The sequence below is a fragment of the Parasteatoda tepidariorum genome, chromosome 1 (assembly GCF_982258835.1).
Source record: "Parasteatoda tepidariorum strain Cologne lab strain chromosome 1, Ptep-v5.0, whole genome shotgun sequence".
Lineage (NCBI taxonomy): Eukaryota > Metazoa > Arthropoda > Arachnida > Araneae > Theridiidae > Parasteatoda > Parasteatoda tepidariorum.
The window spans coordinates 49,761,236-50,005,028 of record NC_141755.1 but is presented as its reverse complement, the minus strand read 5'-3'; the positions used below and the strand labels follow the sequence as shown (position 1 = coordinate 50,005,028).

General features: G+C 28.7%; 1 protein-coding gene and 2 long non-coding RNA genes across 3 annotated transcripts in view; 2 read left to right on the top strand and 1 right to left on the bottom strand.

Annotated features, from left to right (window-relative positions):
• Nucleotides 1-469: 469 nt before the first annotated feature.
• Nucleotides 470-116,587, top strand: LOC107449023 (uncharacterized). The gene is made up of 14 exons (XM_016064418.4): nt 470-653; nt 44,669-44,754; nt 62,258-62,448; nt 64,095-64,245; nt 86,227-86,277; nt 86,366-86,464; nt 88,703-88,855; nt 90,641-90,757; nt 95,515-95,643; nt 105,828-105,854; nt 106,869-106,913; nt 107,888-107,941; nt 110,099-110,510; nt 113,564-116,587. Exons 2-14 carry the CDS (start codon nt 44,680-44,682, stop codon nt 114,004-114,006), a joined length of 1,947 nt encoding a protein of 648 aa, XP_015919904.1. The 5' UTR covers nt 470-653; nt 44,669-44,679; the 3' UTR covers nt 114,007-116,587.
• A 58,045-nt stretch (nt 116,588-174,632) lies between these two features.
• Nucleotides 174,633-243,793, bottom strand: part of LOC147816442 (uncharacterized) — a 419,310-nt gene continuing 350,149 nt past the window's right edge. Inside the window, exons 6-7 of the long non-coding RNA XR_015433603.1 lie at nt 233,302-233,384; nt 174,633-176,530 (exon numbers count right to left, since the gene is read on the bottom strand). This is a non-coding gene — a long non-coding RNA (uncharacterized LOC147816442). The remainder of the gene's footprint in view (nt 176,531-233,301; nt 233,385-243,793) is intronic.
• Nucleotides 207,615-214,957, top strand: LOC147816444 (uncharacterized). The gene is made up of 2 exons (XR_015433602.1): nt 207,615-210,987; nt 214,823-214,957. It is a non-coding gene; the product is annotated as an uncharacterized LOC147816444 (long non-coding RNA).

Sequence of the window (243,793 nt, the reverse complement as noted above, 5' to 3'; positions counted from 1 at the left end):
TAATTATAATATTACAAGCCATTACATTTTATGATGAGTTCATTAAATATTTGATAATTATCTTAAAGTTTCAAAGTATTTGAAAGGTTAAACCATGATAATTACTCTATAATGGATTAAGCAACCCATCACTTGTATTTTTAAACTTTGATCCAATCCATTGAAGGGAAATAAAATCTCTAAATTTATCGCTCAAGTTTTAAAATCGTTTGCAAGAGTAACCTAATTTTTAACTGCAGCAAATGTAGCCTTAATGCTTGAAAAATTATAATTCATAAGACAAACTTCCCTTATATCATTAAAATTCAAAAATCCAATGTTAAGGTTGAACGGTAAGTGATAAATTTTAAATTATCCGAAAGCAAACAATGTCTGAAGTTTTAATGTTTTTGAATTCGGAAATCTAATGCAAACGATGTCAAGTTCCTCAGTTTCATCTGATAAAAGCGCCACCTATCGCCGACCGAGAGCGGCTTGCTTGAATGGTGGAAAGGTAACAACAGATGATGTCCAGCAAAGAGAAAAAACGGTCAGTTTCTAGAGCAATTCTTCTGCCCGCCACATTCTAATGTGATTAGAACAATCGGATTACTTCTCTTCTCCATGAGGTGCATTTCGTGAAGCCATTGGATATTCTATCCTCTAAATAAAAGGTAAAATTTATTATTTTTTTTCATTATCACATGAAGTAAACTTTTTACAAATATTTTTAAAGAATAAAAATGTGTCAATATTAAATTTAAAAAAATATAATAAATTTTTCAAATGAGGAGATGATGGATTTGAAACAAACGCATCGAAGATGCACTCCTTTGTTTTGTTTTTTTCCTCATTAGTATTTTCCAATGAAAAAAAGAACCACTTGTGATTTGTAAATAAATTCTTTTTTTTTTTTTTTAAATATATTTTCGGGGATCTAAAACTGACGATAATTCAGCAACTTAGATTGAATTTACTGTAAAATTTTTGTTATGAGTATGATAATTCTGTATTGAATCAAATTAAATATCAAAAATAGCAGCCAAGAAAATAGTCCAAACAAAAAATCAGTTACATTAATATAACTAATTCTATAATGATCTTTTTATTGATATGAAAATTTTTAAAAATAGCAAAAAGGAGTTAAAGGATTAAAATTCTTCAATTGGAAGAAACCTTCTCACATAAATATGAAAGAAATTACAATATTAGGAAACTAAATGTGAACTATAATGTAATAAAAAAATAAAGTAATGTGTAAAAAATGTATTAAAAAATTAAGCAAAATAAGTTATAAAAATGAATATGTTCTATTCTGTAATAATCATGGGATTTTAGGCTTAAATGCAATGTAAGCCGTCAGTTGTTCATCGCTTAGTTTTCAAAACAACTTAGATGATCCGGGACTTTTCTTTAAATTAATTTATTCTTTTTTTGTAAAATTACTTTAAAATGAAAAATTTTATATTTTAATTTAGTATATCAAACATAGGGGAGTACTGATTGGGTTCTTTAAAAAGGAAAATTGCATCACAAGACACATTTTATACGTAAACGACTATATAACACTGTCATAATTGGCCCGATGTGCATACGAGAAACATTCATTTTACTACTTATATTAAGAATTAACCTTACAAACATGCATAATTTTTTTTTGTTGAAAAATTGATAATTTTATGACTTTAATGAGCCTTGATGGCTCAGTGATTAAGATTACTGAGTTATCGTAGTAAAGAACTGGGGTTCGATTTCCGGTGGCGGCTTAAAGCTCTCCCATCTTCAAATAAATGGATATCAACATGCAAGGTGAAGCAAAGTGGTTGGTGCGCAATACTGGTCACTGATCATATTGTTACCATCGTGTTGTGTATCACGAAATTTCGAAGTCCAAACTTTCATGATCCCCCAAATCCATGATGGGATGCCGAGGAGAAGTTTTACTTTTTATGGCCTCTAAATATATGGTTGAAATTTTGACATAGTTGTAAAATTGGTGGCTAACATATTGTTTTTTTTTATCAGTTAACTTGTTTCATATTATTTGATAGTTTTATTTGTGTATGTAGGTATGTATATACTTTATTTAAGTCGCACTAGATCTAGGCAATGTGTTATTGGCGACGGTCTGGGAAACATCCGTGAGGATGATCCGAAAACATGCCATCGCAATTTTGATCCTCTGCAGAGGGGATGGCACCCCTGCTTTGGTAGCCCAATGACCTGCGCGTGAAGTCGAGCACTTTACGGTGGAACAGTTTAACGAGGACCGATACCGCGAACCCTCGGTCCCTACGCAGGCTGATCAAAGTGGTCACCCACCCACTTACGGATCGCAGCTAGTGATGCTTGAGTTCGGTGTTCAACTGGGAACCGTGTCTTTTCGATTAATCCACTGCGGGACTTATGCATTCAGCATGTAGATAAAATGGTTAAAATGTAAACACGTATGTAGTATAACGTAGTTAAAGCGTTAAATCGATTATATATATTTTTTACCTAACTTGCTGCTAACTTTATATTCGCAAAATGTGTTGTTCAAATTTAATTGAACAGGTAATTTAATTAAACATATTCAAAACAGTTTGTTAGTTTTATAATTGCAGAATATTTTATCAATAAAAATAATTTTAAAACAATCTGATAGTTTTACGCCTATAAAACATATTAAAATATTAGCATATCAGTAGAATATGTGGAATATAAAGTTAATTTATCGATTATATTTTTGCGACATTTGTAAGTGCAATAAATGATAAGTGTTAAATTAGTTTTTCTCGAAACGAAATTTTTGGAACTATTGGAAATTTCAGTAAGCGCAACTTCATCGAATGGATTAGTTACTATTTTAATTATTATTATAGTATAAAATAATATTTGCTCGAGAAATCAGCTAGGATATATTTTTCACTGAACCGTCACAGTTTTATCTTTTTCAATGCAAATATTTTTTTCTTCAAATTTTTTAGTTCGCACAATAACTACAACCGAGTGGGAAAAGGTTTCTATAAGTTAAATATTTCATATACTTTAAACAGAAATTTTTATGTTAGCTAAGTGGTTATGTTTTTTGGAAACATAGGTAGTATGCGTTTGCTTCTTTTGCAATATAGGTTCCCAACCTCTTTTGCTAGTCAAATAATTTTCTACTCTTCCTTACGAAAAAAAACCCCTTTAATAATAATAATAAAAAATAAATAATAAAATTCTTAATATTAAAATTCTTAATTGAAACTTATTAATCTCAAATGATGATACCTATAATGCATTTTTAGTAATCTCCATTTTTATTTATAAAAATGTCGACACTTAAAAAAGTAATATTTTTCAAAACATTAATTGCTTAAGTTTTAGCATCACTTAAATTTTTTTTTTATTCATTCAAGCATTTTTTTCTTAAAAATCATTAAGATAAAAGAATAATAAGGGTGAAAAAGAAATGCCAGGAATAAACAGTGTTTTCAAGTTATAAACTTTTTAAGTTCCAATTTCAATTTGAAGAAATAAATAATTAAAAACAATAACAATTATACGCGGATAAATTTTCTAATTATATTTCTAAAAGTAAAAAGGCAGTGTTTGATATCTATTCTTTTTTGATAATCGTTTTAATAAAATTAGCCTGTTAATCAGAGTTAAAATCCAGTGTTATTATTCATATTTTCACTCATAAGCAGCAATATAAATAATAAATTTCTGAATTTTGTTTTGGAAAAAAAAATGCAGGTTTAATTAAGATAAAAAAAGCATTTATTTAGGGAAAATTTAAAGATGCCGGAGGGACACAAAAGCTTCAAATTACACAAAAATATTACACAAAAAATTACACAATTAAATTAAATTAGTTTAATTAACGCAATTAAAACTAAATTACAAATAGGTCACGATGTCGTTAAACATTAAAATCGTAAAGCGGGTATTAAACTTGTTTTTTCTTGCTATCATCAAAATGCGCTTTATTATTTTTAAACTCTTTAAGTGTGTATTCAATACTAATTTTCTCTATTGTTTTCTTGCGATCCTCAAGAAGTCCCAAACACTCCTCAAATACTCTTAAACGGTTAGTGATCCCCTGAATTTCAGATTCCCCCACTGAAGGTGATAACGGCCATGTTGTAAACCTGTAATTCGCAACATTCACATAATTAGGTTAACAAAGTGGTTAGTTGTTCAATAAATAAAAAAAGAAAGGTTCCGTGTTACTATTATATGCACAGTTTTAAAAAATATTAAAAAAAAAAAAAAACAATTTGTTTTCTCTCAGTCTTCCTTAGAGATTCTTTAAGGAAGAACATAGTTAAATTATGCTTTTTTGTTAAAGAGTAAGAAATAAGCTTCTTTGTATCAAAAAATATATTGATATAAAAAAAATATATTGTAAGAGTTCAGTTTAAATTTATTTTAATATAATTTATGAATGTTGATTTATTCAAAATGTGGGTTCTGCCCTTTAATATAATCTTTTTAAAATTAGTGCTAAAACTAATGTAATTTGTATTGCAAATTAGTGTCAGAAAAAAATAGGCACCCATTCCTAAGACTCTCGAGAAATGAAATTTTTACGTCAGGTGAATCTTGAGAATGGGTGCCAATTTTTGAGCACTCGAAACATGTCGACTTTTATCATCTTCATATTTTTTTGAAGCAAGTTAAGTTTTTATTTTATCAAGTATATGGTTTTGATATTTTCCACCCCATGTTTCGCCCTAGAATTAAATAGAGCTTTTATTTATCACTTCCTTAAATGTTAATTTTTGCGACTTTTAACTGGCATGCTTTGTTATTTCATTTTTGATAAGGATGTTGAAAATATATATTAAGGTCATTACGAGACGATCATTGCTGTCAATACAGGCAGGATTATGTTATTGTTGAAGAATAACGTGGAGTAGTATAAAGAGTATCGCTAGGAAATATAAAATTTTATATTCAATTTATTTAGTTAAAATGGAATTTTAGAAAAAACGAGGTACATTTCTGAATTTTTTAAAAAAATGAGATTTAATTGTATAAGAGATTAGTAACACTCTTCTAAAAATTTAGGATGTTCCTTAGAGAATGTTTTTTATATTGAAATGAAATGTTTTTAGGACTGTTAGCTTCTTTTTTTAAACAATAGTAAGAACATTATCAGAAATATTCCAAAAATATAACGAATAAACTGGAAAAAGAATTCAAAAACATTTCATGCCATTAAAATATACAATTTAAAACTCTTGCATTTCTAAATAAATATCTGTGAAAAATTTCAAAATAATTGGCTGAATTCCAACTCATACTTAGAAAATTTTCTTTTATCATAAAATAATATGTATAACAAATTTCTTAAGCATAATAGTGAATTTAATACGTTTTCATTGCAAATTGAGGTTCTATTAAAGTTTGCTTTAAACATTAGGAACACATTATTTTCTTTCCTTATTAAATTTTCGATTTTATTATATATATTTATGATCATTCTCCAAAACCGAAATAGGAAATTAATTACACTTTAGAAGTCTGTAGATAATGTTAATAATGCTGTTAAAAATGTTTATTTATTCTGTGGTAAAAGAGTAAAACAAGTAAGAAAAAAGAAAGTAGGAAAAAAGTGATAACTTTTAAATTGTAACTGATACTTGTCGATGCCTAACTGATACTTAAAAAAGTTTTAAAACACTTTGATAAGTAAGAAATAAATGCACTTAAAAAGTAAAATAAAAAATGTCGATGATATAATGAAATTAAAATTTAAATTGAAAATAGCATCAATAAATCAGATTCAATAAACTTGGAGTATACTACAAAGGAAGCTATGTTAATTATTTGTTATGTATTTGTATATTATATATTATTTGCTATGCATATTGTAACATATCAATGCACTATTGTAATCCCTTTTGCAAGAATATGTTCGTGAAATGACATTACAAATTAGCCAAAAAATATTTATTTACACATTTTAGACATTTAAAAAAATTCAATTTGCAAAACACGGGAAAATTTTTATTTTTGTTCTGGTTACAAGAATATCTTTCTTATCGGTCTTGACCTTGTAGTTTTTGTTTATGAAAACTTTAAAATATACCACTAAACAAAGAAGTAATAATAAAAAAATAACAATAAAAATAAAATAATAACAAAAAAATGATAAAGAAAGACAAACAGTAACACGAATTTGTAACAGGCTACTAACGGTGACACTTGTATTTTGGCACGTATTTTTGTCACGTTACAGGATTGGTCTACATTGCAAAGTTTAGAGGTAAACAATTTACTCACCAAAATAAAGCTTCGCCAAAATTTCAGCGTTACCAATGACAAAATTTTTAAATTACTTCAAACTATTAAAATAGACGCAAATAAGGCAAAACCAACTTTTCAAACCTGAAAATACCCATATGTCTTGTTTTGTTTGTTCAGTATAAAAATTGAAATGTTTTTTTGTGTCGGACAAAAGTAACTCACATGTACCAAAGTAGCCTTTTATTACTGAAAATTTACGATTGAAAATTTGAAAAACGTGGTCCCATTATCTTCCTTTATGAAGCGTGTTTATGAATTTTTAATTTTTTATAATATTGCCGAACTTGCAGATCAATAAAATAGTAATTTTATGGCAAATTTATTTCGTTTTAAATATTTTGGTTACATAAAATTCAGTTTTACAGAATTTATTGTTATTTTTAAATTAATGTGTATTTTTGTTAATTCGAGTTTTTTTACCAACCCTTTTAAGTTAAAATTAAGAGTTTAGTTGAAATTGTAGAAATTGCGTTAAAATTACTACAATTTGGGATTATTGTAGATACTTCTAATTGCTGTTTAATACCTAATAACCTACGATTGAGTAGCGCAGACATTATCTATTTAATAATAATCAGGGTTAATAAGTTTTGTATTTTATATATACACATAATTTTTGTATTTTATTTATATAAGGGTCTGTTGACCTTTTAAATGATCCATTGTATTTGGCGTATGGGCCTATCGGCCTAGGCCGCTGTATATATAATAAGTAAATTATCTATTTAATAATGAAATTGCCCAAACATTTGGCCAAAGAAGGAATAAGAAGAAAATGAAAATTTTTCTGTTTTGTAATTTGCATAAAAGAAAAAATCGAAATTAATGCTAATCCCTTTCGACCTAGGCCCTAGGGTTAAACGAAATGCTTCGTAATTATTTTTTGCTTCATAAAATTAAAATGTGAAGTTCAATTTAAATGATCATATATTTCTATTGTAATTGTGACGTAATATTTGTTTCAATTCTTACTAGCTGAATACGCGTTCTTTGTACGGGATGTAAAAAAAAAAAGAAAATAATCAATAAATCAGTATTGAACGAATTCATGTACAAAATTTAAAGGTATATACGAACACAATTTATAAAACTGGAATAATTTACTTTTTCAATTTATTATTATTCCTTGCAGCCCTTCTTGTGATTTCACCTTATTAGAATAAACAAAACACGTTTTTAATAGTTCTAGTTCATCCCATCATTATAAAAATTTACTGTATTTAGTATCATTTGGCATAATGCCGTTTCTCGAGGGCAATTCATGATATTCAAAATTTACCACAATCAAGCAATTTTCTCCAACATTTATACTTTTAGAGTTACCATAAAAACCTATTTCACCAGTATCTATATTAAAACGAATCTATCTATATCTATATTAACTGTTTTAAAAGGTACCAAATGTATTCATTGAATACTTTGTACATGTATTAGTGTATTTGGTAAATATTAAAATTGCAACAATAACCGTAATACCTGTAGTGCCTATTGCATAAAATTAATTAAGCATAATGATGCTTAATTAATTTTATGCAATAGGCACTACATAGTAGGTAATGGGCATGAATAATAATATGGCAATTTTTACATTTCTCCTAAGTCTATTAGTTCCATTTCACAATAATTTTGCTTTATACTAATAGTACATAGCGTTTTCTATTTCAGTTATTACTTATTACCAAAATTAATTAAGCATTATTGTCATCAATAGTGTTTTGGTGATTTTTTATGCTTCTCTTTAAATGGATTATAACCATTTCCCCCTCTAGATTGCTTTTAACATCGCTTATTTTTAATTTCTATTAGTAATTACTACCAAAATTAACTAAACATCAACAGCGTCGATAATAATATGACAATTTCTTACGCTTTTCCTAAACGATTTAGTACCATTTCCTTCCTTTTAGTACACAGCTTATTTTTATTTCAATTTATGCATATTACCAAAATTAATTAGGCCTCATTGTATTGTATTGTATTGGATCAATAATTGTATAGCGATTTTGCATGGCTACCCTAAAAGAATAAGTACCTTTTCTCCATTAATTTTGTTTTCTAGATTATAACTATTTTAATAGCTATTTTATAGCTCTATTATATAGCTATTTATAGCTGTTTTAATTTTGAATTCATGCACATAAACTTATTATTATTTTTATTTCAATTACTGTTGATTTTAAATTATGTAGTTTTTTAGATTCATGTTTTGAAGGCACATATCTGAACAAAATAAATACATAGTTTTAAATAACTTTAGGAATACTTATTTGGTGACGTAATAAGCCAATGCTATCATTTTCAATGCTAATCATTGAGTTATCTGACGTAACGAATAAAAAATAATTAAATACTAAAGAACATGCAAAAACTCCCTTTTTTACTGAGCAATAACCTAGCAAATATTACTGACATTCGAAAGAAAGAAAGAAAATCGTTTGCCCTTTCATTTTCATCAATGGTGAGTTCCAAGCAAATGAAAAAATTCCATTTTTCGTGCGTCTCTTCCGAACGAACTTATTAAAAATTTCGAATGAATTTTAGGATCCATGGCTAAAATTGTTCCTTGCAACCGCTGTACAAATTTCATTATGATAGATTAATCAGTTCTGGAATTACAAAAGAGACACACAGACAGACAGACAAACTCTTCATTTTATTATTATAGATAATACTTATCATCAGTTTTTAGCAAAATTGCCCTATTTTTCCACAAATTCATATAATATTATTTTCATTTGGTAAATGGAGCATAATATTATAGTTTTTAATAATATGTTCCTTTCATCCTTTATCTACCGAGGAAAAACATCTTCCCAGAATGCCCTACCATTTTATTTAAACCTTAATGGCGACATAAGCAAGAAAATAACAGTGTAACAGTTTCTGTTTCCTGCAAAAGCTAGAATTGTAATATTTATGTCACAACAATACAGAAATGAAATAATTTTTTCGACCTTTCCAATTAATTACGGACACAGTTAGGAAATATCGCATTCCTTCCAAGATGAACTGGACTACATTCAATAAAAGTGCGAACTCATTAGTAAACATTTAACACCTAATTAGGTATGATAATTAATATTAATAAAGAAGGGAATTTATATGATCATGTACTTTTTTATTTCGAGATGTTATCTAGGTTCATAATAAGGAAAATGTTTTATAGGTCATAGCAAAAACTGTTATATTTTTTAACTTTTTTCATTTATTCTGTATTCTTATTTTTGAAATAGTAAATGTTTAAATTAATGATTTTCATGAATAATTTTGAAATAAGTATTGATGATGTTTCCATAGCGTGAACTGCAAAAATTGTTACGCATTAAGATTGTGTGTAAGATATTATAAAAGCTTGGTATTGACGAGGAATCTCTATTTAACACTAGAAAGACTGAAACTAAGTATATATACCTACATTGCCTAAAAGCAGTCAAAATGACTGGATTGTGAAAAAATAACTAATGTGTAAAGAAATTTGTTTAAAATTAACTTTTAATATTTTTTATATTACTTACAGTTATATAACAAGTTATTAGTAAATATTAACAATAAAAAAATTACAGGTTGCACTAATAGTCACAAAATTCTAAGAAATTGTGTCATTATATACATCATTGTTCTTCTAAATGAAGTTAAAAAGCAGTCAAAAGGACTTCCTAGGGCAATCTAGTGCTCACGATATTGTCACTCTCTATAACATGACTACTGAATATGCATATAGATTACTATTATTATTATTTTTAATGATTATGAAATAATTAAATTGTTCTTCCCAGCGAGTTTTTTCTCCGGGAGCTTATGTGTCTTGCGATTCTGAGTTACGCTAGTGATTTTTTTGTCCCCTCTTCCTTCATTTTTTAAATTTTTCTTTGAGTAAGATTCAGTTTATAGCATTGCTTGATTATGTTGCAATAAATACGTATTGGCGTTTGACTTTGGAACTCTACAGCCACACTTCGCTTTTAAGTGTTACATTCAATCTAATAAAATCATTTATTTTTTAAAATGGCTGGGAGATTCGTATCCCATGTTCGCCCCGTTCCTCATGACTTCTTCGCATTTATCACTTTTCATTTTTTTTAAAGTCGATATTTTCTCTCAAAGCAAAGAAGCATTTTCTCAATAAAATATATAATTCACATAGGCTTTTGAAACGAAACTTGGGTTAAGAAAGTAACGAAATAAAAGATTACTTAGGTTTGAAAAGATTAATTTTTACTAGAAAAAAAAAGTTAAACTTAAGAACACGGGATGTGTGAAATAATAATAAGGTATTATTATGAAGTAATTTTACTCGTTAACGAGACTTATATACTTATAACAGTTCAAAAAAATGGTATTTATCTCTCTTTAATTAAGTTTTTTTTTCAAAAAATATTTTTAAAGCTTTCAACATACTACAGAGCTCTTCCCCTGCTTGTGACGCTCTTCAACGCTCCTGATTGTTCCTCATTCATTGCTGTTTCTTTCTTAAAAGTCGATGTTTTTTTCGAAAGCAAATATCACTTTGTTAATAAAATACGTAATTATTATAATTTATTAAGTATATTTAAGTACATTTAATATGTTAATCGTAATGAAATTAATGATTACCTGGTTTTGAAAAATAATCAACTGCACTTAAAAAAAAAAAAAAAAACTTAAGAAACATAGGGAAAAAAAAACTAAGAAAACATAATGTGCGGCAAAATAGGAAGAAATAAAAATGAAGCAATTTTATTTGTTTACGATACATAAGGCCCCCATGGCAGAATTCGTTTAGACTTTCTGCGACAAAACTTTATAGCACTGTAATATTTTTTTGAATATTTCGGGCGATATTCTCGTATTTTGTTGGGGGGGGGGGAGATATTCCACTAATTATTTCCTTTGTTGCATTTTGTAAACCATCATCACAATAAAAAATAATCAAATATCATGAAATCTGTGAGGCAGTAACTATCGAAAAACAGATCGACGGCGAAATCATGCGAATAGGATCCCCCAAAAAGGGGTTACAAGATTTGATTGTTGTAATAAATAATATCGTATAAAACATATCGTGTTTTAAACACTATGTGAAAATCAAAAGCTGCCAATACAAATATAACTGCCGAAAAAGTCGATGGAATCATTGACTTAAAAAGTAAATGATCAAATGCGCGATTCGAATTTTCCATATCGCCTGAAATATATCAGGATATCTAAAATCCACGTGAAAATAAATGTCAATAAATGACGAAAATACAGTCAAAATGGATTTACGATATCGGCATAAATTGAGAGCTTCAAAGAGTGATTATTTAAATGCGTAATTAAAATTTTACGTGTAAATTTCTGCAAAAAAGCAAACTAAAGTTTTTTACGTTCCAAACGAAAAATCTTTCTGCAAGAACTCTGCGAAGTTCTGCGACAATGTCGCCATGTCGCTGCAATTATGCCATGGGGGAATAAGGCAAACCAAATGACATAATCTACATTCAAATAGGAGACGGTTTTTATCATTCTTGAACTTTTCATTAATTTTTTTATATTTAAAAAAATTTCGAAATAAATTTTAAGATGGTATAGATGGCAAAATATTATCTCTCATTACTATTATTTTTGGCCTATTTCTTTTGTTTCTTTCTGCAATAACTCAAGCGCGACCATATAAAATGTAGATCTCGAAAATAAATAAAATTGTCTACAATAATAGGCAAGGAGTTTTTCGATTAATGAGAAATCAAATTGCTGAAATGTTCTTAAAAGAACAGTTAAAGTGTTAAAAGAACAGTGTAACAATAACAAAATAGTTTCAATTTCGGTTATAAGGTGATAATGTGCAATTGTGTGTGTAAACACATTTTAATTTCTTAACACCAGAAATTTTTACTCATATAATTTTAAAAATTTTAAAAGATTTATTACTATTTTTCAAAAATCAAAAAGCACTTTAAGCAAGTAATATGATATAAAACTACATTAATATAACAAATGCTTAATTTAGTAACGTTTAAAATACCCTTGGAAAACTAAATGAAATTTTAACTAAAAATAATATAAATGGAGCTAAAATATTCACTGATCTTTCCTCAAGGAATTTAACTTTTTGCCAAGAGTTCAAGGTTCATTAATTTATCATTCAATTTTGCCGGAGCGGTATTTAGAGCTTCACGGCTCTGTTAATTTATAGATTGAAAGTAATGAATCCTAGTTTGATAAAGGGGTGCCTCAAATTGATCGTCTCTTAAATAGAGCACGGAATACATGATAGGACTTTACGAACCGCAACTGGTGAAGAAAGTGGTGGATCCTCAATAGTTGTACGATGATGCAACTTGCTGCTAATTACATTTAGTGAATGGAATTTATTTTAACAATAGATAGATTTATGCTTCACGGTTTGGTGCTCCTAAACATTTGATGAAAATTCTAATTCTGTTTTTATTTGCAATTAGTGGCGATTCGGACTCTTAATCAGAGTTGGACTGGAATGCATTATTTGTAAGTTAATTTTTTAAAATGTAGTGACACAAATGCGTTTAACTTTACTGTATTGGCCTGAAAAGCTAGAGTTAGAAAAGTCATTATTTCTAAAAATAATTCAAAGTAATGAGCTAAAATGTCAGTATTTAAAATCCATTGATGTTTCTAGAATCGAAAACTTTCCATTGTATTTGTATGGTTGTTCGGACTGGAGTCAGTGTAATTCAGGGAACATCTTCCGATTTTGATACAAGTGATCTATGTTGGTTTGAATCCGGGTGACGACAGTTATGGTTGAATTCTGATATGGTTGAATTCTGCATGGAGCATGAAACTGATATAGTATGATGAGTATGATCAGTAGAGAATGAAATTCTCTCATACAGGTGGGTAAATTTTATTTTGTATTATAACCGTCGTTGAACAGCAGACCCAATGTTTTGGGTTTACGACTACTAATGTTCAACTCCATAGCCTTGTAATTTTGAACCTAATACAGAAGACAAGGGAACTTCTGGATCAAGTATTGAGAGAAATTTGCTTTCGTGGAGGATTTTTTGATGGAACTAATCCGCATTTGCGTTACATGGAAAAGAAGACCAAGAGAACCTTCCAGGATTAGCCTGACGGCAAAGGGACTCTAACCCATGATCCGTCTGCCACTGAGGATATTTTATGTCAGCACTGTGGTAGGTGCAAACCAGAAACGGATTCGCACAGACCAGCTATCGCTTTGATTCGAACCCGGTGCACGTCATTGGAAGGTGAACACCCTATCCAATGAGCCATCGTGACTTAGTTGGGTTAATTGTAAGATGTTTTCGTGGTTTTCTTCTGTTACGAGAATGAATGTTTGTTACTCTCAAAAAGTCAGATTTTGCTGCTGTTATTTTCCACTTCTTCTGAGTCGGTTTAAAAGTTACAAACTTTCAGAACTATAAGCTAGGACACATACACTGTGTAAATGAGAATGTTCATGGCCTGTGATTAAATAAAGTAATTCACAATAAGGTATAGATTGCGCCGATATTTTATTTTATCCGATGTATTTAAGAAGTTTTTTAAAATATTCTGAACAATTATTCAAAAGTCTTGAAAAATTTGTATTTTAATAATCCTTTTAAACATCATTACATTCAAATGAAGATTGTTGTCAAGGACTGTAACAGCTTCCAGATACTTCAGTTATTTAAAATCAACCGAATAAAATTGGCAAAAAAGCTATTAATGTATTTTATACGCCAAAAGGTATAACTTTTCATAAGCAGAACTGATAGTTTATTTGTTATTTATTTTTAATGATTCTAATTAGATTTTCCATCAGCTCTGACCATTTCCACTAAAAGTTATACTATGAGATAATTACTTATAACAGTATATTTTTTTAAAATTACTATTTGTATTAAAATTATTATAATCACTTATAATATAGTTATTATTATAATTGTTACAATTACAATACTATAATTATTATTGCTTAAAATGATATAATTATTATTAATCATAATGTTTTAATGGTAATTAATTATAATGCAGTTATTTATAATATAAATAGTTTATTAATAAAATAAACTATTCACTTTTAGTTTTTAATTAACTTATCTTTTCTCTTCATTATAATTCATTTGTCTAGTTTATTACATTATATCTTCAATATATTCTAAGATATTATTTATTTTGGGGTTCATAATCTTATGACTAAATTTGAACAGATAAAAGCTTTACCTGTTGATAATACTTGTTTATAGCAACTATCATTTGTATGTTCGTAATTATATTTATTTGTGTTTCTTATATTTTTTCTTTTTGTACGTTTTATGAAAGAGATTAAATTGCAATATTGAAGAAAACAGAAACAGTTTGTAAACAGAAATAACTTGTGAATAGAAACAGTAAATATCTCAAATTGTAACTAATTTTTCGAAACAAATGTGTATATGATTTAAAAACTTTTTACAAGTAGAAAAAGTTGAAATTCTCCTGGCTTCGGAAATGGAAAAGTTAAATAATATTGAAATCTCAGAGTTTTTTTAATTTTTTTCTTTGTGTTTTTGGGGTAAGCTCTGTTTCAATTTGCTTGTTTTAATTTTATGAGAACTCATTACACCAGTTTCAAAATTGTTTTTTTTTCTCCAATTATGTTCCTATCATTTAAAAAATATTTAAGAAATATTATATATTATAAAACTACAATTTAGCAATAAAGCAATATCAGACAGCTAATATCATATTTAAGCAAGCTGGATTTTATTTCAAAATATGTTTCAGTAATAAATACGGTTTATTGAATGTTTTGCAGTCAATTTCATGTGCTTTTACGAAGCATGAAGCCGAACTCTCAGGAAAATATTAACTTTAAATGAAGTTAAAGTTAAATTATACATTAAATACTCCCTCATACATTAAATACTTTCGTAGTAGGGATCCGACAGACTATGGTAAAGTTTTTATCTTATAGTAAATTTGATAAAAATTGCAAAAAAAAGGAAAGAAAAGAATCAATAGATATTAAAAAAGAAATGAAATAAAAAAGAAAATATATAAAATAAAGTGTGAGCTATATAAATATTTTATGATTAATAAATATTTCGTCACATCAAACTTGATACTTTAAATCGAACTTGATTTTAATGCAAATAAAGCGAAAAAAGAATGATTTTCCTTCAAAAAGAAAGAGTTTTGTTACTGGAAATATTTTGACGTCTTTTTACTTTATATTAATCTATTTTCATCCTAAATTATCATTAAAATGAATAAAAACCTAGAATAATCCAATTTTTTTTTTACAATAATATCAATAAATTACATATTTGTAAATATTATCTTATCGGTTTGAAGCGCAAAATTATGTAAAACATTTTCTATAAGTTAAAAATCCTCTCCAACTAATAAAAACATAGAAAAAAATTAATTTATCGTATTTCGTTCTCATTGTTTCAAATATACAGTCAAAACGTAATATTTGAGACTTATTGCTTTTTGGATAAAATTGTACTTTCTGCTAACACAGTGGTCAACGCTCAAAAGTTGATAGTAATATATTATTACAAGAATTGCAAGATTATAAAGAAAGAGTGCTGGATTTACGACTCATTCATTGATTTAATTTAGAGTTCATGCACGAATTTTTGTCTTTGTATTTAAAAGTGATCCTTTATAGATCAAAATAACTTTTTTTTTTGTTGACAAAAATTCAATTTCGTTCGTAGAAATTTGAAGGTTGTCTCATATTATGCTAATTATGCTCTATAAGAAGGTTTGACATTGATTTAATGTACGAAATGCTGATTTTTATGTTATGTAATAATTTTCAAGAAATGACAAGCATAAATCTCACTTGTCACTTCTAAGTAATTTTGAAAAAATAAAAATAGAAAATATATTTAGCCACAATCTTGTGCATGCATGCCTTTTTTTCAAGTATAACTATTTTCATTTGACCTAAAAGTTTTTATTTTTTTTTGCCGAGAACTTACGATATATATATTTTTAGCGGTATAGATATTTTTTACGCACATTTTTGGTGATCAGCGGATTTTTTTTTGATAGTTATAAGAAAAAATTACAGTAAAATTTCTGTAATACTTCAAGTAACTTTTTCAGTAGTAATTGTAGTAATTAGAATCGTTCTTAGAAACATATTAAAGGTAATTGCATTTTTAAAGCAATTATGCATTTTTTATTTCAGTAATAAATACGATGTGACAATAATTCAACTATACAAACTCAAAAATGTGTGTAAGTTATAATGAACTTAGTAAAGAGTAGAAATGACTTAATAAAAAAAGACATTAAAATAAATGACTGACTAAATAAATAACTGTTTTATAAAAATATTTTTCATACTTGAATTAAACCATGAATAATGTTCTATTTTTAAAAAATGTAACAAAAAAAATTGAAACGGAACAAAAATTTTCCTTCAAATATCAAAAACAAACGTATGCAAAATTTTTTAAATTCCGAATTATTAACTTAAAAAAAAACTTAATCTGGTCAGCTCAAAATAAATTCAATTATATTTAAAAATAGAAATGAAGAAAACATTTCGAAGGGAAAAAAAAACAATTTCTTTTTATGAAATCTGTCACAAAAGTATTTTTTGAAAACTAACAGAAAATATGATGCTCTGAGAAGCGAATTTATCAACTCGTAGAAATCAAAAATAACGTAAATTTAAGCTCTGTGCACATCAAGATCGTTTATCTTTTTATCCTGACGGAAAACTCTTTTCGGGATGTGATAGGCGTTTATAAACTTTCCATTATCTTTCAGAAAAAGGAGATAAGAAAGTTTTCTTTATGTGCGTAGAGTTTAAGAAGGATTTATGCAAGAATTATTTTCATTTGGATTTGGACAATATGGTCGACTAAGCATAAACATTTGCTAAAAGTTATATTCAAATAACGGCTGAAGCAGGTTCAACTAATTTTTAGTTAAATAAGATTTTTTAAAGTTTTTCTGGGATAAATACGTAGACCAGATAGCTTTATAATCAATAAAGTTTATGAACAGGGTGTTTGGTAATAACCTCCCTTATATTTTTAAAATTTCTGGAAAAAAGGAAATAAAAATCTCTTACTAGTTAACGATTAACGTTTAACTTAATATACCAGAATTTGCCTAAAATAAAAATAATTATGATTTGTTAAGATATGTGCAAAGAAACGTTAAAAAATGTCAGAAATTCTACCAAAATTTTTCTAATTTTTATTCTAATTTTTTTATTCTAATTTCTAATTTTTCAAAATTTTTATTTAAGTTACAGTAAAAGTACTTTTTTGAGAAATTTTGAGAAGTTGTGTGAAAAAAACCGAGATTTTTATATTTTAACTGATTAAACATTTAAACCATATTACTTTTATTTCAAAACTTGCATTGATGCAAAGTAAGTTGACTGAATAACGTTGAAAATATTTTTCTCGTTCTTTTTTATTTTTCTCATATTTTTCTCATTAATACATTGAAAATATTTTTCTCATTAACATTGGTTATTAAAATTTCTCTCATTAAAACTAATTTCTAAAAAAAAAAACTTTCATGATAAAAACTTTTATTTCGAAACATCTGAGGACGATTTTTAATATTACTGCAAATCTAAATATTGGGTTGAGTAAAAAGTCTTGGCGTTTCTTTTCTAAATTTTTCATAGTCATATATTTCCATAACGGTTAAAGGTTATATCAATGATATCAATATATCAATATCAATAATATCAATGATATATGTTCCATTTTATTCGATGATCTTTTACCATCATTTGGTGATCTTCATAATCTTCGTTCGCAAAGGGACCTGGCTTTATTTGCGAAAAACTGAACAATGTGTTGATTTACAGCCTCTTCTGACTGTAACGTTATTCCACACAATGAGTTTTGAAGACAGCGGAACAAGTGAAAGTCTTACGGGAGGCGAGCCATCCAAGCTACAAAAACTTTTGACGGAACACCAAAGATTGTCGTAATGGAACACTACTCCTTTACGATTGACTAGCTTAGAACGTTTCTGAATGACAGATTCGTTCAAACTGTCCAATTGTTTACAGTATGCGAATTGATTGTTCCGTTCCTTGGTTAGGGCTCGAAAAACACCACATCCTTCCAGTCTCACCACACTGAAAGCATAGCCATTCACTAATGAAATTCTGGTTTTGAAGTCGTTGATGGCGAGTCTTCACCGTGGGAAAAATGCAGCTAGTTATTTTTACTTGTAAAAACAAAACCATCATTTATACTGAATATTCATCAAATAATTTTCCCAATTAAAATATCGGTTTCTTCACAATGTCTGCAATCAAAAATGAAGTTAAGCGACAATGATAATAAAATCGGACACCACTTGTTTCAAATCACGAACAAAGTTCTTCTACCCAAACAAAGAGCTCAAAGCAAAGGAACATGTCCATGGATAAAGGTGAGAAATGTATGCTAAGCCTCCTTTGAAAGCAGAAAATAAATTCTGAAAGTAAAACAAGTTAATTTTTTGTTTTCGTTTATGTTTTCTGTTGCAATATATTCAACCCTTTAGAAGAACAAGATGTTGTAACTTGTTACGATATTACACGAAAAGAAAAATAGACGTGGAAAAAGCCCTTTTGTTTACTTCCGGCTGGCAGCATTCGCAACTTCTGATTCTTTTATTTTCCGCATCAATGTTTTCTTTTGTGGACTGTGGTCTTTCTCACAATAATTAACCGTTTGAATTCTCGAGTAGGAAAAGGGTAGCGACTACTTAAGATACTTCTTGACCAGTAGGGCGAGGTGATATTCAAAAGTAACTGTTTCGTTTTCAAGAACGTTAATTAGAAGAAGCCGTCAACTACTTTTCAATTTCACTCTACAGATACCGATTTTTTCAGGAAACCTTTCAAAACGATTCTTTAAGTTCAACAATCGGCACAATTCCATACAATATATATGTAGTACAGAAATAAAAATTAAAAAAGAAATTGAAAAAATAAATGTTAATGAATGGTAATTCAAAGCGAGTTGCCTTCGAAATGCAAAAGTATTAGGTTTTAATTTCATCCTAATCGACAGAAATATTAAATATTTGGGTAAATCTAACCAAATCTGTGTTAATACGATAAAAAATTTAGGATCTTTTATTTGAATAATATTGAGTTTCGATGCTTAAAAATCAAAGCTTTATTAATAAGTTTGACTTTATTTTTTAAGGGTAAACACGCCAAGAGTTTTTAGTAATTGCAAAACAATCGCAGGGGTTGGAGGGCAAAGCAAGCAAGAGAGGAGTTCAATATTGACATATATTGTTAAAACTGAATGCACAAAGGATCAAATTATTGTCATCGTTTAAATAGATGGCCTAGTCGAAAAGCGTTATTAAAAGGACATGAAAAATATTCAGAGGCCGAAAAAAATAAAGATAAAAAAAGCTGGAAAAGCCACAAAAGAAAAATTTCTCGCCTTTATCTTTCAATTTTTCGTCGGCAACTTCACGTTTTATAGTTAAAAAAACTTTTGTTTCGTGTCATTCACACTTGGAAAGTCTGGGAAATGGGCACCCGTTTTTAAGAGCTTGTCAACTGTTATTTTCAATTCGTATAGTTTTGAAGTGAATGAAGTTATATCCTCTTCCGTTTTGGTCTTAAAGTAATAGGCCTGTTAACAAAATTAAATTTAAGTCTTAAAAATTCTATTCGCTTTGATAATCTTTTGGGCATTTACCATATTCAGTTATACATAAGATTAATAAGAAGTCTCTTTACTTTTATAAAAAATTAGTAATTCTGAATTAAAAAGGAAAGATTTCTGAATTTAGTCAACTTGTTTTTATTAGTTTTCTAAAATATTTTATTCTTATTATAATTGTATTCTTATTTGCAACATGCATGTAATTACACAATGATTTTGAGTTATATTTGTTAAAATTGCATATAATTTATATAGCAACCTTAAAAGCAATAAATTTCATGTGACTGTTAAGAATATATAGGTCAAAATTTATTATAAAATTTCTATAATTATCTTGCATACAATAAATTATACACGACTGCTAGAAATATGTATAAAACTATACATTTTTAACAGAAAAGGATAAATATATAAAATTATAAATTTAATGTAAAAACTTGTTTAAATAACCTCAAAATAGCAAGCATATTTTATTTTTATTACAAGCAAATATTTCATAAGATACTGAAATAAAGTTTATATGATTAAATATTATCTAATTTTACGTTGAAAGTTTATGAATTTTTTTTCCTGTGCACGTTATTATAAATTGTTTTTGTCTAATTACTCAGTGTATTATCAAGTAAATCGGCAGCCGTTGAAATTTTATCAGCAACGCAAAAGTTCAATGACCAAACAAGATATTCATAGAATAAAATTACAAGAGCAAATTGAAACAACGTTTCAGCTTCCACGAATAGCAGAGAATTACTTAAATATATATTCAAAGGGGGAAAAAAACTTTGTCCAAATGAAGATCATGAATTTTAAAGACATCAAAGCAAAAAATGATGTTGAAAGAAAGCGAAAGTAATTTTTCTCTCTCCAACAACCGAAGGAAAAAAAAAAAGAGTGATAAAGGATGTGTGGAAAAAAAAAAGAACATTTAACAAAATGACACAAGCAGATCCGCCTGAAAGGTATATTCCACTTTTGAGAATCGGGAATACAAAAGCACACCTTGTCCGATCTCGCTCACGTCCTAAGCTTCGTGACATGACAAACTTCTGCACTTTAATAAAATGAAGAACAAGCATTAGTCGAGTTACTTTCTCTCATTCCACATTTTCGTGTCTTAAATTATAGAGTTCATGAAAGAGCTTCTGTAGCACTTGGTGAAAGGTTGTTTTAAAGCGGTATTTAGTAGCAATATCTTGGATGAATCAGCTAATACCATTCGCACGTGAGTATGAAGGTATATAAAGAAATTCAGGGAACAGTTCTATGAGGGTAGAATCTGTGTAAGTACTTCTGGCGGGTGAGATAAGAAAAAGAAGACATTCGTACGTGGGTAAACATGAGCATTAGTTTTGGGAAGGGCTACGATAATCTTAACCAAATGAAAAATAAAAGAATAAATTTATTTATACTGCGTATTAATCTGTTGTACTTGGTAAAAGGTGGTTTTAAAGTAGTTATGAGAAGTAATATCAGTACAACTCTCGCCATTTTAACATTTCCCTTTAAAAATTTGATTTATATTCGCTGTTATTTCTGGTGGTTAAGACGAGATAAAGGAAGAAAATAATATATTCGAACATAAGTTAACATCAATGTTAGTTAAAGGTTTTGGAATTTGGTTACTGCTACGGTAATCATTACCAAATGAAAAATAGGGAATAAATTTATTTATACTGCGTATTAATCTGTTGCACTTCGTAAAAGTTGGTTTTAAAGCGGTATTTAGTAGCAATTTTTTGAATGAATCAACTAATATCATTCGCACGTGAGTATGAAGGCATAAAAGAACTTAGCGAACAGTTCTTAGAGTGAAGAAATGATTGGTTACGAGCCATTTTAACGTTTACCTTTTATGAACTTGTATTAAGGGTATTTGAGGTGAATCCTGGACCTGATGGTTTAGACCAGTGTTCCCCAACCTTTTTATCGCCGTGGACCTGTCAACGTTTGATAATTTTACCGCGGACCGCTGGGGGGGGTGACGTTGATTGTTTATATTTTAGATTATTTTGATTTATAAATTTTAATTTAATTGTATTTAAATATGCCTCCAAAATAAAATACAGTTACACCAAAAAATAAATATAAAGTGATTTAATATTTTAACTTACTAGAACGTTAAATCAATGAGAACCCTGAACTTGTTTCTTTGCAATGAGATGGTTCCATCTGGAGTAAATCGGAGACAATGATACATTACAAACATTAAAAAATTTATGTCACTACCTTCGGGGACCCCTTTTTTTAAATAAATAAAATTTTAATGGAACACAGATATTTTTAATTTGGGGTATAAACCTAGGAATTCAAATTCAGTTTCAATGAAATGCCCGGCCCGGTACCATTTGATCCATGGACCGGTACCGGTCCGCGGACCGGGGGTTGGGGAACACTGGTTTAGACGATATAAAGAAAGAAAAGGAGATATTTGCACATAAGTTGACATAAGCGTTAGTTAATTTTACGAAAGAGTTACGATAATCATTACCAAATGGAAAATAAGGAATAAATTTATTTATACTGCGTATCTGTTGCACTTCGTAAAGTTGTTTTTAAAGTGGTATTTAGTGGCAATATCTTGAATGAATCAACTAATATCATTCGCACCTGAATATGAAGGCATGGAAAAACTTAGGAAACAGTTCTTAGAGAGTAGAAATGATTGGCTAAGAGCAATTTTAACGTTTGCCCTTTAAGAATTTGGATAGGAGGTATTTGAGTTTATTTCTGGTTGTCTTTTTGAAACATATGAAAGAAGAAAAGCAGATATTAGTACATGAGTTAATGACATAACATATTCGTACATGAGATAACATATACCGTGTTAGTTAAAATTTTTGAAACGAACCACAACAATCACAAAAGAATAAAAAACTTATTTATATTGCATACTAATCTGTTTCACTTTGTAAAAGGAGGGCTATAAAGTGGTATTTCGTAGTAATTAATATCTTGAATGAAACAGCTAATATCACTCGTCATTTTATGATTTATCCTTCAATAATTTGGATTAGGGGAATATGAGATTACTTTTAGTGATCTAGATGAGATAAAGAAAGAAAATGAGTCAGCATAAGTGATAATTTAAGATATGAAAAGGATTTCGATGATCATTACCAAATGAAAAATAAAGAATAAATTTATTTCTTATGCCTATTAATCTGTTGTATTTTGTAAAAGGTGGCTTTAAAACGATATTTGGCAGCAACATTTTTAATTAATTTCGCACTTGAGTACACTACCAGAATATTGTAAAATTTACTATGTTTCTGGCTTTATGGGATGACCAAAAAGCCCGGTAACTTTTATCGAAGCGTTTCGGTAAAGATTTTGGTAATATTAATAATAATAATATGGTTTTATAATAAGAGATGAAATTCGATAAACGTAGTAAAATTTGTTTATTTTATCATGATACCTTAGACAGGGCATAAAAACCAGTCATCCAGTTAAATTTACTTTTCAGTTTTCTATTTTTTACTAAAAGTGTGGTAATAAGAAGAATAATTTTGAAAACCAGAGTTTTCGGTAAACCGTTACCATATGAAAAGAAAAATTACAAAATGAATGGTTTCGTATATTAACCGGACTTATGATCTTTTTTTTAAATCATAAATGTCATTACCATACAGTAAGGTAATTTTACCTGAATTTTTTTCTCCGCGTAAGAAGATTCTTAGTAATTAGCATACTTTCTGAGACACAGCAATGAAATTTAAATACTTATTATAAAGATTTCTTTTTCATTTATTTTATTATAAATATTGTAAACAAAATCTGATATTATTACACTTGTAAGACCAAAGCGAAGTATTAAAAAAAAAATAGCAAAATTGCTATTACAAAAATGCACTATCAAAATACTAGTTAAATTAGAGGTTAACTCTTTAGCGTAGAATTTTTATTAAACAAATTTTTCACTATTTTGTGCTAATTTAGATCAGAATAAGTGAAAAATATTATATTTAGTGCTTTAATAATTTATGGTTATGAAATACAGCTTGAAATACCAATAACTTTTTCTGGGTTAAAGGTTAAATCTTCCAAATACGGCTCACTTACAAACGATAATTTTTCAAATTTGCATTTATTCTAACAGAAACGATTTGGAATTTCTTTAATTTACAAAATTAATTATAAATAAATTTTTCAATGTTAATTAAACAAAAAAAAAATTTAAAACAGCTTTTTTTTTAGGATTTTATATTTTCGTACAAAATAATTCCGATAATCTAACATCTTCTTTTAGTAACCATTGGACTGGTTTTTTATAATTAAAAAAATACCAAAATGTAGTTTTGCTTGTAATTAGAGAGTTAGAAAAAATATATATGCATAAATGAGACACCGGTGTTCCATCTGCGTCAAAGGTTTAAGTAAATTTTTTCTTTTCAACTGAGAAAATTTATCACTTAGTCCATAAAATATTTTCGCTCTATCTAACAAAAGCAAGACCATTTGATATTGATCAATCTAACACTGAAACAGTTAAAATTTTAAGTGGCAGTCTCATTACAGTTTAATAATCGCATCAACCCTTAAGGGACAAATTTTTTCAGGTGTGGTTACAGTGAAAGTGGGTTCATTGGGTCAATAACGCTGGGAAAGTGAACATCGTTTATGATTTACGCAGTGGGATCGCCATGGACGAAACGATAATCCATGGCAGCATTTAAATTTTAATTGGGCGCTTGTAAAACCTCATTTTTGCCCCGTGACCTTGGTGATACTTGTGTTAGGGTACAAACATTCTTTTGGCGAGTGGTACCTTTCATAAAGATAAATTCGAAATTAGAACGCCGCTTATTGTTGTAACTGGAGCTTGTTAAAGCTTTAGAATACTCAGTAACCTTTATGTAAATTTAATTAATGAATGGTTTTTGAAAGCGCCGGGGAAGTTTGTATGTTTGTACACTAGCAAGATTCAATGAGAATTTGAATTGAATGAAGCTGGTTCTTAATTTGTATCTTGAAGGCCTTTGAGCCATTGAAAGAAAATTAATGTTCGGCCTTCTGGAGTTGGACATTAATGAACAATTAAAATAGTTATTCTTGAAAGAGTATCTATTTAAATCTATGTTTATTCTGAAATGAAATTAATTACTGTTGTCTATCATGAATTTAGGGTGCCCTTGCCGGAATTTACCTCATAGATCAACGAAAGAAATGCAATAACACTATAGAGAAATTTAAGCTGTTTTAAATTTTTGTTCAACAGTATAAAATAGTTTGATTATAAGTTTCGAAACTAATGCTATGGTATTAAATAAAAACTACAATTTCAAAAATAATTTTTTAAAAAAAATATTGTATAAGTTAATAGGAAATAATAAGTTAATAGGAAATAATAAGTTAATAAATTAGGAGCCTTTTTTTATCAGAAAAATAATAATTAAGTTTATATATTTTTTTATCGTAAAAAGCTTTGTTATTTTATTATAAGTTATGTCTGAACGCTCCTCTAACATCCAGTGTATGCGTTCTTTTTCTTAGGCAGTGGGAGATAATAATTTAGGAGGAACGAGGAGAATTGAAGTAATAAAAAAAAGGCTTTGTTTCCAATAGTTTTTTTTTTTTGCACTGAATTGAATAAAATGAAAAACAAATTGCTATGCTCACTAATTTTTAATTTATTTGAATGTTATGGATATGTAATCCTAGAATGTTTTAAATTGACGCAATAAATGTTGCTTAAATTTTTTTAAATTACATTAAATACGTATGAATATTTTATCATTTTGCAAGTAACATCCCCAAATTGAACTATTTATCGAAAAAACTTCCCAATAAAAGATAAGGACACATACTATCTTTCTGAGGAAACTCTCTTCCATTCGGGATATTTTTAATCAAATTTATTTTATGTCTAAAAAGTGCTACCAATTGGTTTTTCTCCATGTAAAATTACATTTTCTGCCTTCGATGTTGCTTAAATATTATCGCAATACACTTAAGTGCAATAAATACACTGTATAAAATTCTGAATATAATCACAATTAAGAACTCTGATATATTGTAATTTTTTCAGTAATATTTACTGAATTACTATAATTATATAAATATAAAAATGAATTTTACGGGTGCTGCACTTAGGGTGTTGTGAGTACTTTTTGCCTCAATTTTATTCTAAAACTCGCAGCTGGACTTCAAAATGTTTGCCGCTAATGATCAATTTAAAATAATAAAACAATTAATATTAGTAATTTAATGATTTACTAGTCCTCACCATCTACTTGATTGCCTGGGTTTCATCATGGAAGAGGTTCTTGAAAGGCCTCTCCTTTTCCTCGATTTTTTGAAGACTCACGGCCTCATGGAGCTGGTATAGCTCCGCTATCCCAGCTGGGATTGGAAACAACAACAACGTGCTCTTGCGCGCCGAAGCCTATCAATTGGGTATACTATAGCCTACGTCACAGATCGTGTTATTCCTACTAAATTTAACTAGTAAACAGCATTTTCTGCGAACCTGATTTCTAGCAACAAGTAAAAGCATCAAACGAAGTGTCTTGTTATAAGTCGCTACTCGCCAGGTTGGAATTGTATTAGTCTAGTTCCTTTGGAAATAATTTATATTGTTGTTTTACCGAAGTTTATGAATTTAGTAAGCATATTTAAAACTCAGTTTAATAATTAAACTAAAAGGTAAATGTTATTCCTAGTAAGTGGAAGTAGTTGTGCTTTTTTCATATTATACCCAATTAAAACGTATTAGCGTTTTATATAACGTAGATTAGCCATATGATGCTCACTACGTGCTCTTGCGTGCCGAAGACTATCAATTAAAAATAAAAACAGTAGCCAACGCGAGAAAAGAAATATCATCGGTTTTATTGTTACATACATTGTTACATTGTATTAGCGTTTTATATAATACTAGGAGGCTTCGCCCCCTGCTCGCTGGCGCTCGCCAACCCCCGAAACTGCTTTCGCAGTTCATTTCGTTGCTCGCTCATTGGATACGTTTTTAACGTCTAGCTTCTGTATACTTTTTTGAACACTGAAGTTCCGAAAACTTTTCACTGTATAAAATTCTAAACCTGTGCATTTCAATATTAATTTGAAATTGCAAACAGTTCGCATATTTTTCTTAATCACACTATTCTAAATTTCAGTTGTTGAGAAAAGTAACTGTTGTAAGTTTTGTTTTAAAGTCTTTCCCACCAGAGGGCTAAAACCATGTGTTGTAAAACAATATGAAATAGTACTGAACGCCGGATGTAAAGCATCGGCTTCAATGAAGATAATTTTGTGAGAAATGTTTTGATAATTCGATGAGAATTCACCCGATTAGACATATAATGCTCACTACGTGCTCTTACGCGCCGGAGACTATCGATTAAAACATATTAGCGTTTTATATAATGTTGATTTGCCATATAATGCTCACTGCGTGCTCTTGCGCGCCGAAGCCTATCAACTAAAAATGAAAACTGTTGCCAACGCGAGAAAAGAAATATCATCGGTTTTATTGATACATACGTATTAGCGTTTTATATAATACTAGTGGGCTGTGCCCCCTGCTCGCTAACGCTCGCCAACCCCCGAAAATTGCTACGCAATCTTATATGGTTTGCTTTGCAAACGAAGCTCGCTTCGCTCGCTACTAACTTAGGTACATTGCAAACAAAATTCTAAGAATTCAAAACAATCATTCAAATCCATATAAAAACTTTTTTTTTTTAAAAAAAAATTACGTCTTTTTAGTAAATACTAAGTCATTAAAATAAATTTGAATTTAAATAAATGACATGTAACTCGTTAAACCTATTAGAAATGTGCTATATAAAATCTTAAGATAAAATTTCTAAAACTGATATCTCTTTAAAAAGGTTAAAATTTTGGCTATAATTAAGTATATTAAAAATTTAAATAAGAGAAATTGCAATGGAAAAACCCTGCATAAACAAAACATTGAATTTCGGAAGTAATCTCGTTTGGTGAGAATGCTCTCTCTTGTCAAAAAATACAAAATAAACTGACCTCAAATAAAACTCCAAGGACTTCGAATCAAATAATTAAGGAAACTACTATCACGTTTAATATAAAAGGAAGGTTTATTAACTAAACAATAAAATTACAGCATCGCAGTTCCAAAAAACAAATCTCACACTCACTCAGAAAAACAATTTAGCTTCTAATTAGTCACGATAGCAACCACAAAACTCTTCTCGTTACCATCTATAAACTGATATATAATAAATAAATTATTTAACAAAAAATACGATGCGCATAAGCACATAATATTTTACACTCTGGTTATTTCAGTTTCCGTTTTTAGAAGCGCTATATGTTGAGCCACCCAATCTAGATTTGGCATGTGACATTTTTAGCGGCAATTATTGGTTGATTTTCTCGCGTTGCCATTCGGATAGTTGTAAGGAGGCATTTTTTTTATCGCCGTGTAAGAGAAATATATATATAGATAGATAGATTGCAAGTTTTATTCACTTATAACAATTGGTTTGAAACAATCAGTTCTAAAAAAATCAGAGTAAAATTCAAAATTACTTCCATTTAAACAAAAACACAAATTACACAAAAACAATCTATATCTTTCATATATACTCTTTATTAAGTGTCTCGCCAAATATTTTTTTAAAAAGTCTACGCCATTGTATATAGAGAAAAGAAATTATGGTCACAACTACCAGAATATGGAAAAATTTACCGTATTTCTATCTCTTTTAACACCAAAAAGTTCGGTAATATTTACCGTAGTACTTGGGTAATAAATTTTGTAAAATTAACAATAAAATATGGTTTTATAATATGTAATTAAATTTGGTAAATGTAGTAAAATTTGGTAATTTTATCATGATACCTTAGAGCGTAAAAACCATTTATTCCGTTAAATTTACTCTTTAGCTAAAGAACTATAGTTTTGAAAACCAGAATTTTCGGCAAACCATTACCGTATGAATGGAAAAAATACTAAATGAATGGTTCAAATACCATATATTCCGATTTTGTCAATCAGAATTAAACATTTTTAGACCAGAAATTTAATTGCAATTAAATGTTGCAATTTTACAAGAATATTTTGGTTTTGTTACCCAGAATTATAGTTTTTTTAGACTCGAAATATAATTGCCATTGAGTGCTGTACTTTAACATAAATATTTTTCTCTTTCAATGACTATATTAACAGAAAATGGTTATCAACTTTAATTACAATGCTTTTTCATAAAAAATGCCTGTTAAATTAAATGGTGTTTATAAAAGCTATTTATAATACAGAATTAAAAAAAGGAATTATGTCTAGAAAGAAAAGAAACTAGCTTAATTTATTCTATAAGTTCTCTCAGTTAGAATCAGCGTTTACAATATATTAAGGTGAAAACAATATTGCGAATCATTTCGATTTTATTAAATAACATACCATTTATGGCAAGTTTAACGTATTAAATGATTAGGCACTTCAAGCTCAAATTTTTTAATATTGACATTTACTTATTAAAGACTTTAATCTTTCATGGTCTTTATTTGCATGATTCGAGATTCAGTGAATTGTAACAACTATTTTAATTTAGCATCCAAATTGAATCATAAAACAAAACATTCAATATTGTTTCCGTTAACCGGAAACATCGTCCAAGATCACCCCCAAAGTTCATTGAATCTAATATTAAAGAATATTTTTCTGCATCACCGATTTTTGTAGCCAATCAATGTTGAAAAAACACGCCAAGACTTATCTTACCGGACGTTACACTTTTAATAGCCTTGTTTTGTAACGTCCCCAATGGGATTTATTTAAAAGGTTTCTGGTATTAAAGCTTTTAAAAGCTTTTGAGCACTAATTGGAACACTAACTTTTTTTCCAAGAATGAAAACTATGTAGAAAAAGATCAGTGGTTTTAATAAAAGTATCTAGATAAATTTAGTTAAGACTAAATAATAATAAAATGTTTTAAGGATCCTATAATATTTATCCGTTTATTATTGTTCAATAATTAAAGATAATAAAATAGTTAATTATATGGCATATTGATCTCATTTTATTTCATATTAATTTTTTTCTATATAAGTAAAACAGAATGTTCATATGTGTGTATGTATCTAATACAAATCCGCAATTCTGAACCAATCTGCACTCACTGGTTTATATGTTATGTATATAGTGGTGTACTCTAGTATATAGTCGTGTATATACGCTCAAAGTCACGGTGGACTTACTTATCTTCGTTAAAACTCACCATATATCCCAAAGAAAAACTTTCCTATAGGCTTTCCAATGAGGTGAACCGGGTTCGAATCCCAGCCAAATAAATACGAATAAATACGCCAGGTAAATAAGAATTCCGTATCCGGCTTCCACCGACCACAGTGCTGACGTAAAATATCCTCAGTGGTAGACGGATCATGGGTTAGAGTCCCCTTGCCGTCAGGCTAACCGTGGGAGGGTTTCCCTCTCGATGTAACTCAAATGAGGGTTAGATTCATCAAACAAAGTCCTCCTCGAAGGCAAATTTCTCCTAATACTTGATCCAGGAGATCCCTTGTCTTCTGTATTGGGTTCGAAATTACAAGGTTACGAAGTTGAACATTAATAGTCGTAAACCAAAAACATTGCGTCGGCTGCTCAGCGATTAATTAAATAAAAAAAATCATGTACACAGATTTTCTACCTTAAGCTGTTGAACCCAGTACTGGAATGCATGATCTTGATAATCTTCGAGTGGTCTAAATTGGAATTCTAGTTGCCTTGACTTGGTGCTTATTTTCGATTTTCGTTTTTTAAAAGCCCTTAAAGGTGCGTATTGACATTATATTGACTGTATTGACATTATAGTGACTCTTTTTGACTTAATATCAACTGATTTAGATTGACTTTTACCAACCATATTCACGAGAGTTTCTAACTTAAAAAAGAGTGTTAGATAAAATACTCGCTAGTATGATCTCGATAACCTTCATCGTGCCAAAATTTGAATGCCGATTACTTCGAATTCATCGGAAAGCAAACAATAACTCATATCTGTTCTACTGCAAACTCGACCTTCGAAGTTGTAGCATACATATTCTATTAGTAGCATTATTCAGATAAGCTGCTTACAAGTCTTGTAATGAAATTCGAATTGTAAGATCAGGTTAATCATATCGAACAAAAGAAGTTGAGGTTTGTGCCACCTCGCTCCATTTGTTGCACTCCTAGAAGGGACTGAAAGGCTTGTCCGAACCATATTACTCCCCCACAATGGAATGCACCAATTAACCCGTTTTAAGCCTTTTATAAGCTTAAGTCACTCAATGGTCATCCTTTGTTTTCACACGTTGGAAAATGAGGCAAAATGATCTTTGGTACGCTTCGTTAAGTAAGAATGGTTACGCTTTCTTTATTTCTTCTTCTTTTGAGAGATGGAAGGGTTCGATCGGTTTGTTCTTTTGCGGCTTTGTCTAAGCTTCGAATCATTAAACAAAAAAGACTGACCTCACAGTAATCGAACGAAGAGAAATACGGAAAAGGTTTTTCTTGTCTCTTTTTTTTTCTGTAAATGTGCAAATCAATGACTGAATGTGGCAGATGCTTATCTGATATATTTGGTTCTGGTCTTTTGTCCATTCGCAAACATGTTTTGAGTTGATTTTTCGGTGAAAGAGATTTACCCAATGACATTCTAGTAAAGTTGGAATATAAATTTTGAAAACATATCAGGAAATGCTTGCTTTTTTGTATCATTTTCGGCAAATGTATGAATTGGGGTCTAAATGTAACAGACGATTATCTGGTATGTGTGGTTATGGTTTTTTGTCAATTTGCAAACCAAGTTACCTTTTTGGTGAAAGAGTTTTGTAGATTGATCTTCTAGGAAATTGGAATATAAATTTTGAAAACATGTCAGGAAATGCTTCTATCTTTTTGTATCATTTTCGGCAAATGTATGAATTGGGGTCTAAATGTAACAGACGATTATCTGGTATGTGTGGTTATGGGTTTTTGTCAATTTGCAAACCAAGTTACCTTTTTGGTGAAAGAGTTTTGTACACCGATCTTTTAGGAAATTGGAATATAAATTTTGAAAACACATCTGGAAATGCTTGTTTTTTTGTATTATTTTCGACAAATGTATGAATTGGGGTCTAAATGTAACAGATGATTATCTGGTATGTCTGGTTATGATTTTTTGTCAATTTGCAAACCAAGTTACCTTTTTGGTGAAAGAGTTTTGTAGATAGATCTTCTAGGAAATTAGAATGTAAATTTTGAAAATATAAGTTTATAACGAAGTAGGAAAATATAAATTGGAAAATAAACTGAATTTTTTTTCCAAATGTGCAAACTAGTAACTAAATATAAAGGGTATGCTTATCTATAATTAACCAATCTAAGAGATGCTTTATATGTGGTTATAAACTTTTGATAGATTTATAAACAAATTTAGAGTTGGTTCTGATTTCTAGTTGATTTAAATTTTTATTATTCCTGATTAATTTTTTTTAAAAGTGCAATTTAATAACTAAATATAACAGGTATGCTTATTTATAATTAATCAAATGTAAAAGATGCTTTATATGTGGTTGTAAATTTTTTATAGATTTCTAAACAAATTTAGAGTTCCTTCGGGCTTCTTCTTGATTTGAAAATAAAAGAAGCTATCTTTTAAGGAGAAATAGCTCTACTCATTGATATTCTAACAAAAGTGAAAAGTAAATATTTAAATATAATGAAAGTGTTTTTCTTGCTTTTTCTTTTTCCTTCCAATGTGCAAATTAGATGCCAGAATGAGGCACACACTTATCTGATACATGTGGCTATGTCTTTTCGTGGAATTCCAAACCATCTGGAAATCTTATCTCACTTCAGACTAACATAGTTTGATAAATTATTAAAAAATGTTTTCAAACGGAAAAAAAACTTAACTTTAGGTTTATACGAACATTATTAGTTTAAGAATTTACTGCATGACTGCAGTACTTTATCTTTTTACTATTTAGTTAATTTCATTTTAAAAATATTTACCAGCCTCCGAAACTTTAATGATTTTTGTTGTCATTATAAATATTGATATTTGATTCGTTCATTTCTTTTTCGGCACATGGAACGAATAGCCGCTTCTATACGGATCATCGCTCATATGCTTTGACGAGTACCACTCATTGAGGGCGGCGTAGGTAATAGCATAAACTAGTGCAGTAGTAATAATTAATGAAACCAGGTTAAAGTAAAAAGCAATGTTGGTAATAAAAACTATTTTTAAAAGGCATAGCAGATTTTAAAATTAAAGTGTGTCAGTACATTCATGAAATAAAACTATTTTTTTTTGTATGATCTGAATGATTCGATTTTTTTTCTGATGCTGATGAGTTTTTGACAATATTTAAAATTAAAAATGCCTTTTATGTACCAGTAGGTTTCAAAATGAACTGTAAATGACACCGGTGTTTGAATTTTACTGGAAAAAACTATCATTATCAAGAAAAAATTATTAACATACATGAAAAATTATTAAATACATTTAAAAAAATTGTGCTTACTTAAAATGAACTCATTTTAAATATTTAATTACGTAGACCTTTAATATCAGTTTCAAAAGTGATCTATCGCCCCCGTAGAACGTTCAAGACTTCTGAAAAGGTGCTTAACACTGATAGCGTAAGCTGATTGCTAAGGTCTGCATTTTGAAGACATAAAAATCATTTAAAAGCTAGAAAATGCTTTCCTAATTTAACAACAATTTAAATCAGAAACATTATTTTCCAAATTTAAATGTATTTGTATTTGTATTGAAATACATGGATAACAGAAAATGAGATGCAGTTTTGATTAAGGTATGAAGTAAATGTTAAAGGGAGGGGGAAAGCATCATCTCGGTAAAAACAACGTAGCAGGAAATACAGAGTCATAGTAAATGCTAGAAAAATAAAAAAAATAAAAAATAAAACACCAGTGAAAAAATTCCTCAAATGTGATAAAATATCATGGAACGTAAAAAACAAACAAACATGAAAAGTGTTAATGTGTAAAACAAAATGTCCTAAAAATTATGAAAAAAAAAAAAAATGAATGTCATAAAAGTGAAAAACAATTAAAAAAACCAAAAAAAATTCGAATGTTATGAATGTTGTCAAAATCACGTTAATTACGAACATAATTTTTTCACAGATCTACGAAAGCATGTAATGTAATTGGAAAGTTATATTTTATTATTTAATTTAAATTGTAAGATTATATATTTAGTTTATATCTAAGCAAGTACTAAAAACTTATGCATATGCTACTTTCATGGAAATTTCTCTAAAAATATTACTGCACCGGTAGTAAATTTTTTAAAAATAATTTATCGGTACATCCTGTTGAAAATATGGAAGAACTGAAAAACGAAATTTAAAAAATAATATTTTTTTAAGTGTTCCTTGAAAACTTTTTGTTTTAAATTGCAGACTATGATCCGAAAAAGCATGGTATTCTATGATTTACATCTCTGATTATTGTTTCTATTTTTCCAGTTTTCATTAGTTATGTATTCTAAAAAATTCCATTGCTTAAGAAACAAAATATTATACAAAAATAATTGAAGAATATAAATTTTCTTCTACCAGTGCTTGAAATATATAAGAAAAGTTATCAATGCTTCATAGATTCTGTTTAAAAAAAAAGGAATTTTTTAGAAAGGATGTTTTCCAGACATTTTCTGATAAAAATGTATTAAAGACGAGAATGGCGATGCAATGTTTTCCATAATTTTTCCTTTCTTTTCAGGGATATTTTCGAGTTATAAATTATTTATTCATGAAAAAAAAATCTTTATGGATATTAAAACGATCATCTTCAGTTGGTGGTGAAGCACTTTATTCCAAAAAACGACATTTTTTTCCTAAGGGGGAAAGAACTGATTCGAAGTTGTGTCAAGAGACAAGGATTCCATTAAATTCTCATTTATGCAATAGGTCACTAGGTGTTTCTTTTTATTTTTGTTTAGAGCATTTTAGCATACTTGGCTTATTTTTGTTAATGGGAGTGGCGACCACATTTGGCGATTATCTATGAAATGTTGACATTTTAATCAAAGCTGGTATGGTGACATAATCTTTGTTTTCTTCCTCGTTTACAAGACATTCACCTTGTTCTTTTTATGTATACTCATCTAATCACCTGTTTGCGTATGGATTATAGATATTTGATGGCAATTAAGTGGTGGTTATGTAGAATGCTACGTCAGATGAGTATATTAATCAGGCCATAAATCAGGATTAGAATTAACAACAGATGGAGATAAACCAAAGTGATAATAGGGAAAATAGAATTAGATCTAACATACATCTTTTAATTACATTAGTTTGCTTTCTTGTTTTGAAATAAATAAGAAGTTAATCAGAAATTTGTCGTTCTCTAAGCACACGAGCTGTGAAACTAATTTTAGGTCATGGGCTACTTCGAAAAAATTATTAGCTATTTATCCTACTATTATTTTTAATAAAATAAATTTATTTTAAGTACATATTTCGATTTATTTGATCTATTTTAACGAATATAGTTTTAATTATTCACAATTATATATATATGAATTAAAATTACTTACTTACCTAAGCACAATTAAATCCTTAAAAAATGAGAAATTATTTAAAAATAAGAAACAGCGAAATTACAAAAAATTCCTTAAACTATGTAATTTCGTAGTTAATTAAAAAGAATAATTTTATTATTTGCTTCAAGCTTTTAAAAGATTTGTGGCTTAACATATTAAGAATTGATGCTGTAATTACTTCTAAAAGCAATTCAAAATTTTTTTAAATTGTATGATTTGATACTTTTTAAAAAATTTAGTTAGTTTTTAAGGGATTTTAATTTAATCCCACTTATTTTGCTTTTTTATTATTTTAAAACGCTTAGCATCCCTTTTCGGATTGCAGAAAATAAAAAATATTTTTATGATTGTATTGTTTTTATTTAAAGTTATTTGTTTTTATACCTTTTTTTGTATTTCAATGATATAGATTGCTTCATTTATTTGTTTCGAAATATAATTTATTTCAAACTCAATTTAAATTGTAAGTTTTTTCTCGTTAAAAGATTAAATTTAAAATAATTTTATTTTGCATGGTGAAAAAAGGAAAAAAACATTCATTTGAATCTTGCCGCTGTTATATTGCCGTTGTTTAGGATTAACACCATCCAGGGAAAACCTAAACTATGTTAGCAAAGTTTCCAAAAAGACGAATTCTGCCCTTTACCTCTCCAATCAAGTTTATTATTTTTTTTTTTTAAAAAAACAATAAGCTACAGAATTTCTATTATAGGCTTCTCTCTTGAGAATTTGAAAAGTAAAGTGGTGAGTTTTCGAATATATTTTTAGAAAGAGTTACAGTTTTTTAGTTTTTTTCCAGAATGCTGGTAGGCGTATAAATATTATCTGGGATGAAATTGTTCTTTTATGCCAATAAAGGCTATAACTAGAACCCCTGCTAAACTCAAGTAGATTGTTACTGTTTAAAACATATTTAAGTTTTAACTCAGAAATTTTCCCGTTTGAAGTTTTGAAAATTTTTCAAGAATGATTCATTAAGATTTCATGAAATCTGACACATCTGTCTCAATAGAAATATAATGTAACTAAATAAAATTAAGCGATGAATAAATTGCAAGAAAACTGAACTAGATTTGTAAACAGATGATATTACATGGCACTGCAAAGCTGCACCTTGCATATGCGTCTATGGCAAAAATGCACGAGGTAGAATTTTTAAATTTGGAACTAAACCTAACCTCAGCTAAATGCCAAATCACTGTTAGAAGTTTCCCGGAAAAATGGCTTACAACAATTTATTTAATTGTTATTTTACCGTATTCAAACAAAACAGTAAAAAAACTATAAATAAGGTGGTATTTAAACTGTTAACTGCGCGAAAAAAAATCCCATTTTTTAACTAGCTTGTAGCTAAAACTAGAGTTTTATCACACCAAATAGACCCACTTTATAAAGCCACTTAGTATATAAGCTGATGGGTACATATTATTGCTGAGAAGCCTAATCTGTTAATCTCATGACCGATAGAGCGTGGGTTTGAGTCTCAGGGTTGGCACCACAATATTTTCTCTATTCCCTTCGACTCATGGAGAGTTTCTAGCGTCCTGCATTCTCCAATTTGTGCCCCACGGTTGTTAGAATACAATAATCTCATTGACGCATAGATGGTAGCACCATAAAGCTGCTAAACTATCGCCAATGTTCAGTTAAAGTTCTATTATACAGTTTTGAAACCATGCTAGTTGTAAATGGTTAAATAATCATATAGTTTTGTATTTATGGTTTTTCAGCCATACTAATAGTAAACGGTTTCAAAACTGTAATGGTAAATGTTCTTTACCGTAAACTTTACCGTTAATTGGATGGACAGATGGCAGGTTATCTAAGCATAATTTTAGAATGAAAATTCTGACAGTGTTCTTTCTAAATTTGAATAACTTTTTAATAGAAAAGCAATTTAATTTTTAATATGCTGTCCTTTTCAGGAATTCATTGTCTCTCGCAGTTAGGTGTTTGTCCCACTTGTCCCACAGCTCATGGATTTTTGCGTAACACAATGTCGCTAAAAATTAACCTTCAAATGAAGTTACTTCGTATTCAAGTTTTCTAAAGAAGCTGTCTTCTTCCCTGAAATCAGACAATATATCAGACCACAGCTCTCAGAATCACTGTTCCATGTTATATCCTTCCATCACGCTAACTGAAAGCGTAATCTTGATCTTGAAGAGTCCCAAGATCAAAGTTTAGACAAGAAAGCAGTCACTTTTCATAGTTCCTATATTGAAATATTAATTTGACTAGAGGCCGGTGGTAAGAGAATGTATCTGGTTAGATAAGATAAAAACGTGCTTTAAATAGAAAGAGTCTTTGCTTGTTTTTCTTTGTTGTGTAGAAGTTTGCGAGGGTAATTTGTCCGATTCGCTCCAATACTCCGAGGTCTATGGTGCAGACAATTGGGCGCTTAATTTTCCTGAGGACGCTACACAAAGCAAAAGTGTTATACTTACGTCAATAAAAAGAAAACTCTGATAGATTTCCAGAGATTTATGTGGTACTGTTTGGCTTTCATTTGAGAATAACAAAAGTTTTCTAAATATATATATTGAATAGTATTTTGTGTACAGAAGGTCTTGCCCCGGTTTCTATTAATCAAAAATATAAAAAGAACACTCATTTCAAAGTTCATTGTTTATTAGTTTCGAAGTTCATTGTTTGTGCACCGTTAGAATTTTGATTTTAAAATTACGGTAAAATACCCGGCGTCAACCTGCCCATCTAATTAACTGTAAAGTTTACGCTAAAGAACATTTTTTACTTCACGATTTTAAAACCGTTTACAACTAGTATGGTTAAAAAACCGTTTTTTAACCATTGAAAGCTAGCATAGTTTCAAAACAGTAAAAATGGAATTTAACTGACCATTACAGCTACGCTTTTTTTATATTAGGTAATGTGCATTAGAGTTAGGTTGTGTACGAGTAAGGTTTTATCAAATGAACAGTGGACTGGGATTTAATTAGTTTATCTGGTTATTTCAACTACAGTAAGAGAAGGCAAATACCAAACTTTTTTGTGTCAAGTAGCTTAATGGGGACGCCATCTATGTGTGAATGAGAGTGCCGTATTCCAATAGTCCAGGATCACAAATTGGGGAGTGTTATACGCTAAAAACTCTTAATGTGTTGAAGGGAATGGAGGAAATATTGTGGTGTCTAGGCTGGAACTTGAACCCCTGTTTGTCATGAGATATAATTCTATAATACTCTCTCGACTATAATATGTACCCATGTGCAGGGAACTAATCGGTTTCATTAGATAGGTCTAGCTGGTGCGCTAAAATTCTGATTGTTTCGCCGTATTAAGAGAAAAGAGTTAATGAACGGTTTTTGTCACAGTAAACAGTTTGAATACCATGTTATTTATGGTTATTTGACTGCTTTATTTGAATATAGTAAAATAACAATTAAGTAAATTGTTATTTAACCATATTTTCCAAGAAATTCTTAGTGGTGTGATGTATACATATTACGCAGACTTATTGATTTGGTTGGTTTAGGATATTAGGTTTAAGAATTACATAAGTGAACCACGGTTGAAAATGTTATTCTAAACTGAAAAATAGTACTTTTGCAACCTCCTTCTGTAATGTTATTGTAAACATAAAAGCACTTTAAGCCTCAACCGTTCACCTGAATCACGAAATTCGATATGGGGATCTTTGAAAGCTATAGTAGATCTAGAACACATGGAATCTGCAATTGATCTCGAATTAATATTCGTTTACGATCTCGAATTGATCTCGAATTACGTACAGCCAACTTCTTTTAATATATTTCACCGTATCCGGTAATCAGTGCTTCTAAGACGTTCAGCATGCATTCCGTCTTATGGAACAAACTTCAAGCATGTTAAGTAACATTATAAACTGTATTAATCTAATATACCATTTGTACTCATGAGGGATTATTAAATTTTTTCAATTTATCACTTTTTTCTGATGTTTCTGATCATGCATAGCTCTGTTACTCTCAATCCATATAATGCATCCCGACTTCCTTGAAAGTTTGCTTCACCTTCCTTAAAAGTTCCTTCCTAAAGTTTACTTTCTCGAGACTTCTTGTATATTATACAACATATTATATACCACATAATATATACAACATATTTTTCGTTGCTTTGTCGCTAAAAACTCAGTCACTTTCCAAATTTACCAGTGTAATAAATCATACTATAAATGTTTAAAAATTGCAAATAAATGTAAAAATCTGAAGGTCCCTTTTATTTTCATTATACTGGTCTTTTTTAATTAGAAATGTTTTTACTTATTTATATTAAGCTTTGAAGTGTTTATTTCCAAAAGAGGTACAGTGCGCAAAAAAAAAAAAAAAAAAAAACAGCAAACAAACGATTATGGATATCTTTTGATCTAATGGTCGGATCTTCACATTCTAGGACTCAATTTTGAATGGTTCAAGGAGAGGGACATTAAATATGCTAATTAATTAGTGTAAATGATAATTTGTTGCGAAATCAGGCTCAAGAACATACTTTCTCTGAATAAACATACGCTTTTTCAACGGATTTGGATTTCTGACCCCCTAAAATATAAGAGGAGACCGCAATCTGAGGAATATAGTCCCAGTAATTTTGTAATGAAAGCAGTCCAGATCTTGGGCCCCTTTAAAGAAGTAAGATATTTAAATTTAAATTTCTCAGGAACTATTCGATTGATTTCGCTCAAACTTCGTATTTTACCATATAAAATGATGTAAAAAAATATAGACTTAACAGTTCAAAGTTTTTTCGAATATATATATATATATATATATATATATATATATATATATATATATATTATTTGAGATTAAAATGAGAGAATCGGGCATTAATTGGTCAATCGTAACAACTTTAAAAACAAACGAACAAACTGTAAATGAAATAATTAATTGAGTAAAAACCACTGGAATACAATGCTATACACTAATTGTAAAGCCAACAAATTGTTATATGAAAGTATTTTTACTCTTTTTTTCATAAGAAAAGTTGAATGTTTTTCAAAATATATTTTTAAAATTATTCTATGAGTAAAGCAATTTCATTTACTTTAAGAGTTGCAGTTATTTTTAAGATTTATAATAAATCTTTTTGTTTTGTTTTAAATATGAACGTTAGATTTCGTAGAAAATACTTACTTTTTATTAATTTAAACCTAAAAAGAACGTAATCGTCTTCATTTAAACATGATAAATGAATGCGTTTGCATAATTTATTATCGAAGCAAAAGTTTAAAAATTTTACTCAGAATTTTGTCAAACTGTCACCACTAACTCTATTACCATCGTATGAATTTAAACATTTATTGCATTATCTGCCTAAAAGGAAAGTGATTAGAAAAATTCTTTCATGATTTGCAAAATTTTATGACCCATAAAGTAACTTTAACATCTTCTGTTCTTCTTGCAAAACGTTTTTTTCTTCAAAACTTATTAGTTTCAAATTATTGTTCGTTAGTCTCTAAAATATGAAAAACGCATGAATTATGTGCTTAAAACTTCGAAAAGATGGCGAAGCAATTATCGGTTGCAAAAAAATCTAAGCACTAATGTTTTATTATGGCACATGTTGCGGCTATTAAACTAAAGCTACTTTAACTGAAAGATGTTATTGCTACTTTTTTAGAAAGATATACGAGTTATTAAACTGCTCGCCATAAAATAATACATCGTCTGCTTTTTTTTGTTTTGAGAAAGTGAACTTTCATTTTCTTACTTTTCAGACGATTTTAGAAACGATAAAAATATTTTGGTATCTTCGGCTCTGTTTATAACGTGATATTTTATGGAATTTTCGAAGCATAAAATATAAATGATTGTAATTATCTATTAATTAAAGAATAAAGTTTAATAGAGGTTGAATAAATGTTTCACAGCTTGAATATGCTATTTCTCCTTTTTTCCATCTTTCTTATGAGAATCTTTCTTCTCCAAATGCGTATTTTCTAATTAGATAAATTAGACAAATTATATATTTCGTAATTTTCGGGTAATTAAAGTAATTTTCTTTTTATGGAAAGTTCGCCATTATTTTTATGCTATTCAGCAGTTTAATTTGAATTCTTTATTTCGTTAATTAAAAATTAATTATTAATTCGTTAGTTTTAAACTTAAAATCTTAAGAACATTTAAGATTCTTTTACTATGTCTAACGAAGATGTTTATTTTTCAATTTTTAAAACGATTCAATTTCTAAACACATTTTTAAAACGTTTCTAAAATGCATATATTATTTTGAATTTTTCATTCTGCTGTATTATTTACTAAGTCTACAAAAATATTCGTAAGTTTTTTTTTGAAGAGACACTTAGAACTTGATTTTAAAACTGCACACATTTTTTTTCTCAAAAAAACATGTTTGGAATGTTTGCCATAACATCTATTATTTAGTACAATTTGTGTTCACCATATATTTGTTATCTTTCAAAAATTAATAATTTTAAAAGTAGAAAATTAATAACTTTTACTAATGACTTTAATTATTAATTGAAAGTTATTATTATTTCAATTATTGATTAATTACTTGAAAATTAATATTTTTAATTTTAAACCAACGTTTCATTTTCATGATTAGTACCATTTTTTAAAATTAATATGTTAACACACAAATTATATCTTTGAATTTATTGTAGACAAATATTTTTAGCTCTTTTGTTTTATAATTATGGAAAAAAAAAGCATTCTTAGTTTCAATATAACTTTATACGAGGAAATTCATGGCGCAAAAAAAGTTAGTCTAATCTTAAGCTCTAAAGTAATTTTTGTTGCCATTCGTAAGAAAATAATTAAAATTAGTTCTAAATTGACAGAAGATCTCCTTAAGTACAGAAGAGGTTCATCTATACACGGAGAAAAATTTCTAGTAAAATTCCATACTGCATGGTAATGGCATTTGATGTAAAAAAAACACCTGATAATTCGTAATTTTTTCCATTCGCATGGTAATGGTTTACCAGAAACTTTGGTTTCCAAAGTTGTAGTTTTTATTACCACATATTTAGGTATCATGATAAAATTACCAAATTTTACCTCGTTTACCAGAGTTTATCACGTATTATGAAACTCTATTTTATTGTTAATTTTACCGAAACTATAACCAAAGAGCTTTGATAAAAATTGCTGACCTTTGCAGTGTTCCGGTAACCCAGTAAATTTTACAATATTCTGGTAATTTTGCCCACACTTTTCTTTCTCAGTGTACACGTCTTTATATTTTTAAGGAGTTGTATATGCAGTATGTTTGATATGATAGAGAGTAAAGGAGTTCGGTGTTTAAAATTTGTATCAAATTTATGTTTTTAGCAATTTTTAGTTAAGAAGTTCAGATTAGTTTCCTTTTAAAATTGCTTGAAGAATCTTCTTATTTCAATTCTAACCAGTTTTATTCATTGTTATTCAGGTTTGTTTTTTAAACTACTGTTAATTTTAGCGAATTTATTATTCATTAATATTATTTAAAATTTCATTAATTATTAGTAAATTACAATTATTAGTCAATGAATGCGTCCAGTAAAATTTTAATGACAGCAACTTTAACAGAACTGTGTTGTCCAGTATCAATAGACGGAAAAAAGAAAACGTAGAGAGAAAATGAACAAATAAAATTGATAAATAAGAAAAAACAAGCTAAGTTTCTTGTAAATTTGCTTTAATCGGAATAGTTAACAAAAAAAGAGCAGCAGTACAAATTCAATGAGATCTAACATAACGGGTGGTATAAGTTATTTAAACAGTGCTAGAAAAAAAGCGGCTAATACAGAAGTTCAACGTTCCAAAGAAGGTAAAAGTTGTTCCGTAAAAGGTTGTTTGAATTTGTATTTCTTCCCGGTTCTCTTTGTTCTATTTGACGAGGAGCCAGGGGTGAAAGCAACTTTTAACAACATAATTTTTTTTTTAGAAAAAAAATACCTTGACAAATTGCCGGACTTGAAATGATTGTAGTTTTCAAACATTTTTTTCTAATTTTTTTCTTCTTTTTTTTGCGGAACTGAAATGAAAAAGATCTTAGAATAATGTATCAAAACGATAGTGGTCAATTTTTTTCTTGTAACAGTCAATTTTTTTCTTGCACGTTTATTTATGATCTCAAAAAGTTCTTAACTGTTCAATGAAATGGCTCTTAGCAATATTATTGATTTAAATCTTAAATGTCAGATTTTCAATTAAAGGGCATATACCTTTCTCAGTTTTAATTTTTTTTCTAACTTATGTGTACTCTTGACAATATTAGTATACTCGAACGTGTATATTCCTGAAGTATTCGAACATTTTTCTGGCTTATGCAATAAATATGAAAAAGTTATTCATTTAAGTAAAAATGTAGTTTTTTTTTTAGTTTTATAAAAAAAAATAAAACTGTCCCCAAATTAAAGCCTGTTGCTACTTAAAGAATTGTTAACAAAAATAATTTGCTATATTTTTTCTATGAAGTTCTTCTTAAATAATATGCTTGCTTTTCTTACTATATATATATATCTTATACCTTTCACAACTGTAAAAACTGCACTGTATTCCGGATCAAATTACGTTAAAAAGTAACAGCAGTCAGGGTACCGGTAAATTTTACAGTAAAATATTTTTTTTACCGGAATGCATTACGGAGCAAAAAAAATCTGACATACTGTAATTTTTACAGTTATAACTAACGTAAAATCTCTGAATTACTCAATTAAATTAAATATTACTGCAAAAAATTGTTGAAAAATATTTTACGGTAAAAATGTATTTTACGGTAAAATGGATTTAACAGATGATGCAGCCAACGTGCCGGTGCTTTATACCATAGTTTGATTTAAAATTTGTTACAATGTATGGCTGATAATATAATGCTTTATTTTCGAAATATTTTTTCGATCAATGCAAAATATTTTGCATTCTACGAGAGTCCCGACTAGATCGTTCAGGATCTAATTTTTTCAAATGCCTATTGTTCAAATATGCCAAAATTTAAAAAAAGAATAACAAAATTATAAATTAAAATTTCTAGTTATGAAAGTTTCAATGTGGTTGTTGGTTTTTCTTTCAAGTATTACCCAAATAATATTCTTCTCCACATGTTTAGAATTAAAAACCATTTCTTCGCCAACTTCATTCGCAATTATGAAAACTTTAGTTTTCGTCTGTTGATGCCAAAGAAAAATGACTTTAGACATGTAATAAATATAGTATCTTCTAAATATTACAGTATTTTTATAATGTCTTCATAAATAAAATTTCACATTTTATTTCTTAACTTTAATTATTGTGAATGCTCAACTTAAAATATTATTCAATGTTTCAGATTAAATTAACATGATAATTGAAGATAAATCCAGAAATGCCGATGGATACATGTCCAGTGAATGGGACTCAAGAAATTCCAAAAAAGTAAGAAATTATTTTTTAAAATAATAGATTTAAGATTAATTGATATATTCCAATAAAAAATTTAAGCATGAATAAATATTATATAACAAAATTATTACGATTTCAGATTACATTATAAATAGCAAGTCTGTTGCATAATTTTGTAAGTGTAAAAATATGTCATATTCTAGCGATGGTCTTTAATAGACAGAAAAATAGTCGTCACAAAAGAATCATGTGTAATAACTTCTGATATAATCACCTACTTTATGTAATCTTAATAGTCTAAGGGGATCAACTCAATTGCTTTAGTTAGAGAAGACGGTTAAAATTACGAAATCAGATATAAATGTATGTTTTTTTGAATAAAAATACTTGTTTAAATATGGGATTCCTAGGTTAGTACAGCTCTACACTTGGCGCTGGTCCTTGAACCCTTTTGCTCTTTTTTATAGGATAAGTGATAAACATGAAATACAACTTTTTTAGCGTCTATGACCCTCAATAATATGGGTACCACTAAGATTTCTCGAGTATCCGTAGAACTTTAAGGGTTTTCTTGTACTCGGAAAACACCTCACTATAAATGCATATTTGCCCGGCGAGTCTCCAAATCAACAGTTCTTGCAAATAAACTCGCAATCTCATTGCATTGATACCGACATGAGAAGGGATCAATTGGATGTGCACCTCCGAATGAACTGAAAGCATAATAAGCAAGCACAGGATGGATATTCCCGACTTATCCAAAGCATTTGTCATTTTGCTTAGATGTTGAACTGAAGAATGAATGTCAGTTATGGGACACAAACATCCACAAAATTAGGGTTAACGTTATTCGAAACATAGCTCAAGCCTCTTTTGATAGTGATAAACTCGGACCTGAACACAAAATACGAATTGGAATTAAGTCAATTGACTTTTATTAAGGCCCGGTGGTTCAGAGGATCAAGCTTCCGCCTCCCAATGATGTGCCCTAGGCTCAAATCCCAGCGATGGCTGTTTGATTTGAATTTTGCCCTCGGTTTGTACCGCCGTCCTGCCGTAAAGTATACTCAGTGGTAGACGGATCATGGATTAGAACCTCCTTGCCGTGAGCCGTGGTGGCTCAGGGGATAGAGAGGTTCGCCTTCCAATGCGGGGAACCGGGTTCGAATCCCATCGATTTCTGGTCAATGCGAATTCCAAGCCTGGCTCGCATCAACCACAGTGGTGACGTAAAATATCATCAGTGGTAGACGGATCATGGATTGGAGCCCCCTTGAGAGATTTACATAGTTTCCCTTTCGATGTAACGTAACTACAGGTTAGTTCCATCAAAAAGTCCTCCATGAAGGCTATTTTCTCTCAATTCAGAAGTTCCCTTGTCTTCTGGATTGGGTTCAAAATCATAAGACTATGGAGTTGAGCAGAGCAAAACAGAAATTGGGTAGGCTGTTCAGAGTAGATTATAAAATAAAAGAAAATGCAATCCCCTTGCTATCGGACTAACCTTGGGAGGTTTTATTTTTCATGTAATACAAATGCTGGTTAGTTCCATCAAAAAGTCTTCTCCGAAAGTTTGCTTTACCAAATGCTTGATCCAAGCTTGTTTCATGGATTTGGTTCAAAATTAAAAGACTACGGAACTGAGCACTGCTATTCGCAAAACCAGAATCGGGTCGTTTGTTCAACGCCGGGCATGAAATATGAAATAAAAGTAACGCTAATCACATTATTTTTTAAATTAATTACGCCAATTGAAAGAATTATCATACGTTTTTCTAACTTGTTTTCTCTAAAATAATTCCTTCCAAAATATTAATAATAATTTTTATTTGAAATTATAATAATTTCATTTATTTGAAATTATAATTATTTTCATTTGAAATAATTATAATTTCAAATAAATGAAATTCATTCAATTTTTCATTTGAAATTATAATTATTTAATATTTTTCCTATTTTAATTTAATAATGGTTCATAAATTATTTAAATTTTTCAATTTTTAATGCTATTATACTAATTTTTACTAATATACTAATTTTAATTACTACAATGTAATTATCAAGAAATCGCCCAAGTGGTGCCCTATTTTTTACCTTTTTTCTTTTTGAACTTATGGACTTGATATAATTTTTATAGATCAATTCATGGATTAGTATTAGCATTAAAATTATGTAAAGATATGTTGCTTGATTGAAGAAATAAAACTCGTGTTAAAAATATGAACATTTCCATACACGATACCATACGCAATAAAATAAAGCAAATTTTACAGAGTAAGGTCCTTTAAGAAGTTTTAACAAATATTTTATGCTAATTTAAATTGTTAAAATTTAAAATTGGAATGAATTGGATGAAATCAGTTGAATTGATGAACAAATATTCTAATATGACGTATCTACAATTCGATTTGGACCGACTTCATTTATATCTTAGATTTCAGTATTGAAGTTTAGATGCATAATTTTACACGATGCAAAAATTTATTATACCGAATTCAAAATGTTGTTGGATCTAAAATGAAAAAAAAAGTAATTATTTGAAATTATTTTGTGCATGAAGTTAACTTTGTTTAAACAAATTCTATGTTGTGTGCCTTCAATTTGCTCAATTAATTTTCGATATAGTAAACAATGCTAAATTTGAAAATGATATAGAGTTTAAACTTTCAGCTTATATTTCTGACAAAACTATTGAGATTACATGTTCTTTGAAAAAAAAGGTATATTTATTCAGAGAAAGTACACTCTTACATCTACAGATTATTGCCTGCATTATATGATAAGCATATTATGTAATGCATAATATCTCTCTAACCATTAAAATTTTGTCCTTTTTTCTTAACATACATATTTCATTCAGAAATGAAAGTTTAAGAAGTACATATTTCCTTAAAAATTAAGTATTATATATTTCCTTGTTTTAATGGAAAACTTTAAAAATATTAAAAACAAATTTTTTACACAGCAATGTTTATATCTATTTTTCGTATTCGATGATTGAAAAATGCGATACAAAAAATATTGAATAAATACATCATGGATGTAAATAGATTCAAGCTCAGATTTAGGCATGTTGGCTCCTGTACAAGGCAATCATGATCTGCGTTGAAAAAATTAGATTTTTATCATATTGTGAAAATTGATTATAAAATTACAAAAGCTTAGTGCTAATGAAGTTTTAATTTCGTGTTGTGAAGTTTTAATTACGTGTAAAATAACTACTGAATTTTGTAAATTTATTTTATATAAGTAGACATCAGCTGTCCCATTAAGGAATGCTTGGAAAAGTTAAAATTATTTAGCGTAATCCCTAAAGGAAAAGAAAACAGGAATTTACATTAAAAATTTGATAAATTAAGTTTTATCATATTGTTAATGTAGTGATTTTTTTAAAAAGTTGATGACTGATTGGATTTTTCCATTCATATAACTCAATATGAGAAACTTCCTTTTTTATAAAAAAAAAAATTATTACTGGCCACGTTCTTTGCAAATATATTTGACCATGGGTATGCCCACCGAAATGAAAAAAAAAAAAAACATAAAATTTTTCATTTCAATTTATAAAACTAATAATTTTCTTATTCAGTATACTTTGACATCAATTTATAACTGTCAATCAATCATCTTTATGCCTCCTTGTGCCACAGCAATCATTCTAAATGATACATCCCTTGCGGTCAGAGTTTTCTCTCCTATTTTGGAAGCATAAGTCACGCACCGTTGATTTCTTATTTAGAAAATGTACCGTTAACATTGCACTGAAAATAACCTTTTTTTTAATTCCCACCTCGGTTTACCTCTTTCATTATCTCAGTGGTAAATATATAACAATAAGATTCGATGGAGAAAAAAAATTGGTCTTCATCCCCAATAGTGCGATAACAACTGAATATACCTAGAGTGCTTTTGCAATTTGGCCTCAAGCTGTAGGTTGCTTTCAATTGTTAGCAGTCACCAAAATTTTCAATAAGTGACAGCGAATTCAATGCAATTAAAAGCCTTTTTACGTTCGGTGGATAACCTCTTGGAATAAAGTGTTCGAATTTTGATCGTAAATTCTAAAGCTTTTTGGACAACATGCCTAGTTTTATGAAGCTAATTTCGATACTAAATTGAGGCTGCAATCAGGAACTTACCAAACTTTATCATTAAACTGTTCGATTTTTATTTCTATTTATAGTTCTACAAATATTTTGGAATAAAAAAATTGGCTCATATTTTTTTACCATAGTTGTTAAAACGTTTTGCTTGAAAACGATAACATTGCGTGATACGAAGAATGTAATGCACCAGCTGCACCCCAGCTGATAATGAAATAGAACAACAATAATAGATTATGAACTAGATTTTTAAACTAAAGTTATTGCTTGTATTAAATATATCGAATTGTCAGTGAAGATTATTGCAAAGTAGTTCAGAACATTATTTATGCATGATAGGCTATTTATTCTTTTATCTGTTTTTTCGAAATTTTTTTCATGTTGCAAAAGCTTATATGCATCAAAATTGTGCGTGGTGTGTTTTAAATCTAGTATTTTATATAAAAATTGATATTGTACGAAAATTAGAGATATTAGAAAATAAATGTATAAGAACGCGTTTCTAGCGACCACAAATTTGAATTATTTACTCAATTTTGGCACGCAATTTGGTATTTTAGAAAATTAGACCTATGTCATTAGTAATGGCAACAACTAGTTATAATGGTAATTAGTAGCTTGTTAATTATAGGTTAATGAATAGGTAATTAATAAAAAGGATAATAGATAGATAGTTATTTCAAAATAAATCATAATCCCTAATTCTCAATTCGCAACTTATCAATCCTCAATAATTATAATAGATGAATAGCTAGTTAATAAATAAAACCATATTTAAAACATTTTTTAACAGTAAAACTTTAAAGAAATTTTTTTTATTAAGGAAACGTGCTTAAAACATTAATTTTTTTCAAAATTAAAAACGCAAGTGACATTGTGCTTACTTCTTTGTGCAATATTCGAAAAAATTCAAGTTAGTTTTTATACATTTTAACACAGTTCTCAAATTCATTTATTGATAGCCTTAGCAAAAATAATTAAGGAAGAAAAATTGCTGAACAACATTACAATGATAGGTGGGGCGCAAATAATTTTAACTATTATAAGTTTAAAAAATTTTAAAATTAAGAAAAAACTCTTCTCAAAATGTTACTACACATTAAGTTATGTTCTGAAACAGTTGATGTGAATCTTTAAAAATATGCAAAATTGGATCGATATGATTTTTGCATAAATTTTTATTTTAATTAAAATCAATAAAAAGACAAAAAAAATAGTTAAATTGAATAGTTAATTACACTATCGCCAAACTATGTATATTTTATGAATAGCTGTTATCAATATTTTTAATCATTCGTTCCCGTAAGCGCAGTGGTACGCATGTTGAATGGTAAAGAATGGAAAAGCGATACTATGATATATTTTTTTAAAACTATGTAGAGGGCAATTTTCTGTTTTTAGCTATCACCTAAATTTTTTTTTTTTTGCAAAAGTGGAAAAAAAATTAAATTTTGATATCTTAAAATAAATTGGATATAAAGATATTTTTTAAAAAAATACTCTACTGTATTAGTAGAGAGTGAGACTGTCCCAAATCTCATAACAACAAAAAGGAACTTAGGTAGGTTGGGTGTAACTAAATATAAATATGATATTTGGAATATGTGATTAAGGAGATGTATTTGGTTCAATGTAAACTTGGTGTCAATCAGAATAATTTCTTGTCATAAGTTCAAATTCCAAAAAATATTATTCTGAAACATTATTTTACGCACTCTAACCTTTCGAAAAGTGTGCTAAGTAAAAATCCATTTATGGAAAAATTCAAGACAATATCCGCCTAAGGATTTCTCTAAAATAGTTAAAAAACCAATGTTAAAAGCTAAAAATAATCTTGATAACTTTATTTCCTTTTCTTCATTTTTAAATTAGATTTTATAAAAATAAAAATATCATTTGCAAGTATTATTAATTCTTAATCGTTATTAATTTATAAAATAAATAATATATATTTTATATATTATTTATATATTATATAATAATATATATATAATATATATTTTTATAAAATCAATAATAGTTAATAATTTGTTTTATTGTGATTTTTATATAGAAGATATTATTTGAAAATTTAATTGCAATAATAAATTAAATTAATCTTTTGATAAAATATTAATATTCATAAATAGTGCTTGTTATATTTAAGGAACTAGATTTAAAAAAAAGTTTTATTCACATAATTTGTTTTAAAAGTTAGAGTTTGGATAAAAACTATCATAAACATAGTTTGGCATCTGACACAGTTAATAAAATATGATAGTCTACATAAACATCGTTTTTGAAATAGGCCTGTTGAAAAATAATCTTCTTTACTTTCATAAAGTTTAGAAACGTATCAAACATACCAATAATCATCTTTTATTAACTGTGCCAGATATAAATTATTAGTACACATTACTTTTGAGATAATTTTTTTCTAGATTCGTGTTTGTCAAACTATATGAATGAATTACATAAATATCTTACTTTTGTATTATTAAAAGTAAGCCGTGGTGGCTAAGGGGATAGAGCACTTGCCTTTCAGTGAGGCAACCCAGATTCGAATCCAAGCGTTGGCTGGTAGAATTCTGCTTCCGGCACGGATCATCACTGCATCGTGGTTTTCCTCTGCATGTAACGCAAATGCGCATTAGGTCCATCAAAAAGTCCTATACGAAGGCTAGTTTGTCTCAATGCTCAATTCAGGAGGTTACTTGTCACCTGAATTGGGTTCAAAATTATAGGGCTACTGAGTTGAACAATGATAGTTGTGAACTCAGAATTGGGTTGACTGTTCAACCTTAGTTAGAAGACAAAATAAAATAAAATACTATTTTATAAATACTGTTATTTTTTAAGTAATAAAATTATTTTCGAGTTTGATTGTTTTTCAGAAATTGTTTTACCAATATTTTTGAGCTGTATATTTCTTAAAAGTATTTTTATTGAAAAAATGAGAAAAGGAGGAAAATAAAGAAATACACAGTGCATATCAAACCTCAACTGTTTAAATAGTAAAATGCGTTTCTCTCGTGATTACTGGTTTTATACCCGTTGTTATTTTAGGGTTAGAACAAAACACCCTTAAGGTGTATTCATGATAAGAATATGGGTATTTGTAATCTTAAGGTGTACTACTAATACACCAAATTTCAGTCCAAAGGGTATTTCTTAAGTCGTGTTTTTCCCTTTTCACGCCTTGCAGTAGATAATGCGCCTCATATAGTAGAAACTGAAAACAAAAAGGAACTAAATATACGAATAATAGATCCATTTAGAATCAGTTAAAAAATAATTCACACTCTTGCAGATTAATTTACTGTACAACTGGCACATTGAACTACGTATTGAGCTACAACAATAATGCATTATTGGCATTAATAACTTATAATTAAGGAAATGTCGAATCGAAATAACATACAAGGCACGCCCAAAAAGGTAAAGAGCTGAGAAAGATATCTCTCAGGTGAATGTCTGTTTAAAGAATATGTTAAAATACTTTATTAATAATCACTGCATAAACTGGAATTGCTTTTAGGCAACTTTGGCGTCATCTTCAGACGGAACTTTTGGCATTGCTCTCGATGAAATATACAGTTGTCCCTTTACTTTTTTGTTTGTTACAAAGTTTAACACGTCCTTTAAAAAAGAAGAGCAGCGTCGATAAAACACGTAAAAGCCTTTGGGGTAGATTATTACCGGGAAGGTTTTTGTGTGGTCATCTACGAGCAAATAATCCTTAGGCGGTTTTTTTTTTTTACTTTTCTTGTTTCTTCGAGAAATAAAATAAAGAAAGAACAAATTTTTTTTTACCGGAGGGAGAATCGTAAATAAAGTGACCTAATGTTTTTCCTTGGCATTGAACTTCGATTGGGAAGAAGAGGAAAAAAGAAAAGCGAGTAGTTTGATTTGTTCAATGAAAGAAAAAGTAAAAGAAGAGCGTGCGTGATGTTTGATCAATGAAATAAAGAGAAGAAAGGAAGAAAAAAAAGGTGGAAAAAGACATTTCAAGCAAGAAAGAAAACGTTTTTTAAGGATTTAATTGCTTTTTAGATCGAAAATTTCTGTCGAAATTTTGGACGCTGGTAAATTTTAAGTGGACATTTCCTTATGTTCTTTTTAAGGATGTATGTATATATATATATACACCGAAGAGCCATTACATTATGACCACCCTGTTAATAACATGTAGGACCACTTTTAGCCCTCAAAACTGCTAGCACCCGCCGTGGCATTGATTCCACAAGGTGCTGATAGGTAGTCTGGAGTTTCTGGTACCAAGCCCTCACCAACTGGTCCTGCAATTCCCTCACATTGCGAGGGGGTAGCGTGGTAGCACGAATTTGGTTTTCCAAGTAGGACCACAAATGCTCTACTGGGTTAAGGTCAGGTGAATTTGGGGGCCAATACATGACTTGAAAGTCACTGGAATGTTCCTCGAACCAAGCCATGACGATTCGATCCTTATGACACGGTGCATTATCCTGTTGGTAAACACTGTTGCCATGAATGGGTGAACCTGGTCTGCAACTATGTTCAAGTAGCTTACAGACGTCAGGGATTGTTCTATGAGGATTATGGGTCCTAATGTGCCCCATGAAAACATTGTTCCTGGTCGAGAAGGTCCTGGAGGGTGGTCATAATGTAATGGCTCTTCGGTGCGTGTGTGTATATCCACGTTATTATAATTTAATCAAATAAAAACAAGGCAACGAAATAAATTTTCAAATTTTTAAAAAAATATAAAAATTATAAAAAGTGTACAAAAAATTTATGTGAATTATTAGTATTTCGCATTCTTAATTTTTTTAAAAATATTTTCTTTTCTTCTCTCTTATTGTTTTTTACCTAATTTTTTTAATTTTTATTTTATTCTCTATTATTTATGTAATTATTATATTATATTGAGAATTCTTGTAGCTCATGCGCAATTAATAAAACTTAATTAAATTTCTTATTTTTTGTGCGTCTCGCTTTGTCAAGAGATAAACGATATTGTTTTTCGAATTCCAAATCTGTCAATCTATTTCAGGGGAGCTCTATTTCTCAGATTATATTTTTAAGGGGCAACATAGGCTTTACAGGGTTGAAAAAAAGCTTGTTTCCAGTAACTTTTTTTAAAAAATTTTAATTAAAAAATGATGTTATTTTAACTTTGAGCTTACAGCGAAACAATAATAATACTTTGTAACGTTTTCTTGTAAGTTTAATCGATGGTTTTTGCAGACCCAGATGGATAATTTATTTACAAATAAGTAAGTAAATATATAAATAAATGAAAACAAAATAATTTCGAGGTGATCAGGGGAATTTATGATAATTTCATCTGAAATATAAATTAAATTATATAAATCAAATCTAGCTGAATATTTTCTGTTAGTAAGTGAAAATGTTTCAGAATTGAATGTAGTGTTAAAAAAAATAAATTTGAATATTTAGCAGAGTTGCATGCAACAGAAGTACCATTTTCGGTGAAATATAAACCATGAATGCATGCCCTCTTTGACATAAGGAAAAATGTATTTCGTTCAATTACTATTCAAATCTATCTAGAAAAAATGTGCACTATTGTATATGGTTCGGTGATGGAATGTAAGACTTTCAAAAATGAAACAATATGGCAAAGAAACATCCTCTTTAATATTGAAAGATAACAAACCATCTACGAAACTTCACAAACTCCAATTAACAAGTTATTCTTTAAAAACATTAAAAGTTGTTATAAAAAGAACAATTAAAAACTTAAACTTTTGATTGTAAATGTCGCATACTGCAGGTGGGCGTCACCGGGAAGAAATTGGGATACCGGGACGAAGTCTCGGACGCTGCACAACAACCTCTCTCGAAGGCAAACTGTCATCTGTTTAAATACTGGACTTCAGCCTTTTCACTCCCTGCCTTGGCCGCCGGTTGATGCTCCTCCGCCGGTATTCATCCGCGCAGGAACTATTTCGGTTCGTCCTCCTACCTTCGTTCCCATCCTCGATCCTTCTACCTCAGTTTTCCATGCAATCTGAGCTGACGCAACCAACAGCCTCTACAACTATTTCCTATAGAAAGATTCTAAGAAAACCTATACTCAGCACTGTAAAAAAAAAAAAGAAAAAAAAAAAAAAAAAAAAAAAAAAACGGAGAATTTACAAAAACTCAATTTTTCAATTTTCAACTCCTGATTGTCGAGCCTGATAGGAGGAATTCTGAAAATATTTTCTCCAGCTTTTTAAGTCCAATTGATTTATAACATTGGAAAAAAATATTCTTAACATGTCATAGTTGTTGAGATAGTTAATTTAAAGTAATTTTAAAAATTTCGAAATTTATGTAACTCCTTCAGAAGAAAAAATAATCAGTTGAAGCTCACTAATTTTTGAATGAGGCTTATAGGGCCCATTCTCCATCAGTTTCATCACGTGGGTATTTGGTTTAAATGTTTCAAGAGTGAAAACTATGACACGAAGGATTACAAAGGTAAAGGAAAGCCAGAAACGTTTGACGATGTACTCTGTAGAAAATTCCGGATCACATTACGGTAAAAAGTTCCAGTTCTTCTTAGCGTACAAAAAAAAAACAGACATGCCATAATTTTTACAGTAACATTTACTGCAAAATCACTTATTCACTGCAATTAAATAAATATTACTGTCAAAATTACGGTATAAAATTTTAAGGTAAAAATGAATTTTACCGATTCTGCACTCAAGGTGCCAGTTCTTTTTACCGTAATTTGATCCAGAATTTTCCAAAGCGCCATGCAGAGTTGGAGGCAATATTGAACAAGGATTTATGCTAAACTCAAGAAGGACTTGGGAAATCTTCAAAAGTGGTTCATAAATATTTAAATTATGCCACCGAAAATTCACGAAAATGGACTAAAAACAAGGGAATTAATTACGTGTAACAGAGAAAAGCTTATATATAGCTTACTTGTTCAAGAAGACCCTCTTGTTCATGGCAACTCTTTTTTAGAAAATTTAAAAAAAGTAAAAAAAAATATAAATAAGTTCAATTCAATTAAGTGTTCCAATTTTCTAAAACACCATTTAAAGAAGATAATTTTTCAGAATTAGTTATTCCGTGAACTCAATTTAAAATCACTACTTGTCTTTTAACACCCTATGGGTTATTGAAAAGCAGACGAACTTTTAACTATGCAAGCGATCATTAAGGAAGTTTAAAAATCATGTATTTACAATTGTTTCCTCTTCAACTACAAATAATTAGATATAATCGGTTATTACATGCTCGATTTATACCCTAACCTACATAATGATCTCTAATATTATGAACGGGTGATTATCAAAATCTTTTACACGAGAAAAACTCGATTGATTTCGAGTGGTCATTGATCGAAGGTTAAAAAGGAACCAAACTTAGTGAACAACGAAGTCAAATTAATATTCTGAGCAGACTCCTCCCTAGAGAACTTTTCATAATTTGGTTTATCTTCGTTAATAAAAGCGCCAGAAGAAATGTATAAGATTTAGAGCAATGGGTACATTTTGTGAGGTGATAGAGAAAATTCCTTTGGCTACTTAGATAAGACAAAATATGTTATAATTAATTATGAGCTATTCTTTTTCTCCATGCTAATAAAAAATCCAGTATTAATGCTTTGCATGTCTACGTAGGTGTGTATATAAAATGTCTATAACACGAACGAATAATTTAATTTGATATATAATAATGCTTTTCTATTTTTACGTTGATTCAATAATGAATTCAGAGAACGTTTTGAAAAAAGTTTAGGTCGTTTATTTATTTATTTTTTTTTAGTTTAATTTTGTTTCAGTTTCTGAGTTTTTGCCCTGAAAAATAAAGTTCACGCTTAACATAAATATCTATATATTATAAATAGTAATTGCTTTTTTTTTAAATTCTGATTTTTATTTTTTCTAAAATCACCACTCTCTTGATCTAATAAATTAAATATTTTAGACTAGGAGCAAACGAAAAATTCTGAACAAATTAAAAAATACTTTAAAATGATCTAATTTTTTGTTTTATCATTTCATAATTGCTTATTATACCGCACTGAGAAAAAAAGTGAGATATAAACAACCAGAATATGGTAAAATTTACAATGTTTTTGACTCAATGGGAACACCAAAAAGCTCAGTAATTTTTAACTAAGCGTTTCGGTAATGATTTAGGTAAAATGAAAAATAGAATATAGATTTATAATGTATGATAAAATTTAGTGAAAGAGGTAAAATTTGGTAATTTCATCATGATACCTTAGAGCACGGCATAAAAACCATTTATTCGGTTAAATTTACTTTTCTGTTTTGTATTTATCACTAAATGCAGTAATTAAAACTAAAATTTCCAGTGAACCATATGACTAATATGACCATAGGACAGTTACCATATGACTAAATGAATGGAAAATTACCAAATGAATGGCTTGAATTCTATATATTTTGGTTTTATTAATCAGAATTATGTTGCTGTTTTTTATAACAAATGTTATTACAATACAATACTGTAATTTTACCAGAATTTGTTTCTCCTTGTGTGCGTTATTATGATTATTTGTTATTGTTACATAAATATTGTTTATTGTTATATAAATATTTATTTATTAATGTGCATATTTTATTTAGAATTTAGAGACATAAAACGGTAAAATCTGAATACTATAAGTTTTAATTACAGGGTCTTAAACAACATAAAAACAGCATGCAGCATTTGTATTAAAAACAAGCTTCTTGAAACTGTCACTTTCTTCTGATTAGTTAGTTGACAATGAGTACAAGTATTATAATTCTTAAATGAAGCACTATCTAAAAATTTTAAATCTGAAAATAATTTACAAGGCTTATTTTTTGAAAGAAATTTTCTAGCTGAATTTCATTTTGGTTCGAACTATAATTTACGTAAATGAGTATTTTATTTATATTAAGTCTATTTAATTAGTTTGGAACTTCAATCTCTTTGATAAACAATGGAGGTGATGATTACAAAGTTTATTTTATTTCTCATTTTTCTTGGTGATGATACTAAATAGCATATTATTTTTCTTCAGGTTTAATTTCATTCTGTGGTCCGCTTGTAAAAAGTACATTTTACAAAAAGTTGATAAACTATTTGCTTAAGAATTAATATAATCTTAATGTTTTTTTCATTACTATAATCCTAATGTTTTGCTAATTAATATAATCTTAATGTTTTATTATTTAATATAATCTTAATGTTTTATTAATTAATATAAGCTTAATGTTTTATTAATTAATATAATATTAATGTTAATTAATTTAATCATAATGTTTTTTTGACCCAAGAATAAAAAATTAACTGTTAACTGACAGTTGACGTTTTCGATATTTTCTCAACTAGGTATTAATTTTTACTTAATCTGCTTGAAATAAAAGTCTCTACTTTTTCCAGATTAATTAATTATAGTTGATAAAATGGTTGGATAAAAGATCAACGATTTAAAATAACAATTAAAGAACAACGGAAAGGAATAAAAGAGTACAGTTTGTTACGTGGTTTGTATTAAGCAGAAAAATTTATTCTCATTACATTTCAAAATTAGCTGTAAAGTTCGTCAAGAGATAGAGCTGATAAGAGAAGCAAAGTTCAAAGTGATGTTTTCAAAATGCCACTATTTTTCGACAGCGAGGAGCATTTTAAGGACAAATATAACTGTTACCCTTTCAAATATTTCAATTGAAATGGTCAGTCATGTACTAAACATATCTTTCCCATATTCTAGTTAATAGCGCCATCTGTTGAAGAACATAAAAACTTATTTCCAAATCTTTGTTAGATTAAATAATTGGTTTCTTAAATAAAACATTTTTGTTTCAAATCGTAGGGTCATTTTTGTGAAGCGAGTTATGTTTCGTACATGCTTTTTATTGCTTTATAAAAGTCAGTTTTATTTTGATTTAATCTCTTTTCTTACTATTCATAAAGACATACACCATAAAATAAGAAATTAAATTATTGAAATTATAAGAAATTATTTTATTTTTCGTAAGAGGCGAGGAAATTTTATTGCTACCAATATTTCACAGCAAATTAGAACTAAAAAAAAATTATTTAACCCTAAAAATTGACTTTTAAAATTTGTTATAGAATAAACTTCACCTTTCTTAAAGTGTTGCCAGGCGAGTATTAACAATCTAAAAAACGAGAAAGCGTAAATAAAAGAATAGTTGAAAAGAAATATTGAGCTGGAAAAAAAAATAATTCCAGTTTTTTTCCTAAGTCGTGCGAACAATAAAGCCTGCCAAATAAAAACCTATTTGTGTTTAAATGCATAGCTGTTATTTGTAAGAATACACCAACAATAATTTCTACTTCAGACATGAAAACGAATTATACGTCAGTTTTAACGACATGCTTGGGAATTGCAGAGTGGTTTAACCACTTTGCGACATTTCTTCTCAAAGTACCGACTGTTTTGCATGCTAGTTGTTTCGTTTCGCTGTAAATGACAATTGATAGTATTTTAATTGTTCGAGAAAATTATGTACGTTTTTGTCGGAAGTTTGATTCTTCTTCCTATTTCAATAGATTTTACTTCCTAATTATTCTCAGGGCAAAGAACTTTCACTCGATTTTCTCTAACCCTTTTTTTTTATTAATTTTTCTTCCCGTATTGTTTGCTAAGACATATTTCACTCTAAAAAAAATGGAAAATTTTTATAGTGGATTATATAAGGAAATAATAGATTATGTTTAGCAGAAAAAAGTATGATTATTTTTTTCTCAACTAAACATAATAATATTTTTTTTTTGGATGAAGAAAGATATGATAGTTTGAATTACTTAATTGTTTTATTTTTAAATCTAAATGAATAATTCCAGTTACTAGATATATTCCGAGAGATATTAATATAAAGTGTGCAAAATAAAAATGGAACAACTCAATTAATTTCAATTAATTGATCGGATTTTCACACATTAACTAGCAATCTTAATGATCTTAATGACTATTTTAGGCCAATCGAGAGATTGGTCTAAAATAAGCTATTTAAAAAGTGCAGGCACTATTTTAGGATACGAATTCAAACAGAAACGTACTTTTTTTAAAAAATAAACATAACTTTTTTTCGACGCAATCTAATATTTAACTGCCAAAATATAAGGCTAGCCGTAATTTGTTAAATATGGCTCCCAAATGTTGCCAGGACAGCAGTCGAAAATTTTTGTTCACGTATTGTCGATTTCACTTTTTTCATGTTTCGTCATATCTCTTGAACTACTGAAGAGAATTAAAATAGTCTTGTCAAGATTCACAATTGTGAAACTTATGGAAATAGACATTTAAGGGATCTAACCTGCGACCTCTCTCCATTCCAAAGTATGTGATAGTAATTCAATATTGTGGTTACTTCCCATATTTTGAGGATTAAGAATTCATATCCATCGACAAAAAAAGCATGTTTAAGGTGAAAACGTACGTTTTTGCGCATAAATTTTTAATTTAAAATATCATCTACATAAATTAATTAGCATATTTAATGTTAGATCAGCGTACCTTTAATCTTAGCATCTTAGTTTGAGAAATTGTAATTACTATTAAAGCGTTCAGTATTTTCTTAAGCGCACTGTACTATCACGTCTGTTATTTCTGACATCATATAGTACTAAAAGAAGTATACACGATGGGCGAAATTTTTAATTTAATCTATTTTATAAATTTTCAGTTAACTTTTCGGTTACTCAGAATAAAAAGAAAGATAAATATAATGCGTTTTTAAAAAAAAAAAAACGAATTTCGACTTTTAATTACGTACTAATGAGATAGTCATTTCCTTAAGTTATTACTATTCATATAAATATATACGCATGAAGTTTTTAAAAAATTTTTAAAATTTTGCCAACTACAGTGTAAAAAAGTCTGGATCAAATTACGTTATAAAGTACCGGCACTTTGGGTTTATCATCCACAAAATCCATTTTTACCGTAAAATATTATACCATAATTTTTACAGTTTTTTTAATTAGGGAGTTTAAGTGATTTCGCTGTAATTTATTGTAAGAAATCCGGTATATAAGATTTTTTTTCCGTTTCATGTTCCAGTAAAAATACATTTCACGGTAAAAATTACTGCCACATTGAGGGCCGGTACTTTTTTATCGAAATTTGATCTGGAATTTCTTAGGGTGGATTACGGATTAAAACGCTTAAGAAAAATGGTTTTATATATGCAAAAATTTCATTTATTTTACTTTTTAAATTTTTCTTAATTCGTGCATGAATTATTGGAAAAAAAGTAATCACCAGACATATTCACTTTTATAACATCACATTTGTATAGGGAAAATATAATGTTTTATCTAACATCCCGCATTTTAATTTTCTAACTACTGCATGTTTGATACGACTCACTTTCTGCAATAGTTTTTCATAACTTTAGCAAGAGCTCTTTATACTTATTATGAAAATGGTGCAATTTGATTACATGAAGAAATGCCTCATTCATAATTAGAAGATATTAGGAAAAGCTTCGCAATTTTTTGTAAATTAAAACTAATAATTTAGCAAATTTTAATTTGCAGACAAATTAATTCGTTTGTTTATTTGTAAATATAAATATTTAATATTTTATTTTTACGAAATATAATCCGATAATTTTAAATGTTTCGTGAATCTGTACAATATCAACCAATTGTTAACATATTTAAATTATATAAAAATGCGAATACTTGCGAATACTGAAAATGTAATAAGGAAAGGCATTTAACATGAATGAAAAACTAATAAAAAATTAATATTTCAAATTCTTTGAAGCAAGCTATCTTTGTTTTTCAACATATTACGTAAATAATAAGTATTAATAAGTATAATGAAATAATAGGTAATAATAAGTATAATGAGTAATAATGTTATAGGTGTAAACAATAAGTTATAGTGTCAGGTTATAGTGCAAAGAGTTTTAATATATCTGATCTGTTTTCTTTATTCCCCCCCCCCCCAATTTTTTAATAACGTGAGTATTTGTACAAATATAAAAAAACAAGTTTCAATTTCGAGCCGTGGGTCACAAATTAGAATTGTGTATTTGCTTGGAAAATTTAAATTATATTACATCAATAAAATTTCTTTATGCAAGTTTAATGATTTTTTAATGCGCTTTTAGATGACTTCGATATTTTGAATATATTTTTCAAAAGTTTTTAAAAATATTTACAATAATACATTCCTTAAAGATATATTAAGTTGCTATTTCCTTCAGCATAATGTTTTTCTGTGTTGTGTGTTTTATAATAAATATAATAACAATAACAAATATAGATAAAATATAATAACATTGATAAATATAATATAAAGCAATAATAATATGATAATAAATATAATAACGTTTTACAACCCGTAACAATTTTCTAAATATTTAACAAAATCTAATCGTTTGTCATCTACCGATTTAAATTTTTATTGCTTATTTGAAATATTATCTTTTTGAAAGAAATATTTAACAAAATGTTTTTTTCCTCAGGGTATTCTACGGCCTCGTTTTATGAGTGCTGCTGATTATGCCTTTTATCTACGGCGCCATCTTGTTGCAGAAAGACGCAAAAATGACCCGGGTGTCGGTCACCCAGGGGACGAGACACTATCCGTTGGTATCCCTAGGTTGTCCTTCCTACTCAGGAGACTAGAGGAGGACATTCAGTCTTCGTATCTTAGGTAAGGTTCACTCCTTTATGAAATTTTATCTTCAAGAAATTTTAGGCTTAACACTGTCGAAGGGATTAATGGATATCGAAAGTAATGGTCTTGGAAAGTCGTTTAGATTTGGCTAGCGGCAATTCGGCGAGGATCCGAAATTCTTGTTCCCATTGTTTGAAAAGTGAGAGGAGCGTGTGATTGATGTTCGTTTATGTTTATATTACTATGCTTTCTGAAAGACATGCATTTAACAATCCAGAGCTGAGGTTGCTTTTTGGGATCAATGCGAACTTAGAACAATTAATGAGATCAAATTTCATTTTCTAATCGAAGCAATAATTGATTTATTTGTCGCAAAGCTTATATGCTTGAAATATGCTTTTTCACTTATTTTATAGAAAAAAGAAATTTCGAAATATCGAATTTAACATTTTGTTCAAGGATATGAACTAAAGTTATTCAGCTATATAATATTTAGTAGAGTAAATTTACGATGGTATTAAGTACAGTAAAAAGCAAACCTGCAACACATTTTTTTAGTTTCATAGTAACATTTTTGCAACTTCTTTTTGAGTTTAAGACAAAGATATCTATTTGGCTTGTAGGAAATATAATTTTTTCCAATTAATATTATTCGACATATTATTATTAGCCACAGAACACATAGTCAACACATATTTAATTTATTTATGACCAGTGTTGAGTGAGCGATCCATTTAGGAAATGTGCGACTCATAATGCTTAATTCCGAAGTCTTGTAATTTTGAAAGTAACTTAGAAGGTAACTTAGAAGGTAAAGAAAAACGTAGGTCAAGCATTAGGCTCTGTTTGTATTGAAGTTGGTGCAAACCCGGAGCATTACACGAACTAACCATTTACAGCTAGGACTCAAATCCTGGTCGCAACGATGAAAAACTCTATCTACAAATAGGCTCGGTAGCAGAAATTCTCCAGCACGGCAGCAGGTGCTACAGATTATTACAGTACCTGCAAATTATTTTTCATCTTAGTTTTGTTTCAAAAGCAAAAAAAAAAAGAAAAAAAGAAGGTAAGATTGCTGAGACTTTTTTTTAAACATCTCTAAACTCGTCACTAATAAAAATTATGCTAAATTCAGATAATACCACAAAGAACATAAAGTAAAAAAGTTTTTTTTCTTCTGTTACTTGATTTTAGGCTTTAACATTATATGGACCTACTAAATCTATTTTTAGTATCATTCTACACAAATTTAACTTAAATAACAAAGTTTTTAAAGAACTTTATGTTCGGAAATATTGCATCATGGATGTAAGATAAAGCTGGCCAGGATAGCCTGGTCGGTAGGGCGCTGGGCCCATGTCCGAGAGTTCGTGGGTTCGAACCCCGCCGGCCGAAGACTCCCCGTGTAGTAAAATGACTGATGCACTTTAAATCTGTCGAGTAGCGAAAGTCCTCCATGTTCCCATAACAAATCAAACTTCAGAGGGTACTGGTTCGATCGTTCTCTGATTCAAGTCAAAATTATGATCTGTTGATGAATGAATGGATGTGTGAATGGGTCCGCCCTGTAAAAGGGTTGGGACGTATGCGTGGCTGAAGTCGTATTCTTGGCCACAGATGGCGCCACTGAAAAACAAGAAGAGCACCCTCTGCCTTAGTTATAAGTATTGTTTTCATTTCAGTTTTCTGGAAGAATTTGTGTCAGATGTACATGAAGGGGTGAGCTGTCTCCTCAACATCCTGAGGACGAGCCAGGAGAGGCAAAAAGGAGCCGGACTCTTTACTTACGTCACCCTTAGTCGGGCAAAGCAAAGTCTAATTAATAAGGGCGTAGTAAGTACCCGACTCTTTATTTAACATTTTACCTCTCTGGTTTTGGATTTATCTCGATATGCTTCCATTGCAAAAGCAGTATTTGGATAAAGAGAAACCCTACATTTTTCGTATTTAAACATTTACATATCTGATGAGCACTCGTTAGTCTTCGCATTTTATTAAGTAAAAGCGTCTGTTTTTTTCCTGCCTATTAGTCATTTGTAAATGAAATCAAGGAGAAATCACATTTAATATAATTTTCATCTAGAATTTTTTTTATTGTTGTTACTAAATCTTTTCTTATTGGGTCTCTTATTTATAACATATTTGGAAAAAGAGAATAACATGCTAAAAGCTAACTTAATTATTGTTTACTTTAACTTTTTATTTTAACTTTTTATTTTAATGAGTTAATTATTTTTTCAAAATTGCTAGAGGTTTGATCCGCTGTTTCAATTCAAAATTTTTTGATAGTTACCGCTGTCAAAAAGTATATTGAGAAAAGCGAAGCAAGGAAGAATAACGAAATATTTTCGCAAATTATAAAAAAATAAATAAAAAAAAAACGGATAATGGAATTGTTTTTAAATAGTTCAGCTTGCGGATACAAACTAAATTTATCTAAGGATTTCTGTTCATATTTCTTATTTTTCATCCGGAAATGTTTTTTTGATGTTTCTTGAGACATAATTATGGCTTGCAAAATTTTAGATATCTTATTATTGCAGCATAGGTTTAAATATTTTTATCGGTCCAATCTCTCTTACAGTTTGCTAAACCATTATTAAGTAGGGATGTTTGATAACTTTTTTATACTCTTAAAAAGGGTAGTTTGAATTTTAAGTAAAAACTGTAATAATCCGAACGTATGACAGACTTTTAAGCTTTCAAATAGTGTCAACCTTGAAATGTTATTATGTTAAAAAATATTTCAGAAAAAGTGAAACCTCTCATGTTACCCATAACAAAAGCTATTTTATGGCAAAAGTAGTATTTGAATAACGCCTTGCAAATTATAACTTGCGATGGTAGCAAATTGAAACTCCACTATATTTCCATCTATCAAATTTAAACATGGTGCTAACGCAGAAGATAACTGCAGCTGGTGCTTCGATGTTTGTCTACATCGAGCATAAAAGAAGATTTCTAATGGCAAAGATAGCAATTTTCCTACAGGAAATTATTGAATCACGTTTGTAAAATCCGCAGAATAAGTCAAATTATTATTCTTACACTCCATCGACTGCTCAAAGTACACAATAGGCAAATTTCTCCGTGATTATTAGAACGTATTTTAAATATTTTCCTCTCGTATAAAGGAATAAAAATGAAAAAAAAAGTCTTATAATGAAACGGATAAAAACACATCAGTCAAACAGCAAATCGATCGGTCAAATCAAATAATTTCTTTGGTGAGGCAAATTATCGAAATTACAATCGCCGAATAATTTACATTCTTCCCCTTTCACCCGTAGAATTTGTAATTTTAATCTTCCAAATCCAATAATATTCTAAATCGTGTTATTACTTTTCTAGAGAGATCAAAAATAGAGAGCTCCATCAGTCAGCATGATTTATCCCGCCTTTTAATACGTTGAGCATGAATCAAGGTGCTACTTTGAGCGTCGTAACAAATGAGATAGCTGACAGGCTAAATATCCCCGGAGGGCGCCAAAAAGCCAACAAGGCACGATCATCTTATTAATAACACCCCCTAAAAGACTTGTGTTTTTGGAACCTTCAATGCAACAAAGCCTGTCAACTATCATCTGATAAAGGCCTTGACTGCTGCTTTGGCGGCCGGATTTACGATGAAATTAATCTCACAATGGGATGCGTATTTCGGAAGCTTGGCGATATCTTTGTTTTCAAATATGCTTAAGAATGTTTTTAGTTTGACATTTGATTTAACGCGAGTTGAAGTTAAAATACTTTTCTTAAATGTGTAGTAGGATTTCCGGAAGATTGAAAACTTTTAGCTAGTATGATATATCATTTTCTCGCATTAGATAAATCGTTGTCAATAAAAAAAGCTCACTTTTTTACTTTGTAAAAATAGCCATTTTGCTTTTTCTTTACTTATTCTCTTTAATTTTTAAAACCACCAAGTTTTTGACGCCAAGGAATGGCGTTAATTCAAAAAGCATACCCATAAAAGTCCCTTGTGAGTCAGGGTTTTCTACAATTTTGTAACCAATGGCATGATGTTGACAAAGTGTTCAGCATTATGCTGAGACCCCTTTTACTTTTTTGATAAGCTGGTGCTTGATGATGTGATGTTGGATTGAAGTCGCCAACGGGAATAGAACCAAATCCCTTTATAATGACAGCTCAGTGAGTTAACCACTGAGACCTCGCGTTGTTCATTTATGACCTTTTAAAAATATTAAAAATTTACAAAAATTGTGGATAGTAAATTTAGTCCCATTTCTAGATAATTAAGAAAAACAAATAAAAAATTTTGCGAGAGTTTGCTTTTTAGCAAAGGAATTGAATTCTCTCGTTTAAAGTGATTATTTTTAGTCCATTTGTGAGGAGTTATATACTAACCAAAAATTTTTTTATGAATAATGTTTTTTAAGAATATAAACAAATCTTTCTTTTGCTGTTGCTAAATATAATTTAAATTTTAAAAAAGAAATCCAATTTATATGGGGAAGAAAATATTGCAAATGATCACTGGCTTCCTTTTTGAAGTTAAGAAGTAAAAAAAAATTGTCTGTTTGATGTGATATTTTTTTTTTGCAAGAAGGAATGGAAATTTTATAAATGTCAAAAAATATTAAAAGCTTGATCCACTTTAATATTTGGTCATAAAAAGATTTCAGAGGGGGGGGGGAGATGTGTTCAGAGGAAGTATCACTTCAAACTGCCAATCAGGATGGATATCGTTGCTGCTTTGAAATATGGCAACAGCTTAACCATTTCAAGATTCAATAAAGTTTTTACTAATCACAACGATAACTATATACTATAGTTGTTGTTTTTGTTGATGATCAGTTGATCTATTTCTTTGATTTCCATTTAATTAAGTTAGGAATGGTTCCTCGTATATCGATAGAAGAAAGAAGTAGAAATCATAGTATCCAGAGCTAATCTAAAAGTTGCACGAGTGTTTGAGATATAAAAAATTAAAAATAAGCGGGAAAAAATTTTTCAGAGAAGAAAAAGAAACCTCTAAAATAGACCAGAATAGATACCTCTATAAAAGTTTGATTGCTGGTTTAATTTTAAATTTTTTACTGAATGTTTTTTATTTGCAGCATTTGCGTTTAAACTGTAATGTAATGTTGCTGTTATTTTTTATTTTCTCGTAAGTTAATTTTAATGTACGTTATCTTCGTATGTTATTTAACATGAACATTGAGCAAATACAAAAGAATTTATTTAATAACGTACTTTTTCTGAACAAGCATGCATTTCTTTTGCAATCTTGATCTGTTAAACAAAATATGGTGCGAATAGTTGGGTAATAAGGAAAAAAAGTTTAAGTCCCTTGATGTTAATTAAAATTTTATTGATAGAATGAAAATTTTGTGTCTTATTAACCATTCTCGCAAATTAATTAGCATATTTAAAGTTAGACACTCAAACCCGTAAAATTGCATATTAGTAAGTGAAAATATAGTCATTAGATCAAAAGCTATTTCCGTCACCGTGCATTTCGTCTAATATAAATTTGCTTCGAATATTGGATTTAAGCTTTATTGATATTTATTCTTCATGTTTAGGGTTAATAAAATTATCACATTCTTCATTATTTTCTTTGTCTTGTTCATTATGAAAAGTTATTTGGTGTAAAAAACTCATTTATTAATGATTTAATACACTTGCTATAACAACTTGATATCTTTTTGCACTCGGATAAAACTTTTTCACATCAAAAAAATTGTGCAAAATTGCTAATCCTAGTACAATGCAAATTGAAACACGAAATTTAATAAATAGGATATTTCATGAGAACGGAAAATTGACGGAATTTTTTTTCTCCATGAATATTGATCAATTCTATCGTTCCCCTTAGATTTCCGCTGACACTTCAAATGAATACACAGTCGAATTACTAGCCAACCCTGTAATAATTTGTATTGAATTTTGTTTGCGAAACACTTACTAAAGATGGTGAGAAGGGTTTCTGCAATCCAACAGTCATTAAAATGATGAGTTATGCAATCTATTTCTTTTTTTATTAAAATTTAAAATGAAACCGAGAATAATATTTTGGACATTTGTACATTTGCTTTTTACACCTCTTAATTAATTTACTGATCTGCAGTGTTTTGAATTTAATTTGCAATTCCAGTCATTCAGTTTTTTTAAAATTACAAACCCCCAATAATTAATCTTCAAACCTAGAATTGCGAAAAGCATAAAAGGTAAAAAAAAGTATTTTTTTTCACTTAAAGCTAAGCTAAAGTAAATTTCCGTTATCTTTTACAAACCTACATAATTTAATATCCTCTGGTAATCATTATCCAACTAAAGGTTGCGAGAAAGAGTTTGCTGATGTATCCGTGATGCATCTTGTTTCCTCAACGAAGTTTGATCAGGACAAGCATTAGAACAATCGATTTGGCACATTTTAATCGGCACCTTAATGCCCTGAGGAATGTTCTAGCTTGTCTTCCTTGACATTATGGCTCATTTCGTCAAAGCTTTCTCTGCATAAATTACGCCTAAGTAATCATTTGGTGTTGAGAAGAATGGGTGCATGTTCCTGGTATTAAAATGTTCCAAGGGTAAGATTGTGACATTATTGCTGTCTTCTGAATGATAATTACCAGTAATGGTTTGTACACAATCGTGTTATTATTTAATGGATTGATCTGTTTTCTACATGCAAGTTTCAATTAGTTTTATGTTCTGGTCAGAACTGTTGTTAGCATCAAATGGTATCCAAAAATGACATCTTTTTTGATAGATTATTTAAAAGAATTGTAGATTTCTGATTAGCACTGCTATATCATTGTCTGATCATAGTTGTTAGCAAGTAAATGGTATCCAAAAATGACATCTTTTTTAATAGATTATTTAAAAGAATCGTAGATTTTTGATTAGCTCTGCCACATCATTTTCTGATCTACATGGATGTAAACAATTAAATAGTATCCAAAAATGACATTTTTTTCTCAAAAGAATTATAGAGATTTGATTAGCATTGCCATATCAGTGATAGTATCTTCAAAAACTATTTCTGCCAAAACGGCTGTTTTTAGATCACGCTATTGCTTTATCTATTTATTTTGGAATGGTTTTTTAAGTACTTTGTCTCAAGATTCTACGTTTGAATCATTTCTTGTACCATTTTGGTCTCAATAGAATTTCAAAAAATCATGACTATTGAAAGGAGACGATATAAAGTTACAAATTTTATGAATGGTTAAACATTTATTTCACAAAACCTTTTGTTTACGCTTAAAATTTGAGAAATTAAGTTCACACTACCTTTTTAATTCAATATACTTGATAGAACTTAAAAAAATTGGCGCTTTTAGTTCGAATAAAATTCCAGTAGTGAAAATTTTATTCTAGCACGAAGTATATGTGTGGCTTAAAATAATGTAAACATGTCTAGTTTTTTGAAAAGTTGGAGCTGTCAAAAAATGTAGTTTAATGGTCAAAACGCAGAAGTAATAATTTTCTAAATTTTATTCCGGAAATTTCTTGCATCCTTTGTATTCTATTTCTAAGGCCAAATCTTTTTGCACTGAGCCCGCATTTTTTGCTTTTAAGATATTATCTGAGTATTTTTTTTTCTTCTCCTGAAAAACGTTGCTTGTCTGTTTTTTCCCTAAAAGCTATGCGTATTGCCACAAAGAAAAGTGAAAAAGGACAAAAATGGAAAAATGCAGATTTTAAATAAAAAGAAAAAAAAATGGAGCGAAATCCTAAATCGTATTTGAAAAAGAAGGAATTTTTCGTAGTAGTTTATCGAGTCTTCTAGTATAAAAACTTTTATATTTTCATTTCTTTATTTTAAAGTAGATATCGAATATAGTTTTGAAATAGTTTCATAGGCTGTCCGAAATCGAAATGGACGTTATATTTTATCAAATCATATTTTTTAAAGTTTATCAGTATTGAGAGAATTTTTAAGTTTCTATTTTTGCAAATATTATTTTATTACTTCAATGTCAATCTCTTACTTAAGAAAAATAATATGTTTTTCAATTGCACTGCAGACAAAACTTTTAGAGAAAACTTAATTTTTTTATTTTTATTTCAACGATTTCATTTTGAGAGAACAACACCGTTACAGGATCAAACATATTTATTTTGTTTTGAATTTTACATAATTAAATTGTAAATTAAAGTTTAATCTGAAACTCATATGTCTGTGTATAAAATTTAAAGACAATTTATCTCGAGCAATGTTTCCTCATTGGATTTAAAAATCACTTAGTTTGAACTTCAGTAAAAAAAGAAGTTAATAGAGATAGGTTAAGCCGTCCTTAGCATATGGAACTGATAAGTCATCAATGAAGTTATCTTCATTTGTTATTTCTTTAAATAAGATTTATACTGGCCTTAATATTATTTTCCTTTATTTTGGAAAATTTAGAAATTGATCTGTTAATGAAAATTAAAACCATAAGTCTAAAATCAGTTATTAGTTGTTTTTTATTATTTTATCATGTGATCCTGTTGAACTTGTGCAAACAATAGATCATACATATTATCTTTATGTAAATGTGGTATTTCAGAATAAGTTAAATATTTACCGTTAACCGATGCAACCAGAAATTTTCAGCTACAGTCTAATTCAGTGGTTTCTAAATGGTGTTCCGCGGAACCTTAGTGGAACCCGCGGAAGGATTAGACTAGATTCTAGACTAGATTCCACTTCAGACCTGTGAATTCAACTGCTTGAGATAAAAACCTATTTTCAGATTTATATATTGATGAAACAATATGATGAAAAAATTTCATTCTTCATTCATTCATTAAATATTAGGGGGACCGGAAAGTAATGTAGTTTCGGCGTAGTGAATATTCGTCAGTCTTAAGAAACCAATTCATTTTTTTATCCATTTGATTCATTTTCGATACAGCATTGAAGGGTTGTTGCTAACGAGGGTGAATACATTATTGATTAAAAATAAAATCTTGATAACAAATATCAAATGCACTGAAACGACATTACTTTCCAGTCTCCCTAATATTTAGGGAATGATTAATAAAATTTAAATTAGGATAAATTTTTGAACTAATTAATTGCATTTCGTTAATTAATGTGTTCCACAATTACCAATGAAGTTTATTTAATAAGTCTTGGGGTTCCGCCAAAAGAAGGTCGATTATTCAGGGTTCCAGTATAAAACAAACTTAGAAAAGCTGGCTAATTCAGCAAAAATGCTTAAGAATAACTATGATTTTAAATATTATTTTATTCTATAAATTTATTTTCTGTTATTCTTATTATTATGAACTTTCAGTGACAAAAGCATTGAATGAGCTTTTAGAGAAACTGGAGAATGATTAAATGTCTAAGCAACGATGCCACGTTATAAGAACTGTATTTTATGTGCGAATTTACCAAATTTGTTACGTCTACAGGGTATAATTTGTCTTAAATGTCATTTGAAATCAAGAGAAGTGATTTGAGGTCACAAATGGATTCTGAAAAAGATTGCAAAGTAAATTTTTTCAGGAAGGGAAATTGGTTACTAATGCATCATAATCCAAAAAGGGTGCATTCTTAGTACAGACATTTAAATGAATCATTTCTTTATTTACTGAAATAATTGTGAATGCAAAGCAATCATGGGAACTGTTGAGAGATAGAAGAGGAGGTTCGAAAGTAAATGAAACAAAAAGTTTTAACGAAATTAATATTTAAGATTGCAAAGCTATGTTAAGAATTGTTTCCCGTGATATTTTGGTCAAAACTTTCAAGCTAAACACATCAAATGTTTTTAAAGTGAATTATTATTTTAAATTAGAGTTAAAGGAGGTAATTATATGGTTAACATGTTGAAAGTTATGTAAGCTGTATTTAATGTATATAATATTTAATATGTATAATATATATATATATATATATATATATATATATATATATATATATATATATATATATATATATATATATATATATATATATACTCTAACCCATGATCCGTCTACCACTGAGGATATTTTACGTCAGCACTGGACCAGAAATCCCTGGGATTCGAACCCGGCTCACCCGGCGAATGCTCTATCTCCTGAGACGCCTCGGCTCCATTTATATTGTGATAAAAAATGAAGTCCAGTTTTTGATTGGTCATTTTTTTATCATATTGACCAAATCTTGCTTATAAATTCTATGACTACGCCCATTTGTGAACTCTAATCTAGCTAGCTATATCTGGACGTCCAAGTAGTATATAGTTATCAATATGGATTATATATTATTCGTTGTTTATACACGTCATTAAGTTTTAACAAATCTTAAGCTTCTGTAAGCTTTCGAATAGTTTACTCGTTTATAAAAACAACGCTCGCAAAAAGAGGGTAAGAGCAACAATGTTTCAAAAATTCAGTATAAAGAAATGAAAGAAAAAAAAGAACTTTTGAGGTAGATTTACTTAAATTATTGTTTTAAGTTCGTGAGAAAAAATAATTCTGCAGTAAGTTTATCTTAACTTAAAAATCTTTCCGTGTTTATGAGGGTCGTAAAAGTTTTCCACGCTCATTAGTCTGCTCTAGATAAAAAAATTTTAGTCTTTATGAATTAAGGAAATAGATTATAAAAAAACTTTCCAAAATTTATTCTTGAGCGAGACTATTCGAAATGCAGTGGCGGCATATCAACATTTCTTAATTAGTTTCAGTGAAAACATTCCGCAGTAATCACTGAAACAATACAAAAAAATTTCCATCGATTACTCGATAAAACACCCTTTTAATTGGCGACCGGAATAAAAGAAAATGCGTAAACAGACATTTCGCAAAAGTTTAACGATCCACACCTTGGCGACAAAGAAAAGAAAATGAAGCCGATTCCAATTGCAACACATTCACATTTTTAATTGGCAAGTGAAAAGATGACACCAGGAAATTTCACCTGATCGCTAGAGAACAATATTCTGAAATCTTAAACCGTTATATGGAACATACTCGTGAGTTAAGAGCTAAAGGAACAATTCTTAACGTCTTCAGTGTTGACCTTTTTCTTCTATTTTTTTTCTTCACGCCAATGGAGGAGGGTGCTTTGAACTGAACATTAGTTTTGTTTTTGTTTGCAGATGAAGTGAGAATTGAGAGTAATTATTCGAAGTTTGTTCCTGACCTGTATTGTGTGATCGAGTGACTTTAATTGCTTACGACGGGTGCTGAAAACTAATGAATCTCAGAATGGCAACACTCATGTCCTCAGTTAGCGCTTGCTTAGTATTCGGGTTTGCTATGTCAATTCACTAATAACGAGTATTACTTTGTTTGCGACAAACATTGTAAAACATTTACTTCTTTTGCGTTTGATTGTCGTTTCTTTGTATACGATTTGGTATTTTGACGATAAGAATGAAATTAAAATGTGTTGATAAATTACGTTGACATAACAAAGGAGTTAAAAGTGGGACTTGTTAATTAAAGCTTGACTTCGTAAATTGTGGCATGATGCGGAATCATAAATTGATTTGTACAAAAAAATGCAATAACTTGTTTAAATGCAATTAAAAAAAAACTTTCGATTGATTGCTTAGATTGGTTTATAAGAGATAAATGATTCAAGTCATGAATTTAATAAGTTAACGGTAAGGAAACTAAATAAAATAAAAGCAATTATTACCATTTTTATACTAATTATGTACAGTGCGCAAAATTAAAAACGGATTACTCTGACAAGGGAAACTAGGGAAGTGTGACTCGCCAATTTTGAAATAAACTAGTGGGATGTATGCCTTATGAGGAATAATTTTAGGGGGCAACATTCGTTTCGGCCCATAGAAGGTCCTATGAGAGATAAAAAATAATTCAATTTATAGAAAAATCGGTATTTTATTACTTCAATGCAGAGTATTAGTTATTGTAATTGTCTCATACTCCAATTAATTTTGTGGTACTTTCACGTACTATATAATGCATATAATGTCAAAATTGATTTCGAAAATTTTATATATCTGTAGTTTTTCAGAAAAACCTGTTAGGTTAATTTAAAAAAAAAATTGACATCAAATTCTTTTGATTTTTTTTTTAAAATCTTCCAAATTAATTGGAGTATGTAATTGCAAATCAATTAATTAATTAATAATTAATTAATAAATTATTAATAATTAATTAATGATTAATAAATACATAATAATTAATAAATAAATGATTAATAATTAATAAATAAATAATTAATATTTAATTAATAATGAATTAATTTATTAATTAACCAATTAATTAACCAATTTATTAATTAACCAATTAATTAATTAACAATTAACTTCAAATTAATTGGAGTTTGAGACAATTACATTAACTAATAGTTTGCATTGAAGTAATAAAATACCGATTTTTCTATATATTGAATTATTTTTCATCTCTCATAGGACCTTCTATGGGCCGAAACGAATGTCACCCTCTAAAAGTATTCCTCATAAGGCATACATCCCACTAGCTTATTTCAAAATTGGCGAGTCACACTTCCCTAGTTTCCCTTGTGAGTAACATTTGATCTAATGATCGGATCTTCACGTTCTAGGACTCAATCTCACAAGTTAGGTTAGAAAATCAGACTCAAAAACATACTTTCACTGGAAAAACTTTTTTTGACGGATACGGATTTCTGACCCACAAAATATAGAGGGTAGCTACTATCTAGAAAATATGATCCCAATAGTTTCACCAGGAGAGCGGTCCAAAGTTTGGACTCCTTGGTGTTAATTTTACTTCTTGCATATTTCACCTTGTCTCAAAGCATTTTTAAGTATATAAAAATTTTTTCTGCATACAGTTATAAAATTCATTTGGGTAAAGATAATTCCATGCAAAAACAAATTTTAATAAGCATTCACTAATTTTATTAGTTTATTTAATTATTAGTTTATTAATTTTTTATAAGTTTATTTAATTATTAGTTTATTTAATTATTAGTTTATTAATTTATTAGTTTATTTAATTATTAGTTTATTAATTAGTTTATTAATTAACTATTAGTTTATTTAATTATTAGTTACTTTTCATTAGTTTATTTTAAATTGTAAGAAATAGAGCCAAGGGGGCTAAAGGGATGAAGGTCTCGCCTACCATTGAGGTGATCCGGATTCGATCCCAGCGATAGCTGGTCGATTCGAATTCCGTACCCGGCTCGCACCGACCCCAGTGCTGATGTAAAATAGCCACAGTGGTGGATAGTGGGCAGTTTTCGTGGTTTTCCTCTTCATGTAACGCAAGTTAGTTCCAACAAAAAGTCCTCCACGAAGCCAAATTTATCACAATACTTGATCCAATAGTTCCCTTGTATCTGGATTGGGTTCAAAATTACAAGGCTATGGAGTTGAACATTAGTAGTCGTAAACCCAATAAATTGGGCGACTTTTCAACGACGGTTATAAAATTGTGAGATATACAATTTTTTACTTAAATTTAATGAATGTATTTTCACATGGTAAAATACAGCATTTGAGCAAAATTGGTCGAATAGTTAGTTCCTGAATTTCAAAAATGCAACTTTTTCAAAACTTGATTTCTCAGAAACTGTTCGACCGATTTCGCTCGTATTTTGAATTTTGGCATTTAAAATTTCATTATTTAAAATGATATGAAAACAACATAATCACAAAATGATCATTTCTTGCTTATGCAACAAAAGCTGTTCCTAAAACGTGAACAAATATTTATTGTTACATTTTTAAACGAGAAAAATAAGCAGTCGAATGAACCAGTAACTAATGGACAATTTCGATAAAAGTTGAATAAGTATAGAGAAATTTAAATGGTCACATATGAAGTAGGATATATTAAATCGATCAGAAAATAATGGATTATTTTACATAGCGTTACAGAGGAAATTTTAGGGAGATAAGGATAAAGTGTAAAATTACTTAAAATTTTTTTTAGTTCACCGATACATTTTCAATGTGGAAATCAGCATAAAAATTGACATCTTTTTAAACAGCAGCACCCAAACTATTTTTTTTGAACAGTAATTATACCCGAAGTACTTAAATATCTTTGCCAGATAACTGTAGAATATATTTCAAAATACTTATTTATCAATCTATTATTTCACTCACGGCCCATCTCATCACAAATAATGGTTTTAAATCTTTGATATTAAATTATCCTTCGTTTATTCGAACACCAGGAGTGGTATCGAGTTTCAACATGAGTTAACATGCTGAGAAAACTTTGATCATAAATATTGTCAGACACGGTATTTGCTTGTGATCTCATTAAGGTTTTGACAAGAGTTAAAAGAGTTAATTTGCCCCCAAAACTTGCTGTCAAAGCTCTCCAGAGAGAACGGAAGAGAGGAAAATCATTGATAATTGCGTAGTGAAGCTTACCTGTCGTAACTGCCTCTTCAGATAGACAGAATTGGAAAATATTTAAAATATTTGGCATTGTTTGTTTGTTATTTATCGAAATATAATTTTATGAGATAAACCTTGAAGATAATAAATACATTGTCGGTACATCGTCAATTAAGTCAAGAATACATTATTCGTTGGATGAGTTTATTTTTGTTTTTGAATAAAAATTCATTTATTTTCTTACATAGTATGCAGAATATATTTTATTTAAAGAATATATTTAGATATTATCGTATCCAACTGGTTTTGACATAGTTTTTTTTTAAAAAAAAAGCGCCCAACTAAAATTTTTATTTTGTGTTTGGTAAACCGGGGTCCTAATTATAAATTTAAAGTAAAGTTTACAAAATTATGAAGTATTTTTTAAGGTAAGGTCGAATTTGAGCTTAAAAACTACAGATTTTTCTACAACAGATTGGAATGCATAAATTTCAGAAGAATTAATTTTCTAGATAAATAATGTGCTTACTTGTGTTTTAAACTAACATCTTAAAGAAATTTCAAAATGACAACGAAATAGAACTAAATATACTGTCTAATATTGAATTTTTAAGGAAAATTTCTAAATATTCTTACTTAAAACTTGACAAAAAGTAAAAAACACTTAGATCTTACCTGTTAGTTCTAAACATCGCTAGCAATATAAAAAATCTGTATACGAAATGTCAAAGAATTGTATAATAAACTTTTATTGTAATGCGTGTTAGCAAAACAAATTTTTATCGATATCAACCTTCTTCAAAAGATATATTTGAAATAGAAAAAATATTTTGAAATGCAAGAAAAGTCTGTCCATAGAAAAATTAATAATTCGAAAAGTGGTTTCTGAAAATAAATTTCATTTGTCTTAAAAAATATAATGTATTCAAATAAAAAGAGGTTAAAGTACTTAAAGCATAACAAAAGGCATATGAAAAACCGTATATGAATAAAAGCAAAAACAAATATAAATTTATTTCTGAAAATCGGAGAACAAAAATTTAAAAGGTTTTGGAGAGCTAACGAACTAAAGTTCAAATATAGATAATAATAATAATAAAAAATCGAAATTTTCGTCGGAATGGCTGATTTTCATCCAATCGGATACCTTGAAGCAGCTGTTCTTAATTTATTTCTGTTATGGAACCCTACATGATCAATTTTCTTTTGGCGGAACTCCGAGACTTTATGATGAAATTTAAAGGAGAATTGTGAACATTTTAATCACTGAAAGACAATTCTGAGAGTCAACTTTTGTGAAATTGAATAAATTAGCTTTAAAATTTATGTGTTAAAATAAGAAAAAATATTATACCTTGCCTTTATTTAGCGTCCGCAAACTTTCGATTGCCGAAATCTATAACTCGTTTAAACTGTTCGCATCGTAACGCTCTTTCTCAGGGGGTTTGAATTTTCACCAAAAGACATATATTCTTATAAAGGTTCTCCGTCGACTGTTTGTTTGCAAATGCGTTTCGAATCTATTCCATTCCAAAAGACACCTTGAAGAATAAGTCGGTTACTATATTTTTCGATTAAGATTCGCGAAATTTAATGACTTGACAAATTAGATTGAAATTGTATAGTTAAATAAGGCTAAAATAAGATGTTTTCTTGAGGAATCCTAATATTTTTCAAGAATGTCACTAATATTTTTCTTTACTAAGCATTTCCATTGTAAGTAAATAGAACCAAGAAAATTATATGCTGTATTAAAGTTAATGTTGGATTTGGAGTTTAATCGCACAAGATTCTGATACGGGTATACTAATGCTCTAAATTTAAGGTAAAAAAAAGAACAATACATTCAGCACTCAAAATAATAGAATCATACGGTGTTAGAAACTGTGTCTGACACAAAAACAAAGGAAAGAACTAGAAAAATAAATATAAAACATAGTAGTTTAGTAGGGTGTATCTATCAGAGTCAAGAATGCAATTCCTTTGAACGGAATAGAGTGAAAAAGAAATAGAGAGAATTATTAGATTACCGTTAAAATAGATAATATTATAATAAACAGATCTTTACAATGGATTTTTTTGTTTAAAAATTTTTTTTACAATGCAAAATATTTATTTGAATTCTTAATAACATTTAAAGAAAATAACTTTTTAGATACATATTTATGCAATAATATTTGCATTCATATTTTGTTGTACGTAAGTAAAAATTGTTTGATTGTAATTTGAGAAAAATTACATGTAAAAATATTTCTATTTATTTTTCTTATCATATACTGTGAACAGATTCCTCATCAATTGCTGTAACGACATTCAAATAAAATGATGCATTGTTATCGTTAATTAAGGTGTCAATCACAATGCCTAATATATTCTCTTCCCTGCATTTGATATTTAGCGCGTTATACCGCTCCATGCTGACTAACATAGATAATTACAAATCATAGCATTACTTAATTGAGGTATTATTAACTAATAATACACTGTTTAGCTTGTAAACATAATCATACCTAACCTTGAAACGTAATCATCTTAAGGAAATCATTTGTGAATCATATTCCTGTAATAGTGCATCATTACATTAGGTTTTTAGCTCAGTTATTTTTCCGTGCAATGCGTTTAAATTAAAAGAAATAAAAAATTACTTTGCATTTACGTTTTATAATAAACTAATTAATCTGTAAATATCTGTATGTAACTGTATATGTAGAGACCTTTGAAAAAATCATCTTTAGCAAAATATAAAATTAGTTTTTATGGTGTGGAGGAAAATAAATTATTGAGATATTTATTCATTGAAAATATGATGAAAATAAGGTATTCTTCTTCTTTTTTATCTCTATCTCCAGCATTATTCTGATGAAACAAATTGTGACAAGATAGTTAAGGGGAGGTAGGAGACATCACAAAGATTTGGAATTGCATAGCAATCTATGGTCGAAAACGTTTTGGTAAAGTAGTATGACGGATACAAGAAACAAAGAGTCAAAAGATTGAGATCATCTGAAATATTTATTGGTATAAGATATTATATGTGCTGTGGTAGAGGTTATGCGAAAATGCCACTAAAGATGTTCAAAATTTCCACCATTGCTAGTGATTTATATGCTACACCGTGGACCCATGTATTTTCGGACTCGCTTTACACATGCAGTTTGTTGGATATCCACAGAAGCAGAGATGATTCTAGAAACCAGATTTATTTCGGAATCTGCAGGTGTTGTGTACACAACACTTTCCAATGCACCCAAAGAAAGAAATCCACGTTGCTTAAATCAGGAGAACGTGGTGGTTTGGGAACCAGTCCACTAAGCCCAATCCATCTTGTAAAGGACCGGGATAGCCTGGTTGGTAAGGCACTGAACCCCTGTCTAAGAGATCATGGGTTCGATCCTCTCCGGTTAAAGACTCCCCGTAGAGTAAATGGTTACTAATGCACGTTAAATCTGTCGAGTCTCAAAGTCCTCCATGTTTCCATAGCAAATCATACTTCTGGGGGTACTGATCCAGAAGTTTCCTTGTCTTCCGGATTGGTTCAAAATGAGAAGGCTACGGAGTTGAACATTAGTAATCGTAAACCCAAAAGTGGGTCGGCTGTTCAACGACGGTTATAAGAAAAAAAATTCCATCTTATGAACAACAGCACCTAGCTGTGAACGAAGACGTTTCCGACTCTGGATTGCTATGCAAATATGAATCCTTGTGATGTTCACTACCTTCTCTTAAAGTTTTTCCAAATAATCCTGGGACAACCTCAGGGGATAGAACGTTCACCTTCCAATGAGGTGAACCGGGTTCGAATCCCAGCGTTGGCTGGTTGATACGAATCCGCATCCTGCTTGCACCGACCACACAACTGACGTGAAATATCCTCAGTGGTAGACGGATCATGGGTTAGAGTACCTTTGCCGTCAGACTAACCGTGATCGGTTCTCGTTATTTTCTTTTCCATGTAGCGCAAATGCGAGTTAGTTCCATCAAAAAGTCCTCCAGGAAGGAAAATTCTCCCAATACTTGATCTAGGAATTTCCTTGTCTTCTAGATTGGGTTCAAAATTAATAGGCTACAGAGTTGAACATTAGTTGCTGAAAACCCAAAAAATTGAGTGGGCTTTTCAGCGACGATTATGAAATAAAATAAAGTCCTGGGATTAACTAGACAGATAACAAGAGACTTGCAATGTACAAAATAGAGACATCCAAAAATATCCTCTTCATATTTCATGACAAATTATAAACATTAATCGATTTATCATGTTAGCACAAAATCTCAGTATGAAGTACAAATAAGTAATAATTAATGTATTTATTGATCTAAAAAATATTAAAGCTCCCATGAAACAAAAAGCCTTAATCATTATTTTTCCTTGTTTGTTTTTCACTGCGCTGTTTAATACTTTTAACTCTTCGCAGCGTTACTCAGATGAAACAAATTATAATAAAATAAATCCCCCATCTGAAAAATAAAGACTAAGCACCTCTTAAAATGTTCACGCTTTATCGCTTTTTATAACATCACATCAAGAAAAAGATTCCCTCCCAGAAAGATCAAACACTGAGCCGAAATTTAATCCCTCAGCAGGGGCAGTCAGTTTTTCCAAGCAAACTACCACGGAAGTGCGAAGGCATTAATAAAAAAGGTAGGGGAAAAAAAATCAGCCAAAACCCATCAGGTCGCCAAATAACTTGAAAAGAAGCTACTTTATATTTGGTCAGGGATTAAATACACTCTTAACCTTGACGGTAAAGAGCGAGAGAAAACATCAACACTATAAAAATGGCAGTAAATAGAAAACGCGGGAAAAGGAAATTTACCCTGAATTTAGTAATTTAATCGGGTTAACTGAGTTCAAAATTAAATCTAGTCGATGTGTGGACTGAATCTTTAAGAGATTTTTCTTTCCCGAGTTTGTTATACGAATGGCGATTCCGTGGGTTGAGTTCGTATTAGGCTTAAGTTATTTAATATTCCGACGGAATGTAATGTTCAGCTCTATATATCCTTATTCTGTTCGTCCGTTTTTAACCTTGATTTCTTAAAAACATTACGACCTATTTATATATCTGTAATATCCTATTCATTGCATTTTAAAAGGAGAAAGGAGAATATGAATGGTGCAATAAGTTATTTTATGATCATTGGCATCACAGTTGTTTCTTAGCTGTTTACTAGGCACAAGCAAATTAATGGCGTGACTCCTAGGTAGTAAAATAAATTATATACCGGACGGCAGCTGTTGCAAATGTTTCTTTTCGTTATTTTACGATTTTATTATAAACTTTTTTATTCGAGCATAAAGATTATTAGACTGAAAAGTTTTTGAACAGATGTGCAAACCAGCGTTGTATCATACAAGCGTATCAAACTTAATTGCTTACAATGGCCAAATTAATTAATGTTGATTAGACTAAGGGTCAAACTGTTACAAAGTATGTAAAAAAGTATATTCAATGTTCAGATTTGTTCGTAAAATTGCAATATTTTATAATTTAAAAAAGAATAAAATTATCGTTTGAAAGTTTTTTATTTATAAAATTTTCTTATTAAGGAAGTTTTTTTTATGTATATTTTTTAAATTCCGTTGTGAGAAAAATAATAAAAAAAAAGGCGATATAAATGCAAAATTAGTTTACACCAGTCTTCGACGGAGAAAAAAATTTCTAGTAAAACTACCGTATTGTACGGTAAAGACATTTCTGGTTTAAAAAAACCCCCATAATTCTGGTAATAAAACAAACTGGTAATTCTAAATCATTCATAGGGTAGCGTTTCAGTTCTCATGGTGACGATTTACCGGAACTTCTGGTTTTCAAAATTATACTTCTCATTACCTCACATTTAATAAAAAATACAAAACTGAAAATTAAATTTAATCGAATAAATGGTTTTTAATGTTTTTAACACACATTTAAGAACAATATTTTATTATTATTTTAACATTTTTTATTAATTATTACCAAAGTACTTCGGTAAAAATTACCATGATTTTTGGTGTTCCCATAGAGCCAGAAACATGATTAATTTTTTAATCACGAATAATCATGAATATTTAACCATGAATAATTTTAATATATATTGGTATTGACAATACTTTTTTTCTCAGTGTACAAATGACTAGTAGGGGGGAGGGAGCTCATTTAGCCCACAAGCTGAAATTTAGGTAAAATTTTCGATCCTATATCGGCCTTAGGAGGTGGGTCAGAAAAAAAACCTAGTGCATTTGGTTTGAATATATTCGTTAAAAATGTAAGTCACCACCTATGAAATGATAATGTTTGATCAAAAGCTGATAATGTTTAATAAATTATGGATAGATGATGATATTTAATTAAATAATAATAAATAATAACGTTTCATACAAAAAAATAATAATATTTAATTTAACATTAAAAATGATAACTAAACAAAAAATGATTTACTTATATAAGGATCAATGATGATGTTCAATCAAAAAATAATAATAACTAATTAAAACTGTAATATATTGAAAAAATAATATATAATCTAAAAATAATAAATGTTTTACTTATCAGAAGTTGATTATATTTAATCAAATTATCATAAAGGCATTATTAATCAGGAACTAATAATATTTAATTAAATAATGATTAATTTATTATTAAATAAAAACTTATATTTAATCAAGCAATTATCATTGTATTATTAATCAAATTTTGAAATATTTAAAAAGTGATAAATGTATTATTATTCAAAAAACTAATAATATTTAGTCTAATAATGATTAAAACATTGTAATCAAAAACTAATCATATTCAAACAAGAAATAAAAAATATGTTATTATTTAAAAATTCATAATATTTAATAAAATAATATGAGTGATATTTAATCAAAAACTTGCTAAAATTATAAAAGAACTGTACATAGCTTAACAATTGTCTGTATCGAGTAGTTTCCGTTTTGCAAAATGTAATAACTTGCAAGAATTCGAACTTGGTCGAATTTTATTCCGACTTTCCACAATGTATTGTGAATTTGTCCTTCAAACGCTGTCATTTTAAAAAAGGCTAAATACTTTTTCGCAAGCTAATTTTGTAAAAAAATTGCTAATACAGTAAAACAGATTACTATGTAAATAGACAATTTTAAACGTTTTAGTATAAAAATAAAATAAAGCTCAACATTTATTTCTTAATTCTTAGACACATTTTTTGTTATAAATTTATTAAATAAATAAGAACGAGTTCGTATTTGTTTCGTAACTGACAACGATATTTTAACAAAAACAATGTGCCCGTTTTTCTGACTCCATTGTTTAAAGAATGGCTTTTTAAAGTAATTCATTCTAGATAATATCAATAAATCTCGGTGGAGGCATATTAAATGACTGGAAAAATTATTGTTTGATTTTTTTTTACCATTAATGATAATTATTTGAAAAGTCATTAGGGAACAGTTTCATTAGAAAAAGATAATTAAGCGCATTTGCTGAACGCCAAACGATAAAAAAATGTCGTCTGCCGTAATCTATTTTCATTTTTCAGGTTTTAACAAAGTTAACTGCTTCGATATGGTAAAACCCCATTTACTCAGTACTGTGAGAGGAGCTGCAACGTTTGATCAATTTGAGAATTCTTTTTCCTTGTTTTTTAGTTATATTGATACAAAAGTTTAGAATAAAATAAGCATATTTCTTAATATATTTATAAATATATCAAAATCATTTATTTTTAAATGGGTACAGTGTAATGTTGCATTTTTGCATGCATTAAAATTTCAATTGAATAAATAATGAAAGAAAAGGATTTCATAAATTAGCTCTGTTGTCATTGTTTTAATATAATTAAAATGATGGAATAAAATTGGAATAATTAAAGAACTTTCTTTTAATTTTTGAACATGGTACAAACATTTTATTATTATAAGATTAAATGAAAACGAAGTAAAATAGACATTATGACAAGTTTTGTGGAACTTTCTGTTCATGATGTAAAAAATATGAATGAAGTTTCGCAAAATGATTATAGATGAAAATAGAAATTATAATTTTTTCATGGAGGATTCAAATGATAATTCGTATGCAAATATTATATAAGCATAATAAAATAAAATAAATGACCAGTGTCAATAAAAGTTTGCGATCTTAAACCTGTAAATAAAAGAAAAGCAAACAATGAAGTGGTATAGATATTTAAATTTAAATCCCCTTATGTCAAAATTTATGCTTTAAATTAATATTTCATTCATTTGGAATAAACATAGGTTTGCTTATTTAATAATTACTTATTTAATCCATTATAAACAACAGAGGTATAGCTTTATTTATCGGTCATAGCGTTAATAATGAAATTCAAATATAACTTAAATAAAACTAATCCCTACCCCTGCAAAATATCTATTATTGAAATACATTTTCATCATGTCATGTGAGGTGTTATTGTGTGCATTTAAAAAGAAATACGTTTTTACTGAATATACTAATATTTCATCCATTGCAAGGCGTTGGTTGGAACGATACGCCACGGAAAAATATAGTTTGCAGACTATTTCCTAATTAAATATAAAAAGTTTATTTTACAATTTCGTATATTATATTTTTGAATTCGTTGCAACATTGGGTTTAATTCAGATAGTTTTAAATACGGTTAAACTTTATTGAAAATTTAGTGTTTAGTGTTTTATTTCTAGTTAAGACACCATGTTGGTGTTTTTGTGGATATTGGAAACTGCCTCCAATAATTAAAAATCGTTCATCAGTCGTGTATTCATAAAACCTCACCGTAACTGAATGAACTCAAAAGTTGAAGTTTATGAAATATCTACCAAGGCTCCAAATAGCAAATTCACCCATCGTTTTGTGTTAAAAGCTGCAGCTGCGTTTTACCTACATTTGTGAATTTTTGGTTGTTTAGCCCCATAAACAAGGCAACAATTATGGTGACTTTCGTATACCTGCAAAAATTGTTGTTAAATTTTTTTAAACGCTTTAGTTTGATAAAATACTAACCGTAATGGTTCATATAAAATGCTATTGCTTATTATTAATTACCTACTGTAAAAGTATTTAATTGATGGAGGTATGTTAGACTTAACTATTTAACTAAAGATAAATTGTATTTTTACATTTTCTACTTGAAATGCATTGATGTTTTATTTTAAAATTTATGCGACTTGTCACGCTTTGTTGTGCCACAATTGACAAGTGCTTTTGTATCTCATAATCTTTTTAAAATTTGTGAAGTAGAAATTGAAGAAAACAAAAAATGCGCCACTGATTATTTTTTGTTTGGGCTTTTAATTGTTATTTTGTTATAAAATAACGCATATCGAGACAATTTTTGATGAACATTTAAGAGCAATTCATTTCAAATGCTTTTTTCTTAATAACTTGAATTTTTAGTACACATCAGAATTTTGAAAAGAAGAAAGCAACATGATGATTCATCGTTTAAGACGAATATTACGCATTTTTTATATTATAGTTTTAAATTTACATTTTCTCCTTTAAGTTCATAGGAAAAAAATTAAAGATTTTTTCTTAGTGCTGGCAAAAAATTGCGATGGAAAATTAATTTTTCTTCTATCCTTTTTCAGATTGATGAATTTTATTGTCTGCTGTGTTTGAAAGCCTGCTCCAAGAGTTCTGTGCGTATTACTTTTTAGAATCTATTTACTTCGCCTTTTTTTTACAGATTTTTTTCACTAAAATTATTTTTATTTTATTATTATTTAGGAGGCAGTTATAAAAATTGCTGACCACAAAACAGGTCTCGCAACTGTTTCATCCTGCATAACAAGTTCTCATGTAAAATCGAGGATTGTCGCTCTTGAAGTAAGTTTTAGTTATAATGTATGATGAATCTTTTGTTTCAATTGAAGTTTCCGATAATCTATTTTGTTTAATTAAACAAACTGAATTTTACGTATGGGAGATACCAAATCGGTTTCTGCTGCGAAATGTTTTAGAATGTATGCAATTTTATGAGTGACATGAGATAAAAGGAATCTATTCTTTGTAGTTTTTGATGGCTATGTCCATTAAAAGAACATAAAGGGTTGCTCTACACTCACCACCCTTACTATACGTTATCCATTCCTTGTCAAAAATGAAAAAAAAAAAACTTGCACGTTGGGAATCACAAATTAATATTAAAAATTAAAAGTGCAGTCGGAATGTGTTGAATAGTTTTGATTGAAGCTAGTTAAATTAAAAAATAAAAAAATAAAATCAGTTTCATTGCCCATTGAAACTTGGATGTGTTTCGATGTGTCGGGTGTCGATGTTGCTGTTTGTCCTGGCAATCCTTGCTGTTTCCTGGCAATCCTTGCTGTCTCCTGGCCTGGTTCCTTGCTGTTTGTCCTGGCAATCAAACAGGTTTGTTGTTTTCAGTCTCACCTGCCACAATAGTGCTATGTTATATTACAATATGAGTTTTAGCTCTTAAACACTAATTTGCGACTTTGTGTGTATTGTATGCTATTTTTGACTTCCTTTTTGAAAAGGGTTTTTAAAGCTGGCATTTCCATTGAAAGGGTTATACTATCCATAGAATAAGAACTTTATCTTAATTATTTTTACCGTTATAACTGGTTCCATTTTTAATTCCATTATCTTATGCACAGGGAAAATAAATTCTGGTAAAATTACCGTGATGCTCGGTGTACATATTCCTGGTAAAAAAGCCCTAATTTTGGTAATAAAATCAAAATACACAGTATTTTAATTATTCATTTCGTAATTTTTCGCTCATATGGCAACGGTACAGCAGAAAGTTTAGTTTTCGAAACTATGGTTTTAAATAACACTTCTGTAATAAATATAAACCTGAACTGTAAAATCGTTTTAAGGCCATGCTCTTAGGTATTAGGATAAAATTACTAAATTTTAACTCAGATTATGAAACAATATTTTGTTATAATTTTACCAAAATCATTACCAAAGCACTTCAACGATTGTCACTGTGCTTTCTGATGCTCTCATACTGCCAGAAACAGGGTAAATTTTGACCATACTTTTTTCCAGTGGTTATTTTTATTAGATGTTTCTTATTGGCACTTCTAATAATTCAAAACCCCTTCTCGAAGTCTCTTTGATGATTAATATAATATAGTTATTGTTTTGATTTCCTATTTTCATTATTACTGCATTAATAGAACTTTGCATGTCGTCTTAAAATGTTGGGAAAAAAATACAAATGACATTTTCTTATTTTATTTATTCTTCGTGATTTTAACTGATCGACAGTACAAAAATAATGACTATAATTAAAAAATTATACTTTTGTTTTCAACTTGAAAATGATTTTAAAAACATATTACAAAATTTTTTGTTCTCCTATTGACCTCAAAATTCCTCATGGAAATTAACTTCTATTTAACCTTATTCTCATTACAATCACGTGATGATAATTTTTTGGCAGATGATTACTAATATTCAGTTATTTTAATTTTTTAATATAGTTAAGTTACTCCTTAAATTTGATTTTTTAATTGTTATTTTAATAGCAAAATTTTTTAAAGATTGTCATTCAAGTTTTAATAATGCATATCGTTTTTAGAAAAAAATACGACAAGCAATTTGGAACTGCAATTTTTAATGGAGTTACATTCAAATTATAGTAACTAATTATTGTAAACAGTTATTTTTTGTAAAAACTATTTACATTGTTAGAAATAAATTTTTTAAGAACTTTTTAAAATAACTTAAAGTCTAAAACCCAAATTTGCCCTAAAGTGACAAAAATTATTGGTGATGATTACAAGTACAAACATAGTTTTTGCTCCCCCGAAGAAATAACGTTTATCAATAGAGTTTGCACTTAAAGTTAGACGTAGCATTCCGCATATTCATGTGAATAGATTCTGAGCAATCTCTGTAGATTATTATTTCATAGTAATTATTTGAATTAATTATCTGTATTAATTTGAAACAATATATTATGCATTAATTTGAATATTTATCACATTACTCGAATATCTAGAACCGGTTTGGCTTAAAGTAACCTAGATAAGTAGAGTTTTAAAATTTTATTTGTTTATTAAATTTATTTATATTTATCTTTTTTCCCAGATATTAACCGCTGTATGCCGAGCACCAGAAATTGGCAGTAATCGCGTTCTTGAAGCTATGACGACAGTCAGGATTTTGTTTGGAGAATCAGTGCGTTTCAAATTTTTAGTTTCTGTCTTGAATAGCAATCTCGCCAACTCTTCAGGTTTAGAGGTAAGGAAATTATTTCAGTAGATATGAATCTATCATACAAATGATTTATTTTTAATATTCGTTATAAGAACTAACAACAATATTGTTAGGTTTAACACGGAACCTTTTTACTCAAAAAAGTATAAATTGAAGAATTTAAAACGAAAGTCTTTTCAAAATACAACTGTCTATTTTTTGTCATGGTTTTAATGAATAGAATAACCAAAAACTTGTTTAGAGAACATTTTATTTTTATCCAGCCCTTATAAATAATGCTGTATCTTCTTCATCGCTTTCTTTATGTCAAAGATTAGAAAGAGTTACTTTCCCAAAACCCCCTCTCTGAAATTATTCCATTCTTTCAGAAAGCATTTTCGTTGAGTTTGATCATATAAAATATCATCTGTTTCGTCTGCTGTAAATGTGTAGTGATAGATCTATCATTAGATAGAGCGCCAACTCATTTTGAAGTTGGAATTGCTTTCCCAATGCCCTTCATCCCCAATAGATGGCGCAGGTTACGGTCGGTTGATTTCTCTACGGGTGATTGATATGCAAGCTGCATAGTGGGAAATGGAAGTTTTCCTTCTATATTTTCCGTTATTAAATGGAAATTCTCATTGTTCAAGACTATTTATGAAATCGGGGCAGGAGGTTTCCCTTCATTTTTATTTATTTTTCATTCGTCTATCATTGCCCTTCCAACCCGGCGATGGTGTGAATATGAAATTTACACAATTCTAAAGAATCGGCGAAATTCAATAAGTAATTGTGAATACGAATAATATTTTTTTTCTTCGGATTTCTTATTTTTGACACGTTCTTCTCTTTCATAACTGCTATTCAAAACAGGAAGGGATAGATACGATGAATCAAGAATAACCCCAAGCATCTTTTCATTCATATACATTTAATTTATTTCAGGAATTATAAAATGCATATTCAATTCAAAATAAATAAATTAAATACAGCATATTTTCTAATAATATTTTTTATAACTATACATCACTAGTTTAACTTAAATTAGTTTTCCTCTATTTCTGTAAGATATAAAAATAGACTCTGAAAATAAAATATTTGTTACTACTATTACGTAAATAGAACTGAGTCACTCTGCATAATCAGAAAGATTGTGATTAGATCTTTTAAAAACAGCACTGCTACATCAAACAAAATTTGTACTGATTATATTTGGAGAAAAAATTTGAAACTTAGTTATTTTTAATAGCAGTGATTTTGAAAATGTTTATTTGATTTCTTTAAGTATTTTGTGGGTAAATATGCACATTTTTATAGCAGTGAGGGCTTTATTAGACTGTAATCATAGAGAATTTCAATCAAATAACTTGACAAAGGTTCGCTAATTTACGGTACTAGAATTTTCTTTTCTATACAATAATATTAATATATATTATTTTCAGTATTTTAAAAATGATCAAAAATTTTTTTTAATTGTATGAGTTATAAATTTTTACATAATTTTAAATTATGTAATTTAAAATGGTAAATTCTAAAATTTGAAAGTATTTGGTAAAAAAACAAGACCTATAAAACTTTAAAAGTGAGATTGGAGCATTAAAACAAAGAAAACAACTTTTATTTTAGCCCATTTAAAATATTGTCTTGGATTACCTGATAACTTCATGAGCGAAAAATTGAACTATTTTCTTTCCTATTGCTCGTTTTTTTCGTTCTTTTTTTCTTTTCTTTTTTATTTTAAGAACTTATTCGGAATCCAGAAAATTTGTTTTAATGTTCTGACCATGAATTCTGCCGGTTTGAGGTAAATAATGTTTCTTTTTTCAGACGGTGACACTCATATTTTTAAACACTCTTCTGGATCAATGTGCTAAATTATCCGACAGGGTTAGAATACAAAGTGAACTCGAAGAGGCCGGATTCGATGTGGATTCACTAGAAAAGGTAAAGCTTCATTTAAGTAACCTATGTGACGAAATCATTTTAAATAAATCGGAATACGAGAATAAGATATATCAAAATAAAACTTTTATCCAAAAAACAAAACCAAATGCACAATGATAGAACATACGAATAAAACTCAAAAGTTATTGCATTTAAATTGCTTATTTATATACTTCTCTTGGTTAGTGTATCTTTTTGAGAAGTTTTATCATTATTTCATTATTTTTTTATCATTATTTTATTTTCCTTAATCATTTATTTTCTTTTATCATTATTTTCCTTCGTTATTTTTCTTCAGATTTTTTTTGTTGAAATAAGTGGATAGAAATGACCAAATAGAATAAAAAATATCTTTTATATTTAAAAAGTTCAGATCATCTTGTAACTTATACGCTCTTGTAACTGTACCTTCCATTAGGCATTGGATACGGAAAAGATGGGCTTATGTATTTTTTTTTTTGTATTTGTTTTATCTTTCTGATCATGAGAGCGAGCAAAAAATTCCTCCGACTGCTCTTAATCGACTTTAAGTCGTCGCCTGGATTTCTTTAAACATACAGAATCTTACTTTAACTCTGCATTAAATTTTTTTTATCCTTCTGCATTTAGTTTTCAATTACATTTTTTATTAAATTATTACTTTTCTGCACTTATTTCTTATAGCAAATGCCAATATCAGAAATTTAATTTTATTCCGAGATCAATTTAATAACTCTTAGGTCATTATAGATTGTTGTCATTATATTTCCTTTTTTCAAGTAAAAAGAATTTTTATTTTTGACTTATTTCGGTACGATTCTAATATTTAAGCAGTTACAATTACTCATATTTCATAACAACGTATCTAGAAAATACGCGCTACCTTTCACTATGACCTTTTATAAATCTTGTTATGTAGAATTAACATAAAGTGAAATTTTGTAAAGCAAAACTAAAAGCAATAACTCACTCGTTATCGCATTGTCATTCGTTGTTAAAAAATTCCCCCAACATTTTAATCAGCAAAGAACCTAATTTTTCATGACTTAATCAACCACACATTCAACATTCTTCAAGGTGATTGTATCTTTGAAGAAAAACCTAATCTGATTCGGCGTATCTTTTTGGTTGTTAAATTAATATATCAAATTATTCATCGAAATGATAAGTAATCTGTTGAATTCTCAAGCGGTTAACTAAATGTTGGTAAAACACTTGTTTGATGACAAGTGATAAATCATAATTTTAAATATAATGATGATTCACTAAATTTATGATGAACTGTGAAAAGTAACTTCTTAAATTTATGATAGAACTTTTTTCTGAGTTTTAGACAAATGTATCTTGTTATAATGTAAGCGATGAACTGAAATGGAGATGAAATCGGGATGCTGAACGTGACATGTGTTATAAATCAGGATCTTGCCATTTGTGGCTGTGTTTTTGAGTGCCTCGCTTTGAAGTGTTCATAAATTTGGATTTCACTTACAATCTCCAAATCATTAATTTTTTTTACATATTTTATCTTGAACTAACATTTCAGAATATTATTACAATTAGAAAATATTGCAATAATGGAATATTACAATTAGGGAAAATCATTACAACAACTTAATAGCCCTTAATTTATGAAAATACAATTGCAATATCACTATAATTATGAAAATTCATTGAATAATTTATAATAATTATAATTATGGAATATCATTACAATTGTTCAACATCATTATAATTATGGATCATCATTACAACAGTTTGATACAACTATAATAATGTGATATTAAAATTAAGGATTATTATTATAATAATTTATTATCATAATAATAAAATATCATTTACAACTATGGCATATAACACCGAGGGAATATCACAGAATTTACTGCATGGAATATCCTTACAATAATTAAATATTTTCACAATCAACGAATTTTTTGAATTAGGTAATGTCATTACATGAACTTTAAGATCTGTACAATCAGGGAATATAATTACAATAATGGCATATTACAATCAGGAAATAATATTGCAATAATTTAATACCATTACAACAATTTAATACTTTTGCAACAATTTAATATCATGACAATTATAGAATGACATAACAATGGCAGAAAACTATTATAGTAAAACATAAAATCAAGAATGAACTGATAGTAAAGCTTATTTTCAGAATCATAGACGTGATGTTCGAAGCGACTGCTTTTAATATATAATTGTAGAATCCTTTTCAAAAATGAAGCAAAAAGAGTATTCACATTCGATTTCGCAAATCAATATATTTAAGCAAGAAAAAATAGCCATCGAAATCTGTTGAATCACCAGTGAGAAATGCATGATGAAAAATATTTAAGAACCAGTTTGTCTTCCTGACGAAAATTAAAAGTGAATAATACATATTTTAAAATCTTTTATAAACACTGACAAATAATGATGAAGACTATCGTTATTTCCCCCAACCTAATGGTTGTTGCCATTCCCAAGAAAGAAAATATATATTCGATAAGGTAAGATGAAAGGTACATCGGATGAATGGGCAAATCTAGCCATATTCTTTAGTTAATATAAATGAAGACATGGCCAGGTCTTGCTCGGCTGATTTTAATCAAGCCGTCTGCGATGTTGATAATTAGGACATGTATTTATTGGTGAGATATATTTTATGTCATAGATAGTTCTTAACATCCCTGTGGTATTCTAGTTTACTGTGCATAGTTTCCTCTTTCATTTACTTATTATCCTGGGGGGATTGAAGAGATAAAAATAGTTTTGACATTTATGCTGACATTATTCCTTTTAGTAGAGGTTAAGTACATTTTATTTGCCGTGAATTTAAAATAGAATACTTTTTCCACGAGAGAAGTAAGATTTCAATTTAAGAACTTTACTGTGGAAACTTTGCAATCTCTGTTTTTCTCATTATCTTTTCGATTGAGCAGAAAGGAAAAATAACAAAGTAAACACCCTTAATGACTTTGGATTTAATGATCGAATTTTCACGTACTAAGTCTCTGTCTTAATGGTTCGTGGGTTTATCTTTAAATATGTCAATTAATTAGCGCAAACGATATTTTAAGTTACTAAATCAGACACAAAAGAGTTAAATAAATATATTCTTTCGACATATTTGAGGTTTTTCACCCTCAAAATATGAAGGAAGGGTAGCCACAATCTCACCATAAATGTACAGCAAGCAAAAAAAAAGAGAAAAAAAGAGAAGACTGAACACCTTGGATAACTTTTGATCTAATGATTGGAATTTCAAGACTGAGACTCAATATTAGTGCTGCTTAATTTGCGCAGACGATATTTTAATTTAAAAAATCACACATAATAACGTTCTTTCTTTGAATAAACATACCTTTTTGACGGATTTGATTCCCCCAAAATAAATGGGGTAATCTATCTGGGAAATATGGTTCCAATAGGGACTTAGGAGAGAGATCGAAATTAGAACCCATTAATGTTCATTCATAATCATTGCGTATTGCATCATATCTCAAGCACTTTTTGAGCTAATCGAAATATTTTTGCTTACTTAAAAAAAATTCTTTTATGTAAAGATAATTCCATGCAAAAGATAACTTATTAATAATATTTTCTTATTTTATTTAATGAGAGTCAAAAGTTTTTGAATTGTAAGGTGTACAAATTTTTGTATTATTTTAAATGATGCAATTTTAAGTGGCAAATTACAAAATTTTAACGCAATCGCTCATTTTGCTCTAGCATATTATAGCAAAATATCTTTTCCTTGTTTCATTCAGCATTTTCCTACAGGATATTTTAATTTATTAACTTATTTGTCTTAATTTTCTTGAAAAAATTAAATTATTAGATTTTTTAAAATTATTTTTTAAATTTGCATCCTATATAGCGTAAGGTTTATCTTTTTTTTAAAAACTTTTGCATAAATTTATGCTGTAAAGCATGTTTTAAAAAAGAAGTTTAATATCCAGCAAATACACTGTAAGAAGTTCTCGTTTATTTGAACACCAAAATAGAGTGGCAACTATTTTACATCAAACTGGTGTTTCACTGAGTATTCCATTACACCAAAACCAAGGATACTTCTTGGTGTAGTGATACATCTTGAATGGTTTTTTACGCTACTTGGTGTACACTTTTTGAAGTATGCAAGAATTCTCGATTACGTATTAACTTGAAATAAAGTAATAATTTACACAATTTTTTGAGATTTTCAACACCAAATTTGCATTGGTATTGCACAATTATTCACCTATAAACTTTTAATAATTGTCCAAAAGCATTTATTATATGTTTATTACATGACATACCAACATTTTACATTAATTTAGTTAAATAGTTCATATAATCTTTCGTCAAATTTACAGAACTCCAAAAACGGCATCGTTACCAACTATCTGCAGATTGGTATAAGTTTCATCAATGATTAGTGTTAAGATTTAACTACACTTTTTGAAATGTGTAGGAATGCTCGATTCCGTATTAACTTGAAATAAAGTAATAATTCACTCAATTTTTTGAGATTTTCAACACCAAATTTGGATAAGTATTACACACCGTAAGTTTTTTTTACAATGTACTTCTGAACGTTTCAAATTCACTTAGAATTATGAATTTAAGTTAAGAATTCAGTAGATTCAAACTTGAAAATTTTTTTCATTAACTACTGAAACGTCAACTACTAAAATGCAACACCATTCAGTGAGAGTCAGTTTAATAATGCTTTTAATACTAATAATGCTTTTAATACTTTTATTGTTTAGTATGAAGAAATAATGAGTTTAATTTTGCAGCAATTAAGACAGAAGTTTGGAAATAGCCCTCACAGAATTTGGGGCGAAATAGATAAATGGAAAGAATTACACGTTGATTTACAAGACGTTCTACAGAAACATCATGAAAACATAAACCTTAGAAAGGAGGTAAGAGGTTTTAGATAATTGGAAGGAATTTAAAGAATGTAAGTCTGTTATGAGCATAAGTTTCATTGCACGGAAAAAAAGTTAAGGTGAAACTACCATATTGTATGGTAATGATACACTTTTGGTAAAAAAAAAAAAAAAACAGTAATTCTGGTAATAAAAACCAAAGTAACAGTTTCACGGAAGTTCTGGTTTTCAAAATTATAGTTCCTATCACCACAAATTTAGTAAAAAAATGCAAAACTGAAAAGTAAATTTAATCAAATAAGTGATTTTTATGCTATGCTCTAGTCTAAGAAATCATAATAAAATTAACAAATATTTACCAAAGTTTATCACATGTTATAAATCTATATGTTGTTGCTAATTTTACAAAAATTATTACCAAAGTACTTCAGTAAAAATTACCGTGCTCTTTTGTGTGAAAGGTAAATTTTACCATGTTCTGGTAGCTTTGACCATATTTAGAAAAATAGCATATTATTAAATAAAAAGCATTATATAAGACAAATGAGCCTTCTTAAAATAACCTAAACTTTAATTTTCTCTTCTACATAATTATTGATATGGCAGTTCAAAACAAATGATGTAAAGTATGTTTAAAAGATCTGCTATGATCAATACTAAATGTTGGAAATCAGGAAAATGCAGGGCTTACAGATGTTAAAAAATCACAATTAAAATATTTTTCTATCACTTGAATATAAGTAAGGTTTTTTTAAACTGTATTTAACCATACCATACATTATTTCTCGGTGTGAGTAAATTTATTGAGATAAATTCAATTTCCTTAGCAGAAAAAGATAATTTTATTTGAATTATTGCTTGGAGGATCTTAGTTGCTTACATCAATACTAAAATTAGTGTTCGTTAGGATTTCTCGTTCAAGATTAAAACAACCCAACACTGCAGACAAAAATTATTTTATTTCACCATTATTACCATATTGTTGTTATTATGGTAAAATCTTCATAGCCAAATATTTTTATATCTTTTAAGCTTATTATGATAAAAATCATTTTCGCTATTAATTTTTGGGCAATAATGGCTGCTCGATTAGAACACATCATAAAATGAAAAGTTTTCTTTCTTTCACGTGTAATTACTACATTCTCAAATAATAAATCTTTATGATGTTATGACTTTAAATAATATTAACTACTATAATAATTTTTGTAGATGAATTTCTCTTATGTTAATCGCAGATATGTATATTTATTTATGACTTCTGTTGCATTATTTAATAATAATAAAAAAGAAACAGTGAGATATTGAGAGGGTTGATGGTTAATCGAGAACCTGTCACACTTCAACAACACATCTTTTTATAACTACAATTTTTTTTAATGCCATTGGATTGTTCTATAAAAATATTCCAGCACTTAATATGTTAGTTTGTATGGAGCGAAATATATTTCAATTATTTTAAGCAGTGAAAAAATTTTAAACATGAAAATTAACTTAAAGATATAATCTTTCTTAGAATATGTAAATATGAGCAAATGACATTCTTTCAAATTCCGAAATAAGTTTCATATAAATCTTCTTTACTAAATTTAAGAATTTGTCTTTTTAATACAAACACATCGAAAATTTCCTTGCATTTCATTAATTAATTAATTCTTTCGGTCTAAGTTTTATTAAACAAAAGAAAAAGTATGATATACTTTTTTTCATATAAGCTAGTATAAATTAAACCATCTTTTCGACAAATGATAAATAAATTTTTTTATGCGATATTTTGTGGTAAAAAATCCAATCATGGATTATCTAAAATAATTTTCTATCTTTAGGAAATTCCACAACCTTAAGATGTCTCTAATTTCCCCTTTTTCCTCATCAGACTTGATTTATTATGCAATATAGCTCATATTAGAGCAGCATAGCCGAATCTGTTTCTTGCGCTTTTAAAACTTAATATTCAATCCTACCAATAGCTGAGCCACGATTTTATTTACAAAGAGCAGTTTCTAAGTTACAACTAAGCAATAAATAAATGCTTTTAATAATAATTATATGTATATATATTTAAAAAAGTTTACATTTTTATAGATACTTTAATTGTAGATACTTTAATTATAATTAGATTGGCTCAACATATATATTTTACTAGTCAATGTTGTACAGTACTTGAAAATGGATATCTTTTCTGATGCATATTTACTACGGAATCCAACACAAATGACCCTTTAGACCATAATAAAACTTCAAAGTTATGATATTAAGCAAATAGAGCAAGTTTAGAATAACTAGCCATGACAAATGAGCACAAACGATGAGTTTCCGCTTTAGTTACCTTATGTACTCATTGAAAATTAACTTCAAAATGATGACTCGTTAGCTAAAGGGAGCGGAAATAATGTATAAACTCATGTTAATGGGAATAACAAAATATTATTATGATAATTATGAAGTTTATTTGATGATCCAGAGATATTACAAAATGGAGCTACTATGATAGAAATACATATTCGATAAAATGTTGTTCGTATAATGCCAGTTGATCTAGAAACTTTTTATTGCACTTGATCAATAATTTTCAGATATTATTATATATACTAAAGATTAACATTATATCGAAAATAATGGCATAGATTATGTAGAATCATATTTTACAATTAATTATAATTGTCAAAATATGCATGATTAATATTAAAGCAGTAAATATTTGAATAATAAATGAAATAAACATTAAAAAAAAACGTTTTTTTAATGTGATAAAAATGAGATTTTTTTGTCAGACCTCGAACAGTTGAAATAGATTGCATCACTTTCAAAAGACAATTGATTTGGCCTTCGGTTTTGATAGAAGTATATTACAAAAGCTCGTTTTTATTTGCATCATTTAAGAGATGATTAAAACTTGATATTTTAACCAGTAACAAAGCTTCAGAGGAAATGAATATAAGCACTCTAGTGAATCAAGATGTGATCAGAATTTTAAGATAATTTCAATTCATATGTGAAATAATGATAAGTTCTGCTTGTAGCTGCCAGGAAATTATTAAAATTTGCATTTTCCACAGTCAGCATTTTATTTAAATATCGAAAATTAAAATGCTGAAATATTAAAGTAGCCATATTTCTCTCAAAAGAAATTATCATATCTAAATGTAAATTGATGCGCTTAATTAGTAAGTAAATTCAAAAAAACGTGTTACAAATTTAAAATTTAATTAATCTTAACCATCAATTGAAAAAAATAAAAGCATTTATTATTTTTGATTCCTTAATTTTTTTCAATTCGTAAATAGTTTTAACACACTGTGTTACAGTATTCAGAATGAGTTGAAAATATTATTGTGCTCTTCTCTAGAAAAATACATTTCTTACTTAATGCATAGAAAAAAGCCCATAATTTTCTATGACATTAAGCTTTAAATGGGTAATAAAATTGAGTCACTAAAACGTCAAATTTTCTTTGCTAAATTAACTTAAACTTATAAGTGACGGAATAAATATTTTCGATATTTATCCTAATTTATGGCATGGTGCTTCTTACTTATTAATTTATTTCATTCTCTTTTCCACTCTTACATTTTTATCTTTTATTTAAAAATTAAATATGCATTTTTGAGAGATGCATTTAAATATTTTTTTTGCACTAATTTGGTTTCCTGTTTTATTAAGCCCTTATTATAAAGTGCTAAAAGTTTTTTTTTTAAAATTCGTAAAACAAGGAATTTCAGTGTTTGATAAGCAATCAGAAAAGGAAGTGAATTAAATGAGAAAGGAAATTTGTTCGAAAGTAGTTGAAGCTTTATTCACGCAAATGGAGTCAAGAAGCGTAAATAATGAAGGAAAAATGAATTCCATTTCCGAGTTAATTCGATTTTATCTTGTCGATAAAAGGGAGCTTTTCCTTAAAATTCGTTTTCTCCCGGAATAAATTATTTATTGGACAATAGATGCCATCACAATGAAGGAGTAGAACTTTCTTAATTTCAATCGATCAGACGATTCTTCTAATGAAACAATGAAGTATTTTAAATTATTCGTTTGCTTTGAAAATGTGTGGAATTCATGGAAGATATTATGTATGGAAGATAATTTGGAAGATATTATTTTGTTCAATTGCATTTTTTATAAAATGAAAAACGCCATAAAAGTAACTAAAATAACAAATTTTTCAAGAGACTCTGTTGCTCTTTTTTGATTATTTAACTTTGATTTTAAAAGTTTAATTAAAGTAATGTTCTTGAAGCATGAATTTTTGATCATTACTATAGCTTTGAAAGTGTTCAATTCTTTTAGTTTTATCATTTTGATTCCTGCACGCATGACAACAGTTTCCACTTTTTGGCAGCAATTTCCTCTATTTAAATAGATTAAGTTTTATGTTTTTTTTTATAAAATTTACTTGCAAATCTAAAGTCTTTAATTATAAACATTAAAAGCTTTTTTTATTGAAAATAAATTAAAAGGGAAAGTCTACATTGTCATTTTTAATAAACGAAATGAGGATATTTTTCATATATTAAGCAGCTTAACATTAAAATAAAAAATAAAAAAAACTATGGAACATAAATTTAATATCAGAAATCCAAATCCAAAATTAGAAGCCAAACTTAAAACATTTTGGAAGAATGCATTTTTCATAATTTGTTTTAAACTTAAAATTCATACTTCTTGTTATTATTATGCAAGACTAAGCAAGATATGTTTTGTGTTACAAATTATTTTATGGGTTTGTAAACTTTTGTATCGAATTCGAAGCAAATATTAAGATGTACTGTTCTTACGGAAGTCTTTTATTTTTAAACCCAACTCAAAGGGAGAAGTTTTTTTGGTTATAAAGAAAAACTCGTGTTCAAAGACATTTTTAAGTCAAACTAACTCCTTTTTCCGCTTCGTGGAAATGGAAACTTCCCACGGTTTAAGAAGGCACTGTAAGCCATTATTGATCTATCTTCGGAGTTGTGAACAGTACTTTTATAAAATTCAAAGTATTGAATTTTAGTTTTTAAATTAAAATTGATAAATTTACTTTCAAATCAATTATGAGGGTAAATCTATTCCAGATATTTTATTCAAAATATCTGAAAATTGCAGCTAATTGAATCGGCATAATTGGAGGTACTTTTTATACCGAAAAATCTTTACTAAAACAGTTGAAATTCTGATTGTGAAAAATATCATGTGGAAATAGAACGAAAGACACTTTTAACCGGAGTTACTTTAACACAGGAATATTCATGGTATATTTAGAGCTTTTTCAAGTCCCTTTGCATTAAACTCAAAGTTTCACATCACTTAGAATATTATAAGAATTTTTCATGTTGAGTTTCTTAACTTAGGATTAATTTTAAATTCTTGAGACTGATGAGTCATACATGCATTCGTACAAAATCAGGGTCGGAAAAAATGAAAAGTAGTAGCTTAAATGTAGCCTTATTTTGCTTTTACTTTAATCAATGTTAGCCTAATCACATATCTAATCAATGTTTGTCCAAAGTGTAACTATTTAGTTTTTATTTTGAGCTGAATTGAGGTGAATTAAGTAAATCAAACTATTATTACCCCCATCTACAAATAAACTGCTAAATAAATAGAATGCTTAACAGCTTTATCTTTTCACAATGATTGAGATGTTTCCTGCTGGTGCGTAATACGTGACTGTCCCCTCGAAAAAGTAAATGATACAGTTTTTATAGATTATTTAATAAAAATATTGATTATTTAATAAAACTTTCATTGGAGACTACATCTTTAAAATTCACGCTGTTAAATTTTATGGCAAATCGGATAAAATTTGAAGAAATTAAATATCATTAAAAAGTCAGATGTTTAAAATTCAATTTCTCAGGAACTATTTGACCGATTTTGCTTAAAGTTTGTATTTTGCTATGTAAGTTATATTCTTTAAAATGACGGAAAAATTTTTGCGAGGAATTATGTTTGGATAAGCGAATTTTAAAATTACGAACGAATACGAAATACGTAAAAAGTAAAATTAACGTCAAGGGGTCCAAATTTTGGAGTGCTCTCCTGTTTTAACTATTGTGACCATATTTTCCAGATTGCGGCTATTCCCTATATTTCGGGGGTCAGAAACCCGAATCCGTCAAAACAAGGTATGTCTATTCAGAAAAAAAGTAAATTTTTGTATCTGATAACTTAAAATATAGTCTACACTAATAAATTAGCGCATTTGAGGTCACCCCCTCAAACCATAAAGAATGAGTCCTAGAACGTGAAGATCCGATCATTAGATCAAAAGTTATTCAGGGTTTCTGATTTTTATTTTGGATTTATTTAGGAAAAAAAACTTTTTCGGTAAATACTGTTTACATATTTTTAACCGTTAAGATTTCTCTTATTCATCACAGAGCATATAACGACCTTTTTAATCTATACTTAGAAAAACAAATACAATATAATAATTATTTTAGAAGAAAAAGAGAAGTTTTAGAAATCTAACTACATCATCTAAATAGATAGAAATTCTACCACAACATCTATCGCTAGGCTATGAAAATAATTATTTTAATTTAATAATAATTTACACACTGCAGTAAAATTAAATAATTAATTGAAATACAACTTGATTAGAAACTTTATAAATTACTTCACAAAATTCATTTTTTTTTAAAAAAAAATAGATTTTTAATTATAGAATTTTCGGGCTATTAACTTTAACTAGGAATTGAATTAAAGCCATACTTAATTCCCAACATCCGTCGAGATTAAAATAATTTAAATTGTCTCAAATGTAATTCTTGCTTAGCCACTCACCTACAAACGTTCCTTTCTTAAAAGATTTCACGCTGTTTTGAATATGCAAATAAACCCACAGAATATGTCGTTCTTAGTTCTCGAACGAAGAAAGCGTTTTAATTCGATCAGAACATTGAATTAAGAATCTGCCGCGATTCGTATAAATTAATTCAATTTCTCGTCGAAATCTTATTTTCTCGTTTTATACGAGATTCTGGCTGTTGCCATTTGCGTGGAAATTTTCTGAAAATATTATTCATTCAAACACGCATTTGACAAGCATGTTTCTTGAACCCGACTGACATTCATTATTTTGGGTTTGAATTAATCATGCAATAATTATCATCGCAGATTAATTATCCTGCACGCGAGACTCTAGTAGCAGGCAAAGCTTTACCAACTATTGAGCGTATCTTATTTGCCGTATCGGAGTTTATAATCATTAATTAAATCAGAATTTTGATGTATTAATTATATTATAGTTTAATTCTTTGCATTTGGGGAATTTATATCTGATTTTATGTAGAGAAAAATGGATTTTTATTGATACTTATTTATTCAAGTAGAAAATTTACTTTTATTAAGAATTTTTGACGAAACTGTAGTATTATTTACAAAGGAAAACAGTAGGAATTATATTATATTTTAGTATTAGTGGGTTTCTTTGTTTGAACAGAATTTTTGTTTCAACTATTAATTAAAGTCATAAATAATTTTGCTTTAAGATGCCTGATCATTAGCTTGGTACCTGTTAAAGGTTGGCGAAAATTATCCATGTCAGCCGGTTATTTTTTTGTTCTTGGTAGATTTTAAATTTTATATCATTTAATTGAATTGAAACAACACTAATGAAAGGAAACGCATGGAAACACATAAAACAGAGCCTTCAAAAGTTGAATTCTTTGAAGTATTTTATTAACAAGTTCAAGTTTAGTAGTAAGTGTCTCTCTTTTTAATATTTTTGAACACTGCGATCAATTTGGCGTCGTAAGTTTTTCCTGATTTCCAAATAACAGATAAGTAGTTATCATAAGTTTAACTAATAGCGCTAATTAATGGCATCTCATTTTAAGTTTAAATTAATATTTAAATGAGGAGATTAAATCTCATAATTCACTAAGTGTTTACTAAATATGTAGTTGATAGAAACTATGAAACAGCTGAAAAAAAAATTTGATAACTTTTCTGCGACATAAATTTAACTCAACTTATTTCATTATATTTAAATTAAAACTCCTGTCAACGGTATATTTCGCAGATTGAATTTTTGTTCTCAAATTTGGTTTGGAATTTTTTTTCTGCTAGCTACGTAACAAACTAGCTTAAATACCTTTTAAAAACAGCTTACTTAAGAATATCGATATTGGAAAAGATTAATCAAGTGTGTGAGAAGTTGAGAAATCCATTAAAGGACTATAAAAATCTCCTTTTAAAGGATAATTAGCATTTTCTTTGTCATCTAAAACTCTATCGATCATGGACAGAAACTGGAACCCAACTTCTTGGCGCTGTTCGACAGTAAATCTTGCGGATTTTAGTTAAAGAGACCAAGGCTTAGAAAACGAGATTTTCAGTTAAGGATGCGTAGATAAGATATAAAATTTGCTATATCTTTGTTGTTGGTCGACGAAAAAAATAAACATTTAATTCTCCGATACTATATGGCTAGACTTTTGATTTTAAAAGTTCGGTAAAATAACTGCAGTAGTCTCCCCATTCAATTAACCGTAAAATTTACAGTGAAGAACATTTTTTATCTTTATGGTTTTGTAACCGTTTATAACAAGTATGGTTATAACCATGAATAAAACCATGAATACAAAACTATATGGTTTTTAACCAATTCCAACTAGCGTAAAAATGCTAGCCTTTTTTGTATGAAGCAGTCTTATGAAGCTGCTATCCATGAGCGAATGAGAGGATCGTATTCTAACAGTCCAGTTTCACAAATTGAGGAGTGTAGAACGCTGGAAACTCTTCATGTGGAGAATGGAGAAAATATCGGTGTGTCAACGCTGGGATACGAACCCCTATTCTGTCGGTTCTGTCGGTTATAATACTGACAGAATAGCCCTTAGAGTTGTAATATGTAGTATCTGCAAAAAAACTAAGTGGCTTTATTAGACAGTTCTATTTGGTGCGATAAAATTCTGGTTGCTTAAATGTGTTAGATGAAAGCAGTCAATAAACGGTTTTTTTCTCAGTTAACAATTTAAACATCATATTAGGTACGAACCTATTTAATTCTAGTATACTAACCTATCTAATGCTAATGTATCAACCTATCTAATGCTAGTATACTTACCGATCTAATGCTAGTATACTAACTTATCAAATGCTAGTATACTAACCTAATCTAATGCTAGTATACTAACCTATCTAATGCTACTTTACTAATCTATCTACTGCTAGCATACCTACCTACATAATGCTAGTATACTAACCTATCCAATGCTAGCATACTAACCTATTTAATGCTAGTATACTAAGCCTGCACTCATAAGCGATGATAAAGTTTTCATGACGATTTTATCAATAATACATTATACAAATCATAATTATGTGTTACATAAATAAATTCATTTTGCCATTTTGAAATATCCCTTTATATTCCAGAATAAAATTTCATTTTCTTTCAACATTATTTATGTTGTCCTGACTTTAATAATTATATTTATAAATATAATAATGTTTTTAAATCCACTCTCTTTTTTTATTTTATTTTATTATCCACAGTTTTTATTCCCTATTCGATTGAAAAAAAAGCAGCATTTAGTTTGTAAATTTTCTTTGGTTTTTATCATTTTCATCATTGCATAGCTAATTGATATCTGTATATCATAATGAATTCTAAGTTTTCAATTATTTTTTCTATTTGTATGCCCTATCTATAAACTACAAAAGACCAGGCGCGATTTTAAATAATCCGCATTTTCCACTATCAAAGACAGGAACAATGTATTTTATTTCCTTTATTCAATTTTTTAAGGAAACGTGAAAACTCAAGTCTATTCGTATGCAAATCATTAGAATTCTTTTTACGTAAGAACCGTTTTCAAAATAGCATGCATTTCACTTCAGTTGAAGGAATTAGTTTTAGATAAATGAGTTTTATTTTCGCATACCACCTTCACTTTCATTTTGCATTGTTTTACTTTCCAATTGAAACTGAAATGCAAACAAAAAATATAATTTACTTTGAAATGCCTCCACAGGGACTTTAAATCTTTTGCTCCTTTTTGTCCTAAATGGCATATTTTATTCCGTCCCCTTTTTGGATAATTGCCATAAATTAAATCATCGGTTCTTTCAAGCGCAATTGGTTATTAATCAAATCATTCTATTTCTTACAATCTATTAATTGAAATAAATACTATTTCATAGTTTACTTTCAATGTGTTTACTGGAGAAATAACTGTTTGAAAAATGGATTTGATCATTAATTAAACTGTTATACTTTTTTTTAGGTACAACTTTTGAAGGAGGCTTTGAAAGTAAGTTTTATGATATGTTTTCATTGTAATTTGTGGATCGAAGATGATTATGATTACTTATTTAAATATATTGTGACAATTAAAGCTAAAGAGATAACCTGAAATTAAATTGAATTTTCAGAATTTATTGAAGAAGAAATTTAAAAAAAAGTCGACATTTGTGTAACTTTTATAAGTTTGTACTGTTGAAATAAATTCATTTGTTCGTTAAATTAAATTCATTTGTTTGTTAATTTAAATTAATCCAATATTTGAATTGATGACTCTAAATATGTATCATATTAATTTTTAGATTTAAGTAGTTATAGAATTTTAAAAAAATTTTTCCGTGAGATTAACACTTTGAAACTGGTAGCTGGATTGCTGGGGCGAAACCGTAAAATTTAGAAGCAAATCTGTAAACTCAAAGTTTCTTTTTTTTTAAAATCAAACAAGAGTAAGTTTATTCCGTAAAAACTACGACGGAAACACTTAGTCTGAATGGTTTTTAACGATACAAAAGTAAGTTTTTTTTGTAAAAGCTGCAAAGTAAATAAGTGGCTACAACGGATTTTTCCTCTATGGGAACAAGTCTTCTTTATAAAAGATACAAAGTAAATATGTATCGCACTAATTATGGATACTTTATGTCAGAACTGTAGTTGTGCTAACCGGGAGAAAGATTCGCATCTGGTAGTCATCGCTGAAATTCAAACCTGGGTCCCCTCATATGGTAGTCTCCTGAGACAACGCGGCTCTTGAGTTGAACATGAAAGCATTTTTTCAGAATTCAAAAACACGGTAAATAATGCCTAGTATTTGAAAATTTATTTTAAAATTAACTGGCTGGAAATTTGGCACCAAATAAAACGCTTTATACCAGGGAAAATTTTTCAGCACAATAGCAGTCTCTCGTCGAAATTAACTCTCCGAATGTTAATCATCTTCTTACGTTGAAAGTACAGCATTTGTTAATTTGTCGATTTTAGCAACAGTTTATTTTTTAATTGACTGATATACTTCTTATCTTTTTAGAGACTTCGAGATGAACGTAAAGGGATTATTAGCATACACAAGCAGGTAAATTTTAAAATTTGTTGTTAAACTAAAGAATAAATGATTAAAGCGAAGTTATGTCAGAAACTGAATATTTGTTTAAGAAAGTTAAAGAAGTAAAAGTAATAGAGAATCAAAAGAATAAACGTTAAGAAACTATTATTGGTATTTTTGGTCAAATGCAAAACTTAAAAATTTTATTAACATAATTAAAAAATAGCTAAATAAAATTTGATATTTAAAAAAAGTTTAATTTTAAAATTGGTAATTCTCGAAGAATATTCCACTGATTTTGTTTTAACTTTTGTTTTATAAGTTAAAGTGATACCTTTATTAACATATTTAAAACTGAAATTATTTTAAATCTTAAATTTTTTTGCTAATGAGGAATCTGTGTTACAATATCATATTGTATTGTAAAAATGACTTATTTTGATTTCGTCAAAGTGATTTAATCTATTTTTGAAACACTAAAAAAAAAGTCTTGCCTAATTTTTTTTGTTCGATTCTTAATTAAAACTTTTAATAAAATACATACTCGAAGAAATTTTTCTGAAAAAAAATCCCTAGTGATTTTTTTTCGAGAATCGGATTTAATACTTCGGTTGTTTTCAGTTACATTAAATATTTTTAATTATTTTCCAAAACATTAAGTTTGATTTTTTTAGATCTGTTCGTAAATAAGTATTTTAATCAAATTTTAATATTTACTTAATTATAGATACAGTTTTAATTGCTGATTTAGTTTTTACTTATTATTATTACTTTTGTTTTATATTAAAAAAAAATCCCTAAAAAATTTGCATTTTGCTTTAAAAAATGCTTCCCCCTCAATTATTTAAACACATTCCATTTTAATCAAATTATTTTACGCTGCTTGCAAGGAAGAAAAAACTGCTTTTGAAAATTACTTCTGGAAAAACTTTTAACCAGATTAAATTTTTTCGCTACAAGCAAAGAAAACATCCTATTAATTCAGTTTTCTTCGTTTCTTTTAGCTTAAAGGTCAGTGGAACAATGTGGAGCAAAGACTGCAAGATTTGGCTTTAAAGGTAATGAATCAAAGACAAAAAATTACATTGTTTTTCATTACTTCTTTAAAAATTATAAAAAAAGATAAAATGATAAACAAAATTATAAATTTTTTTTATCAGATTGAAGGAGAAAATATTTTTAATATATTTCTTTTCATATTTTTTAACATTGTAATAATCGAGTTAGAAACAGAAAAGAGGTTTTTGAAAGTCATTTATAATTAAATGATTTTAAAATATACATTTTGCCTTTTTTATGCGCATAGACAAATTATTTATTTATTTAGAATTAAGAGCTTACACAAAATGTAATGTTTCGTATATAGCGTTTTCGCAAACAATCAACCTGGTTAGCCCTGTCAAAAAAGCTATGTTCTATATCAGTAGTATAAAGCGTGAACTAGTAATGTCAGTTTGATGAGCAAAAAATTGTGTTAATATCCAGAAAATATTGTAACACGGAGATAAAATAAGATTAAGGACAAGATAATAACAAAGAAAACCGAAAATCAGACTTTAAAGAAATCGACGTAAAATTGTTTTCCTCAAATTATTTTTAAAACACAAATTTCTTTTTATAATATTCTCTCAAAAGAATTAAAAACATAGCTTTGTTTAAGCTTTATTTATTTACTTTTTAACATTGAATATATTTGAATTGGATAATCTTTAACGAATGAGTAAAACGTTAAACAAAACGTTAAACGTGAACCGTGTTAGCCGAGTGGTTAGAGAACCCCGATGGTCCTGAATCCTGAGTGATCGGGATTCGATCCTCGACTAACTAAATTGATGAATGTTCTCAATTTAATGAGTTGAGTTAGTATTTAGTTAGCTTTCTCAATTCTAAAATGATAAAGTGGCCTCCCGGATGAGTGGTGCTGCCATCTATCCGTTGGGTTCCGACCCAAAAGGTACTTTCATCTTTGTGGTGCTCTCATGTCAACTGAAAGACGCACCTTCCTGACTTAATTTGAAAAAAGACTAATGGTTGGTGTGCTTGTCTTGCCCAAATGTCATTAGAAACTACAACGTATACGCTAAACACGCATAATACATTAAGCAAATTAGTTTCAAATTAATAAAAAAAACTGACGAAATAAAAAAAATTCTAATTACACCTATGAAGAAGAAATTTAGAAGGAAATAGGAGAATGAGAGAATAGTAAACAAAATCCACTCCAAATACTATAATGGTAACCCGGTATAGATCATGTAGCTGGCACAGCATATTCTGTTTTCATTTACTATTACGATAAACGAAAACTGAAAATATTTCTGCAACATTTAATAGGTACTTAACTATACTACAACACTTAATGAATTATTTAGCTAATAATACTACATATTAGAGAAAAGGGTTCTAAGAATGTAACAAATAATCTAACATAAAAGTTATAAATGAATTGTGTAAAGGAATTATGTTACATATAATGTTACATGCAAATTATGTTACAAAATAGTTGTAAATAAATTATGTAAAGGAGTTAGTTACGTAGCAAATGTTAGAGAATAATTAAAATTAAACTATGTAAAAAAGTTCTGCTGAAAATACTCTTACATCATAGTTGTAAATTAGCTATGTAAAGAGTTTATGTGGAAAAAATCGTACACAGTAGAAATAAATAAATAATTGTTATGCAACAAATAATCTTATATAATAGCAATACATTAACTGTGTAAAAAATTTTGCTAATGGAAATAATATTGAAATTAATTGAGTGTTGGTGAACTTCTCACCTAGTAGTATGCAAACATGTTCTGTAATCATTTTGAAAAGTACTATTTTTTAAATCTTAAATGCCATTATCTTCCTCATTTACTAATTATTATTAGTAATAAATTCAAAAGTTACAAATTCAAAAGCAATTAAATTCAAAAGGAATAAATTCAAAAGTTAAAAACGTTTGGGCAATATTTACACTCACTCATTTTTTCGTTTATACATTTTAAAAACTGTAAACTTTGCTTTATTATTTTGAATATTTTTTAAAAAAAATATTAGCCAACAATTATAATATCATTTCTTTCTCCATTTGACGTTATTTCTTGATTAAAATTTCTAGGATACTCTGTATGTGGCGCAATAATAAAAGTATCAATTTTAACTATTATTCAACAGTAGAAATTTAAAGAAATACACGATATATATATACATATATTATCATTTCTCAGTCTCGGGTAATGGCCACGTCATCGTCTTCCTCTGATGAAGAGTCTGGTCGACCGGCCCCACCAAATTCCCGTTACAAGACAATACCATCTATGGAGCCCACTCACCACGATTCTGAACTGGATGAGATACTCATAGATATTCCCACCATTCCAGCCGGATCTATACTGAATCCTGAAAACGGGGCAGATTTCAGGATACCAGACACCCCACCTCCTCTGCCACCCAATCATCCCAAACTCTCCGATTCTGGAATCAGCAGCAATTCAGCACTCGATTCAGAGCTGGATGCCAACGACTGGCACTATCCGGATGTCCCAGGAATTAGAATGGAAAAACGGCACAGTAGCGTGCGTGTCAGGTTCTCGGAAGGGACAGCATGCAGGAGATCCCGGTCTAGTGGAGGAGTAACTGGTAATCGTATTTAGCTTTGTATTGCAAATGATTTAAGTCTATGCTAAAATTCTGTATTTAAATAAAATACTATTCTAAATAAATACTTTACGTATAACTAACTATTATACGTAACAGAAATTATTTAAAGTATGGTAAATTTTTTAACCCTTAAATCATTGCCTAAGACTACGCAACAAAATGAATAATAACTAAATGCCAGTATCCGGTATACGCTTGGCCAGTATTTCCAAAACTGATGGTTTTCCTAGTCTATCTTAATCGAATATTAAAGCATCGAATAAATATTAAAATACCGATGATTAATATCAAATCGGATCAAATATTTCAGACATTCATCAAGCTGTCTTTGCTATTGTTGACATCCTCGTTATTTATTTTGATAATTGTTTGTTTAAATTGGTTAATTTTACGTTATTTGCAAAATGTTCGATACCATCCATAAAATAAAATAATTTTTATCTTCAACGTTAGTTTTAGATTCAAATGTTGAATCATTTTTAAAGCTATACTTGAATTTGCACATCAGATCATTTAAAAGCTTTTAATAAGTTTAAAACTATATAGATAGTAAAACGTTTTGACTTCCTCTAGATTTGACTTCTAACTAGAAAAATAATAGTGGAAAATTTGAATTAAAGCTGGAATTTTAACGAATGTAAAAATATAAAATTCTCAGGGAATTAATGTTACTTCGAATTTTTCACGTTCTAGTAAAAAAGAATCCACCTTAATACGTTACCAATAAGAGAAAGAACAAGAGCAAAAAATTAAAAATATCCTGATTTATTATTATTTTTTAAATACCTCACGTTTGATTTCGTATTTTAAAACAATTATTATAATACAAAATACCAATTCTCGATATTAATGGCTAATTATTTCTATGCTATTTGGAAAGCACTATCCTATATAGATTTCCTATATAGCATTTAGCGAAACGACAACTTATAGAACATTTAGATATTGAAGACAGTATTTCTCCATTAGTATTTAAATTATGCCTGCCCCTTTTAGAATACAAGTGTAAATATAAGTTTCAATTATTTTGCATTTATTTCAAAAGCCAGGTAAATATTTGTTGATTCAATAACTAGGAATACTTGTTTAATAATTGGCATACACCTGGAACCTTATTAACGAATGATTTAATGTCAACAAATATTTACTCTCTGTCATTTACAAGATGTTTTAGCATTTACTTCAGAACAGTATTCTAAACATCTAATGGTAACTATTAGTTAAATCAGAGAATGATAACGATTGACTAAATGCGACTGGTTTATGTAAATTATGAAGAAATTGTAAATGAGTTTTCAGAAAATGTTAAAAGTAGAGCATTTATATTGATTTCATAGAACGAGATTTTAAAAATTTAATTTTTTACTAAAGAAAATAATAGGTTCAAGTATTTATTTTATGACGTCTGGATATTGTAATCATTCTATAATTAATTAGTAAAATTTCTGTTAGAAATGTTAACGCAAATGTTATAATAATTAATTGCTTCGGGAAACTGGGAAAATTTGGCAAAGGTAAGAGAGTCATGGTTTCATATAGCTATTACAAATCTGGCAAAATTTCCATACTTGTAAAGAGATTTCAATGAATTTCGATAATTAAACCAAACTTTACGGCACTTAAATTATTTTTTTGGTAGTTTTACCTATCGTGATAAATGGTTTATCATTAATAATGATTTTAAAAATTATAATTCTTATTTGCCATGTATTAAGTGGTAGTGGTAGTTATCCCCAGGGGTTAGATGAGCTCTAAACCAGATCTTTGAAATTGTGCAAATGTTCCATTAACTTTGAGGACACTATTGATGTTTTTAGAAATCGATCCTCGACAGTAATGTTTAGGTGATACAGGATGCACTCCGGCAGGGGATGTTGCAGTTTGAGCATGATGGAAAAGTTTACACACTTAGTAAAAAGACAAAACTTGAAAGATTTAACATGAAAACGAATAAAACTGTTTCGACTGCTCTGATTTTAAAGTACAAAACTAAACAAATTTAACAGAAAAAATGATTCTCACGCTTTCTCTAAAGAATCACGTCGAAAAAATTACGAAAATATTCTTCAGAATTGTTATTCTTTTATTTGGAAACTTTAACATCTTAATGTCTATGCCTTTTACCAAGTATCTTTCAATCTTCCATGGATAATTTAAAAGGGCAGTTTCTTTGAATGGTTAGTAGGAGTAAAGTGACAATTAATTATTCATCTTTATCTTTGTAATATATTTCTCAATTGTGACAGAGAGAAAAGATCAGCATAAATGAATCTTCCAAGTGTTTAAGCTACAGTGCTTATTTTACATATCGTTTATGGAGGTATGTTTGTCTACTGTAAGAACTCCCCCCGTCACTAAGTCTGAGGCCGTCTGCTGCTATGGAAACAAGAATAGCGCATTTCATGGAGGGTAGCTTCTCTTCACTCTAAAGTTAACACAGTACATCGAAGAAAAAGATTCCCTTTTTCTCGACGACCCGTGCCAAAACCTGTCCTGAACAATGACCCCACACCCCTGCTTGAAATAGTTGTACCTCGTTACCATAGTCACCGCCACGGGTCCAGATGAATGGCTAGAGCAGTTCTTACTTTAGAGTAACATATAGTGGGATTTATTTATTCTATTCTATAGTGGGATTTATTATTCGATTACATCATATCCAGAATGTGTTAACTACAACAATGTGCGGAACAGCAGTACCGCACATTGTTGTAATTAAAGCTGCCAAAATTTCTGAGACCTCCATGGTAAAAAGGTATTTTTTTTCCGCCAAACAATCCGAAGTGTAGAGATGACGGGTTTAATATCTTTGTTCTGTCTTTCATAATTTAGTGGTATCTATTGACTAAAGTGGTGTAATATTTAGTGGTATTATTTGACAAGAAACAAGCCATTTTTTGTACATAAAAAAACATAAAAAAGAACAGTTATTTAGGAGCTCCCTGTATGCTTCTTACGGAATAACATAACACATGTTATACTAAGTTTAATACTGTAAGTGCATGTAACTAAATTTGTTTTATCTCATTTAGAAATACCTCCAGGCACAGTGATATTGCAGCCAGGTCAGAACCGAATCAAATGCGTGGACATCTTAGGTGTACAAAACATTCCTCCACCCCTGCCTCAGCGACCCGCAACCCCAAAGAGCCAAAAGAAATCAACCAAGAAGCGTTCGTCCTCTTCTTCTAGAGACAGAAGCAAAGAGAGAGGAAAATCTTTCTTGCCTAGAGCTCTGTCGGGAAACGAGAAATCAAGAAACAACAGTCACAGCACTGGAAATCTTACAACAGTTGCCAACAATCACACTATCTCTTCAGTAAAGTACCCAGGGAGCAACAAACTATGGAACAAACAGCACCAAACTCAATTACAGGCCAGACCAGCTTCCCAACTTGGAAGCAGTATAGATGGCATGATTCATCGGGAGATCGCTAGAGCTATAAGGGATAGACATGCCTTGTTTGATCCTTAAATTATAGAGTTAATTCACACATATAGAGTTAATCTCAGTTCTTGTTTGTGACAGGAACAAAATGTTCCCAAAGAGGGTCGCACAGATGGCTCCAATAATAGGAAACTTTACAAAGAATGTAATCATGGTATTGTGTTCCGATTATTGACGAATGTCACAAAAATGACTGATGATTAAAAACAAAACAAAACTGAATGGAATAAAAATGTACGATTTCATGCGTCTTGCTGTAATTTTTGTGAATAACTTGTGTGAATAAACTAACGCTTTGTTCGCACGAAGATTCAAAATTAATTGCAACATTCGTTAAAAAGATGACATAAACTGAACAAAAAATGACGGTAACTGAACAAAAAGTATTGCTAACTGAGAAAAGTATTGCTAACTGCTTTGAAAGCATTGCTAACTGTGAAAATCATAGCTAACTGCTTTGAAAGCATTGCTTACTGAGCAAATGCTTTCAAAGTTGAGGGCAAAACTAACAGACCCCGGAGCAAATAATTTTGTTCGACATGCAGACGTCTTTGCCAGCTACATGATAGGTCTAGTTGTCAGCAGCACCATCTGTTTTTAGACTTTGCAACTAATTTTTAAATATGGAGAAAAAAAAATACCAATTCTTCAAACAGAACGAAGTGAAATATATGTTTCTATTTCATTCAGTTTTTCTTAAATTTTTTTTCAAATCGTCGGTTCTTTCTGAGACATCCTGTAAGAACATCTTTCAGTTTAAACTGGAAGCAAAGAAATATTTTGTGGTGGTATTAAGTACAATGCAAGAAAGTTTGATTGTGTCTATGCAGTTTTTTCATCATCCAAAAGATGTTGTTTAGACCCAAAGGTGCCTTTAAAGAAATAAAATAATTATGCAGGTTAATATGTTGATGAAAGGAAATGCATTTCGGTTCATTCAAAACAATTAAACATATTTATAAAAACTGCATGAAGATGAATTCTAGATAAAAAGTTTCAATTTGAAGAATTTTTTTTGCAAACGATCAATTTTAATTAAATGGTGTTGGTTTGATTCTCCTAAAGAAAGACATTTTCTCAAAAGAACTCTTTGCTGTTATAACAATCTCGTGTACAATTACTTTAAATTCCAACAACTCTTGGAAACAGATAAAAAATGAATCTAGAAAAAGAATCAACCTGAGAATGTTTCCAAAATAGAGTCTCAATTTCTTATTCAATAAAGAGCTGTTGAAGATACTTATCAAAAACGTAAAAAAATTGGTGTAAAATTACAATGTAAATTTTTTTTTTGATTTTTAACAAAACAAAGATATTATATGCATTGCTTCATACATATGCATAGAATGTTCTGTAATGGTTGTTTTTAATATATATATATTAGAATTGTTGCAAAACTGATATAAAAAAACTTTGATAATTAGGAAAAAAACATTTAAGGAAAAAAAATCATAATTTAAAACAGTTGGTTTGAGGATGTGGTTTCTTGTGAAACGCGAAAGCAAGACTAATAGTCTAGTTTTTAATGATTTTATTACCTCCTTTTCCCTCCTCTACTTCAACCACTAATCAGAGTTCGAATGCCTTAAATAATATTTTTTATCCAATTTTCTGTCCTTTTCTATTTTTATAAGAAGGTTCTATAAATATGCATTATAGGTGGGTATTACGAAACACCCTGAATATAGCAATACCTTGTACATAAATTTTGGGAGAGAAACAATCTACTATTTTAAAAAGGTTACATATCAGAGCTACTAGTGCTGATATCTTAGCTTTCCATCAAAATAATTATAAAATTAAAATATAAAAAGAGTTAATAAAAAATATTTGACAGATATTCAAATCACCGTAACCTTAATTTATCTGCTCTTTTAACTAACTTTTTTTATTATTGATCCAAACATTTCAGTAAACAAACAATCAATAGTTGGTTTTAGCATACAATTGGTTTTAGTAAACAAACAATCAAATGTTCATATATATAAATTTTTGTTCATTTTAGTGAAATCCCCAGAATGCCATTTTCCTTGGGTTGCTTTGATGATATGTCTTTATAATTTGTTGATATTTTTATAGCATCAAGTAATAAAAAACTTTATGTTTTACCTATTTATTTACCATTACGATTTTACATAGGATATATATTTTTTACAATAAGAATATCTATGAAAATATTCGAACTTAATGAATGTGTATATTATAAATGGGAAAATGTTATGAAAGCGAATAGTTTCAAATAATTTTGTTATAATAAATCAATACTTTTTGTTTTTAATTTATGACTTTTCATTTTATTTAAATTTATAAATGTTATTTATAATAAGCTAATATATTCTTAATCTTTATAAAATTGTTGATTAAAGGCGATAATTTACTTTTCAAATCCAGAAAATGTGGTAGCTAAAAGTGCCTTTAACTTAGCAAGAAAAGAGCAATTTAGTGCCTTTTATAGAAAATTAACCTGAGTTTGGAATTCAGTGTAATGATGGCTTAAAAAATTTAATTTTTGTCAACAAAAATGTTTTAAAATTCCTTACATTGTCATTTTGTTTGGTTTCAAAATAATTGTAAAATGTTTTACGAAAATAAAATGTGATTTACTCAATGCATTGTTTTCTTCGTTATTGTTTAAAAATATTACGTAATTAAAAAAGTGTTGAGTATCATTAGATAACCAAAATCATAAAGTTAATTCAGATCTTGAAACTACTAAAGTAGGATAATTATTTTTATTTAAAAAATAATTTTAGTACAGCATTATATTGAACTAAAAGCATATTAGTCCAAAGCAAGCGTTTTTAGAATTAAATTAAAGGAAATAACTAAAGGATTTACAAACAGATAGCTTCATAATTTCCATTAAAAATAACAAAAGTAAACGTTTAACATCTATTCTTACTAGTTTTTAAACTTTAACCGTATCGTCTCGTTGAACTCAGTTGGGTGAGAAATTCTATTTTGCCACACTTAGAAAAAATTTGCTTCGCTTTTACACATTTTCTAGCATTATAATGAAAACGTTTAATGTAAATCTACGAAGAAATGCATGAAGAATTTTCACTCTCATGTTAGAGCATGTAAAAAGGCGACCAGTTAATTTTTATCGATGCGCGTAGTCTAAACAGTTTTAGCGCCATGCTACGGCAAATATCTTAACTATCAGTTAAATTGATACAGTAATGAGTAAATCGTTTTCCCTTATTATGTTTGATTGAATCGATAAAGTTCATCATAATCGTTTGGTTATTTGTTTTATTTTAGTTCTATGAAATGCTTAGATGCTTCGTTAAAGTTATCGTTTGTTAATAAAGAAAAAATTCCTTTTGCTGAGTAGATTCCTATTTAATTTAATTATTTCAGTATCTCACCACTTTTTTATTCTTTTTAAATTTATTTCAATGTTGATTACAATACGTATTAACATAGATGACATGCACAATTAATCCTTTTAACCTTATAGAAGAATAAATGTGGTAAAGCCTTGGTAATGTAAATATTTTTTATATTCTCTGTTTATAGTAGAATTTTTTATATAATAGACTTGAATAAAAAAATATGACAGAAATATTTTTAACGTAACTAACTAAAATGTAAAATAAAACTTTTGGAGTTGATTAAAAAATTTTATGTTTCAACATAAATGCTAAATTTGAAGAAAAAAATTGAAGCATTGAAATGAATTCTTGCAATCCAATCTTAAATCCATAATTTTCATTGAAATGAAGCTTAAAAATTCAAAATAATGAATCACTGAGAATTATTATTCATCCCTGCAACAATTATAAACGTACAGACATAAATACGTTTGAGAGTGATCAGAGTGGTTGTGAAAAACTGATTTATGTCAGAGACACTACGTAATAAATTTTTCACAACCACTCTGATTCAACTAACCATCTCCGTTAAGGTCTGGTTTCTTAGGACAAGCGCCTTATCTGGGCGTCAGCGGGACGTCAACGTCCCGCTTACGCCAACAAAATACTGGTTTGTTAGCTCAAAGCCTGGTTTCTTAGAACTAGCGCCTTATCTGGGCGTCAGCGGAAAGTTGACGTAGAGCTGACGCCAAAAAAATACTTTTTTGTTAGCTCAGCGTGAGCAGTCGGTGCAACGCAGACATTATCTCTCCTTGCGCATGCGTTAATAACGTAAACAAATATTTATTTTGAATTTGTATTGATTTTTTTTTTGTCGACCAGTGTTTTAGAGAACAAATAATGACTTTGTCCAAGAAAAAACACATTATAGCTGAGCTAAATGAAGAGTGCTATGTTTAATGAAGAAGCTATGTTTAGTGTCAAAATCAAAATCTTGGCTGATTTCAATGTGCTGTTGGATGTTGTCCGCCATTGCTCCTGTGGTTAATGTCACGTTGTAATCCAACTGCAGTTGAGTTGGACGGCAATTGTAGTTCAAGATGAGCTTTCGATGACGTATACTATCAAACTCATAAATGGACCAATCAGAGGTTAGCGCTGATTTCCAGCTGACGGCGTCCTGTCCTAAGAAACCAGGCCTTTTAAGTGTTTCTGGAGGGTTCTGTAGGCAGTTGGACCAAGAGAAATGGGATACCTACAAGTGACGTAGTGTGGGTATTTCGATGTTAATTGAAACGTTGCATTTGTTTATGTTAGCAACTGTTCTTTCAATTTTATTTCGAGTAAGCCAAGCTGGTCAATTATAATTCTTTTAAGTGACACATTCTAAATTCTTTCACAAAGATTTATTCTGAAAGATTTCAATTCTTTCACTATATATTTACACAGAGACTTAACACAAAGATAGGCACGAAGCCGTGTTGAACATAAGCAAACAAATTATGCATCAAAGTTGCCAGGTATTAAAAAAAAAAAAAATCTAAGTGGAGTAAAAGAAGTGGACGAGAAAGATTTATATTTCAACGAATTCGATGTGCGATACGGCACTGTATTTAATTAACTTATCGTTAATTAACATTCTTACTCATGTGGAGAAACTTAGCTCAACTTTAATACACCATTTTGGTGATAACGATTAGTTGGGGGCTGCCATCATAGGCCACATGTGTGGTTATGGGAAATCTTCCTCTCGAAATGCAAGTACCCAATTCGGTACTTGCAACTCGAGAAAAAGACTATCACTGATATGCAGACACGTGCGTGACCTATTTTATGACCTCAGCTCCAGCTGATTGTTTATAAACAAGATGGCGTGTTATAAAGCTCTCCACATAAGTTAGAATGTTAATTAACGTGTAGCGATTTAAATACGACACATCGGATTCATTAAAAATTTTTTTTTCTCGTCTACGTCTTTTATTAAACATAGATTTATTATTTGTTTGTGCGTTTTATAGTAAACATGATGCATTTTTGTTTTGTGTACCTTGCAACTTCAATGCATAATTATTTCATAATTATTGCATGATTATGTTCTACATGGCTTCGTGTTTGCCTTTGTGTTATAGAGAAAGAATTTAAATCTTTGTTAAAAAAGTATAGAATGTGTTACTTAAGAGAATTGATATTTGGTGGGCTTGGATTACTCGAAATAGAATGGAAAGAACAGTTGCTAACGTAAACGAATGCCACGTTTAACAACCATTCAGGATCGAGATACCCACACAACGTTATTTGCAGGTATATCATTTCAAGAAACCCGTCGTGGTGATGTCTTGTGCTTTCTACTCTGTCGCTTGCAGCGCCCCTTTGCAGCAGTAAGTTTAACTACTCGTTAGATAATGATTTTATTATTTTTTAAAATTATTTTTAATTCAATGAAGAAATTCGCTGTAACAATGAAGTGGTTTGTTTATTTTTAATTCAAAATTCTCAAATGTTCCTCCTTAACGATGAGGTGTCAAGGCACATTTTTTCTTAGCATCAAAGTTGAATTTTGTTAGATTTAAATATTTCAGCTTCTCCCTATTTTTCTTATAAATATTTTCATGTTGAATGTTATGCACTTTTATACATTTAAAATGCACCATTAATCCCTTTGAAGTATAGACTAATTTTTTTAAAATTTCTTGCAGTTGTTTTTTTTACAGTTTTTTTATTATAAATTATCAATGTAGATTTCTGTGTCCTTTCTCAGTATCATATTATCTAACAGAATTAAATGAAAATGAAATAAACTGGAGTAAATAAAAATATGTCAGGGAACAAAAATCTTTTAAGGATTACTTTTGAAATCTACAGTATTAACTAAAGTCTTTTGCTTATTGTTGATAAAATGCTCCAAGGTATAAAGAAACTTAGCAGAATGCGTTGCAATGGTTTCACAGTAGACTGTATTTTTATTCCTTTATTACTAATCTCGGGTTCAAAATGAAAAATAAAAACACCATACTATAAGCAAGTGATTCCAAATATAGCGCATTTTCGATATCGTGTTTTAATAATTAAAGGTAAATCCTTTTATTGTTAAATAAATATGATACGTCTAGACATATTGCGATGTAAATTAATGCATGGAATAGTTTAAATGTTGTATATTCCATGTAACGTAAATGAAATATATTTAGTATAGAAAATTAGAATATAAAGATTCTCTAATCTTTTGCTTTAAACAGCAGTCTCATATAGCTAACAATGCAATAATCACATCTTTAATTTAGAAGAAAATAAATTTATTAGTAAACATTTTTAAGTTTTCTAAATAAGTAATTGAGACGTCTCTTTATTTATCGAACTCCATAACTGAAGGTGATAAAATGAGAAAAAAAGAGTTTTATTTGGAAGGGAAACTTAAAAATAGTTATTTTTCATTCAACATTACTTATTCAACTGAAGAAAAGTGCTTATTACTTTTTCCACTTCTTAAACGAGAGAAATGGAATTTTTAATGATTTATCACTCAATATTGTCATCGATTCTCGAGAATTCAGAATTTTTTCCGAGCAGAAACTGATAATAGCTTTTTCGGAATTGTTAGACTTGAATGAACACATAAAATCTGAACAGCTCATCAAAAGCGTAAATAAGATTGTGAAAACGATTCAGGTGGAATAAATTAAACATAAACGCTATTCTTGTTTTGCTGTTGGCAACACATAAAAAGGAATTTATCGTCTGAACATTCATCAAAGAATTGTATTTTTAATGATGCTACTGTCTGTTTTAAGATTTTCTATTAGTAAATCATGTATTTAAAAATAGATTAGGTAACTATTTCATAACAGTAAGAGATATTTCATTATATTTTCTCTATATTTACGAGATAAAAATTACATGTATTCTGGAATATAAATACGTTTTTTATTTTATAAGCAAATTTATTTGTTTTTAAAGGTATCACCCATAAAATTATTAATTTTTTTTTTATTTTGCGACTGTGAACTAGTGAACTTGATGCGGCCGTGAAAATAGTGTTTAGATGTAAAACGGCAATGTTCTATAGAGGAGGAAGGGGGTGTAGCATTTGTGGAAGTATATTTTAGAACTTACGAAAGTCGTAGACTAAACGAAAAATATTTTTTTTTTTTTTACAGAAGTCACAGTCACTGCTGTAACAATTTATAATTTTCTGTTGTATTATTTAATAATAATTAAAACATAAAACATATCTCTTGTTAAAAATTGTTAGGCATACAAATTTTTACATCAATTTAAAAAATGTAATTTTATTTGTCAAAATACAAAATTTGAATGAAATTGGTCAAATAGTTCCTGAGAAATCAAAATTTAAACATACTAGTTCTTTAAAATTCGATTTCCCAGAAAATATTCCACCGATTTTCAGCAAATTGACGTATAAAATTACGTTCTTTAAAATAAAGTAAAAATTACAAACCTTACAATTCCAAATTTTTTGGATTTTTAGTAAATAAGAAATAAATAATAATAAAAAATTATTTTTTGCATGAATTTATCTTTAGAAAGCAAGTTTCATGATTGTGAAAAATTATTTTTGGTTCGCATGATTAGTTTAGGATATATGGCGAAATAAGCAAAAAGTAAAATTAACATTAAGGGGTCCAAAATTTGGGCCGCTCATTTGACCAAACTATTTGGACTACATTTCCCAGAATGCGGCTAATTTTGGAGGTCAGAAATTCGAATCCATCCAAAAAAAGGTATATTTACTCGTATTTAGAGAAAGTACGTTTTTTTAACCTAATTTCGTAACTTAAAATATCGTTTGCACTAATTAATTAGCATATTTGAGATCACCCTCTCGAGTCATTAAGATTGAGAACGTGAAACTTGAACGTGATTGACTAGAAGGTGAAAATCCGATCATTAGATCAAAAGTTATTCAGGGTGACCCATTTTTCTTGCTCACTGTATAATGATTTACACAATTAGCATGAATTTGCTTAGGCTTTATCGTAATGAACTTTGCAATTTGTAATATCCTGGCTTTGTGTATACAAAGGTGAATCAGACTATTTTAACAATAATCAATCAGCCTAAAAGTATTTCAACTCATTGAAAACGACCTGAAATAAATCCGGCCAGCTGAATTTCTTATTAGGTTAAAAAAACCTGGGCTTATTGCAATAAGTCTAAAATTGTTATGCTGATTATAAAATACTGATGTCCAATTTACCTGGTTCATTGCTAAATGTTAGTAATGGTTTCAAAGAGCTAGATTTTCCAATTAGCCTGAGTAGGGGAAAAATGGGGGCCTCACCCCACTTGGCTCTCACCCCACTAGGCTCTCACCCCACTAGGCTCTCACCCCACTAGGCTCTCACCCCACTTGGCTCTCACCCCACTTCTTTGACTTAGTGTTCAACCCCACTGATAAGCACTAGTCATTTTTTTAATATTTTTTTTTTTTATTTTTATAAATTTTATTTTATATCTATGTTTTAGTATACTATCTCTATAAAACATTAAAATTATAATTATTATTTTGGGACTTGTTTTTTTTTTTTTCAGTGTATAAAATTACTCATTAAATGAAATAAGTCATAAATAGTTTCATTAATTTCCTTGAGGATTATATTTGATTTGTGAATTATTATTTTCTCAATTAAGCATTATAATTTCAATGATTTAATTTTAAGAATGAGCCTTCAAAGATTACATTTTTATTAATTTTATACTATAAAACTAAAAATTCTAAGCTAATTAAATAGTTTCATAATCATAATGTTTATATTTAATTTGTTTTCTTCAGTGAGTTCATTAATGTGATGAGCAACGTTTTTTTTTTCTTCCCTTCCAGGGACTTAGAAATTTTTTGCAAGCTAGTATATTTTTCTTATGGTTTTATTATTTAAATTAATGTGTGAATTATTATTTTCTCATTACAGCATTATAAAAACATTAATTTAATTTCTAAATGAACCATTTTTTAGAGATTAAATTTTTACCAATTTTAAATGATATGTCTAATAATTCTAAACTGATGAAATAATTTATTAGTCAGAATGTTTGTATTTAATTAGCTGAGATAGTATATATGTAATAATCATTTTAAGAGATAACTATACATATTCAGTTGAATAAAATGGTCTATGTTTTCATTACTTAAATTAATGTTCGAATTATTATTTTCCCATTAAAGCATTATAATAACATTGGTTTAATTTCTAAATGAACCCTTCTTTAGAGATTACATTTTTACCAATTTAAAATGATATGTCTAATAATTCTAAACCGATGAAATAGTTTATTAGTCAGAATGTTTGTATTTAATTAGTCGAGATATAGTAAATATGTAATAATCATTTTAAGAGATAACTATACATATTCAGTTGAATAAAATGGTCTATGTTTTCATTACTTAAATTAATGTTCGAATTATTATTTTCCCATTAAAGCATTATAATAACATTGGTTTAATTTCTAAATGCACCCTTCTTTAGAGATTACATTTTTACCAATTTAAAATGATATGTCTAATAATTCTAAACCGATGAAATAGTTTATTAGTCAGAATGTTTGTATTTAATTAGTCGAGATATAGTAAATATGTAATAATCATTCTAAGAGATAACTATATATAATCAGTTGAAGAAAATGGTTTATGAGTTCGAAAAAACTTGATAAATTTGTCTACTCATTATCAGTTATATAGTGTAATTATTATTCATTAATATTTTTATGAAAACTCGTTAATTAAGTCACTAAAACTCGTAATTCATATTTTAATGAAAATCCGTTAAAACTCGTTTGATTAAGGTAGTTCTTGGAAATATCGATGAAATACTAGCGTATTTATCATTAACCTAAGAAAGTCAAGTAAACTCATATCGTCACTCTGTAACTGAAGTTTTCGATAACTATGTCTCGTTTTTAATCATCTGCGTTCCAAAACACTTCAGATTGGTTGTTAATTTAAAGTTAGAAAAATATTCAAAATGTTTGTACTTTGAAAATTTCCAATGTTATTGGTACTTAGAAAATTTCTGAAGTTCTTTGTACTTTGCATAACTTTCAAATTGTTTTGAGTTAGAAAAATGTACAATTTTTTTGTACTTAGAAATACCCTGAAGCTGTGTGAACATATAAAAGTATTTTAGTTGATTAATACGGTACCTTGGTAGTTATAAATTTTTTCAAGCTTGATTGGAATTTAAAAAACTTTAAATTCGGATGTATTGTTGGTAGAAAATTTCCGAAGTTGGTTGTACTTTGAATTATTTTTAAATTGTTTTAACTTTAAAATATTTTCGAAATTTTTGTCCTTAGAAATATTTTGAAGTTTTGTAAACATGTAAATTTTTGAAGTTGGCAAAAATTTATTTAAGAAGTAGCAGAAGTTTATATTTTAAGTAATTTTCAACTTGCTCCGGCTTAGAAAAATTTTACAATTATATGTAATTGGAAAAATTCTGAAGTTCTTTGAACATAGAAAAGTATTTTAGTAGAAAAGAAACGCGTTTATGTAAAATCACAGAAGTTTAGTCACGGAAAAAATTCGAAACTGTTTCGGATTTGTAAAATCTTCTAATAATCTGTAGTTTGAAAAGCTCAGAATAGGTTTGTTTTCGAAAAATTCTGATAATGCTTAGAATTAGGAATATTCTGAAGTTGTTGGCATTTTGAAAAATTCCGAAGTTCTTAAAAACGGGTGAATAAGGAATCGCAGAAGTTTGAAGTTGGAAAAATTTAAGAACTATTACGGTTTTGAAAAATTTTCAAATTATTTGTACTTTGAAAGAATTCCGAATCAGTTTGTTTTCAAAAATTCAGAAAAAACATGGAATTTGGAAAATTCTGAAGTTATTGGTACTTTGAAAAATCCTGAAGTTTTTAAAAACGGGCATGTAAAGAATCGCAGAAGTTCGAAAAATTTTAAAACTGTTTGTACTTAGAAAATTTCTGATGTTATTGGTACTTAGAATTTTTTTTAATTTGTTTGTACTTTGAGCAGCTTTCAAATTGTTCTGACTTTGAAAAATTTTCCAAAATTTTCTGCTTAGAAATATTTCAAAGCTTTGCAAATTAGAAAATTTTCGCAGTTGGGAAAAAATAAAATTATTTAAGGAGTTGTAAAAGTTTGGTGTTAGAAAAATGTTAGATTTGTTTCGACTTAAAAATTTTTTCAAATAATTTTCACTTTGAAAAAATTCCGAAGTTGTTTGAACATAGAAAATTATTTCAGTTGGAAAAAACAAGTATACAAAAGTAACAGAATATTTTTTTTTTTTTTCAAATTGTTTTGACTTTGAAATTTTTTAAAATTATTTATACTTTGAAAAAATTTTGAATCCGTCTGTGTTAGAAATATTCTGGAGTTGCATGTACATAAAATTGTTTTTAGTTTGAAAAAAAATGGCTATATATCTAGCAGCAGGTGTTTGGTCGTGGGAAAGTTTTTGTAATTTGGAAAATTTTTAATTTCTTGGTTTTAAAAAAATTCTGAAGTTGTTGGTGTTTCTAAATTTCTGAAGTTTTTTAAAAACAGGTATATTAAGAATCGCAGATGTTGTAAGTAATACTGTTGTACTGTTTGTAAAAACTGTTTGTACTATGAAGAATTCTGATGTTGTTGGAACTTAGAAAATTTCTCAAGTTGTTTGCTCGATAAAAAATTTTAAAATTGTCTTGACTTTGAAAAATTTTAAAATTTTTCATACTTTGAAAAATTTTAAAATTTTTCATACTTTGAAAAATTTTTACATTTTCGTACTTCGAAAAGTTTTGATGGAAAATTCTGATTTCTTGAAAATTCTGAATTTTTCCTGTTTTGTACTTAGAATTGTTTTTGAATTCTTTAAGCATAGAAAACTATTTTAGTTGGGAAAAATGGGTCTATAAGAAGTTGCAGAAGTTTATTTCAAATTGTTTAGACTTCGAAAAATTTTCAAATTATTTATACTCTGAAAAATTCTTAATCTGCTGGTTTTATAAATATTCTGAAATTGTTTGAACCTAGAAAACTTTTTTTTTAGTTTAAAAAAAAAAAAATAATGGATAAATAAAGAATCGCAAAAGTTTGAAGTCTGAAAAATGTTCAACTTGCTTAGACTTTGAAAAAATATTCAAATAGTTTATACTAAGGAAGATTTCTAAAGCTGAGTAAAGTCTATAAAACGTTTCAAATTTTTGTACTTAAAAATATTCGTAAGTTGTTTAAATGTAAAGTTTTCCTTTCCTTTGTAGGAAAAAAAACGGATTTATAAGGAGTGGCTGGTGTTTGGACGAGGAAAAATTTTTGAACTGTTTCGACTTTTGAAAGTTGTCAAATTTTTCGTGCTTTGATAAATTCTGAAACTTTTGATTTTAGAAAAACTCTGAAGATGTTTAGAATCAGGAAAATTCTGAAGTTCTGAAAAAACGGATAAATAAGGAGTCGCAGAAGTTTGAAGTTAGAAAAAGTTTCAAACTCTTAATACTTTGAAAATTCTGATGTTTTAGGTATTTAGAAAATTCTGAAGTTGTTTGTACTTTGAAAAACTTTTCTTTTTGCACTTAGAAATATTCTGAAGATACGTGAATTTGAAAATTTCTGAAGTTGGCAAAAACAAAAAGGAGTTGCAGAATTTTAAAGTTAAAAACTTTTTTTAACGTGTTTCAACTTTGATAAATTTTCTAATTCTTTGTACTTTGAACAATTCTCAATCTGTTGGTTTTAGAAAAGTTCTGATGTTGTTTGAATACAGAAAATTTTTTGAATGTGAAAAAAAAACGACTATATAACGTATAGCAGAAGTTTGTTCTTTGAAAAATTTTCGAATGTTTTGTAATGAGAAAAACTCGGATATGTTCATTACTTAGAAAAATTCAGAAAATGTTTTACCTTTGAATAATTTTCAAATTCTTTTGGCTTTGAAAAATTTTCAAGTCGCTTGTACTTTGTTTAAACTTAGAAATTTATCTATGTCGGAAAAAGCAGCTTTATTACGCCTAGCAGAAGTTTGGTCTCGGAGAAGTTTGAATATATTTCAGCTTAGAATATTTTTCAAATTATTTGCACTAGTTGGTACTAAAGTTGTTGGTACTTGAAAATTTTTTTAAATTGTTTTAAGTTAAAACATTTAAAAAATTTCTTTACCTAAAATTATAATGAAGTTGTTTGCACTTCGAATAATTTCAAATTGCTTTGACTTCGAAAAACTTTAAAAAAATTTCTTCTCAGAAATATTCCAAAATTTTTTGAATGTAACGCAATTTTTGAAGTTGGAAAAAATGGGTATATAACGAGTCATAGATGTTTGGTCTAAGAAAATTTTTCAAATTGTTTCGATTTTTGAAAATTTTTTTTGAATTGTATGTACTTTGAGAAATTATGAAACTGATGGTATTTTGAAAAATTCTAAAATTATTTGTACCTAGAAATTTTTTTAATTTCCTTTGATTTAATTTTTTGTTGATACTTTTAATGTTTTTGGTACATTTAAAAATTCTGAAGCAGTTTGTACTTTGAATAATTTTCAAATTGCTTTAAGATTTACAGAATTTTCAGACTGTCAGTACCTAGAATCAAATCTTAAGTTGTGTGAACTTAGAAAAATATTTCGAACTTTAAAATATTCTGATATTCTTTGAACGTAGAAAACCTTTTAAGTTGGAAAAAATGGCTATATACTGAGAGTAATCAGTAATACCTTACCAGTGGGGTTGAACTCTGATCCCTACTAGGGAAGCGGATTGTAGCTCTTGAGTCATTTTCAAATTGTTTTGACTTAAAAAACGTTTTCGAACCATTTGTATTTAGAAATATTTTGCAAATGTTTATACACAGAAATTTATTGAAGTCGGAAAAAACAGTTATATAACGAGTAGCAGAAGTTTGGTCTTGAAATGACATTGAATAATTTTCAAACTAGTATATAAGAAGTCGCAGAAATATTTTCAAATTATTTTGTCATCAAAAAAATTTTCAAAGTGTTTGTACTTGAAAAAAAAAATTTCTGATGTTGTTGGAACTTAGAAAATTTCTAAAGTTGTTCGTACTTTGAATAATTTCAGATTATTTCTAAGAACAAAAGTATTGAAAGTTTATGAAAGTGTAAACAATTTGAAATTATTCAAAGTACGAACAACTTTAGAAATTTTCTAAGTTCCAACAACATCAGAAATTTTTTTTTTCAAGTACAAACACTTTGAAAATTTTTTTGATGACAAAATAATTTGAAAATATTTCTGCGACTTCTTATATACTAGTTTGAAAATTATTCAATGTCATTTCAAGACCAAACTTCTGCTACTCGTTATATAACTGTTTTTTCCGACTTCAATAAATTTCTGTGTATAAACATTTGCAAAATATTTCTAAATACAAATGGTTCGAAAACGTTTTTTAAGTCAAAACAATTTGAAAATGACTCAAGAGCTACAATCCGCTTCCCTAGTAGGGATCAGAGTTCAACCCCACTGGTAAGGTATTACTGATTACTCTCAGTATATAGCCATTTTTTCCAACTTAAAAGGTTTTCTACGTTCAAAGAATATCAGAATATTTTAAAGTTCGAAATATTTTTCTAAGTTCACACAACTTAAGATTTGATTCTAGGTACTGACAGTCTGAAAATTCTGTAAATCTTAAAGCAATTTGAAAATTATTCAAAGTACAAACTGCTTCAGAATTTTTAAATGTACCAAAAACATTAAAAGTATCAACAAAAAATTAAATCAAAGGAAATTAAAAAAATTTCTAGGTACAAATAATTTTAGAATTTTTCAAAATACCATCAGTTTCATAATTTCTCAAAGTACATACAATTCAAAAAAAATTTTCAAAAATCGAAACAATTTGAAAAATTTTCTTAGACCAAACATCTATGACTCGTTATATACCCATTTTTTCCAACTTCAAAAATTGCGTTACATTCAAAAAATTTTGGAATATTTCTGAGAAGAAATTTTTTTAAAGTTTTTCGAAGTCAAAGCAATTTGAAATTATTCGAAGTGCAAACAACTTCATTATAATTTTAGGTAAAGAAATTTTTTAAATGTTTTAACTTAAAACAATTTAAAAAAATTTTCAAGTACCAACAACTTTAGTACCAACTAGTGCAAATAATTTGAAAAATATTCTAAGCTGAAATATATTCAAACTTCTCCGAGACCAAACTTCTGCTAGGCGTAATAAAGCTGCTTTTTCCGACATAGATAAATTTCTAAGTTTAAACAAAGTACAAGCGACTTGAAAATTTTTCAAAGCCAAAAGAATTTGAAAATTATTCAAAGGTAAAACATTTTCTGAATTTTTCTAAGTAATGAACATATCCGAGTTTTTCTCATTACAAAACATTCGAAAATTTTTCAAAGAACAAACTTCTGCTATACGTTATATAGTCGTTTTTTTTTCACATTCAAAAAATTTTCTGTATTCAAACAACATCAGAACTTTTCTAAAACCAACAGATTGAGAATTGTTCAAAGTACAAAGAATTAGAAAATTTATCAAAGTTGAAGCACGTTAAAAAAAGTTTTTAACTTTAAAATTCTGCAACTCCTTTTTGTTTTTGCCAACTTCAGAAATTTTCAAATTCACGTATCTTCAGAATATTTCTAAGTGCAAAAAGAAAAGTTTTTCAAAGTACAAACAACTTCAGAATTTTCTAAATACCTAAAACATCAGAATTTTCAAAGTATTAAGAGTTTGAAACTTTTTCTAACTTCAAACTTCTGCGACTCCTTATTTATCCGTTTTTTCAGAACTTCAGAATTTTCCTGATTCTAAACATCTTCAGAGTTTTTCTAAAATCAAAAGTTTCAGAATTTATCAAAGCACGAAAAATTTGACAACTTTCAAAAGTCGAAACAGTTCAAAAATTTTTCCTCGTCCAAACACCAGCCACTCCTTATAAATCCGTTTTTTTTCCTACAAAGGAAAGGAAAACTTTACATTTAAACAACTTACGAATATTTTTAAGTACAAAAATTTGAAACGTTTTATAGACTTTACTCAGCTTTAGAAATCTTCCTTAGTATAAACTATTTGAATATTTTTTCAAAGTCTAAGCAAGTTGAACATTTTTCAGACTTCAAACTTTTGCGATTCTTTATTTATCCATTATTTTTTTTTTTAAACTAAAAAAAAAGTTTTCTAGGTTCAAACAATTTCAGAATATTTATAAAACCAGCAGATTAAGAATTTTTCAGAGTATAAATAATTTGAAAATTTTTCGAAGTCTAAACAATTTGAAATAAACTTCTGCAACTTCTTATAGACCCATTTTTCCCAACTAAAATAGTTTTCTATGCTTAAAGAATTCAAAAACAATTCTAAGTACAAAACAGGAAAAATTCAGAATTTTCAAGAAATCAGAATTTTCCATCAAAACTTTTCGAAGTACGAAAATGTAAAAATTTTTCAAAGTATGAAAAATTTTAAAATTTTTCAAAGTCAAGACAATTTTAAAATTTTTTATCGAGCAAACAACTTGAGAAATTTTCTAAGTTCCAACAACATCAGAATTCTTCATAGTACAAACAGTTTTTACAAACAGTACAACAGTATTACTTACAACATCTGCGATTCTTAATATACCTGTTTTTAAAAAACTTCAGAAATTTAGAAACACCAACAACTTCAGAATTTTTTTAAAACCAAGAAATTAAAAATTTTCCAAATTACAAAAACTTTCCCACGACCAAACACCTGCTGCTAGATATATAGCCATTTTTTTTCAAACTAAAAACAATTTTATGTACATGCAACTCCAGAATATTTCTAACACAGACGGATTCAAAATTTTTTCAAAGTATAAATAATTTTAAAAAATTTCAAAGTCAAAACAATTTGAAAAAAAAATAAAATATTCTGTTACTTTTGTATACTTGTTTTTTCCAACTGAAATAATTTTCTATGTTCAAACAACTTCGGAATTTTTTCAAAGTGAAAATTATTTGAAAAAATTTTTAAGTCGAAACAAATCTAACATTTTTCTAACACCAAACTTTTACAACTCCTTAAATAATTTTATTTTTTCCCAACTGCGAAAATTTTCTAATTTGCAAAGCTTTGAAATATTTCTAAGCAGAAAATTTTGGAAAATTTTTCAAAGTCAGAACAATTTGAAAGCTGCTCAAAGTACAAACAAATTAAAAAAAATTCTAAGTACCAATAACATCAGAAATTTTCTAAGTACAAACAGTTTTAAAATTTTTCGAACTTCTGCGATTCTTTACATGCCCGTTTTTAAAAACTTCAGGATTTTTCAAAGTACCAATAACTTCAGAATTTTCCAAATTCCATGTTTTTTCTGAATTTTTGAAAACAAACTGATTCGGAATTCTTTCAAAGTACAAATAATTTGAAAATTTTTCAAAACCGTAATAGTTCTTAAATTTTTCCAACTTCAAACTTCTGCGATTCCTTATTCACCCGTTTTTAAGAACTTCGGAATTTTTCAAAATGCCAACAACTTCAGAATATTCCTAATTCTAAGCATTATCAGAATTTTTCGAAAACAAACCTATTCTGAGCTTTTCAAACTACAGATTATTAGAAGATTTTACAAATCCGAAACAGTTTCGAATTTTTTCCGTGACTAAACTTCTGTGATTTTACATAAACGCGTTTCTTTTCTACTAAAATACTTTTCTATGTTCAAAGAACTTCAGAATTTTTCCAATTACATATAATTGTAAAATTTTTCTAAGCCGGAGCAAGTTGAAAATTACTTAAAATATAAACTTCTGCTACTTCTTAAATAAATTTTTGCCAACTTCAAAAATTTACATGTTTACAAAACTTCAAAATATTTCTAAGGACAAAAATTTCGAAAATATTTTAAAGTTAAAACAATTTAAAAATAATTCAAAGTACAACCAACTTCGGAAATTTTCTACCAACAATACATCCGAATTTAAAGTTTTTTAAATTCCAATCAAGCTTGAAAAAATTTATAACTACCAAGGTACCGTATTAATCAACTAAAATACTTTTATATGTTCACACAGCTTCAGGGTATTTCTAAGTACAAAAAAATTGTACATTTTTCTAACTCAAAACAATTTGAAAGTTATGCAAAGTACAAAGAACTTCAGAAATTTTCTAAGTACCAATAACATTGGAAATTTTCAAAGTACAAACATTTTGAATATTTTTCTAACTTTAAATTAACAACCAATCTGAAGTGTTTTGGAACGCAGATGATTAAAAACGAGACATAGTTATCGAAAACTTCAGTTACAGAGTGACGATATGAGTTTACTTGACTTTCTTAGGTTAATGATAAATACGCTAGTATTTCATCGATATTTCCAAGAACTACCTTAATCAAACGAGTTTTAACGGATTTTCATTAAAATATGAATTACGAGTTTTAGTGACTTAATTAACGAGTTTTCATAAAAATATTAATGAATAATAATTACACTATATAACTGATAATGAGTAGACAAATTTATCAAGTTTTTTCGAACTCATAAACCATTTTCTTCAACTGATTATATATAGTTATCTCTTAGAATGATTATTACATATTTACTATATCTCGACTAATTAAATACAAACATTCTGACTAATAAACTATTTCATCGGTTTAGAATTATTAGACATATCATTTTAAATTGGTAAAAATGTAATCTCTAAAGAAGGGTGCATTTAGAAATTAAACCAATGTTATTATAATGCTTTAATGGGAAAATAATAATTCGAACATTAATTTAAGTAATGAAAACATAGACCCTTTTATTCAACTGAATATGTATAGTTATCTCTTAAAATGATTATTACATATTTACTATCTCAGCTAATTAAATACAAACATTCTGACTAATAAATTATTTCATCAGTTTAGAATTATTAGACATATCATTTAAAATTGGTAAAAATTTAATCTCTAAAAAATGGTTCATTTAGAAATTAAATTAATGTTTTTATAATGCTGTAATGAGAAAATAATAATTCACACATTAATTTAAATAATAAAACCATAAGAAAAATATACTAGCTTGCAAAAAATTTCTAAGTCCCTGGAAGGGAAGAAAAAAAAAACGTTGCTCATCACATTAATGAACTCACTGAAGAAAACAAATTAAATATAAACATTATGATTATGAAACTATTTAATTAGCTTAGAATTTTTAGTTTTATAGTATAAAATTAATAAAAATGTAATCTTTGAAGGCTCATTCTTAAAATTAAATCATTGAAATTATAATGCTTAATTGAGAAAATAATAATTCACAAATCAAATATAATCCTCAAGGAAATTAATGAAACTATTTATAACTTATTTCATTTAATGAGTAATTTTATACACTGAAAAAAAAAAAAAAACAAGTCCCAAAATAATAATTATAATTTTAATGTTTTATAGAGATAGTATACTAAAACATAGATATAAAATAAAATTTATAAAAATAAAAAAAAAAATATTAAAAAAAATGACTAGTGCTTATCAGTGGGGTTGAACACTAAGTCAAAGAAGTGGGGTGAGAGCCAAGTGGGGTGAGAGCCTAGTGGGGTGAGAGCCTAGTGGGGTGAGAGCCAAGTGGGGTGAGGCCCCCATTTTTCCCCTACTAGCCTGCTACATAAATGTACCGAATAATTTAGCAAATGCTCCAAAAATTATAATTATCATATTGTAGAATATCTTCGGTTTTAAGAGTTTGATGGCGATGACTAATTGTCTACAAAAAACAACAGAAAGTTTTAATTAAAAAAAAAATTCCAATAATTTTTAATAATTATTATAATTTTTCATAGTTACTAATAATATAAATTCTAATTACAAAAGTAATTTGTTTGTTGAATTCCTTACAATTCTTATTTTCACTGTCACATAACTATTATTATATGATCTCATATGCCTGGAGTTTCATATGTTATGTTCGCATTAATGCATTTCTTGTGTTCATGGTTGAAATATACTTTCTAAGTAAATTAAGATATTTTTAACGTTTGCTTTACAAATTATGAAAGAATTCATAGAACTTAGAAAGCTAATGTCTTGTGTTCATACTATCATAGAAAGGAGGAAAATTTTCTTTTTAATTAAAATACAACTAATACCCAAAGTTGTCTAGCAATCTTAAAATGTAAAACTGAGTGTATAAACTGAATGCATATATTTTAAAACACGTCGAAGTTTTCTATTTTTGCAAATTTCATTAAAATAGCTTTCTAATATAAAACAACGAGTGCATTACAGTATCTGACTTCAACAATATTCAGCTAGACAATAAATAAGTGCAGACATTCGTTGAAGAACAATTCTTAAATAATTCCATGTAAACATTTAAAAAAAAATGCTGAGCTTTTAATTTTCTTCTTCCAATTTATCTTACTTTTTTTCCTAGTACGACAAAAAAAATTAAATGAAACTTTTTTTTCTTTCCTTGCCACCGCATTCTATTCATTCGAAAAAATACTCGAAAATCTCTTCGTTTTAAAATACAAAACATAAAAAGAAGTATTCTGGAACATATTTTAACCCTAGCAACGGCAAAGATTCATTTTCTTTTCAATTCACTTGGAAATATTTAGAAATATTTATTTTCTCGTAGCCTCGCTTTTACGTAGATTTTTTTTCTTCATTCTTTTCAGATTGAGAAAGATTTGCTCGCGGTTTTTTTTTTTCTCAAGCCTATTCATTTTTACAATTTTAAATACCAATAACTGCGCATATTGAATTTACTTTTCTTAAGATTTTATACATTTTTTCCCATCTGCTCTCGCTTGGCCACAATTCCTCTGAATGTTTCTCGCAAGTTTCGCATAAAAGAAGGATTTGAACATAAGTTGAATTTCGAGTTTAAAATAGAAGTGCTGAGCTGTTCTATTCCTTCTTCTATATCATTCATCGTTTTCAAGAGCACTTTAATATCTTTTGAGTTCTTTCAGTGCAGAGAAAAGCAATCACTGAAATCTTTAGCTACGCACACAGATTTACTTTTAAATTTATTTCGCTTTAGTTATGAAATATGACGAATCGCACTTTAATTACTGAACATTAAAATGCAGTTTCAATACCAATATTTCAAATTTATCTTTTAAAAATATTTGTCACGTGTAACTTTTTAAAAAATTAGGGTAGATTTTCGCACATAAGACCATATGTAAACCGCTTACCTGATAAGCTATCTTTGTGAATTCAGATAAAAAGGTACATTATTTTTTGCAATAAATTTATTTCATTTACCAAAATAAAACTGCTGAAAGCTTCAAATTTAACCAGGACTAAAATTAAATAATGCATTATTATAATTCAGAAGCAACTAATAATGAAACGATCACCGCTGTTCATGGGAATCTAATATATATAATTCTCTTACGTGGCTTCCAAATTTTGGCTATATTTCTTTTCCGCCGGTGGCAACAGTTTTCATTTTTAAAGAAGTACTTTGTACAACTAAATAAGATTCTTTTCACAACACCTAAATATTTACTTTAATTTCTTCATATATACAGAGAACAGTCGGCAAAGAATTCTGTTAGTTTCAAAAACATTTCGCTAAGAAAATAACTAATTCTAAAGGAAATAAAAATAAACAACTTAAAAAATAAAACTGCTGTTGCCAGCCATAGAATTTCTCGAAAGTTAACTTAGCAACATAAATCAAAATGACATGGAAGTGCAACTAGATCAAAATTATGATAACTGAGTGCTTGACGTAACAAATCCTTCAATTCTATAAGTGTTGTATCGACAAATGCCCGGATAATATTGAAATGTACAGGTTTAGAATTTTCTACAGTGAAAAGTTTTCGGAACTTCAGTATTCAAAAAAGTATACAAAAGCTAGACGTTAAGAACGTATCCAGTGAGCGAGCAAAGCAAGCATTGGATTGCGAAGCAATCCGAAATGAACTGCGAAAGCAGTTCCGGGGGTTGACGAGCGCCAGCGAGCAGGGGGCGAAGCCTCCTAGTAAGCTAATAATAAGATAAGGAATAAGGGAATAAGATTGCTTCTTCCTTACCTTGAGGAATAGAGAAATTTAGAAAAACAGTTTTGATAGTCGAGAGAAAAATTACCTCATCCAACCTGTTTAACCAATTCTTGTATTAATTAAATTTATAACCTTAAAACCTTTTTTTATTATAATTATTTTAAATTTATTCATCGCAATTATTAATTATAATTATGGTATTAATATTGCAAATTGTAATTAATGTATTTAAAAATGATTGAATGCGCATTGTGTTTTTATTTAATAATTGAATTATTTGTGAAATTTATATTTAAAAAATAATCATTCATACATTCAAATTATTGAAGCTCGACAGTCATTTCCAAGTCATAGCATATTTATGTTTTACTTCAAACCAGAAAAATCTGATCAAAACGCTCTGAGCAGCGAGAATATCATCTTCTGATTGGTTAATAACCATTTTTCAGAACATCACTTTTCACACTACTAGTTATTAAAGAGTAAATGCTCTTCATTATTTTAGAAATTATAAGTGAATGTAATAAATGTGATAATTTTAAAGCCTAAAGTTTAGTCACCGTAACAATAACTATTATTTTCTTTTTTAAAATATTTAATTCATTAAACGTAGTTTACTTCACTATTTATTTAATTTAGGAATTAAAGTAATAGTTATTTTAATAATTAAACACGATAAGAGTTTATAATGATTATTTATAATAAGTGAATTATGACAATTATGCAAATATTTATTCAGATTAAATACCTGAAAAAAGTTTTTATTTTAAAATTCAAAAGAATATTAATCAGATCCATAACATGAAATCTCTGAATATTGAACAGCAAAACGAATAAAGGAAGTTAGCGAAGTTTTATTTTTCGCTGGTAGTGACATCTATGTTTGAGGTTTTGAAATATTTATTAGTTTTCGGTTTTCTTCTCGGAGCAAGGAAAAAAAATATATTATTTCAATTTTATTTGATTTAAAGAATAGTTTCGCTTGTCGAAATTCGGTTTATTTTCTAAAAATGTTTTGAGAAATGTAGCAAGAAATAAAAACTTCACTTTCCATTCAAAAATAATAATGAAATAGTTCTAGAAGTTCTTCTATGCACTATCACTTATAAAAAAAGTGAATAGTGAAAAAAATAAATAATTCTCAAAATTTTTGTAAATTTAGCGATTTTATCTAATCCAACACTCATATTTTTTGTTATTTTCTCTGATATAATAGTAGAATTTATGGTGAATTTTATATTTGAAGTTTAAGTAAGCAATAGTGAACAAATGAATTCATATTTCTCTGAAATAACTGAAATAACTAATATAAATTTACTGAGTCCTTTAAATGCGTAAAACTATTTTAGAAAAAAAAAATGAGTTCTACTACTCTCATTCAAAACTTTTGACTATTAATGAAATTATTCCTTATAATCAATAGTAAAATATTTTACTAAAAGTGTTAACTTAAAGATTTTAACTTTATTTTGAATTACATAATGAAATATGCGAGAGCTTAAATCTCTTCAACTAACCAGAATATAGGTTATTTTCTTAATTATTTTTTTGCCAAAATTATTTTTATTTATTAATCAATGTATTATTTATTAATCAATGTTCTTATTTATTAATCAATTTTATTAATCAATGTTTTATGTAAATCCTAGTAAAATATTTTTTTAAATCTACATAAATAATTTGTATGCAGTTTTAAGGACATCGTTGCAAGCTTTCAGTTGTATGCATAATGTTCGTTTTTTTTTCCTTCTTTAACTTGCAGTCTCAAACAAAACGAGTTTCGTTTTTATTTTAGTGAGCACACTGTTTTAAGTGTTGAAATGCAAAAAGATTTAAAATGATTCGTATAGGTGACAGATGAGATGAAATAAATTTTGCATAAATAAAAAAAATATTCAGCCCCTTCCACGGTGTTATAGGAAAAAAAATTTAAAAATGACTAATTTTGTTTTAAAATTTCAATCGAATTTTTCCTTACAGTTTTGGAACATCCTGCTTTTTAATTCTATTAAGAAGTAATTTTAAAATATCTGATTTGAATTTCAATTTCTTTAAGATTAAGAATTTCGTTTTAGTTTCCTGAATAAGAAGGCGTTCCGATTCTTAAACGTTATTGGATTGGAGATTGATTGACATTCTATATCCAATCAATTAAGTTTATTTTATTAGTATAAAATCTTCTCACACAATTTTTAGTATTCTTTCTGTTTCTACGGAAAATTGTTAATGTCTTACCATACAATATTGGTCTCAATTCTTAATATGATTAAATTTTTCTCTATTTTATAAAATTTATTAGATTCTATTCATTAATAACTAGCCAATTTGGTTTATGTAAAAATAATTGTTTTACTTCTTTCTAATGAATTATTATAACCAGTTCGGTAATAACAAATAAAGGATGATCATTCTGTTCACATTTGGAGTAAAATATTTTAAAATTAGGTTTAGAAAAACAAATATTTAAGAATTTTGTAATTTTTCAAATTATAACCGTGTAAATAGTTTTATACGGAATTCGTTTTATATATTTTTGTAGGTACAAAATTTCTAACAAAAATATTATAAGTTTTGTAGCATGTTTGATACAAAATAAGAAATAAAGTTTTAGGAAAAGACTTAAAATGAAACGAATAAAATATATATATGAATTCCATTTAAAACAATTAAAATTGGAAAAACATGAAAATATGAAATAATGAACCTAATTGCATTCGTTTAAAAGCGACGTAAATAAAAATAATTCTTTTTGAATAAAATGATAAAAAAAGGAAGATTTAAAATGAAGCTAGGCTTTATGAGTTTTGACTTAGTCCTCTCGGGTAATCTCCAGTGTGCAATTGTGCGAACAGCTAAAGAATCAAATTTAGAAGTTTTGCAGTGAATTTTGTCCTTACACTGTCTACATTATTCTTGTGCAGTGGTACGTGACAAAAATACTATGTGACCAAATGCGAAATCTTTTTTTTTTTTTTGACTTGAAAACATTAAGCTATTTAGTGAAATTATCAAATTGGATTAGATGATTTTTGCAAAATAATTTCCTTTTAACAATTAGGTCAATTTTGTTCCTAATATTCAATTTTGTTTTGGATTAAACTGAAATATAAGAAATAAGGATTTATATAGACTAAATTTCTATAGGGATTCTCAATAGAATATTCTCAAAAAGGAATATAGTACATTAGTGTATAGAGATAGATAGATATATTGTGGCTGTAGTTAATTTTTAATGTCATTCCAACAAGCATATCATCAAGCAGAAAAAAATTTATTTGTATATTAAGGGAGAATTGAACAAAAATGAATCGGTGAATGAAAACGGTACACGGTATTTTTGTCTCAACTACTGCTGACATCAGAAACTGCATTAAACTAGTTACTGACGGACGATATTGAGAGTTAAATTCAAAACCGAGTAAGCTATTTGTTTGCTGGCGATGATTAGAAATGCTATGATTTCTATTCCGCCAACTTGATTCTGTAGTTTCTAATTGCTTGAAGATTTATTATATGCGAGTTCAAGGTGGTCTAATTAAGACTTTTTTAACCCTGGTTTTAAATTGTTGAAACAGAGTTTACAATGATGATTATGGTAAATAGTTAAAAATATTAAGACTGAAAACAATCTTCTGAATGAACAACTATCCCGTTTAGTATGAATTGTATAACTAATAAGAAAACTAAGTAGTAGTATGCAAATAAACATAACCGCATGAAAATAGCATAGCTTAAGAAAAATTCAAAAGGAAACATTGATTATAAGATTAAGAAAATATCTCAAAATTAAAACAATATAAATTCATCTAGGTTTTCTTTTATCCGAAATAACTTTTTTTTATGATTAATGGCAACAAAAAATCTATATATTTCAGCCTGTTATTCGAAGAAACTTCGTTCAAGACTGTGGCTAGCAATAATATAATCGTTTTTATATAGTTAAGTCTAAGTATAATTTAATTTTGTCCATTAAATTGATTCAAAAGTTTTCTCTTTTAGGAAATGTTGAGGTTTTTCCAAACTTTTAAAAACCATCGATTAAAACGCTGCATATTTAGATTTAAATACTTACACAAATACAATATTAAGTAACGAAACACCATTAAAGGCTAAATATTTCCATTTACACACATTTTTCCAAAGAGGTACTTAAAACAGATTAAAAACAGGTGAAAATGAAAACAATTACTAACAATATAAAACTTTCCCCTTTATCGTCTGCTTTCTCTGGAGGAAACAGACGATAACATTTTATAGGATTTAAATAAAAAAGATTTCTAGATCGAATGCAAGATTGTCTTAAATCGCAATCGTTCAAATTTTTATTTTGGGCTAGATCAATAGGTGTTCATCGGGAAAAATCAAGAAGAATGCATAAATTCTATTCGCGAAAATTTCCGTTTTTTTCTCCATCTTTGAAGAACTTGCTCTCATCTGCGTAAAGAAGAAAATTCTTAATTCTTTTTAACATCCATCCATTACGTTAGGCATTAAAAATGCCTCGCCCAACAACAAAGGCACCTTTCAAATCGAATCAAGAGTTTTAAGCGAAGAACAGCAACTTCGGGTTATAATAGGATTTTCCACTCGAGAAGATTTTCCCAGAAGCCCCCGAAATTTGCCTTAGTTGGGATGGGAGATAAGATGTTTTAAAGGGATCCTTCATTGACAATGATTTTAAATCTCGTTAGCATGGAGTGCAGTTTTCTTCATATGCAGGACAGATGGGAGCGATACGCATGCGCAGTTGGAACTTGGTTTAAAGAAGATGAACTTATAAAAAGAATAGAGATTAATATAAGCAAACGAAAAAAGAGAATATTCAAATTCACTAGCTCTTTTATTCCTTCACTGGGTTTAGGAATTTTTGGACTAAAATTTAACTGTTAGATCGTCCGAAAATTTAATTAAATGTCCTGGACTCTTAAATATCTGATTATTTTAAAAATCATTATAATGCTATTAAGAAAACTTCGTGGAACTAAAAATATATCACATTTATGAATTTACTACGAGGTTCTGCCACCTACTCGCTTCGCTTGTAATAATAAAATCCCCTTTATGTAATTAAAAAAGAAATAATAAATACATATTTCTGTCAAATATCTTTCTATTGGTAAATAAAAAATAACAAATAAATGCCTTTAAATAAGTGATAAATAAATAATGTACAAATAAGTATCGTTATAACATTAATTAATTTTATGGTTAGATCAGTTAAAAGGCATTTGAGTCTTATTTTGTTTAGTAATAATCATATCATGTGATTTTTCTATTCAATGATAGTGTGAGAAACAGTAAGATGAAAATTATCTTATGATAAATGGTGAATCTTTTAAATATATAAAAATCATATACATTGTTTTCCATTCGTATAATTAAGATAATTTGAATTAATTCTGAATTAGATAATTGATTTATTAGATAAATTGAAGTATTTGTTACTTTTCAAATATTATGAGCCTTGCATAAAGACCATGTTAGTGTTTTTCAAAAGATTTATTTTCTTGAAAGCAATCTTTTCACTTTCCAGCTCCTTATTAGTAGGTTGTTTTAAAACAATGTGTATATAATATATTTATGTAAGAATAGTTTTCTAAAAATATAAAAAGCAATATATCGCAATTTTTTTAAGTGAAGTTAACACACCATATATTAAAAATAATATGATTTCAAAATAGGACTTCTCTTAAATATACATCAATCGTAACTTTGATATGATTATAAAGACTCTCATAAAAGATATGATTGTGGAATTTCCTTATACTTTTTTTGAATTAGAAGGCCAAAGTTGTAGTTAATTTTTCTAAAAATATTCATTAATAGGATATTTGATTATACACTTCATAAAAAGAATAGGTATCTGAAGGTTACGCAATTTTTCTTCTCACCTCATTTTCTCCCTTTATACGTCATAGTTGTTTCGGTCATCTTGCTTTTTTCCCTACTGTTGTAAGTTTCAGTAAAATGCTGGAATACAGAGGGCAAAAGAAGCAAAATTTGCTTTAACAGAGAGAACAACAGAGAGAGAGAGGAAAAGTTTGGAGAGTGGAAAAATTGGGCAACCTTTGAGACACCTACTCTATTCACAGAGATTATAGTTTTGAAAAATTCTAGCATGACAAACTATAAGTTTGAGTTTGAAGTTTTATTCTATTAAATATTTGGATGAATTATCGATATTTTTATAATGTTCTCATAGTACTGATAATATATTTGTTCATCAAAAATTAAATTTGTAGTTAGCAAAGTTACAAACTTCAACAGCTTATTATTTCACATTAGCTTAATATCTTCAAATTCGATTTTTTGTTTATAAAAAAGAAAAAAAAATACCAAACATCTCGCCTCTTATAAAAATAAAACGTTTCTATTTCTAAAAAAATATTAATGTTCTGTTTAAACATTAACTTCGTCGAAAATGGAATCTGGCAGAAAAAGAAAAAGAAGATCACACATACCCACACATGTGATCTATGACGTCAGCTCCAGCAGATCGTTTATAAGCAAAATGACGTGTAAAAGTTGAGCTAAGTTTCTTCACATAAATTAGAAAGTTAATAGGAAATGATATAATGATAAGGGGTAGGATAGCGATCCACAAACTTCAATCTTGCAGTATTAAACAAGATATATTAAAACTGAGACCAGCATTATGGGGGATCACCCACATAAAAGTACGTTTTCTTTGGCATGCTTTCTTTCTCAATACCATCAAAGTTTTTCCGGACGACTATTGTAAGGTATTATAATTTGTTATTAAATTTTATCTTATGATACGAAATAGCATTTGTGAAAAACACCAGTTAATTTTGAGCTTTCCTTTGAAAAGTACAAAAACTACTTAGAAAATTACTTGAAACATTTTTAAGTTCTTAAGATATTCATATAAATTGTTCTTATTAATTGCCGAATACGATTCAATACAAAATGATGAAAAAGCTTTTTAAAATATTTTCGATGTATGCGTAATATGAGAGAACTAGCTTAAATACTCATAATTTGCGCAGTTTTTAACAAATTTTTTAAACATTTTAAATGGAAAATTTTGTAATTAATTTTAAACTGCTTCAAAAACTTTGTTTAATTCCATTGAATACCTATAAAGTTACAGTAAAAAAAACCTGAGGTGAAAAAATTAATTTCTTAAAAAAATTTTGCAATGTCAATTTAAATTTTGTTGTTATGTAAGTTACATATTTACATAAATATTCACTCTAGATTTTCAAAATTTTATGCAGTTATTTAACTAACAACCAAAGTAATCTATACAAGATACAAGCTTATTGCTTGATTTTCTGGCATAGGGAGTTCAAAAATACTTGTTCTTTTTTCGTAATTTAGTGTAGGTCTTTCATACCTCGGAAAGCATTAAATCGCATGAACATCTCTAAAGTTACAAATTAATCCTTTAAGTATTTCTCGAGAAATTTAAACAAAATGTTAAAAACTTAAAGTGCCTCTTCCATTATAAGTTAGTGTATATATATGTACACATATATATTATAAATTAATGCAAGCAAGCAAGCAAACGTAATGCGTTAATGCATCTCTTACAACATTAAATTATTGGAATTAAATTTATAAACTGGTGTAAGAAATGACATTCCCCCTGATGTTCATGTACTATATAAAAATAAAATAAAAATTTAATTATTTAAGCGTTAAAAGAATCGACTTATTTAAAAATGCTATTAAAACAGTATTTTTTAACTGAAATTTAATTGAAAATAATAAAAAAAGCGAGGGATATTTTATTTTATTTTTATCGACGTTGCTGCTGAAAGAAAACGGCATTGTTCGCATTTTTCCTTAGCTAAATTTTATTGAAGCTTTTATCTGGTTTAGAAATAAAAATAAATGTTTACAATGAAGTTCTTAGACAGTTCATTAGACAAAAATTTAATAATAGTTTTATTTAAAGTTTTGTGAAGGAAAATAAAAAGAACTCCATAAAAAATAATTTTAATAAAATCTCTGTAATTTGTTCGGTTTTTGGCTATTTTTTGTTGAATTCAATTAAGGAAAAATAAGAATTTTAAAAAATGCGTTCTTAGAAAACTAGATTTCTTTTGATTCTTACGAGAATGAATTGAGAAAATGTCCTAATATAAGAAAGGAAAAAAAATTAGTTCTAAAAAGTTTTAATTAAAAAATGGAGAGAAATGGTTGCATATAATATTTTATTAATCTGAACTTCTGTTTAGTAGTTACTTGCTTGCGCATTATTTCATTGGCCGTACAGGTCCCTGAAATTTAAAAGACGAGATGTTGCATCAAAGATATTACCAATATCAAAGGCATATTTTAAAAGTGTAATTTCGATTATTAAAAGCTAGAAATACATCAGTTAAGCTAGTTTTTCTTGCTATTTTATGTTCACTGTGCTTAGTTTTTCCTTAAAATCCAGTTCTTCCTAAATTTTTCTATTTAAAAATCAGATGATAAAATGCCCGTATATTGATTTATTGTTTAAGCAAAATGGCGATTCCTGATTATAACGCGTTTTGCAAATTACTAAAAGTGAACTGCAATTTCAGCTTAACATGCGTTTTGTTAAAAGTTTAATTACGATATCCCTTGCTGCAAAAACATTAGCTAACCATTAGTTAAGCTTTTTTAACTAAAATGTTGTAAAAAGAATTGAATTTTAATTTAGATCTCGGCCGAATAACTTAAAATGGTGGGGTCCTATTGAGCATTATTGATTTGTACCTTCAGTTTACATTAAATTTAACTTTGTTAAAAGAATTCATTGAAACTAAGACTTTCTTTTATGAAGATTCTGTATTTTTTAAAAGTAAGAAAAACTAAACGTAATAAATGCTTCTCCCATAAATCATTTAAATTTCATATAGACATTAAATATAATTAGATACATATATTTTATCCACATAGTGGTGATTTTTTTAGTGGATTGAATACAATCATGCAACGCCTTATCTATATACGACATACAATTTTTGTTGTTGTTAAAGCTATTAACTCCTTATGAATATTTAAATTATTTAGATTAAGCATTGCTTTCATTGTTAGTGATTTCGATAGTAATTGACTGTTACATTTTGGTAAATTATTTAGTGATTTAATTTGTTTTTAAGCGAATCGTTGCTTTAGGTTTATGGTTTTAGGTTAATATTTTAGGTTTAGATTGCTTTGTTGTTTAGTTATAGATAGAATAAAAATGCTGGTAAAATTAGCGTACTGTAGAGAAAAAAACAAATAAACACAATTCTGATTAATAAAATCAAAATATGCGGTATTTAAACTATTAATTCCGGAATTTTCTTGTTCATATGGTAACGGTCTACTGGAAATTCTGGTTTTCAGAATTATAGTTCCTATTACCATACATTTAGTAAAAAATACAAAACTGAAAAGTAAATTTTGCCGAATTTTTTTTTTTTTTTTTTACCATGATAAAATTTACCAATTTTATCACATACTGTAAAACTTTATTTTATTGTTAATTTTACAAAAATCATAACCAATGCTCTTCGTCAAAAATTATCAAGCTTTTTGGAGTCAGAAATACTGTATATTTCATCATATTCTACCAGTTTAGACCACAATTTTGTTTCTCAGTGTCAATACTAGTTCACTTAGTTAGATACTTATTTAGTTAGTTATTGATTTAGTTAGTGATATAAGGATTTAGTTGTTTGGTTAAAGCTTGGCCAAAGAATACCTAAGATCTGTTCGTGTTCTTTGTTCGCCAAGGGTTAAAGGTTTAGTAGTCGAATGATAATTTGGTGGTTAATTAGTGCTAAATTAATTCACTAAGTTCGCGATAAACTTTGAGGTTTGATTAGAATTTAATTTACTCGTCGATTAATTAATATATTTAATTAACATTTCTGATTATTCATTTGTATGAAATGGTATATCGATACGCAAGATGTGAAGAAATCAGTATCTTTTAGGATACATTGACGTTTGTACAGTTTCAGTAATACTTGCGGAAAGTGAAGATAGAAATAATTAACTTTTAATTCATCATATCCAGACATTTTTATCATTGAATATTTTGACTCGTATGTGACGAATTATTTTTCAATTTTTGAGCTACTATCGCTTTTGCGAATTTCACATGAACAGTTACCTCGTTTTTGTCTTTTTCAGAAAATGTCGAAATATATGTTTTTTTACACAAATTTTTGTGAATACCATGGCTCCTATCCTAGTCGGTAACAGCTTAAGCTCAAAAAGTGTCCCTCTCGTTGCATTTTATAAAAAACAACAAATGTACAGTGCTAAAAATATGATCGGCTGTTCCCGCATTAGGGTTTAATATTAATATTTTGAGGGGTGACCTCAAATATGCGATATTTTAAGTTACGCAATCCGACCATAGAGCTGTAATACAAATAGAGCAAGCCAGCTCTTATATTTCCCCATCTCTCTTCATCCCAAACATCAGTCTCCTTCAGTCACGTGCTCCCTCTTATTTGGTGGTTAAAGAGTGGCATCGTTTGACAGTTGAGATGAATCCTCTTTACTGGTAGATTCGTATTTCGTACTTTACAGGCAATGTAGGAAAGTTTAAAGCTTCAGATGAGTTAAGTTAAATGAACAGTAAGATAGTGGATCATTTTTCGACACGAGTTACTAGGTTAAAAAAATATTTTAGAATTCCATTTTTCTAAAATATATAAACTTGACAAAAATGTTTACATTTTCACAAAATTAGGAAAATTTTATTTTTAGAATGGTTTTAAAAACAGTTATAACGCATCTTGTAATAACAGGCATATTGTGATAATATCAGGAAAGCGGTCCAAAGCTTAGAACCCTTAATTATAAGTTTTGCGTATTTCGTATCTAAGAAACTAATAAAGCAAATCAAAAAACTTTTGTACACATTTATGAAACTTACTGCTCCAAAGATAAATCACGCAAAAAGTAATTATTTATAATTTTTTTTGTTATTTTACTTAATAATAATTGAAATAGGCGCGCAAATCTTTTGTTAAAAATAGTTAGGTATACGAATCTTTACAACATTTTAAATAATGTAATCTTATTTGTCAAAATACAAAATTTGAACGAAATCGGTCGAATAGTTCCTGAAAAATCAAAATTTAAAAATAGTAGTACTTCAAAATTCGGTTTCTCGGAACCTATTCCACCGAATTCTTGAAAAACTGACATATAACATTACATTCTTTAAAATAAAGTAAAAAACCATACAATTAAAAATTTTTTAGATTTTCAGTAAATAAAAAAAAATTAAAATTTTTTTTGCATGGATTTACCTTTGGGAAAGCAAGTTTCATAATTGTGCAAAATTGTTTTTGATTCGCACCATTAGTTTCGAATATATGGTGAAATACACAAAAAAGTAAAATTAACATTAAGGAGTCCAAACTTTGAACCGCTCTCCTCAGCAAATTATTGGGACCATCTTTCCCAGATTGGGGTTATTCATCAAAAAATGTATATTTATTCAGAGAAAGTACGTTTTTGTGTCTGATAACGTATGCGAAAATCACTTAGCACAGTTGAGGAATTGATTCTTATTTCGATCATTAGATTAAAAGTTATTCAGAGTGGTGCGTTTTTTTTCTTTGCGCACAGTACATTCATTTTAATTTTAAATGAATGAAAAAATCAGAAAAAAAATTATCGTATTGAATATTTAGTAAACTAAAAATAATATTCGCAAACATTTAGATATAATTTACACATTTATTTAGGAAAATAAGAATATTTTTAATCCAATTAAAAAATAAACTGTTATCTTATGGAAACATTATATAAAAATCGAAAATTCTGTACAAAACTGCAATAATTGATGCGAAAATAGCTCTTTTTAAATAAAAGCGAAAATTTTTATTTTCATGCAGTGTATAAAGTTTTATTTGTAAGAATTGAAACTATACTTTTAAATGCTTATCGTTAAACAATTGTTTGTATTAGTCATTTTAATTTTCTTCCATTTCATCCAGCTTTCATACCTTTTTTTCCTTTCTCTTTCAATAACTTAGAAGAAATAAGTTCACTCTCTGATTCGTAATCCTTATACAGTAAATATTATTCGTGAAAAATTGTTCTGTTTTGAAAAAGATAAGTTGAGGTGATTCGTAACTTTCGATTCTCATTTGGCGGGGTTTTGCTCATATTTGTATAAAATTTTTTACTACATTGTACTCCCAAATGATTTAAGAAACTAATTAAACTGAATATTTTTTAAAATAATCAATTAACATAAAATTATAAATTAATATTAATGCGAAATTCGGTATTTAATTAATGAAACTAACAAGAAAATTGCAAGATGTGTAACATGAAATCTTTATTTTAAACCAAATTTGTTCCATACACTCTGAGTTGTTTTTAAGGTATTATTTAAGCAATTAAAATGTATTAAGAAAAAAAAAAAGATTGCAGCAAATGTCAATAAATTGGCTTAGAGGAAAATGCGAGTAACTTGTTGAACTGTTTACTTTTTTGTCAGACATGTATTGTTTTCCTTGCATTTTTATTATTTATTTTTCAATTTTAGATTGATAAAATATTTATAAATAATAGCAAAAACCTTTCTTTTAAGACAAAATAAATTGGAATATCATGCAAGTCTTATAATTATTTTAAAAAATACATGAAGTATCTTTTTATAATGATACTTTAAATATAACTACTATCTTTTTGTAATAATATTTTAAATTTTGAGAGATCTTCAGAATTTTTGTTTGGAGAATTTTATAATTGGAACGAAGACTGAAAAATATGAAAGGTATGTGTTATTTTTAAAACACATTATATTGGGATTTAGCTTCCATTGAAGTTTATTTTTATTTTGAAAGTCTATCGATAGTCTTCAGAAATATTAATAATCAGGAATTCGGTACCTTATATTAAGAAAAAAGATGTTTCCTTTGATATCTTATTTGAATCTAACACTTGCTTCGTCTTATAATAAGAGAGATTAACAAATTAATAAATAAAGAATGAGCCTTTGGTTGAAATTAATTTTATTGGTTGAACTGACTAAAAAGCAAGATAATATGGTATTTGAGGAATAAATTCATACAAAATAATTAGAATACACAAAACAATTATTATATACCTTAACAGGAAAGAAGTTTGAAGCATATGTGCTCTACAAAGTTATAACCTTATACTAATTTTCTTTAATTTTAAATAAATAAAAAATATTTTTATTTTTAAACTTCAAATGATTTCATACTGTTTTCCTATGCACTAGTTCTAAAAATATTTATTTCTCAATTATTTATATTTTGTGATAAAAATAAAAGATTTAAAAAAGTCAAAAATTCTTTCTAGGATATTACAGTCATATTTATTTTTCATAATTTTTCCAAATTTTATTTAATTTTAGAAAAGGTGAAAAGTTTTAATTATGACTCATCGTATTACGCAAATTTTGAGTAAATGCTAAAATGCAGAATTGATACACGATTGATTAAATAAGTTTTCTTTTATTTCTGTTAAGAAATTTCTTGAATGGATTTGAAGTGATGATTTTGCTAAAACACTCTACGAGTTAAAATGTCCAAAACAAATTTTATAGCCTAAAGATTAGGTAATGGTATTGAGTGGTTACTTTCTATAGTTAAATGGACATTTAATAAGATTTTGGTGCTGGTGGTTTTGTGTTTTGATAAATTGTTATCCACTAATATCAATATTTTTTTCAACAAAAAAAACTTCTAAAAAGTATGTTTGATAACTTTTTTAAAAAATATTCAAAACTAAAATATTTAGAGCTCTTGGACACATGAATGGGATAAAAAGTTCTCTTTAATTTTTTAAAAGCTCCCCAAACCATTATATACCCTCATTGGAAAGTTTTGAAATGTTTTTAGACTCCTCTAGCAATTTATGCTAACATGGACCATAATTGCCGGTACCATCAACACCGCATAAATGCATCCGAATATTATAAATGCATTTTGATTAAAAACTGTATTGCACAAATTAAAATTACTAGATTACAATTTTGATGAATTTTTCCTATCATTGCAAAGACTGGCGGTGTATTTTTTCATGCATATTTCAGTCCTTTTAGCGTTTGAGAGGAATTTAAGATTTAGTAAAGTTTGCATTCAGATGCATTTTCCTTCTCAATCTGCTTTCATTAGAAAAAGTCAATTTAAAGTCACCTCGAGTTTATTATAGCAGTAAGTAAAGTTTCCTCATCTTCATTTTCGTATGCTAATTATCAAGAATGCTGTGATATTACGTATGCTATGATATTAAGAACATAGATTCCATTTGTAAAACTATAGATTGATAATCAATTTGTTTGCATCCGGATGTCTTATTTGTACCTAATTTTTTATAGTTTTTAACATTGTTCGTTAATTAAAATGCGCGAAAATTGCTTTTTTAAACCTAATTATTGTTTTTTTGTTTATCAAGAGTTTATTTGTTTATCATTTGGAAATTTGCAAGCGACGTCATTGTAGGTAACTCGTGGCATTTGTCGATTTAGAAGTCAATCAGGTTCGCTAACACACGCGTGACGTCGCGTATAGGTATCCAATTAAATCTGATTTAAAGCAGCACATCGTTAGGCATAATTACTTCATTTCTTCTCTTAGAGTATTTCTTCTCTTCCGTAGCAAGTACCCAATTAAATATATTTTAACTATTTCTAAAAATAACAATAAAAATAAATTTATTATAAAAAAAAGCAACTAGAAGTAAGGCTGTGTTTAAGGTTGTTTTTTAAAACAATTTTATTCATTCTGGCCTTATAAATCAATTTAAATAAAAAATTCATAATTAAGAAATTTATAGTGTACAATAATATATACTAATAATATAACTATACTGATGCTTTTAGGGAATTCATTAACCAATCACAATGTTAATTTTTCACACAATTTGAGATTTTTAGTTAATTGGGTAAGGATTAGTGTTACTTTTAAAAACACCCCACAGATATTTATTTTGAATAAAACACTTTATATCATCACTCCACAACACATTATCACGCACCACATTTGACAATACAAAAATTTCTCAAGAGAGCCTCATAATATCGAAAATCCTACTCTTAATAAACCAGTCAAATCATTTGTTATTTGCATTAAATTCGCATATTTTATGCACACATTAGAAAAGAGTGTATGTACAAAGAGGAAGTCTCTATTCTTTCTTGAACTTTTTACTAAAATTCATTTCAATTCTTGTGATCTGATGAAACTCGAGATCAACGCATCCCTCCACGATGACATAAGCAGAGGAGTGTCACAAAAGTGGCAAGAGTCAATTTTTGTCACATGAAATGAAATCCTGATGGTTTGTTTTGGGAATAGGATTTATGATCATTATTCAGCTCCAACAGTTGCTTCTGTAAACAAGAGAACACTCTACGATGAACAAAATAATTTCTCTTGAGCCAACAATGAGCTATGAATTTTAATATCGTACGAATAGAATGAAGCAGTTTTTTTTCTTTTTAATTCCTAAACGCTCTTTAAAATCTGGTAAAATTGCCGAATGTATGATAATGACATTTCTGATAAAAAAAATAATCCATAATTCTGGTTAATAAAACCAAAACATACGGTATTTAAACCATTCATTTGCTAATTTTTCCATTCATATGGTAACGAATTACCGAAAATTCTGATTTTCGAAATTGTAGTTCTTATTACCACGCACTCAGTAAAAAATACAAAATTGAAAAGTAAATTTAACTGAATAAATGGTTTTAATGGCATGTTATAAGAAATCCTGATAAAATTACCAATATTTTTCACGTTATAAAGCCATATTTTATTGTTATTTTTACCAAAGCTCTTCGGTGAAAATTACCAAGCTATTTGGTGTTCCGATAGAACTATATACTGGGCGGGAACTGCCAATTTTACCAGATTCTGGTAGTTTTGATCATACTTTTTTCCTTTTCTTATTCATTTCTTGCGCTCATTTCCTCATTCTATTTGCTATTATCGTTTATTGTATATTTATTCCATAATTGCAACGAACTATTTAGATTTCAACGATCGTTGATGTCTTGAAAAGTCGTCTTCTTTTCCACACACTTTATTGATTTCTCTGACTGACACTACGAAGAGAGATGGTTTGGTAATCAATGATATAGCAAGAAATGTCAGAAATTCAAAATGGGAAACGCTAATGTCGAAATTTGAAGGTGAGCTAAAAGCTTTTGTCGGTTTCTTTTTCAGAAACTTTAGCGCAGCACGTCCCACGGCGTTAAATTGCCCATCAAGGTCTGTTCTTGATGAGTACTTAGTTGCAACGACAAGAGTTCATCATCTGAAATCATACAGTAAGTTAGATTAAATAGAATAAACTACAACAGGGAACATATTTTTTTGTTGAATTTATACAAATATTTGAACTTGTCTTGTTCGGGTGTTGGGATTTCAAATCTGAAATTAGTTTCGTTTCTAAAGTTACAGATTTTCTTAAAAAATTTTAATCTATTTTTTGACTAAATGAACAAGTTTAAGAACGTTAAATATAACAGGAGGTAGCATAAATGTTTTGCGACAAATTTCTAGGGGAGTTAAGGCACACCATCAGGATTAAAATTGCATAGAAACTCATGCCCAGAAATGCGGTCCTATGCGACTAGGGCGGCTTCCCTATTATGACACATCCCTATGTAGTTTAAATACTGAGGATGTGCCCTAACTCTAATCGAAATTTGTCGCAACCTTTATGCGACCTCTGTTATAGATAACGTTTTTAAACTTGTACATTTCGACTAAAAATGTCATTAAAAAACTGCAGAGAGAAACCAGTCGCAATTTGATGTCAGCGATATAAAATTATGTAAGAAGTTAAAAAATCTCATGTAATTGATAAACATTGTTTATCTAAAATATGAAAATTAAAAAAAAAATAAAAACGCTGAAAATGCAATAAATCCTTTTTTTAAAAAAAAAAAAAAAAAAAAATAATTTTCCAAATTTTAATGTAGTTTTCACAAATTTTTGAGTACTTCAATGCTTGAAATCTACTGCTGGTCAATCTCAGTGCAGGTAAAAAGTGACATTACTTAGTTAAAAATATATGAAAAAAATTATTCCAAACATGGATACCTTTATTATGTGACTTTAGAAATCATTGAAATGGATTTATAGTTAATTAAAAAATTCTCCAAACAGTAATTACAAATAAAAAGATTCTATCAGAACAGACAAAAAGTAATTTAATTGTTTTTCAGATAGATTTATATTTAAATTTATCACTCATAAAATAATGTATACTTTATTGCAAAATAAATGTTTTGATTGAATGAGAATTCAAGAATATTACGTTCAAACAATTTAAATGTTGCTTCAATTTAATACAAGAATGGTAATTGCAAAGCTGATGAAAATTTATCAATTCAGAATCAGAATAATAAGTGAATGATAAAATAACCAACCGTTTAGAAGAGAATAACAATTAGGTATATTTTCATTTATCAGGAGAGCTGGATATTGTAAATAGAATTTAATAGTGTGAAATTAATCAGCTATTTCAGAACGGTGGATAAACATGATGCAGATGTTATGAATAAATGACTTGTTGTTACGAGTGATTGATTGGGCGTAATGATGATTGATTACATATTTAATGGATAGCTTTGAAACTTTATATCTAAGAAATGAATGAAGTTATCGTCGTACAAAAATAAAGCATTTTAAAAGTTCAAAAACGCAACACTTAGTAATCAATAAATCTATTTCTTTCATGCCGCCCGAATATTTAGCAATTCGTATATTTTTCTATCTAATGGCAGTACTATTGTTATTATTTATTTTGTTAGTTTTTCTTAAGTAATAATTTAAGTAGTATTGAATAGTTAGTTATAAGTTAAGCATTTAGACTAATTTTGTATTTTTATAGAAATAAAAACTTAGTTGCGAAGTAGTTATTTAATTTTAGATTCATTCTAAAATAGTTATCGCAATTTTATATGTAAACGGTTGCTGTGGTGCCGTATACTGTCATACCAATTATTGGTGACAGACTTTGCATTTTTCAAGCAATAGCTATATATATATATATATAGTGGTGGTCAAAAGTGTGGACATTTTTTGAAAGTTTCATGTTGTACAGCTTTGTGTACTTGTAGAATATATTAATTTTCAATTAAATACTAACGTTTATATACCAAATTGAAGGTAATTTATTGTAGAGTTTAATAATAAACTTCAGTATTACAATATCTGTATTACAAAAAAGTTATGCAACTAATAGTAAGATCTATCTTAGATTTGCATTTTTTAAAGTGATACTAACACAATCAATACTTAGTAGGAAAACCCTTATTTTTTAAGACAGCTTCACAGCGTCTTTTCATCGAGTGAACGAGTGTTTGGAGTTCATCTTTCGTAATCACATGGTGACAAGAATCAATTATAGCTTCACTTAGCTGTCTTTTATTGGATGGAGGTTTTCTTCGTACAAGAATTTTCGAACGTCGCCACAAATTTTCAATTGGATTGAGATCAGGGCTGTTTCCCGGCCATGGTAATATATCTATGCCTTTATTTTGAAACCATGCTTTGCATACTTTTGCTGTGTGGCATGGAGCTGAATCTTGCTGAAAAATAAATGATGCGTTGTTGGGGAAGAGATCCCTGATGGAAGGTATCAATTTTGGTTTCAGAACAGTTTCGATGTATTTTTTGGCATTCAGGATGCCAAATCAGGCCGAAAAAAATGCACAAGTGCTACTACCGATAGAAAAATTAAACGGCTATACCTTCAAGATAGAAAAATTTCATCAGATGCCATTAGATGTGAAATGAATGCAGCGGGTATTGCAGTAAGTTCAAGAACAATAAGAAGAAGGTTATCAGGATTTGGACTACAAGCTAGAATTCCAAGGAAAAAACCATATTTAAATCAAAAGCAACGCAAAAAACGAGTTAAGTGGGCAAAAGAACATTTTAAATGGTCAGAAAATCAATGGAAGCAAGTAATCTGGAGTGATGAGAGTAAAATATCGCTCATTGGTAGTGATGGTAGAAAAATTTTGGGTTTTGTACAAACACTACGTTTCAAAAAATAAAGATCTTCAATAAATATACTTTATAAATTATTCTTTTTTTACGACTATAAGAGTTAATCTAATAGTAATATGCATTAGGACATATAATCAACCATGTGTATTAAATGTGTTATATACTTCTATTTTCAAATATATAATTGCATGAATGTTTATGAATGAGAGAAAAAAAGAACCACTAATAAATCACATATGGGTTATTTGTCTTATTATACCCTATTTTTAATGCCACCGCAACTTGTAATTTTTTTTTTATTTTTTGAACATAGTTTTGTGTAAAACAAACAAGAAAAATGAATGAAGTAATGTGAAAAAAATTCGCGTATGAATAATTGTTAGGAAAGTCCAGCAACCAGACTTTAACTGAGTATGACATGTTAAATTAAGGTGGGCCATTTTCAAACTTGTATGTAAGATACTCGTTTGATTTCAAATTTTTTGTTGTAGAGATTTTATTTTAATTTTATAACGGTCGTTGAACGGTCGACCCAATTTTGGGTTTCCGACTACTAATGTTCAACTCCGTAGCCTTTTAATTTTGAACCAATCCAGAAGACAAGGAAACTCCTGGATCAGTACCTCAAGAGGTATTCTAGCTAGTTAAATATGTTTTAAGTTTAAAAACTGTTGTTTTTAGAAAAGTGAAAGATTTATTAAATAATATATTTTCATGAATGAAATAATTTAAACCATGTTTTATATAATGATAAACAAATATCCATTTCACTGAAAAAATCTTTAATCATTTTCGTTTATAATTCGTTATATTATTATTTTTTAAAGAAATTTTACGTTACCATATACTACTAAACGTATATTTATTGCAGATTTTTAAATTTTTTTGTGTTTTACTATATTCTTAAAATGTAAAAATTTATTTTTTAATTAGGTACATTATTCTTCTTGCTGAAGTTTTTGAAATATATTTATTAAAAAGCTCAATGTATTTGGGTACTATTCACAAAAAGTTTGTGATGTATGCAACTAAAAGACAAATACGTATTTAAAATCAAATAACTTGTATTTCTGTATTAATGAATACAAAGAATACTTTTATAAAATTCTATTCCATTTTTATAATATTTTTGTTTGTTGAATGAAAAATTATTCGAAGTTTATTTGTGAAATGAAGAAATGCGATTAAATTCACTATTTGCGAATGCAAAATTATAAAATTACAAAAAAAAAAAAAAAAACGATTCTCCAGTTAAAATTTATCATGAATTTTATTTATTGTCATTCCCAAAAAATAAATGAGAATTAAACATTATTTTTTATAATTTGCTATTGAAAATTATTTTTCCTTTGGAATAGTAAATTTGCAATGAAACTGGAAAGAAGTTCTTAAATAGCAGGTGTTTACTGTCATATAAAAAGAATCATTATGTATATTGACGCTGTTGCAATATTCTAGATATTATTAGAAATACTATTAATAGTAAGTATAAAATATACTCGCATTCAAAAAATAATAACTCTATCAAAATTATTATTTATTTAATATTGATATTTTTGTCAAACGATCACCAATTGGTTACCTTTCTCAGCATTGTTCACATTCTTCTCCCAAAAATGGCGAAATTGTATCGTCGAAGGCGGAGCCAAGTTCCAGCTCCTGGTTAGCAAACAATAATTATTTTTTGCGCTTAACTTCTCATTGATAACTAAATAACGTTTACTGAAATTTATTTTTTATTAACAATTGCTCTTGGATCAGCAAAGTTGGTAAAATATAGTAATTTTAAAAGAATAAATGTCATTTATAAATTCATAATACATATTATGTGTAAAAAAAAAATGAAATCCTAATTTGTTTAGTACTAAGAGTAAGTTCTTCATAATTTGTGGATTTGGATACTATACAAATCTTAGCTTCTAATAAAACTAATAATAATATTAATTTAAAAACTTCAAGGTATAGCTTCTTGTTAGTTAAATCCACAGCATAATCGAAATTCTGAGCAATTTCATTCCAGAGCATTTCGAAGGGGGGCAGTTCATACTTACTAAAATACTTGCTAGAGTCCCTTTGCCCTTGGGAAATCAGACGATATTTGTTCAATACTCGAAATCTTCATTTAACATTCAGTACCATTTTTAGAAGAGAACATATACCGCAATTTTAAGTAAAACAACGGGAAATAAAGCAGGCTTAGAGAAAGGTAGAATTTAATGACATTTGAGAGTATGAATTACCTTGCAGGAACTCAATGTGGGTAGACAATGTTGTGTGTAGAGTATATAGTCCAGTTAGTTTGCAATGAAATATTGTTTTCAAAGTTCATTTTTGAGTAAAATTTTATTAGAAAGTTTCATTTATTCTCGCCTATTTATATATTTTTGAATTTCATACGAATAGATAAGTCGCATTATTCTTAAATCATGTTTAATAAAGAAATTATAACAAAGCTTCAAATGTACAGAATGCATATGTAATTCTAATACCTTTTAAGCTAATGATACAAAATTGCAAGTCAAATTGTGATTGGTATCATTTAAAGTCAAACAAACAAAAAGAACTTGAATATTATTAATTTTTCCTTCACGAATGTTGCAAAATTACTTCGCATTAAAATTTTATCTAGCTTTAATAATTAAAAAAATAAAAGTCGATACTTTAGTGCGTGTGAAATATTTCACGACAAAACGGATGTCATGGCTTTAAAAGCCAACCTCAAAAAAAACTATATAAGTTCAAGTCATAATTAAGTTACGAAAACATACAAAAACCTTACTAAATAAACTAATAAGTTTTTTGAATATTATATATCAGCAAAAGTTTGGGTTTCCTATCAAAATAGAGTGCAATTCAGAAAATGTCGCAGAACAGTTTAGTTAAATATGATAATAGTTTAAGTAATATATAATTGTTAATAATAGCTTAAGTAATGAATAATAGTTAATAATAGTTTACTTAATATATGATAGTTAATAATACTTTAAGTAATATAACAGAATAGTTTGAACAAAATATAGCTCATTATTTATGCGAAACTAAAGATATCAGGGATAGTTCACATTATAATGACTACTTAAAATACATTTTTTTTCTGAAGGTAATAAAAGTTTTGTCTAATATCTCTCTATGGAGCCGTGATGGCTCAGGATATAGATCGTTCGCCTTCCAATGAGGTGAACCGGGTTCGAATCCCAGCGATGGCTGGTCGATAGATATTTCGCATCCGGCTTGCACCGACCACAGTGCTAACGTAAAATATACTCAGTTGTTGACGGATCATGGGTTAAAGTCCTTTTGCCGTCAGGCTTAAAAGGTCTGGTTTCTTAGGACAAGCGCCTTATCTGGGCGTCAGCGGGACGTCAACGTCACGCTGACGCCAACAAAATACTGGTTTGTTAGCTAAGGCCTGGTTTCTTAGAACTAACGCCTTATCTGGGCGTCAGCGGAAAGTTGACGTAGATCTGATGCAAAAAAATACTTTTTTGTTAGCTCAGCATGAGCAGTTGGTCCAACGCAGACACTATCTCTCATTGCGCATGCGTTAATAACGTAAACAAATATTTATTTTGAATTTGTATTGATTTTGTTATTGTCGACCAGTGTTTTAGAGAACAAATAATCACTTTGTCCAAGAAAAAACACATTATAGCTGAGCTAAATGAAGAGTGCTATGTTTAATGAAGAAGCTATGTTTAATGTCAAAATCAAAATCTTGGCTGATTTCAATGTGCTGTTGGATGTTGTCCGCCATTGCTTCTGTGGTTAACGTCACGTTGTAATCCAACTGCAGTTGAGTTGGACGGTAATTGTAGTTCAAGATGAGCGTACGATGACGTATACTATCAAACTCACAAATGGACCAATCAGAGGTTAGCGCTGATTTCCAGCTGACGGCGTCCTGTCCTAAGAAACCAGGCCTTAACCGTGGCAGGAACTTATGGCCATGTAAATGCCGGGTAGTTCCATCAAAAAGTCCTCCACAAAGACTAATTTCTCCCAATACTTGAGCCAGGAGTTCACTTGTCTTCTGGATTGGGCTTAAAATTACAAGGCTACCTAATTGAATATTAGTAGTCGTAAACCCAAAAATCGGGTTGGCTATTCAACGAAGGTTATAAAATAAAATAAGTCTCTACAATTGAGAAAAAACATCTAACTGCCCCGTCATTGCTGTTTCAGAAAATTTTCGCAACGTGGGTTTCTCACTGTAATAACTCAAAAGCTATACGATGAAACAACATGAAATGTTGCACATTTCTATGCAAATGTTTAGTAAACATTCTGATAACAGAATGTTATTGTTACGCTAATTACTTTTTGAGTAAGTATGTGTCAAAGTTGAAGATTTCTTGTTTGTGTCGCGCAATTCTGCTCAGCGAAAACGTTAGGAGGAAAATATGATCTTTTTCGCAGATCAGATTTTTCTCGAATTTTTCGATAAAATTTTTCGAAGCCACGAAATGGATATATGAAATTTTTCAAAAATTTTTAAAATACAAATAATTAGTTTCGCAGTTTCAAATTTTAAAATTTTGATATTTTTTTAATAAAATTGTGAAAAGTTAATAAATATACATATTTCCTATCTTTTCGGACAGAGCCAAAGCAAAAGATACTCCTTTCATTAAAAAATGTGTATATATTACTTAAGTGATCGATATTAGTTAGCATAAGTTAATATTAAGAGTTCTTCAAATAATTTTTTTGCCTTTTACCACCAAGCCGTCCGTTCCTCTCTCTCGGTCCCTTAGGGGACTGATCGTAAAGACACAGTTCCCAGTTGAACACCGAAGTCAAGCATCAATGGTTGAGGTCAGTAAGTGGTGGGTGACCACTTTGATCAGTCTGCGTAGATACCGAGGGCGCGCGGTATCGTCCTGGTTAAACTGTTCTACCGTAAAGTGCTCAACTTCGCGCTCATGTCATCAAGATACCAATGATGGGGAGCCATCCCCTCTGCAGAGGATCAGAATTGCGATGGCATGTGTTCGGATCGGGGATGTTTCCCAGACCGTCGCCAATAGCCCATTGTAAATAAAGTATCTACCAATCGTTCCTTTCTCATTCATATGACGTGTTTCCCTCTCTTTCTTTTGATGTTTTTATTTATTTATATATAATTATTTTTCGATTTAGGGGCCGTTCAAAAAGTACGTACATCCCAAAGGGGGGGGGGGAGGGGATTTGCTATTATGTACGGTTTTGTACGATGGGGAGGGGGGAGGTATTATACAAAGTACGTACTTTATAAACATACACTTAATTTAAATTTGACTTTATCCTACACACTCCTTAAGTAAATATTTAATTTTATTTAAAACATAATTATTTTAATTTTTATGAAAAAGGGGGGGTAGACTAATAAAATGTACGTACTCTAAGGGGGGGGGGGTGGAGTAAGACCTTATGTACGGTAATGTACGGAGGGGGGGAGGGGTTTAAAATTTCTCCATTTTTGTGTACGTACTTTTTGAACGGCCCCTTAAATCTTTATGATTCTAACTTTTAAGCATATATGCGCGATTAAAATTTTTTATTTTCTTTCAGGATGATTTAAAAATTTAAGCGTACTTATTACCGGTTAAAAATTAATAGAATAAATTTGTATTTTAAAAATGTTCGATTTAAATTTTTTTTTTTGATTTATATTTTTATTTTCTTTTATGATATTTTTAAATAATTTAAACTTATTTATAGTCAAAGAAACATAAAAAGAAAATAAATGAAGAAATAGATAAAACAGTTTTTTGTTCGAATTGAATATCTATTTTTGGAATCTAAACATATTCGTGCAATCAAAATGTTGCATTTTTTAATGTATGTATATTATTCTAATTTTAGATTAGGTGAAACGATTAGATCCGAGTATCTGCGTGCGACAAAAAGCTAAGAGTGTAGCCCTAAATATAATTAAAATAAACCATGAAAGAAATAAAGGTGTAAAAACCTGGGCATTAAACAAGACTTGAGGGAACTTTTACCGCTCGTGAATCTATTTGGAAGGAGCCGTGTTAGCAGTTTCGGGGTTGGTGACCGACAGAATGGAGATAGTAGTTTCTAATAAAATAATTATATTAGCATATTTCAATCTTTAGATTTTTGGCAACATTTTCGTCAACATCGGTTGTTTTTACATTTAGTAACAAAATAAGTTGTTTTACACTTTCTATCTCTATATTTAAAATAAGTGACAAATTTTGTTTACTAAATTTTTTAATATTAATTGTTCTTGTCATTAACCACCATTATAAGCTTCATCTTTTAATTTAATTTAATCAGCCTACTAGGAAAGGATAATTTTGTTTTTAAAATCACGAGGGTTCATTTAGGCATAGAAATTCTTATTACAAAGAGATGTGGATATTTCAAGTAATATAAATATTAGCAAAAAGTTTTATGTTCGCACACTTTAATTTAGAGACAGGAACGCAAACACAATATCTAAAAATGATATGAAATACATCAACATTTCAACTCTCTTTCGAAATGAATTGTTTTTTTATTTAAAAACAAGCATTCGGAAAAAAATACCTACATTGCAATGATTTAGAATGAAACTATGACTAATTGTAGGTTTCCTAACTTAAGAGCCACTTTGTTTAACAGGAATTTGATATCAGTGAAAATAGATAAAAATTTATTATAACGTACCAGATGTCGCCATAAATCATTAGGGGGTTAAAAGAACAGTAAAAAATTTGTACGATATACACCACAAAATTTGTTAATCGATGTCTCTTACATAGAGTGGGTAGTGGGCAAGTTGATATTAAGCAGGTTTTCCACGAAAATGTCTAATGTTATGAAAAAAATTAATACTTTAATATTTGTTTTTTCACTTAATAAAATTAATTAAAATTAAATTTTTTTTAAAGCAAAAGGCTTTCACATATTTTGGCACGAAGTAAATTTTTCTTTTCCTAAACTCACAAAATATATACTACATTTATTCAGATTTATATTATTTTTTAACGTGTTTAAAAATTGAACAATAAAAAGTTTTGATGTACGTAAATATTTTTTTTTTATCTTTGCAACTTAGTCATTTTAGCAAAATCGGGCTGATATTTTAGCAAGCAAGTTTGTCTATATGTGTGTGTGTGGTTTATTCACGTTATTGTTTTGCTTCATTGTTAATTTACTTTGCGCAATAAAATACCTGTATTTTTCGCTAATTCTTAGTGCAGTGTTAGAATGTCTAACGTAGGTCAATTTAAATTAAATATGTTTTATTTGCATCTGAATTGAAAAGCCTGACTTGCAAACATATAAGTCAACATAAATGGAAACAATGCTCCGATAGCTGTTTTTATGTACTCTTACGCTGTCAAAAATTACGAATCAAATTACCGACACTTTGGGTGCAAAATACATTTTGATTGTAAATTATTCTACCAAAATTTTTACATAAATATTTATTTAATTGGAGTGATTAAGTGATTTTACGGTAATTATTAAAGTAAAAAAGAAATACGGCTTTCTGGGTCTGAAACATGTTCCTGGCAGCATGAGTGCCGGTAATTTTTATCGTAATTTGATCCGGATTATTTTTGCAGTGTAAATAAGACACACGCATTTTAAGAAACAAAATTCTGCGACAGATAGCTCTTCAAATTAAGAATGCATTATGCGTAAAAATTTCAAGTTCCCAAGCATTAGGAAATTTTTAAACAATAACGATTTCATACAAAATTTAACATTTTCCAGAAAATTCTGGAAAATACAATTTCTAAAATGCTGTAGGATAAAATGTAATCAGACTGAACTCCCTGGTTGGATTGTACTGCTTTAAGAGAGGTTAACATTCCTTTTGCTTTTGGATTGAAATTTGCAACCATCTATTCTTAAAATGTTCATGTCATCACGATTTAAATTAAGTTTACTGAATTCTGATAGATAGTTCGAAACGATGTAGTAGACTTTTTACCTCACGGTTGCAATCTACAGAAAACTTTAAAAGTGCTTTGTGAATAATAGCATATTTTTCTTGTTAAACGTGTCCCTTCCTCGGAATCTTCGATTTTCTTCTTTTTAAAAAAATATTTTTAGAGTACATATTTTAAAACAAGGACTTTTGGTCATGGGTCTTTATTTAAAATTTTAATTATTAATTCCAAAAATTAAATGTTCCAAATGTTAAAAATTACGATTTTAAAAGATTGAAAGATTTTGGAAATAGAGTAAGTATTTCCTCAGAAAAACGACCTTTAATTGAGTCAGTTTAACAGGGGTGTGATATGAGCATCATCACATATTGAAAATTAAACATAAGATATATTGTGATCTATAAAATTTTTAGTGGAATCAAAAATATCTATTTACTATAATTAAATCTTTATTGCTATATTAACGTTCTTGGAGGGCTCCTGGGAGTCCTGATTCGGGTTTTAATAAATGAATAATTCAGTTTTTCATTATCAAAATTACATGTTTGTTACATAAAGTTTATAAAATCTCTTAGGTGCTTTATTGCAAAACAATGTTAGGAAACCCTGACGTAATTCAAATCACATTTATTTTTTAAAAATTTTTTTTGTATCAGATGAAGAAAAACATTTTTAGAACCCTTCTGTTGAAAGCACAATATGTTAGAATGAAATTATAAAAACAAATTAACATTTATTAAAATGTTAACTGTATTCATAATTTTTCATATTTCCTACATTATTGAAACTTATAAAAAATTTATGAGTTCTTAAATGGTTTACATTTTATGTTGATAATTACTTTTTCTATTAATTATCCATAAATTACTTAATCACTTGATTCTTTCCCGCACTGTCGCACGTCATAAAAATCCAAATATGCTCCAAAACTTTTAAACTCTCCAAAATGAAATATAGACCTAGGAAAACTGTTTATTTTTAAAGACAGAAAATTCAAATAAAATAAAATAAAATAAAATAAATAAAATAGTTGAATTTCTTTGCGCCCAGTTAATCGAAAATTACACTTTTTTTATTGGTAATTATGCTTTTAGTTAAGCTGTGATAAATTACCTAGTTCATAATTCCTAAATTACTTTATATTTAACCCTGAATTCAGGGCCTGAGCTAAGGATTTCGAACTATAAGCCAGTAAATTAGCCAAATATTAAAAGTCTTCGCCAATTTTCGAAAGTCTTCGCCAAAATGCAAATCTTAAAAATTTTTTATGAGCAATTGTTTTTAGAAAACTATTTTTGGTAGTCTGTTTCAGGCTCATATTATTTGGTCCCAATTCTTATTGGTAATGTGGAGCATCTACCGAAAATTATTGTAAACGAATAAAAAATACTGATTTGTGTAGAAAAAATTCATTTTGAGGATCGAGTTAAATATTCACCCCGAATCTTTCTTTCCAGTGGAAAAAAACTTTCACCAATACTTTAGCCAAAACACAATTTTATTCGCCAAATTTATGATTTTATCGCATTTGGCGAATGCTTAGCGCAGGCTCTGCAAATTACTGGACGTGTTATATGCTACTTTTTAAATAAAATAATGTGAATGTTCCTAGTATCAAGCTAACTAATAATTTCAAAAAACGAAAGTAAAAAAAAAATATTTTGGGAGATAAATATTAAAAGGAACTAACAGGGGTCAATCATTATGGTTTCATTTAGACAATTTGAATTAATTTGTCTAAAATTGAAAAGTGCGTGGTCAGTCACTATTTTTAAAAGAAAACAGATAGATACATATATATATATATTAAAATAAGAAATCAAAACAAGTTACCGATATAGGTCTCTAATGTTCAATCCAACAGTTCAGAAGAAGGTAAGGGGTTGAAAGCAGCCATTCTCTTTGGATGAACTGAATTCAAATGGTGCTAGACTTTCTAATAGCATCTATCCACCATCCGAACTCGGTAGCCCAAAGACTAAACGAGATCTTTCTTTAGGATGTCGGGAAGCTCCCAGAAGCGCTGATTTCAAATGGTGCTAGACATTTCCCAATGATCCATCTATCCACCATCTGAGATCAGGTTTCAGGAAGTGCGGTACAGAGTTCTTCTCCACCCTCGAATGTTCTAAGCAACTCCATCCATCCCACACAGACCTAGAAACAAAATAAAATTAATTATTCAGTTGAAGGAAATTAATAATTATAACAAAAACTGATAAAATTTTATTAAAAGAAAGAGAAGGCGACCTATATGTGTGCATCGGAAAGCCCGGTTATTTAATTTTTGATTAGAATTTTCTTGTAAGAAATTTCATTTTATTTTATAATAGATCTCTCTCTCTATATTTTTTAATTTAGTCATTTTTTAGGTATAACCAGTTTTATTCCTTGAAGTTTTTCCATTATTTTTATTCTTCAATACCCTTTTTAGGTTGTGGTTACTCGTTTCATTTAATTAATGGGGGTAATTACTGACCATTATAGCATTAATGTGAGCACCATCAAGTTTCAAAACAATTAAAGAGAACTGTTGAACCGCATTATTTATAAAGAAAATTACCTCGTGTTTCTCTAATACATTATTTGTGCTTCTAAAAATTTTAGCTTTTGTGTCACAGATGCGTGAATTAGTAAACTGGACTCTTGTTTAAAAGTCAGTTCTTTGAATGTGCAATGCCGATTTTTTTAACTGCTTGAATAGGATAAATTGACCTTTCGCTTACAGCTGGTACAGTAAGTGGACCAGAATGGCTTTATAATGTTAAGCCCCGTAAGCAAAAGATCAAGTAAGAGTTCCCAAACCGACTTGACCATGTGGGAGAGTCAAGAATTGTGAGAAATGCTGCAGAAGGAAGCAAAGTCAATGTGAAGCCTTGATGGTGAGGATGGATCTAAGAATATGGAAGTAAAGATCCCGGTAGTTCTTTTAACCATGAATAGTGCAGGGCAAGCAATTGCTAGGAGCAAAAGGAGAGCGAACTAGTTCCAGGTTTAATGAGGGGAAGAGTGAATATGGGAAATAAGTGACTGGCGTCCAACTTGTTTGGCATAATAATTTTTGAAAGGTGCTTCTTTTTATTCTAATAGTCAGCGTACATTTTTCATTTTCATTTCATCTTGCTTCGATCAAAATGTTAGTCATTTAATGTTGATCAAAAAACAATAGAAAAGTAATGTTTGAATAAGTTTAGAGTGATTGCGTGCACAAGAACACGACTGATACGGGAAGGCAAAAATTCTCCTTCGTTTGCATGATTATCAAAAACGCGCATGCGTTACTGGTTCCTCGGCACGACGCGACATCTCAAACAGGAATTTGCGATTCTCCTGATCCTTGCTTCTCACTTTTAAATTCTCTGGATGGGTTTTGGCTATTGTTACGTGATTAAAATTTACTGATTCAGTGGATAAGTTTATTGGTTAGTGAATAGATAAATCAAAAGAACCCAAAAGACCCGAAAGGAAGATTATTTCGTTTTAATAAATGTACGACGTTGAAGATATCAGATCGTATTTGTGGTCTTTCATTTCCTGAATCAAGAACATAAACGATCTCATGTACGTGGATAGTTAAACGTGGAAACTTAACGAGAAACTTGGAAACTTTAAGAGAAACCACCCACTGCTAGCCTGATTGTAAAGGGGCTCTAACTAATGATTCGTCCAATATTGAAGATATTTTTATCGTCGTTGTTGTGAACTGAGAGCTAAATACGATATTTTTTTTGGGGGGGGGATTGATTGTATACGAAAGAGCTTCTTTAGCAATATTTCTTACAACAAACATGAAGAATTGCTCACAACGTCTTAAAAAGTAACAAGCAATTATTGTTAGTCTAAAACTTTGCAGAAAATAATCTTGACATTTATTTAAATAAAAAAAGTTAAATAGATTAAACTTGAAAACGTTCTACAATACTATTGTAATTCATATTTCACAATTCATTGAAAAAACATTTTGTATGACGTTGTAAGTTAAATAAAAAAAAATTCATTTAATTTTTGTGCTCTGAGTTTGCAAGAGCAATCATGATCTAAAACAAATGTTGCAACTTTCCACAAACCATATCCGTTTCTTTATTCAAAAATAGTATCAACAATTATTTTAAGTTTACGTTCGCGAACGTGCTTTATCAAACAACAGAATATATAGTCTAAGAATATAAGAAATGAACAAAAAGTTATTTTTCAGCGGGTTAGAAGAAGTGGAGCCGGACCTTTCACCGGCGGCAGTGTTTACACTCACTTATACCTAGACACAACGCATTAAAGGGGTGAAAGAGGGGTGCGATACAAAATTTAAATATATTCTGAAGATGAAGGGATTGCAAGCGAGCGTCGGAAAATTGTGGAATACATGAATATTAAAAGAGCATTATCATATTTTCAGGGTACAAAATATGTAAATCGGGCGCCACCACCACCTTTTATAAATAACCAGGTATAGAGTAAACAGCCAGTATCACGAATGTAAAAAAATGATTTCGGCGTATCAGAAGGTTATGTGTTCTTCTGTATACATTCAACTTACATCAAAATCTCGGGACGGTAGTAATTGCTTTATGGATATAATTACTAAAATTAGAATAATAGCATTTAATTGCTATTGTAAGAAAGCGATTTAACATTTTTCCGCTAGTAGTACACGCAATTTTTTGTTTATTGTAACCTGCAAAATGTTCGTGCTTCCTTGAGTATCGAAATATCAACTGAAATATCAACCGAGCTCAACTGTATATGCAATAACTAAAAGTAAAATTTATTTAAAGCTGCGGCTTCTTGGTATGGAAATGTAAGAAAACAATAAATTCCTTTAGAAAGAAGATGTGAATGGTTCCCAATTTCGGGGCTCAATAAATTTTTTTGTTGTTGCATTTATTAATTCACACGTTTAAATTTCAACTTGCTGTCTCGTTTTTCAAAGTAGTTTGCGACCCAAAAAGTGAATGCGTATAATTTTCTTGAAAAGTATACAATAAAAATGAAACGAACATTCTGACTAAACATTAGTTTTAATTAAAATTAACTGAAGAAAAAGTTTAAAATCATAAATAAGATGCATTAAAAACTTGAACGCGTTTCGGTGTCATCAGAAGAGCCTACATCAATAAAACAAATGGTAGGGATGGCAAAAAAAGATGACGTAACTGTTTTTTATCCTGGAATTTTTTCATTGTTCTCCTTATCCTCGTATTTTGAACTCAACCCAGAAAATGAGGGAATTTCTGGAAGGGACAAGCACGCTTTCATAGTGGTCTTTTTGTTAGAACTAACCCACTTTAGCGTCACATGGCGAGGATAACCACGAAAATCTCTAAGGTTAGCTCGAAGACAAATCTGGTCCATGATCTACCCACCCCAGAACATACATCACCATTGTGGTCGGTGCGAGCCAGAAGCAGCGTATAAATCAATCAGCCATTGCCGGAATTTGAACCAGTTTCACCTTAATGGGAGCTGAGCTATTAATCACCTCTATCATACCAGCTAAAGCATTAATAATTCGTATGTTATGTTAAATTTAAAGCCTTTTATTTATTTATAGGAACTATGAACGAAGAGTTTTCTTATTCAAAAATCTAGAACAGTCTTATACTAAAACCCTTATTTTAATTTTTCCATTCATATGTTAATGGTTTATCGGAAATTCTGGTTTACAAAACTATTCTTATTACCCACATTAAGTAAAAAATACAATTAATTGAAATTTATAAATAAATAAATTAATTGAAATTTAACCAAATAAATGGTTTTTACACCATGCTTAAAGGTATTACGATAATACAAAAGTGTATTGATAAAAATTACCGAGTTCTTGGTGTTCCCATAGAGCTGGAAACACGGTATATCTTACCATATTCTGGTAGTTTTGACCATACTTTTTTTTCTCCGTGTATGTTTAAGAAATAGAAGAATACCTACACTTTGAAGGGATAATCTTATAATAATAACGGAATAAATTTTTATTGGTTCTGATTTAAGATCATATTGCAAGAATAGATCGAAATTAAATGAGTATTCAGTAAATTCTTGCAGTATCAGTACATTTTTGCTCTAAAATCCATATTACTTAACCTGAAACTTATTATTTTATCAATGCCAGTGGTCAATATTTAAACACTAAATAAATAAATAAATTAAAACTTCTTTCCTTAAAAATAGTAATTTTGTGTCTGCTGGAAAAATATATTAGTACTCTGCGCTATTTTTGATAAAATTATTTTTTCAGGACATTTTTAATTAACATCTTATAAAAAGATTTCTTTTTTAAAATAATGATAGTTTCAACTGATTTTTACTGATGTACAAGTGAAAAATGCCATAGAAGTAATCTTCGTAAATATATAATGTATTCTCACATAGTAAAATACATTATATTTTTTTAGTTAAATCCTTTCAAAGCGTTAGTAATTAATTCGTCTAAAGAAAGCTTCGTTGCTTTAGTAAAGTGAGAATTTTCATCGCCATGAGAGTTTTTTGAAAATAGATGGTACGTAAAGAAGCAAAAAGAATACTTTTAATATTTTTTTGTTTGAATATACGTATTCATTAAAAGTAGTGTAAAAATCAAGAAATATACTAGTTTAAGCATTCATTAAACTTTTAAATATTGAAATGATCTCAGAATGGAAAACTAGAAAACGAACATGCGCTTTTTTCAAGAATAAAAACGTCTTTGCTTCTTTTGTGTCATACATTTGAGTTTGAGACACTTTCAATTAAATATAGAGAGCTATAAAATTGACAAAAAATATTCGAACAACTAATGAATTATTCAGTTTTAATAGCTGAAGATATCTTGAATTTCTTCAAGTGGTCGAAAAATAGAAAGCGAAGGGAAAGAAGAAAAAAAAAGAGACCAATCTTCATACTCGTTCAATGGAAAATTTAAAGTGTATGTTCGAAGAATGGAATGAGTTCTGATCTTCGTCAACCTCACACAATGGAGGCATCCGCCCCTGTACGTGCTTGCGCCCTAACGCCCCATCGAGATAGGGCACGGCCAGCCCTTTGTTAGGGACAAGTGTTCTTCAACTTTTCTGCCACCAATTAGCGAATGGCCGCTTTTACTGGTCGTCCTGACAACGACCACAAAGATGAAGAGGACCAGATAACCAGAAATGGGGGTGTTCGGCTGTTGTGATTACCAGAAAGTTCCAACCTGACTCTTGAGGATAAAAGTCAGACGAGAGACTAAACATCGAGATATTTAAAGCGTTGATAAGCTTTAAATCACAGTTTCATGAGGTTTAGAAATTTTTATCGTTATTATTTTTTAAAATGTTGGCAAGTGTTCTATCTCCCTTAACTCTTTGATTTCTCTAACAAAAGACGACCTCATTAATAAAAATTCTAGAACAAAAGACGAATTTTTAAGCCTCTATGCCGGTAGCTTAAGATGCGGCATTCCTTTTTTGAACGAAAAAAATGAAAAATGACAATTTTTGAAGATGAACTAAACTATTTTTTCATTCAAAAAAATGTAAGATGAAATTAGGTGGATGTAAAACCTTTAATAAAAATATTAAATCATGTTAAGTAATTCCTTTCACGTCTTAAGCTGAGAATGTTTATTATTGCTTAGTTATTAGTATTTTTGATTATTTCGTAAATGCCTTTTGCTTAAGTTATTCTTATTTCTTTATATGACGGAATATTATTTTTTTCTCGTACGATTGGAAATGAGAAGAGGAAGAAAATAGGTTTAATCACAGAAAAAAAATTAAAAACTGAGTTAACAACCTGATTTATTGTAATCACTCAATGTATTTAAATTAAAATATCTCATCAATTTTTTTCTATTCAAACACTAATTCAATAAAAATAGTTTAGCTTATTGTGTAATAGTTTACATTCGATATTGAAAATTTGTTATACATGTGACTAAATTTTTTCCCCCTAAACTTCTCAAATGAAAGTGATAATTGCCGTAATTACTAAAATAGGAACGATACTTTAAAAATAGTAATCGATATAGATATAATATTAAAAAATAGTAAGTAATAGATATAGATATAATATTAAAAAATAGTAAGTAATAGATATAGATATAATATTAAAATATAGTAAGTAATAGATACTTAAAAAATAGTAACGTTTAAAAAGATTTATGTCTTACTTTTCAATTCTTTTTTTGAATTTTTTGCTAAAAAATGCTACCGTAAGCCGGGGCGAGTCTACCCATTCAGGGGCGAGTCTACCCATCCAGGGGCGAGTCTACCCATTTTAGTTTTATTTAATTTTCACTATTTTAAATTGCAAATAAATTTTTTTTTACTGACGGAGGACTTAGTTCAGACTCTAAGGAAGATGGCGCTGTAGTAGTTTGATCCGTTTTTATTTATTTGGTGTCTTTTTAACCGACCTGTTCAAACGTCTTTTGAGAGATTTGTATTGAAAATCAGCAAACTTTTAGTTGGTGCTCCGAAAGTATATTATTATTATTACTATTTTCACTTTGGTTAAGTGATAAACTTATCTAAGACTAAGATTACATTAATTTTATATGAAAAAACAAAACAAAAAGAATGTAAGTTTTGCTGTTGTTAACAAAAAGCCAGAATTCGTGGGGCGAGTCTACCCATTCGTATTTAGTTTTAATAAAGCATAATAATATAATTTAGAACTTTGTTTATATTAAAATTAAGTCATTTTAAATTAATTTGAGTATATTATTTTAATTCTGCATCGATAAATTTATCATTAATAAGAAAATTTATAGGGTTAAATATAAATGTAAATATAAAATATGTTTATTTTACCTATTTTTTCAATTTTTATATTACGAAATTAACTTTTTTTATTTAATGCAAGTTAAATAAATTATTATTTATTATTACAGATGGTTCGAAATTATATTCGCAAAACAAATGGATTTAAATCTTACAAGAAAATGCCATGATTTTGTTAATAATCTTTAATTATTATTATTTATTAATTATTTAATTGTAAATTTATATTAATTTTAATTTATTTTTATCAACAATAATCAGAAAAAAATGTTATTTTATAATGTTAATGATTATAAAAACAAAACTGTGATCAAAATCTGATAATCGATCAAATACTCAATTTGTGTTATTTTATGAATAAAAAAATGGAATATATAATAAAGTTATGAATTTTACTTCATAAATATCCTATATAGTAACTAAAATAACAATTTAATAGTAAAATTTTATTATTTACAATGTTAGCATTCATTTTAGTAGAATGGGTAGACTCGCCCCATACGAGAGATTTGTCAGCAGTTCTATAAAAATATACAGTAACAGCGTAACTGTTAATATTTTCTAAAATCGATTTCACAGCTTTAAAGAAGGATAAATAGCGATTCCGAAACACCTATTAAAAGCCTTTTTTCTTTAATATTTACAAAAAATTGACCACTTGAAAGTTGACAAACTGAAAAAATGGGTAGACTCACCCCGGTTTACGGTATGAGAATATTAATTTTTAAAGCTTAAGTTAAACAGTTATCTTAAAGGAAAATTTTTCATTCGGATTTAATACAAGATGCTGTTTTCCAAAAATTAACAAAAAATCACTATGTTATTGGTATTAACTGTTTTTTTACTAAAACTAATAAATGATCTTAGATCATGGCAAAGTTTACAGAAATAATACCATTTTTATACACACGAAATTGGCATAGTCAAAAGTTTAAGGCTTGTTACCTTAATGATTTTTATTAAATTTAGAAATTCTCAAATTGTGACCATAATGGACATTATTTTTTTTTATCAATATACAGATTTTTCACCTCCAGAACTTTGCTTATCTATTTACATATCTAAATAACTATCCCGTTACTTTCCAGTCTGTAAAGTTATATAGCATTATATGATTCAGTATTTAAAAAATCTTTGAAACAGCTTCATTCAGTTTTGAATTAGCAGTTATATCAAACACTTTATAGAATAAAATGAGCTATTAGAAAATTCTCCAGTAAAGTGTCGAATACATGCAAACACCATTATTATTAAACTGCCAAAATTCTGAGAATTGTTATTTATGATTTTAAGATAAAAAAAAAAGATATTTTTCTTCGATATTAGCATTTAAAAAATATTATTTTCAAACAGAAAATTAAACTACCTTAGAATAGATGTAGTACAGGTAAAAACTAAGAAAATAACCATAGGAGTTTAATTCCTTAAAGGATTAGCGGTGAGGGTTACTGACTTATGACAAAAGAATTATTATTAAACTGCAAATTTTTGAGAAAAATATAACAGCTGTTTTTCAAAAAAAGTCTTAATTTTCATCCACAAGTTATAAAAAATTATTGTTTTTGGAAACCTTAATCACAATGGCTTATCAAAATTTTTCAGGTTTCTGTTTTCATAAACTCAGAGAAATTCCTTAATTTTTGGAAACCTTAAATTTATGCAAACATTCTCCATTGTAGCTTTTGCATTATTGTTCGTTTTCAACTCTATGAGACGCGCTTATGGTCAACGCAAGCAGAATATAATTCCAATGGTGTTCCATATCCTGTTGCCAAAATTAATGTTTTTGTTTCGTCTTATAAATAATTGAGGATGTTCGGTGCAAGTTTACATTTTTTACTCGATACCGTCTTCTTAGAGACTGGTTTGGTCGTGGAAGCTGCATTCAACTAAGAATTAATATTAGAGTGCAAGAAGTATGCTATAGTTTCGACACGGAGAAAAATAATTCTGGAAAAATTACCTTACATTACCCGTATTAATGACATTTCTGATAAAAAAAAAGATCCTTGTTTAGGTTAATAAATCCAAAATAAACTGTATTTAAACCATTGATTTGGTAAAATTTCCGTTCATAGGGTAACGGTTTACTGAAAATTCTGGTTTTCAAGATTATAGTTCTTATTACCACACGTTTAGTAAAAAGTACAAAACGGAAAAGTAAATTTAAGTGAATAAATGATTTTTCTGCCCTGCTCTTAAGGTCTGGTTTCTTAGGACAAGCGCCTTATCTGGGTGTCAGCGGAAAGTTGACGCAGAGCTGACGCCAAAAAAATACTTTTTTGTTAGCTCAGCGTGAGCAGTCGGTCCAACGCAGACATTATCTCTCATTGCGCATGCGTTAATAACGTAGACAAATATTTATGTTGAATTTGTATTGATTTTGTTTTAGTCGATCAGTGTTTTAGAGAACAAATAATGACTTTGTCCAAGAAAAAACACATTATAGCTGAGCTAAATGAAGAGTGCTATGTTTAATGGAGAAGCTATGTTTAATGTCAAAATCAAAATCTTGGCTGGTTTCAATGTGCTGTTGGATGTTGTCCGCCATTGCTTCTGTGGTTAACGTCACGTTGTAATCCAACTGCAGTTGAGTTGGACGGCAATTGTAGTTCAAGATAAGCGTTCGATGACGTATACTATCAAACTCACAAATGGACCAATCAGAGGTTAGCGCTGATTTCCAGCTGACGGCGTCCTGTCCTAAGAAACCAGGTCTTTAGGTATCATGATAAAATTACTAAACCTTGCCACAATTAACAAATTTTATTGCACATTATCAAACCATATTTCATTGTCAGTCTTATTAGTCGAAAAATAATGAAAACGTATTTAAATTTTTTTCTTTTTGATTATGGTACGATACAGAAATGAAAAATTTGCAAGGGTTATTTTTGTAAATTTTTATTAAACAGATGTAAAATCAAACTATTATTAAACTTTCTTACATTAACTTTTATTTTTCTTTCGCGAAAAAAGCAAAATTTTTATTAAATCAAAAACATTTTTTACTGACAAAATATTTTCTTGTAAGCTTTGATTGATATTTTAAATTATAATATTAGAATGATCAAGATGATCAATTTTGTGATGTGTTTACGATTGATTAAAAAGATGTATAATAAAATAGTATACTGTTAAAACTTCTTAAAAATAAAACCTTTTGAGTTATACTTTTTGCTTTGTTAAAAACACAGTTTTGTTTAAAGAAAATTTCAAAATTGTTAAGCTGTACGGTTAAACAATTATAAGAAAAGAAATAAACTAGTGCCATCTTTACGTAACCACGTGATAAAAATTCGCAAAAACAAACGTGTCGATTAAATTTAATGAAACAACTGCTTTAAAAATGTGTAATTTTGAAAATACGTAAGGTAAAACAAACAAAAGAATTTGCATTTTCTGATTTCAATAAATACGAAATAAAACACAAAAGTTATCAACTGATATATCATTAGACACTATAATAAAACACGAATGATATATATCATCACAATAATCGTAAAATTTGTTATTTTGGTGCCATTTATTCGAATTTGTTTATTCACTGAATGTGATTAAGTTGTTTCTAGCTTATATGGAAAAAGGAGACAAAATAAATAATTTACTCTTTTAGAAGTGATTAGCTATAACGTTGCATAAGAATCAAATGGTTGAAAAAACGCAGAATTGATAGTTAAGAAACAATTAAACAAAACAAGATAACAACAAAAAAATAAATGCTCGCAGCGTTAAATTATAAACTGCGTTAATTTCTAAAATTAAAAAATGCTAAGGATCTAATTTGTCAGCCACAAAATTCATCGAAATCAAATGCTATTTTTCCCTTTTAACTGTTGATTATAAACTCGTTTTTTTGTGAATTTATTATTTAGTATTTCTACCTACAATAACAATAACTAATTTTCTGATTTTAGTAACAATAAGGCTATATAAAACTTTAATATTACATTGGTGTTAGAAATTAAGAGAATTTGCAGAGAAATTTCCGACTCTAACGAGTGGTACGCACGAGTATGCGTGCGTATTATAACTGTTGAATGTTTATTTGTTATGTATTGTATCAAAGTATCAAACTTCATTAAAATCGGTCCAGTAGTTCTACAAATAATCTACCAAGTCTGAAAATTCTATTAATTTCTTACATCAGTGTATATGATAATATACACTGATTTACATTTACATTAACATTACATTTACATTAACATTTTAAGTACGCTTTTAAAATTTTTTTTGTTATTCTTAAAAAAAACTCAAATTTTATACATTGTTTTTGAAGAGCTTTTTCGTTTAGTTTCAGATGTTTTTTGGAGGAAATTAGCAGTATTTATTGAATAATTATTTCTTTGTTTTCGTCAAAGAATTGAAACTAAACTTAACTTATCAACTAAGTGAAAAATGTGACAAATGAGTCTTACCAAATTAAATTCCATCCATACGCGATCACCGATCGAATGATAGCTCTCAGTATCAAATTGGGCAACTCTATCCATCCATATATATAATCCTGTGCTCTATCTACTATGTCTGGGTAAGTTTAGGAAAGTGATGCAGTTTCGTTATTCACAGAAAATAAACTGTAGTGGTTCTCTTCCAGCAGTACAACATTCCCAAACACAGCACATACATGCAGCTTGAACAAACTTTAAGGACCAGATTCTTTTTAAACGGTAATAACTAGCTCCGTTTCTGGATAGTGCTTCATCTCACGAACCATAGGGATTGTTCATTGTTCCTAAAATACACAAAACACAGATTGTATTTCGTTGCGTTTGGAAATAAATTGATCAGGAAGATTTCAATTTTGTATGAAAATCATTTATTTTTTAATGACAATAAATCCAATATTAATTCATATTTACTATTTTCATGAGTCAGAACGATGTTTTTTATTTGACACAAATACTTGCTACGAAATTAAACAAACTCGTCTTAAATTCGTTTGCCATGAAATTAAACATAAATTAATTTGTCATTGAATAAATATAATTGTACACCCTGAAAAAAAAATTCTACTCGGGGCATCTACAGAAATACATGCATTTCAAAATCACAGACACGCTTAAACAATGTCGTTAAATTAATTATACATAGAAGCTAGACGTCGTGTAGTTTTAAAAGCATTTACGTTTTCAGGAAGAAAATATTAAAAAGCATTCGATGTTTTAACAAATCAATGTAATCAAGATTTCTGAAGTACTTTTTTTAGTTGGTAACATTTATAAAATTTATCAAAAAAGCTTTAATTATCATGCAACAACATACTTTGAAAACACACTTTTACTCTGCATACACATATTAATAAATCAATAAATTTCTATATTCATTAAGACAAGAAAAAGTATTTATAACGTTTTGTAAAGCCGAGAAAAAATGTATGTCCAAAACTACCAGAATATGGTAAAAGTTACCCTGTTTCTGGTTTCATGGGAATACCAAAAAGTTCGATAATTTTTACCGAAGCACTTTGGTATAATAACCGATAAAAGATGGTTTTATAATAAGTAGAGCCCGGATTTGGATGACCTAAAAAATCTGAATTAATGCCCTTAAAAAGTGCAAAAAATGCCCTTACAAACTGCAAAAAATGCCCTTAAAAGTGAAAACAATGTCCTTAAAAGTGAAAAAAAATGCCCTTAAAATGCGAAAATTGCGCTAAAAATGCCTTATGACATGACTTAAATAGAAGTGAAAATATTGAACTAAAACAATGTTTCACTCTTTAAAATTATTATGAGTCGTTTCAAAAAATATAAAGCAATGCAATACTTGTTCTTCGTTCATTAAAGTTTGAAAAATATGTTATATCCTAAAATAACAAAAAAAGGAACAAAAAATATATTGACTCCAAAACATTTTCATTTTGTATAGAAACTTAAATGAATATAACAACTTCCATCTCATAATATTACTAAATATCAGAATTACAGTGGATTATTAAATTTTTTTTTAATATTTTGAAATGTAAACGAGTGTCTCTTGTCTGAAAACAAATTTTTATACCAGGAGAAGCTTCTTTCAACGTCTACTGATGTTATTGGTGCGTACTTGAAAAGGACGGTCACACTTACTGACAATTCTTCTTCAATTTGAAAAGATGTTGCTTCACCTGTTAATATCCTAGAGATTTTCTTCATTGTTTGGAAGCCAGTGTAATAATAAAAAATTATAAAAAATAATAAAAATTACAAAAAATTAACAAAAAATTTAAAAAATGCTTTAAAATGCAAAATACGCTCCAAAAATTAAAGAAAATGCCCTATAAATCTCAAAAAATGCTCTAAAGGACAAAAAATGTCCAAAAATGCAAAAAATGCAAAAAATTGCAAATGTCATCAAAATCCGGGCCTTAATAATAAGTAATAAAATTTGGTAAATATCGTACAATTTGCTAAGTTTATCATGACAGCTTAGAACATGGCATAAAATAGTTTATAAAACCATATATTTCATTAACCATATAGATTTTAATGGTTAAACATTTAATTAAAAATCAGATTTCAGAAATTGAAAAAAAATTCGCTCATGTTTCACAACAAAATGTATCTTAAAAATACACCATTGTTTTCCATTTTATGTTCAAATTTGTTGAAATAAATTGGTTGCAATTCCACAAATCTAGATATTCTAGGACTAAGTACTAAAGAGAAAATTTTTCTTCATCAATCCAATTTGGTATAATTTTTTTGTCTTAAAAGTATTTCAAACAGATTTTCCAGGAAGATATTTAAGTAATTTTGCAGCTTTATATAAAATAGAAAGTGTCCCGTTTTAGAGAAAACGAAGAACAGCTTTAACAGGATCTCAAACTATTATTTAAGCAGCTTAACAAGTTTTAGTCACGCGTATTACTTTGTTATAGTTTCTATGCTAAAGAGTTCTAAGAGAAAAGGTATTACAGGATGTTTATACATTATTCATTGGAAAGTAGGTTTTCCTCTCCATTAAAAACCTAATTGATTGCTTTTGGAAGATTTTACATTCAAGCAAAAATATTGTGGAGCCAAAACAAGTTGTTTTGTCTCTTAAATGGAGATTAGTAGAGTTAAGTGAATTTAACATTTGTTTCTAACTTAATTTCTCAAACATTACAAAACATCCTATTAATGCTTTGTATGTATTTGAATCTTAGATATAGTACTAAATATCCTAATTATGTTTCTGTAGTATTTAATTTACATTATTTCACAGCACAAAATATCTTATTCATATTACATAAACACATAAATTTTGCATAATTCTACACAGAGGAAAATATCCTATTTATATTTTATAAGAACTTAAATCTTGCGTAATTCTGCACAGTGGAAAATATCTTATTATTGTTTTGTTAGTAACGGAATCTTACATATAGCCCAAAATATTCTATTCATGTTTATGTAGTATCTGATTTAAATAATTTCACGCAGCACAAAATATCCTATTTATATTTCATAAGCACTTAAATCTTGCATAATTCTATACAGTGGAAAATAACCTATTTATGATTTATTAGCTTTTTTTTCTTACGTTTCCATATATCACAAAACATCCCATTGATGTTATTGCAAATTGTTGTTATTGATGTTATTGGCAATTGATTCTTACAAAATTAGTTACATGTCACAGCTTTTAGAGTTAGTGAAATGATGTTGTATAACACGCAAACATTAAAATAATCATATTTACACTTTTGAAATAATTTATGCTGTGTAAGGTACTGCGATTCTTGGGTTTTGAAAAAAAATGTTCAGGTTTAGGTTCATTATAAGAATCAAACATTTTCTAAAAATTTAAAATCAAACTATTTATGCTTTTTTACATTAATTGAAAGAAATATTGCAATGCCCTGAGTGCAATAGCAATGGTCTCTATCCGCGGAATGGTCCGTGGAGGAACTGGTACAGGGCTACTCAAAGAACTATTTCTACTTTATTTACTGTGGTGTGTGTATTTCTCTCCCGTTTGTTACGACTTACCATGAACTGAGAGATGTTACATAAGGCTACACCAATAATGTGCATGAAATTGCATTTTATTTTGGAGGCATGTTTATATACAATTAAATTAAAATAATCATATCAAAACAATTACTCTCCCTCTCAGCTGGCCGTGGAAAAATTATCAAACTTTGACCGGTCCAGAGCCATAAAAAGGCGGAGGAGCACTGCCCAGTCACTGAAGGAATCATTCTCTCATTCAATCAATCTCTCATTGTATTTAAATTCAATGATCCTACTTATTACCACCTACTAAGTGGATAGTACAAAACAGTTTGCGGCAGAATGGGATTTTTTTTGAGTGAATAATTAGTTTGTATCATACAGCCTCCTTAATGGCCTTTCATTCTATAAATAACCAACAGTCTAACCTAGTTTTATGATTTGTAAACAAGCTTCAATATATTAGCGTCTGTTCTGCAACGAAATTTAAATCGCGCGAACTCGTTTATGGGTATTTGGATTTTGACCATAATTGAGCTGCCATTATTGTTTGATGAATTGATGTAGGTAAATAATTAGACTTCCATAAATAACACATTAATAACTTCTAAATGATTCATAATATACAATATCTCACTATCTGATAAACAATATCTCACTTTTCTAGACAGTCGCTTTATAGCAATGCCAAAAGTAAAAAGTGGAAAATAACACTTTTCGTCCATAAAAAAACCTTTGAAACTTTTGATCTAAAGATCTTTTTGTCTCCAGTATGACTTAGCTCGATTTAGCATAAAAACATATGTACGAAACGTACATCATTTGTCAAGATAGATCTGATGCGTAAATAAGTACAAGTCAAACATTGCAGTTGCGCAAGTCAAACCTTTTTATCATTAATACTATTTGTGCAATCATCTTAAATTTCATTTCATTAGATTCAGTGCAAAAAAAAAATACACCAAGACATAATACCTTATTAGTCTAATAGCAATATTTAACTCTCTCTCTCTTATTTTACCCCCGTCAAAGTCTTACGAGAGAGGTGGCTCAACTAGCATCAGCTTGCCCCTCAATAGAACTTAATTATTTTCGATAGTCCGTTCTTTTTTAGTTATCTTTTAAAAGCTTTCTATTAAAATAATTTGGAATGAAAGATATTTCGTCCCATGATACATTTTAGTCAAGTAAAGTAATTTAATTCATTAAGTGCAAAATTTGGAGCAACGCCATTTTATGTTTAAACAAGGAAAACATTTCGAACTGTCAATGATAAACCATCAGTGATAAAGAACAAATTTAACTGATTAGTCACCTTTAAAAAATTCCATAATAGAATTGCTATTTACACTATAAAATCCGCTGTGATGAATAATAATTTTTTTTTTATAGAATAATTACAACTGTTGGTAAATTCTTACAAATTATTTATTGCTTATGATTATAAACAACAATTTGTTTTGTTGTAAATGTATTACTTAAAAAAAAGTATATTAAATTAGCAAAATGGATTCCCACGTTATGAATTGTAAGAGAAGTTAAATACGCTTGAGCTATGTATTGCATTGTTTTAACACGCGTTTTAAAGTAAACAAATACTATCCATATCCAGTTGTTTTATAATTTTAAAACCTGCAACGGAATTTAGTTCTAAAACGATCCATGGCAAATCATCGTTTCATTAGTTTTAAAACGATAGTTAGCAAGAAACTTGATTGCTTTAAGGTGGTATTTAACTGAAGTCAAAACTACTTTTAAGAAAATATTAATTACTTAACTATACACCAAATTAAATTCCAGAAACTGAATATTCAAAGAGGGAGAAAAAAGAATAAAACTCGTGTAACATATTGTCAAAAATTAATAAACAAGGTGAAGAAGAAAAACTTCCGAACCAAACGACTTTCTTGAATATGGAAAGAAAACGAAAATATTTCTCGCCTAGCAGAGCAGACAAATTCATAAAGGTAAACAAATCTACCTTAAAGATTTCGACGAAGAAAAGACGCGGAGGGGAGAGGATAAAAAAAAAGAAGCAACTGTGCTTCGTTCTCTTTTTATCACTCATCTTTCTCTTTACTTTCGAAAGCTTTTCAGCCCTTTTCGACGCCTTTCAAAAACTAAGTAGGCTTAAGCAGGCCGCAAATTCTCCAGTAATAAAGCGGCCCTCTCGAACGGCAGAGGGCGCTGACGTCAGCTTGTCGAGAGGCTACGTAACTCTTTCATACGAATAGTTTTCAGAAAGAAGTGTTTGCTTCGTCGGGGGTTGGGAAAGGGGTAAAGCGAATCCAGTACTGCTGGTCCCCGATATTAACCAACAGATTGAATGGAAGAGAGTATGAAAAGAGTTGTGAAATTTTTTTTTTTATCTCACCCCCCTTCATTTCAACTAGCAGTAGTAGTTCTGAAGAGGAGAAAAATTTTATTGCTGACACCGCTTAAATGAAAAGTTAGACACAAATGAAAAATTACACTACAATATCGTGAATTTGATTTTTTTTCTCTTCTCATTTATAACTTTTAATATATGATTTCTCATATTTTTCCCAGGGTGCGTAGCCAAATCTTGCGACAAAAAATAAGCACCTTTTAAGTACTTTGTATGCACTCAAAAATATTTTTAATCACTATATACCCTAACAAAATGCAAAGTAATTTATCATGATAAAATAACTAGTTTTTGATTAACTTTTTTTTAAAAATTATATTAGCCATTAAAAATGAGCAAGAGAGTTCAAAGGGTGGAAAATGAAGCTTGAAATTGAGAATATCATGCAAAAGGCAGAAGAGTTGCACGTGAGAGTGCCATATCTCACAGAATCCAGCGCACATGCGGACTAGCAAGCATTTCATTAAACCTGTAAAATGATTGGCGCTTTCATACGCTATGGATCGACGGTGCTCTGAAATAGATTGAGGTTAAATGAATTGTAAAAACGTTGAATAGAACAATGTGAAAAGCGCGCTTTTGCATAATACGTGGTATAGCAGAGAAAAAAATAATCTCATTCTCAAAAAGGGAAAATTAAGCACTTTTTAAAAACACCCAATGAAAAAAGCACCTTTAAGGGCTTTAAAAAAAGAAAAATCGAAAATGAGCACCTTTAAGCACTTTTTAAAAACACCCAATGAAAAAAGCACCTTTAAGGGCTTTAAAAAAAAGAAAAATCGAAAATGAGCACCTTTAAGCACTTTTTAAAAACGCTACATAGCATGTTTCTTACTTTTTCCTATATTTCTTGTTTTTTTATTTTTTTTAAACTCCTATGAACACAGGGAAGTTGAGCTAGAATTCATTCACATTTTAATCTATGGAGATTTTTAACTAATATTAAATAAAAACAACGAATGGAACAAATAAAATTCAGTGTAAACCACGAGGAGAAAAAATTCTGTTAAAATTAACGTACTGTAGGGTAACGATATTTCTGGTAAAAAGTCTATAATTATGGTTAATAAAACCAAAATATAGGTTATTTAAACCATTCATTTGGCAATTTTCTCATTCATATGGTAACGGTATACCGGAAATTCTGGTTTTCGAAATTATAGTTCTTATTACCACACATTTAGTAAAAAATACAAAACTAAAAAGTAAATTTAACCGAATAAATGTTTTTACGCCTACTCTAAAGTTATACAATTAAATTACCAAATTTTATCACACATGTAAAAGCATATTTTATTGTTATTTTACCAATATCATTACCAAAGCACATCGGTAAGAATTACCTAGTTTTTTTTTGGTTCCCTTAAAGCCAGAAACATGGTAAATTTTACCATATTCTGGTAATTTTGACTATACTATTTTTCTCAGTGCATATATTCTACCGGCTTAATATAACCACATGGTAATCATAATTATCTGAAACGGGTATTACTGTCAGCAACATATTCAAAGATGTTCTCAGTAAACACCAAAATGGAACAAACCAAAACATCCTTAAAATTCAAGTCTAGTGAATGACGTGGCCATTTTAGTGCTCTACGAAAGAAATGTTTGTCACTTGTTTTGTGTTTTTAATAATATGAGCTAAATAAAAATCCTGTAGGAAGGTTCATTTTTTGGGTTTCAAATAACTTAAGTATAAAATGTTCCACAAACGAATCTGCGGTATACTGCGATAAAAATCTTTGATTTTAGACTTGGAATAAGTCATTTCTTATCCTTCTGCAAGTATTGGGCTCACCATAATGTTTATTACGATGCAGTAGTCTTAGCCTAACGCTATATGCTCTAATAGTGCACTCGCATCTGAAAATAATAAAGGTGTTAAAATCCTTGATGATAGTTGAAAAATCTGTACACAATTTCTATTACAGAATTGGCTTAAAGTACCCGGAGCATTGCACGCAGAGTGCAGAGATTACAGTTTTATTGATGTTGGGCCAAACGTGGAAGGTTTTCTATCCATTTATCACCAATGCGGAAAAATTTCTCTAAGAAAGACCTTCACAAATGCGAGTTTTACAATTCCGCAAAACTTGGGGCTCTTTTGAGTGCGGTGCAGAACTACAACAGCAGTTCCATAGATTCCATTTTTTAAAATCTTATTCTCAGTTTTATTCGATTATGGAACCCTAATGAATCGACCTTCTTTTGGCCGAACCTCGGTGTGATAAATGAAGTACAATAGTAATTGTGAACTCATAAATAGTTTATTACAACTGCAAACATTAGTCCCTGAGAGCCCCAGCGATGGTTCCATGGAACCCTAGAGTTCCGCATAGTTCCAAGTTCTTTTTTTTAAATTAAGTATATTTTTATGAAAAAAAATTGTTTTAAAGTTAGAAATAAATAAGAAAATCAATGATTTCATGAGAAAAACTTGTTTTAAAGTTAGAAATATTATTAACTATAAAAAAAAGTAAGATTCACCCACTTATAGATACGCAATTCTGTTACTATTAATTAAGCGTATTTTTGTATTAAAACTAAGAACTTTTACAGTAAAATTTGCTTTTGTTTTTACACAAATTTTGTAAGTGTAGATCTGGCGGTAATTATATTTTGTAATGCAAATCAATTTTTACGAAATAAGTAATTTCTTAAAAATGTGACGTTAATTAATACGCACAATGAGTAAATAGCATTAGCACAGTATTAAACTGAATAAGAATTATTACTTAATCTTTCCAGCTTAGCTAAAACAAAAATTTACACACTTAAAATTATCATAATTTTATCGTTAAATTTCGAATGAAACGTGCTGCTTCTTTTTTAAAAAAAAAAAAAAAAAAAAAAAAAAAAAACTCTGTTCCCCCCAAAAAAGGTTCAATATTGCAAAATACCAAAAGAAAAAAATGTAACGGTCAGTTTACGGAAGATTTCATCTTTTAACGACATTTACGGCATAAAATCCATAGTAAATGCAGTAATCGTTACATAGACACCGTCGATCGATTACTTCTTCCAGGGAAAGAAGAAAGTTTAAATTCCTTTTACACGGCTGATACATATAAATCTGAGAAGAAAATAAAAACGTATTTTACAAGTATTTGCTAAGCATTCTGAAAGCTTATTTCAACAGCTAATATATATTCATATAAGCAGTGGAGAATTTGAAGTAAGATGAAATTTTTCAGATTTACAAAAAAATATTTTCGACATTAGATTTTAGTTTTAAACTTTTTCTCTACAAAATATAAAGTTTTTATTTGCTATTACCACCAGGTGAAATTTTTTTCTTATAATATAAAAATAATGGATTTTCCAAAAGTAACTTTTGGGTTAGAAAGAAAATTAAAATGCAATGATAACTTTTATTACTGTTTTAATTTCTTTAATTAAAACCAGTTAACAGACATTTTTTCTGGAATTGAGTTGTGGGCAAAATCGGTACTAACACAGCCTCTAATCAGGGTGAGCAGCCAAATCATTCAACAAAAAATAAGTACCTTTCAAACACTCAAAAAATATTTTTAAGCACTATATACATTAACAAAATGCAAAATAATTTTCAAAGATCATGATCATGATAAAATTACTAGTTTCTGACAAATAACTATTTTCTTAATTATATTAGCCAACATAAAAAATATCGAAAGACTTTTCGTTTCGATATCAGGGGGTGAAAATGAAGCCCGAAATTGAGAATATCTTGCAAAATGTAGCAAAGTTGCACACGAGAGTTCAATAATCTTACCGAACCCAGCTCAGTAGACGAGCTCGCAGGTATTTCGTCAAACAAGTAAAATGATTGGCGCTTTCATACGCTATGGACCGACGGTACGCCGAAATGGATTGTGGTTTGAATAAATTGTGAACACGTTGATTTAAACAGTGTGAAAAGCACGCTTTAACATAATACGTGGCGAAAATCGTCATAACACAGCATTTTCAAAGGGGGAAAATTAAGTACTTTCTAGAAACACCCAATGTAAAACGCACCTTTAAGGGCTTTTAAAAAAGGAAAATCGAAAATAAGCACCTTTAAGCACTTTTTAGAAACACTACGCATCATGTCTAATAGAACTAATGTATGCAGATATAGGATAAACAAAATAAATAAAAAACCAACGGACATGGATCTAGGACACAATACACACAAAAGAGATTTTCAAAAATTTCAAACTTGATTTTACAGCAAATTCCATAATGTGTGTCAGTTATCGCTTTTGATACAAACCATACAGTTCTCGTGCAAGATCTTATTGTGCAGGACGCGCAAGTCATTTGAAAAACGGTTCTAAAACGTTTAAAACACGTCAGAATAAAAGATTTTTTTTAATCACTTGATTATCTTTGGGCTTAGACAATAACCTAGTACCGGATATAATAACCTAGTACCGGAAATAAAGAGTCAGTTACCTAACTTTTTTCGGTCTCTAGGTTCGTTCCCCGATTTTTTCCAGTAGGGACTCATTAAAGGTCCATAAGTGCTCTACAATTCTGGATATAAATATAGCGTACATTTAGAACTCTCTCAAACAATTCAGTTCATGGTAATGGCACGGCAATAAAACTCAATATCGAAACTTTCAACCATAATACTATGTACTTTTTCTGGAACTTAAATAAGGTGCTAATTTGTATGATGTTCCCTCCTAAGTTAAAAATAATTGTATTGTTTTGTAAGCAGTAACAGGTTTAACTTGCACGTTCAAATTTTTAAGCTTTTAGAAGTTCACTGTAAAAAATTCCTTATCAAATTACGGTATAAAGTGCTGGCACTTTAGATGCATCATGCGTAAAATCCATTTTACTATAAAAAATTTTACCGTCATTTTTACAATAAATATTTATATTGGTGCGATTTTACTGTAATTATTACTGTAAAATTACGATCCATCAGATTTTTGTTTTGTAACATGTTCCGGTAAAAATGGATTTTACGGCAAAAAGTAACGGCACCCTGAGTGCCGATACTTTTACAGTAATTTGATGCTAATATTTTACAGTATTGATTTGAAATTTTATAAATGTGAAAGAACATTCTTCGGAAAATTTACAGTTAGTTGATACTTGTATAGTACATCAGAAATTGTAATCGATTTTGACAACATGTTATGTTTATTTCAAAAATTAACAAAAGTTTTGCAGTAATAATTTGAACTCAGATTGAATTCAAATAAATTTATGACTTGTTATTATCTTCGCAATTATTAACATTTTACAGTAAATTATTTGCTATTAAATAAACACTATCTTCGTCAGTTACAGAGCAAAACCAAGCAAAATATCTCAATTGTATTCCAAGTAAAATTGGGTCCGATTTAAGGATTTAAATAATTATTTTAAAGATTTTTTTAAATGCCACTAGTTATATTCAAATAAATGATTCACACCTAAAATATGCATTGTAACTGAGCCGCAAGGACCGTGGTTCAATCCTCAGTTGAGACTAGATGCCTACCTAGCTTCAAATCGAAGGATACCAACTTGTTCTAGGAAGTATAGACGGCTTGTGCGCAACACTTACCACACATTGTCCCAATCATGCCTAAAGGGTCATTTTTACACCTTTTTGGACATCTAATCAATGTAATAAGTAATAGGGCGACAGTAAAATCTGAAGAAAAAAAAAATTGAAGGTGCAAATGAAAAAAGAACGATTTAAAAACATTTCCGCACAATGTACCATTTTCCGCAATCTAACACATAAAAAACCATTTAATTTATTAATAAATATGGGAACAATGCTCTAAAATCGAACAAAAAAAATATTATTCAAACAATACACAAAAGCTTTAAATACATAACAACAAAGTCCTATTTAGTGTCCTATTATTCTAATTTATATCGATACTTATTTTTAAAACTGCGCCAAGATTTTTCTAGAGAGTTAATTTTCCATATTTAAAACAATTTTCTCTCACACGCAATTAAATATTGCATCACAATAGAAATTGGAAACTCACTTTTAAATAACACATCTCTACCCCATTTTTAAACTAAGTTAATACCCATCAAATTATTTAAATTAAAATGTTTCAGTTATTTCCGAAATAAAAACTTGCAAATTTTAATACGCAGTAAAATATCTATAGCGAACGCTTTTAGTTGTCAAGTACAAAGAGAATTGTAAATAAAATTTTAAGAGGATTACTTAGTTTTCAATTATAATTACAAACGGAAATGGGAGTTTTTTTTTTAACCCAGGAGTCAAACGGCTTAAGATTATTATTACGGTTCATTATCAAGTAGTTTAAAACATTAAGTGCTAATATTTACTCAACAACTCTAAATTAAAAATAAAATTAAAGTTACAAAAGTATCTTATAATGAGAAAAGTGAATAAGGTGAAGGATATGATTTTAGATTAAGAACATGAACATTCAAATTTGCTAAGAAGGTACTATTTTCATAATCCGAAAACAGTAAGAAATAGAAAAAAGACATTGATGTTATATAAAAAATTAATATAAATTTTTTATATAACACTATGTAAGTTAGATACAAAATTAATATACATAAATTCTATTAAATATTTTTATTTCACTTGACGAATTTTTACTTATGGGAATAAGTCAATAGCAAAATGACTATTTTAATGATAAATTCGCAAAACATATATTTTTTGCTATAATGTAAGTTATAGTCAATATATAGAACAAAATGCTTAAAATCGACCATTAAAGAATGAAATGATTAATATTTTCCTCATTGTTCAGGCATTCTACGGAATGACAAATGAAAAACCAACAAAATACAAAACGATTAATGTTTCACACAATGCCCAGGTATTCTAAAAAGCTATCTATATAAGTATGAAACGATTAATATTTCCCACAATGAACAAACATTCAACTGAATGATTAAAAAACTATTTATATTTCACACATTGCACAGGCATTCTACAGTTCGACTAAAGGCAAACCAACAAAAAATGAAACTTTTAATATTTCACATTCTACAGAATAACTAATTAATAACCAGCAAAGTATGAAACGATTAATATTTCATACATTTCTCAGACATGCTGCAAAATGAATAATTAAGAACAAGTAATGTATGAAACGATTAAAATTTCACAAAATGCATTCTTCTATAGAATGACAAATCAAAAACCAGCAAAGTAAGAAGCGATTAATATTTCACATTTGTAAGATAATTTGGTTAAATTCAATATTTATAACAGTGTATAGAATACTTTTAATTCAAAAATAGTAAGAATTTAAATAATACTTTTTGGTGTAAATATTAAAAGAAGAAATCATGGGATTATACTTGATGACAACTGATTTATTAAAAAAAAAAGGTTTATTAAAAAAAGGAACAAAACGGTCATAAAAGGTTAATTTTCAGACAATAATTGCGAAAGTGCACACAAGTTAATCTAATTTTGGAAGAAGTAAACAATTCAGTAAAACATCCCATTTCACCAGAATTTTATAGGATTTCGCCTCTAAATTCACATTTGGCTGAAATTGTCGAAGTAAAATTTGATAATAATTTTAATAATAATGACAATAATAAACTTTTCTGTTAGGGAAATAAATTAATAAGGGAAAATGCGAGATGAAGAGCTTAAATACTTATTATAAAATCTGCACCACAGGTTTAAATTTTAGAATATGGAATTTACGCAATAGTTCAAATGCAACACTCTGATAATTTTATAGATATTTTAAAACTGTTGGTTTATTTAATGAACTTTGAAATAAATTTTTGTCACGAACTTCAACAACGTAGAGCCCCACAAAAGATTTAGTATTTTTTCTTTTAACATATGCAGATTGTAATCATTTAATACGTATCCATGTTTTCAATTAAGTTTTATCATTAGTATTATATTATCATAATATTAATTCCTATTACTATTATTAATTGGAAATTAAATAAGAATTTTAGAATTTTGATGAGTAAAATCGACAGATTTTTTAACGCGGTGTAAAACGACTATTTTGTAAGAATGCTTCTCCTTTCTGGATAATTTCCATGTGTTATAAAGACAGAAATCAGTTTGTTTTTCTGTAAAGCATATAAGGTGGAAGGTGAAATTTTACGTGCAAGGTCGTCAGAGGGTCAAGAAATAGTGAGAACAAAAATCTTCATTTTATAGTATTTGTAATTAAACCTTTCACTTTCATTGTTTTCCTGCCCCGAAAACTAAATGTTCCCAACGTTATGTAATGGTACACTGTTGTACAGGGAGTTTTTTTTTTACTAACTTTCGAGAGTTTAAGGCATATTTTCTTTCTTTTAAGTCCTTTGAAACAGATCTTAGCAAACAAAAAATATAGTTTATTGAAAAGAATATAAAGGGGAAGATGGAATTTTACATGCAAGCTAGCCAGAGGATTAAGAAATCATGAGGACAAAAATCTTTTTTTTTAAATAGTATTTGTAATCAAGCTTTCCTACCTAGCAAACGGAATGCGCTCTACTTTACGTAATGGAGAAATACTATTGGACAGGTAATTTCGAAGGCTAAATGCTTAATTTCTTTATTTTTGAGTCAGATTTCAGTAAGCAACAAGAAATAATGGACTTACCACAACTTTTATCCTATTTAAATCTCCTGCTTGGCAGCGGAACATTCTATTCGACACACTTCCAGTAAAATGTACCAATAAATCATAACTAAAAGGGTCTTCTGCAAGAGTCCATCTTCAACAAGGAAGCAAAGCCAACATAGAGCGTTTATTGGGAGGAAAATTCATTTAATCCCCAGAGTGGGATTGGCCAGTGGTTTTTGGGAAGAGGGTTGGCGATGATGACAAATATGACACGACTTCTACCCTTGTCAACCCCCCCTTTTCGATATATGGGAAGTCACAACAATGCTTCGCCAACAACCTCAACAAGGGATAGAGAAATTGAGTGAGTCGAGTAAATGGGGGAAAGGGGGTGCGTGTAATTTTGAAGAGAAAGGGGTGTTGAAGGGTCTAGGAAAAAGGTAGAGAATATGTACTAAAAATTAGTGTGCCATTAAAGTTTGGTAATGAGTGTGCTGATTGGTGGGTGTTCAAATGGAATAGCACTTTCCCGCTTCAAAATTTAAACCAAAATAGGAACGATGAAGTGTCAACAATTCTCGCTTCTAAAAAAAAAAAATAATGACGTTTTTATTGTAATGAACATAAAAATGAATCAGGTTGTTGTCTGGAATTTATGATGAAAATTGTTGAATATGGAAGAGTTATCTGCACTGATAAGCGGGATTTTGGCTATCTAACTCATTTATACAAAGATAACCTTTCAAAATGAATCCTCCTTTTCTCAAAATAGTAAAAGTCGTACAAATGTTTTGTTATTAGTAAGTATTTTGAAGAAACAGTAAATATACTTTTGTCTACTATATATCAGCAAGGCGTATAAGTGCAACCCAATGTTTTAGCTATTCATATGACATGTAAAAAAATATTTTTATCTATATAAATTACAAACTGCTGGTTTGAAAGTTATGCAGAACATGAAAAGCAATTTAAGTTTTTGAATTCAGTTAAAGAAAATCTTTTCAAAAAAGCTATTTCATAACTGATAATTATCAAAATAAAAAATTTTACACAACAAAAACATTTTCCGATTTTATATCTTTTCAAAACGAAATCATCTATAATTATTGCAAAGTTGTGACGATATAAAACTAAATCTTTCCTTTTAAATTCTTAGCGCATTTCATATTTTCATTTTCAAAAATTGACTTTTTAACCAGAGCATACATAAATATATCTCACTATCAATGTCTTCATGTGCTTTCATAGGAAATTTTAGAGGGATACTTCATTCGTGAATTATTCAGTTTTTGAAAAAAAATTTGCTACAGATTTTTGTGGAAATTTTGTCCCACAATGTCTTCAGAGACAAAAGTATAATTAAGAAGCATTGAAAAAAAGAGTACTCGGCGAAGACAGGTCAAACACTGTTTAAAAAATTATGATTAGAAGCTAATCATAGAAATTTGCATTTCATAATTAAAGCTAATTAATTATGATTAGAAGCTAATAATAGTTCCTGCAAAACTTTTTATTGCAAATTCTTCGGAAAAATGAAACTTATTCGAATTCCAAATCTATTTCAAGAGTTAATATTCGCCACTTCTGCACGAATTCTTCTTTTCTCTATTAGAATTGAACAAGAGGAGGGTAGGGGAGGGGGGACCTGAGCTAGAATTCATTGGTATACATTTAAGAAAAATCTTTATTTTATGTAGAATAAGATACTACTCACAAGAAATCAGACCCACCCCCGCTTTCACACTGAAAAGGGGGGTTAAGGGGACTATCTCCATCACGTGATTACATGGCCACATGAACACGTTCACTGTAAAAGAAGTATTGAACACATACATTTACAAAACTCCAATGCATGTAAATTTCCGCCAAAAATCCGATTCGAAAAGAAAGGAATCGTCTGCTTTAAAAGAGTTGCCAGAAAGAAGAAGGGGGAAAAAAATCGGCAACTTTTAGCCTGCATACCGCCGTTGCCACCTGCGACAAACTAAAAAATAAAACGAAATTTAGAGGCATGGCTTCTAACCGTGACATCGTTTGCGCTAAAAGCTCAAACACGAGTCCTTTTTTAAAGTTGGAAAGATTTTTGTGTGGTTTAGAACGGAAAGTCTAAAAAGGAAGATGCAGAGCGACGAATGAAAAGGAAGAAGAATAGAAGCTTTCTCTTTGCGTCAGTTGTTCCCTCCCCAATACTGAGCCTTCATTTTCTACTGAATGATGTTAACATGGAAACGAGTATTGTTCGAATGTTTACACAACAATCATGATTTTTGTTCAGAGTAAAGTTCGAAATCGTCTTAGATTGAATTTATTTGAGCTCAAATGGAAGTTAAAGAAGTAAAAGTCATGGAAATAGGGTAAAATATTATTTCAACTTCGAGAGTTCTAAAAGTTTCGTTAAGGTAAACTTTGCAATAATGCTAGTACTAACGCAGATAATTTATTTTAGTGAAAAAAAGTTCAATTTATGCAAATTAAGTTCACTTTCTGTTAGTGAAGAGTTTAAATTAAAAAAAACATGTTTAAAATATTATTTTATTCTTAATAATTCTAAAAGTTTTAATTTAGTAAACTTCACAATAACGCAGAAAATTACGTTAAGTTTGCAAGATGTGCACTCTATATCTGTTTTAAAAGATTTAAAAATATATAGTAGATTGAAAAAAAAGTAATAAAAAGATATATTTGAAGAAAAAAAATTAACATCAAGTTTTCGTTTAAATAAAATTTGCATTAATGTTTATACAATTAATTTAAATGAGACTACTTACAATTAATTTAAATGAGACTACTTACGATTAATGTTTATTTTATGATTAAGAGAACAAATATTTATAAAATAGCAACATGCTAAAATGTTATCTGTACACTTTTAAGTTTATTGTCATTCAAAAAATATTCATATCAAATTTTTAGGGATGGTTTTCAAACTAGATTTACATAACGTAAAATATTTTATAAAAATAAATGTAGTTTTTTTTTACATAATTTCTAAAGGATTATTTTAAATATTGTTCAAAAACACGAGAAAATATCGCTTAAAAATTATCATCAACTCATTAAATTTTACATTTCTTAATTAAATTTTAGATCTCATTCAATAATTGCGTTTTAAGCATAAGAACGGCATAAACACAAGAGTAAAATATAATAATGTAAATTGCATTTATTTTGCCATTTAAACGAAAGAATTGCAAGACAGACCAATCATTCGAATTCGTAATACCGCCTCATAAATTGTAACACCTATCTTTATATCGAATTTAAATAAAATCACATTTTTAATGTATTACAATCATCTGCTCTTTCGTCATAAAAGAGAAGAGTTTTAACACATCTCTTACCAAAGCCCATTTCAGCAACGAAAACAAGGATTAGAACTCCAATCCATACTTTTATCAGTCCTTATCATTCTATTTTTGAACAAAAAGTACATTTACAACATCAACAACAGTACAAAAGCATTTACAACGATCGCATTTTGTTAATCACGGGATTAACTTTGTTAGGAGAAAAAACACGGGGTTTTTAGTGATAATAATTCAGCATTTCAAAGCAAGACATTTTAGTTAAATATTAATTAATTTGTTTTAAAGCAAAGTTTAAACCTGAAATAAAGTAAGTTCCGTTGGTTGTTTCTGTTAAACCGTTCTGTGTTCTGTTAAACTAAAATTAGTAAATGAAAACCAATTCGTTCAATCCCTTTCAACAATATCTTTCAAATTTAAATAGTTTTTCAAAATAAAATTATTTTGAAACAAGTACTGATCTCAATCTTTTTTTGGACCACCCCCTCCCAAGAAAAAAAACGATTATGCAAACTAAAAAACTAAAATAACCAGAAGCAGTCTGTTCATCCGATTAACCGTAAAGTTTATAGTCAGGAACATTATTTTTACGGTTATGAAACCGTTTACGACTGGTACAGTAAAAAAACCATGAATACAAAACTAAACGGTTTTGCACCCATTTACAACTAGCATAGTTTTTTAAACCATACAAATAAAACGGAGATTAGAGCTCTGTATGTGCTGCGCCACTCATGCGTGAATGATAGTTTCGTATTCTAATAGTTAAGAGTCATCGAATGAAGAGTGCAGGACACTCGAAACGTTACATATATTCAAGGAATGGAAGAAATATTGTAGTCTCAACGCTGGGATTCGAATCCCTGTTCAGCCGTTTATGAGTTTGACTGATTAGCCATCTTAGCCACAGAATATCTAGCTGCACGGAACAAAATGGTTTCATAAGGTGGGCCTAGTTGACGCAGATAGATTTCTGGTCGTTAAACCGTATTACGTAAAAACAATCAATAACCATTTCTTCCCGTACTTAACAGTTTGAATATTATCTTTTTTTGGTTATTTGACTGTTTTGGCTGAATATGGAAAAATAACGATTAAATACATTGCTATTTAACCATTTTCTATTAACGAATTTCTATTAGTGTATAGGGATAATCTGTAATAAAAAATTTATATAAAGAGAGTAGTTAACTCTAAAATTTTGCTAAATTAGTGTCTCGAATTTCATAAAATTGAAATTAAAATAAATCCATAAAATTGATGTATTAAAATGTCTTATAAAAGGTATGGAACAGTTTTTATTAAGCATTTTATAGTAAAGAATAGTTAGTAGTAAAAATTTCATACAAAAGGAATGTTAGCGTTAAAAACTTTGCATAAAGCAGTACATAAAGCAATTGATAATATGCATATAAAACAGTATTACTTTTTCCTTAAAAGGTTTTGTAAAATGCTCCGAACTTTACAAAATTTAATAATTAATATTAAAATGCAATATCGAGAAAGATAAGGAATAGTTTGTATTAAACATTTCACAGAAAATAATAGTTAGCAGGAAAAATTTCATATAAAGGGAATGTTAGTATTAAAATTTTTGCATAAAGCAGTTGATAATACAAATATAAAGCAGCATTATCTGTCTATATAAAAGGCTTAGTAAAATGGACGTGGTGAATATTTAAAAACTGCTATATACATTCATAAGCGTGTTTCGTTTCCTAACAATGCTATTGTAAAAATAAAGAAACCACCTGAAAGTTGTGTTCATTTATAATACTTAAGAATTATTTTAAGAGTGGTAGCAAAATCGGCTGAAATGGGAGAAAAATATATAATACAAATGTTCTCTTCAACTAAAAGCACTAAAGAATAAATAGAATGGTCTCAGATAAATAAAAGATGAAAAGAAAAAGTTAACCACAAGGCTTTTTCTTGCTCGATAAATGGAAGAAATTCACACACGAATGTAGAATTATTACTTTTTCTCAAGAAAAGAAAAGTAAAAAACTTGGCGAATAATATTTTTCTTTCTCTCTCTTCATGTTGATTGATGATCCCATCATCGACGTTAACATTTTTATTTTTTCCCTATATTTGCAGAAAGAATTTAAAACTTGAGATTAACGGTGTTTGTGGTTATCGTTGTGACAAGGCAGGAAAAACGTTATAGTCGGAGAGAGTAAATTTCTCATTCTCAGCTTTCAACTTGGCTTCAATTGACGGGAATTATCCGTAACAGGACGGGGAAGAAAATTGGAGGATAAAGATTTATATAAAAAAGTAGGCATTTTGCAAATCATTTTAGTTGTTGATTTTCATACAATAAGGGAAAGAAATGTTTATGTAAAACAGGATGGCACAACCAAGGTTTTTTTTAAGGGTAGCCGTACTCAACTCCGTACTTGCGGCACCATTGCAATTGTCGATCTTTTACGTATTTACTGAGGGAACACAGTAAAGTACATACAATGCTATGAAAGCAAAAAATCTTTAAGAGAAGGTAACGGTGTCCGCTGTCCAACCGGTCATCCAGGATGTGTACTTGGGTACAAAAAGGTTGGAGGAACCCTGGTTCACACAAGGCTTAATTTCTACACTGAGAAAAAATTCTGGTAAAATTACCGAAATGTATGAAAATGATATTTCTGGTAAAAATAAATACATAAAACAGCAATTCTGTCATTAAAAACCAAATATACGGTCTTTAAACCATTCATTTGGTAATTTTTCCGTTCATATGATAACGGTTTACCGGAAAGTCTGGTTTTCAAAATTGTAGTTCTTAGTACCACACATTCAGTAAAAAATACAAATCTGAGTAGTAATTTTAAACGAATAAATGATTTTAATGCCATGTCCAAGATATCATGATAAAATAAACAAATTTTACTACGTTTATCGAGTTTTATCACTTATATCAAGATCATATTTTTATTGTTAATTTTGCCAAAATCTTTACCAAAACGCTTCGATAACAGTTATCGATCTTTTAGGTATTTCCATAAAGCCAGAAATATAGTAAATGTTACCATATTCGGGTAGTTTGTGACCATACTTTTTCCTTAGTGCAAAAATTCATTTGGCAATTCCTTAGTACGTGAGATATTGGTTTTCAAAATTATTTATTACATGTTTAGTAAAAAAAAAAAAAAAAATTGAAAAGTAGATTTAACAGAATCAATGGTTTTTCAGCTTTGCTCTAAGATATCATGATAAATTTACCTACTTTACAACATTTACCAAATTGCATCCCATTTACTAAATTTTATCACATAAACTTTAGTTTACTGCTAATTTTAGCAAATTCATAACTAAAGCATTTCGTTAAAAATTACCGATCTAAACAGAATCAACACTTAAAATTTTTTTTCTTCGAATAAAATGCTATTTATGGTTCATCTTAATCTTGATGACTTTATATAATGGAACACAGCAATGGTTAGATACATAGTGAAACTCTCGTGTCCACAGTAAAACGGTCGTTAGTGGAGGTTGGTTGTCCTTAGGAGTCACCTCCACTGACTTCAAAACGTTATCGAAAGTACATGTTGTTTTGCAACGATTTTAATTTTAGTCAGTGTCATTTTCTTGGTGCGGAAATGCCACTTGTGTTAAAATTAAAAACCGGATATATGAATAAATTTAGCGTGAATAAAAATGATCCCTACTGATATACTTATGAGTAAAAACAAATTTCCCAATTATGAATGATAGAATTATTTTAAATAAATGAGCAATTATGTTTTTCGTTTAAGTTTGTATTGAATTATGTATCATAAAAATTAGTTAACTTTAAAAAATGAGAAGAGGTTTGTTTGCTTGAGATGCTTAGTTTCGTCTGAAATATTTTTTTTAAATTTAATTTTCAACTCTAAAAATAAATTATTGATAACATTGTCTTTCTTACTGCAACATGAGGTTGTAGATTTATTTCAAAGATCGTTAAAAAGAGTTTTCTAAATAAGAACACGCAACAAATATTTTGAATACATTTTTACCTACTTATTTGTTTTGTTAATATTTTTGATTCGATAATTTTTCGAGTTTCCTTATTAGATCATTTTCAGTATTTGGTGCAGAGGCTTTCCCGGTTTCTGGGAGAGGTTTTCATAGCACAGAGTCTATCGAAAAAAATTCCGTGCCTCCAAAAAGTGAAGGTAAATAGATGAGGTCGTCTACATTGAGGTGGTCTTTATTGAAGGTTTCACTGCACTTCCAAATATGCAGCAATAAATATCAATTATAAACATGAAATAAGTGGCCTATAATTTAGTTTGGAAAACAGAAATTTAATACAAATTTTGCAAAAATGGATAAAACCAGTAAATTTTAAACTTAATATGTAAAATGTTGAAGATATGTTAGTATTCTTCAAAACTGAAATTAGCCCCATGCATGCATAAAAAGAAAGAAAAAAAAGAAAGGGTGCGTCATCATGCAGATTAAGTTCAGCTGGTTGAGGGAATGGAACTGTTGATTTTCGTCAGCAGTTGACTCAAGTTAAAATCTCGATCATTGCTGGTTTATTCGAATACTGTTCTATGCTTACATCAACCAATACCCCCTTTGGTGGACGTATCATGGTTTTCTTTCTTTATGTAACGCAAATGAAAGTTTTTATCATTATAAGCGTCATTCAAGGAAGAGTGTTTGTCACAAATGCCTGGCCAAGTGTTTACTTCCTTGTCTTCTGGTTTGGGGAAAAATTACAAGACAACGAAGTCTAATGTTAACAGCCGTAATGTTGATAGAAGCATTTTTAAAAGAACAGAAATCTTATTTTCAAACATTATAAAAATAAATAATAAGTAAAAAAAAGAAAGAAAAATATTTGTAATTCTCATACAGTTTTATAACTAACTTGTGTAATTAGTTAACACATTAGCCTTTTTCTTCTAAGATTTTTTTTTGTTAGATCATTTATTTTTGAAAATTCAAGTTTTATTCAAACTTTTAAATAGTGTTTAAAAAATTTAGAATTTTAACGGTTCGGTACTACAAAATTTTAAATTTTACTACTAAATTTATATTTGAACTAAGATTACCTATCTTATTTTTGATGAGTCATTTATTTATTTCTATATATTTTAAAATATACAAATAAATAAAATATTAATTTAATAGGTTTAGGTCACTATTTTGTTATTAGTTTCTCATCCAAAAAACACATTTATTTTTCCCTTCTGGATTTAAGAAAAATAGAACAAGACTCTAAGAAAGCGAAGCACTTTCAAACAACTATCAGTGCTTATAAATATTAAACCAAAACGTAATATTAAATTTTCTATTATATGATATTTTTGTAAGAAGTACAGAAACGAAATACAATAACAAAAATTGCTCAAGTTGTTAAGTCATTGCATCTGTGAGTATAAAAAAGCAATTTCCAACATTAAATTTTAGATTTAATCTTCAGAAAGAATTGGAGGAAAAAAAAAGAAAACTATCATCGAAAAGTATAAATGTAACAGAGCCTGATCTGCCACTTCGGATAAAAGTTTTTGACAGTTGAGACTGGCCTTATTTTTTGAGAACAATCGTTTCGTACTGGACATGTGACAAGAAGGAAATTTATACATTGTTGAATTAAATAGAATAGTTTTATTCCACATGCTGCGACTTATTTTGCAATATATAACCCTTGCAGTATACAGAGAAAGTAGATTTAAGGTTACTTTAGAAGAGTAGATAAACTTAACTTAAAAACAATTGATTTTATATTACAGTCAAATAATAACAGTTTTAATATAATTTTCAATAAATTCAATTAATAATTTTAATCTTTTTTACAACAATAAAACGGTATGGTTTAAACCATAAAACAAAATCAAGAACTCAATATAAAACTGTAAAAAAAATGTGTCAAAATAGTACCAAAATAAAAAATAATCGAATTTCAAAACCCGTGTATTCAAAATTGAAACAACGTATGCTCATTTTCTCAAAAGTGATATGAGGTTTAATTGTGTGAGATGATGATTTGTATATGCTGTTCTAATTTTGAATACATGGGTTTAAAAATTAATTATTATTAGTCTCGGGGATATTTTGACACAGTTTTGTTCAATTTTTTTTACCGTGTTGCACACATTAGCATTTCTCTGTTATTCTCAATTTCAGTATTTGGAAGGATCTCTTGGACCTGAGTAGAACCTGTCTGTTTGGATTAAAGCTTTGATTAAGTGACATTGATTCAATATACTTTTTATTATGTAGGGCTCTTTTTTATATTTATGTAGAAATTATGCAAAGAAACATCCTCTAACAATATTGACTTTTATTTTTAATCAAAGAATTCTGCTTAACAAACCTTATTCACCGGCACAAATGGAATTTTTTCTGAATCTTATATTGTACAAACATTATGATTCTACAACATTATATCGTACAAACGTTATGAAACTTAAACGCAATTTTGAGTCTGATGCACGCATTTTGGTTATGTTATAAAATTATAAAAGGTCGCTAAACAAATACACAATCTTTTAAACTTTTTAAAGTATTATTTCCTAGAAAATATTACTGAAAAATTGAAATAGAAAAGATAAGAGAAAATAACATAATTATTTTTATATTTTGGAAGGTAAATAATTTATATCTCTTTTCTAAAACAAAACAAAGCTGGGTATAATAATGTATAAAATAATAATTCTCTTAAAAGATTAACAACTTCAGTTCTATCTTATTAATAGCATTTTATCCCAAGTCTTTATTTCAGAAAACTGTTAACGTTTTGGTATTCACTTTCAGTTATGTTGGAAGCGTAATAAAAATAAATGAATAATTAAATCTTACCACAGTCGTATATCGATTATCGAATGGAAAATATAAAATTTATTCTAGAAGGATTAATTATAAAAATTTAATTCGACTACTTAATGTATTGTACAACATAAAATACCCAGAGATAATAAACCCAGAAAATACATATAAAATTGTTTAAAAGTTTTAAAATTTTAGAAAGGGTAAAAAAAATTCTCTGCAATTAAAAGAAATCTGAATCTATCCTCTATAAAAATGAATGCGTTTTTTTTCTTCTTAAAAATACTAGTGAATCGAGTTTCAAAACATTTTTGCTATGTGTTGTTCCCATTTCATTATCGTGCGGATTAAAATTTTTTTTTCAATTTTCATCCGTTGAAATTTTGTTTATACTTAAAGGCAATTATGACATTACACTTTAATGTTGTTTTTCTGAGACACAGCAGCATTGATTTTCAAAAACATTTTGCTTCGTTTTATTATTTTTATTATCGTGCATCGTGACATGTTTTTTTTAAAAATTTTAATTAATTTACTCATTTCTTAATTAAAGTAAATCTTTATGTTTTTTTTTCTATGGAACAATAGAATAACATCATAATTTCTTTTGTTGGATATACTATTCAGAAATATGTTTGCTTCAATTGAAGTATTTTTTTTAAATTCCAGTAACTAAGGTAAGAGATATATATGCTTATAAATTTTGAACAGCAAAAAATGTCATTATAGGTTTTAAAAAAATAAAAGTATATTTAAAAAAAAAAGATTACAAATTTGTACTTTAAGGTAAAAAAACACGCAATTACAAACGCTTTTAAGAATGCAAATATTGCAAACTTACATAAATAGTTAAATATTTTTTTTAGATGTCAATATAAGCTATAAAAATATATATTTCAAACTATTTTGCTCAAAAACGGAAAAAATACTTCCTTAAAAAAATAAATAAATAAAATACTCAACTTTAAGGTCGAAAGAATATTAAGCTATTATGCGAACGATTTATCGATGCAAACTTACAAACAGATTTAACAAGTTTTTACAAAAAAAAGGGCAGTAACAAGTTCAAAAAATAACTAAAAAAGCAAAAAGTTTAAAAAGAAAAAAAAAAGTAATTTACAACTAATTTATGAAAAATTATAAAAATACGCCTATTTTAATGACAAAAAGAATATCAGGCGATATCAGACTTTTTTCTATTAGAAAAGAACAATGGTCGAAACTACTGGAATATGGTAGAATTTATCTTAGTTGTTTCTGGATTTATGGGATCACAAAAAAAGCTCAGTAAATTTTACCGAAGCACTTTAGCAAAAATTTTGGTATAATTAAAATTAAATACGGTTTTGTAATCTGAGATAAAATTTGGTAATATTTGGTAATTTTAATGTGATTCCTTAGACCACGGCATAAAATCCATTCATTTCGTTAAATTTACTTTTTAGTTTTGTATCTTTTATTATTAATGTTTCTTATTAACTGTGCGGTAATAAGAACTATAATTTTAAAAAACCAGTTTTCGGTGAACCATATGAACTGAAAAATACCAAATGAATGATGTAAATACCATAAATTTTAATTTTATTAACCAAAATTAGGTTTTTTAAAATTTTTATTTTATTTTTTATCTTATAGTACAGTAATTTGACCAGAAATGTTTTCTACGTGTACAATAGAATATAAGCAATCGTTATAGAGGTCCATTTGCCATTAAATTTTTTTAAAAAAAGAAAAAACTACAACAGCAACAAAAAACGCATAGTATTCGAAATGAAAAGTGAGGCTTAAATTGAAAGAAAAATGATAGTTCTGCTGAAAAAAAATTTTTTTCTTCAAAAATCTAAAATATAGAGTTGGGCATCAATAGCTTCTTCGGTAAAATGTAGAGTTTGGTATCAAATCATATAAAATATGGAGTATAGTATTGATTCATTTTCTAACAATAGTTTATAAAAGTAATTTAATTAGAAAACTAAAAGCATTGGGAAACAACTGCTCAATGAAAAGTAGATTAGCAATCAAACAGTAATCTTTGATTTAAAATATCGTACAGTTTGAAGTAAATATAGAAAAATCAGAGTGAAAAAAATACATTAAGACGCATATAGACTTTTTTTCTTTCATTATTTACTCGCTATTCGATTACTTTCTCCCTGGTTGTTTATATCTTTCACAGAATTTATACACCATAGTTTGCTCAGGTTTAATAGTTAGATTCTATGCAACTGGAAACTTTTAACTATTAAACTTCATGTCTAGGTTTAATAGTTAAAAGTTTCCAGTTTCTTTAAGTTTGGAACGAAGTCGACAACTCAATTTATTTTAATAAAACGTGGACAAGGCATGGCATGGGTCGCCTAACTTTTTTGATCATCGACCCCTATATAATTTTTTGAAATCTCCATCGACCCCCATAAAAGTAATTTTCTGTTAATTAAAATAAAACTCTATTAGATACTGTGTTTGTATATTTATTTTATGATTTTAAACATTTATTAAAGTAATAGTACATTGTGTAACAATAGTTTTATGAAAAATATATTAATGTTGAAATTTAAATATTTTAATATTTATTAAACAATAAGTTATTATAAATAAGTAGGAATAATAAGTAAAGTGACTACAAATTTATTGCTTCTTAATCTTAGCGGGCTGTACTAATCCATATTATTAATGCTTACCTTTTTTTTACATGTATTGATAACTAAAATTGATATCTAAACTAAACGAATGGTTTTATCGAAACAACAACTAATTATCCAAAACTTTAAAAGTTTTAATAATGACACTGCAAATATTCAACACTGTTCACAGTTTGCAAAGATAGCTGAAACTGCGTATGATATTTGCGTTTGTAACGTCAATGCTCGTCACACGTGACATTTGGACAATCGCACATATGCATATGACTTATAAACCAGAAGTGCAGAGTTCGTGCCATTGCTCGCTGGTACGTAAATTCTTGTTTCATCCGAATAAATATACGTTTATTAATTTATGTTGAGTTTATGTGTTGAGTTATTAAGTGAGATTTAGTCAATTATAAAAAAAATCACAAATTTTACATACTCAATTAAGTATGTGTGATTTGCGTATTAAGAACTGTTTTTTCTTCGACTCCCTGGCTCGGATCGACCCCCGCTTTTGTTAAATAGACCCTTGGGGGTCTATATAGAACACTTTGGCGACCTCTGGACTAGGGTATCATTAAATAATTCGGTGAAATTTAGACTTTGGTATCAATTTATTTCTTAACATGAGCCATGAAAAATGAATGAAAAATAAATTAATTGATACCATACATGAGTGTGGCATAAATTTATTTTCAAAATATAGAGTATTGTATTGATTCATTGTTTAAAAACAGTGATAAAAAGTAATTTAATTCGTAAAATTTAGGCATTTTTTAAACAATTCCTTTAATAAAAAATATTACTAACCAAACAACAATCTTTGATTTGAAAAATCGCGCAAGTTGAAGTAAAGAAAGAAAATCAGAATGATGGAAAAACAAACCAATCTATTCATATAGGATGCGTATAGACTTTTGTATTTTATTTACTCGTTACTCCATTACTTTCTCCCTTGATGTTTATACCTCCTCACAGAATTTATCCACCATAGTTTGCCTAGGTTTAATAGCTACCCATGCAGCATGAAAGGGCAAATAAACGTTAAAAATCCGTTTGTCCGTTATAAGGTTTTGGTCTTACGTTAAAATTACGTTAATTTCACGTGATGATTTTCACCATTTCTTCATTCGTTAAAACGTATACGTTAAAATTACGTTAATTTCACGTGATGATTTTCACCATTTCTTCATTCGTTAAAACGTATACGTTAAAATTACGTTAATTTCACGTAATGATTTTCACCATTTCTGCATTCGTTAAAACGTATACGTTAAAATTACGTTAATTTTACGTAATGATTTTCACCATTTCTTCATTCGTTAAAAATACGTACTTAAAATACGTTATTTTAACGTGTACATTTTACCCATTTTTTGACCGTTTTTTAAAAACGTTTTATTAGCGAAAAATTGACGTTTTGTTGCATAGTTATATTTACGTAAATTTTTTGGGATTATAAACGTAAATTTAATTGTAAAAATGTTTCAAACAAAAAGGATGAACCTGTGAGAGCCCAAGAAAGATAATCTTTTACGTCTCTCTTGAATTCGAATAAACTGAACATTGCAGATTTTCATCACAATTCATATTTAATTTTTAATACTTATAATTATTTTTGTTTCATTAAACTGGTTATAAATATTTGCTTGTTGATAATATTGAGTCGGCTCATTATCAGTAACTAAGAAGGGAAATATGAGTTTTAATTCTTATATAACTAAACTATGATGAAAATTAAGAAATTTTCCAAAATACTGAATAAAGTAAACATTTTCTACAACTTGACATGCGACGAACATACCGTAGAAACACATTATACAGTCGACTCGTAAAGTGCTCGACTTCGCGCGCATGTCGTCGGGGTACCGAAGCGGGGGTGCCATCCCCTCCGCAGAGGATCAAAATTGTGATGGTATGTCTTCGGATCATCCTCCGGGATGTTTCCCATACCGTCGCCAATAACCCATTGTGCAGCTCTAGTGCGACGTAAATGAACAACAAGAAAGAGAAAAGAAGAGAGAAATTAAATATTTGCTTTTTCATATTTTGACATTAGTGCGACAAATTTTTTTCTTTGTTTTTTGACCAAGATTTTTCCATTTAAGCTTAGTCCCGCAGTGGACTGATCGATAAGACACGGTTCCCAGCAGATCACCGAAGTCAAGCATCACTGGCTGCGGTCAGTGTGCGGGTGGGTGACCACTTGGATAAATCTGCGTAGGGACCGAGGGTGTGCGGTATTGGTCCTCGTTAAACTGTGCTACCGTAAAGTGCTCGACTTCGCGCGCAGGTCGTCGGGCTACCGAAGCGGGGGTGCCATCCCCTCCGCAGAGGATCAAAATTGTGATGGCATGTCTTCGGATCATCCTCCGGGATGTTTCCCAGACCGTCGCCAATAGCCCATTGTGCAGCTCTAGTGCGACGTAAATTAACAACAACAACAATTTAAGCTTAGTTCCCGGTTAATAGGGGTTTTAAGGGCCATTCTAGTCCTTGACAGGGGTGGTGCTCGATCCTCGACGCCACCGAGTACATGCGATATATGTGCTATTAAAATCTGTGGAATCGAGAGGCCTGTGGTCGATCACATTGCTGTGCCAAATGTACAGGGATCTGGAGAAAATTTCCTACCCCTTCAGATTTAAGTCTAAATGGATGATAAGCCTAATGTACAGCTCTAGTGCGACATAACTAAAACTCCTACCTTCATTAATTCGTTGACACATTATCTGTTTACACTGTGTTATCTGGGAATACAATTTCAACAAAATCGTTTTAATATATACATACATTGCTTTTAAAATGAAGACAAATATCAGCAAGCAAAAAAAACAGATTCATAAGAATTTACTTTTTTTTTTATTTTTATCTAAAGCACTGAAGAGAGAAACGGAACGCTTAACAAAAATGGATCCTTCCAGCTAAAATTAATTATAGAATTTTTAATATATTATATGAAAATAACTTGATCCACTGGAAATGTTAACAACTTGACACCCTTTTTTACCCTTATTGTTATAATCAAGTTTTCAAATCCATTATATTACCTCTTTTTTTTTTTTCTCCAAATGAAATCATGATTTAAAATGTGCTTTTTATTTAAATGTGTATTTTTTTTTATGTAATAAATATTTTATGAATTTTTTCAAACTATTATTTTTAACACGGTCATCACCAACAACTAAAAATGATACCTAAATCATGAGACCATGCCTTTATGCATGCCAATTAATGTATGTAAAATCTTCACCCACGCAGACCAGAAAAACAAAAAATAAGCACGAAATTTGAGAAATAACATGTAATCATGATATAATAATTAAAATTAACCAGAGATAAATAAATGTACATGTTGATCCCATATTATGTTAATTGATAAAACTTTTACATTGGTGGATGTAGTTAGATTAAATCTTTTTGATTTGATGGAAGACCTAACGTAGAATGTATTCTACAATATCTTTCTTACTCTCATTTCGGATTAAATGGAAATCCTACAATTTATGGTTCATTGTTCAGCCTATATGATGCACAAAAAAATCAATGTATATTGTTAGTTTTACAGTTTTAAAATATAACATAATTAATGTCTCATTTAGTTAAATTACTATAGTACGATCCTCTAATTCCTAACGATTGGATATGAAGTTCCTGGTTAAAGGAAGCAAAAAAGTGTAAAGTTTTAAAATAAATAATCACGTATTTTAAATAATCTTGTATGTCTTACGAATCAGTGATCTTAATTTATAATATTTATTCATGTTTATCTTTTAATAATAAATTATTGTTATAATAATTTTACATTTCCAGAGCATAAAACAGCAATTTTTATGAATTCATGAAAATTATAAAAAGCATTAAAATCGAGTTTTTTTTATGTACAAGCTATTCAAATAATATTATACTAGTAAAAATAAAATACTATTATATCTCTGTAATGAAAATAACATTACTTAACAATATAATTCCATTTTTCTTTAAGTCATCAGGTAAAATAGTAATAATTTTTAAAAAAAAGGCTTGGCAGTTTTATTTAACTTTTTTAAAAATATTATATGAAAGTTATTCTACAATGTAGCATTTTATTCCAGGTTTAATTAGAATAATAATAAGAAAAATAAGAAGAAAAATCAAAAATAGAGAAAAAATTGATTGACAATATAGATTCAAAAGTACTCTCCGCATTGCTTTCAGTTATTTGAGTTTTTGTTTTACAAGTGGATTAAACGATACAAAGTTTCAACTTTTCACTCCTTTTCCGTGGGAGCTAGTTCTACACAAGGATTGCTACCCCTACACTAGCTACCCCTACATTTATTTACATTGTTGCACGCGTGTGTTTACATACGCCGAATTCAATGGTAAGTTCTTTTATTCCTTACTTTAATTATTACTATTTTAGAATGTTAATTCATTATAATGCTTCACTGCCAAAAAAAGTAAATAATTATTGTAGTTAATTCTGCTTGAAATAAACACAAATATTCTAAGCCTATCATTTGCGAAGTTTAACAAACTATGACAAAACGTAACGATTTTGGAAAAAAGCAAGAGAATTTGTTGAATCTCATTTACTGTGCATAAAATGTAAAGAGACGAAATACAGATCTGTTATAAACGATTGTTATGCAGTTAAGATATTTTTAATAAAATCATGAATTTTTGGAAAGTTTTCTGATGGCACCTAAGCTTAATCAAGGAATATTAATCTGAAATACTGAGTTAAACTAGTTGCGATCTTATGTAAAAAAAAATTCTATTTTAGAGCTTTAATTATCAAAATTATTAAATTAATGCTGCATTATTTTATTCATCTGACAAATTTTCTTGCTATAATAAATAACAATTAACAAAAAGTAACAATTATAAGCATTATTCTGAAGATAATACTTAAATGATATTAATCATGGTTGACTTTACACATCAAAATATGAGTAGAGGGGATATTTTCCTTCTGTGATTTGCTGCGCCTACTATTGTGGATTTCAAACTTGCATACATTTATAAAAGAAAACTTGTAGAGGTTTGCCAGGGGGTAGTGGCTACAAGATATACCCTTTTGAGTTTCTTCCCATGTTTTGTTTTCAGTGTGATGATAGCCACTGGAAGTTACCAAGACCTGTTGATTATTCTGCCACAAGTGATGATAAACAAATTTTCCGGAGTAGAAAAGAATTTTAGCTAGATTTATAATGTAAATTTTTCTGTTTCACTAATTTTAGGGGATATTTCCGTATATTAATCTGTCACACTAACTACAATAGCCAAGCTTCCAAATAGATATAAACTTGAAATTTTTTTTAAAAAAAACATGAATGTTTGCCAAATGGTTACGAGTTATATCTTTCGAGTTGGTCCCTTTCTGTGATTTTTTTACTTTCTTTCAGTTTCTCCGATACCAGAAGTTGCCAAGACGTGCTGATTATTCTGCCATTGTTCATTTTATAGAGATCTCCCCTGATTTTATGAATCAAATAAAAGGGGATGTTTCCCTATTTGAACTAGATTGTGCCAACTAAAAATGTTGAAACAAAAAAAAATATATATATTTTGTACTTTGCAAAAATTTAAAAAGAAGTATGTAGAAGTTTTCCTGAGGGTTGCTTCAACTTATATTCTCTGAGTTACTCCCATTCTGAGATATTTTCTTAATTTTTCGTGGACCGCTGGAAGTTTATAAATATTTATCCATAGGTAACAACATAGAAATACTCATTGAACTTTTAATTCCCTATTAGGGTTACTTCTGTATTGTGAGCAGTTATGCCAACTGCTATCGTCCAGGCACCAAATAGATTTCTAACTGCTAACTTTTTAAAAGAATATGTAAAGGTGTGCGAAAGGTAGCTACGAGTTATACTCTTCAAGTTGATCTCCGTTCGTTAATATTTTTTAGATCCTCCTGGTTGCTGCGTGGAAGTTGCTTAGAAGATATAGTGATTATTCACCGGCAGATCATGATACGGGCATTTTTCTTACTGTTTTGCCTACTCAGTACGAGATGGCATTTTTATTAGCAAATGAGACGAGACAAGTATTATGTGTGAAACAGTCCTATCATATTGTTATTAATTTGAGCTGTCTTATCTACTTACCTACTATTGTCTTATAAAGTATAAAAACTATTAGTTGTTGCATTTTTAAAAAAGTTGAGTAGTGGCATTTTCTTTTAACTTTACCTTTTTAAAGAACCAAGGGTTAAACACGCTTGATTGGTGTAAATTTTACAAGAGTCTATAGCAGATGGTTCTTCAACCAAAATGTCGTGAAAGTATCATCTTAACAAGCTATTGCAAGAGAAAATCTCACATGGACAAAATAGTTTTTTGACTATTTATTTTGCAACATATCTTTTAAAAAAAAAACAACACCCAGTTGAACATTTACTGGAAATTTTTCTTCTTATTTTTGAAACAGTTTTTGAAATTTATCAGCTAAAACGATATGGAAAATAATTGCAGTAATTTTCAATATTAAATTATCTTTAGAATTATTCTTATTCAAGCTTTTATTTAAATTTACATTGCTGTTTAAAACTTTTTTAATTCTTTTATAGTCACTGTATTCTAAAAATATGCCTAGGCAGGGGTCTGTCAAGGCCAAATTTACTACTGTTTAGCAGTACCTTCACAAATTCAACTTTAGAAAAAACAGTAGTTTCACAAAATACTTTTTCTTATAATTTTATTTTTGTATTCCTTAGGAAACGATAAATCCATATTTTTGTGTTGATTTTTTAATGTAGTTTTTAATTTTTCACAAATTATGTCTAAATTTTCATAAAATAGGTACCTATCAGAAAAACTTAGACAGACCCTTGCTAGGTGAAAAAGTTCAATTGAAATTTTTATTGCTAAATTTTTCTTTTAAACAATTTGTGTCTTGGTTTTTACCTAGCTTTTTACATTTCTAAAAAACTTTTTATTAACTGTATGACACAGTAGTTAAGAATGTTTCTATTGACTTTATTCTTATCTGGAAAATATGATAATTGGAAAGACTGAGATGTAAAGCTTTAAAATTTTATTTTGAGAATTAAAATAGATTTTTCTGTTTTACATTTGTATATAATCTTTTGTTTTTGTTAGCATTTTTAAGATAACACAGCATTTTAATAACATATTTCTAATAGATTATATTTTAGTTAATGTTGCTTTATGGATACTGCTTTACAGAAAATATTATTCTTAGCATGGAAGTTTTGTTGTAACAATTATGATAATTTTTTTTTCTCTTTCTATTTTACTTCATAACTTTATTAAGTATTTCTGGTTTAGGTTTTTGTTTTCCCTTTAGCCCATTCCACTAATATAGATAAGCATGGAGTAATTTCCAGTTATAAATAAGCTTATTTATTCGTAAAAAATATTTATTAATGAATTTTTTTTTAAAAAAATATTGCTATAAAAATATATTCTGCATTTCACCATTTTTTTTAGCTAACATTCTGCCAAACCATTACTCCTTACTTCTCTAGTTCTGAATAATAAATGTGCCCGTATAAACAAAACAAAATATGTTTGAATTATTTCTATGTTTTTAAACGTATTAACTGAATGAATTTTCTTTTTCATAATCTATTGATGTACTTCTGAGGAAGATCTTTGAAAAGGATCTAGCTTTGAGAATGAACCTCCATCAAGTCTCATTTGAAGGTACCTGAATTAAGTATGTCTAAAGAAATAACTGTATTTGAATTGTTTCCTTTTTTCTTGTGCTTAAAAATGGGTAAAAAAATTCGTGAAATTATAAACATGATCAAATCAATTGTTATAAATTATTTCAGATTACTTTTGCTGATATTAAAAATAGTAATTGAACATTGTTTACATAGGCTGCCCATGCTCTAATAACAACAAATAAAAGTACTCAAAAATTTGTCTCTTAAAATGAATTATCATATATTGCAAATATATTTTCCATGTATCCTAATTATTTCATGCACAATCATCAGCCTTTGCACTATTCAACTAATTTATAATAGAAGTTTCAGGTGTAAGTTTCATCGTTAGTGTCAAGTAGAATGGTAAACTGTTACTGTTTTTACCACCACTATTTTTGCTGTTCCAATGTTTTATTTCACTGATACTTAAAAAAAAAAAGTGTTTTATCTGGATTAAATTAGTCTTTTTATTCATAGTCCTCCATAAGTTCAAACAAATTCTGAAACTTCTATTTTGCTTTTAAGAATTCTTCAGCGATTATGCAGATTAATGAATCCCTCAAAGGCTAAGGCTACTCAAACCAAACATTTGGCAAACATTAAAATGAATTATAAAATGAATAAACAACATCAATTAGAAATTCTCGTGGAATTAAGATTTATGCATATTGCTCAGTATTTTTTCAAATCTCCGTGGCAGAATCGCAGCGACACGGCGACATTGTTGCAAAATTTTACAGATCTCTTGCAGAAAGATTTTTCTCTTGAAAAGAAGAAAATATTACTTTTCTTTTTACAGAAATATTTGAACATGCAATATTTGAATCATGCATTTAGATAATCAGTTTTTGACACGCTCAATTTTCACCGATAGTATCATAAATCGACGTAATGTTTTGATAGTATTTTCGGCAGTTATTGATATTGATTTTCATTTGGTTCTTAACCATCTTGATATATTTAAACGATATGGAAAACTCGAATCGTGCATTTGAGTATCTATTTTTTAAGGCTATCTATTTTATTTTTTTTAAAATTCTATCGAATTTTTAGAAGTTATAGATGTTGATTTCTCCTTAAATTTTAAATCAGATATTTTTTATACGATATTATTTATTACAACCTAATTTCAAAGTGTAACATGCTTTTGAGGAGTCCAATTTACGTAATTACATCATATATTTTTTTTTTGGGGGGGGGGCAATTGCTACTACGGATTTCATGATATTTAATATTTTTTTATTGTGATGATTATTTACAAAATGCGAAGAAGCTAATAAAGTGTGTCTCTTCCCACCAACAAAATGTGAGAATATCACCCATAATATTAAAAAAAAATTATTTCGTGTTAAATTAAGAAAATCATTATTATTATTTTTTGTTAACACAGCGTATTTGCCATTTTAAATTAGCAACATATATGTTTGTTTGTATTAAAAGTATTTTGCAATTAGATCTTAGTGCTGGAGAGTTTAGTCGCAGATAGCTCAAAAACATTCTGCCACAAGATTTCAAATTATCCTTGTTTTAATTCAAATAAGCCAATTGTATATATGTTTATATATATATATTTTTTTGTGTACATCTGCAATTTTCTACAATTCCGCATATTAGAAATTGAACTTTCAATATTGTTAACTTTAATCAATGATTTTATATCTATGACTATACATATGATATTTTCTATTTATATGATATATCTGTCTATGATATTATCACTTTATTTTTATAAAGTTTTGTTTTTCAATAACTTCTGCACTATATTATTATGCTTACATTAAATGAAAAAATTTTTGATTTCATACTGTTTGAAAACATCTTTTATTTAAATATCTTATTTCTCCAAGTGAATGTTTTTGTGTTTATTATTTGGTGTTGAAGTATTAATGATTAAAATGCTTTAAAACACGATTCATTGTGTATATCAAGGTTGCAAAAAATGCTTACTTTTCTCTAAAAGAGTTAGACTGACTAGTTTTCATTAATTTATTATATTTTCTTGCATTTTACTGTATACATTTAGCATACTTATGTTCCAACTTTTTATTTTAACAAAAACTATTAAGTAAAATTTACGTTAAATGTCTAATATTGCAGAAAACTTGTAAGTTAAGTAGTTCATGCAATGGAAATTATCACTACTACAAACTATATGAATTACAGTTTGACAAAAAAATATATATTTGTTTTCACATCTTTAAATAAGTTAAAAAAAATTTTGATATATCTGCTCTATACTAGTTCAAAAAAATTTTTATTTTATTTTTTTGCAAGGGTGTGGAAAGTTGGTAATTTTGTTTTGCTCATATATATATATATATATATATATATATATATATATATATGCAGCATTAAAAAAGATAATTTCTAATTAGTTCCAAGCATAAAATTATTATTTTTTGAAACAATTTTAAGTTTAAGGCTGTTCCTCCGAATCGTTTTTATAGTCCAAGATTGCTATACTGCATTACTCCAAACATTCTGTCATGTTGCTACAATTAACTAACACCATTGTGTTCCTTTCATTTAATCACATTTTTCGAAGAAATATTTATTAAAATATTTCTCCAAAAACTGTGTTTTGTGTGTGAAGTTTTTTTTTTTTGAAATTTTTTTATCCAGTCCTTTTTAAGTGGTTTAAACAAATAAAGTTTTTACTGCCTGCAACCTGATTGTAACACACTAGGGTCAAGGAACACAGAACCTATTTTTCCCACCCTTCCTATTTTTCCCACCTATTTTTCCCACCATTACTAAGAGTTCCGTTGTGGAAATGAATTTCTATATCACCAAACAGCTTTCTAATGTATTTTGGAATAAAGTGTTACGTTTTAGCAGCGATTTTCCAGAAATTAAAGAATTTTCAAAATAACCATTTTTTGTTTAAAAAAGCTTTAACAGAGGCAATTGTAAAATGTAATTCTTCACTTGAACTAAATAATATATAGTTTAACAAATTACTGAATTTGTTAAAATTACTCCTTTTGTATATTAAAGATACTGTTAGTGTTAAAAGGCATAGTATTTTTACTGTTTTAATAAATGAGAAATTAAAAATTACGTAACTGAAACTAATAGAATTGTGTTTCTGAACTACAAAGTTCTTGCAAAATATTCTGAAGAGGAATGAAAATTGCAGCCAAAAAAGAGGAAAAATGTAAGAAAGAATGAGAGAGGAAAATAAAATTCTGATGATAAGTAAATAAACAGAAAGTATAGGGCAGCTTTTAGGAGTACTTTACCTGACAATGGGCGCATCGTGGCAAGTACTGCGGTTATGAGAAAAAGTAATTTCAAATAGGAGTGTTTTGTGAATAGTTTTGTCTTGATTTTAGGTCAGCGTGGGTAAACCAATTGACACCTTTATTCCTTCATTGTTCTACCATTAGAAATGTGCTCTTACTTGTTACCAAAGCAGCCAACAGCACCAGACTAAAAGTCTGGAGGAGTTCTCCTCAAAGCCACACGAAAAATAATTTTATGTTTTGTTTATAACTTACTGCTGGCTTCAATGTAAGATTTAGTTAGGATAAAAAAAAAATTATGAAATATTCTAATTCAGATTTGTGCTGTATATGTATGTAATTTTGTCGTGTAATATGTGACTAAAATTTGTAAAATAGATTTTCTTATATCTAAGTATTTGGATGTACTCAATCGATATATACTTAGTAGAAATTCCATGAAAATAATAAACAGTTTTAAAAATTTTTTATTTAACTGTATTTTATCTAGTCAGTATTGCTTCGTTTTAGAAATCTACTGTTGGTTGTAACAATTTAATATTATTGTCCGGTATATTTTTTTTTTCATATGCTAAAATATTTATTTGTTTTCCAGAAACATTGCAGTGAAGAGGTGATAGTAACAGCGGGATGGAAGAAGTTATGGTGGCGATGTGTTATAATTGTAAATCTATATATTGTAAATATATTGTATGATAGTTGTAAAATAAATAAAACTTAATAAATCTTATTTGATTTAATGTTTTTTTCTGTATTTAAAATTATTTAGTTAACTGCTCTTCTGGATTAAAAATTGTAATTTTACGAACATAAGACTTAGAAAAATTGTAATTTTAGTAAGTAAACAAATCAAATGGTAAATTTGGTTAATATTTTTTTTTTTTTTACTTCGTGTGTGTGTTAAAGTAAATTTTAGTCAAATTTTTCAAGCTAAAAATTAAAATATATGCATTTAAAAAAAAAAAAATAATGAACCCAAAAGCATTCTAGAAGAGTAGATAATTTCCAGCAAGCAATTTGGAAACATGGACTTCAGGAGAGCAGTAGATTTCTTAATTATTAATTTAAACTAAAAAAAAAAAAATTCCATAGGGGTTTGGAAAATCATGTAAGTATTGAGTAATTTTTTCTTCTACCAATTCTTTATGTTACAAACTTTTAGGAATGAAAAATGTAAAAAATTCCTGAGGGACATGAAACTTCATAAATAAACTAGTATGCTGCTGTGAAGAGGTAGAAAGATTTGCATTCCATATTCGTTGAGTTATAATTTGAATTGTAAAAATTTACAGAAAGTGTGAGATTAAAAACAAAAGCTTTTTCTAGGATTCTAAAAAAAAAGCATGAATATCGGCTATTTTCCGTTATTTTAGTTTTAGTTCGAAAAGAATTAAAAGTTTTTTTTTAAATAAAAAGTAAATGCTATATTTTTTAGTGTAATTATTGCAGCGTAAACAATAAAATACGGAATGGTTTCTTTCCTTCTTAGTTAAAAAAAAAATACTTAAAATTTGCTATTGTTAACAATTCGGTTAAAATTACGATAAATTGAAATTAATTTAGTTAAATTTACGCGAAAAATTTATTAATTCACCTAGCTCAAAATAAGCGTTAAAAATATTGATATATAAGCGTTAATAATACGTAAATAAAGCTCAAAATAAGCGTTAATAATACGTAAATAAAGCTCAAAATAAGCGTTAATAATACGTAAATAGTATGGATAAAATACGTTTGTATTTTGGTTAAAATAACGTAAAATGTACGTTATTTTAATAAAAATAAGCGTTAAAAAACACGTAAATATTCATGGTGAAAATAACGAATTTATAGAACCAAAAATATACGTAAATAGTTCGGTGAAAAAAACGTAAAAAATACGTTAAAAATTGGTTACGAAATTCACCTTAGTCAAAATAACGGCAAAAATCCGTCATTTTTACGTTAAAAACAGCCCAAATATAAACGCTTTTTTACCTAATTCGAGACTACCACTCGAAACGGAAATAAAACGTTTCAAATAAACGTTTTTTTGCTCTAAACCTTGTGGCATTTTAACGTTATTTTCACGTAATTAATACTTATCTCTGCTGCATGGGTAAATTCCTCTCAAGCCTCGCGTATTCCAAAGGTTGGAACGAAATCGATAACTCGTATCGGTCTTTATTTATCACGTCCGTATATAAGTTTGGGTGTAAAGTGCAGTTTTCTTAGACGCCTTTCTTTTTGCCTAAGAAACCCATAAAACCCACTAACTTTATATGCACTTCTGTGTGTGATGATTTTTAAATCGTATATTTGCACGGCCGTTTTAAGTCTAGGTGACGACGTCCACTAAATATATGGCATAAGGTTTCTGTTCGAGTTTTGCTGAAGGGAAATTGCCTATGGGGAGAGGCGCTCTCAATTATTCAAAATCGTGTAATATCTTGACAACTTCTGCGAATGAGGGAGAAAATTTTTAATGGATATGGCGCCTCTGCTTCAGTTTTTATGCTTTGAGATGTAAGTTAGAGCAGAGGGGGTGATCAGTAAAATTTTTAACAGTAGTGTTAACTTATTTTCGAGGCTCATAAACCTTTATTTTATATAAAGACTATATATTTATCTTGTAGGTGGAAAACAATAAAATTTTCAATTAAGAAAAAAGGATTCTATTGTTATTCTTTACAATTATGTATTTATAAGGTGATAAGAAAATATTTCTATAAAATTAAAAATTGCTAAAAACACTGCAAACTATCTTTGATGTTATTCAATTCATAATGAAATTGTTTACAATAAGATTGTCTTGAGCTTAAAATTGTTTGTTAGTAATAACTTAAAATTAAGTCTAAATGTTCTTATTACTGAATTTATACGATCTATTAACAAGAATTGTTTACACTAATTTCAAATATAAACTTATTCTAGATTAACAATTTAAGTTTTTAAAGGGAGAAAACGGATCATTCTAAAAGAGTATGCTGTATTTATCCGTTATAAACACCAAAGTTTCAATAGTTGGTAAAGGAATCGAGTTCTAAATGGCTCCAATCTCCATACTTTACCATGACTGCAGCGAACAGTTTTGCAGTTAAAAAAAACTAATTGTCTCTGGAATTTATAAATTTAACTAATTATATTTAAAACAGGAATTTAGAGTTGCTATTTTTTACTAAATTAAAGAAAAAATGTTATACAAAATAACTGAAAAGAAATTGAAAACTAATTATGTTATAGGAATGAAAAATAAAAGTCGATTTAATAATTTTTACACTTTGGCACTAAAATTCTGTAGACAGACGCAACAAGCACTTTTTCTGCAGCTATGATTTGCATTATTTGTTGACATTGAAGGAGATTAAAGACTATATTCTTATAAAAAAAGTGTTTTTTTCCGTAATGAAATGACAGCCAATACTTCAAAAAAAATTCTTTATATGGTATGACGGAAACTTATCAATACTTCAACACTCGAAATTCCATTTTTGTTAGCTATTATTGAATTACTTAGAGATAAATAGAGAAGTAATCAATCATGTGGCACAAAAACTGAATGACGTTATTGAATATGGCAACTTCTCTTTATTTCCCTAACATCAAACTCTACCATGCCATAATAAGGTATTCTACTGAATTCATGTAAGCAAAATACACTTGTTTTGTTGAAATAAGCGATATACACTATTTTTTGTTTTTCAAACTTTCACAAGCAAAGAATTGAAGACTTTGGGATTAAAAAACGATAACCCACATCTAATAAATATTTACTATAAATAGTTATAACCAACAAGAACCTTCATTCTTTTTCATCTAATGCTTAGTAGCTGCTAGGCAATGAAGTATTAAATATATATTATGGAAATATAAATTTATTTATCTTCAGATTAAAAAAAAACCCTTCTTATACATTAAACACTTAGGCTAAGGCAAACAATTATTTCATGATTATCTTGAGTTTTGCATATTTTTCGAGTTAGTTCTAGTCTGGTTAATTCTAAAAGAGCCGGGAGAGTTTGAAAAAAATAGAACCCTCATTTCTCATACAAGAGATCTGGGTTCGTTTTCTAGTTAAAGTCGATTAATTCAATTATTTTAAGACCAACCTGTATAAAGCAAAGTGCATAGATAAAAATATATATATATATATATGGTCAAAACTACCAGCAATTAACTATGGGGACACCAAAAAGCTCGGTAATTTTTCCGAAGCACTTTGGTAATGATTTTGGTAAGACTAACAATAAAATATTGTTATATAATATCTGATAAAATTTGGTAAAGACTGATAATTAATTTATCATGATACATTAGAGCATGACATAAAAACCATTTATTCGGTTATATTTACTTTTTAGTTTTGCATTTTTTACTAAATGTGTGATATATGAACTATAATTTTGAATGCTAGAGTTTCTGCTAAACCGTTACCATATGAACGGAAAAATTACCGCCTGAATGGTTTAAATATCGTATGTTTTGATTTTAATTTCAGAATTATATATTCTTTTTATTCAGTTTGTAATGTAATTTTTTCTTTACAAGAAACGTCATTATCATACAGTATGGTAATTTTACCAGAATTTGCTTCCCTCTGTGTTTGAAATAAACAATCAACAGTAGTAGGCGGACCTGAAATTGTTCCCATTAAAGTTGGGCTTTTCATTGAAGCTAAACTTTCAGGCAATATAACGTATATTCTTACTGCAAGTAACGATACTTACTCATGTAACGCACATCTTTTGAAACTACCTCGAATGAAACGCATACTTTCTCTTAATTGCACTCGCGTAACTGTGACTGTACAACTACTTCTTATGAAACGCATACTTTCTCTTCATATAACTGTACTCACTCATGTAAAGCACATCTTTTGAAACTACTTCTTATGAAACGCATACTTTCTCTACATGTAACTGTACTCACTCATGTAACGCGCAGATTTTGAAACTACCTCTTATGAAACGCATACTTTCTCTTCATTTAACAAGAATGCGGGCTAGTTTCCTTAAAAAAATCCCCAAAACAGGCTCTTTTTGCCCTGATACTTAACTCAGCAAATAGTTTTCTTGTTTTATGAATTTGATTATCGTTCGACACCCATTACTTTGGAATGTCACTGACGTAAATAATATTAAAAAAACCCCATAATTTTAAGTTACATTATTAAGTTGAAACTAACAAAATCTTCATTGTTAGTAAAAAGTGAAACCAAAATTATTGACATTAAAGATGAAATAAATTTTGAAATGCTTTTAAAAATTGAAAAGGTTTTCAGAAATCTGCGTAATAAAAAATACTTTACAAAATTATATCTGCATTATTGAACTCAATAAAAAAGCTTTACAAAAACTTATCTATAGTATTGAATTTTTTTTAAAGAAAAAAAACCGTGCAATTTTTTTAGCAATATTGAACTCAATAAAAAAAGTAATACCGACATGCATTTGTATTATTGAAAATAATAAAAAAAAGTTGTACTAAAATCTATCTGAATTATTGAATATAATATCAAAACAAACCTAGCAAATATCTGCCTGCATTATTGAATTTTTTGAAGCAAGCAATAAAAAACTACGTCTGCATTACTGAACTCAATAAAAAAACCTTTACAAAAATCTATCTGAATAATTGAATTTAATAAAAAAAAAAAAAAAAGCGATAATACGTACCTACATACTACGTATGCCTACGTACGTACGTAGCGATACTACTACCTAAAAGATACTGCGTTATTGAATTTTATAAAGCAAGCAATAAAAAACTACATCTGCATTATTGAACTCAATAAAAAAAAAGCTTTACAAAAGTCTATCTGCATTATTGAATTTAATAAAAAAAATTAAACTTAGCAAATACCTATCAGCATTATTGAATTTTATAAAGCAAGCAATGAAAAAGTGCATCTGCATTACTGAAGTCAATGAAAAAGCGTTACAAAAGTCTATCTGATTTATTGAATTTAATAAAAAAAATAAACAAGCAAACCTATATTTATCTGCATTATTGAATTTAACAAAAAAAAGGCAATATAAAAATGTATTTGTATTGTTGAACTAAAAAAAAGCGTTAAGATTCGCAATTACTTCGAGAAAACCGGAAAAGGCGAAAAAAATTAGGCTTAACTAAACCTATAATAACAAAATGAAAAATCTTGCGTTGCCAAATTTAGAAATCAAAATTGTACTCCAAAACAGCGCGGATTGACGTTACCAATACATCAAAACCCAAACATGCAAAGAATTGAGTCATTCTTTTTTTATTTTCACTCTTTTCACTTCAGTTCGTCCGTTGCTCTTTCACAGCCCATCCTTCATATTAATGTATCTCACTGTCAGACGTAAGTTAAGCGTTTTCCGATAAGATACATGATTTTTAAATGAAACGCTAATCTTAGTATAAGCGTTTTCCAAAACCTTGCAAACCCATACACTCTTTTCCCATTTTTCATTCGAGAAAAGAACGGGGAGGGGTGATGCAAACAAACTTCGTACAGTTCTTCTGGAACTTTCGCAGCCTTGCTAAAATGGAAAACGAATCGCTTTCTCCTTAATCTGTTAATTATTTTAACCCATCCAATTCAGGCTTTGCAGCATAGGGAAAAGATGTACGAAAATAACTCGATTTCTAAAGGTTAATTAGTGAAACCCTCCTTTGATGGAGTCTGTTGTACATTCCATTTGCAGATTCTAGTTTCCCTAATAGGCGATCCTTGTATAGGAGGTAGTTGTTCGCTAACAGGCATTCCTTGTCGAAAGATGCCGAAATTCACTTGTAATTCCTATTATCGCTTTTATGTGGGAAATTCTATAGCCATGCCTTTTGCATTCAAGATACAAGAAAGCAAAATTAGTCTATAACTATTTGCAGTGGATAAAACAAGTAGAGAATTGAAATTGAATGCAAACTAAATTAATTAAATAGAAAGTATACTGCCATTAAGAATTTTTGTAATATACAAATCGATTGCATTATAAACACTCTGAAGCAGTATCTACGTTTTATAAGTGTAATAACATATGTTCCAAGAATTACCGAAAATTGGGAACATGAATGAAATAAAAAGGGGATAGAGGCGCACAATTTGCTGCTTTCTGTTCAGAGAATCAGTCTTTTAAATACTACTGAAATTAGTAACACAATGTGTTAACAGATGGCGCTGCAGGCTGTTAACAACCATAAAAGTATGTCAGCATTATAACCACTTTTTACAGCAACAAGATGTTACAGTTTAAGAAAAAATTAATAAATGTCTTTAAAAGTATTTTGAATGATCTAAAATGCTGTAGAAAACGTTGCTGTAAACGCATCATCATCTGTAGATGAAATTAATCATGGCTTTTGAAACATGATGAATTATTTGCGTGGCAAACAGTATGTGTCTGTTTCATCCGTTTTCTATAAATGGTTTTACAAATCGTCTGCACGTTTGAGCCACTCAGTGAAATATTACCGTTTCAAAATTAAGGCAAGTCAAACAAAGTAGGTCTTCTAAAACCTAATTAAGTGTTTAATTTTTAATAGTTTAAGTTTTAATTTTTGAAACTGAATGTAGTTGGTATTACGTTTTATTTACAGACATTCGTCATCGAAATATGTAGTTATAGAAATATGCAGTTTATAGAATCAAATTATTCGAAAGCTATTGCTCTCTTATATTCAAAGTAAAACAAATTCCAACTTGCATACAGCCAACAAGAGATAAAGAAAGAGAAGAAATGAAATTGAAAAACGGCTAATTTCATATTTCTAAATAAGGAATATGAAATCTTTAGTAAGTATTTTTCGAATACACATTCCGATGTAAGACTCAAAAATGTTTGTTCATTATTATTAAAAAAATAGCAGTAGTTTATAAACTTTTCGTTATAGAATGTTATTCTTATATAATTGAGACAAATTGAACTATTTAATAAAGGCAGCCAGTTCCTAATGTTTGCACATTGGAGTCTACATAGTAAAAAATTTCAGATCAAATTACGGTGGAATTTTATGGAACAAAACAATCTGATATACCGTAATTTTTACATTAATATTTACCCTAAAAATAAAAGTAATTAAATAAATAGTACAGTAAAAATTACGATATAAAATTTAAAAAAAAAAAGAAAGATTTTACGGATGCAGAACACAGGGAGACAGAACTTTATACTGTAATTTGATAAGATTGGCGGGGAAGATAGATCCAAGTAGTAGACGATTTTATTTTATTTTATAACAGTCGTTGAACAGCCGGCACACATCTTAGTTTACGACTACCAATGTTCAACTCTGTAGCCTTGTAATTAAGAGGACAAGGGAACTCCCGGATTATTCCCCCCAGACGTATTGATTTGTTACGGAATTTCGAGGACTTTGTGACCATGACAAATTTAACGGGCACCAGTCACCATTTAATACACGAGGATTCCTTTGCCTGCTGGATTCGAACTCCCTTTCTCACGAACTTGAGTCCAATACCCTACCAACCAGGCTATCCCAGCCTTTAGTAGACGATTGAAATTACCTCCAAAAGGCCATTTATATTTATTTTTAATGGACATGCCCTTAATATAATACAAGATTTACTACTCTATTTATTTTGGCCAGTACAATTTAAATACGTTAACATGAAATTTATATCAAATGAATTATTTAAGCTAAAACAAAATTATTTAAGCTAAAACAAAAACAGTCATGCGATACACGCCTGAGTACTGAAATTTTTTGAAACGTAAAAGGGAAACCATCTCATAAAATTTTCAAATCATAATTATCCTTATTGCATTAAAATCGTTAATATAATGGTTAATAATTCATAGTATGGGCAAAATCTGTATGTAAAGTATCTTTTACTTTGCTAATCAATAAAGGCATTTCGGACGTAGAACTGAACAACCATATAACGATATAATTATAACTGATGATATAACCGATATAACAATATAATGACATAACTAGTATAATTAATAATATAACTGATATAACCATATAAAGACATAACTAGCATAGCTAATGATGTAACCATATAATGATATAACTAAGAGTCGTATTGAAGGACAAAAATACGTAAATTAATTATATTTTGAAAAATACAGGTCTGCGGTGCATTTTTAGGGGTATTTGCTGTCCAAAAATTATAATAAATTTTATCGGAATTTTTTTCTCTTTTTTTGTTATTAAAATTTATAATGCTTTGGTGTTTAAAAACAAATTATTCTTTAATTGTTAAAGTTTAAATTTTTTTTATGATTAAAAAAAAAAAAGTTTTTTTTTTTTTTTTTTTTTTTTTTTTTTTTTTTTTTTTTTTTTTTGAGATAATGCTGAGTGTGACATTTTAGAGACCGTTACAATGAGCCGTGGCGGCTCAAAGGGTAGAGCGTTCGCCTTCCAATGAGGTGAACCGGGTTCGAATCCTAGTGGTGGCTGGTCGATACGAATTCCGCACCCGGCTCGCACTTACCACAGTGCTGATGCAAAATATCTTCGGTGGTAGATGGATTGAGTTCCCCTGAAATCAGGCTAACAGAGGGAGGTTTACACTGTTTTCCTCTCCACGTAACACAAATGCGGGTTAGTCCCATCAAAAAGTCTTCCACGAATGCAAATTTCTCCCAATATTTGATGCGAAAATTCCCTTGTCTTCCGGTTCAGGTTCAAAATTACAAGGATATGGAGTTGAACATTAGTAGTTGTAAATCCAAAATTGTGTCGGCTGTTCGACTACGGTTATAAAGTAAAATAAACATAATACAATTAACTAACAGTATACTGGAACAAACAACGCCAAAATTCCACATAATTATGACACATGCTACAAAAATTAGAGAGCGTGAAAAATATATTTACTCTAATTTAACAACAATAAAGCTATTGAAGCGAAACAATTCAATATTTCAGCCATTTTGCCAACTAAAAAAATACATCAAAACATTTCATCTTCAGAGTAAAAAAAAAAAAAAAAAACTTTTTACACATTTTTATCCAACTCTTAAAAAAATGATAATACATACTTGAAGGAAGAAGACATCAAAAGAATAAAAAAAAAAAAAATTCAACAAAAACAAAAGCATACAAAACTATCGTGTTCGTTACAGTGTATCCCCTTTTGTTCAGTGGAGCAAAAGAGAAACTTATTCCTTGTTTATCGAAAACAAAGTCAGGGAACAGCTCAACTCTTCTCTTCCGTTTTATTCTTTGACATAAGTATTTAAGCCATTGTGAACAGTTAGGAAAATGATAGATAGCATTAAAGAATTTTATAGGTTAAAAAGAAGTCGAGTACGAAAACAAACTTTGAGGCCAACAAAAAATGTTTGTTTAAAAAAAAAGATATAAAAAATAATGTATTTTTAAAAAATAAGTACACTGAGATTTTCTATAAAAGAAAAAAATATTGCTCCGTCGAAATATTATTTAAAAAATTTTTTCCAGAAAAAACTTATTTATAAGCCTTTATATTTAATTATGGACCGATTTTTATAACCAGCATTGAACAGTCAATACAATACCGAGTTTAAGACTATCAATGTTCAACTCAGTAGCCTTGTAATTTTGAACCCAATCCAGAAGACAAGGGAACTCCTGCATCAAGCACTAGGGACAAACTAGCCTTCGTGAAATACTTTCTAATGGAACTAAGACGCATTTGTGTTACAGAGAGAGAAAAATAACGAAAACCACTTACGGTTAGCCAGACGGCATGAGGACTCTAACTGATCTAATTCAGTGTACAACTGAGCACATTTTACGTTAGCACTGTGGTTGGTGCTAGCCGGGAGCAGAGCCATCTATCGCTGGGATTCGAAACAGTCTCGCCTCATTGGGAGGCAAGCGCTCTATCCTTTGAGCCACCGTGGTTAGCCGATTCCCTATGACAACGAAACAGCAGAACCCGAAATCATAATATAATATAAATTTTGAATAGTGGTCTTTTTTACTTTAATCGTAACACTAACCCTATTTTTTAACGCTAAACGATTTTACAAATTGTTGGAAAATTTCGTCGAATACGCTGTTAAGCTGAAATAACATCAGCAGAAAACCGTAACGCTACGCAAAATCTCTTTACTGATTCCTTCCTACATTAAATCGCTATATTAAGAATCAACAATAGTATCAGTTGCCGTAACAACACAAGTTTAAAGTACCGTGCTTTAAAAAAGGAAACCATCTTAAAAATAACTATGGGCTAATAAACTAGTTAATCAAACACGTTAAATAGTCTAAAAAACGTCATCGGTTAGAAAACATTAACAAATACAAAATATTAAAGAACTAAGTTTATAGCTTAAAATCAAAATAAGTGTCATATTAATGAAAAACATTAAATGACTCGTGCTTTTATATTACGTTGCCATTTTATCTTACCAGATAAACTTTTTATTGGCTGTTATTTATTTTTTAGTAAAGTCTGGAAAATAAGAGTTAATTTGATCATATGAGTACATGTGCACCAATTTATACAGATTGACTACAAGAATGTGGTAAAATTACCGTGTTTCTTGTTTAAATGGAAACACCAAAAAGGTCGATAGTTTTTACCTATGCCGTTTGGTATTGATTTTGATAAAATTAACGATAAAATATGTTGTTATAATATGTGATAACATTTGATGAATGTGGTAAAATTTAACAATTTTGCAATGATAACTTAGAGCACGGTGTAAATCTCATTTATTCTGTAAAACATTTATTCTGTGTTTTTCTTTTTTGTTTTTTTCACTAAATATTTGGCAATAAGAACTATAACTTTGAAAACCAGCATTTTTGGTTAACCGTTACCATATGAATAATCAAATGAAAGGTTTAAAAAAAAATTGTTATTTTTTTTAGATTTTATTACCAGAGTTTTTTTTTATTAGGAATGTCATAACCATATATTATGGTAGTTTTACAACAATATTTTTCTCCATGTATATCAGCACACATAACAATAGTATAAAAATCATTCACAAATTTAACATTTATACTTTAAAATCATCTAATGAGCATCATTAACGGGATTTTCATAGATAAAAAACTATCAGTTTAATGGAAAAAATATCAACGTTATTTTTACAAAATATCATTTTTTTACCAAAATATTGAAGGAAAAGAATATAATTGGATATCATATCCCAATTCACTATTAAAAAAAAATTATTTCTTTTAGAAACATTCTAAGGATAAAAAGAATTGTTTTTGTAACCAGAATAGTGCAGTTGAAAAGAATGATCGAAATTTGATACTATTTTCCTAGATAACAACCATAATAAACTTCGTTATTAAATAATTATCTCACTATTTCATTCGATTTGGCGTTGAAGACATATTATACAGAATTTCACAATTCATAATGCTGGTATTCTATTTCAATAACTTATACTTTACTAACAACTGAAATTTTTTAACTTAGTTTAACTATAAAAATAGTAAGATCGCCGGTACAAACTTTCAAGACTCAATTTTGTATTTCATATATGTCTCAACGCACTGAATTAATGCGATAAAATGTCCTTAATTAAAATTAATTTATCTAAAAAGCTTCATTTTATTCAAAAGTTATTTTTATTTAAAAAAACACTAAAAAGCAACTTTAAGAATATAAGTTTTAGTTTTAATAAACAATTTATTATTAAATAATAAATTTTTTAAAAAAGATAAAAAAATCATACAACGATAAAAATTTAAAAATTTTTTTTTTAAAAAAGCATACACTGAGAAAAAAAAGTATGGTCGAAACAATAATTTATTTTGTTAATTTAATTTATTAATTTTATCATATTCTTATGAATATAATAAAATTTGCCGCGTTTCTAGGTCTATGGTAATTTCTAAAAGTTCGGTAATTTTTACCGAAGAACTTTCGTAATAATTTCGGTATAGCTAACATTAAAATATGGTTTTACAATATGGGAAAAATTTTGACAAATGTGGTGAAACTTAGTAATTTTATCATGATACCTTAAAGCAGTGGTCGGCAAAGTGCGGCTCCAGAGCCGCATGTGGCTCTTTGTCTCCTTAAATGCGACTCTGGCACAAATATCCACGGAAGGTGCCATAATATCTTCATTTAAAAAAAAACTTGGTAAGAAAAAAATTGCATCTTATTTTGATAAATTAAAATTCTTCTATAAATCGAGAACATGTATAATTTTTTGTTTAAGTTAAAAGATAGATAGGTGATTAAAATTTTATATTGTTGTAAAAATACGTAACGAACATCGAGTTTAATTTTATTAGTTTTCGTAAACGTAAACACAAACAATGCACAAGTTACCGGCTGAAACTGTTCGTATGTTTTCGGCGTACTCCGGTGTGATACAAAAATACCACAAGCATATGCACGTACACTTTTTCTAAAGTAGTGGGGGTACAAATTGGCATCACAGACCAGCACTCGCGTTTGCTCTTCTTGCCCTTTTCGGTTCTACATATATATGCGAACAATCTTTTTCAACAAGAACATTGTCAAGAGTAAACTGAGAAGTCGTCTTATTGATGAGAACTTGGAATCATGCCTAAAATTAAAAACAACAATATACAAACCTGACTTACTCAAACTTCTCAAGGAGATGCAAGCACATTGTTCGCATTAATACATATTTATTAAGTATGAAATAGTTTTATTTAGTGTATTACTTATTTAGTGTAACAAAAGTTTACTAAACAAGCAGATTTGGCTCCTAAATTTTTTTAAAATTGTTGTAATGTTCATATTTGGCTCTTTGGCCAATAAGTTTGCCGACCACTGCCTTAAAACATGACATGAAAACCATTTATTCGGTTAAATTCGCGTTTCAGTTTGGTATTTTTTTACTAATTGTGCGGTAATGAGAACAATACGGTACTACGGTTTACGACTTTACGGTAAGTCGTTGCCATATGAAATGAAAAATTTCCAAATGAATGGTCTAAATACCGTATATTTTGGTTTTATTGACCAAAATTATATATATATTAACAGAAATGAGAAATGTTATTACAATACGGTACGGTAATTTTACCAGAATATTTGTTTCCGTGCAATAATGATAAAAAAAGACATTATAAAAGTTAATAAAATGCGGAGAAGGGAAAAAATACAATAACTCTGATTTTAACTGGTTGCGAATTCTTTGCAATATTTCATTAGTCGAAAAATAATTTAAAAAAGAATACCAAAGTAGTAGATCAGAAAATATTTCTTTGCTTTATTTTGATTTCAAACTTTGCAAATGACAAATCACTGAAATCTTCTTTTATGCATCTTTTTCCAACAAAAAACTTCAAAGTCATAATATTGTAACATTTCATAAGTAAACAGTATAGAATGCTCTGCTATTTCCTGAATTGTGGGTTTACAATTTTGATACAATTTATAAGTAGTTGATAACAGTCATAGTACTGAGACCCAACTATAAAGTTTAGCTTAGGATTTAATAACTGAGAGAAAAGAAAACGTCATAAGACGGAACCTATTCATTAACAGGAAATAAAACGTGATAAATGACGGAATTAAATCATCGATAGAAAAGAAAACATTTAACGTCTGTCTATCAATGATTTAATGATATCATTGATAGGAAATAAAACGTATAGCACGCCAAAATCTAATCATTGTCAGAAAATAATATGTTATCTGTATGACGGATCCGAATCATTGCCCTTACAAAAAAAAAAAAAAATAAATAAATAAATAAATAAATAAAAAAAGAGGAAAAAAAAACAACTAATTTTTAAGGATTCAGCAGTCTTTGAGCTGTATTTCGTTATTTTTGACAATCATTTTGTCACGAAATCGTGTGATTTTTTATGAAGTTTGAATTCTCAAATATTTGATGATTTGATTTTCTCAAACATGGGTAATCTCAGTGAATTCTAGATCTCCGCCAGTATTTTTAATTTATCTGAATTTGAAACCATTTGATTTATATGACGGGATGGTATAAAAGTTAGTGCGCTCGCATTTTAAGCAGGTATTCTAGATTCGAATCTTATTGCTGACTCAGTACTCAGTCACTGATACGCCTATTACTTTCTGTTGTATTTTTAAATCAATCATGTCAATACATGTAGTACTTTTGACGAAATTCATATCTTTAAACCAATGAAGAATGAAATTTGTACGACTTATTCTTCGATCGGAAACGATAGAATTTTAAGGAATCCTCAAAATTTGTCGATAGCTTTAAAGAAAATGAAATGAGATAGAGGACTTTTGAATCCAATTTTTGTCACAAATTCATAAGGAGTGTTAAGAGCAGTATGTAAGAAATAGGATGCATCGAGGCGTTTGTAAGCGAGGCGTAAGTAAGAAAACATTACAGAAGACATCTAAATCATATATTAATTGTTTATAAAGGATATCCCAAATTAAATTTCTAGACATGGAAAATATTTCGTTCTTTAAAGGAGAAAAAAGACCGAACTTTTCCATTCCTTTTTAGCTCAAGAGACCTAAAAATGCATAAAAACAGGAAAAAAAAAGGAATCGGTTTTCGAGTCGGTCGCTATGACGATGAAGCTAAAATACGGGAAATTTTCAATCGTGAAAGAAAAAGATGCGGGGGGGGGATAAAAATGGTGACTTTTACCGTCGCAGAAAGGGGGGATGGAGTTTTACGTGACTTCAAATATATCTGGCTGTTCGTCACGTTCGAACAGTTGACTTGAAATGAAGGGGTGGTGGGCAAGGTATAAAAATCGAGGTGTTTTTGGATCGAGAGAACTTTCTTCTAAAGACGTTCGATTTGGAAAAAGAGGTTTCTTTTTGCATATGTAAGTGACAATTCAGGATGGAGGGAAAATGTCGACGACTATTTTGACGGCGGGAGTTACTAGAAAAGCGTGGATTTTGTCAGAGATTTTAAGAAGTAGCGCAATGGGGGTTCAAAGCGCTAAGTTAAACTACCTCAAAACGTTCGACCTCAAAAGAAAACAGTGTTTCGGTTAAGTATGGCACCGATTTATTGAGGCATTTTTCAAAATTAAATGAGTCATCTTATTTGTAATATAAATGCTGAACGGGAAACCTACAGATAATAGGAGACAATTACAATAAAAACAAAAATCGTCAGATTGCAATAGTTCTTTTATTCATGAGCTAGATTTTTTTTAAATAAAAAAAAAAACATGAAAATCAGGTGAAATATTTGACATTTTTTGATCATGTTGAAATTTTCATGTTGAACAACAAATTTATTAACTAATGCTACTAAATGAGTGTTTTTTTTTACAAAAAAAAAAAAAAAAAAGTTTGAATTTTGAAGGACAAAATTGAAGGTTATTTGTTTTTGATTTTGCTGAAATTTTCCTAATATATTCCTTAACTAATGGTGTTAGATGCCTGTTTTTTTTTAAATTTTACAAAAAAAAAAAAAAAAAAAATCGAGTTTTGAGGGACAAAATTGAAGGTTAGGTTATTTGCCATTTTAATGAAATAGATTGGTTTTTAAAGGGTAATACTTTTTGTGATATTTTATGTGTTTTCTACTATTTTCACACCAAATATAAAGACTACTTATGGTTGACTCTTGACACAAAAGTATAAATTCATTTAAATTTCTATGAAATAATTTTTTTTCTTATCCTTTGACGGTTAATATCTACTAGTGCCAACAAAAGGTATGCATGTATTTAAGCGTGATAGGTTCGTGAACAACAAAGGTGAAAACTTTAAAGAAAATAAAAACGGATCTAAAAGTTTTTTATAATGAACATAGCCTGAAAAATTTAACTAAATTGAAAATGTAAAGTATCCCATCATGCAAGAATTTTTTTTTTTAAAAAAAAAATTTCTCCTAATATTTACATTACAAAATTCTGCTATTATATTTTTGCAAATGTTATAGTACAATAAAGATAGCTCAAAAATTATCAAAGCCCATACACACACACACAAAAAAAAAAAAAAATGCTTAAAAAAAGTTTTTGACTGTTTCTTTTTTACGCGTCTGACACTAGTCAAGCGAAGTTCATATCTGTACTATGTATAATTTTTCGTTAAATCGAATGAAACTAAGTCTGAGATAATATGATTTACAGTTCAATTTTTAAGAATTTTTACGATTTCTTTTATTTGCTTGTTTTGTTTACACGTCTGGCGAAGCTCTCTATCTATTATGTGCAATATTTACTATTTGTCATGTTTGTTATGTATTTACCATGTACCAGTGATGTATGGTTTTAAGCTTAATCGCATGTTATTAAACTTAAATAGATAGGATAAACGTTTTAGAAGTTTATAAAGGTTTTATTTATAAAAAGTACATTTTTTGACTTTTATATCATTTATGACACGTACCTCATATATGACTTATATCTCATATATGATTATGATAATTTATATCTCAATTATGACATTCATCACGTTATTTGCTAGTCCGATGCACCAGATGGTGCAACTTCTTACCATTTACTAAGAAAAGAGTATTTGAATGTTTGGGTTATACCTAATTTTTGCCTTAATATTAATGATTTTTATTTTTGCTCTGTTTTATTTCATTTCTAAGTTTTTTTGGCATTTGTTCAAATATTTATTAATCACATATCTACTTCATTTTTATCCCCTGATGCGTTTCAAAAATCGGTTCTGAAAATTCATCATAACGATAGCAGGAAATATTTTTCTGGTGTTACCTTGTCAAAAATAATTTTTAATCATTCATTTCTTTTAAATTTCAATAACGGTAGCATAATTTGGCATTTGGAAAAAGAACGGTATTTGGACAAATGCCATTCTTTTAAAACATTAGAATTAATTTTTCTACATTGTAAATAATTCCGCAAATGTAATTGTAAAAGTAATTTGCTATTTTGATAATTTTTTAAAGTAAATGCAAATTTTCTTAACAAAACTGTTTTTAACAGTTTTTGAAACAAAATTTTGCTTTAATGATCAACTTGTTTGGAACAAGTGTAATAATTCTTAGTAAGCAAAAATGCAGAAAAATAGAAATAAAAATTTCATTTTGAAGACATGAAAAAAATCTTACGATGCTAGCACATATGATTGTTTTATTACTTTGAATAATTAAAAAATAGTATAAAGATAGCATTGACGTCATTGTTACATAGGTCTATAAAAAACATAATTTCTATAAGTCAAGGCCAATTTTTAGAAACCAGCATGTTATCTAACGGAACATAAGTCCCATATCATAATAATTTTTGATTTCATGACAGCTAGTTTTTGATAACAAAATATTTAGAAATAACGCCTAACGTATACGAACTCTAATATCTAAAACCCCGGCATTTGTACAACTTTCAAGTGTTATAACCCCAAAATATTGATTAAATATTAAAGAAGTATTTCTCCAATTTGTTTAGAATTTTTGAAATTGAGTTATATGCAATATGTTCCTATTTTTCATTTAATAAGTGTTAAAAAAAATTACATACTAGGAAATAAAATTAAAATAATTCTTATTTTTTTGTTGTTTTCTTCAAAGAGTAAATAAATAATCTTTATACCTACTCTCTTTCTTATAAAAACAATGAAAAAATATAGATACATTAAATTTGATAGAGGTTAAATAGATAATAAAAATGGTTATGTACAATATAAAACGCTTTTATATTAAAAAATAAACAGTTTTAATTGAAGCATATTCAAATCAAATCATGTCAAATTCAAAAAATTGCACAAAAATTTAAACAAATATTTTAAATTAAAATTAATAATACTGCAAAAAAGGCAAGTTTGTCACAAAGTAAACCTATGTACACCGACGAAATGTTTGTCACAAAGTGTGCCTATGTATTATTATTTAATGGAATAAAATATTTCAAGTAAAATTTAATTTTTAGTATCTATATCAAAGTTTTAATTCCAAAACATAATTTTTTATTTGTTCTAAATTCTTTAGCATAATTATACCACAAATAATTGTTAAGACTTAAAGTTAAATTGTTAAGATTTTTAGAGCATTTGAGTTTAAATAAGTTTTTTTTTTAGATTTTTATAATTCTTATGCACATTCTAGCATTCCAAAAAGAACAGAAAATTATTCCTTAAATTTACAACTTCACCGTGCTTCTTTTCCATAAGAAAAAAAAACATTTCAACCACTAATTTCTTCCTTTTTGAAATTCAAGTCGAAATCAAAAACACATTTCACGATAAAATAATTTGATTTTTTTGCTTACCTGTTGGTTTGTTTCGAATGAATTTGAAGTCGTAATCCAAAAACGGAGGAAAGTAATTTGTATTTAATTATTCTATTTTGGAGCTGTAAAGAAAAAGAAAAATGCGTTACATAAAAGCTTTTGACATTATATTCCAATTATGTATGTATTTTATAAATTCTTAGCATGTAAAATAAAAATTGAGACTTACAATAGAATAGAAATAAATGAAATTACAGTTTGTTAGGTGATAGGATAGCCTTGACATTAATAAATGCATTACGCGTTCAAGGATGAAATTTAAGAGAAATATTAAAATCATGAACAGACAAAAATAGACACTGACAAAAATTATGTTAAATTAGTTTATCCTGTTACAAATTTTTTTTAAATATATATTATGAATAATATCAAAAAGAAAATGTTTATCTATTGAAATAAACAGAACAGTAAAATTAAGAATCATTAACTTGGTCCAATTTATAAATTTTTTTTTAGAAACAATTTTGTTTTCACGCAATTATATTTGGCAGAGCAATTAGCATGCACTAACAAATGCACTAATATGATATAATTACTTGCAAGTTATGACAAAAACTTCTTTCCCACTTTAAAATACGTTTTTTTTTTCATTTTAATTTTTTAAATTTTGCGATCTATTTTTATTTTCGTTTTGAAATATAAAGTAGCCAAAAAATGATATGAGCTGGATTTTTTTGTCCCTTTTACATGTTTTTTCTTTTTACACAAACAGAACTATTTTAATACATTAACGGCCAGTCACGTGACGATTATTTATAGTTATTTCCCCACTGTACACTAAGAAAAAGGTATGGTTAAAACTACCAGAATATGACACATGTACCATGTTTCTGGATCTACGGGAGCACCAAAAAGCTCGGTAATCTTCACCGAAATGTTTTGGTAATATTAACAATAGAATATGGTTTTATAATATGCGATAAAATTTGGTAAATCTGGTATAATTTTGTAGTTTTATCATGACACCTTACAGCATAGCATTAAAAAAACCACCTATTCGGTTACATTTACATTTTAGTTTTATCGATTTTATTAAATATGCAGTAATTATTTTTTTACCAGAAATATCATTACCATATAGTAACGGTAATATAACCAGAATTTTTTCTCTGTATAAATGATTGAATGAAGCGGAGGCTCAATGCTGAGGCTTAGCACTTCCTGCGTTAATACATGACTGGCTACCGAGGCATTACTCTACACCTTCACGTTGGCGTGTGATTGGCAGTTTAGCGATTACGCCACACCACACCATGGCGACAAAAGTAAGCAAGTAATCGGCAGAAAAAGAGTTAATATACTTTTCTCGATGCTCGTATACACGTTGTAATGTATGTAATAATTCTATATATGTAATAATTCTATATATGCATTGGCACCTCAAAATATAGATTCACAAATGTGTGAATACAATTCAAATGTGTGATAGCATTCAGTACAATGACAATACTTCTATGAGTTATCTTTAGAACAAAACCTCGTATTTTCGTTCTGTTGGGACATAGTTCCGGCAAATTAGTTTTATTTGTCGAGAATACCCAAAAGACAAAATGGAATAAATTCTACGATAGAAAAGGAACAGGATGGTTAAAAAAAATATCGTCTGCGGAAGAAGGTACATTAACAACGCATATATGCGCCTTAAATTGACTTAAAGGTCGTGGCAGCATCTTCAATAATTGGATAAGAATTTCAGTTAATTAAATCTAAAAGGTTTCGAAACTATCGGAATGCTGTGAACGCTAGTCGATAAGAAGGGAGGCAAAGTGAAAGGTTCTGGATAATGTTTTGAGGGACGGAAGGCTCTTTAAGTTGCCTTTTATTTGAAATTCTTAAAGAATGTGGGACATGGGAAGGTGAAGTCGCCCTGATTGTGCTTTGTTGCTTTTAATTGAATCACAGTGTGGTAAAAGCAAATGAAAAAGAAGCGCTCAGAGTTGATCGAAATGTATCAGATTGGAAAGGCGACAAAAAACGTGTCATTTTATTCAGGCTAAAATACAGACACTGTTAACAGGTTTTTTATGCAGTGACAAATTTTACTGGTCTAAACAGTTATTGAATTGATTATACTTGCTGGCTGGTATAAGAGCTTGACTACGTACAACATAGAAAGGACAAATATTATACTGCCCCAAGTCCAACATACTGATTAGAAAATGTTTCAGCCATTGAGAGTTTTGTTCTAAACGTATTAGAGCATTGGAGTCAAACATTATTTAATTGTAATGACACCATTTTGCTTCCAAGCATAACGAATGTAAAATCAAAGTAAGAACCGCTAGTAAAATTAAGAAAACAAAATGAAAAGCGTTCATTCACTTATATTTATATTTTATTTGTCATATTTTTTATTCTAACTACACTTTATAAAAGGAAACAATACAAGTGAGATAATAAAAAAAACGTTACAATTTGACAAATCAAAAAATCAAAAATTGCTCTAATAGAAAAAAATTGGCAGGCTTCAAAATAAGAGAAGAAAAAAAGAAATAGATAAATTTTGTTGGTTTATTCTAGAAAAACAACAACATATTGGGAATACATATTGCCAATTCACATTCTTTATCTTCATCATCACAACACTCAGTAAAAGAATTATACCACAGCTTTCTTTTGATGATCGGCAAGCAGTGCACGTAATTAAAAAATACGCAAAACGGGAAATGCACAATAAATAATCAAATGTAGGCAATATTCTTTTCAACAATTTTTTTTCCATCTATGTAATAAGAATAATTAGGGATTTTTTTTGGCCTTGGTTTTAACATAGGTTATAATATTTTTGGCCTTTACTAAAACGGAAATCGATATTTTTCTTCGAATTTTTTAAAATTTTGTTTTCAATGTTAAACATATTGTATTGTTATATGCTAAACAATTGTATTGTCCCCAGAAACCCATTCAATTTGTTTACAAAAATAAAAACGATTGTATGGACATGGCATAGAAATTCTATCAATTTTAATACCTCACCCAAACTCTATCAATTTTGTTCATATTATGTTACTTATAATTACTTTATCTAATAATTTACTTTACTTTCGTTATTTTACTTTTTTCCATTTTGTTACATTTCACAATATTTATGTACATTCCTCTAAATTCTAAAAATAAAATTCCAATAAACTAATAATTCCAAAAAAATAAAATTCCAATTACGGTATTCTACTTTACAAAGTATACTAACTCTTTTTCACGTTCAAAAGTATTATATTAACTATTTTTAAATTTTATTAGTTGTGTTTTTACTAGCAAAACGAATAATATCAATACTTTTTTTAAAATTATACTCATTTTGTTCTTTTCATCAAACACATACTGTATCGATACCACACCCAAATTTTAAAACTTTTGATTTCATTGCTAATATCTATAATTTAATTCCTAAAAATCAAAGAATTTTTTTTCCAAAATTAAACTATGCATTTATGACCTTATATACATTATAAGTAGATGTACTTATGCATTGTAAGTACAGCCATCACTCATGTCCAAAAGTTAATTTACAAATACATTGCAGAATTAAGAAACAGTGAACCAAATCACCTGAAATTTTATTTGAAAATACTTCAGTGTATTACAAGAACAAAAACGAATGATGGCAAGATCATAAAATAATGGGTATCAGAGCAAGGAGATGAAGATGATGATGCAGAATTGTATTTTTAAAGGTTTTAAAGAGGGGTCTAAGCCCTATCAGCTTCGGGAAGTTTCTGGAAGGAAGGAAGGAAGGAATGCAGCCAGCTGCAATATCTCTGCCAGGAACAAGCTGGCCATTCATTCCATTCGATGAATATCTTCGGCTTCAAGACCAGCCTTGTCGGAGAAAAACAGGGATCCGTTACCATGCCTTCAACATTATGAAAGAGAACTACTCTGCTTCAGGTGTTACGTTATCTTGGGCCATCACATTTTAAGCGAGTAATTGAGGTATAGAGCTCAGATTTTTCGAACCTTTTGCAAGAATCTCTGTCGGTTCCCAAAACAACACTGAGCTGGACTGGTTAAAGAATATCTTAAAGCCAGAGGTGCAAAATGGAATGATCAGTCAGATCATTGATCTAGAATCGCATAAGCATATTTGGAATATTCTTGGCAAAAAATTGGTAATTCACCAAACATCTCCAAAAAACTCTCCTGGGGCAAGAATTGCCTTAATGTAGGAATGGCGTTTAGAGTCTCCAAAACATTTGCTAACATCGTATATAATAAGAGAGAGTTCATTGTGAGATTTGCATTACAGTTCTAAAAGGGGGGAATTACCAATATTAAATCTTCTTACATTTCACTACATTTTTTGATTATCTTGTTGAAATACTCATTAATTCATGATCTTGAGTTCGTGTTATTACTTTTTTTAATCATCCTCTTTGTCATATTTTGATGTATTTTCATACAAAATTACTCTTGAACCGGTTTATTTATTTATTTTGTGAATTCTCAGCAAATATGAGTTAGTTTCTAAAGTTTGAGACATTTGAGAAAGTTGCATAAAGTTGAAGCATAGGAAGAATTTCTTGCATTTTTTCTTATATATTAATCTGATTTAAAACTAATAATATTTCTATTTTTCTTCCATACTTTTTGTTCAACTAGGCGGAGGCAATAAAATAATTCACATGCTTATAAACTTGAACTATAACGTAGTTTTAAAGTGAAACTAATGTTTTTTTGTACAACTGGGGGGAAGATATAAATGCTTATTTTAAAATTGCATCCTATACCTATAAATTTGGATCACATTTTAGTTTTAAAGTGATATTCAAGGTACATTCTTTAGGAGAAAAAACCGTTTTGCATCTACAATAAAATCTGCGCTTCCATACAAAACTCATTAAGAGTAAGACGCATCGCCCCATAATGCCTCAATGGAAATACCTAAGCAAAACGCGTATGGGGGTTCTATGGATATCCATGAAGATGTTTTGCTATTAATAAGGGCCTCAGATAGGCATGAAATCGTTTTCTCGCTCGCTAACCCCTAACACCCTCCCATGGATGCAGGGCATTGTCGTATGGGGCGATGATTTAAGGCCATGTAGCATAAATCACCTCATCTCTGCATAGGAAGGGATGGTAGGGGGTTGGGGAGAAATATGACGAGATATTTTGGGGACGGAGGAAATAAAATATGAGAAATATATATATATATACAGTCTTTATTAAAGAGTGGGAAGGAGTTATTGTCCGAAAGGTTGAGGACGTTGGCTGGCGTGAGGTTATGATAGATATCGCAGATTGTTAGAGGACGGTGTTACACAGACTCAGTTGTTTATTATGGTACTAGAAAAATGGGAACGAAAATTGGATTTTCTTTTTGCAACAGCTATTTTTAGATGTGTTTTGATTTTATATTTTAAGTCTTGATATATTAAACCACTTATGGCTTAAATTAGCCACGGAATAGGGTGAACGAACATTTAAATTCACAGTTATTAAGCGAAGACGGGGTAAGACATTAAAAGATGTTGTAAACTACTTCGCTGTTTTTAGTTTTTTCATGAAGAATGTCATGCAATAAAAAGGTCATCAATTAAAAAGATCCACGTAGTTGTAATTTGGTAGAACAGAAATTCGAACAAATTTCTGTAAAATCCACAACAATGTATTTAAATATAGACATAAAAAAAGATTTAAAAAAAATAACACTCTTATTTATTTTTTTCTCAGGCGAATTATATTTTCTAGATTATATTGATAATAATAACAAATAAATAAAAAAAGTAGCAAATTTTTCATGCTTTTCGTTTTATATTATTAATTATTTTGAAGATATCTCTAATGATAGCCAAGTTTAAACGAAAAATTTAAACAATAAAAAACCCATCAGAATGAAGGAATGTTGATAAAATGATTACGCATTTTTTTCTGGATAACAAATGATAATTTGATTTGTTAAAGATGATTCGTATAATTTTATATGTCATTTATTTAACTACTAAAGCCATTGTACCATTTAAAAGATTAAGGCTTAAACCATACACAGATCTAAGTATATATTCTAAAACTAATATCTTCTAGTAATTTAAAATTTAAGTTAGTAGTCTAAGATTATTAATAGCAATGAAATTATTTCACTTTTTTTGTATAATGTATATCATAAGTCCATAACGCTTTGCAATGTTAACGAATACCAAGTGAATTATGGTCTAAAATAGGCTTATATAAGGTTCATTACAAGAAGATAATGACAAGCAGAGGTTAAAATGAGAAACAATTAATGCTTCTATGAGCGGCAGGAAGAGCAACTCAAGTTAAAAATGTTTGAATTCGAAGTTTCGTTTCTTATAAAGTCGGTAGTTACTTAATGTAAATGTGACCATAGTTTTGTGTAACCTTAAACATTCCTAAATCCTTCTAGTTGCTGACTGATAAACATGCAGCTTACTAACTCAAGTTACAACATCGACTGGTCTAAGCCAAGACAGACGAGTATAAATAGATTTATAAATCCAAACTTGTAAAATTGTATAACCATTTCAGGGACAGCAATAAAACAAAGCAAAGTTTAATATTCTGAGTCAGGCGAGCTCGGGTAATTTGACTCACTAAATCTTATTTACCAGTACCATTATCTAGATCATTATGATTACTAGAACCATTTCAACTCAAGTACTAGTTAGGAAATGGTTTTAGTAAATAGAGTTATATTAGATCACTCCTTTATGATGACAATATATAGACCAAATTTTTAATACCTCTTGTGTGAACCCTTTTACAGAAGAGATAAATGTGGATATACTTTTAATTAACAGTAATTCGACATTGAATGCTATTCTTTAATGATATGTGTTTGTCTAGATTCTTGACTTTCGAGTTAATTTCAAATAGCAAAATGCATTCATAAGGAAAACTCACTATATTAATTTAAAAAAAATAATTATTAGTTACGAAGTAAAAATTCAGAGCATGTATATTTGAAATTTTCATAAAAACTAATAATTTGATAACTAATTAATAACTTTCACCAAATTACAGAAAAAAGTAAAATTATAAATTAACAAATGTCATTACAATGTATTATAACAGAAATATTCCATTCTGCCTTATTGGCAATTATTTTTTAACCTATTAAATGTGCTGCAATTTCAAATCGGAAAAGAACACAGTCTTGCAATTCTCGATTGTTCAATTCAGATATAAAGTCAATGCAATCTTTCCCTAAAATCTCACACTTTCACGGCATTTACGTGACATAAGAGGGACGGCCCCATAAGACTTCTAGAAGCTGACAGGTGTCTCCAATGACCTGTCACTTAACTCTCGACACGTCACTCCTCTTCCTCGGTCACCAATCAGGAGTTGAGGAGGAATCCTTTCTAGAACAGCTCAAAAATGTTGAGGTGGGTAAATAAGGTAAAGAGCGAGAAAATATAGGAGCACGTGTTTGCTCATCTTTTTGAAGCGGAGGATGGGGAGGGACAGAATAATCCCCCCCTCCTTTTCCGTCCAATAAAAGGTACAAGAGATGCGTGGGGAGCAGGCAAGCAACACAGAAAATTTTATTATTATTGAATTTCCACCTTAATATGCGAGTGGTGGATGTATACTTTCTACCACTTTTAGTTTGCTGGAGCACTTCAATTTTTGAGGAAAACTGTTTTCAATTAAGCTGTTTTGCAAGAGGGATGGTTGTTGCCAGCAATTTCCGCTCCACTGATTGGAACTTTCATGTGACTGATGGAACACTTCTGGGATGTCGAGGGGTGAGGGAGATAATTTTGGGTGATAAGATTTCTCGGGACTTGTCAGCACTTTTACCGATCTTCCAACTATCTGAATCATTGATGTGAAATGGCTGGTTTTGACGCATCCAGCTAAAACAATGACAAATATACAGATGAAGAATATCTAGCATTTGACTATTTTCTGGCGATTTCAGAAAGGGTTCGAGACAGGGTTAACAATATTTCACAGTCGTGGTTCTTCATAGTTGATTGGTTGATTTTTGTGCTACTAATGGCGCACATTGACACTGTGTTACAACAAATTACGTGTAAGTATCACATTGCCGTTGGTTTGAGCATGGAGAAACTACGCAGTTTCTGACGATTTAGAATTGATTAATAGTAAAGATCTGTGATGTGAACTTAGCTAATAACAACCCACAGTCTATGGTTCTTCATATGTATCCTAGATAATAGGCTAGTTTATGACCTTCTCCTGTCCAACATTGACCACAGTGTTGACAAAAAATATTCCTAGCTGAAATTAAAATGGTGTAAGAGTCGCATTGCTACTCGTTTGAACTCAGAAAAACTTCGATGTTTTGTTCCATATCTAAGGTAAACAAAGGCAATTTGAACTAGATAAAGTTTTTCATCGGATAGCTGAAACTCCTTTGAAGTCGGGAATTCGTTTATGTTTTGAGTACGGCATTAGAAAGAAAAGGAGATGGACAAGCTGATGTGTATCGAAGATATAAAATAAGTAGCTTTGGAATAAAATGGCTACGAGAGAGAAAAAGTAGAAAATTTTCAGTAGAAAGAGAAGTAATTTCGAAACATAAGATGAGACTAAATTTCTAAATAGATCAATGATATTAAAATATAAAAGGACTCCAGTAACAATGAAACTTAATTTCAGGTTTTTGTTGCTAATAGACTAAGCGAGTGAAACTATTTCATAATATATATTAAAGAAGTCGCCAACTTAATTAAACAATATAACATAGTCCACAATCTACATTTCTACACAAAATTACCATCTAGAGTTGGTCTTCTATTGACGTTTTCTGCTCGATAATAAAGATTCGTTAAATTTACATCAATATTACTTTATAACATGGTTCTGGCTTATGGTTCTATTTATATTAACATTACTTGAATAATGAAATTCATAAACTATGGTTTTTTCATGAAAGTTTTATGGAATAAATCTGATTTTTTTTTACGGAGCAAGCACGAAAAAAACATGGCCAGCTTATACACTCGAAAATTTTTTGTAAATTATTTATCTTATGGAACTTAATTCTGTGAATTTGCTAGTTATACAATTTAATTCTGACTGTTTGTTATAGAAAATAAAATTTCAAAACTATTTATATACAAAAATATTCCAAATTTTTGACTTAGGGATTAACGATTTTTAGTTATGCTAAATATTTTTTGCAACGAAAATTCTTTTAAATGCTCCAACACAGCGAAGACAAAAAATATATTTGAATAAACGAAATAATAATAATAATAATAATAATAGCAACAATAATAATAATAATAAAGAATCTCGTATAAATTCAAGCGTTTGATTTATCATATGGCCAAAAATATACCACCAGTGATTATTATATAGATATAAATTAAATTACATTTTAAAAAACATGTACGTATATAGTTCTATAACAGGGGTTTCCAACTTACATGAGGCGGGGGGCCGCAATTAAAAACACCAGTCAAATGGCAGGCCTCAACTTTATTGAAATTTTATATAGGACTCTTTTATGTTTGAAGGAACATTAAATATTACTGTCAGATATTTATCATGTGGTACAAAACAAAGTATTGAATTACAAATTAAATTAAGAAGTAGATTTTTACCTGAGAAATAAATTGCTTGCAGCGTTGGTATGTTAAACTTCATAGAAACGAAGAAATTAGGTTTTTTTTTAAATAAAGAAAAGCACTCTAAACCCATATAGATTTTCTACGAAAATTGTCCGCAAATAATGACAACTAATATAATTCAGTTCGCGGGCCGGATGTGGCCCGCGGGCCGCCAGTCGGCAACCACTGTTCTATAATAAATATGTAAATGCATGCATACAAGCCATGTTTTATTTCACAGGAAAAATCATTGTTATATTTAACCAATATTGTGATTTATTAATTCGCAAAAGATCTGAAAACTTTTTATGAGATTATTTAATCTCATTTAATTTTAAGTACAAAATATTGCAGCGTTTGAAACGCTCTGCTCTGAGCAATTAGGGAAAAAAAATATTTATCTCAACTTGAATTTTTTATAAGAAGCGATAAAAATAAATTTGCGAGCTCACACAAACAAGGTATGTTTGCCTTCTTTTACAAATGTTACGCCTAGGACAAAGAAAGGAAACGAAAAAAAAAAAAAAAATGTTGGCAAAATTTTTTGCGTTAAATAGTATGCGGTGAGAGTTTTTTTTTTTTTCAAACAACTCTTTTCTGATTTGTGCCCTTTCTCATCAACTTTATTCGCGCAGTGAAGCCGAATTAACATCGTCGTGCGGGTCCTAGCGGAGTTAAAAGGATGGAGAAGGGGTGGGGGGACGTAAAAGAAGGAAAAAAAGCAACAATTTAATTAAAAGATAATTACTGTTAAGGGGTTAGTGAACGTGTCAGCAATGGGGGCGGGGGTCCAACATCTCTTCTGTAACCACTTCATCGGATGGGGGTGCGAGAATTAAGAGTTTCTTTCTTTTTAGTACTTTCATTGAGGATATAAAAGGGTTGACAAAAACTAAAAGTATTTTTCGTGGCAATTGCTTCTGCAC

What these genes read in the sequence shown, in the direction of transcription:
- LOC107449023 (XM_016064418.4), top strand. Translation starts at nt 44,680, where the DNA reads ATGATAATTGAAGATAAATCCAGAAATGCCGATGGATACATGTCCAGT. An exon ending in ATTCAGTCTTCGTATCTTAG is followed by an intron (nt 62,449 to 64,094) that starts GTAAGGTTCACT and finishes TTTTCATTTCAG; the next exon opens with TTTTCTGGAAGAATTTGTGT. An exon ending in ACATAAACCTTAGAAAGGAG is followed by an intron (nt 95,644 to 105,827) that starts GTAAGAGGTTTT and finishes ACTTTTTTTTAG; the next exon opens with GTACAACTTTTGAAGGAGGC.